The sequence below is a fragment of the Cygnus olor genome, chromosome 4 (genome assembly GCF_009769625.2).
Source record: "Cygnus olor isolate bCygOlo1 chromosome 4, bCygOlo1.pri.v2, whole genome shotgun sequence".
NCBI classification, from domain to species: domain Eukaryota; kingdom Metazoa; phylum Chordata; class Aves; order Anseriformes; family Anatidae; genus Cygnus; species Cygnus olor.
Window position 1 is genome coordinate 76968380 of NC_049172.1, and position 228674 is coordinate 77197053.

At 54.8% G+C, this 228674-nt stretch overlaps 5 protein-coding genes across 27 annotated transcripts; 2 read left to right on the forward strand and 3 right to left on the reverse strand.

Annotated features, from left to right (window-relative positions):
- Positions 1–42841: 42841 nt before the first annotated feature.
- Positions 42842–136216, reverse strand: DYSF (dysferlin). Of its 19 annotated transcripts, XM_040555061.1 has the most exons (58): positions 132547–132735; positions 130453–130508; positions 129894–129985; positions 128348–128453; positions 127791–127905; positions 127501–127694; positions 127234–127362; positions 126885–126947; positions 126701–126751; positions 126579–126609; positions 125339–125454; positions 125039–125165; positions 124764–124867; positions 123816–123884; positions 123689–123732; positions 123363–123445; positions 122180–122221; positions 121535–121650; positions 121136–121249; positions 120502–120679; positions 119830–119954; positions 119021–119127; positions 115881–116073; positions 115324–115479; positions 114264–114395; positions 113689–113855; positions 113270–113384; positions 112883–112988; positions 112274–112416; positions 111128–111301; positions 107122–107215; positions 106825–106902; positions 103831–104012; positions 102603–102743; positions 101342–101371; positions 100743–100769; positions 99863–99904; positions 96793–96894; positions 96076–96237; positions 95744–95909; positions 95353–95426; positions 88744–88806; positions 81963–81974; positions 80598–80696; positions 79760–79888; positions 78882–79037; positions 76543–76634; positions 74289–74459; positions 73575–73717; positions 70987–71126; positions 68947–69035; positions 68582–68677; positions 64839–64980; positions 54809–54908; positions 52826–53004; positions 52028–52137; positions 51531–51678; positions 42842–45883 (listed from the first exon to the last, which is right to left on the reverse strand). In XM_040555061.1, the coding sequence occupies exons 1-58, from the start codon at positions 132638–132640 to the stop codon at positions 45845–45847; spliced, it is 6348 nt and encodes a 2115-aa protein (XP_040410995.1). In that variant the 5' UTR covers positions 132641–132735; the 3' UTR covers positions 42842–45844. The 19 variants fall into 19 exon arrangements, with proteins under 19 accessions (XP_040410995.1, XP_040410999.1, XP_040410988.1 ...); XM_040555065.1 differs by lacking the exon at positions 132547–132735 and adding an exon at positions 136090–136216 and having other exon boundaries at positions 127501–127905; XM_040555054.1 differs by having other exon boundaries at positions 127501–127905; positions 132547–132709.
- Positions 136217–139074: 2858 nt separating this feature from the next.
- ZNF638 (zinc finger protein 638) lies at positions 139075–194524 on the reverse strand. Of its 4 annotated transcripts, none has more exons than XM_040554969.1 (26): positions 194385–194524; positions 178461–180078; positions 172436–172497; positions 172120–172158; positions 169308–169612; positions 167516–167856; positions 166361–166507; positions 165858–165989; positions 165455–165513; positions 165239–165282; positions 164004–164075; positions 163033–163209; positions 162869–162940; positions 161834–161886; positions 160971–161102; positions 160682–160810; positions 160312–160353; positions 158469–158609; positions 157271–157396; positions 153249–153298; positions 147889–149308; positions 147197–147262; positions 143658–144657; positions 141104–141196; positions 140206–140324; positions 139075–139383 (listed from the first exon to the last, which is right to left on the reverse strand). In XM_040554969.1, the coding sequence occupies exons 1-26, from the start codon at positions 194489–194491 to the stop codon at positions 139324–139326; spliced, it is 6606 nt and encodes a 2201-aa protein (XP_040410903.1). In that variant the 5' UTR covers positions 194492–194524; the 3' UTR covers positions 139075–139323. The 4 variants fall into 4 exon arrangements, with proteins under 4 accessions (XP_040410903.1, XP_040410905.1, XP_040410907.1 ...); XM_040554971.1 differs by having other exon boundaries at positions 167516–167715; positions 194385–194512; XM_040554973.1 differs by lacking the exon at positions 194385–194524 and adding an exon at positions 188350–188380 and having other exon boundaries at positions 167516–167715.
- A 738-nt stretch (positions 194525–195262) lies between these two features.
- PAIP2B (poly(A) binding protein interacting protein 2B) lies at positions 195263–205843 on the forward strand. Of its 2 annotated transcripts, none has more exons than XM_040555955.1 (4): positions 195263–195319; positions 201585–201739; positions 204082–204258; positions 205026–205843. In XM_040555955.1, exons 2-4 carry the CDS (start codon positions 201593–201595, stop codon positions 205080–205082), a joined length of 381 nt encoding a protein of 126 aa, XP_040411889.1. In that variant the 5' UTR covers positions 195263–195319; positions 201585–201592; the 3' UTR covers positions 205083–205843. The 2 variants fall into 2 exon arrangements, with proteins under 2 accessions (XP_040411889.1, XP_040411890.1); XM_040555956.1 differs by lacking the exon at positions 195263–195319 and adding an exon at positions 196536–196562.
- Positions 205844–208358: 2515 nt separating this feature from the next.
- Positions 208359–211173, reverse strand: NAGK (N-acetylglucosamine kinase). The gene is given in 12 exon segments (XM_040555957.1): positions 208359–208518; positions 208521–208628; positions 208631–208657; positions 208842–208920; positions 209180–209277; positions 209587–209674; positions 209780–209871; positions 209969–210094; positions 210213–210354; positions 210427–210525; positions 210653–210738; positions 211114–211173. Coding segments are annotated over 12 exon segments (1020 nt in total). The 5' UTR covers positions 211142–211173; the 3' UTR covers positions 208359–208471.
- A 10395-nt stretch (positions 211174–221568) lies between these two features.
- TEX261 (testis expressed 261) lies at positions 221569–226432 on the forward strand. Its single transcript, XM_040555988.1, is given in 7 exon segments — positions 221569–221760; positions 222219–222298; positions 222606–222759; positions 224720–224787; positions 225705–225807; positions 226174–226264; positions 226266–226432. Coding segments are annotated over 7 exon segments (588 nt in total). The 5' UTR covers positions 221569–221690; the 3' UTR covers positions 226288–226432.
- Positions 226433–228674: the final 2242 nt, after the last annotated feature.

A 228674-nucleotide genomic window follows, 5' to 3' on the forward strand; every position in this document is an offset into this window, starting at 1 on the left:
AACAAAGCTCGCTTTGCTTCAGCCACTGCTGCGAATTAGTTTTTCATGGCCGAGTCATCCACCACCTTCTCCACACACCTCTTGCTTGTATATAGTCCGTGTAAGTGCTAGGGGACGGTGCCATAAAGGAGTGGTGTAACCCTCCCAATCAACAGGCTCCAGAGCTTCGCATGTCAGATGAAAGCCACGGGCCACACAGCTTCTGCCAGAGGACTTCTGGAGACCATTGCCTTCAGGAAGGCACGGAGACCAATTCATCAAGTGCAAAGCTTGTTCCTTCTCTGGAGCAAAGGGCCTCTGAAAGGAGCCAGTGTTGTTTTAGCCACCCAGAGATGCCAAGCCAAAAGCTTTAAAAAGTTGTATGGTAAAAATTCAAGCTGGTGCTTTGCTTAAGTACAGGGGATGTGGAGCCTTCTGATGAATATTTCATGGTTGTTTCCTAAATTCTGAGCTTATTCATGGATGTAGCATGAGGCTATACTTTTATTTGTCTTTTCTAGTTCTACCACCCAGGGGACAGTCTGAGATCTCTTTGTGCCTCCTAATTTCTTCTGTTAAAGTCTTGAACCAAATTCCACTTGACATGTATTAATATGAATGATTTCAGACTGGATCTGGCCATAAAAACATTGAAAATTTTTACTATCAAACCAAACTTCTTCTTATTTTTCACAAATAAAGAGAGTTATCTTTGTCGTGTTAAGGTGAGCATCCTCTAATTTGTGTAATAAAGTTCATTGAAAACCAGAAAGTGAATATTTCGCTTTCTTATGTATAACTTCACTTCTTACCTTTTTACTTGCTGAAAATTCCCAGGAAATCCAATAATTCAAATTAAAAAAAAAAAAATCCACAAAAGATGTTTGCTGACAAAGCCATTTATCTCTAAGCACATGAAATCTGACCTACCCGAGCCTTACGTGAAAGCAGCCTTTGACTCCATAACGAAGACTAAAAGGGTTTTTGTTCAAACAGCTACTTTTTCAAAGTGGTCTAGAAGGCTCATGTATCAGTGGATTGGCCCAAAAATTGCTGCAGTGCCTTTGTAGCTGAGGTGGGTCTTGTGCAAATCTGAAGTCACCGTCTCTGGTGGCTTGGGACAGACCCTTCCCTAGTCAACATCCTGGGCATTTCTGGCATGTGATTTTTACTATTTCTCCTCTAAAGCTGCAGACAAAACAAACAGGTGGGACCCGACCCAAAAAATGAGATCATTGTCTTCATCCGATCCGGGGAACATCATGGAGAGCCTTCCCCCCTCGTGGCAATGTGAAGTGTGTTTCCTTCTGGTCCCTTCAGACTGCCGCCGTGTCCAACATCTGGTGCACAGCTCTGGAGATGTCTGAGCGTTCAGGGCTCAGGTCCCTTCTGTAAAGCTCTTTCAAAGCCTTGCAGCTGGAGAAGCTGAAGCCTTGGGCACGGTCTGTAAGGCAGACGTGACCTCCCCTCCAGGCTATCTGGGTAGCACTGAATTTGTGTCCCAAACTGCCCTGGGAAGAAGGGAAGCAATGCTGAAAAATCTGATTTTTCCTTACAGTCAGTGCCTGGGTGAAGTCCTGCCCCGAGGACCAGATTTCAACATGCCAGAGCCTCACTGCCTGGAAGGAAAGAACAGAGCGGGGTGTCCAGGCATTCAGCCAGACCAGGATGAGCCCAGTTTGTCTCCTCAAGAGGTTATCCCTCACAGCTGAGTTAGTCTTTGGTCTTGGGACAGGAGGAGCCTGCAGATGTCACAACACAAGTCCATCCTGAGACCTTCCTGGTGCCAGAGAAAAAAGCTTTGGGAGCGGCGAGGTGGTAAGAGGCAACAAGCCAGACAGCAGTCCTGACCAGTGGAGACCGTTGTATGAGCCAAAAACTTCCCACCCTGTCCTGAGAAGAGAGCACATAAATAAGGACAGGAGTGTCCCTGCTGTCCCCAGGCAGGGGTTGAGTCCCAGGAGGGTGGGCTGCGATGAGGATGGGGACACCACGCGGCTCCATGAAGGGCCATTTTCCAGCAAGGTGCGCATCTGCTTCACGAGCACCAAGTGGCTTTGGCAGGATCTCCACGCCTGACGGCTTTAAACACAGCACAAAGGAAAGGCTGTTTAAAAAAAGAAAAAAAAAAGTCCTTTTTTTTTAAAAAAATCTTCACATTTAAAACTCTTTTTATTGCCCTCATTGCTTAAGATAGCGTTACCATAAATCGACTCGACCATAACATTATTTGGAAACCAAAAGGATTACCACATCTATTAGAATATTTAAACCATATGTCTGGGGTTCAGAGCTCCCAGTCCCACAGTGCATGCACAAACTGGCCAGCAAGGCTTCTGCTCCTGTTGGCAGGGAGCTGCTAGCTTCACAGAGGGGAGGACTGTGTCCCTGCATTGATGTGGCAAATTGGGCATTTCTTTGTTCTTTTATGGCAGCATTTAGCCAGGGACCATGATGCAATTTATCAATAACACCAAAGCCACACAACTCCACTGTCCTGTTGCCAGCAGCAGCATGAAGCCTGCTGTATCCCACACGGTGAGTGACTCCAAGTTAATAGAGACAAGATGGGGACAGAGCACATAAGCTCACCTGGTTCCTCCAAAGTGGACCTGTAGTGGACCGGTCCCTGATGTCTGCCTTTAGGAATCCAAGTTAAGACCAAAATGACTTTTCTTAAGGGGAGACCAAAGTGCAAGTGAGCAGAAAGCAGAGAGAATACCTCTCAGTGCATGTTCCCCCATTGATAACATTTTTTTTTCTTTTTTTTTTTTTTTTTTGCTGTAACACAGGAAGGAATCAGTTCCCCCTACCAAAGAGTGGGGGAGGTAGCATCCAATGGCTTGTTGTTGGTGAGGAGCTCACTGCATTTCCATTCTGCAGACCCAAGGGGTGCTCCTGGATGATGCCCCTTACATCCCTACACTTCTCCAGGAAGATCATAAGCTCTCTGAGCATCTGTTGTCACCATAGACCCCCCTCTGCTCCAACTGTTTGCAGGATCTCTGAGCCAGCAGCAGTCCCCCAGACACTCCCTCTCCTCCCTCTGAAACCCAGAGCAACTCCTCGGTGCACTTCGTGGTCCGACAAGGATGTATAGAGATGCTCCCAACCACCAACGGAACAGGTGGATCTCCAGGGGGCAGAGTTTGCATCTTCAGCCTGTCTTCCCACCTGCGCTGGGGGTTGTGAAGCTCCAGAGCTGTCCAACCACCCCTGCCTCTACAAGAGGACAGCAAATGGCCCAAAATCCTCTGCCTATCAGCACTGGTTCTGTATGGTGCCAGACCCAGCAACAACACACGAAGGTCAGCTCCTTTGGAAAGAAGAGAGATCTTTCTTGGAATATTTCTTCCCACAGCCTGCGTGGAGAAATGGCCACATTCAGCTGGGATCTGAAGGCAGGTCCTGATGCCTGCTGTGTATATTTTAATCTATTTTACCTCCTATGAGGAGTAGCTGAGGGAGCTGGGGTTGCTTAGATTGGAGAAGAGAAGGCTCAGGGGAAACATTATTGTACTTTACAATTACCTTAAAGGAGGTTTGTAGTGAGGTAGGGATCAGGCTCTTCTCCCAAGCACCAGGTGATAAGACAAGTTGCACCAGGGGAGGTTTAGGTTGGATATTAGAAGAAATTTCTTCACTGAAAGGGTTGCAAAGTATTGGAACAGGCTGCCCAGGGAAGTGGCTGAGTCACCATCACTGGAGGTCTTCAAAAAACGTGTAGATGTGGTTCTTAGGGTGGACTGGGCAGTGCAAAGTTAAAGGTTGGACAACATGATCTTAAAGGTCTTTTCCAACCTAAATGATTCTGTGATTCTATCTTCATTCAAAAATGGCTAACTGAATGATTTCACTCAAAATAATAAATAATAATTTGCTTTCCTATAGCAGGGTTGATTTTAAATTACATCATTTCGTAGAGTGGCATTAGACCACGGCCATACAAACACCTGCACTGACACAGCAGGGTTTGGGAGAGAGCAATGGTGGGGACACCGTGGCAGGCCAAGGGGGCCTCTCTAGCCAGGTTTGGTGAGGACGGACTCTCATCATAGCAGCCAGGCACAAAGCAGGCTCTGCTGTGAAACAACACACACGTAGGACCCCAGTTACAATAACATTCACCTGGAGGGTAGATGACACCACCAGAGAGCAGGTAGGTAGAGGAGAGACTGTGAAACAGCAGATTAGGTGAGCTATAATGGAGCGATAAACATTAAACTGCCACCTGAATGAGGTGAGTTGGCACATAATTTTAAGGCCCTGTTTCAAACATTTATGAGCTTGCCATTTTCCAACTATCTGGTCTGAAGTTTTTCATGTCATGTCTGCCAAAAGCAGCATTTTTCTAGCTAAGTTCCAGCAAAAGTGGCTCTGCCATTTTTGAAAATCACATTTGCTAAAAATAAGCTACCTTGCACACATGGAAAAGGAAGATCCTACAGCAATTTTCCTGAGAAATTCCAGCTGGAGAGAAACAACTCAAAGACATGTTCAGGATAGCTGAGCTATGAATATCCATCCAATCCTGCTTAAAGCCAGTGCCCCAAAAGAAAGATGCCCCAAAGCAGGGCCACCGCAGCTCGCAGGGCTTTCCCAGGTGGTGCTGCTCATGGCTCGATGTGGCTCTGGAGATAAGAAAATCTATCCCAGTGTTCCCATTGCGGCCACCAGGGCTGAATGGGCCACGGGACGGCAGCTGGGTCTGAGGAAGGATGGAGTAGGTGAGGAGTAGGCTTTGGAAGAGAAAAAATGAGATTTGAAAAAAAAAAAAAAAAAAAAAAAGAATAGTTTATGTGGTTTGATAGGACGAAAAGCCAGATCTCAGGTTGCAGAGGGAGAAGTTCAGGAGAAGTTCACCAGGAGAAGGTTTGACACCAGGTTAAATGGTCATACATGAGATGGTCTCATTCACTCACCCTCCCTGTCACCACATGTGAATTGTGTAACCAAAAATCTGGGGAATAGGGGAGATAATGAATCAAATGACAAGGCAGGGACACCGGGAGTGACTGGGGAAGGGCACTGGGCTGGGGAGCAGGAGAAGAAGGGCATTAAAACGAGGGCAGTTGGTGCTCTCAGGCACAGAGATGAGCCGAGGGCTGGAGAGCAGACCCTGGGATGGTCTCGTGGTGAAGACAGCGGAACACCACACAGAGGAAACAGACTCTTCTGACAGGAGATATGTGTCCACACGTGCTTTAACAAACCTGCCTGGGAGGCTCGGCACATCTTAGCCATGCACTGCCTAAATTTGCCAGGTGGTAGCTGGGGCACTGCAGTGTGGGCAGGAGGTACTGCCGGGAACTTCCCCATCCTCCCCTCCTGAGCCTGCTCGTTAAAACACCCTGAGACAAGCCTATGAAATGGGCTTGAATGCTTGGGCACACTGGAAAATTGACTGCAGCCCACTTTTTCTGGGGCCCGAAATAGACCATGGGCATCATCTCACCTTTCTTTTTTAAATCTTTAAGTCTTTGCTTCAGCTCCTAGGAGGCAAAACAGTCTCATCTGCAAATAATGATAATAACAGTAATAGTAATAACAACAACAACAAGTGGATGTCTGTGCAGTGGGGCCATAGAGGCACCCCTGGAGAAGCCCCGAGGGCACGAAGCACCCTGCATCCAGCAGGGTTGTGCTGGGGCCGCCTGCCCAGCATATATGGGCTGTGCCCAGTCCTGATGTTGGATCTTCGAGGCACGGCTGCACATTCAGACCTCAGCAGGGGATGGGAAATTGGGCATCTGAGACCTCTCGGCTCCATTTTTCATCCCAGGTAGGACTTTTTCCTGGATTAACAAGGGGGCATTCTCTCCCATTGGACTCCAAGGCTTTTTCCAGCATTGCCTCCAGTCTGGCAAGCAGGCTGAGAGTGTCCTACTGGGGTGGAAGATGTCTTGAGGGTGAAATGGAGAGGAGATGCCTGAACAGGCTGAGGTGGGAGAATTTTCCAAACAGGGCATTAGCTGGGGCGGGGATGGCATTATATCAGGAGCTGCCTCACCCCAGGTGCTTGGTCACGGGCTGCTCTGCCCGGCTGTTGTCGAGGTGCTGGTGCATGGTGCTGGCCCAGGCTGGGGCTGGCTGGACTCTGCCTCTCCCAATCAACCCAGGCTGGAAGGCACTGGGAGGGGAGCCCAGGGCTGTGTTGCACAGTAGGGTTTAGCCTCCAGCTCCAGCCTGAGCCTGATTTCTGCCTCATCTGCAATGGAAGGGCTCCCTCTGGTGCAACCAGCAATCCTCTCTGCCTCTTCCATTTATTTTTTTCTTTTCCTCTTTTACTTTATGTTTGAGGTGTTTTTGTTTTGTGTTTTTCCTCCAGAAAAGGCATCTTTTTGTCACATTCATGTCTGCTCCACAGGGGAGCACAAGGCCCACCCTTACCTCTTCTGTGTAAAAAAAAACATTCTGTATTCCCCACCCCACACCCTGCCTTTCCATGGCCACCCCAAGAGAGACCAAAATCCCAGGAAACCTTCCCCACAAGGGCAGGGCAGTGATCACCCACCTCAGAGAAGGTCACCAAGCCTCAGCCCTGTGCTTTGAAACCATGCAGCTTCTTGTGATAAAGTCTGCTGGTGGGGCCTGGCGGTGCAAAGGCAGCAAGGAAGGCTGCAAGCCTCTGTGTCCTGAGACCTCCTGCTCTGCTGCAAGTGAGCCTGAGTTAGATAATGTCCCAGCATCTGAGTGGAAAGCCCAGCACTCCCACATTGCTCTTACCTGTTTCTAACTGGGGTCAGACCCCATCCCCCTTGGTAAAGTGGGGGAAAAGCTCTGGAGAGGAGCTTTGGGATGGGGCAGGTTGGATATCTGCTCCCTTACCCTGGAGACCTGCTCCAACAACCCTCTGCTGCTCAAGGTGCTGCCTGCCCTCTCACCAAGCAGTTTTCCTGGTTATTTACAGGCTGAAAGACAGCAGAAGAAAGGACCTGAAGTCTGCTTCCCTGGGCCTTGCAAAAGGTCATCAAATAGATGTGCCCAGAAGAGGCAACCAGGCTCTCCCTGGGCATCCACCAGCAGGAAGGTCAGGGCCATTCCCTCCTGCTCGTATGTCCTCCGTCCTCCCCTGCCTGTGTTGCTGCCCCAGGGAGCATTGCCTCGCATGGTGAAATGACCACAGGGATCAAAGGTGTGCTGCAGTGCAGCAGCTGTGGTTATGGATGTCTTACAGATGTGGAGGGGCACGGCTCCATCCAGAGCTCGCTCACCTCGCGCTCACAAGGCTGATCTGGCAGGGGAGGGTTTGAGAGTTCCCACATGATTTTTTTGTTTGTTTCATCTTTTCCTTTTTTTTTTTTTTTAATTAAGTTTCTCCTGATTGAAAAAACCAAATGTAAAAACCTGCAAGTCCACATAGCCCCAGGGAACAGAGCACTCGGAATGTTCCTGACAAAATTATAACTCCTGTTTCACTTGCGCAGTGTGAAAAAAGTGCTGGATTAGAACAAGCTGCATGTATTAATTATGGCCATAGATGGCACCATGATTTAAAATACAAGAACAGAATAATCCCCATCAATGTCAATGGAACAGAGCAAAGTTCTGAGGTGGAGCCCAGGGGAATCACAGGAGGAAGTAAACTTATACGGCCCTATGCAATATTTAATAAAATAATCAATAATTACAATTTTTAACTTTTTTTTTGTAAGGAGACGAATCTCAGGCTGTAGCTTAGGCTAATTTCATATTAGTCGACTAGCCAGCTAGTTAGATGTGGGAGTGAACTTTCAGATTTGACTATACTCTAAGGTGACAGCCGTCTCCACCTAGGGGAAGGGAAGGAAAAGCCAGTCTGAGCTTGGTTTCATGACGAAGCTTGTCCTGAGAAGGAGAGGGACTCCGAACCCGCCAGGGCTGAGGCCAAACTGAGGACATGGATGTGTGCAAGAGGCACATTTGTCTTAGAAAACGACAACAGCAAAAGAGAAGCACAACCAGAGACTAAGGATGGTTTTAGTGTTCCTCTCCACACCCAGCCCCTGCACAGGGATGAACCTTGCTGTCTCAGTTTTACACAAGTACAAGCAAATAGCCCCAGCCTGGGCTGTCAGCTCTGTCCCCCAGGACCCTGCACTGCATCTCACTCCATGCTTCTGTGTCTTCTCCTGGACTGAACTCCCTGCTCCCCTCGTCCTCAGCCTCATCATGAAGAGCAGTGCTTGGCCAGGCCATGGTGCATGAACCTCCCTGTTCCTTGAATTCATCTCTCCCAAGTTCCATGGGACAGGGCTGTGCTGGGAGATCTGGATGGGCGCTTGCTGCTCACTGACCAAGGGAGAACTCCAGTTTTCCTGAAGCTGCCAATCCACAACCAAATGCAGTGGAAAATTGTGCAGGAAAAGACCCAAAGCTCCCTCTAGCTTCTGAAGCTCCTTTCTTGGCAGTATCCAGCCATCTCAGCATCCTTCCTGGGGAAATAGGCTTTGCATTCCAGCCATGCATCTCCAGACTTACAGGGGTATTTCTTTTCAGGCACAGCTGTGCCTCTCCCATTTTATGCACCCCTTTCCTCCTACCCCTTCCATCCCAGACTTTTCTCTTGCTGGAAAGCCCAATTTGCTACAGGGAATGCAAACAGTAACTTGCCACGGAGGTGGGTGGTGTGTTATACAGGGCCTTTGATGTTCCTTTTATTTCCTTTAACTATGGAAAACCACCCCCAAAGATGCCATAAAATGTGTCAGAATTCATTGTGGGACAGGCAGTGGAATAAGATCAAAAATACAAAAATACAGTGTGTACAAAGAAAGACAGAGAAGGAGGGGGAGAGAGGAAAAAGATAAAGAGAAAGCAAGAGGCAAGAAGACGAAGAAAGAAAAGAAAGAAAAGAAAGAAAGAAAAGAAAGAAAAGAAAAGAAAAGAAAGAAAAGAAAAAAAAAGAAAAGAAAGAAAAGAAAAGAAAGAAAAGAAAAGAAAGAAAAGAAGAGAGAAGAGAAGAGAAGAGAAGAGAAGAGAAGAGAGAGAAAGAGAGAAAGAAGAGAAGATAAGAGAAGAGAAGAGAAGAGAAGAGAAGAGAAGAGAAGAGAAAGAAGAGAAAGAAGAAAAAGAAAGAAAGAAAGAAAAGAAAAAGAAGAGAAGAGAAGAGAAAGAAGAGAAGAGAAGAGAAGAGAAGAGAAGAAAATAGAAGGAGAAAGAAGAAGAGAAGAGAAGAAGAAAAGAGAAGAGAAGAGAAGAGAAGAGAAGAGAAGAGAAAGAAAGAAGAAAGGAAGAGAAGAGAATAGAAGAGAAGAGAGGAAAAGAAAGAAAGAAGAAGGAAAGAAAGAAGAAAGAAAAGAAAAGAAAGAAAGAAAAAAAAGAAAAGAAAAGAAAAGAAAAGAAAAGAAAAGAAAAGAAAAGAAAGAAAAGAAAAGAAGAGAAGAGAAAGAGAAGAGAAAGAGAAGAGAAGAGAAGAAGAAGAGAAAGAAAGAAAAAAGAAAGAAAAGAAAAGAAAGAAAAGAAAAAAGAAAAAGAAAAAAAGAAAAGAAGAAAAAGAAAAGAAAAGAAAGAAAAGAAAAGAAAGAAAGAAAGAAAAGAAAAGAGAAGAGAAGAGAAGAGAAAGAAGAGAAGAAAGAAAGAAAAGAAAAAGAAGAGAAGAGAAAGAGAAGAGAAAGAAAAAAGAGAAAGAAGAGAAGAGAAAGAAGAAAGAAAAAGAAGAGAAGAAGAGAAGAAAAGAAGAGAAGAGAAGAGAAAGAAATAGAAGGAAGAAGAAGAAGAAGAGAAGAGAAAGAAGAGAAGAGAAGAGAAGGGGAAAAGAAAAGAAGAAGGAAAAGAAAAAAAGAGAAGGAAAAGAAAAGAAAAGAAGAAAGAAAAGAAAGAAAAGAAAAGAAAGAAGAAAGAGAAAAGAAAAGAAAAGAGAAAAAAAGAAAGAAAAGAAAGAAAAGAAAAGAAAAGAAAGAAACGAGAGAGAAGAGAAGAAAGAGAAGAGAAGAGAAGAGAAGAGAGAGAGAGAAGAGAAGAGAAGAGAAGAGAGGAAAAAGAAGAGAAGAGAAGAGAAAGAAGAGAAGAGAAGAGAAGAAAAGAAGAAGAGAAGAGAGAAAAGAAAAGAAAAAAGAAAAGAAAAGAAAAGAAAAAAAAAAAAAAAAAAAAAAAAAAAAAAAAAAAAAGGAAGAAAAGAAAGAAAATAAAGTTCTAATGGGAAATTTGGAAATGTCAAAAAGGAGACATTGTACATGCTGTTATTACATGCTCAGGGACAATAAAAATTCTCGGTGGGACCCCAGGTGGAGCCAGGCTGGAGCAGAGAGGTTCAGACCTGTGCTGAGAAGCTCTCAGCCTCAAGGCTCCATGCGCCTGGCTCCCTGGCTAGACCTCGGCTTGCTCTTCCCTACAGAGACAAGAGGCAAGGAACTTGCCTGCGCCCACGTCCCCATCCCAGGGCAGGGTAGAGCTGGATTGCCTTTGCTCCTTTTGGACCCCGAGGGAAGGGCTATGCGGGGGTGGTTTGTGAACAGCTTCTGCCTCATCCTTTGGGTGGATGGAGGGAGAAGGGGGAGCTCAGCTCTGCCAAGGTCACGAGAGATGGGGCGTGAGGGAGGTGAGGGGGGAGACACAGCCCAGCTATCCCCATGCACCTCTGCCAGGTCGGCAGAAAAATGTCCTGGCCCAGAGACAGCCCTTCTCCTTGCCTGCAGTCAGGGCCCTTCCTGTGACCAGACAAATTCACCTCCACGTGCCTCATCCACCAGGGCAGGAAAGTGCCATCACCAGCCCCTGCGACATAGAAAACAGAGGAGCAGAAGAAAATAAAACAGAAGAAAATAAAATAGAAGAAAACAAAACAAAATAATTTAAATTTAAATAGTTTAGTAATTAAATAAAGGGAACATGGATTCCCTGAACCCCACTTCGTTTCTCCTTCTCAAAGTCCACTATGATTCACTTTTTGTGAGGGCACGGAAAAAGTGAAGAGATTTAACCAAAACCACTCAGGAAGTCAGTAGCAGAGAGAGAAATAGCTGCTTGGATTTTTGTGTTTTGCCTCTGTTTCTCTTGCAGCAGGCAGGGAAAGGTCGCTCCTTCCCTTCATTGCAGGGACTTAGCGTTGGTTTTGAGACATGAACATTAAGAGGTGCAATCTGCTCCTGCAGTCCCCGTCCCAGCACATAGAAGTGGGGACTTGTCACACCCTGGGGAGTTACCCTGGCAGTTCTCAGACCTGGTTTCAGGTCTTAAAACAGGGTCAGAGCAGGGGAAGATCCCTCCCAGGTCCTCAGACATGCCAGGCACCATGTCCAGGCAGCGGTGCATCACTTGAATGATGCACGCCAACTGGAAGTCATCTGCACACCACCAAGCAACCAAGCTCTATCTGAGCCAGGTCCTGAGTCCTTGGGATTTGTTTGATCCAAATGTTCAGTACTGACACCTGTTTCTTAAATAAATAAATAAATAAATAAATAAAAATAGAGCCCAAGACCCAGCTTTGGACCTTGAACTTTGGGGTGATTTGGGGTTTAAGTTCAGTCCGCCAGGTAAGCAGGATCTTGAAGCATTTCCCCCTGTGCTGTGCACCTGGAGCCATCTTCCATCAGAAGCCTTACAGCTGGCAGACCGCTGGCTTAGCCCCTCCAAGGCAGCTGATAGCCCCTGGGAGACCTCACGCTCTGGCACGGCGTATCTGCCAGGCAGGCTTCCAGCTGGACCGCGCGCAGGATGCGACCGTGGTCCTCAGAGCATCGTGTTCTAACAGCTAATTGCTCTCGCCGCTGGAAAAATGAAAAGTGCTTTATTTCCACACCGAATTTGCGGTGGGCGCTTGTGACCAGGCTGATCCAGCGTGGTGTGTTTCTTTTTTATTTATCTGTTTCACACTGGCTTTGAGAAACTTCATCTGGGCTGGGACCCCGCTGTGGTAGGCAGGCTGTAAATCCATCTGCCCTGTGGTGTAAAGCAAAGGCTAACCACCCACCGGCCCGGATGGAAACTCAGCGACCTGCTCCCTCACACCTGTGAAATTCCTCTGCCTGCAGAGCGATCTGCCCTGGTTTTGAACAGCTCGTGGGGACATCAGCTTCGGATGGGGACAGCCAAACCTTCAGCGCCTGCATATGACACCGCTGACTTCCTCAGTCATGCAGTGGTGCGTTAGCCTTCCCCTTGCCTGTAAAAGAGGGAGGAGGAAAGCTGAACGCCGAGTCACCAAACAAAGCCATCGTTCCTCCATGCTTATCAGTTTTGCTCCATATATTTCATTTATGGCTTTTTTTATTGACCAAAGGAAGCCCTGGAAACCTTGTTTTCCTTTATACCGCGGTAACACCAACTCGGTGAGCCGTGGGACTGACCACAGGCACATCTGAGCATAATTCACTAAAAATTCCAGTAAATGTTTTTCTAGTATGAAACTAATAGTAAGTAAGCAAACCCACCTGCCCCCAGGGAGCAACTAACCTTGCTGTTACCCGAGAATATTCTGCTGAACTCCACCAGCTACTCTGCCTCTCAAGTGGCACCTCTGGGCTTTGCCGGGTTCAGGTTATTGTTGATGTTTGGTTTTTCAACCACCTCCCTAACAGAAGCCAGGGACGGGCTCTGCAGTGCGGGGACTCGCTGCTGTTGCTGCTGCTGCTGCTGCTGCTGCTCCTGCTGCTGCTGCTCCTGCTGTTGCTGCTGCTGCTGCTGGGAGCTGGAGCATCGCGGGGAGCTGGTGTCCCCGCGGCTTTGTGGTGACCGTGTCCCTGTGTCACTGGGTTTCTGCCAGCAGAAAAACACCACCCTATGGCACTGCCTTGTGTGTATCAGAGGCTGTGTGATTCTGGAGAAAGAGGAGGCTGTGGAGCTGGGGGGAAGCAGGAGGAGAGCAGCCAGACCAGAGCAGAACAGAAGTCAGGAGGAACTAGATGATCTTTCAAGGTCCCTTTCAATCCCTAACTTTCTGTGATTCTGTGACAATCTAGAAAAAAAAAAAAAAAAAAAAAAAGGAAGGTGGCATCAAGGACAGAGAGGCAGGAATCTCCTTGTGACTCCCTCCTGGAGTCTCAATATCCATCCCTGTGTGACCTCCAGGCAATCCTTTTCTGTTCCCCTTGGTATTTCGATGGCTTTTCCTAATTGCAGCATTAAATTCCTTGCAGCAAACTGTGTCTGTGAGAGGAAGCTGAAAATGGGCAAGGGGGTGGGGATGCCCACCATCCCACAGGAAATTCTGGGGGCTTTCTGTTTGACCAAAATTCTAATTAGAATCATGAAGGTTATAATACAGATGCCTACAGTTTTGTTTTGGAGCTCATGGGTTTATGTTCTACGTGTCGCTGGCAGATGGCCTCGGCTCCTGCTTCCCAGGGAAGTCCTGCCTTGCCCGTTCGAGGTCAAACATCATTACCCTCATTTGGCTGGGAAAAGGAAGTAGGAGAAGCAGGGACTGGGGCAGGACACCGGGCACCACATCCTCTTGAACATCTTACATTAATTTTGCTGCTGCTGAGCACTGCATCCCTGTAGTTTCCATCTATTCATCCTGCTGACCTGGTCCACGCACAGATACAGTCCTTTAGCTTTTGACATTAAACCTTCGGTTCACATTCCCCATCCTCCTTCCCTAGCCAACAGGATGATGCTCAGACTGCTGAGCTCCCTGGAGCAGTGATGGTTTCCACTGCTGGGAGTTAACAGCCATCCTGCTGGGGTCACAGGCTGGCACACTCCATAAATCAGCCCCCCAGCTGGAAAGGCACGTTACACCCTCTGCACCTCTTAATGGCAGTCTCCCGTCCCCAGGGGCAATCAGCATCTCTGTGGATTGACATCATGAGACTTTCAGTAAATGGCAGCATCCCTTCCAAACTTAAAAGACTTTCCTTTCCTTTCCTTTCCTTTCCTTTCCTTTCCTTTCCTTTCCTTTCCTTTCCTTCCTTTCCTTTTCCTTTCCTTTCCTTTCCGCTCCTTTCCTTTCCTTTCCGCTCCTTTCCCCTCCTTTCCTTTCCCCTCCTTTCCTTTCCTTTCCTGTCCTGTCCTGTCCTGTCCTGTCCTGTCCTGTCCTGTCCTGTCCTGTCCCTTCCCTTCCCTTCCCTTCCCTTCCCTTCCCTTCCCTTCCCTTCCCTTCCCTTCCCTTCCCTTCCCTTCCCTTCCCTTCCCTTCCCTTCCCTTCCCTCCCTTTCCTTTCCCTTTCCTTTCCTTTCCCTTTCCTTTCCCTTTCCTTTCGCCATTTTTAGACAGTTTTTAATGAACTGCCTTTGTCCGTTCGGGTTAAAAATAAATGCCGGTGACATTGTCAAAAGGCTCTCAGGAACTCGCAGATGCTTGAGCCCCAATGAAGCTTTCTGCAAATTGCTTCCTTTCAGTTTAACTCAAATAAAAACCCACCCAGAGCAAGAAATAGCTCTTAACAAAGACAACTGGCTACGGAGGCATCGTGCTGTCTAACTGTAGAGCTTTCGAAGCCTTCCCCAAAACACCACTCATTGGTAGTTTCTTCCCCTGTTTTCCCTCTTCATCCATCCAAAAAGCATCTTGTTTTCTTGTTTGCCAACGCATCCGGAAGAGGGAATTAGTGCGAGGCCTTTTGAAAGGGTTTAGTAATGAGGGCCGCCTCATTATCGCATAGAATTAATTCACAATTAGCTTCCTCAGTGAGGCTCTTACATTCGTTAGTTGGCCTAGCGAGGTGAGTCATTGGCAGGAAGGGCTCGTGTCCCCCCGGGAGGCTGGCAGTGTCACTTGGGTCCCGCAGCACCCTGTGCTGTGACTGCAGAGCCAACGCCATGGGCAGACGCAGGGCTACAGAAATATGGCCAGTAACATTTCCCAAATTTCGAAGTGGCTCCCAATGTTTTCAAATAAATCATCTTTTCAAATAAATCATCCAAAGACTTTTTCTGAGGTTAAAAATTTCAGAACCGGGGTTTCGGTGTAGAAAAAGCATGAAAATATTGGAGCATTTTGTGTTGAATTGTCCTGGAAAAATAAGATTTTAGTAATGAGATTTCTTCCTATTGAGGAAAATGCTCTTTTCTTCCACCCGATAAAAAAATAAAAATAAAAATAAAAATAAAAATAAAAATAAAAATAAAAATAAAAATAAAAAAATAAAATAAAATAAACCTTGCTGGAGAAAAAAAACAAAGGACTTTACTGTGTGTGATGATTTGCTATTTTGCCATCCATAAGAAAGCAGTAGAAGAGAAGGGAAGTTTCGTTAGTTCTTCTATAGTGTTTTCTCTCCATAGATCAGAAGCTACAAATCATCCCTCTTCCTTGGGAAATTACACGTGGCCCTTAGCTTGTGGACTCTGTGTCACCCACAGAGGCGGCATCTGCAGGACCCCGCACACCCTCTCATGCTGATGTCCCTTCCAGATGTCCCCCAGGCAGCCGGAGGGTGAGGTGGTAGAAATGCTGGCAAACCCAGGTGTCCTCTGGCAAATGGCAGTCACAGGAGACAAGATCGCTATGAAGCATTTGATTTTGACAGTTCTTCTCAGAGTCTTTTTATTGTCTTGGAGCCTCAGAAGAACACCTTCTCCCCTCAAAAAAAATAGAGAAAAGAGAAAAAGCTCAATTTTTTTCCATTTCTCCTATGACAAGGAGAAAAACCTCCATTAACAGTCAGCAGAACAACTTTATCAAATCAGAGAGATTTATCATTATTTATGACCCAGGCTTAAGCAATGTCCAGGTTTACAAGCAAGGACTGGGAAGCTACTGAGCAAGGGGTTTTGCAAATACAGTGCGAAAAGACAGGGCCCTGCACCAGAGAGCTTAAAAGCAATTGTGATTATGGGGTGGAAGGGGAGATAGAGGGAGAGATCTGTGGTCATGGACGAGTTGGAGGTGGGAGAAATGAACTGTGGGAGAAGGGAGAGAGAAAGAGGATGAAGGGTGGGTGGAATACAGGGAATGGGGGAAAAAAGCCAAGACAGGGCTCCCACCAAGGGCGGTCACACCAGGGAGAAAAGCTTCTGGCTCCTGCACTGGGAAGGGACATGGTAAGCTTTAACCTCTTTTGCCAAAGCAATAAACAAAATTTTGCAATGCTTTCTGCCTCCCACAGCCATCAGCGCTCTCCTCCCTCTCGCGGCTTTGCCGTGCACTCGCTCCATCACCGGCATCTGCTTCGTGTTGTCCCACGCAAGCCACCACGGAGGGCGTTGTGCATGTGTGCATGCCTTTGTGTCTGTGTTTGCGTGCACTGCTTGTTTGTCTGGTCTGTGAAAGGTTAAAGCAGCTGCTTAAGTGGAGAGGAAAATCTTGGATTAAAAAATGGTCAGGAGGCAAAAATACCTCAGTCCCCATGATGTGCTCTGGTGAGACACTCCCTCGTTTAGGACACCACATGCTAACTCCTCGGCCAGTCGTGTCCTCGTGCATGGATTAGTGCAAAGGCTTGTGCTTGGATGCAGGGACGTGTTTCCCATGTGCCCATAAGGCATAAAAGCCTCATGGTAAAACCACAGGTGGGCTGCAACCCCCTCCCGCATTCTGGTCAGCATCGTTGCATGTGCCCTACTGCCCGCAGACAGAGCAGTAAAGCAGGCTCGTGGTGCTGGGCCCCAGCAGAGGTGATGCAGCATTGTACCACCCTGACTGGTGTGGCTCCATGCACTGCACACACTGAGTTTTCCGCCCCACATAGCACAAATCAGGGAGCTGTGATAAGACCTGGGTGCAAGCCAAGAAAGAGCAGAAATCACCAAATGTTGGCATCTCCCTCAATGTGGGTTTCAGGTCTCCTGCTGTTAGAGCAGAGATCCAAGACTCCCACGCTGTAGAGTCGCTGCCATACAACACCCAGCCTCTGTCCTGCGCCTTCTGGGTGTTCTCCTGGCCTCCATCACACTGGGAGGGAGCTGTCGGACTTCCCCATTTCCATGGATAAAAATAATCAATGTCTAATTGAAATTGGCTGCTGCCACAGCCCAGCAGCCCTCCGATTTTGGAAAGGGTCCTGTGGACAGGAGAAATGCCCCACAGCCTTGAGTCACCAGCCAGTGACAAAAGACGTCAGCAGACATATGAAGCCCACATGAACCTCTGATGATGGCATGCAAGCTCGCTGTAACCAGATGCAGGCACCAACGCAAAGAGGTATGAAACCCTCAGCACCAGCACACATACACCGGCCTCGTGGTCCCTTGGGACTTCTCTGTCCAAATACTGCATCCATGATGCAGGTCCCCAGCCTCTTGCTAAGAGGCAACCTTGAGATAAAGTCCTGCAAGATGCTGCAGATCTTCATAAGGTTGCAGAGGCTGCTGAGCCTTTGATTTAAGGCTACGGTGGGCCACCGTGGCCCCAACCAACCCAACTCAGCTCCAAACCCACAGCTGTCCTCTGTGGCAAGACCTCACTGAGGGATGTCCTGCTTTTCCAGACTCCCAAATGGAGAACTGAGTCTTACCAAAGTCGTGGGAAGTAAAATAGTGGCAAAGTTGAGGTTATGATTGCTCCCAGGATGCAATTTCTCTTGCATCAGACATCAGCAGCTGTCTAGGTTGACTGACACATTCCCAATGCAGATGACATTTATATTCAGTGGATGTTCATTTGCATCACCATGTAGGAAAGCCCTGCTCTCCATGAGGCTGGAGCCACCTCTTCTTTTGCAGCTCATTTTCTTTTCCTCTTTAGTATTTTTCCTATCCAAGGGGATGAGAGCTGAGGTGGAGTGGAGAAGGGGAGGAAGAGGGCAGCAAGCTGACTTTTGTTATCCAAGAAAATGTATGTAAAAGGGGATATTAACCAAGTTATAAATATAGAAATGAAAGCAAAAGTGTCACCTCACCGAACAATGGGGGCATTTATGGGATAAAGTTACTGCAAATTAAGGGCTGGCACAAGCTGACTTGGGTTCATAATTTATAGCGTAGCCTAAATGCTGGCTCGCAGACAAGTAGGATAAAGTTGAGTTCATTGTGAAACTTTCTATTTTTGTACCACGGGATGAGCACGGCAAGCAGTGGAAGAAATGACTCGGGTGTCCTGGGGGAGGCTGAGCCTACTCGGCAGTGTTTGCAAGTCCTACCTACAACTCACAACAGGAAGCCCCGAGCTGGGTTAGGGCTGGATGGGCAGCTGGTGGAGCTGGGTTTGAGGAATGGTGAGTCCACCCCTGCATGCAGCTGGGTTTCAGCCTGAGGAAGCGCATTTTGCGGCAATGAACTTCTTACCTGTACTGTCCATGCTTAACCCAATGGATCCCCCCAGGGATGTTCACAGAGATGCTCTGCACAAGGGATGGAAAGGAAAGGGGCTGCAGGCTCTGCTCACCAGTGTTGTACAAGCGTACAGCAAGAGCACAGGGATTTCAGGGAAAACGCTAGGGGAATTTTTGGAGAGCCACCTCTGGGAAGACTCCTCACTCTCTCCTATGTTCTCCATGGGAAGCATCAGCAGATCCACCACGGGTTTGCTCACTCCTTTGGTTTAGAGAAAAACAGCCATTTCCTCAGCCTGCGTCACCCAGTGGTAGAGGGGATCCATTGCCTCTTTCAGGCCTGATGGGCTTCAGCCTCAAGAGCAGTAAATAACATCAGCAGCAGGAACAGCAGTGCCTCTGCAGGTTACCTCTTCAGCCCACGTGCTGTTCTTGCCTCAGTTTCCCCAGCCTGTGACAAGAGAAGAGGAGGAGGCAAAGTGCTTAGTTATGAATCTCTGAGATGTTTTAGGCTACAGGTGCAAACAGCTCTCCATCATGGTTCAAAAGTATTGCCTTTACTATCCAGGATAAATGTGAGCAAAGACTTTTATATTATATAAACCATAAAGCACTAATAAGAGCAATTTTGTGGCTTTGCTTTTATTTTTTTATAATGAAAAGGTAAAATCTGAACACAGCTTTGTAGCAGCCAGATGTATATGTGCAGTGATTTTATTTAGCTTAAAATCAAGACTGATTTAAGCATGGCTACTTGCCAGGGGTATTAAAAAATATTAAAATCAAGCTCAGCTACTGGGCTCTAAAAATAGTATTTACTGATAAATTCCAAATTTTATGCTAGCCTTCTGAGGGCTGTTTCTAGGATGTTGTCTGCCTCAGGCAAAGGTGTATGGGGTTGCCCAAGTGAGCAAGTTACAGGCTGGTGAGGTGATGTCTCATGGTGTTGCCTTCTTGCTCCCTGAGCTAGAATGGCAATTTCAAAGGTGGGTCTGGACCGACAGAGCTCCCAGCGCTGCTGAGCATGTCAGGCACGGCTCCATCTGCTCACAACAGCAGCAGCCAGAGTCGAGTTACCGTAAGTGTAACCCTGACTGTGCCCTCGGGGATGGAGGGGGGAGAAAAAGCGAAAAAGTGAGCTGCATCTGGAACCTGACCTCACCAAGCAATTACGGCTTGTCAAACCTCATGGATGTCCTCTGCAGAGATGATGAGACTGGAGGTTTCTGTGGAATCTGGGCTTCGCAGGGAAACACTTCATCATCCTCTCCTCTCTCCAGAGAGGCCAGTTTAATCCCTCAGTTCTGCCTGGGGTTGGTATTTATGCAGGCCTAAAGAGTCCCATGCTCCTGGGCAGAACATCCAGGAACTGCTGGTCAGGACACAGGAGGAGGAAAGGAGAGGTTCTCTTCTGAAGGCCTTCCCTTACTTTCTCAGCTATCTTTGTAAGATTGCAGCTGGAATGGTTTGAACCAAACACTCATCTAGCCCAAAATCCTTTTTCCTGCAGAGGCCATAGCAAATGCAAGCAGAGAGAACCTAAGGCCATAGCACAATTTGCATGGGTCTCCTTCTGGTTACAGCCTCCAAGCACCTGGCCTTCAGAGCTTGAGATGCGTGAAGCTGGAGTTTCTGTTTAGATCCTGGTCTAGCTGCCATCTCTTTTAGCAGAGAGAAAGCAGTGAGGCTGGCTCTTGGAGGCAGGCTGAAATTCAAAGCAAACCAAGCAAGTGGCCCTTCACACAGGGCAGAGCCACAACGTACAGCAGAGCTGTGAAAACCACAAGACTGCATGGCTTCTGGGGGTGACAGAACGTGTTCGTGGAAGCGGAATACCATCAAGGTCTATTAAATATGAAGATGCAATCCCTGTCACAGGAAAGCCATGATTTGTCAATCTCAAGTCAAAGAGACTATTCTGCAGATACATTGCCATACGCATGCCCTGACACTACCATGGTATTGGTTGGTCTGGCCTAACACAGCTGCACATTTTTCCCTATTTTCATGATAGTAGGAAATGCCATTGAGCCTGGCAAATCAGTCTTCCCCATGTGTCTCATTCCCCGTGTGTCATCACAGAGCTGTAACATGCCCTTGCCCAGGAACGGTGATCTGTTGGAGAATCCAGACAAGAACAGGGACTCGAAGCTTGAGAAACTCACCGTGCACGGCCAGAAACTCAAGAAGCCCAGCTACTTAAATGTTGTCAAGATTACTGGTAGATCTTCACTAATTTTAATCATTAAAAAAATGTCCAAATCAGCTCCCTGGTCTCCATCAGTGGGAGAGATTGGCAGCTTCAGAGGCCCGAAGGCTTAAAGCAGAGCTGCAGATTTTGCTCTGCAGCACACAGGCAGGAGGAGCCACACACTGCATCGGGTGGCACAGGTCAGTGCCTGCTCCTGTGCCTGCAGTGGTTCACGTGGCTCTTTTTAAAATCATTTCAGGGTGAACAACTAGAAGCTGAATTTTGTTCTTGAAAATTAAATAAAAAAGGCTTCCACAATCTGAAAAGGGAACTTTTCGTTTCAAGTCAAAACCAAATGTTGTAATAAACTCCCCACACACATAAACACTCTTTCTGTTTTTGTTTTATTTTGGTGTTTTTTTTGTGTTTTTTTGTTGTTGTTGTTGTTGTTGTTGTTCAGGCTTTAAAAGTCTGAAAAAGATTTCTTGTTTTGTATACAACAAAATCAAATATCCTGATCTTCTCCAGCTCTCAATTTTTCAGGTCATTTGCTGAAAAGAAAGATTCGTTATTCTCCTATCTCTATGTGCTACAAATCCACTCTGCTGCTCCTTAGAAGCATCTGCACGTTCTTGGATTGCTCCAGATCTGAGCATTTGCACAAATTCTTTCACACAGTCCATATGCAATCGCCACTTCCTCCACGGTACCCCCCAGATGGTTCAATGTTTGCTTTTGCTTGATCCTCAGGCACGCCGGGCTCCCCTGTCAGCAGCGCCGTGCAGACTTGTTTTAAGCCCAGCAGAAAAGAGACATCCTGACTGCACTGCTCTGAGCTGGGGGCCCAGGAACCTTCCCCCCATCCCGTTCCTATTTCCCCCTTTGGGTGGGCAAATAATTGGCCACACCACGACCACGGCATCACCACGGCATCACCACATCTGGGCTGAGTGGGAGGAAGCAGCAGGAGGGCAGGGGGCACGGGCTGGGGGCAGATGCATGGGAAGAAACCGAGAGCTGGGAAGCTGTGAAAGATGTGTGAAAACAAGGGTGAGAACGGCTCAGAAAATACCTTCTCCTGCACATGACAACCAAGTATTTAAGAAAAGAATAAAAATAATAAAACAGTAAGAAATTAAACATTTGGTTGCCCTTTCTCTCTGTTCAAAACTCCCATTCAGGCCAGAGGAAAGGGGCAGAAGAAAAGGAAATAACGTTATCGCCATTTTCACATCTGAAAAACCAAGGTACGACAAACACAAGTGGTGAAATCTTGGAATCATCCTGGCAGTCCTAAAGGTGGGCATTTCTCCCACCAGGGACGTGAACCCTGCTGGCAGGAGGCACCACAGCCCCCTTTGCTCCGAGCTGAGCTTGCTGTTTGCATTCCTCGCTTCCCAAAAGCAACACTGAAATCTGGGATCGATCGGCCACGTGGAACCGGGGACAGGGTTATTTCAAGGGCTGCCGGACTCGTCCGGTTGGGATTCCTTGGAGAGTTAATCTGCTTTCTAGTCCCTTCCTCCTGCCAAAGCAACAGGGAGCATCTGAGCCTCCCCAGCATCCTCGGGAGCCCCCTGGCCCATACCCCTGCGACACGCACAGGGATGCCGTGGTGCCTGGGCTGAGTTTTTGCTCCCAACAACACGCTCCTTGCCGTGGCTTTCGGTGTCAGACACAGCCCATTAATGTCACCGCTCGGGAGCGTTTGGGATCCCGCAGCCAGAGCCCAGACGTGGTGCCGGGGTGTAAATGCCAAAGCATCCAGAAAGGGCAGCAATCACACGCGGATGAAATGTGAAAAGGGCTGTGGTTAGACGCGAGATTCTTGGACATATCAGTCACTCCGAAAAATGCGTTCAAGATGCTATAACAGTGGCAAATGACGGATTTTTCCTTCTTTTATTTCTCTCAAAAACTTAACCCAGGCCTTCGTACTGAAAATTCCCTGCCTGAAAGCTTTCTGATGGCAGCATGATGGGAGCTGAACATGCTCTTAATGTGACAAAAATGAGTATGTTTCCACTGGATTAAATACTGTTAAACTATGACTTATGTAGGCTTCACATTTAGGTACAAGGGACCTAAACTGCACCTTTCTTACAGCATAGGTCAGGAGTGGAGTGGGGATGGCAGAGCCAAGAGCTGAATCCAGCCCCCTCAAGGCCAACTCAAAGTCTCTCTGATTGCAGGTGATGGAAAACACCCTTCCAGTCTACAGTCCTGTGCAAAAGAACAAACTCAATGCCTAGAAAAAAAAAAAAAAAAAAAAAAACACTTTTGGCAGGAGAAGAGGAGAAAGAATAGGAGGCAAAAGAAGGGAATTTGTGCCTTGGTTTTCAGTTGCAATGGGCTGGAGAAGAGGTGGGCCTGGTGACAGGGCTCATCCCAGGCTCATGGTCTCAGCAAGGACATGGTGCACAGCAAGCAGCTAAAGCCTCCAAACATGGGCACGGGCACCCAAAATGACCCATTTTCCTTCATTTCAGATGCACACACCTCACCAGCACACAGCACCAACAAAACAGGCATCAGAAGCACCTTGGCACTGATGTCCCTTCCACGTGAGCACAGGGCACGAGACAAACAGAAGCCAGGCCTGGAGGCAAGGAGGGAATGGACTTCACGGGGGGCTGCAGGCTGCTTGGCACCAAACGTTGCTTGTTTACCTTCCCTGCCAATAAAACCCCAACATGGAAATAATGAATGGAGCTTGCAAATTAGTCACTAGAAATCACTTAACTCGTAAAAAATTATTAGCCCAGAAACAGAGGTTTGGAGGAAAAAAGGTGAAAAAAGCCAGGGGAACTCTTGTCTTCAGACAAACGCTTTTTACGCTGAAATTAATGGGGGTCGTGTCAGGGCATGGAAACCATATAAAACAGAGCAGAGAGGGGAAAACTCTTACTGAGGAAGCCAAGATGAAGTGAAGTTGGATTTGGGTCAAGTAAGCATTAAAACACTGTCAAGAAACCTGCCTTTTTAGCCAAAAATCAAATTCCAGATCGAAGCAAGGATAGAGAGAGGTTCTGGTTTCTTAAAGCCAGAATCCAGCACGAACAGACGATGCTCAGCCGTGGCACTGCTATTGCAGGGCTAAAAATATCTTCCCCGTTCAACACGCCTCACGGATCTGCAGCTTTTCTTGAGTGCTGCAAGATCATTCGTATCAAAGATCTTTAAGGAGAGATTCATTGCCCTCATTTTGTGGAAAATTTCATTTTCACCCAAAGGCCTCTCGAAGCTCTGGGCAGAAGCAGTACAGAGCCAGCCCTGGGCAGCACCGTGGGGCTGCATGGCACAGGACACCTGGGGGCTGCGGGGAGGCAACATGGGTCCGGAGCTGGTGGAGCAGAAGTCTGACACTGGTGATGATCACATTAGATACAGCCTCTGGCACTGGGCTGCACTGGGCTGTACTGGTCCACACTGGGGGGAGCTACAGTCAGATATGTAGGTTTTGCAGATGGGTAACGCAAGTCCCCTGGCTCTCCATCAAATGCTCCTCTCTGTCTATTACCCCCAGTGATCTGGGGACCCCAAACCTCAGTTTTCAACCACAACTTGCATGTGTGACCCCTCGGGGTTGTCGGGCTGAGGATCCGTGGCACTGGGCACCACTGGGACTTCACTTCCAAGCAGGCAAAGTCAGTTTCTAAAGCTGGAGGTGGGTTCATAACTCATGCAGGGACATCTGAAACTCTGACTCTGCCTTCATGAAGGAAAGAGGTAGAACATACTCTAATTTCCAGCACATCCATTGATTTTTATTTATTATTTTTTTTTAAGGTAGGGGCAGTATAGGGTGAGTTAGTGCTATAAAAACAGACAGACCTCAAACCTATCCCAGGTTCCATCAGTGGCAAAAGCAGCAGCTCTCTTCCAGACGCAAAAAAACAGTTGCTCCCGTCTCCTCCCAGAAAATTTAATGAGTTAATTAACATAATTAACTGTTATGATGGTTCGGTTTTGATTTAATATTTCATTTATTTTGTTAGGAAGAAAGCTGTTTTTTCTTTCTAGTCTCCACTCTTCTTTTTTTTCTTTTTTTCTTATTTCCCCCTTCTTCTTCCCGAAGGTCATGCTCAGGGCATGGGAAACAGCCTAAAGGTGGAAATTATCTCAAACTGCCTCTCGAGCATGTTTACCCCATAATTTACTTTGCAACAGGTATTTATGGAGCAGCAGGGAACGGCACCCAGACTCGAAATGGGCCAGATTCCCATGGTATCCAACTGTGATTTTTCACAAGTCATGACCCTTCAGGGAAAAAGGAAAAGGAGAGGAGGAAACAAAAAAAAAATCAAAACTGCATTACCATATACAATTAAATATACAAGTTGCCACAGGTTGTCTGGGCTGAATCTGGCCTTTCATATGAAATCTCAGTTACATTGAGAGTACATTCTTTGCTTTCTCTCCCTTTTACTTTTTTTTTCTTGGAGGATGGGGTTAGGGATAAAATTGCAAGCAGGCCTCCAAATCTTGCTACACCATGAGGCTGTTTTGAAACTTAAGTCCTCCCCACCAGCAACTGCCTACTGTACCCAGAATCACAGATGCCTCGTGGCCTTGCTTTAAATTAAAGCCAGGCATTGCTTTTCATTCTCCTCTTAAGCCCCTGCTGCAAATTGACAAAAAATGCCCTTTGCCAACAGCTGCTAACAATGCTGCTAATGAACATTCATCAGGAAGGAATAAACAGAGGAAGATGGAAAAACAGCAGGGAGCTGGGGAGAGACGGTGTCCTTTCTGGGGTTATGGTTGCCTCTGCAGCCATCATTATAGCCCATCATTTTAACCTGAAATCAGCAGCTACCCTTTGCAAGAGCAAACTGGACCGAGGGTGCAGCCATGCTGAAAAATCCTGTGGGCACTTTGCAGCCCTAAACACTTCCCCCATTATAGGCAGCCACCAGGAGGGTTTCTCCGAACTCATTTCCATGTGGTTTGGTTTGGCTGCCACGTGGATGCTCCTGCAGAGCCTCCAGGTGCCTGCCAAGAGATTTGCTGGGTCCTACCCAAACTGAGCCTGGTTTCTTTCCGAACCAGAAAGGCCACCGTGGCTTTGCTGCAGTGCCACCGACCCCCTCTAAAGCCATGCCTCCGGCTTGTTTGGGTTGTCCTACATGAAATAAGAAGGATGAGGGGGGCTGAGGACCAGGAGGAACGGTGGGGCAGTGCAAGACAGGAGCAAACCTGCCCAGTGCAGGAGACCTGGGAGGTCTGTCGGCTGGTGTAGCACCAGACACGTGGGAAATACAATTGTTTGATGTGAGTAGAAGGTCTCCGGGTGCTTTTAGAAGGTGAGAAAACTGTTGCACTCTATGAACTAGGGCCAAGCTTTCTAAAAAAATCCCTTGCCCCTTTGGACACCAAGAACTGAAGAACCACAAAGAGAAGTGTGGTTATGTTGGTCGAACCAAAATGTCTCCAGACCAGCATTTCCTTCACTGTGACCAAAAGCAGATGCCCAAGTGAGACCATAAGAGCAGGGCAGGTATAAATCATGCCCTGCACAGGGTCAAGACCAGGCTGACACGAAACCTCTCCTGAAGGAACCAGCTCTGGGCCTGCCCATTTGGTAGGGAAGTCACATGCTAGCAAAGAGCAAAGAGGATGGTTGTGGGTCCTGTCCAGAAGAAACCCCTTTATTACCCACTGGGACTTGATCAAAGCATTTCTTGTACTGAATTTAAAGGCAACCTACAGAACTTGAAAGCTTTTTGACGCATCCAAAGACTGCTGTGTGAATTAGGCCAGTAGGTCCACATTAAACCCAGTAAAAACGTCTCAGGCAAACCCTGTGTCTTTCCTGGAGGAACAGCAATAGAAGGGCACTGGTCTCCAAAGGACTGATCCCTGATATTTCAAGCATTGCCATGTATAATGCCATCCCAGGTGTATCAGCCTCCAGCTTTCTAGCACCTGGTCTGTGCTGAAGGGTCTTGTTTCAGCTGCTGTGGGCAGGTGTAGCAAGACCCAAAGATTGCACTGCACGGGGAGACATGACCAACTAACTTTTGTCAGTCTTGTGGTGCCCAAAAATACTTTCAGAGTATTTTCACTCCAGGCAGATGACCAGTAGCAGAAGATACTGCTGGCTGCGAGGTCATCTGTCCAGAAGCTCTGAGCGGGATTGTCCCAAAGCCTGAAGAGCTGAAACAAGCCTCTGGATGCAACCCAACCATCTCCAGTTGGCTTTAGGGCTCCTGCTACAACACCAGAGCTAGTCTTTGTTGTTATGGTCTGTTCAGCTCTGGAAGGGGACTGTGCCTTGCTGGGTCTCCCGGTCAGGTTATCGGTACAGCCACGGGCCTCGCCTGGGACATCTGCTCCCAGGGTTTCTGGCTGTTCCAGCCCAGTGAAATCTATTTGTTACTCCTTTCTCAGCAGAGGAGGATTTCTCTCTATATGCCATTTTTCCCATTCCTCTGGCAATATCTACCAAACCACAGAACTTAAATGCCGGCTAGGATTTTCGTGCTCTTTTCCAGGGCAAAAAGATTTACAAGGAGAACTGAAGAACTGGTAATCTCTCAACTTGGATGACAACAATTTGAAGGGGCCTTTCTCTTCTGCTGTCTCCAGTGGCTAAGTAACCATCCACCCTTGGGGTAATATAGATCAGAGAGTTCTGGTGCATTTTAATTTGCATTCCAGTATTCACTTAAAATCCACATATTGAGGACTATTTAGCATTCCCTTACCATGGATGAATTTGTTGGCAGGGCCATTTGGAGAACAGCTACTGGGATGTCTTGTCTGCAAGGAAACCTCTGAATTCTCAATGTATTCCGCCTAATTACATTACAACCTCCACACCAGACAGTTGACTTTTGTCCCCCTGTGGCAGGGTGACTAAATTTCCTTACCACGTAATCCACAAATCAAAGTACTGAACAAATGAGATCCATTGGGCTCATGCCACACAACTTGGGCAGAAAATGGGGAATATCTGAGCCTGCAGAGCCTAAGCTATATGTGATATATTGGTCTGGAAACCTACACTTGATCCACATACAAGCCTGACCTTATCAGCCAGATCTATCTCCAAGACTATACGCTGGGGCATGAAGAGCAATGCCATCATACAAGCAAACAACCAAGGCCCCAAAAGATGGTCAGGGTGATGTGGAGCTGCTGTTCAGGGTCCCTGGGTAGAGGATTTGGCCCACTGAGCACTCTGACAATGCCAGAACCACAAGCAGTCTGGGCTGGGAGCTGGCACTTGGGAGGAGTCAGCTCATCCAGACGAGTAGAGCCAGCTTGGACCCGGAGGTGAACATCTCATTTACTGCGTGAACAGCCAGACTGGGGGGAAAAATGGCTCAGAGTGCATGCATCAGGGGAAACAGTATTTGTAAGCCAAGGATTTGGATGACTAAACTGCTTTACTGCAAGCTACAGCCTTTGTTTTGGTATCTACCACGCGTGTAACAGCTGTTCTCCACTAGGTGCTCACTGGTGGAGGACGAGGGGGCACTAAGATGTTCTGGGATCACTTCTCGAAGGCAGGCTCCCCACATGGAAAGTTGTAGCTCAGTCCCTGTCCCATCGCCTGGTGGGGCCACTCGCTGCTGTGCAACCTGCCACGGCACAGCCCTCTCCGTGGCAGGAGATGTCGCTCAAGTGGCCACAGGAAGGAAATGGTTGGACACCTCTTCCAGCCTTTGCACAGGATAAAAGCAATCCTGGCTGGTGGAAAAAGTAGTTGTGAAACTAAGGGGTCTGCTGCCACTGCTCTGTCTTCTCTGCTGCTTTGTTTTGCCTTTCTCCTCTGTGCTTTACCATCATTTACCACCCCAGCTCTGTGGCTGGGGGCAGAGTAATGCTCGCTCTGAACTTGTGCATGGTCTTTGTCTAGTGATACTTGGTGCTGGCTGGCCCCGAGGCCAATGCATTTAATTCATACAATCCTCGATGAAATAAACCTCAAGAAAGAGGAGTTAGCTTTGTATGGGCATGGGAGCAGAAATAGGCAGCATTTTTTGGATGGCAGCAATCTCTAGAAATGACTATTTGATGGGCTGTCTTTTATGGCGTGTTTATTTTATTTCTAACCACAAAAATATTTGTAATCTCCTAAACACAAGCTTAGTTCCACTGCTGTGTGGTAGTTGACCACCAGATGAGTTCACTCGTTATGTTTCACAGGAGCTCCTAGGCACCCTGTCCCAAACCAAAGCTCACCCATGTGCTAGGTGCAGGAGCCCAGGCCTCCAGGAGCCCACCCAGAGGAAATTGATGAAGGGGCACGGGGGCAATAGGGAGCAGGGTGGCTTGACAGGAGTCCGCTGGCACAATCAGCAGTGAAGTTGGGGAAAGACTTCTAAAAGCCTGACCTGCTCCGCGCAGGGGCAAGCAGATAGCTGACGTGGTGACGCTGAGAACCGAGCTGTCAAGAAGTTCCCAGCACCCAAAAGCATCGCCCCTGCAGAGGCTGGGGCGAAGGAAGAAGCCATCCATCATGTCAGCACGTCCAGCCCGGGCCCCTCCTGGCGCGGGGGAGCGCGGTGCCGGTGGAAAGTTTGGCGGCGCGTGGGGGGTGCACATCTGGATGCGCTCGGCGGCGCGGTGGCAGCTGTGCTAGGCGCAGCTGTCAGACCCAGTAGGTCACCCCTTATCTGGAACCAATTTCTGAGAGTTTTTTTCTTATGCATAAATTCGAGACCAAAGTCTGCTTGGCACCTTCTCTTCTGGTTTCCCCTTACAGCTGGGCTTCCATTCCTTGCACAGGCTTGTCCTCAGGAGGCTTAAAAATAGATGCAGAGGCTGCGGCACTGTAAGAGGAGCTGCACTGCTCTTCCAAGGGCCTTGCTGGAGGGAGGGAGCGGTGGGAAACCTGCTCTCCTCGAGCAGGGAAGGGCCCAAATGGGAGAAGTCATTGCAGGAAACCAGTGGGCACAGACACGTAGCTGTGCTTACCCACGTAAATCCCCTGCCAGGTCGAGCGGTGCTGGTATTTCTTTGCTGTAGCAGGGAAAGAGGCACCCAAAAGCAGATACATGGCCAGGGTGGTTATGGCCCAGATGTAGAAAAACATCTCAGTTTGTACACTGGGACTTGGGCAGGGTGTGGGAGCTTATGTCAAAATGTGCGGTCTATAAGATCCCCCCTTGTACCTACTTGGGCTTATCCCACGGAGACCCCTTAGCACCAAAAAAAAAAAGGTCATTTTGCCCTGTTTTATGCACCTACAGGGCAGGTGGCACAACATAAAATCATTTCCCTCAGCTCCTTCTCCATCCAGCAGAGAAGAGATGCACCCCAATGTGGTTTTGAAGAGCCCTGCCACCACTGCATGAAGCTTATCAGACCCAGAGCACCAGCAAGCTCTGAGCATCATTTGAAGAGCAGGATCAGCTCTCCAGGTGATACATACACCTCAGTGAGGTTCTTCTGCCATCCCTGGAGAAGAAAAACTCCTCGTACAGCAGGACGGCTGGAGATCTGTCCTTCCACCTAAGTTAAAACTCAGATTCAGTGCTTGCTGTCGAGCTAAGGATGAAAACATACATTAATATGGACCTATATTTATAGGTAACACCTATTTTCTTTCCTGGGGACTGGACTAAGAACCTTTAACTCCATAGTGGACACGTTGGAAGACTTGCACACACCTCAATACTTCATGGCTCGCAGACCACGCCGCTTTTCCCATTTCCAGCCCTCAGGTCTGTGGAGGTGACCGTGAGCTGGTGGTGGCTAGCAGAGTGTGGAAAAGCCCAGAAACAGGATTTGGAGGTGGTTTGGGCAGACCCGCTCCTCTCCCCGGCACAGGAACAAAAAGCCCAGCTCGTGTGCTCCCCACGAGACCTCGCATTGTCTCCCACACCTTTTCAAGGGCCAAAGCACACACCTTTACACATCGCCACAGCATTCACACAGCATTTCCAATTAAAACCAAGAGTCTGCAGCGCATTCCAAGATTAAGTGTGAAGTATGCTGGCTTTAATATCACACCAGGTAACACAGGGGCTGCTGGGTTGATCGCTACCATTCATAACTTACCTGCGGCCCGTGCAGAGTTGAATTTCCCCCTGAGCATCCCCAAGGACCCCGGAGAGGGGTTCAGCTCCCACAGGTGATAAAGCAGAGCCTCACCAGCAGTGAGCGCTGTGTGTGCATTACCCTGCTCTGCTCGGGGGGGGAGTCCGAGGGGCAGCGGTGGCAAAGACCCCAGGCAAACTCAACCACGGGTGCTGAAATGAGTAACAAAGCCATTGTAATTAATTCACCCAGCAATAAAGTGGCCCAGTGGAGGATGTTGGAGGCTGCCGTCTCCAAAAAGCATCATTATTTCTGATTTTTCTTCAGGTAAATATATCTGAGTAGTGCCCAGGCTAAGTCCGGGCTGCTCCCATGCCTGTTTTCATCGGGTAAGGAAAACATTCCCTGATGAGCTGCTTGGTTTTAGCTGGGTTTTGGAACATCCATGCTGTCACACAGGCCAAGGCAAATGACCTGCAGCCATCGATACAATGATGATTGCTATTCCAAGCTAGAGAGCGGGATGGAAATGATTAACAGGCTTTAAAAATTCTCAGGATCCCTTTTTTATTATTGCTATTGCACAAAGGGTGCAACAGAGCTGAACCCCCCACACATGTTTCGGATGGCACGGATTGACCCCCGAGGGTTGCTTCGCTCCGAGAAGCCGCAGGGCAGGACATGGCGAGGCAGCGCCCCGAGATCAGATGTGATCAGAAGTGTGCGTTCCTAGCTGGTATATTTAACTAGCATTTCGACAACGTGAGTTCAAGTCCCAGACCTGACAGTTGCTGGATAAACTGTTTCGTGTCCCTGGACTCTATTTTCCCATAGGGGCAACAAGGCAAGTTGAAAAAATAATGAATTTTCCAGTTCACCGGCAATTCTAAAAAACACACTCTTTAAAATTAATTCTACCAGAAATGAAATGTTTTCTTTCAATCTCAAGACAGTTTTTTTTTTTAGTGTTCTTAAAATAACTTGAAGGGAATTTCAAAACAGGGAATTGCTTCACATCAGGACATCAAAATGTTTTGTTTCCAAAAAGGTCTAAACAAAGTAATTCCACATTTTCAAATGGGCTTCTTTTTCTTTTCCTATTTTATTTTTAAACTTCTTTTCTCCAAATGCACAGTCTGGTGTCACCAAACTCCATTCAGAGAAAGTCTATGTTTTGTTTTACCAAATTTTTATTTGCTACCAAAAAGAGAAAGAAAAAGAAAAAAAAAAAAAAAAAAAAAAAAAAGGAAAAATCCAAGCCAATTCCAGTGTTTTTCCTGGCACTGGCTACAACCTTCCCTCCAGGAGGCCTGGGAGGATTCATCATTCATGAGCCTGAGCTGCTCCAAGGCCCACGTTGAAGGAGCCATAAATGAGCTCAGAGGGAAGGAGGGTCTTCTGCAAGCTGCCTTCTGCTCTTTGACCCCTCCACTGAGGATACCCATGGGCTCCTTGTAGGTTTCCACTGGCAGAAGAGCGGGAGTCCCTCTCCTCCTCATCCTCACTGTGTCCCTGAGCTTTTCCCACCCTTTCTTCTCTCATTTCCCACTTTGTTGAAATGTTCTTGTGCATCTCCCACCCTCCTTGTTCTTACACCCCTCCTCGGCTCAGGTGCTCATGAGCAGACCAAACTAAAAAGCCCAAAAGACAGCGTGTTTTGGGGCTCAGCCCTACAGCCCAGCACACTGCAGAGCCTGAAAGTGGGCCATCCATGTCCCACCACGTGTGGGGTCGTGCCATTTTCCAGCATGGTCAAGCCAGCGAGGATGTTTTATCACATGCAGTGATGGATCCAGTACCCGCTATGAGTGGTGACATGCTGTGGGTCAAGCTGCATTTGTTTCGGGAAGCATTTAGGAACTGGGGTGCCAGCAGGGTGAGTTTTTAATGTGCACGTGGTGGACACGACAGCAGCATAAATGGCAAAACAACACACAAAGGGGGAAACTGGCTGCCTGCTCCTGGCCTGCTCCAGGCAAAGAGGGGACCGAGATGTGCAAAGCAAAGCAGGTGGCTCAGGAAGGCTGGTGAGGGTCCTGGAGTTTCCCTGCCTGGTGTGCCAGCACACTTGTACTGCCCCGTCTGCTGGGATGAAATGATTCAGAGAAGGAACAAGGAGAACTGAAGGAGCCAGAGAAGTAGGTGGCGATGTGGGTGCTGCAGTGTCGGGGAATGTGGAGAGGGAAGGGAAGGGAAGGGAAGGGAAGGGAAGGGAAGGGAAGGGAAGGGAAGGGAAGGGAAGGGAAGGGAAGGGAAGGGAAGGGAAGGGAAGGGAAGGGAAGGGAAGGGAAGGGAAGGGAAGGGAAGGGAAGGGAAGGGAAGGGAAGGGAAGGGAAGGGAAGGGAAGGGAAGGGAAGGGAAGGGAAGGGATTATTCTTTTTTTTTTTTTTTTTTAAATAAAAATACACAGAAATTGATCTGTTCTTATTCAAACATGGAGCAGCTGATGGGAACCAGAGGTCCCCCCTCTCAAACCACCTCAGAGTGGGGTTGGCAGAGCGCTGTGGCCCAGGTGAGTCACCAGGATGGCCTCTCCCCTCCCTCCTTGTTCTGCTCCTGCTGTCTCTGCACCTGGGGTCCCAGACCCCTTCCCAGGCAAAGCCCAGACATCAGGAGAGGCAGCAGCCACCTTCTGCTCCCTTCTGCCCCAGCAGGAAGCCCCACACGGCCTGGCCAGGGCTGCAGCTGCCGTTGGCCACAGCAGGCTCTATCTTGGGTGGTAGCTGCCTCTTTTCATCTTCTTCCAGCAAATATTTTGCTCTTCTTAACAGTAGATGCTTGCTGCCATGGAACAAAACCCTTTCCTCTGCCAGCCCCGCAGTGGTTTCCCTCCCCTTGCAAGAGCCATCGAGATGCGTGTGCAAGGCTTTTGCGTTGATCAAAGCAAGGAGTCTACATTTTGTTCCCTTCGTTGGGGAGTTTTATTGTTACGGTAAAACACACCAGGACCTGGCCCCTGCCTTGCCCTCCTAGAGCCGTGGGTGCTGGGGGTGCTGGCTGGCCTGCAGCAGGATCATGGACCCCATAAGGCACACAGCACAGATCCTCACTCATGCATTAGCTTGGCACAACGCTTGGGTAAGCCCAGACCTGACTTCCATTGCCCCAAATCCCCAACCGGAGCAACTGGACCTCTATCATTGCAATTATTTTTTTTTTGTCCAAGTTGGCAGCTCTCTTGCCATCAAGCTTTGAATGATTTACTGTGCTGGAATAACCTGGTGAGGAGGTGGAGGTGGAGGGAAAGGTCTCGACTGTTTAACTCTGTCGGTCATAAACCTCATTTTTCCTTCTTCATCCTCATCCCCTCTATCACCTTGTTCCCATACTCTTGCTGCCAATACAGACAGGTTTTTCCCTCGGCACTGGATTCACTGGGTGTTTTTAGTAGGAAGGAGGGAAGCCATCGAGACTTACAATAAGTGAGCCCATGCCTTCCTGCTCTATCATGCCCATGGGAAGGGGACGGAGGGATGCCCTGTCCTGGGATTGAAGAGCAGATAGTGGGTTGAAAGCAGCCACCAAAATGATCTTGTGTCCCACCGCTGCTATTCCTCATGGATCTGGCTTATCTTACTTATATCTTACTTATATTAATAAGATGTCTTCCTGCTCCCTGAGCAGCATGTGGGTGACCTGTCCCTCACCACAGTCTCATCCCTACAGCCACAATATCCTTTTTTTTTTCCATCCTGCTGAGCCACACTGCGTTCTGTCTGCATCAGATGGCACAAGCAGTCTGCATGGGTGCTGCCAGAGGAACACAAACTGATCAAAAGGCAGTAAAAACCCAGACCTGGGAGCTCCAAAACCCACCTAAACCTCAGTGTTTTAAATGACCGGTTAGCAGAGGGAGACCTTCCCAGGACCTTAGCCCCACACACCATCCTCTGCCTTATGCCCAAGGCACTGTCCAGGCCAGCTCCCCCTTGCCATGGGTTTTATGGCTCAGAATTAGACCTCACACCAGATAATTTTGCTGCAGCTGCTGGGATGCTCTCCCGGCCCACGCTCCCTGCAGAGGAGCGATGCTCCGGAGCTGTGGGATCACACATGGCCACCATGCCCTTCCTGCCTCTTCCCAGCCCACACTCGGGGTCTTTCCAGGCTTTTCCCACTCCCTCTCCAGGCATCTCCTCCTCCCAGGTCCATCTGCCTGCGATTTCCAGATGCTGGGCTCTGCCTCCACACTTGTGTGTCACACAGGGAAGTCACGACATGTCTCCTCCGAGTGGGCTTCCCTTGCCATCGATGTGGTGTGGTGTCTCTCCATCATTGCTGGGGCCCCAGATGTTATAATTAAAAACCACAATTGGTCACAGCTCAGGAGAATGGGAAGGGAACAGAGAAAGTTGAAATATTTTAATAAATCTACATTGAAAGCTTCAAACCTTTCCTTTTCATTTCAGAATTTGCCAACAAGCAATTTTTAAATATTTTTTTTTACTTTTTGCTTTTAACATTTTCAGTCTATCTCAAAGTTTTTAATTAAGTAAGTTTAATCAAGTTTAAAGTTTAGCTAAGTTTTTATGTTTTTATTTTTTTCAGTCAGTGTGTAGGGCAGAGGGATTTGAATGGGCTTTGTTTCATTTTTCACTTCACTGAGAAAAATATTGAGTTTTCAGTCTGGCTGATCTGCAGTGAGGTTTAAAGTTCATAGTTCTTGTTTTATCGAGAAAAAAAATCTCAGCTGTAGTTGGAAAGGTCTATCAAGTGTCATACAAAAAGCATACAAAAAGTGTCACACAAAAAACCATTTTATGCAGGGATTCATTTACTTTGAGGAACTCGTTATTGCAGGACCCACCATGGGTGCCAAGGTGCAAAGGTTTTCAGAGAAGTTTGTGGAGGATAAGGCCATGGATAGGCAATGTCCTCTATGGTCTGGGTGTGAAAATAACTGTACTTGGATCATGAGCATCCCAGAGGAAGAGAGCAAGACCCAATACCTCCCTGTCACTTGGACCCCAGGACAGTCCAAGTTGGCCAGACATCTCTTCTGAGGGATTTACGAGTCCTCAGCATCCCTGGCTATGGGTTTATCTTGCTTCTGGTTCTCCCTTCTTGTTCTAACTCTGGTTTCAGCAGAGACATCTCTCAAGGGGCAGTGGGAGAGTAGAGAAGGGAAAATGCTCTGCGTGGTTTTGTGCTCTGCTTGCAAAACTCACCACCAGGCTCTACCTGGGCAGGATGGACATTCGGTCTGACTGCTATATCCTCACTGTTCAGATGGAAAAGCGTATCATCAAAGAAGAGCGTTATTTGCAGTATTATCAGTAAATAATAATAATAATGATAATAATAATAATGATAATAATAATAATGTTAGTAACGTGTTTGATGGGGAGCATCCTCAGTGCTTTGGCTAAAATAAGAATAGCTGGGGACATTTTTTGTTTGGCTGCATGTTTTCAGTTTGAGTTTCGCTGTTGCTACCACAGAAGACGACAGAAAATACAGGTTACACAAAACCACCAAATGTGACCTTTTCTTGTTCCATTTTAAACCAGAATCGGTTGGTTTTGCTACCAGTAACCTCCCGGATTCCTGTGAGAACGTCTGAGTGAAATGATCACTTTTAAACGCTTCTTTCACTAAAAGTTCAGGAAAAGTCTTTCACTCTTTCACCTTTTCTAGTACTTGCTTCTCCTCAGTCAACCTACTTGAGAGAGTTCCTCAAGGCCAGCCTGTCCCAGCACAACACACCGTACGTTCCCCTTCAGGAACTGATAGGCTTCAAACCATTTAGGTTTAGGCTAGATGACCTCTGAAGGTCCCTTCCAACTGGACTGTTCTGTTCTGTTCATCCCTTTTAGCTCTGTTTTGAGGCCTTGCAGGTGGCAGGCTTGGACGATAAGCCTACTGCCAGCCATGCTCCAGGGAGTGTTTTCCAGCTAAGCTAAAAAGCACATTTCTTCCCGCACAAATTATTGATTTTCCAGCCACAAAGTCTGGATACTCCATTACCTCAAAGTGATGAAGAAGCTGATATATCTGTTAAGGGGCTATCCACGACTGGGATGCAGGAGAAGGAAGACGTGTTTGTTAGCTTGATGATTTTCCATTCTGCAACCCACTAGCTTTTCTTTCTTTGTTTTTATTTCTTCTGGTGTCTTCATTGCACAGCTCTCCATATATGAAAATAAACAGGCAGTTTCAAAAATATCATTTAATGCTCTCCAGTGCTTCAGCTGGTCTCCTGCACTTTAATAGCAAGCAGACCTCACCGGATTAGGCAGCCTGGCACATCTCATACACCCACCAGCACACCAAAAATGGGTTTCCTACTGCAGACCCTCCCTACCCTCTGGTTCTCCTTGTCAGGGTGGGACTGGACAGGACTTGACCAAAAGATTTGTAATTTTTATATGGCCCAATGTGGTGCCTATGGTCTAGTAATGCAGGGGTCACCTGACTTTGTTCAGGTCCACAGAGCAGGAGGTCAGAAGAGCCCAGAGTTTAGCAAAGGGGAATTTTCCCTACACCATAATGAAGGCAAGGACAAAACACACAACTTCCCCCACCGATGGAGCTGCGAACACTCTGAATCCAGGCTTTAGTCGTTCATGAACTTCACTTATGACTGACAAAATGAACACTTAAAACATGGTCTTTCAGTGTGGGTGAAATGAAGACAGTGGGGCTGGCCCAGAGCAATCAGTCATGGCCACCTGAACCCACCAGTGTGGTGCTTTCAGATTGGAAGCACCTGGCAGGTTTACCTTTGCCAGAAAGAGGCAAGCATGCAGTTAGATTTGCTTTTACCCAATCCTGCTGCCTGCTTGGAAGCAGATTTATGGTGAGAGTGGTTTGCAAAATATCTTTCCTTTGGAGGTAGTAACAAGCGTCCTGGGGACAGTGCGAAGAGAGCTGGCAGCTGGAGTCAACTCTCGTGCTTCAATGTCAGCAGCCAAAGAGCAGAGCCTGGTACACTGGGTGAGCCCAGCAGGAGCTGAGGGCTTTGAAGATCACAGCTGAGCCTAACGCAATGCCCCCTCTGTGGTGAAAGGCCTGAGGCGTGGGGAGATGAGGCATGGAGGAGGGCATAGGCCTGAGGGGAGGTCAAGGCCCTGTACAACCTCAAACGATGCTCTAGAAAAGCCTGAATTTATCTACTGCCACTCTGTTTTCTCCCTTCTGCCAACATTTTCTTTTAGCTTGTCTCCTCAGTTGGGATTTACTCTGGTGGGTTTTGTGATTGTCAGACAGAGGCCTCTGAATCTGCCTCATGCTGGGTAAACAAACCTAGGCCTTTGTGACAACTTCTAATCTCTTCCTATAGGGAATCTCTGATCTCCCACATGTATCCGTTCCCTGCATTTGCTCCAGGTCCCTGCCTGACTCCCTCCCAGCAGCTCTACAGGACGACTGAAGCTGCCCAGGATGGGCTAAATCTGGGGCAAGTCCCTGCTTTGAGCTAATCCCCCATCACCTGGGTGGAATGGCCAGGGGAGGCAGGAGGGAGGGGATTACTCTTTTGGGGTCTCATTCTTTATGAACCATTTGGGGATTAGTAAAGGTCTCCAACGTTACCGTGTGGTTTCCTGTGTTCAAGCCATGAGAAAGATGATACCAGCTGTATCCATTGCCTACAAAACTTGGGTTTTCTGGTGTTTCTTAAAAGAAATGGTGCTGGAGTTGAAGGAGATGTCAAAATGGAAGTTCTTGTGTGTAAAAATGTGTATTTTTAGTATTTGTACTTGCAAAGAAAATCTTGGAATTTCAAATCCCCCATGACTCAGCCAGCTAGGAAAGAAAGGAAAAAAAAAAAAAAAAAAAAAAAAAAAAAGCAGCCTTTATATTATTTTTTCTATTTTTTTCAGATTGCATAACTTCTAAAATAAATTATGAGGAGTCTGACTCCAGATTGCTCTTGGGCCCCTGGGTGATGAGGAAGGGATGGATTGCTGCATGCTGTGGTGAGGAAAGCTCCACCAGATCTGGGCTGGGAGGCATCTTACCAGACTTCCAGCACGGAAGAGAGAGATGGCAAAGCCACACCGATGACCTTCCCCTCCCTCTAGAGTCCCTGGACAGATCCATCCCACCACTCCAAGACCCCATCTTCAGCTGCAGTGACTCATCCTGGCAGGTGCCAGTTATTATCTGCGGACTGTAGAGGAGGACAATCAATTCAGGCTTTGTTTTCCAGCCTACAGCCATCGACGTTGCAAGCAGATGACTCTTCCTGCTGTGTTTTCGTTGGCAAACAACAACCATAAATCTCTTGATTGTTCAGGTTTTTTCCCCTTTTCCATATCCACCAAATCCTATTTGTCTGGATTTGCCTCAGACAGAAGTACAACCCTGAGTCTGCTCCAAAGGCCAAACAAGGGGAGGAGGAAGAGGATGCTGCCTCCTCCACTGGCTGCAGGGCCAGCCCCTAGCACTTGATCCAGTTTAAGTGCCCTGGCCTCCTGTTTTCATAAACATGGAATTATGCTATTTCCAGAAGAAAAAAAAAAAAAAAAAAAACACCAAGAGGTCCCATCGTCAGGAGGCAGGAGAACAGATTAATTTCTTTCACACATGTTCTGAAACAAAGGACGAAGTGGGAGAGGGCGGCCAGCTCTGCAAGGGCTGGGCTTTCCTAATTCGTGGGGCTGTAACTCTCCACCCCTCCCGGGATGGCGCCCTTTGATGAGGTCTGTATGCAAGCTGGCGGCAAACCACAAGTGAAAAAGGAGGAGAGGATGGAGCAGAGAGTGGGAAAAGACCAAAGAGAGGGGGAAAGCAGAGGGAAGGTATAGCGTGGCCACGCACAACTTAGAGGAACACTTCTGTTGTCATGACCAGATCTCTGACTTGAAAGTCCCTCTGTTTCCACATCCCCACTTGTCCCTCAGAGTAGACTCACCCTGTCTACAATCTGCCTTCAGGCCCTTGCTAAAATGTTGCCTGGGCCTGAAAACCAGAGCACTGCGGCTGTGGGAAGCTGAGGCATGGAGCACATCGGTCTCTTGCCCGCAGGCTGGGTGGCTGCAGCTGAGACATTTCCGTGCCTTAAAACCCGTGGACATGCTGGAAAGACAGCACAAGGCACTTCTCCTTGGTGTGGCATTGATTCACTTCAAAGTGTGGGACCTACGTTCATCAACTTTCATGTTTTCTTGGCACAATTATTTCACGACACAGCACAAGGGCAGCACCTTCCAACCATTTGATCTCTTTTGCCTCCAGTCCAGCAGGAGGGTGGAGAAATGCCAAGGGAGGTGTTATGGGGTATTAATGGCCATCGGCACTAACTGTTTTGTATAATTTTTTAATTTTTTTTTCAGTCTTTTTTTTCAGTCTTTTAGCGTTAGATTTGCAACTTGGTGAGGGAAAGTCCCTGCTCTGCACAGAAACGCTCAGCCCCCCTCGGGGTCTGCTCGAAGATTCTGCCTCGCTCCGTGGCACCAAGTTCACAGGAGGGTACAAGGATGCCAGCCGGGACCACAGTCATGTTTTCTTCCTTCCCCAGTTGTTGTGTCTCACAGCATCCAAGAGTCATGGTTCGAGGGGATAAGAAATTTTCAGCCCATGTTCTCCAGACTTGTTGATGGGATTCACTCAACCACAGATAAACATCTCAGCTGGGTCCCATCAGCTCCTAGGGGCTGAACACACGACGACTCCTCCAGGACTGTGAAGCAAGACAAGACGCTTTGATGTCTTGATCCGGGACCAGCCGAGTGCTGCCAGTGCTGTCAGGAGGGGGAACGGTCCCCATGTCCCTTCCTCCCCTGGGGGCCGTGGGAGCAGACAGCCTGTCTGCGCCCTGCACCCCGGGCAAGAGACGGGGTTGGGGCGGTGTCAGACTTTCAGTGCTGGCTCCTCTGGTTCAGCAAAGCAGCAGCAGCCACGGTCACCCGCTATGGGGGCCACTTTATCACCCCACAGTCTGGATGATGTGCATATTGTCTGGAACAAAAACCATACAGCTATCACATGTGTAGGGCTGCAGGAGATGTCAGGCTGAGCAGGTGCCCACGGAAAGAGGGACAAGCGCTGCACACTCACATTAAACTGAGCTGCAAAGACCTGGAAAACTTGACACCCATGTGGGGGAGAGCCACGGCTGTGCCCTTGTCTTGTTCCAGTCCTCACTCAGATCACTGCCTGAGGAAAACAGATTATTTCACATTTGTGGAGACAGTGACCATTTTTATGCAGTGTGGGAAGCTCCCGGCACCACAGATCCCTGATTCCAGACTGAGCCCCTGGTAACTCCAGCAACTCCAGCATTACTGTTTTATTGTTATCACAGCAGTAATAATTGTAAAAAATGTTTGTATGTACCAAGTAATTATCACATCAGGTAGCTCTTATCCAGAGCTTTCCAGCAGAAAAGCAGGCTGAGGTACACTTCTGCCTCCTCACCCCACAGGGGATATGGGCAGGACCCAAAGGCACTGCTGGATGTGGGTTCTCACCCCCAGACTTTAGCTCGTGATGGAGTTAAGCCATTCACAGCATAACAGTCACCAGCTCTCACCCCCACGCCAACCTCACAGCTTCGCACTGCCGAGCAAAGCACCGGCTCCACCAGCAGAGCTGGAGGGCAGCGTCATACATGCACAGGCTGCTGAGATCCCAGGAGCTGCAGGATTTGGGGCCAGGATCCCCACCCCTATCAGCATGACCCGTGCCCCCCGCTGGACAGGGAGCCCTGATGCCGCTCTGAGGCAGGGACGGAGCCACCGAGTGCCATGGAGCAGAGCAGCCGGGGTCTCCCTGGAGCAAAGCCAAAGGCAAATGGAGAGCCCGAGCTGCACCCAGAGGCACAGGGAGTTTCGGGCTGTGCCTGGCCTGCTGCACGGTCTGCTTAAAGCATTGCTCACTCGAGGAGGCTGGGTGAATGGGAAAAGCAGACGGGATGAATAAAGCTCATTTTCCTTCTGGAAGCTAATGCGCGGCGGAGACGAGGACACGGCAGTTTCACGCCCCATTGCTCGAGCATCTCCATCCCCACTCGGTGCAGAGCAGAGCCCAGCAGTCGATGCACAGATCTCTGCAGGTCGCCTCCAAAGCGCAAGAAGTTTGGCTTGCCTGGGACGAAGCCAGATCACAGCAACACGGACAGGGCTGGTGGCTGCCCCAGCTGCAGTGGCACGGTGCTGCCCACGGAGGAGGCGGTTAGGACACTCAGGATGTCTGTCCAGGAGCTCCAGAGCCAACAGAGCAGCCTTCATACTCATCATAACCCCCTCTGTGCTTGCATCCACCAGGGAAGATATTCCAGGACCAGCGAACACCCTTTGGAATCTGGGAGTGATTTTAGGGGCTATACCTTCAGCTAAAACCAAAAGAGTTTTGTCACTCAAGGCTATTTCCACCCTCCTCTCTGAAGCTTATTGCTTTGGGGGCCAGGAGGCCACAACAATCATCTCTACAGGTGCCCCTTTGTGCCTGCACCACCGCCCACTCAAACAGCTTCATCACAAGCCCCCATTCTGGGTGGAAACCTCTCTCTTCTGAGCAAATTAGACTGGGAGATTAATACAGAATCATCATTATTGAGGAGAAAAAACAGTTCAGCATTTTTTCTACACTTTTTCTGGAGGTCAGCGGGGCTCAGCCCCGTGCGGGGTGGCAGCTCCCCCACTCCTCATCTCGTGGCCACGAGCTGTCAGGGCTGCCCCAGAGGAGCTCTCGCATTTCCCGTCTCCAGCCTTGAATTACACACAGCATCAAGCTGAAGGCCGAGGAAATAATAGAAAATCAAGCGGCACAAACACGTTTAAGACATGGAACATTTTGCAGTTCGCTTTTGCACTCACCCGCAGATGGTCAGGCACAGTCAGGGACATGAGATCCATCCCCCCGTCTCCTGCTGCAGTGAGGACCCCCTCTCTCGTGCCTTCAGCAGGGTGACACGTCCCCTTTCCCCTCCAGGACCTCCTGGACTTTCTCCTTCAGGACTTGTGGGCTGTGAGAGGCTGCAGTGGGGCTGGGGAGATGTGGCTGGGACGATGCTGGCTCAGAGTGCCCGCTCAAAGCCCTGCATCTTCCTCAGACGAAGCCTTGGACATTTGGGTCTCCCCATCCCCTGCCTCCCTCCATCCCAGGCACCATCCCAAAATGTGGTGCTGTGGAGGGCATCTCTCCTGCCAAAGCAGGCAGCACCCATCTGCACCCTGCCAGGGAAAGGAAAGGCATTTGGGGATTCTCAAATGGCCCCAATCTCATCAGCAACTCCCCAGCACATCTGGAGCATCTCCTTGACACAGCCAGCTCCAAAAAACATCCCAGAATTAATCCTTGGGCGTCTCTGCCCCCTCCAGTATCTCCCCTCCAAACCTGCCCAAGGCAGTGAACTCTTTCTGCCCTCCCCGCTGCTGCCAGAGGGTGAAATCTGGGAACCTCGTACCCTCTCCCTTTCCCCAGCCCTCCACCTTCTCCCCAGCCACTGCTGGCTTTCAGCAGGCTGATTTTGGGTGTCCGGGTTAATAAACAAAGGGAACTTCTGTTCCTGTGCAACGGCAGCAAAGAGGTGAGAAAAGAGGAGCACAGTGACCATCACGCCCCATCCTGTTCCTCCCAGCTGCATTTTTGCATCCCCGCAACAGGGAGGGAAGGTGCCCTAATTCCATCAACTCAAAAAAACACACAAGGAAGTAGAAGGTTTCAGAGCATTTCATTTCTAACCACAGTGAAATTTGCGTTACTGTATATAAGGCATAGACAGGTGATACAGACTTCGTCCGGACATCCCAAATCCCAAACAACAGGGAGGCACAGGACAGACTTTACACAGCTCCTACCCCCGGCTGGCTTTGGTGGAGACATAACCCAGCTACAGAGGGCCCGCCGCCAGGCAAACAGATGGCTGTGGCTGTTCAAGCAGCAAAGAGATTGAGCTGATGTTGTCAGATGCTCAGACCTGCTTTTGCCCACCACAGGCCCACGGAGTCTTCTTGGCATGAAAATTGGCTCTGCAGCCTGGATTGGGAACACGGAGGATGGCATGTGGGGATGTAACCCTTTCCTTTTCCACCTGTTTGGGTGGTCTGGATCCTGGTCTCCCACCACTGACAACCCATTCTGGTTTGCCAGGGAAGAGCTGCTGGTAAGGTCTGGGAAATAAAATAAGGTTTAGTCCTGGGAGAGGCTCTGGGAGGTGGCACGTGGGTGTGTTTTGGTAGGGTTGCTTGTCTGTGCGGGGATAGGCAGCGGTGGTTGTGACAGGCTGGATGACAAGCATCCCGAAATAAGCACTGCTTTGTATTCAAACTTGGGTCACTCGTCTCTTTGGGGGTCTTGGCACCAAGACTGTGTTTCTGAAACAGGTGAGGGTCATAGAGCAATAAAGCCATGATGGGAAACTTTACAGACTCTGCAAAGCAAAGCAAAGAATTGAAATAGCAGGCCTGATTTCCCACTGCTGATGGGAGAGCAAGGCATGCAGGTAGGCGGCAAGATACCCAGACCCCCAGGCAGAGCTGGGTCGTGGTGGAAGAGGCGCAAGGACCAACCACACCAGCACCAGCATTTTCATTGAATTATAGCTCGTTCAGAAAGGCACAAACCCAAGCAACATTTGCCCTCAGCTCAGCAGATCCTCAAGGGGGAAGCGTCACAGAAAAAATGACCGAGACCTGGTAGTCTGGCAGCGGCTAATAAATGGGGGCGTGGGTGCGAATGAGGGTTGGGAAAAAACTGAACGAATGCCAAAATGAAGCATTTAACTGTGCCAGTAAAATGAAACACCCACCCTTGGGTGGGAAAGCCCAGAGACGACTTCACCAGCTGAGCACCAGCTGCTTTTGGAAAGGGGATGCTGGATGAGCCAAACCTCCGCAGCGAGGACAGGTTTTATAGCTGCATGTTCTCCATGTCAAAGACGCTGTCTTCACACGTGGCAGAGAGCTGCCCGGGACAATCTGGGTGCTGTTACAGTACTGAATAACAAGGGATTTAATGCTCAACGCATCACATCCCCATCCAGCAAAGCAATTAGGCATGTGCTTTTTCCCTGCCTTCTGCTAAGAACAGGCTTAAGTGCCTTGCTGGAGCGGGGCAGGAGCTTACACCAGCACAGTTTGTCCTGAGGAACTCTGATCCCCCAGGATCACTTTTCACCGCTACTTGTTCTCACGTGTCATGCTGAGCAGCAGCAGCTTCAGGGGTCAAAAGGACCCGAGGCAGCCGTGCCTCGTCCTGCTGAAGGCAGACCTGGGTCCTGCAGGGGGACTGAGCAGGGGCAGAGCAGCAGCACGGCTGTCTCGCACAGGGACGTTTGCTTTCACACTTGATGGCCCCATTCCGGGAGATGGTTCCTTGCAGGGTAAGAGGATGCAGGATGAAAATTCAAGAGTAACGCTGTTTTGATGAGCATCCTCTCATGACATGAACCAGAGCTATTAATAACTAGAAATCCCTCTTAGTCCACATCACTCCATGTGATTGCAGCAGCAAAGACAGATGGACAGGAGGGAATAGGAAACAGCAGAAATGTCCCAATGCTGCCATCCCAGCCCTGTCATAGCTGCTCTGTGGAAGGGCAAGACCTGCAGGATACGTATTATAATATTTTGTTCACAAAGCATAAAGCAAACAAGCCTGCTTCCAAAGCCGCGGGTTATCTGCCCCATTAGCGCCCAGCAGCAGCGAGTTTCACAGCTTGCACTGCAGTCTGCTTTTGTACTGTTTTGCTTAAGCATGTTTGGGAGCACAGGAGAAAAAAGACCAACATGTCACTGAGCCGCGGCTGCAGGGGTTGCATTTGGCAGGGAGGAGCAGGGAAGCAAAGCCCCCAAGCCCTGCTTTGCTCTGGGGCTGCTCTCGGGGCAGGGCTCAGCCTGGCTCCACGCTCTCTGCCACCGCAGCACTGGCTCGGAAGGGAGGCACATGGGACTGCAGAGGGGAAAGAGCCACTGAGGGGGAAAACAAGCTCCAAAACACGTGGGCCAGAGTGTGCAGCCCTTCACGAGAGCAAAATTCAGCAATTGCTCTGATTTAGCAATTGCCACCAACCCTAGTTTTGGATCTCAGAGCCTTTTCCCTGGGTCGTCTATCTCGTGGCTTTTGCTCTTTGGGAAGGCAACGTAAGAGCCCAGGGTTTCAGGCTGTGCAGCACATTTCATCTTTGGTAGACTTTATATATTATAAACCAGATAATACACATTACACGGCAAAGGAAAACTAAGGCTTGTTCAGAGTGCAAAGAAAAGTGTGCTCAGAACCTGAGAGACTTTAGCAGGCACACGCTGCTCGCGCCAGCAGCCCGAAACTCCCCCAGTAAGGTCTGCTGCATCTTTGTATGCTCACGGGCTATACACGAAAAGGTCCTTTTCTCACCCACCCTCTTCAGCTTTGCATTGGTATCCAAGCTTTAAAGATCAGAACAGCTTAACTGAAAAAAAAAAAAAGAAAAAAAAAAAAGAAGGAAAATAAGAAATATCTCAGAGTAGGTCTTGTTTATGCACTGCTTCCGAGGTGAGTGCTGCAGGTGGTATTCTGCATCGGGGAAAGTCGTGTCTTCAATTTGGCAGCAGCCTGGGCTGGAGAGAGGCTGCCCCTTCTCCAGCTCCATCTGCTGCTGTGATCCAGTGCAGAGCCGCAGCTTCCTTCCAAAATCCCCAGGCAGGCACCGGACCTTTCATGCGTTTGCCAGCACAGCTTCACTGGAAAGGTTTCACCAGTTTCATAGCAGCGTAGTTCTAGAGGAACGGAAAAACAAGCCAGAGAAAAGCTGATTTGAAGCAGGTAGAGCAGGGCAGCAAGTGGACGTCAAAGCACGTTTTTGATCATGGTACAGAACTGCAGATGGGGCTGTGCTCAGGACAGGCGAGAGGGATGAACTCCCAGTCCCAGCAAAGAGCCCCCCTGCTAGGGATGCCCCAGGCACAGGAGAAAACAGGATTTTCTTTCGTCCAGTAAAGGCTGCTGGTCACAAGCAGTGAGCACCAGGACTTTGATTGCCCCTTCCACCAGTTTTTAAGATCACTGAATCATAGAATCACAGAATATTTGGGGTTAGAAGGGACTTTTAAACAAAATCAAGTCCAAACCCTGGCATCTCCCACCAGCCAAGGCTGCCCCCAGCCCCATCCAGCCTGGCCTTGAACACTTCCAGGGATGGGGCAGCCACAGCTCCTTGGGGCAGCCTGTGCCAGTGCCTCACCACGCACATCATAAATAATTTCTTCCTTATACCCAATCTAAATCTTCCCTCTTGCAGTTTAAAACTGAAAGATCGACTTCCCCATCTCCATTCCTTGCAGGAACTTGCCACCTCCCCGCCGGCACCCTCCCAGTGCCCACCTGCCTCCTTGCAGGTGAGGACTCGTGCTGCGATGCTGCAGCCTCACCCCCTCCCCTGCCTGCTGCTCCCCCTCCCCTCCGCTCTCTCTTTGTGCTGCTCCCCAAAATCCCTGATGCTGCATTCACTACTCAGGCCCTGACCTCACATCCTCACAGCTCGCTGTCCCCCAGAAGAGGTGACCTCGTCCGCTCTGCCCGTTGGGGCGGACCCTTGGAAATGGGCCCTGGCCCCGGTCCCCAGGCGTCTGCGCCGGGACATCAGCAGAGCGCAGCTTTGCACGGGCCGAGCGCTGTGCCCAGCACCACGCCGGCAATCAGCCAGCCTGGCCAGCGAGAGCACGGTCCTCCAGCCCTGCACCATCCCGATTCCGTTTCTCAGTACAAGCCTAGCCTGCGGGTCCATGGACCGTCTCCAAGGAGTCTGCCAAAGGCAATCAAGGAAGGCAAACCTATTGCGGGATTTTTTTCTCTGCCCTGTCTGTGTCCCTTAACGTCTCAGCCATCTGTTTCAGCACCGGCACTTGGTGCAGTTTTGCTCCTGAGCGCAGACACCCCAGGCAAGACCTTCCCGTGACCATTCCTGGGATCTCTGCTGTCCCTGTTATTGTGCAGTGAAGCATGGGGCTGCCATGGAAAATGAGGTGTTCCAGTATTTTAGCCTATTACACATGTAATTCCTTCCTTGAAAGATGACAATGCTGTAAAAAAAGACTAAGCTGTGTAAATGCTGCTTATCAAGACCGCAGAGAAAAGTACAGACAAAGACACATGCTTGGGCTGTTTGGAAAGAGCTATATTTAAAGTAGCTCTGGTTCAAACACCCGCGACCACATACTAGCCAGCTTGGAAGGCCCTCCCAAGCATATTGAACTTAATTGGTACAGGATGTTCTATCACTCTGGTGCTTTAAAAAAAAAAAAAATATCTGGAAACAAAGCATAACGCTGGTTTACCAGCGAGCTCTTTGGAGGAGGGGAGAGAATAAAAACAACAGAAGTAAAGCCTGACCAAAAGCATCTTGATAAATTACAACGTGTAGCAAATTATGAGGCAGTTTGCCAATTGAGGATTTCTAATAATGCCATAAATCAGGCAAGCAAACTTAGGGCAGTTTACCAGAAGTCATCAGAAAAGCCTCCAGTGGAATATAACCTTCGAATTAATTATCCGTCCATTTGTCTTTCGGAGTCTATCCTCCAAAATGCTTCTATTTTTTATGATTTGACTGGTTGCATTCTGGAGGGTAGCAAGTTTTCTGTCCAGCTATGAATTTGTATTAACGAAGTGTTGAAAGCCAAGCAGGATTATCAATCAGCGAAGAAAGCAAGCTGTAATTAGAATTAATGGCAATGGAAGCAACACTGGGCTTGCAGAACACAAACAGAGCTTTAAAAGGTAGTAAACATTTTCATGGTGCTGCAAAACAGAGCTGACTCCAGCTGGAAGCAGCGCTACATTTTTCTATGGTGGTAGCCACTAAAATCTTTACAATAATCCCTGCTCCGGGGAGATAACTTCACCACAATATTCCCTGTGCGTTAGGGCTGCAGAAGCCAAGGCTGGACTTTTATAACCTTTTCCTCTGACTTCGTGTCTAGCGCCGGCCCGAGACTTTCACTCAGCATTCCCCCAGAGAGCAGAGCTCACGTCGGTGGTGGCACCGCTGGAGGAAAAGCCCACCGCAGTCAGCGGTCCTCTCCAAAAAGCCCCATCATGCCACAGACGTCCTGTTGGACAGGGGCGTGGGGTGGAACTAGGGCATATCTGGTAGAAACACATGCAACCCCCACACGTGGATGCCTCGAGCAATGAAGAATTTACCACAACCTTTGGCAAACCGTTCCAATGGTTAATTAACGCTCGTCTCAAAAATTAGCGTCCTATTTCGACTGGAGCAGCTCCTCTAACTCCGACATCCAGCTACTGGATCGCGTTATGCTTTTGTCTGCTGTTGAAAGAGTCTCCTGATGTCAAGTTGAATCTAAGGCCCGCCTAAGGAAATCATGTAGGAAAGATGCAGGGAATGCCATTCCCAGTGCCCGAGCTCGTACAGACCACAATGACAAACGCTCTGCAAAGAAAGCTAAGGCAAGCCGACGAGAAACCTGACACTAAGACTGGGTGGAAAAGCCCCAGTTAAAAATGAAGAACCTCAGAATATCGGATTTTCAACATTTTTTCCCATTTTTGTAAAACAAGACAACCTTTTTTTTTTATGGAAATTTGCAGTACCATGCAGTTTTCCACCCAAACCCAAAAGGCTCGTCAGCTGGAAATGGCCTCTCACCCACTCAAAGGAGCTGCTTTGTAAACAGCCGCACTAATGATGACTGATTTCTTAGGAACCTGTGCCTAAATTTCCCGTCCCGCAGTACTCCCAGCTCCCCATGGGTCCTGGTGAACCTCCTCGTCACCCCACAGCTCCCCCAGACCCTCCTCACCTCTGCACGGGATATTCTTCACTCGCTTCAACTCGGGATATTCTATGATTCTATGACTCAAAGCACAAACCATCTTCAAAAGCTTCTAACTCCCTGAAGTAGCTCTAAATTTTGCAGAATATTTTGTTTCTCTGTTCAACGGGCAAAATACTTCCTGGGGGTGTAAAACACTGCTCAATGATTATTCTGAACGAGACCGAGATATCAGCTTCTTCATTGTCACAGAAAAACCTGAGCTTTTGGGACCCACGTTTTTTGGGAACTACCGTCGGGGACCACAGACAGCCTGTCGCTGCTTCAGGTGGGAGCACACGGCTCTCAAACAGGCCGTTCACTCTGACTTCCCAGCTACTTTGACCACACAGCTGGGACTGTGGTTTGAAGCTTTCATCACTGTATGAGGAATAGGAAGAAATAAAAATTAAAAAATCTTATTTTTATAGCAGAAGCCAATGAAAATGCCCCAGGTTCATTTTCAGGTGAGATTCCCATCTCTCTGGGATGGCAGAGGGACCACGCAGGGTTAGTGTTGCTCCCCCAACCGCTATTTTCCCAGGGCACACCATGGGCATATATTTCCCAGACTCCTGCCCAGCTGAGGACCATCTCCTGAGAAGCAACCACTGGAAGGACCCTGGAAGGACCCTGGAGGTCCTGGTGAAGGTCCCAACAAGCAGAAAGCTGCAGGTGAGCTTTTCACACAAGGTCACAGCAAAAAGGATAGCAGAAGCAGAAAAACAGTACCTGCACCTCTGTGTGCCCCTTTAGCAGCCCTCTGGGGTTCATGGGCCCTAATGGGATTCCCCTGAGGTCTTCCTGCCACCACCCTTGCCCAGCTGGAGAGGGACAGAGCGCACGCAAAGCCCCCCACCTGCAGCATGGGACCCCAGAGCTGCCTGCACGGTGCCAGGACCACGTAGACAGCACTCAGCAGAGCACGGCCCTGATTCTAAACAGGGCCTGACGGTGCCACTGGCATGCAAACCAGAAAAGAAGTGAGGAGGGGTTGGTTTTCGGTGTATTTAATCAGGGATGTAACGGTGAGCTCTGCCAAAGGTCAGCATGCCAGGGGCACCCTTCACAGCAAACCACCACCAGCACTATTGCCAAATGTACTGCTTGATGAAATGGGAAAGCAACTAAATCTCCGGGTAGATACAGAACCAGTGACCTCAAAAATCTAGGGGAAGCTGGCCAAACACATAAAAACAGAAAAATTCCATGAAACATGGCCTTACTTATTCGAAATATGACTAAAAATTGACCCAACCAAAATGAAATTAAATACAACAACACTTAGCCAGGAAACAGGGAAAAATCCCAAGTAATAATGAGCGTAAATCAATATTTATAGTTTGTGAATTTTTTGCTTCTCTCAACGTTGTTTTTATATGATACCACTGGAACGGCTGCAAAGCCACTTGCAGCTTCAGGGAAACACTGAAGTTTTCTGAGTTCTTCTTGGTCACAAAGGCTTGGTTCCTGCTGCATGGCAGGCAAATGGTTGGGAGTGCAGGGAAGGGCAACGCAACGCAGCTGAAATCTGCACTCGTACGATTATTTCCTCCTTCACACTACTTAGCACCTCAGGAATTGTTTCTCCAGCAGAAGTACCCCAGGATACAGGGATACGGGGAGAGCTATGATCTAATCCCATCCCATTTTTCGTGATGGGAACAGCCAAGCATGCACAACTTCAGCTCATCTGAAAGTGATTACAATGGCGAGGAGAAATTCCACACCTCGCTCTTCGGCTGCGTGTTGCAAGCACACAAAGCCATCTGCGGAAAGCAGCCACGTTCTCTCGCACGGAGTTATAAATTACCCCAATGAGTTATTTTCTTTAAAAAAAATATCATATACATGGAGCAGAATTTGTTAAGTGCTGGAAAGAGCAAGGCGGGTCATTTTTCTTATCAGTCTGGGAGGAGGGGAAAGAGCATCCAAGAGCTGGTATGAATTATGCCAGTGCTGTAGAAACAGAGGAGGATACAGAAACCCATCCCAAGCCAAATGGGAAGGCCAGGGCTCCGTTATTTATTTGTTTTGTTTTGCCAGTGGAACTGACAGCGAGGCAAGAAAAAGCCACTTGCTTGATTAATGAGGTGAAAACCCTCCTTCTCGTTTCAGATGTTACATTGGTATAAAGTGCTGCAAGCCTTGATAATGAGAGACGGGGCTGCCTGGATGCCTATAAACTCCCCTGCATCTTTAAACAATTACAGATCGATCCATTTTTTGCCACTGCTCAGCCCTGTAAAATGGCTGTATTTCTAATTGGGCTGCTTTTTTGTTGGGGATTTTCCCACCGGTGCTCAACGCTTCCAACACTGGCTGCTCAAACCTCTATGGAAACAACCAGTTAACCTCGGCATCGGTACTGGAACTGAAACACAAAGGTGTGAGCACCCAGGGGTGAGCCTGCAGCAGATAGCAGGAGCACAGACGCCCTTCTGGGCTGTTCCCTGGGACTTTGCAGCCACCCACAGCAGGACCTCTGTCATCACAGCAGCCGAGCAGCCTCGGAGAGCTGGGGGAGCAGCTGAGACCTTGCTCAGCCCCCCTCTCCTCTCCCACCTCTCCTCTCCCAGCCCCGTCGTACCGGGAAGGCGTAGATGAAGATCCCCAGGAAGAGCAGCAAAATGAAGAGCACGATGACCAGGACGACCACCCACTTGTACCGCCGCCACAGGATGTACTTCAGGGTCTTGTACGGGGAGGTGAACCACAGGAAGGAGGTCTCTGGGCGCCTGCAGCCAAACAAATTGAGGTCACTGCTGAGCTTCGTGGTACCTTCATCCTGCTGGATCCCCCACCCCAGAAGCACTCCTCCCTGTAAGAGCTGGCTGCTCCCCCTGGAAACCCACATCCCCCCATGTAGACTACATCAAATGGCTGTCTTGGAGGTCCAGATCGGCCTCCCAGTCACCCTGGACTGTCTCGGCTCATACATCTGAGCATCAGCAGTCCAGTATTGGAGCCTACGTGGGAGCAACCCCCATGCAAATGGCAGACCTCAGACTGGGAACCCAGCTTTTCAGCTTCCTCCTTGAGAACTCTGTGCCCCGGTGGTTATTTTTCCATTGAAGATGCTCTTACTTGGGGTCCTCCAGCTTCGGGTTCATGTTTGGTTCATCCCGACCCATGCCAGCTGGCCGCTCTTCATGCTCTTGTTCAGCCACAATTTCCAAAGTCATTTCCAATTTGCCCTGCAAGGGTTAAACAAAAACAAGCATATAAATAAGCAGAAAGGTGAGAAATGAATGTATGTTGCAAAATACTAACGGGGGAAAGAAAAAGTACTTTGACCGTAGCACAGCCACTACCAGCAGGGACCTTGAGGAGCACAGTAAGAGCAATTTCATACAGATCCCTCACCTGCCCAGTGCGTTGATCTCAGCAGATATCCCACTGCATCTCAGACACCATTGACAGCCAACAATGGCAACTGACTCCGGGAGCTTTGGTGAATGACTTAATTTGCTGCCTAGACTCCCTCACCTGCATCAAATGGCCCCCAGGGACTCCAACTGGAGCCCAGACACTTGGATTTACATGTATTTGTCTGACAGTTGAACCCCTTCCCTTGTACTTGTCACAAGACAGTAGCATTAAGAATAGCTGTGGGGCAGAGTCAAATGAGGTGACATGCTCCAAAAACAGCAGCAAAAATCTAACAGAACAAACAATTTACTTTGAGGCATTTGCATGTTGCTGAGCAAATCCTGGAAAACATCCAGTTTGGATCTGGTCTGGTTTGCAAAATTTGCAGTCCAAGACTGGGTTTCCTGCCCTGACCATGACTTCCCCCATGTGCCTGCCCAGCCGGCCAACACTTTGATTGAGTCCCCAAAGAGAAAGCACAAAGAGGACACCCAAGGGTGCCGATGGCCTTACCGCCAGGATCTTCTTCTGATCCTGCTCAGCAACACAGGGCCACCAGCCCTTGACCGTTTTCTGCTCAAAGAGGGACACGAAGCGACCTGAAGACAAGCTCTCATCTACAAGCTCAAGGGAGCACTTCTCAGCTGTCTTGGCAGGCTTGGGCATCTTGTTGAGATCCATCTGAATGGAGCCTGCAGGGAGGAAAGCATTAACCCAAGGACTATTCCCCTGAAGAAATACCCACTGTGGCACCCTCCCGACCTCTGGCAGCTTGGACAGACACCCGCACAGCATGGGAGAGAGCAGCCTCAATGTGGTTCTATTTTCTAAGCACAGCACTGATTTTAGCTTGTAGCTCTGCCTACAAGAGAGCACTCAGCATCACCGTTGTGGGAGCATCACCATCCGGAAGACCTGAGTCATGAAGTCCTTCCAGGAGAGGCTGCAAAACATCTGCTGACTGTACACAGCTATAACATTGGATGACTTGCACTGAGGCCAACAAGGCAGGCTAGGATTTTCAGAGAGGACTAGGAGATTTAGGTAAAACAAATTGTCCACATCCACAGGGCAGTCAAGTAGAAGAATAGTGGTCAGGAGGCTCACGGATCTCTAGGCAGGTTATTTTATTGCCACATCGAAGTTAGCAACTGCAGCAGACTAAGAATAATATCCCACAAAACTGACAGCTTCCTTCTCATACAAAGAACAATCCCACAATTAGCGCATTTTTCTAGCCTTTAGGAAATCTGAGCTCAATTCTTCAAACGTTAACTGAAAGTGCCAGCATTTAATTCACACTGTTACACAAATTTACCTTACGGCTGGGAAGGGCCAGGGACAAGCACAGGGGCTGTTCCTGGTGCCCAGCTGACAGACAGCAGCTTTTTACGCTGGGTGGCACAGGCAGGAACCTGTTTGCATTTTACCTTTTCTGTGCCACAGTTTCTCGTGACTAATGACAATAACAGCACAGATCAGGTTTGTTGTGAAACATGCTTTTGAGGTCCTTTAATGAAATGTGCTTTACAAAAGCCAAGGGCCGCTTTTGTTTGCTGAAATTTGCAAAGAATTCACTGTTGGCAGTCGTAGGGGTGAGTGAACAAAAGCTCACGATGAGTAGAGCCAGAACTGAAAACACACCTTGTGAAAGGTTATTTTGGCACTCAGCCTATGTAATTAATCAAAGAGAGGATTTAAAATGATCTTCATCACATACTTCCTCAGTGAAGCTTTGATGTTTGAAATTTTTTGGGGTGGCACAAATAAAAGCAGAACAATGTCCAACCAGAAAAAAAAAAAACAATAATGCTGGAGCCTCCAGTTTCTGCACAGATAATCTACCGCATGGCTCTGCTATCTTTCCTACTGGATGTTTTTGTTTTATTTTCAGTTGGCCTAAACCTGGATTTCTGGGGATGATTAGCAAGGCTGGCAGTGCCATACGGATCAAGCTGTGTCCATGTCTAACCCGAGTAAGGCTAGCCAGGACAGTGATCCTGTCCGGGGGTCGCAGCTCAAGTGCAAGGTTAGCCCTGATGAGCACACTTCAGCACAGACTCAGCTGAATCATGAGGGAAAGAGAGATTTTAAAAGAGAACGAGGAGAGGTTTGGAAATGAAGACAACACTGCTGCTGTTTCTGGTGGGGGAGCCTCTGGTACCAGGGGGCAGCAGCCTCCTCCACCCTCTCAGTGCCCCCACTGAGAAGGGTAAAATCTCTCCTTTTGGCCTCCCAGGAAGCTGGGGCCCTGTTGGAGCTGGTGATGCTCTCGACAGCTCAGGTCAGCCCAGGAAAAGGCTGCTGCAGGCAGAGACTGGGAATCTGCCTGATAGGAACCAGTTATCACCAGTCCTGAGCCTAGGCTGTCATCGGATCCTGCTCAGTGGCTTAAATTGGTCCTGTGCACATTCTTTGTATCCTAAAAGGATTCAGTAATTGTTTCCTTTGTGTCTGCCTCAGTGGGGACGGATCCCAAAACCTCTCCTGACTTACCCAAGTAGTCATCAAAAGAGAACTTGTCATTGTCCCAGATTTGGAAGATAAGCTGCGGCGGAATCTTATTTTCTGTCTTGTCCAAGCTCCAGAAGTGCTCCTAAAATCAGACCAGAAGAGAAACCAGGGAAAAATAAAAGGCTCATTAGCAGAAGTGGGCAGAGCCAGGCTACTCCCATCTCACAGCGGTGGAAATCCTGTAACATAACCGAGACCGAGGCTTCCCCATCAGCTCACTGAGCGGTGAGTTCCTTAGTTCTCAAATGACTTTATTCATCTTTTCTGCTCACCTACAAGGTTTTTGTTGTCAGGACCAACAAATGTTAGAGTTGGACACAGTACCCCCATAATCCTGCTGCTGTTATCACACTGGGCTGCTGTCAAGCTGCACAGTGTGCTTGCCATATCTATCATGACATCCAGGTTCGAGGAGAGATTCAGAGCACCAGTGAGGCAAGGGGACCAGTCTGGCTCCCTGGACAATCAATCAAAAGGTGGCACAGTGACACCTAATTTCACTCCTACTAATGTGAGGCCTGTGACTGTCTATATGCCCTTCTCTTTTCTATCCGATGGGCACTTTTTGTCTGCTCTCTGCCACTAGAGCTGCTGTGCCAACCCATGGAAAGGTTTTGCAGCAGTCCCAGATGCCTGTTTGCAAAGTACCTGGAATGAAAATTGCACTGGAATTTTGCAACATCCCTTGCAATTATCATAATTTACCAAGCCCTTGTGCGGTGCAAGGACTATCATCCACCAGTTCTGCAACTCAGCCACAGCACTAAGGCTGACAGCATCCAAATGGGAGCTCAGAAATAGGCTGAGAGAGTAATTTCTGCTTTGTGGAGAGGAGCTGGTTCACAAAACACCCAGCACCCATGAGAAGTTTGCAACTTCAGTGCCCCAGTTACTACAGCCAGATGCTCTGCCTTCTGCCTTCTGCATAGTCAGAGCATCACACCCCAAAATGCCGGTGGAGGGGAACATGTAAATCAGATTTCTCTAACAAGGAGGTTGGGGAATCCCATTGCTGTGACTGCAGGCTTGCGGTCACATCATCGTAACATCTGGCGGATCCGAAAATTGCTATTTGTGCGGTTGCAACCAGTAACATTTCCCAACGGGGATCTAATATCGTTTTTGGGATGCCAGAAGATGCCTGAAGGTTAGGACTACGTGTAAGGACAGAGGGAGCGGGACAGAGACACACACAAAGCCAAGGTCCTGTTATTTCTGGTTCCAGCCAACACATGCAAAGAGGAGGCAGCATCATGACCGGTGTCTACCAGCAGCACACGCTCAGAGGTGTGTCCTGTGGGCAAGGCCTCCTGCTGCACGCCTGCAACAGGGCAGTATCATAAACAGAACAAATTTAATTAAAACCAGGAAACTTCAGCATTATTCACGACACACATACGTAGCACTATAAATTCACTGCTGTGGCTACAAGACTGATTCATTATATCGTGCAATATATATATATATATATATATGTATATATATATATATATATATGAAGGAACAAAAAAAAAAAAGAATGTGTCACACTCCATAAGAACATAAATATTCAACTGGGGAGACTGTGGGTGGAGGGAGGCACTTAAATCCCATTGAAACTGGTTTGACTTTAAGAGATCACCCTGAACGGTTATATTTCAATTTAGCTCAGTTCCCAGCCTTGCTTAGGAAAAACACGCCAGCATTTTTGCAATGGAGCATTTTATTTATGCATTTTAAATATTTTATAATCTAGAAAAATAAAATAAAGTCAATGGAAACTTCCATTTCTCCCCCACTGCTCACTGAGATGTATTAAAACGTATGTTTACTCAAGTGAGGGGGAGGGCCGTGTATTCCCAGCTAATAACTCATTTTAAATTAAAACTGCTAAAAAGGGAAAGAGCTTATGGTGATTCTTCCTTTTCCCATATATTGGTCGGGTCCTGCTCTGCAGAAGGGCCGTTAGTCATCCAGAGAAGAAAGCCCCGAGGAACCAGGTAGCTGTGCCAGCAGAAGGCAGCCAGATGGCCTCGCTGGGGGCCAGGAGCTCCCCTGGGGGCAAAGACAGAGGATGGGGGACAGAGGATGGGGGACAGCGGACATCTCCCGTGGTGTGCCCCAGGAGACACTGACCAGGGACAAGGCCTTGCAGGGGCAATCCAGGCACCCCATATATGCTCAGCCTGGGAAAGGATGAAACACCCTACAGGTGCCTCGTCCTCTCCAGCGCTGCCCTCCCCGGCTCGGAGGCTGATTCCACCACCACCACCTGCAGCAGCCAGCCGTGTCCGTGCTCCGAGGGCATCGCCACGCTGCTGCCGGCTGAGGCACCTCTACGAGCACACCTTGGACCTCCTCTCTGCACCACCCCATCCACCCGGAGTCAGATGTGAGAGAAACTCAGCACCGGAGCAGCCCCTCCAAGAGTCAGGGGCACTGGGGGCAGCTTTGCTCCCCAGCCTACGGGACGACCCAGTCCCGTGCCAGCCCTGAGGGGGAAACAGCAGGAACCCAGAAAAGGATTGGGGTGCTGTGAGACCCCCATTTCTGCCACACTCTCGGAGCTGCCGCAGCAATCCCCTGCTCCTGGCAGGCTCCCTCCCTGCCTGCGGTGCCGGCCGAGTGCTTTACGGGCACCCCCCGTGCACCAAAGCACAGCGGGTAAGCCTCTGCCCCCCAGGACTGTCCGCTGCTGGCCACCACACAGGACTTTGGCTTTCCACCTTCCCTCCTTCCCAATGCCCAAGGGCTTGTTTGCACTCAAAGCAAACGAAACCCCCTACCTCGCTGTGCTCTCTTGCCTCCCCAGCACCACCTCTACCCCCAGAGCAACGCCCCGGCTTGCCAGGGACTCCCTGCCCGACGAAGGATGACTCGGGCAGGATCAGCCCCTTTCCGGGTGGCAACGCAGAGCTGGTACAACGCTAGCACGATCTGTACAGCGTTGGCCTTTCCTGTGGAAAAAGCCTGTAAATGTGGTTTGGCTGGTGGCGAAGCTTCCCTCCTCCGAGCCCCGTGAAGCCGGGGACACGGCGGAGCGGAGCTGGGCGGGCGGGCTGGGGAAGGAGGAATTTGATGCTGAGCAAAGTTTATGGGTCCATTTCAAGGCAGTGTGAAATCTGCCTCCGTGATTAAATCTAGCTCTGAAGGTTCACTATAAAAACAACCCGTGGCCAGAAATTTATTTCCTAGCCTTTTGCAAGACATGGGAAGGAAGGGGGCTTGAATTATTGTTTGGGGGTTTGTTTTGCTGGGGGGGGGGAGAGGGGAGGCTGGCGAATATTTTACGGTCTTGAATAATGCAGCAGGGGAGGCAGGGGGAAAAAAAAAAAAAGCTCGTATCACTAGGAAAGTGTTGACAGGGCTGCATTTCTTCTGGGCTGCTTGTTTCTACAGAATACAAAGTAAGGAGCAACCCCACTTTTTCGGGGAGGGGGGAAGGCACTAGCGCCCAAGCAAGCCTGGCCCATTTCAGTGCAGGAGAGCACCAGGTCCTGGTCCCACAGCAACTGGAGCCCCCGGCCATGCAGGAGCCCCTCGGAGGCTGGCCGAGAGCATCCTCTCCTCCTGCAGGAGCTGGGGAGGGCCACCCTTCGAGGCATTGAGAAGCCGATTCTCTGACTCTCGCCCTTCTGAGATGTTTCATCTGTCCCTAACGAGTGGTGCTGAGAGCGCTCAGCAGCACGCTGCTACCAGAGCAGCTCGCCTCTTTGGTCCCCCTGCTGCTGCCAGCCCCACAACTGCATCGCGGCTCCCTGGCACTTGGTTTTCTACCTCCTTCCCCGACCAGGCCAGCAGCTGAGCCGGCTCCCGAGCGTACAGGACCTGCTGCACATCGGGGCGCAGCCTTGCCAACACCTCCGGGCGTCACCACGCCATAAATGTTAAATAGTCACAATATTTGCCTTGGGGCACGTACTCCTCCTTCCGTCCCTGGCACCACTTGGTGCAGCGCTGCTTTCCCAGCCTCCACGTGCTGTCCTTCTGGCAGAGCTGATCAGGCTTCTCCAGGGCCATCCCGCTGCCACCCAGGGAGCCCCAAGCTTTGCACCCTGGTCCTGGCCAGGCTGTGAACCTTCAGCTGGACCTTCAGCTCTCCACACGGCCATGCTTCGCTCATCCCTTTCCACACATCCATTGGAAAGCAAAATTTAGAGTGGCATGTCACAGAGGGTGCCTGTGCATCCCAGGACACGACTGCTGCCCTCGTCGTATTACGGAACTGGCTGTTGTGTCATCCCATCTGCTGGTTTCAGCCCCATTAAAATACCTAATTTATGATTGTCTTGTGTAACTACATCTTCCTCCAAAAAAAAAAAAAAAGTACTTGGAGCACATTCAAAATGTTGCATTTTGGCTATATGTTGAAAGAAAATGAACATGCTATGTTTTGCTTTGCTTAATGTCCCTGAGAAAACAGGGAAGGGCATGACACAGGATGGGAACCAAGAAAAGAAAAAGTCCAAATTCAAAAGCAGCAACCTTCTTTTCACTTTCCAAGACCAAAGAGGAATGAAAATTTCAATCTAACAAAATATTATCTATTTTTCACAAAAATCAGTGCTCGATACACTAAATTTCAAACCAAAACCAGCCAGGGCACAGAGACTTCTTGGTACACCCTGGACTGTCAGTGACAGAACAGAACAAGGAGACAATACAGCAATTCAGTTGCAGGAACCTCACACTCCTGGCTATTTTTTTTTATAAAAATTAAATGACGGAGAGGCCACACACGTACCTCAGGGCTAAACTCACCCTGCCTGACAGCTATGCCAAGTCAAGGTTGCCCACATGCTCTCAGCTGACCCACAGCCATGCACTTGGAGCTGCTGCTGCCCAGCAGGAGCCTTCCCTGTGCAAAATCAATTGCAACAGCAAGGTCCCTGCATGACCCCATGCTGGCACCATCCCCTCGTCCTCTGCTCACGCAGAGGAATGCAGCACCTGATCCGCCCCAGGTGAGGCTCTGGCCCCGCGCAGATCCGAGCCGTCAGTGCCCAGAAGGTGTCAGGATGTTGTAGTGAGTCCGCAGACAAAGTAAGCAGAATGGATGAAAGCAGACGGAGCTGGGAAAGCAGCAGCTCAAGGGAACGAGGAATTTATTCTCAGCTCCATTCGCGGCACCGTTCGGAGCAGGGAGTTACTGCCCTTTCTGCCCTGCCTTTCCCAAGCAGGTTTAAGACCCCAAACCTACCTCTCTCCTGAGGAGCCTGTCACTGGTATGATTTCTAGGATGCCACCAGCTGACCAGTTTTTATAAAAGACCTTCCAAACGTCATGTTTGCTGTCATACTCAGATCCAAAGCCAGCGAACGTGGAGGCTACAGCATGTAGTAGCTGCACCTTACACAGATGGGACCTCACTTATTCAAAGACAGATGTGCAAGCAGCACCAATATCTCCCAGCCACGGGGCTATTCCTAGGATTATCCTATAGGACCAGCTATTTCCAGCCATGCTCCCACCACTGGCAGCTGCTCCTGCTCTGGTACTCACACGTCCTGCATCAGTTCTTCAAAAGGATGGGGAGGGAAGCGTCTTCCTGCCAGGTTACACAGCCAATAGCACAGCAACCTGCTGTTCCCTCCACTTTCCAGCTTCGCAGCTGTCTGAGGACACGAATCACATCTATTCGGTATTATCACTTCTGCCACTTCCATACCGTGATCTGTCCCTGGAGCTGTTTATTATTAACAAGGCATTTTCAAGCAAGCAAGCATTTCCATGCCTGAAGCACCTGCTGACTGTAGCAACTCCTTCTGCTTAAAGAAGCAGTTGAAACTGGAAGAAGAGATTCCCCTGGACCTCACCTCCTGGAATAATGTTGGCTTTTTTTGTTAGTTTTTGTGTTGTGTTTTTTTTTTTTTTTCCAGTGTCCCAGGCAGCACAGCACATTCAACCACCTAAATTTCACTCCAGACATCTGCTGACTCAGCTTAACCGTAAGTCCTCTTCCTCCCCTGCCACTTCTGTGCATGACCCCTGACGTCTCCGGTGAGCTTTGACCTCCACCAATTCATACTGGTCTCCCAGTTCCGTGGCTGAAGGTGGCGTGAAGCCCAGCAGGCATCTCTGCAAGGCAGGCTGCAGTGCTCACCGACCGTCACGCCTCCCTCATCACATTCTTGTTCAGGAGCCCCACAGATGTCCATGTGTCTGTCCCACTGCCCCCAGCTGGTGTACATGCCTTCTGTGCTCGCAGAATCCATCTTGACGGGGCAGTGGACCTGGCTCTCCAGATGTCCCCGGCCAAATGACAGTAAGAAAGCAGTGCCCGCCCAATGAGAAGTGGAATCCAACCTACGTTTTACATGACCATGCCAGCCCAAAGACCTCCAACTTAAAGCCACTTTGCTTTTGGACCCAAGTAGGTTGCAATTCATCTCCTTAAGCCTCGGATGGGCCCTTTTAGCTAAGAGCACACAGTGGAAGAAATCAGATGAAGGCAAGAGCTCCCTGAAACACAGCCTCACCACAATTGTCCCAGCCTGAACAAACCAGACTGATGCTTGCAGTTTCTTCCACAGTAGTGGGATGTTTCCCCTTCCAACGGCTCTTCATCTTCACAAAACAGCACATTTTCTGCTCTGGCATTAGGTCTTCATTTTCTTGTTGACAGCAAACCCCAAAGACTAGTAGCAGAACAAGAATGAAGACAACAGCTCTGTGCTTTGGTCTGGCTTCTGCCAGTGACATGGCATGACACTGGGTTGAAATTGCTGACAGTGTTCCCGTATTCATTATGTTCATCTCCCGGAATTTCTTTTATGCAACACATTTCAGCGGGCATATGAACCACCCAGCCAGGTCTTAGATAGAAGCTCCAACCTAATGGTGTATTTCCAGGTCCTCTCAAGCACCATGACTTTTTAACTTGTATATTGAGACGCTCTTGAAATTCTACCCTGAGTGTTCATTTATGCAGATGACATTTGCTTAGACATTCAGTGTCAAGCTTTTTTTGCCCTGGAGGACATCTCAAATTCAGACTTGGCAGCTCTATGCAGCTACCGCTGTAATTGGCACTTGAAGCCGAACATTTCAAAATCAATTTCATGCATTTTCCACCTCCACAGCGCCTGCGAGACGTGGGAGCTGAGCGCCTCTCTGACTGGGTGCCCAGAGAAACCTGAGCCACATCCAGCCCATCTCGGCGGTGCTCTCCATAGACTCTGCTTGTACCATGACCATCTGATATCATTGTCTGCGAGAGTCGAGAGCTGCCAGACTTAGACCTGGGGATCTAAGGTTTAAATCCTGCAGACATCTGCTCTGCTCTCTGCTGGCTGGCAGCAGAACCTTGTACTTCGTCCGGGACCCAGGGCTGCCCCTGCCTCCCCTCCACGAGTCGATCTGCGATTTCATGCAGACGTCAGGGACACCGAACCTATTTGCTCGCCGAGCTCCCCCTGCAACATAATGGTGCCCCAACATGCGCTGCGTATTGGCCCTTTCACCAAACTGGTGGCAGGATTGCAGTCTACGAAGCTGGGCTCTTGCAGGACGCAGAGAGCTGCAAGCGTGCTGTGGCAACCCAAACGGCAGGGTCTGACCTGCCCATGGCTGCTAGAGAAAGGTGGCAAAATGAGAAGGGGGAACAGAAGAAGGTAATTCTGAATAAATACTGACAGAGGATGCTTAAAGAAACATGCATTTATATGTTTTCATGTGAGCTATCCCAAAGATTGAACTCCTCTTTTGTGGGGAATTTTTTGAAATCCAGAATGGGGTAAATTCCTTTCTCAGAAGCAAAATCTTTATAACATTACTACATCAGGAGAAGATATGGGTGGAAAAAACATTCAGGGATGGCTAAAAAGTTCAGAGAAGCAGCGACAGGAACCCACACTTCCAATCCGTAAGCTGAATTGATGTTTGTGGGATTTACAGGCTCCCACTTTCCCTCGAGGTGCAGTGGGAAGATCAAAGCCGTGAAACCCCAAGGGATCCCAGAGCTCTGAAGCTTTGGAGATGAAGTTCCCCAAACTTCTAGTGCTGTGGCAAGGACTGAACAATCCTGGCTACTGCTGGCCATCCCAAGGCTGCAGGGGCTGGTTCCACCAGATGGCACCCGGTTTTCCCCAGGGTTTGTGGGCCGCCAGCTCCTCCCAGGTCTGCACACCAGAACTAAACATCACACATCCCCTGCTCAGGGACATCCTTGCTCCTTTGAGAGACAATTTCTCGATCTGGGTTGGGGTGATTCAATCCCACAGTCCATCCTCTAATGCCAAAGGGAACCCCAGCAGCGAGGAGGCGAGCAGAGCGAACAAAGGAGAGCAAACTGAAAGCTGCTTTTCTCCCAGCAGTGCTCCCTCTGAGAGCCAACACCAGCCAGGCTGGGTGCAGGTGGCTTTTAGCAGCTCAGAATTTGCCATCTGACCGTTTTGATTTAAATTCCACTTTCCATCGCCTGCGTTTAAAGTTCAGTGCATGGGCTTTTACAGCAGCAGTAATGAACCTGGAGTTCAAACAGCACATGGCGAGATCAAAAATTGCCAGAGCGGAATGTGTCCCACAAATACAAAGCATGGCTTTTCATTCATTATTTTTTCCTTTACAGAGAGGTTTTACAAGCTGTTTATTTTCTGATACAGTGTTGGCAGACATGTGGTCGGAGGAGAATCAATATCAGCACAGTGGGATGTATTTTCTTAAACGGTTTATAGGGGGGTCTTTGCTTTTTCAAAGGGGGATAATTGAATGTAGTACACACTGTACTTTTGATTTGTTTAACATGAAGCGTGAAATGGGTACAGCTATGATTCTGTCAATCAGTTTAACTATCCGGCAATTCATTTTGAAGCGAGGCCTCTTTTGCAGGGATCGTCTGGCTCAAGAGATTGGGAATTTGCTCAGCATCTTCCCCACTGGCATGCCAGCTCCAACCCAGGCCAAGCTGGGACCAGCAAAGAAAAATCTGGGAGGGGGATCCCAGGTGAGCTGTGCGGATGCAGATGGTCTCACTGCAACGAGGTGTCTTTGCAAGCACTGGGACCGAGTGGTTGAAGGGGTCTGAGCTTTAGGAAGGTGTCACAGAACAAGACCAGGTCTCCAAAGCAGGGATTGTCCCTGCTGTCCACACAGACCCAACGATATGCCTGATATCTCCAGGTGATCTGAGCTGGAAGTTTAAGTGAATAGTCTCCCCCCGCTAATGCATTCCTTGCGAGCCAGTCGTTTGCCCCAGCATTATTCCATGTATCCACCTCCATCCCTCTGTTTTCTTCCCTCCCTGCAACTCCCAGTCCACATTTGCCACCATGGCACTGCACTAGCTTATCTAAGAAATACCACAAGCAATACTCAATTACAGATGTAGGAACAAGGAGGCCAAAATCACATCCGTTTTTGACTCCCCAGCTGAGCAACCAGCTCTCTTGTTAGACCACGAGCATACTCATCCTGAATCCCAAACCAAAGCTTTTCTTCCCATCTCTGCACCAACGACATATTCCAACCCCCTGCTCCCCTACAAAGCTACACGACCACAAGGGGCAGACGCTCCCTTCTACTCCAACAACAACTTGCTGGCCACCGACTTTCATCAGGAGGCAGGAGACCTGCTGTCCTCCAGCTGAGGGCACTGCAGTCTTTTCTCCCTGCGTGAGGCCTGGGACTCGTTTCCCCCTGGTATCCCTGCAGCCCAGGTGCAGATCAGGCTGGTGGGGGACAACGGACAGCTGCTGGCCCCGTCCCAGCTGTGTGCTGGTTGCTGAGGGTCTCAAATCTTCCCTGGGCTGCGTAGGGAGCCTCCAGTTGGGGTCTCCTTCATGGGGACAGGCCCTCCGTGGCTGCAAGCTAAAGCAAGAGGCAGCACCACCAACACCTTTAAGCAGGCTTTTGCTTCAAAGTGTGATTTAAAGGCAATATTCCCACCTGTCCACCACCCTGTGTCTCAAACATCACAAAGCTGAGGCTGAGCCTTGTGTAGCCCCAGTATGTTGCAGCTCTGCAGGTCTTAGGTCAGGCAGATCAGCGCAGAGACACTAGCAGAAGGTAAAAATGTCTGTCCAGAGACACTCACCTTTTTTGCAATGTAACACATTTGCTCAGCAGGGAGATAGTCAAAGGGGAAGATGAATCTCCAGTTGAAGTTGCCTTCTCCTCCCATAGACCTGTAGTGCACATCTGTCTTCTGCTTGTTCTCCTCATGGCCAACCAGCCAGCTGCAAAACGCAAACACACTGCATGAGGAACTGGAAGCACAGCGAGGGCTTTGGAGCAGCTCACTCAGTGTTTCTGAGGCCACAAGTGATTGATAAAATGTCTCTCAACCTCATGAATGCTTTAGGCTGCTCTATATAGGGGTAACCTGGAGCCCATAGGAGACTTGAGAGAGAACACAACAGTTCCTGCAGTGCTGGGAGATGAACTAGGGCTGGTGGCAACACCCTGAGAAGCTCTCCTCTGTTCCTCTCCCTCCTCTAAGCTTCGTGGATGTAGTAAAGACAGCACAGCTCTCAGCTCTGGCTCAGAGTTGTCACTTGCCCATCCATAAGCCCATGTCAGCTTCTAACTTGCCTTGACGAGAGCTGCTTTCCCCTTTGCAGCCACCCCAACAAACTGACCTCGCAGCCTCTAAAACCCATTCTCTTGATGGAGGCAACACACTGAAGTCCAAGGATCATTTTATTTCCCTCTGTTCTCTGTCAGTTCCTTGAAAATGATTGGAAGTCGTAAATGGCCAGGGAGTTCATACCCATGAAAATCCCAGAGTGGCCTCACCCTGCTGTGGCCAGGGGGTCCCCAGCTGCTCCTGCTGGGGTCCTTGCAGCCCGGTTCCCCTCCTGTGCTAAAAGAGCTTGCTGTGGTCCGCCCACAACCAGTCCAGGGGCAAACTGAAAACTTTCCACAACAACTACTTTTTTTCCAGCTGCAAGTTTTGCAAGTGTCAGGTTTTCATTCTGCTCTCTTTCCCCATCCAAAATTTTTTGGTCTTCAGCAATCAATGAAACCAAACGAAACAATAAAACGCAGCCATTTGTGTACTTGGAGCCCTTCTGGAGGGGAGCCAAAAGATTCAGCAGGAATTTCTAATGAAACCAATTATCTCGTTTGATTGTTTTCCACTTAAATTGAAAATAAGTTTTTTGCCCAGCTATACAAGTGATTCCTCTTCTCCAGCGCCTGCGAGGAGCACATGCTCTGCCCCAAATGTGTTGCGGGAGACTGGGAGGTCTGCTCAAGTTCATCCTACAGATCACATGCGCATGTGCTACATGGACAGCGAGGGCTCGGTGGCACTGGGAATTGTGTGATGAAGTTACGCTAATACTTAAATTGTGGCCGGATTATTTGATTAGATCTGATTGGATGCAAATGGCCAGCCTGTGTGTTTATCCACGCCGCTTCAGGCTTGGCGGGGCCCCTCGGAGGATGCAGTGTGAGCGCCCTCTCCTTGCAGGCGAGCAAAAGGACGAAGGAGCGCTCTGGTTCAGATCCCTCTTTGGCACTATTTTGTCTCTCCCCACTGCCAGAAATGAAAAGCATCCAAATCTCGATGTCCCAGAGCTAAAAACATCATGCTGGAATGGCCACGGTGAACAACCAAAGGCCCATCTTGCCCAGTGTCCTGCCTCTGACTGGGGCCAACCACAGCTGTCCATGGATGAGTATGGGAACGGGGCAAGAACATCATGACACCTTCCCAAAAGATGACACCTTCCCAGAAGACGACACCTTCCCAACACATGACACCTTCCCAACACCTCTCCAGCCTGCAGTGACTTGCAGGTCAGAGACCTCCTGAGCATGTAGGTAATGTTTTTGTGCTTAACAGGACCAGATGGATTTTCAGTCTGTTAATTCATCCGGTAATTTTTGAATCCACGCACCTTAAGGTATCTGCAATAACCAAAGGCAATGTTGGGTTCCTAGATTTAAGAGGTGACTTTCTTCTCAAAGCACACACATCCCACTGAGCTCAGTGCACACATAAGACCTGGGAGGACCAAGGGCATCCTTTTATTTAGGAACCCCAAAAGGCATGAAGATGAGGTTTAAAGGCACTGGATATATAAAGGCACATAAATCATAGTAGTGGTGGTTGGCTGGAAGGGGACTCTGGAAACTTCTGGTCCAATCTGCTCAGAGCAGTCCTGGTTTTGTCTCACAGTATCTTGAAAACCTCACAGGGCTCCCACCTCCCACAAAACCTGGCTGATCCATCCTCTCAGTGAAGTAAAACTTCATTGGAAATTTGACCATGAAAATAATACAAAAATATCCCCCACCTGTGAAAGGGACTGACAGAGCTCTTAACCCCAAACCATCTTCAGCTCTCAATGGATGTAGTTTCCCTACACTCCTCTGTCTGCCTACAGCACAAGGCTTTGTTAGAGGAGTCTCTCTGCACTCAGCCTTGCACAACCAGACCTAAACTTGGTTGAGATCTTTTCATGTTATTGTAAGACTATCAATAAATAACATTTTAAATTGATTAAAATAAAAGGCTGGTGACTTCTGTCTTACTCGTGATAGAAAATTGACTATTTGATTTACCTCCCTAACTGGCAGGCAACAGTTTACATGTTATGTAAAAGACAATGCCCAAGACACTGAGATTCCAGTCCTGGTATTGCCTAGTGGGTGATTTCTCTGTAAAATGGGGATCACGCTGGCGATAGCCTCCTCAGAGGAGTGCTGTGAGATCTCCTGGAGGACAGCCCCAGGTAACAGTTTCTTACCCATCGAGTTCACCCAAACCCAGGCTCCCCACCAAAGCTGCACCATGTCGTGGTGGTGATCGCTGCTCTGCCCACAGGGTGCCAGGACCAGCCCCTGTCTGTGGGGCAGACGCTTACGCACGGAACAACCATTGCCTCCTCTGCTTGCAGGGTTATTTATGCCTTATACAGAAATGGGAATGATGCAGCCATTTGCAGGGGGAAGATGAAGGAGTCAAGCAATATTTTTCATTCATTTACAGCACTGCGAGACTTGCTTGGTCACTGGGGGTGACAAAAGCCCAGCGAGGGATCTCCCCAGGCGCTGGATGCTCTCTCTTTCCCGTAACCCCCTGCAAGCACTGCTATTTCAGAGCCCCGAGGTGCACAGAGTGGCTTAGCTGGAGCTGATAACAATGCACTTGATGTGAATACCAGGTAAGCAGCGCGCATTCTGGATTTACAGGAGGAAAATTGGGATTGTAAAAAAGGGATTTACAGTCTGTTTCAAAATCCTACCTCTTCCTGTCCATAAATCCAAAGAACGCAAAAAATAAGTAAGTCCCTTGGCTGAGATTGCACCATTTTACACAAGATAAAACATAAATGGAGTCAGGCAGAGAAGGGAATGTGCCAGAGGAGTTACTGCTGGTTGCCACATTTTTGTGTGTTTCAAGGAAAGAAGGGAATTCCAAAAAAAGCAGCTATCCAAACAAGCCAACCTATGTATATGGAACAAGCCCGCAGCCGTCCCAGGAGAGGAGCCGGGAAAGAACCGCGCGGTGGAAATGCAGAGTATGTCCCACTCTCGAATGGCTAGGCTGCTTCCCCAGATCTCATCTCTCTAAATGTAAACACTGTAACGCAAGCATCTGACTGTCAGAGATGCAAAGAAAACCTTGACAAGGTGAAGCGATTACCAGCCCGGCAGAGAGGTGTCTGCCAAGGAGCTGGCTCCATGGCTGGAGAGGTGTGAATGGCCCCTTCAGCCCACGGGGGCTTCGTGCTACCGCAGCAGTGTTGATGCGCATTAACTCCTTCACTGCTGCTCTTGTGCCTTCAGACTGCGGTACCAGGAGGGCACAGAAGTGGGGTGGCTTACCCTTTGACGTAGATATCACTCATCTTCTCCCCAGTGATGCTGAGGTCATCGAGGATGACGTCCTTGGTGTTCCAGATGATGCAGCGCAAGTAGAACCTGAAGGGCACCGGACAAAGGAGAGACATGAGAGAGGGGGAAAGCTTGGTCGGGAGCCCACCCAACAGCCTGGTCATGCTATTCAGCTATTTAGCTGGAGGAGCTCAGATACGAGCCATTTTTCCCCTGAAGATAAGCCTGCTCAGACTTCCCTCAGCTGAGCAGGTGAACCTCTCCCCACCTGGCATCTCCAAGCCCTCTCCTCTTCCCCCCACAGAGAAGGCGCAGGAACCAGCGCTGCACCGAGTCAGAAAGGAAAAAGAAGTCACCTCTTGGCTTTGCGTGGCATGATGTTGAAAGGGGGACCAGGCTGACCCAAAGATTTTGGAAACAGATCCACCCACATCTGTAGCTTTCCCTGCAAGGAAAGAAAGACACGAGAAGCCTGGTGAGCCTGCTGTCTGGGTCACCTCCACCTCCTCAGTAGGACCCAGCACAGAAATTATCAAGTGCTCCACAGTTCCTTTGTTGAAAACCAAGGTTTCTTTACTGGAGAAGTGTCACTGAGTATTTTAGTGACAGTGGGGTATATATTAATGGTCTGTGATACATAAGAGGTCAGTCTGAATTAGCTGAAGGTGCACTCAAGGTTTGGTCTCCAAGGCTGAGTATCTTTACATAGGCCAGACTGAGGGCTGGGTCCATGGGAGGTGTCGGAGAAGCAAGCAGCTCACTTATTTTCCATAGTGTCACACCAGTTGCCACCAGCTGAACAGCTGGTTTATGGGTTTCTGACCATGGCAGTGGAGGATGGGATGAGGAGAGCAGTACCTAATTCCACTTTCACATAATCCTACCAGGGAGAGAGCAGCAGAAATGCAGCTGAAATCTCAGGGGGTCGTTTTTTAGGTGGTCCCTTTTACTGTAAAACACCAATGGGTGCCAATAAAATATTTTCTTGTACAGTCTCAAGGGTCTAAAGAAAAAAAAAAAGACATCCTTTGACAATCAGCCCATCACAGAGGACTTTGTGGTTTGCTTGTTTTTTGGCAAGAAAATCTTCCATTTCAGCAGAAAACTTTAAAAATCCACCCTTTAAGCTCGCTGCAAACAGCCCGATAGAGCCAGTCTGTTCCATGGGTTTGCAGCGGGTCAGGGCCATGCTTTTGGGAGCTGTGCCGAATGCAACACCTACTGAGCCAGCCAGGTTAATCCCTTCCAGCCCAGCATCACCGCCACGGACGCTCCCGATTAGCAGCACCAGAGCAGGGCAGACCCCGATTGCTCTGCCCATATGCAAGCCCAAGACATGGAGGAAACACCATCCTAGTCTCCAGGGCTGGTCCAACACAACCATGACACTGTAAGAACAGCACAAACCCACTGGTCAGCGGATAGCAGCCACCTCCTGCCTCTAATCATGAACTTCAATGGGTGAATTTGCATGAAAAGGTGTTAGAGCCGTTGGCAGTGCATTTACTTCTGCCAGCAACTCCACTGGACTGGTTAAAAACAAACCACAGGAAGGTAATGGTGCTGCAGTGGCGAAGCTCAGTGGCTGTGTACATTTACACCAGCTGCAGAGCCAGTCCCGCGAAACTGCCTCTGCTGTGCAACTGGAACATGTAAGAGAGATGAGGACAAATCACTGTGTTCTCCGGGAAGCAGCACTTTTTGGTCCAAAGGCATAAAGCCACATACGTGCTAATCAAAGAAAAGGGGTTAGGTGAAATACAGATACCTGGGTTTTGATTGGTTTTGGATAGAAGCCCGTTTAGCTTTTGTTTGGCTTAAAAATATCCAGTCTGCAATAGTACTAAAACTTTATGCCTCCAAGGACTTGTTCCTGCTGCAGAAATCGTGCTGCATTGCCAAAGGAGCCTGCAGGAGCATTATCATTATAGAGAAATTCTACATCAACACTTTCAGATCAGAAATGGCTTTCCCAAAAAAAAAAAAAAGAAAAAAAAAAGGCTTTTGTGAGCAAATGCTGATGAAAGTGAACACCTATTCCAGGAGGCTGGAGCCGATCTCCCCAAGCACCCAGAGTAAGCCAGCCCTGGAGCTGAGCTCCAGCCTGTGTTTGACAGCAAGCGCTCTGCTCTGCCCTGTACGCTGGAAGCCCACCTCCTGGGGCAGACATACCCCACACGGCACTGCAGCAAGCCAGCCACGGATGCACACCTCTCCGAGAGCCAGCAGAACCTCTCTGGGAGCAGCAGGACCTCTTCGAGAAATGTCTCCTCCTGCCGTGAGCCACCACCTTCCAAAGGGTGTGCCCAGGCCATGGAGAACATCTCACCTGGTTAGTGCTGGGTAGAAGGGAGATGATGCTCCTGGCCTTGTCCTGAGCACGCAGCACCACTCACCTGCTCGATCTCTGGCTGGAGGGGGCTGTAGAGAGGCCTGGTCTCCACGTGCTCCGGCACCAGCCCTTGCTTCCGCAGTGCATACAGGGCGAGTCGCTCCTCCACCGGCCCCAGGTGGGGGTTGACGGGTTTGCCGTCCTCTGCAACAGATCAGAGCAAGAACAGCGTCACGCCACATCATGGGCAGGGTGCTGATCACCCCGGGGGGGCTCTGCAAGGGCTGCTGCTCCGGGGGGAGCACCGGGAGCCCACCGACCTCGCAGCAGCCAGGAGCGAGCATGAGGAGCTCAGCCTCCGTTTGCAAATCGACCATCACAGACACACCAGGGCACAGGGCAACGTGGTCCCAGTGGGACACGTGGGCAAACCGTTGCTCCGTGGGACAGGGACGTGCAGGGGGGTCTCACTCAATCCCACCCCAGCCACAGCAAGCACCAGGAGAGTGAAACATTGCAAGTTGAAGCACATGGAAAGGGGAATTTAGGGTTTGACTCAGCTTGCAGTGCTTCTAAGGGCTCGGGACCCCCAGAATCACAGCAGCTGGGGCTAGCAGCCATCCAGCCCACGCTGCTGCTCTGCTGCCATTCCCATCCCCAGCAGAGGTTTGTCCAACGGGCACTGCAACGGGCTGCCCGGGGACGTGGTGCGGTCCCATCCTGGAGGTATTTCAGAGACGTGTGGACATGGTGCTTAGGGAGGTGGTTTAGTGGTGGACTTGGTAGTGCTAAGGCATGGTTGGACTCGATGACCTCATGCGTCTTTGCCAACCTAAACCGAGCATTCAGTGATCCTACAATTTAACACCAGCCAGGAGGTTTGGCCGGGCAAAGAGAAGCGCAATGGGAGAGCTCCCTGCAGGGTCCTGCTCCTTCTCTGCTGGGTCCAGGGAGGAAGACAGAAATGAGAGGAAGCTGAGGCCCATGCAGGCACTGCCAGCACAGCTCCATCGCCCGTCCTGGTCCCTGAAACCACCTCCACATCCTCATCCCACTCCACACCAGCCCCTAACCCCTCCGCAAATGCACTGCTGGACAAAGCCAATTAGCAATGGATGTTTTCGCCCTCTCTGCCCCTCGTTCGGGACCCTCATCCCACCAAACGTGGAGGGCCTCGGCCACGGCTGCTGCTCCCTGCCCATCCCCACGGCCGAGCCGGGGCTGTGCAGGACTCGCCCCGGCACACGGCTGCCTCGCAGCCACGTCGTTTCAAGGCCGTGCACCTTCGAGGACCTTTGAAATGAAATGCGCTCCATAAATATTATTACAGCTCTGCAACTTTCAGGTGATATATCCCAGCTCCTTTCTTGGCAATGTCTTGAAGTGGTTAACTTCAGACATATGGGCCATTTCCCAAGCAGTGGAAACCTGGCGTGTGTGCGTGCGTGTGTGTGTGCGCGCACAGGAAAAAGAAAAAGCCCCTCTCAGAAAACAACAAATGTGGGGGTTATGGAATAATGGTCCGGGTGCAGTGCTTGTAAAACCCATGCTCTCGTGTTTAATAGCTTCACTTTATACCGCCAGGTTCAGATCTGACATTGCTCTGCGCACACAGCTGGTTTCCAGATCTCCTTGAGGTCAAGCATCAGACTTTGTTCTGTTTTTTGAACTGATTGCCATTAAAGCAGAGGAAGGTGAAAGGCAGAGGCTGGGAGAGGGGGGAAGCCCCCGCTCGGTTTAACACCTCTCCAGCCCTTGCTGAAAACCTTTCGCATAACAAGAGGCTGCGAAGGAGCTGTGGCTTCCCTGCTCCTCCTCCCAAGGAGAGTATCACAAATTTGTGCCTCGACTCCACAGAGCACAGGCAGGCATCAGCCCTGGGCTGCTCCTGTCCCTGCAGTGGCCTTCGTTAGCCAAACTGTTACTCCTGGGCCCCACGCACTGGGGTTTCACCTCCTCCCTGAGACCAAACCCCCCTTCAATGCTTTAAAGCAGAGTTTCCTCTAAAAAGCAAGCTCCTGCCCCCAAGGATGTCATCAGAGGGGCAGGGAACTTCAGGTGTGAGTGGTGTTTGGGAGGAAGGTTATACAAATGAAAAAATGCCTCCCTACCTCCCAGTGATAGTTCCTCCTTGCTGGCACAGGCTGATCCGACCTTTCCAGCTACAGCACACCTCGCTCTGGTTGTGCTGGCACTGTGCGTATGATATTGTCTCCCTCTAGTGCCCCCAGCCCCGAAACGCAGAGACGTGAGCTCCGAGGCCCAGCAGCAGCTGGAAGCCAGGCTGCAGCCTCTCCGGCTGTGCTGGGCTTTGCTGCTCGCAGCCTGCATGTGTTTGGTTAGCTGCAAGCAGCAAGGGAAGGGTGAGGCTGTGCTTAAAGTACCTGGATTGCAGGTTTGGGTTCAACCCTTGGGGTTCAGAGCAGATCCAACTGCACCCTGCAGCCTGTGGGGCAGAGCCGACCTTGGGAAGGTGCACAGCCAGGTGGGCAGCAAGGCGAGGACAGCGACGTGCCCGTCACCCACTCCTGGCCTCCACTCACACAGAAAGGAGCTGGGCAAGAAAGCCCCCGTGATGTGCTCATGGCCTCCAGCTCCAACCCTTGCTCTGGATAACGGGAAGCTACCCGCAGCCCCGAAGCAGCCCCTTACCCAGTTCGGAGAGGATGTACTCCTGCTCCCGGAAGATGACCCGGTCGGACTTGTAGGTGGGAGCCTTGTAGTTGTGCTGCAGGGAGAAGAGGTGAAGCAGCTGGGAAGGACGGAGTTGGTCTCGCCACTGGTTGGGTCCAGAACTGAAACAGGGGGGAAAACAGCAGCTCAACACGGGATAAAACAACGCCCAGCCTCGATAAGGGGCTACAGCAGTGTTACCCCAAAAAGGGCTGTGCTGAGGAAGGTGCAGCCAGCTCCGACCCTATGCTCACCTTGACCCACCGGTGAAGGGGGCTGCATGTCCCACACCCTGCTCAGCCCCAGCTCAAAGGGCTGGGGTGCCCCGACAGCCCCCAGACCCACTGCATCACCCTGCAGCTGGTCCCAGGCATGGGCAGTGCCCTCATTGTGGTGTGCCCAAGAGGTGTCAGAGATGTAGCAAATCTCTCCAAGGAGATTTATGTTATTTGAAGCTGCTGAAGAAGAGCCAGGACTTGGGGGAAGTATATAAACGGGGGAGCTTCTCCAGCAGGAATCTGTCCCTCATGACAAATCTCTGCAGTGAAATACGGCAGCAGACAGATCCCCTGGGACAGCAGACCCGTGGTCAGGGCTGGGCTGAGGCATTGCCCTGGTCCCCATGGCCACCTCGGCACTGCAAAGCCCTCGCAGCTACAGAGACCCACTGCCCAAGCCTACAGGGATACCTACACACAGTAGGTTTGGGGAAGCCCACAGCGAGCCCCGTATTTTGACAGGAAGCGGTTCTCCAGGTCTATGACGGTCTCCCCGATCTTCTCATCCTTCGACAGGAGGTCGTAGTCATAGAGCGTGATCTTCAAGTCCTTCTCCAGGGGCAGGGTGCAGCTCAGCTCGAACATCCTGTGCAACCAAGAGATGCCCATGAGATGGAGAGCAGGCTGCTAAGTGTTCCACGGCACATCTTTGCTGTGCTGGGACAGTACTATAGGTCAGGTTGATGGCTGGACTTGATCTTGCAGGTGTTTTCCAACCTAGACGATTCTATGGTTCTGTTGGTGCTGTGCTGTGCTGGCTTAGCTCACAGACACGCCACCAAGTAAGCACGCTCTGGGTTTCCCGTTGCCTGGCTGAATTACCCTTGAGCAAACTTTGGCCCTGTTTAGTTTCTCCACTTGCTAATTGGAAGTGACAGCAGTCACTGGAGTACCCAGGGTAAAAAAGCAGGCATTGAGAGACAGGAATCCTCATTGCCATGGGGTGAGAAAGGGGAAGAAATGACACCTTTGGAAAACCAACTGCCCTTTGAGCCCAAAGAGCAGAAATCCAAAATACGAGGCCAAGCTTGCGGTCAGCATGAGACTGACCCCGCCAAAGCCTCCTCATCCTCCCCTGCCAGTCCCAAGCACCAGGGTTTTGTGCTGTCCCCTCTGCCATCCTCACACTGCAGTCTACATAGTGACATGACATTAAACAAGAGCAAACCTTCCTCTACCTCTTCAAACAAAGGGTAGTAAGAGACAACGTACCAAGACCCTCCCAAAACACGACACCCTGATCCAGACAAAGCCTGTGCTCATGGACGTTAGAGATGTGGAAGGTGGGATGTAGGGTGCGCAGGACAGTCTGGGTCTGACCCAGTGCCACCAGGAAACCCTCCACCTGCTGCTGAAACACCGTCAAATTGGGGGCAAAACACGATGCCCATTTCCACCAGCAGCACCCACCCCGCAGCAGTTTTTAAGGAGGGGAAGTGAGTGATTATGCCACCAATTAAGAGTGCAGGAGGAACTGGGGTCAGCAGAAAGTAATTAGCTAAAGCTGGCAGGCAGCCAGCAGCCCAGGGAAAAGCTCGTGAAACGGGAGGTTTAATAGCCCGCCAGCAGCCAGGACCTCGGTTTTACGTCTTGCTTTAAAGACGGGGTGGGAGGTGCAGCGCGCTGTCTAGACGGCCGCTGGCCGGGAGCCAGGTTTGGCAGAGGGGGCCTGCCCCGGGAGCGGAGCTCCCCGCAGACCAGGGCTCCCTCGTGCTCCATGGGGAGCGCCCCCTTTGCCCCACAGGAAAGGCAGAGTTTTGGCAGAAGAGGAGGAAAAAGCTTGTCTAATCCACGCAGTCCTCCGAGACCTCACCGGTATCACCCTTGCCGTCCTTACCCCTTCTGGTCCAACCTTGCAGATGGTGTATCTCCTTCTGCATCTTGTTTTTTTGGGAAGCTGTCCCAGTACTGACAGCCTGAGCTGGCGAGAGGCCCCAAGAAAACCAGCAGGATCTCACATGCTTTAGGGCTTGACCCCTGTTCATCCTGGAGCACAACACCCTACATCTAGCCCCAGCTCGCCTAGGAGATCCAACCCTGATCACCATGTGGAGGCTGAGCACCAGGCTTTCCTCTGCCTCCCTCTGCTTTGCCTCGTCCCTGTGGTGCTTTCCAGCCCTGAGGAATACCCTTTTCTGAAGACAACCTTATCTTTTGCCTTTTATCCCAACTTTGTGGCCCTACGGTTAGGCAAACAACTCAACCAGCCAACATCAATTTTATAAATAACTCTTTTTCAAGGTATATGATTGGAGGTGTCCCGTGTACGGTCATACAGACCTCCATGCATCATCTCTTGTCTTCAGACATTTAACTGAAGTGCCTAAATGAGGAACAGCATTGCCCCAAACTCTCTCTGCTATCAGTGGGAAGAGGCAGAAGCCTCCACAGGGGGATCTCAGGTCTAAACAACCCCCTTGATGTCTCCTCACACTCCGCTGGTGACAGAGCAGACCCAGTCCATGCTTCATAGTTCAGAAGTCCCAGGGAGAAGGTGAACGTGAACCATGGGGGTTAGGACAGTGACCAAGCCAAGGTCAGACCCACTTCAGCAAGGCTGGATGTGAGCCAAGAGTGCACCAAGGGAACAGCAAACTCTGGCTAACCCAATTCTGTTCCCTCAAAATGGCATAAAAGTCCCAGGGAATCCAGAGTGAACCAAAACTTACTTTCCGAAGACAGGCTCCAGTGTACAGGGGAGGTAATTTTCTTGGTCATTTATGGATTTCTTTCCCACTGAAATCTTCACGTAGGGATCACACTAAAGATGGGCATAAAAATAAATGCAAAAGTCATTGCACAGCAATAGTAGGATAGGATAGGATAGGATAGGATAGGATAGGATAGGATAGGATAGGATAGGATAGGATAGGATAGGATAGGATAGGACAGGACAGGACAGGACAGGACAGGACAGTTCAGTTTGGTTCAGTTCGGTTGGACAGGACCTACAGAGATCACAAGCCCAACACCTGAGCACCTCAGGGCTAACCAGGAGCTGAACCACATTACTGAGGGCATCGTCCCAGCGCCTGGGCGCTGCAGGCACGGGGCATCCACCACCCTGCCAGGAGGCCGCTGCGGGTGTTTGCCCACCCTCGGGGAGAAGAAATGTTCCCTCACGTCCCGTGAGGAAACATTCCCTCTGCGCTTCCCTCCCCTCGGCCTCCTGCCCCCCGACCAGGTGAGGCAGCGCCTGCAGCCGCCCCTCGCAGGCCGTGCCCTCCAGCCCAGCACAGCCACGTTGCCCACCCTCGGGTGCCCCCCAGGAGCTCAGCACCCCCTCCACACTGCGGGCCCACAGCCACGCACAGCACCGGGGTGAGGGAGCTGAATGCGCCGTGACACAACGTGACGCACCCCAACACACGGCCGTGTTGGCTTGCGCTCCTCTTACTAATGGAAAAGGAGTAACTCTGTCACCCCTCTCCCAGCAAGCGGGATCTTCCACTACCCCTGATTAACACCCGATTTTGAGGACAGGACAGTCTGACCATAGGTTGTCACCATTGGCAAGGGCCATTTGCACTGCAATTCCATTTCAGGGATGACCAAAGGGCCGGTTAGCAATGTGGGACAAGTGTCCAGATCCCTCTGAGGCCCATGAGGTGGAAAAGGAATGAAATAGCATGAAAGGAACTATTTTGGGCTTGTTTGATGGACTGGGCTTGCTCTGGATTCCTCAGGATGTTCCCGTTCACCCATCTGAGTCACCTTCTCTGAACCTCAGGGTTCCCCTGAGGTCACCATTTTTTTAACTTTGGGGTCTACTCAAAAATAGATTTACGAATGCAAGAGACCAAAATGTCAAAGGAAAAACATTTTGTTTCATTAAAAACATGGCTCGAAATGTTTTTTTTTCCCAATATGATGCAATAGCTTTAAAAAATAAAATAGAATGGAAGCATACTTTAACATAAAGCCTCATTATGCATCTCAAAATTATATCAGATATTTTTTTTTTTTAAGTTTTTTAGCTTCTCGCTCATAACTAACATGATTCAGGGAAAACGACATAAATCTGAAAAGTGGTTAAATTGACCTGAGTCATCATTTCCTCCAGGGGAAAAAAATCACCTAAAACTTTTCACGTAGGTTGAATCCAACACCAAGAGGGACCCAGCATCTTACTCAGATAATACCAAAAACAAACAAAAAATAAACTGGGAAAAACATTGGTGATTTATGCTGTCGGGAAAAAACACCCAGTCTAAGCTCCTTTTCAGTTTTCTCTGACTTGGAGATTAATTAAGAAGAGAAGGATGTGCCTGGGGGAGGTCAGCAGCACAAGCACGGGCTGGGCTCTCCTTTGGTCTGCCCTCGACTGTGACGAGCTTCAGGAGACACCACAGCACAGGGAGAAAGGCTGTGGGCCAAGCTAGGATTGGCTTTAGTTTACAGTGTAAAAAAAGCATTTTTTCTGCTCCTTGTTTTTCATTCTCAGGAGTCTCTTATGGGAGATTTCTAAGAAATTGAAAACCCTCATTTCAAGGCCATTTTCAAAAACTGGGCAGATTAAAAAGTAATTTGGAGTTGTTCGTGTCAAAATATTTCCTACCTTTTTCTTTAAAAAAAAAAAAAAATCCCTATTTTCCAGCAGAGCAAAGAGAGTTAAGAAGGATTTTTCCCTAAGGGTTTTTTTTTTTTCAAACTGAAACAAGATGAACATTTTCTTTTTGAACCGACACAATTTTCTTTTTGCACTGAATTTTTCTTTCAGACTGGCAAAGCATTGCAGAAAGCAGTCATGTGAGAGACCTAATTTTGTTTCCTTTGGCACTGAGGTACGAGGAAAAAAAAAAAAAAAGAAAAAAAAATCATTTAGCTATTTCAACTAGCCCTACTGAAAAATCTCTCGGGATGGAGGATGAAGAGTTGGCTCCTGGGATTCCCGGATGTAGCAGCGGAGGCAGGAAGAAGGCGAATGTTTTCCCCTTGTTGCTGTCAACGTTGTTCCTAAATTTTAGGACGAGCCACCCCGTGCCCACCCCACAACCCATCAGCCTACCTTCCCGTTGGAGTCCTTGGGCTGGAGGCCGAAGGCCCGGACAATGTAGACCCGGACGAGGCACTCCTGGGGCCCTCTGGCCGGCAGCTGGTGGAACTGCCGAGGCGGCGCCGGGACCCGCGGGTCGTCGGGCAGGGGGTAAATTCGGAACGACCCCTGCAAGGAGAGAGGGGCTCAGCCACGCTGGGACGGGCCTCGTGCTCGCGGCGACTCCTCCGGGTGGCTGCGGGCTTGGGACAGAGCCCAGGTCCGGACCCTCTCTGAGCTACCACGACAGAGCAGGGCTCTTCATGGAGCAGGGAGACAGAAGCAGGGAGGAAAGCTGCCTGCAACGCTCGTCCCATGCTTGAGCATTGATGCTAACCCTGTCATAAGCCTGCACAGAGCCCCACTAGCCTGCTTGTCCTCTCTCTCTTCTACTTCACTGTTGCTTGAGCCATTGAAAAAGTGTGAAGGAGCCTTGCTGCCCCCAAATCACCCCCCCAGAAGGTTTAGGCTGAGGCTTTTGCTGCAGGACAGTTTTAAGGTCCCTGGGAGAGGCAGCTGTGTCCTCAGCGAGGGGTGGGAGGAGGAGGAAGAAAATGTAAAATTTTGCAAGTCACCAGAGCTGATTTTTTCTTCCCAGACAAGTGGCAGGAATCAGTCGGTGGGTATTGTCTGGGGGAAGAGAGTGGTGGGCAAAAACAGGAATTCCAAAAAAACAGCTAGAGAAAATAAACCCCTCTCCTGAAAGCAGGCTAAGGGCTGCTCCGAGCGTGTTAGAAAGAGCAGAGTTCCCATTGCTGCCCCGCACTGGACAAACGCCCGCAGCGGCAGAGCTCCAAGCACCCGGCCGCGTGTGCTCCTGGCCACGGCCCAGCTGGAAGCGGCTGTCACACCTTGAACTCCCCCACGACCGAGGGGTCGTCGTTGGAGTCCTGCGACCGCCCGCGGTACAGCCTGAAGGTGTGGCAGAAGTCGGAGAGGTGCTCGAAGTCCTCCACGTTCTCCAGCTCCGTCTCGTAGACCTGGGGAAGGAGAACCAGAGGGCAAGGGCAGGGACTGCTCCCGGGCAGCGTGTCCCAGCAGAGATGGGGCAAGACGGAGACACGTTTCTCAGTCTGGAGGAAATGCCACCCCAAGGGACATTCTTGCTGCCCCAGGACAGGTGAAGAGCAGACCTTTGGGAACCCTGCAAGAAGTAACAGCACATCAGAGAAGACCCAGAGCATGCCAAGGTCTTCCAGAGCGTTTTTCATCCGCCAGAGGGCTCCTTGCTGGGAGCATTTTCCTTACAACCAGGGAACGTTTTCCCCACTTCAGTCCTGCTTGGGCTCCTGTGTTACTTCTGGCACCTCCTGTAACAGGGCACCTAAATCTTCCCCTTCCCTTAGCAGTCTCTGGCTCTCCTTGTTCTTCCCAAAGATCTTTCAGGGTGGCAATTCCCCATCTCCTCTGCCACTTAGAAAAGTGACAATATCTTAAAGACAGCAAAATGGAAAGTTACCAGAAAGTAGTTTGCAAAGAAAATCAAGTTTTCAAAACGGAATAAATAGCTACTCTTAAAAACAAAATTACCTGCTCTCTGGGGAAAATTATTTTTTTTTCTCCTCAGAAGAAAGCAAGCCTTAAACACTCAAAATAAATAAATAAATAAATAAATAACAACCCAAGGCGAGTGGAAAAACATCAGGGACAGTTCCCATCCCTGAGCCAGGGCCAGACAAGGCCACTTACCTTCAGGGTGTCAAAGCCCTTCTCCAAGTAGGAACCACATTTTTCCCTCTCTCCTGTGGAAGCGTAGAATTTGCTCCACCAGTCAATGAATTCTTCCTCCTGGCAGCAAGGGATACCAAAGTCATACACCTCCACGAGCAAACCCCAACAATCAGTGACAGCAGCGCCTCCCACAACTGCTCGAGGTGAGCGTATCCCTTGCACACCGACCCCACGACACTGCCCAGCAGCTCGGCTCGGGCTGGGTGGCTCCGTGTCGGGTGGCTCTGTGCCCCGCAGAGGCGATGAAGCCGTCAGGAACCAGCCGGCAGCCCCTTGCTGCCTGCTGTCCCTGGGGACGCATCCAGCCCAAACCCTGCTGTTGCAGCCACGGCTGTGCGCCGAGACCCGTCAGCAGGGAGGGCAGTTCTCCATGGGCGAGCGAGGCAGAGCCCACAAAGATTTGGAGGGGTTTTATCCCAGAGGACCTTTTGGGTGGTGGTCTGCCCAGGACCTCAGTGCAGGAGCACGCAGGGGGTGAGATGAATTCACTCTCGTGTTAAAACAGTCCTCACAGCCTGAAAGTGGAGGAGGATGTGAGGGCTGCTCTTAAACTCAACCCTGCTTTAGGCTTTGCCTGGAAAGTTGCTGGGTTTCTGGGATGGGAATTGCCCCAGCACCATCCAGCTCCCCACCCAAGCTGTCCCCATCCCCACACGTACAAAAAAATAAATGCATATATCCTACTGCCACATAAAATAATGGTCCTCAGGTGCTGTACATCTCCCAGGAAGAACGTAACCCTCTTCTCATCGATATCACATGCAGAAATGAGCAGAACTCATACAACCAGTGGCCACAACGCCACTAAGGTGCATTTGCCTCATCTGCTATGCAAACTGGATTTTAGCTCTGGGGATGCTGTTCCAAGAAGAAGGCCGGCTGCCGGCTTCAGAAAACGCATACATTTTATAAGAGCACCATTTTTGAAATTTATACAAGCGAAGATGAAGGGGCTTTGACTGTGATTCATGAAACATTCCTGAAAAATAATGATGTCTTATTTTAGAAGTCCACAAAATTCCATCACACTGACCTAATGGAGGAATCATAATAGAGGTTTATTGGATTTATATTTTAAGCCAGCAGTGCAGACTCTAAATTGCTGTCTTGAATAGACATTGTTTTTAATAGAAATATTACATAAATTAACTCTGAGGCCTCGTCTGCCTCCTTTTTCTTTTTTTCTTTTTTTTTAATGTTGCCTTTCATCGCTTCCCCTGTTTTATTGTTTAAAAAGCTACACTCTGACCATCGTGGCTTTATTACGGCGTTCCACAGGTACCGGGTTACAAGGAAAGCACTCAAACTAATCTGGCGACTTACCCATGGTATCTTCTGCAGCCCCAAGACAAAGAATTTGGTTAGATATTTTTGCTGATTTCCACTGATGTTAAAAAAGGGAAAAAAAAAAAAAAAAAAAAGGAGGCAAGGGGAGCAGCTGGAATATTAATAGCAAAGGACATTATTTCATTTGCCTTCAAATGGAAAAGCCAGAGAATCGATGGCTCCACCACGCAACCAACGGATTCAGGGATTTCATTTAGCCATCAGCGACAGCCAGCAGCATCCCTGCTGTTTTGTCCTGGATGTGGTACAGGACGCTCCCAGAGTCGGGGGCTGTGCCTGAGCCTGGGTAAAACCTCAAGGACCCCGCGTGCCCTCGCCAAGCCTTGCAGGGATCCCCTGGGGCTTCAGCAGGGCACAGCCCAGGGGCGAGCATCGCTGCTGGATACGTTTCACACCAAGTGACCAAAGCCTACAATTTCGGCTGGGAAAGAAGCTCGTTCAGCCGTGGTGAGCTGCAGCCATGCTTACCAGAAGATGTGCTTTCTCCCCATCACCATCCACCCTCTCTTCCCCCCACCTGCTGCCCCCACAGGGCAGGGACCGCCGTACTGTGAGCTGCACCCCGAGTGCCCTGAACCTGGTGGCAGGATGGCGACCCTTCTCCATTTGGTGCAGGGACAAAGAGAAGAACTTTAAAGCTCCAGAGTGCCCAGCTTCGGCATTTGCTGCTAAAATGGGGAAGTCGTTTTATAACCCAGGAGCAGCGGAAAAGGAACTGGGGCTGTTTCACCAGGAGAGAGCCTGAGCAGGACTGTCCCGTCAGTCTCCCAGCGGCTCCATGAGCATCCAGGGCAGCAGAGAGCCCCTTCCAGCAGGGCATCCCTGCAGGCAGGATTGGCTTATGGGCAAAGGCACGGCCGTTTCCAAAAAATAAAGACATTTGGACTCCAAAAAAAAATGCTTTTAAAACCAGAACTTCACCAGCATGCTGCAACTTCCCTCTTAAGCATTTCTGGAATTGTGGCTTGGACACAACAGCAGCACTCAGACGCATGCTTAACTTCAACCAAGTGTGCAAATCCCTCTGAAGTCAATGAGGCTCTTCAGACGCAGCCTTAAGGGCTTTCTGGATCAGGCCTTGGGTTCAGCAGAGCCAGCAGCAGTCGCACTCGCCCCCTCCAGATGATATAACGGGGTTTAAGCTGTGCCAGATCTCCGTGTAGGACTTTTACCCAGGGGCTAAGTACTTTGCTATTGAGGGCATTAAAATCCTTCCTTCCTCCAGACCCCGACATGCAGACCTGTGTCATCCCGGCGGCTGCCGGGATGTTTTCAATCTCGTTTTCTTCCATACGGGGGCAAGGCACCGGTTGTGACCTCATTTTTGTCAGGGGGCTGAGCCAGCACCATTCTCTCCCCCAGCACTGGATTCCCTCGTCCTGCAAGCCCAGGCACCAGATGCATCCCCAGATGGGGACAGGAGGAAGTTGGGGTTGTCCAACACAACCCAGCTTTCACAAAGTGCATTGGAAAGGACATTTTGGTCTGAAGCCAAAGGAGCTGCGGGAACCTGAGAGCTTGTGTATGAGTCCTGGTGAAACTCAGCCACCTCACAGGTGGGGAAACTGGGGCACGGACAGGTTACCGGCCAGACAGCAAAGCCAGGAGCAGAGCAGGCATGGGATAACTGAAATCCTAATAGTCATTTTTGCTCTTCTAATGATTATACACTCTTCCCCGTGGGAATATAGCTAATTACAGCACTAATAAATATTGCCTCTAAAGAAGCTAAGCCACTGCCTCGATCTCCAACGTACTCACACCTCACATCTGGGAGGCAGATTTCCTGCTGTGAGTAAGCTCCGCAGCTGGGATGAGAAGATCCCTGCAGAAACAGCTTGGGCATTTATGGGTGCACCTCCAAAAAAGCTGTCTGTTACCCTGATTTTGCAGGAGATGACACCCTGCATCTCGGCCTTGGAGAGCACCCCGTTAGTGCTCCTCATGCGCTCCAGTGCGCTCAGCCAGGACACCAAGGGCTTGGCACCTCGCACCCACCGCACCGTGGGAGCTGGGGAAGCCTTTTCCCTGCAAAGCACCTCCCCGTGCCCTTGGCCTCCCACCTGTTCCCCAGGAGGGACCTGGCTTTGGGTTTTCCCTGGGTTATCCTGCTCATTCCAGCTCATCGCTCCCACCTGTTGCAGCGCTGGAGGGAGGAGGAGGAAAGCACAGGCATCCACACCGGGAGGCTGCAAGATGACTTGGCTCATCTTTCGGTTAACCCTTAAGGTGTGAGCTCTCAGATGTTCATAAAGAGAAATTATCCATTTCTGGCCGTGTCACCTTTCTGCTTTCTTTTTTTTAACCTACTGTTAATTTTGCTCAGAAGTGGGCAAAACCGTTTTCAGTGTGAGTGTTTTGTTAGGTTGTTGTTGTTTCCTAGCCTGTTCAAATCCAAAGGAGCAAGCACCTGGGGCTGGGCAAGGACAGGACCAGCCTTCCTGGCCAGAGCCCGCATGCTGCACCAGGGATGTGGCAGTGCCAGGGGCTGTCCCTGGAGCGTGGACAGAAGGCCAGGAGAGATAAGGACAGCCGGAGCACTCCGGGGGCAACGCTGGGCTGCAGCGGGGGCTACTGGTGCCCATTTTCAGCTGCAGACCTCCAACACCCAGAGCCCTTCCAACTAACAGTAACAGGATAAGCCGTAAAATATGTGCTCTGATTTGGAACTAGCAAACACAGCAAATAACCAATTATTCCAAATAGTTTACAGATTCTGACTTCTTTTTTTTTATTATTTTTATTTTTGGCTTGGGTTAGCTTTGCTAACTTGCCATTTGATGGGTTATTTGTATTTCTTACAACCAAGGCATCGCAAGCCAAACTAATGGTATGAAGAACTGCACAGAAAGCACCTCGTGGTGCTTCGCAAGGGAGCGTGGAGGCTCCTTGCTGCAGCTCAGCTGTGTCCGGGGCTGCTTGTGAGCTCCTCTCCTCTGGGAATGGTCATGAACTGCTCCAGTCCTGCCACTGATCCTGCAAGCTGAGGCTGGAGGGGGGACCTCTGGCCAGACCATTGCACCACTGGGAAGGCAGGAGCTGCACGGGCATCAGCCCGAGGGATGAGCACCATCCTACGAGGGGCGCTCCGCAGCTTTCCTGCACACCAGGGCCCCAGCTTCCACCTCCCGCCACCCACGCCAGGGCTCATTTGTGAGTACCCAGCCTGTAAGTACCCTGAGGACCCTGTGCCACTTTGATCCTGAGCCCAGCCAGGGTGGAGAAGACACGCACGAGGACCTGGTGCCAAGGGGAAGCAGGGCCCTCGGAGCCATTGGTGGCAAACAGGCGCTTTGCCCAGCAGTGAGCCTCACCCCAGGGGCGTGAAGGGTTAACATAAAACGTGGCCCAAAACTGCAGCTATTTTCCCTGAGCTGAAGAATTGCAAAAACCACGTCTCCAGGAGCAGAAGCCTCTGCATGACCTGCACCAGGACAGCCCAAGAAGCAGCTGAGAGGCACCCGGGGCACGAAGTCCCACAGAGCCCTGCTGGCAGAACGAGGGTTTCTGGATAAAATGAACTCACAAAAATCCGAATACGTTTCGGGTTAATTAGCATGGACAAGCAAATTAAACCATGCAAACGGCAGCGTCTGAACAGCACAAATGAGGGAACAGGGCCCAGGACAGCTTAAAGGATTGCACTGAGGTCAGGCAGGAAGCCAGGGGTGGAAACCCGCTGATCGGCCCTATGAGCCTTCACCCACAGGGACTGCTGCCCCCAGCCGTCCCCACTTCGCCCTCGAAGGGAAACCTTAACCTCCACTTTCAGGCAAAGGGCAATTTTTCCTCCCCAAAACACCGTGCTTATTCGTTGTTGGCACAATCAGCTCTCTGGTAATTCACAGCTGTATCTGCCGACATTTTAAAGCAGTTCTTCAGAAGTATCCCTGTGTTTTCCTCTGGCTCTTGGCAGTGCCTCCTTAGCACCCTTCCTTGGGGACAGCGCTGCCTGGGCAGGCCGTAGCCCATGGCACCGTGCTGTGCTCTGGAAAAGCATTGAAAGAAAAGGAGAGGAGTGGGAAACTGCCCCAAACAGTTCCATTTTCTGTGTTGCTCTCAAGATATCAAAAGCAACCCAAAGGAGGGAGCTTCACAGACACCTACATCTCACCTGCGTTTGTAACGGGGTCCCAGAGCGACCGGCTCTGATGCAGACACCTCTGCAACGCCTGCCTGAGCCCTGCTCTCAGCTCGGCTGCCAAGCCCAGCGCATATCACAGCTCCTGGGCTTCTGGGGCTGCTGCCCCCACCCTATAGCCCCCTGTGCTTTCCCAACCCAACCACGCCAGGGTCTCACCCCGAGCACTGTCGGGCCAGCTCTGGGAGGCAGAGGCAGGGAGGGAGGTGGCACCTCCGTCCTCGCAGAGCTGCGGGGACACCCGGGACAGGACCTGAGGTAGGAACTGCACTGGTCCAATTTTGGGATGCTCTGACAACTCAAACAGGGGATTCACAGGGCAAGAAAAGGGGAATTTGTGGATAATTACAGGGAGGGGAAAATAGCTCACCGTGGGGCTTGTTTTGAAGTGTTAGGAAGTCATGACTCTCTTTGGGAATTAGATGGTCCTTAAGGCCCCTTCCAGCCCCAGCATTTTCTGATTTTATGGCTCCGTGCTTCAATTTTGGCTAGAGTTGTACCAGAGGAGCGTGAAGAGGGATCAGATCAGGGGGGTATGAACCCAGTTACAAACAAGTGCAGGCTCAGGCAGGCTCCAGCTCTGGCAGCCCTGAGCTGACATCAGTGCTGTGCCTGGGGCTGGGGGGCTTCAAGGTTTTCTCGTGTTTTTTCCAAGTTTTCTCAGGTTTTTCAAGGTTTTCCCAGCACCCTGCAGCCAGGCTGCTGGGGAGGAGCTGAGCAACGTGCTCGAGATGAAGGGGAAAAGCTCCTGAGGAGCACAGCGAGGGCTGGGCAGCCTGGTCTGCAGGTCCATGCGGTCCCACCACGCTGCCCCTGCCCCAGGGCATTCACGTTTGCGGTCAGCTCCCTCGCACGCTCCACACCAGGCTGCAATTTTTGGCTGTAAAAGCTTTTTTTTCCTAGCATTTAAGCAGCTGCAGTCCCTATGCCTCACTCCACAGCCACGGAAGATGCTGCTTTCGTGCGAAGATTCCCGGCCATAAAGGAGAAGGAGCCAGGAAGGAAGGCGCACGCGGGCGGCTCGGTGGCGCGGCTTCCCCCGGGAACGTCAGCTGCTCCCTACAACATGAGGTTTATTACATTTAATCACATCCTTGGAGGGTCCTGGTGCAGGCCAGGAGAACGGGCTTATTACTGCCTAATATTCCGTAGCTTTTATTTTAAATTAATGGTTTGCAGCTTTTTTTTTTTTCCCCTTCAAATTTTTATTTGAAGTAAAATAAAAACATATTCGTGTAAATTAAAAATGCTGATGAACGGGGGGGGTGGGAGGCTATTTATGGACCTTTTGTTTCCAGGCTCGGCATCCAGCACCGCCACCCGGCTGCCCTCTGCACCACAAAGGGAGCCGCTGCGGTGAGCAGCGTTTGGAGGGCACAGAGAGCGACCGGGGTGCAGGAGAGGTGCACGTGGGGCCAACCAAGCACCCATCTGTACCGTACGGAGAGCCAGCCCGGAGGTAAACGTGCCTCCGACCCTGTGCCAGACCTACCAAGCTGCCTCTGGGGGGCTTCTGCATGCAAAAGGTATAGCTGCCGTGAGAAGCTGCAACCTGCCTCTTACCCCAGGTGCTCTCCTAGCTTGGATTTTGCTCTTTTCAGCTTTCCTTCCACCCCGCGTGGCCAGGACACAAGGGACGCCTGCTCCTACCAGTGCCACGGTATGAGTATCGACCCCAGGCTGACCTTCTTCACGGGCACTTTGTGCCCCCACGGCACTGCTCCGGGTTGGGTGAGTGGGAAGGAGTCCCTGTTTATTCCGGCAAGGATGTGGAAAACAACACGATTAACGCTGGCCTGGAACACACAGGAGGAGCACGCAGGGCTTTTGGCAGGAGCAGCCTCTGTCCTGAAACTCGTGGGCAGGTATCAAGGGTGATCTAAGAGGGGTGAAGAGCCCCAGGGCAACAGCCCTGCTGGGGCTGAATTCGGGACTTGGAGAGGAATTGCTCCCCTGCACTGTCAGCCCTAAGAAAGCAGAGCAGCCTCGCTGCCCTTCTCACATCCCCAAAGCCTGGTTTTCTCAGGAATTGCACATGAAGGGAGCAGGAGATGCTGTGCAAAGAGGAACCCATCCCCGCTCGCCCCAGCCCCATGCTTTGAGGGCACCAGCCTGCACACCTGCTGAACCAAGACTCTGCTACCAACTGACCCTAACGATCAGCTGAAACCTTCCTGCAGTGAAACCCTCCTCCTGGGGGGAGGCAGTGCCTCCTAAGGACAGCTCACACTGCTCTAGGACTTGCCGCAGTCCCGGAGGTCCCACCAAGTCCCCAGCCATGCCACGGCAGCCACCCAGGACAGGCACCAGCTCTCCCCATCTCCACCGAGCTGCCAGGCCCTGCAGAGGCCGTGGAGAAGACCCCCGACCTCGTGCGGGATCCTGCCGGCCCCATGAGGGTGAGTGGGAGGCAGCCTCCCCAGCCTCGCCACCCAACCCAGCCTCCTTGGCTCGAGGTGACAAAGCAGGGGAAGCTGCCCTGCTTCTGGGACAGCAGGGGGATCCTTCACTGAAACGTCCCTGCTGGCAGATCTTTAAATATATATATATATGTACATGTACCATTCATTAAAACAATTAATCGAGCAAGAAAGTTAGAAACGAAGCAATACCTACATGAGGTTCGGACCGAGAAGCTGGCATGTTAATTAGTGCTGAGCTGGTCAAACCCTCCGCAAGCTACAAATTAAAATGGTTGGTTATCAATGGGGTTAGAGAAACAATGTTCAACATACATCAGCAAAAGCACATTTTAGGAGAAATTAAAGGAACGAACCCAAAATGCTCCACCTTCCCTCCCCCTTCCCGGACCAAGCACCCCCAGCAGGGGTCTGGGTTACAGCGCTCGTTAATGTTCATCAGGTGGGACAGGGTTTGGGTGGGTGCAGGGAACACACGGGGTGCCTGCAAGCAGGGGGTTATCGTAGTCTTTGGCTGGAAACTGCAGCAAAAATACACAGTACGGAAAAGCCACCAGGGAAAGCTAAGCTGCCCGTGTGTCTCGGGACAGGAGAGCATCTCCTGCTGTGGACACAGAGGGCCGGGGTCACCTGGAGCCAAGAAGGATCTGCCCCGGGGTGTCTGTAAGGCAGCAGGGCTGGGGGAGCTCAGGACCAAGGTCTGGTACAAACAAAACACCCAGCACAGGTGCGGCTCATCCTGCAGCTGAACAACACATTTCCTTCAAGGTCATTTTGAGAGCCCCAAGCCCCGGCTGCAGCCCAGTCTTCAGAGCACCTGAGGCCGCCGGAGGCAGTGCTGGAGCCGGGTGCTGCTCTTGACCCTGGCACCTGGAGGGTTATTGCACGTGCTGCCAGGAGGCACCTTCCCACCGAAACGGACGTGCAGCGGAGCTCAGGTCAAGCAGAAGACACTGAACTTACAGCTGCTCCACGGGGGAAAGATTTCCCTGGGCTCATTTCCCATTAAAATGGGAGCCCGTCAGAGGCTGGTGCAGGAGACGGCAACTCCGTGACTTTTATCAAGGAGAAGAAAGAAGCTCTGCAGGTGGACCTCAGGGTTCGGGACCCAGGAGAAGAGCAGAGAGGACAAGGAGGGGCTGCAGGCAGGCAGAGGGGCTGGGGCACGCCGGGAGCCCCAGCCGCGTGTGCACGCTCAGTGCTTGCACAACCAAACCGCGCGTGCATCCCGCAGAGGGGCAAACCCGAAAGGCAGAGCCTGGGAGACTCTGTCGCAGAAAAACTGCCTTTCTGTGAGTCCTGGGAGCTTCTGTTCTTTGCGTCCGGTAACCATGATGTTCCTCCCAGCTCACGTGTGCACAGCCGCGTTTTAAACAGACCTCGGGCTGAACTTCCCACCCCGCTTGGACGAGGTGGACAACGCACTCGGCAGCCCCGGCGCGGAGGGGTTTCGTGTCTGTTTGTTTGCTCTCTTTCAGATGAGGACAACAAAGCGATCCTTTGTTCCCGTCATCCATCGGGGGAGGGACCGAGGCCAGGCTCGGCAGGGACGGGGAGAGGCTCTGGAGCCACACGCAGCACACCCATGCACACATGCGCGGGCAGGAACAGCCCCGGCCCCCACGGCCAAGGTCACGGCGCTGCGAGGACTGCAGGCAGGGGCAGGGGCCGGCCACCGGGAACCGTCCCCAGGAGAAGAAATCCCCGGGGGCAGCCGGTGGCCGCGGGTGCCGGACCACCAGCGCGTGGGTCGCCCAACCTCCGACACCGGCAGGGGTGGGCACGGGAGGGATGGCAGCCAGGGCCAGGATTTGGAGGTTAGGGGAGGGAGATGGTGGGAATTCTGCTTTGGCTTTCCAGGAACAAGCCGCCTCCTCCCCTGCTTGCAAACAAAGCGCAGAATTGAAAGACAAACAAACAAACAGAGGAGAATCCATCTGGGGTCAACCGGAACAATTCGATTCATGGCAGGGTGTTTTGTTTCTGAAATGTTTGTTTCAGTGAAGAAATGCCGAAGCCTTGCACTTTGAAAATGCTGAAAACGAGCGTTTTGGCGTTGCCATCTCCCTCTGCCTCTGCCTGCCTCCGCTCCGACCTGCCCCGGGGCTGGGCCGAGGCTCAGATGCTTTCGGTGGGCTCAGAAGTGCCGCAGGGCACAGGCACCTATTGTGGAGCTGCACGGGGCGCCAACATAACGCCTGCCTGAGCCCACACAGCTGGAATGATAATGACAATCTCCACCTCTGCTAACAGAAAGGAGCAGCAGGGTATCGTGCTGCTGGCTCTGCGAGGGCAGGCTGGGGAGGGAGGCGCTGCTGCTGCCGCTCGCTGCTGTGCTGGGGGAAGAGGGCCCTGCCTCCAGGTCTGGGGACGCTGCTAGGGACACATTTTTCTGACCTTTGCTGGAAATTAAAAAATGAATAATAATGGTATAACGCGGTGCTGTCACTTATTTTGGTTAAAGGGGAGTCAAAGACACGCAAGAGCTCGCCTCACTTCGCGCTGCACGCCCCGGCTGAGAGACCTGGGCTCAGCCACCGCAGCCCCTCTCCTGCTCACAGGGTGCTTGGAGGCCAGAGGGTCCTTCACCTCCATCCCCTGCACCCACCGCCCAGAAACGCCCTGGACGTCTTTGCTAACTGTGGGAGCAATGAGCAAACCGGGAGACCCGCAGTGAAGAGGCCTGGACGCCGGCATGTGGAGGTGGGCTGCGTTTTCTTACGGACAGATTCACTTCTGCGCAGCCCAGCCAAAAGCCGCCCCGGGAGCACACGGCAAGCAGCAGAGGGTGCCCAGGGTCACCCAGGAAGGGCTGAACACCCTTGCTGAACACCGGGCCTGTGGGACAAGCCGTGGGAGTCTCCCAGAGGACCCGCTGTCACCAGCCCCTGTACCCCACCACCTCATCGGATCACTCCACGCCCGTGGCTCTGGCAGCACCCAGAAAGGGACCAACGCTGCAGGAAGATGCGGGCACCATCCACTGCCCCCCCTTGTCATGCTGCAGCCCCAGCGGCAGTAACTGCTCCCCTCCTCTGCAGCAGGCCCCGGGACGGTGACAGGTCGCCTCCGCCAGGACAAAGACACAGAGGATCCAGCTGCCGGCCCTGATGGGAGCCCCACCTTCTGGTCGTCACCTTCTAAAAATGCCTTTTGCCTCCAGATTGGTAGGAAACCTCCTTTCCTCCCACCAGAGCCGACACGGGTCACCTCCAGCTCCAGCACTCAGTCACCGGGAGCACACCAGGACCCTGTGCTGGCTCCCACCCTGCTGCAGACACAGCGGCACCCTTGATTTCCAAAGCAAGTAGCAGACAGAGACCCAGCTATGCTGAGGGTGAAATCTTGATCCATGTACAACACAGCCATGGTGTGTGGGTCTCCTCCAGGACAAGCAGCACCCTAAGGTCTCGGGGAAGAACGTCAGAGCCAGGGAAAGAGTGTTTTCCCATGATTATGGACAGAAAACACATGAATTTCCCAGCAGGGGTGGGTTACAGGGTATAATTCAAAAGAGAAATGGAGGGACCTGGGTCTAGCATGCGATCAGATGGTGCCCACAGCCTCTGCAGGAGCACCGCGCATTTGGGAAAGCATCCAGAGCAAAGCTTTGGAAAGGGTGGGAGCTGCAGGGGATCTGCAGCTGCTGCTTTCCTTCCATCGCAGCCTGCATGGGGGGAACCCCCCGTCCTGCCCCGAGTGAAGGCAGCACCCGAAACAGGACTGGAGGGATGGTGGTTCCTCCTCCAGCTCCCCAAGTGCAGGTGCAAACGGGATGAGGCACAGGGATCACGGAAAACTCGCACCAGCAGTGGTGGGGAGAGATCTGCACTGCCAGGGCCATGCCTCTGGTTGTTCCCCCAGCAAGGGTGGCCGGTGAAAGGCCGGGCCTCACATCCACAGCTCTGTTCCTTCGCTGTCTGCACAGCACCCACGGCTGCTGGCTTGCATGCCCCATGCCACCAACAAGCACTTTCATGGTTAACATTGGTCAAAAGACAGGAAAAAAAATAATAAAGGATGACTTTTTTCATTTTCTTATCCAAGCTAACTGCAATAAAAGCCATGGAAGCCAAAAGAAATTTGAAATTGTGCCATTTTTGGAGTGCAAATTGAAGAGTGTGAGCCCTGCATTTCTCTTTCTTCCTTGCCCTCGCCTCCAGGTGCAACAAAACTTGGGGAAAACAGGAAAACAGTGAATGGGTCTCAGGGGGGAGACTGTAAGAAAATGAACTGCAGCAAAATTAACACGAAAACCACTCTTGATTTTTCCCCCCTAGAAAATAAAGCGAGAAAAGCGTCCAAAGAAAAGAAAAATCCGTGAAATCATCGAGGAAGAGATGCCTTTTCGTTAAAAACCCACGTGTTCTGATCAGGGCATTCTGGGCGCTGGTGGGCATGGCAGAGCAGGGGAACCCCCGGTGCTGTGCCATGGGTGGGGGCACCCTAGGGTGCTGCCCTGTGCCGCCCAGGCACCAGCAGAGGAGGGGATGGTGCAAGATGGGAGCCCCCCGTCCACTGAGCACCAACATGCTGCACAAATTGGCCAAGGGAGGGACCTGGCACGGGGGTCCCCAGCTGGATGCAGGGGGGTGAGCACCCACTACAGCCGCCGCTGCGCCCACCCAAGCCCGTAAAGGATCTTTGGGGCAAAAACAGAGGTTCCCAGAGGGAATCACATTTCTCTCTTGGGACTTTGCAGGTGTCTTTGCAGGCTGAGCAGCCCCAGCTCTCTCAGAGGAGAGAAAAAAAAAAAAAAAAGGTTCGCTATAGATTTCAGAACACGCCAGAAAAAAATAATCCATCCAAAAAAAAAAAAGCTGGGTAGATTTCTCTATTAAAAAATCAGAAGCGAGGTCGCCACAGCTCTCCAGAGCTGCAGCTACAACACCGACCATCATCACTCCATCTGCAGCACCAGGTCCTGTGCCACAAACGCCACCAACCTCCCCCTGCTGCCACCAGCCCGGGGCACGGCTGAGGGCCAGCAGCCTCCTGAAACCTGCCAATGCCACCAGTGCCCTCACCACATCACCTCCTCGTGCCACAAAGCGGCATCGCTTGCCCGGCATCACTCAGCAAACCAGGGGTAAAGTCATGAGCCACGTCCCAGCCCTCCTGCCCGTGCTATTCGGTGGCGCCCTCACTTTTCTGTCACATGCTTTCTGCACTGGGCTAGAAAAGGTGTTTTTTTATTTGCAGCAGCACAGGTTCCCATTCCAAGCCTTGTTTCGCTGTGATTTTTACAGACATGCTCCAGTTACTTTACTGATACAAGATGAAGCACAATTGTAAACAGTTAAAACAAAGCCACAAATGGCAAGGACACGGAAAGCCAATTAGGCCGTCAGCTGTATTTTCTCTCTCGAGCTGCTTTTCCCTTTCAGTGACACTTGTGCGCTCGGGCCAGGGTTTCTGGACTGCTCTGTCGGGTCCCCACCGGCTCCTGAGGCACCCCCAGAGGAGCCTGGGCTGGGTGAGGAAGAGGAGGGCCAGCTGCAGCCAGACCGCAGCAGGCTCCGGTCCCACACCCAGCTTTAGCCAAGCACCGGCCAAAGTCTTCGTGTTCCTTAGCCCAAGGTGAAGCGGGCAGAGGCTGCGGCACGTACTGCATGCTGCTGTGCCACGGGGAGGGCTGGCACGGCACGCAGCCGGCACGCATGGCCCGGCAGGAGGGATGCAGCGAGGAGGGAGGCGCGGCTCCAGCTCCCCATCAGGCTTCTCTAGCCCAGGGTACCTTGCAGCACCCACAGCCCTTAAAAAACAGGGGGTTGAAATGCCAGAACATGCTAAATACACCAAAGGGAATAGGAGATGGCGAGAAGCTCCACCAAACGCCTCTGGCAATGCTTTTGGCTGTTCTGAGTAACCCGGCTTGCCTACAGCCCGGCGCATCAAGGCACGCGTCTGCACTGACACGTCTCTGCCTCAAAGAGGGCGCAGCTGCTGGCTGCCCACCTACAGGAATGCGAAACACCAGCATGGCCAGTGCCACCAGTGTGGCCAGACATTGCCAGCCACGCTTTAGGAAGGAGCAATAGCAGCCCCAGGGGCACTGCCCGCCTGGCCCGCCTGCAGGGCACAGCTGCATGCAGAGGGAGGTGCGTGTCCTGCAGCCCCCAGACTCACGGCACGCCCAAGTTTTCTTTCTGCAACAGCAGCAACACATTCCTCCTTCATCAACTAGGCTAAAGCATGCGCAGTTGCCACCAGGGGATAGCCAGCGGCCCCAGTCCCTGCCACGGCCCTCTGCCGAGGAACCGGAGCTGCAAACAACGAGCAGCACTGGGGCAAGGCGACCTGGCCCTGTGCTCGTGGTATGGACAGAGTCACAGCCCTCCGGTGGGACCCTGGGCAAACCCTCCCACCTGCCCGCACCAGGTCACCCGGTCCAGTGCCGGTGTAAGCCCCTGCAGGACCGCCAGCTCCCTGGGGCGCTGACGGCCATTTCCAGCATCCCGCAGAGCAGAGCACTACAGGGATGAGTGCCAACCTTTCCCAGCCTCAACCAAACCACGCAGTTGAGGAAGAGATGCCAAAGGGGTGAGCCTCTCACAGACACATTTCTGCTGTCCCAGAAAATCAATCTGACACCTCTTATCAAACATACGGGAAAAGGATGAGCTTGTGGCTGTTCGTTGTAGCATGGGGGAAAAGGGAGGTGAAAACAGGTGAAAATGTAAAAAGAAGGCTATGACCAAACATGACCCCACATTTGCACCAATGTGCCCAGCCCTGCACCCAGACAAGTTCCCCCACATCGAAATACTTGTTAAGTAAGAATCTGTAGCAACTTTTTACCTACCTGGGCAGGAAGAAGGGGCTCTTTGTCATCAATGTCAATGAGGACGTCATCCCTGGGCGTGAGGCTCACATCATCTGCAATCGGAGCAAGCACAGGCATGAGCAGGACATGCAGCTGTTACAGACCCCAGAACCAAACTACCTCCAGATCAAGCTCCAGGAGCAACTTCAGCCATGCCCAGAGCCCCCACACCACCCAAAGCTCACGTTCACGGGGCTTGGCCACAGCCCACCAACGGACCCCAGAGCCCAACTCCTCCTCAGCACCTCCTGGGCCTTTTACATCAGACCTACAGCTGTGCTGAGCGACAAGCCATGCACACAGCCACCCACAGCTCCTCCTGGGGAAGGGCGAGGGGGGCAGCCAGCGGTGGGCTCGGTGCCACGGGTACCTGCGTGCTCCTGGGGCCCGTCGGCCTCCTCGTGGTAGGGGTCACAGTAGAAGTCCTCCAGCGAGCGGACGGTGCACTGCCCCACCACGGGCCTGCGGCCGAACGGCCTGTTGTCGATGATTTTGATGATGATGGGGGGGCTGTACAGGCTCTCGCTGGGCAAACGCTGCAGGCAGAGGGGGGGGCACACATAAATACACAGAGCGCCCACCCCGCACCTGCCTGAAGGGAAGCGAGGCTGAGCAGGGCAGAATCAGCTCCGGCCCAGGGTTGTTTTATAGGCCCCCGGAGGTCCCTTCCCCATGCCGGCCGCGTGGGGCCGAGGTCCTCACCACCTCCATGAAGAGCACGCAGACGTCGAAGTTGGGGTTCTTCTTGACGTTCTTGATGACGCAGGACTGCACGAGCTGCCCGCCGCACTCCACCAGCAGGCTGGGCGAGGTGACGCTGGCCAGCTGGTAGCTCTTGAGGTTCCTCAGCCCCCAGGCCAGGATCTGCAGGGTGAGGGGGACGGGCAGAAAAGGCTGAGCCAAACTGCTCCCTCTGGGTCTGCCCTGAGCGTCTCAGCAAGAGAGTCAAACCCAAAGGTTGGCCCACCGCGAGGGAGAGCCAAATCCCCCACGTGGGCCAGGTGCTGTGAGGAGAAGGCAGGCCATGCAGCGAGCATTCATCCCTCTGGGCACAGCATGCCCTGTGTCCACGTTGCTCATCTGAGAACGGCCTAAAGAGCAAGTGTGGGCCTGGGCCAGGGCTTGGTGAGGTTCAGCTTCCCCGGTGGGAAGTCGGACCTGGTGCCAGCTCGGTGATGGGACCAGAGGACAAAATGGAAACCCGTTGGCCCACTGAGGCAAGTACGTGCAGCGGGAGTGGAGGAAATTGTGTTTTTTTCCATGCAGAGCAAACCCAGAGCCAAGATCATGGCTTGAGGAGACTTGTGGCTGACAGCTGATGGGCAGAACCAGCTCCCAGCGCTGGCTGGACCCTGTGCCCACCAAGTCTGCTCGGCTCCCATTTCTGGGTCTCGCCCCCGTGCACTCCCCGCCACTCACCTCGATGGCCGTGCGCTGCAGGACCGGCTTGATCCCCTGGGGCACCATGTAGATGTTGGGCTCCCGCTGGGGCGGCGGGTATGGCAGGTCGGAGTCTGCGGACTGCGGGGTGGAAGGGTGATAGCATCAGGGGGGACAAGACTGGGCACCAGCCCCATCGCCTCCCTACGCTACGTCCCCCAGAGCCTCCTCTCTGCTAAAGCCGTCTCCTCCCCGCTGTCCGTGACACCCAGATGGGGGGAAACGGACGTACTTGCAAACTATTTCTCTCCCTTTAATCTGACCCCGGGAAAGACCAAGCACCTCTTGCTCAGAGCGATGCCTGAGCCTTCCCAAGGGAACTGGGAGGCATCTCCTGCCCCACGCCGAGGCACAGTCTCCTTTGGGGGAGGAGGAGATGAAACCACATCTACCCCAGACCAGGGCCGCAGCGAGGTAGTTACGGGGAGGGATGAAGAGAACGGATGAAGCAGCAGCAGGGGGAGAATTAGTGGCGTTAGCTCCGCGCGCTGGGCAGTGAGATGCTGCGGCCAGCGCCCACGGTCCAGCGGGCAGAGGTGGGGCAGCACGATGGGACGCAGGCTGGCATCACCCCCAGCCGCGGGAAGGGGCACACGATACAATCAGAGATCGTCTAGATTCGGAAAAACCTTCATGACCATGAAGTCCAACCATCAGAGGTAAACCATTCAAGGTAAAACACCTCTGCCACCTCTTGTTAATTCAAGGCCTGGAATAGCGATTGCCTGAAAGCATCGGATTTTTATTGGTATGTTGTGTGTGATGTATAAATTTATGTTATTCTTCTGCATCTGTGTTCTTGTATCTTCTCTTGAGGTAAGTGCAAGCTTTCCTCAGCTAGGGCTGTCTTTTATCCTAACACAGTGAGGCCCTGATCCAACCGGTACTGTTGGATTCCATGGAATTTAAGAAAATATATATTTTGTTTTATTAGTAATAAAGGAATACCACCAACTCACAAAAAGCACAGTTTAAAGAGCTACGTGGCTGGTACTAAACTAATTAATTACTAACCCTAAGAATCTGTAACAGTCCATCTGCTTTGGTAAATGTAAAGATCCAGCAGAACACCCACTTGTTGCCCACCAGCTGTCCCTACAATAGGGCACTTCTGATTTAATACTGAAAATGATTGGATATAAAGTACTCCCAGGATACTAATGGCAGGAGTAATCGCAATTCAGCACTAAAAAGTATGTTTTTGTGGGGATTTTTGTGATAAGATTTAACATACTATTTTAACACTGATCCCATAAGAGAACGATGCCGGCCCCAGGACAGGGCTCAGGTGCAGACAGAAGGAGGATTCCTTCACCGTGAGACCAAGTCTGGACAGCAGGCGAGGGACTCAAAATTTGCTTTCACAGGGCAGGAAGGAGGGAGCCAGACTTCCCTGGCTGCTGACGGAGGATGGGCTCAGAGCCCTTCCAGGGTTTGGGTTCTTCTTGACCTGGATCTTTGAATTCAGACTCACTGAGAAGGCAGGAATGAAAGCAAAACCTCTAAAAATGCATCCTTCAACCAAGGGCAGTTGGAACCAATTTAGGAGACCGGCATTCTTTTCAGGCTAAAGTATTATTGCATTAAATTAAGTGGGTGTATGCATTTCAAGTATGGGACTGGTTGGGGTTTATGTGCATGTGCAGATGACTACGCTACAAAGGGATTTTCCATAGTGGCATGTTGGATGTACTAGATGTTAAGCTCTACTTTGCAGTGGCAGCTGCCGGTGGCTGCTGAACTGAATTGCGTGTGCACTGGGTCTGGCTTGGGGCAGCAGAATGGACTGCACGGCCCTTGAAGAGCTGTCCCCAGATTCGTTTGTCATGCACTGCACTTACAGCACTTCAAGGTGCCTAAGCAGGGGCTGAAGCAGGACAAGCCTCAGTCTGTCCTTGTTCGGTGAAAAACGGTTGTTTCTATCTTTAATTGTGCTTAAGTTGCATTTAAGCTGCTCGCCGGAGACACAGCTGGGGAAGCCAGCCCACCTCCAAGCCCTGAGGAAGGCTCAAAATGTGATGTCTGTTCCCCAAAAGGGAGTACTTGTCCCCTCTAAGAGAGCTCCTAAATTTCCACTGGCACAAATGCCATGTGTTGCGTTTCCTTATAGCCGGTAGACTAAAGATTATTTCAATTTTTCTGTCCTCTGGCAAATCCGTAAGGGAAAAGGGGAAAGCCTTAGGGAAAGAGCTCCTGCTTGCCCCCTGTCCTGCTGGGTCCACCAGCAGCTTTGACAGCAACAGCACCCGTCTGGCTCCCAGCACTGCGACGCCTTCAGCTAGGGCTGTGCTTCTCCCAGATCTCCGCTGGATGAACGAGCATCAGAGGTTTCACCAGCTGGGACAGAAAGGGGCAGCGAGTCCTTGGGACGAGTGGACACAGGGAGGCACCGTGGAGGATTCAGGGTCATAGTGGGGAACAAGCAATTCCCAGACACAGCTCTCAACCCAGCCACAGCAGGAAGGACAAGACACCCATGCAAAGGCCCGTGGGGTCAACTGGAAGCTGTATTTTTTTTTCGAGTGGGGCCAAGTCAGGGGAATCAGAGTGGAAGGAAGCTCTGGAGGCCACCTCGTCCAACCCTGCCTTTCACACAGGGGTGGAAGAGAGGTGAGCAAAAGTCCACGCAGCTCAGCCCAGCCGAAACAATGACTGGCAACTTCTCCCTGTTTGAGCACGCAGCTGGGTGATGCAATTCAAGGGGAAGTTAAATCCCAGTGCGTGGAGGGGATATGTCCTAAAAGGGCTGCTCCCACTTCCACCAAACAGAAAGGCAGGAGAAGGAAGTCTGGTGCCAGCCTGGCCATCCAGACACAAGATGAACCCGAATCTGAGGCGTGTATGAGCCTGGCTGCCCCCAGGGGTTTATTTACTGCTAAGGGAACTGGAGCCTCCAGGCTGGCATTGCTCTTTGGGATGCAACCTCAGGGACCTGGTTTGGAGGGGGCTCCTGCAGGGCAGGGGGGTGAGGCCAGGCTGTGTCTGAATTTGCTTTCTGGACAGGGGCAGAGGAACAGAGGGGAGCCAAGTGTCCGAGCATAAAAGGTACCCATTGGAGGAGCCCCTCGTAGAACAAGGCGGGGGTGCAGAGCTGTGGAGTGCCCAGTCCAGAAATGGCAGTGGCAAGAAATGGAGGAGAAAGAGCAGAGAGATGGTTATGTTCACACGAGCTCGGCCATCTCAGCACACATGGAGCATGAAGACGAGCCCTCCCGCACCACCAGGAACGGCTGATGGAAGAAACCACGGAAGAAACTTCCACTGTGGGTGGAAGAAACTAATTTTGCAAAGATGTGCTCATGCCATCCAATCCTTCACGGAGGGTGGCCAAGCTCTTTCCATGCCCCAGGTTCCTCATCACTTGTCTCCCAGACTTTGGGGTTACCTGGCTCCTAGGGCCACCACAGCACTCAAACAGCTTTGCCCCTCGTTCAGCTCCCTGCCTTGGGCTTTCCAAGATGCCAGCCCACCCTGGCAGTGCTCAGTTCAGCCAGTGATGGGCTCTGCAGGGTGTACAGCCTTGTATGTATTTAATTTAGAGCACATGGAACACACCAGCACATGCCACAATTCATGGTGAATCCCTCCCCAAAAAGCTGCAAACTTTTCAGGGGGGATTCCAGCTGAGGTCCAGTGAGAGGTCAGCACAGCATTTCGGCTTTCACATGCTTTGTTTGGCCAGGTTGAACATCAGCAGACCTCATGCACACACATCCCACAAAGGTTAATTAAATACCACCCGACGTGCCCTGCCTCAGGAGCCCTTCCTGAGGTAAGGGCAGAGCCATCTGCCCCATCCTGCTGGTGACCACTCATTTCTAAAACCCTGATGCAATGGATTTGACCCATCTGAAATGAAGTGGCTGCCCCGTGGAGGCACAATTTCAACAATGTCCAAGATGTGGAGACAAAAAATCTTACAGACTCACCTCATCCAGGCTGGAGGAGAGCTCATTCTGTTTGGAGAAGAGAAGGAAAGTAGAGTTAGAGCAACTCCCAACCATAAGCCATCCTAGGGCTTTTAGACTGCAGCTGATAACCAAATGGGAAAATGATGCTGTCCAAGTCTCTGCCTCCCCTGGCTCAGTTTGAGAAGAAATCAGTGCAGGTGACATAAAACATTTGAAAGCCCAGCATCAGTTAATGCCTTCGCTGGGCTTCTGGGTAGGAAGTGTGCTGGGAAGCACAGCCCTTCTCAATAGAAATGCTGAATTTTCTCAGGGCAGGAATACATCCTTCCATATATCTGGAATGGGATATGCTCGCTCTGCCTTGGAGGTCAAAAGCGAGCTACCTCGCTCACTCCAGCTCCCTCCGCCATCAGCTGAAGGAAATCAGCACCCCCGCATGGGGATTCATCCATCTCAAGACAGGTACCTAAGACAGGATGGACAAACTGCCTGCAGGACCAGGGCTGCAAGGTCCACTGCAAACCCCTGCTGAGACCCAGCAGCTCTTTGGGGCAGGGGACCGGAGGGATAGTCGAGGGTGCAGGGCCGAGGAGTTACAAGCAGGAGGGAGGCATTACCTCGAAGCCAGGGATGTGATGGACAGCCGGCTGTGGAGAAGAAAAACACACACTTGTCGTTTGCACTCCTGGCGATGAGAAACATTTTGGAGCCGGGCTCCGAAATCCTGGGCGAGAGGGCAGGGCCCTGCCTCCAGCAAGGAGGCACGAGCAGAGCTTTGCAGCCACCAGGCTGCCTTCGGCTGGCATCAAGCAAGGTCCTTGCACAGGACCAAAGTCTTTCCCACCCAGCCCTGCAGCTTCTGCACGGGGTGAGGAGGCAGCAGAGGCAGCGTGCAGGTGACTCGGCCCCGTCCTGGCAGCAGAGACCTCCCCGGCGGCACACAGCATCCCCTCGCCACCTCCCCTGGACATCAGCTCCCGTATTCCACTGGTGGCTGCCAACCTGCCCAGCTTCGTGCAACCAGAAGTGGTGCACAGCCGATGTCAGCCTCCCTGCACGGGCACAGCCCTGGTCCCCCCAGCAGCCCCGGCACATGGAGCAGGGCTGAGACCCAGCACATCCCCGGCAGCAGCAGCGTGCAGGCAGCACAGCATCCCCGCAGGAGCAGCGCTGGGACCCACATGGCGGGGAGAGAGGAGGGAGCTGCGGGACCCCGTTCCCAATTAGCACCTGGGGGCCGGGAGGGGGAAGCAGGAGGGGCAGATGTAGGCTTCCATCCGCTTCCCTTGGCACGGAGGCAGAGCTGGGCTGCAGCCAGTGGAAAAGCAAGGGATGAAAAAGGCGAGGGGGTGGTGCGTGCATGGGGAGGGTGGAAAGGGAACGAGAGCGCACGGGGCATGAAGAGCAGCCTCTCCAGCCCGGGCTGGCTCTGCGGTGCAGCCTGCGTCCCCTGCGGCTCGTTACGCGAGCAGCCAGCAGAGCCGGGCAGCTTGCTGCAGCAGTAACCGCCCACCGCAGCTCTCATAAATCCCCTCCGGAAATTAACTCTGCTCTGAGCAAAGGGCAGCGATCTGGGGCTGGATGCTCTGGGCTCTTCCCGCGGTGCAGAGGTGCCAAGGCTCGGAGCTAAGTGAGCCTGGCCAAGCTGGCTGGATGGAAGCAGCACCTCCCAAACCAGCACCCCGGCAGCCAAGGCTTGGACCCGGCACCGAGCCTCTTCCCACTGCTCTGCTAATCCACCGCATGGCTGGAAGCTGCGGAGGGGCACCCGGAGAGGCGCTGAGCCCAGCGGGGATAACAGTGCCGAGCAAAGGCTGGGAAAGTGCTGAGACACAGAGGGAAGAAGCCAGCGTTGCAGTCAGAGGACGGGGCGCTCACCTTCTCCCTCTGAATCAGCTCGAAGGACGCCAGCAGCTCCCCGACGCTCCTGCTGCCCTTGCTGACCGGGTGCCAGGAGAGCCGCGGCGAGCGCTGCAGGCTGGGCTTGCACACGCAGCGCCCCATGAACTCGTCCGCGCCCTGGAAGGCAGCAGAGGGACGGGGAGCCCCCCTCAGATACCTGCCACGGCGTCTGACCCACGAGGAACCCATCCACCCAAAGAGGATTCGGATGCCCGTGCAGACCCAGGTCTTCCAGCTCCTCCTCCCTGTTACTACTAGGGATAGAAACGCACTCTTTTTGCGTATTTTTGCTTAAACAGGAGGTGAGATTCCTCTGCTATCGCACAATTTCAGAACAGGAGCTTGGAGTATGACACAGAATCACAGAATACAATGACAGAGCATCCCGAGCTGGAAGGGACCCCCCTGGATCACCGAGTCCAGCTGCTGGCCCCAGAAGCAGGACCAGCAGCTCCTCACGAGCCCATTCACCATCTGCAGCTGGACCTCCGGCTGCCCTCGCTGCCACCCCGAGGAGTTTCCAGCTTTCCCAGGAGTGACAGAGAGCGTGATAACTTAGGTCCCAGCACAGCAGCTACAGGAACTGAAGCAGGACCTTGGGGTCAGCAGTGAGGTCAGGGCCCTCTCTGCCATAGGCAGGGCACGACACGACCTCCAGCACGAGAGCCCACGTGGAGGGAAGAGAGGAGGGGGGGGGACGCACCGAGACGTTCCCAAGGTGTTGTGCGTGCCGTGCATTCATGCACTGCTCTTACAGGTGGTCTGAAAGCCCCCCTGCCCTTGTGGCAGGCTACAGTCCAGTTTGTCTGGGGAGGATTCAGGGTTATCTCCCCACCCAAACTGCCATCACTACAAGGCACTTTGGATACTGTGGGCAGCTGGGCAAACAACAGTGCACAGTCCCCCTACTCCCACGACTGGTTTAAATCCTGTCCCAAGTTCTTTGCACAAGTAACTATGGCTAACTGAGACGCTCGGCAACATCGATACAGCCTTGGTAACTAGAGCAGGGCACCACGGACATCAGCAGCACCCTAAAATCCACTTGCTGGATTTTTATCATCTGAGTGTCCAGGCCGGTGTCCGAGCTACTCAGAGATGCTACAGCTTTGCGCTCCACAAGGCAGGAACGGTGCTGTGCGTTTCTCCCATTTACCTCAGCACACTCATACCACCAAGGCCCAGCTCATGCCAGTACACTTACATAGGTGTCGTGGTCATATATTTCCACCACGATGTTGGGAGGGGAGTCGGACACCTTCTGGGGGTCCCCGAAGATCTCTATCTCATAGAAGATGAGCGTCTGGTCCCAGGTGGGGTTCAGGGTGTTCTTGATCACCACCGTCTTCTGGCTTTGGTGGAGGAAGGAAACAATGGCATACGGATCTGCAAGGGACGGTGGGCAAGAGGTGAAGGCTGAATCACAGCTACCAGTCGGAGGAGAATTCACGTCGTACAAGCACCTGCAGCCGTGCAGGGAAGACCGCAAACAAGCTGAGAGAGCTGTGGGTCTTTTAGGAACAGCAACGACGTTCCCATCGTGTCCCAGGCAACTCCACCTCTTACCCCCTATACACCAGTTACCCTCAGCTGAGGCACTTCCCAAGCCAGGTGTCACCTGGCAAGGATCCAAAACGACGTGAGGAACCATCGCTCTGGGGTCTCACCCAGGTCACCCCAAAGCCAGTCCCAGGAGAGCTGCTGGTGGCCAGGAGCACGGCACACCCCATGAACGCTCGGCACCGCACAAACCCCCAGCCCCAGGAGGGGACCCCAGCCCCACAGGAGCTCTCGTGCCCCCCACGCAGAGCATGGGGAGCTGACACTGGAGCACACCGGCCCCTGCGTGCCCTGGGCACGCGGGTCGGCCCCGAACACCCCACAGCGGGCTGTGGCGGAGCAGGGAGGCATCCCCCACCTCCCTCCCTCCGCCAGAGGCTGGGGGGGGAGGCCGGGGGGATGTATTTTCCTTCTTGGCGTCCGGACCGCAGCAGACGTGTTTAATGAGCCGGGCTGTTTGCGAGGTGGCCGGCTGGAGAGAGCACTATTCACGCTGGGAAGAACCTTTTCCACTTACGCGCTTTTTTCCAGTAAGAGGAAAGCAGAATGCGTTACAATAAACAAAAAAACCATGGGTTTGGATTTGCTTTTTTGCTCTTTTTTTCCCCTCTTCTTCTTTTTAAAGGAGGCCTCCATAAAGCCCCTTTGTTTAGACCCTCGTGTGCACAGAAGGTTTATTTTTATAACTGTGTAAAGCCCCCTTAATGAACTCCTTTATGCTTTGTTAAGGCAGCAGAGATCACAATTCCACATTGTGGCATGTTGTTACTCATGTTGTCCTTGGCTGGGTTTTTCCGAGGGAAGGGACTCCCTCCCCGCTCCGCGATCGGGGCCATGAGATCACCTCGGTCCCCACCGTTTCGAACAACAACCCCATTGTGGAGACGGGACCTCGGTGGGCGCAGACACTGGGTGATTGTTTGGGTGCCCTGCACCTCTCCGGGGCATTTGTGCCCCTACATCGCACCCCTCTGCTTCCAAATAGCGGGGGGAGCCCGAGCCCCCCAGGACCGCGGTCCTGCTGCCTGGCACGGGGACGTCCCCGCGGTGGGTCACCACTTCTGGGGACTGTCCCTGCACGCCACCCGAGGTCCATCACCTCCGTGTCAGCCCCAGAAGGAATCCCACACCCGGCCCCTTTGCGAATCCCCGCAGCGGGGTGACCACGGCGAGGGCCTCGGGGGGATGCAGGATGCGCCCGGCCGCGGGCATCGCTGCAGAGGGTGCGGGTGCTGCGGGGGTGCTGAGGGGTGCTCACGTCCCAGACGCAGCCCCACCACGCAGCACTCGGGACTTTTTGCATCGCCCCAGCCCCGGCTCTGATTCAGGGATAAATACCAACATCCCCACTTTGCTGTTTTTCCACCTCAAAATGACACCGCAAAGCACTAACGGCCGCGCACAAAGACAGCTTCGGTCACAAGCACCAAAGAGCTGTGGGGATGAGGATGTGGGGCCGCCCGGCTGCAGGGCCAGTCCCCACCCAGCTCGAGCTCCAAAGGACAGTCCCCAGCGTGTCTCCCCCTCCACAGCCACGCTTCTGTCCCTGCTGCAAACAAAATGCTCCTAAAACCAAGCAACCTGCAGGCCCGCAGCCTCGGCACCCAAACAACCCACACCCATCGACCTCCAGCACGACGCACCTGACTTTAACTTCATTTCCTATTTCATTCCATTTTCTGAAATACCCTCCCCCATCTGCCACTGTCAGGTATTCTCTTTTCCAACCAGATTTTCAAAGAACTTTTTCTTTCCTAACAGATGGGGTCTCTCTCCTTCAGCAGAGCTCCTTGGTTCACAGCAAGCCCAAAATCATGAGCCCCTTGCTCTCAGCTTGGAGGAGAAATCCCCCCCCCTCAATCTCCCTGGTTCCACCAGAGCAGCAGAAGCAGGGACGGGTCCTTCAGAGGAGGAGATGAGGCTTCCTGCATGCCTTGCCCTGCCAGGGACGAGCTCCCACCGCTGACCACGGTTCCCTTTGCAGAACTGGGAACAAAACCCAGGCAGCCTCCATCCCTTCCCCAAACCCCACGACAAACCCCCTCCACAAACCCCAAAACCCCCACTGCCAGCCCTGCCTGTCTGCTCCCAGGTGCTCACTGCACCTTTGCACCCTGTTGAATTTTTCCACGTGCGTCGCAGGGAGGTTTCTGCCCCGTGCTCCACCGTCTCAGCCCCAAGCCCTCCATCCTCTCTGCGTTCCCACAGCTCGCACAGGAGGCTGGCTCGAGGCGCTGGGCCACGGTAAACATCCCTGCCCTCCCTCTGTTTGTGTTTGTCGTGCCCCGAGCCATCTGCTACCCAGCCTTGCCACCAGCTTTCCGTGCCACCATCACCTCGGGTCAGGAGAAGGGGCCATTAGCAAAGCAAACAGCTCTGACTCACAGCTGACCTGGGCAACTGTGGTTTCTGGCTGGGCTCTCACATAACAGGCCTTGGATCTCCGACTTCTTGCTGTTGGGACTCGAGCTACAGGGCTGGTCTCCTTGGGAAAGCCTCGTGCCTTTGGTGCACGGCTGCCAAACACCCCCATAAACACCCCGAAGCTCCAGAAATTCGCTTCGGCGACCCTACTGGCGTTCATCAGAGCACTAATCGTGAGCACGAACGTGTGGATGATGCACGCAGCTGGGCTTACCTGAAAAGCTGTCCTTGTCCATGGCGATCAGGTCCCGAGCCTGGTACATGTAGCAGCGCAGGTGGTATCTGTTCCCATCTGCCATGGGGAACGGGAAGCGGGTGAGGGGAGAGCCCGGGGTGAGCGCGGGCAGCACCACGAGTCCGTGCCCATGTTCCCAGGAAGGAGCCGTGCCCAGCCCCGTCCCCACCCGCCGGCACTGGAGGAGATTTGGGGCGATGCCCGGCCATGGGGTGCCCGCAGCAGAGCCCCCACACTGCGGCTCCTGAAAATTTTGCCCTCCCCTTGGGGACTCACAGTCAAAAATGCAGGAAATGGTGGGTCTGTTGACACCGAAACTGAGGGTGGAGACAGATTTGCCGTCATCGCTCTTGTCGTCCGTCACTCCCCCCTGCAAGAGAAAGCAATGGGAGACTGGTTGTACCGGGACCCCCGCGGGGTGCGATGCCCCACGGCTTGTCCACAGGGGTGTCCGAGGGGACTTCGGGCTCCTGGGGACTTTCACCTCCCAGCACCCATGGGGTGACCCTGGGGCTCTCCTGCCCCCCAGATCCTGAGCCGTGCCATGCTGGGAGTTAATGGGATGGGTCAACAAAGCCCCAGAGCCACCAAGTCAGATGGCCTCGGGCTTGTGTGCATCAGTCCTTCCCCTGCCTTGCTTCCCTCCTCTTCCTTCCCCTTCCCCCTCCTCTTCCTCCTCCTCCTCCTCCTCCCCACCCAGCATCCGAGGGACCCCAACCCACAGCCAACGGGTCCCAGCTCCCCTAACACCCCCGGGTATTTCAGCAAAGCCCCTCCGTAAGGCACAGCACTCTTCTTCTTGGGGCAGCAGCTACAGCAATTTCACTAAGTCCCCTTGTGAGCAAAATTAATGGAGTATAAACTCAGCTAACAGCGATACAGCTGGTGTCGAGGGCAGAGAAATGCCCCGGCCATTGCTTGGAAGGAGCCTCGGCCGACCTTGGCCAACGCTCTTTCCTCTTCTTGTTTTCATGCGTGAGCGCCGGCCGTTTGGCACCTCTTGGTTGCCACGTTCGACTTGAAATAGTTAGTTGCAGGAAAAGGAGCATACAGATGGCTTTCCAGCCAGCGTAAAGCTGATCTTTGAGTATTTTCAATTATCAGATGCTAGGGAGAGAGGGGAGGGGTGTTTGAAAAAAAAGAGAAGGGAAGGAAAGGAAAAATAAAAGCAGGTCCGGGATGGAGTTTCTGGATCCCAGAGCCACCCAGTCCCAAAAACAGGTCAGGAGCTTCGGTGGTCCGCAGAGCCCTTTTTGCCTTTCCAAAATGCTCCAGATCCATGCAGCAGGGCAAAAGGGGGTTCCCACCACCCTAAACCACCGTGGAGCACCCTTTGACCACCGGTTTAACCCAAATTTCCCGAAGCTGATGTAAAGCCTCCCCAGTTCACCGTCGACAAGGGGCTTGCGAGCAGAGACTGGGCAGCTCCAGGCTCCAAAGCACACCTTGGAGAGGGTGAGCTGCAAAAAGACCTGGCTCTTGGCTATCGTTTGGGGTCTTCACACGGGATGCAGCACCTTCAAGACTTCCCCCCCTTCCTCCCATCCCTGCGAGGCTTCCAAATGCAGTGCAAGGTGCGAGCAGCCAACACAAGGCTTCAGCACTGGGACCCTGCTGTCACCACACCCCAGCAGGACTGCACACCTCGCTGTCCCCCCAGGTTTAACTCCTTGCCCCCTGCCCGGGCAGCAGCCACTTGGGCTCGGTTGCGCCTGGTGCATAGCCGAAGCCAGGGCAAACGCGCAAGCCGGCGGAGACAGGCAAGATTTTCCAGGCTGGTACGGCAACCCCAAAGCTCTCCTCCAGCCAAAGGCTTCCCTCAGCTGACGCTCAGAGGAGGATCGGAGGAAACGAGGTTTGCGGGGTGGGAGGGCTGCTCGCAGCTCCGGGGGACAGCCTCTGGGATTTCCATCCAAAACCGGAGGCGGCCCCGAGCCGCAGAGCTCAGCTCGGGGCTTCCCGGGAAATCGTAGCCAGGGCAGACGCCGTGGCTGCGGTCCGTCTCCTTCAGTAACCATCAGCGACGAGCCAGCTGCTACGCGGCAGGTCCCAGAAAAGCTGGGACACATCATCCCCGAGAGGGAAGCAGGGAGCAGGCTGATATGGCAGAGGTGGGGGCCAAGACACCCAGCCTGGGGGAAAGGAAGGATGCTCGGCTTTTGTGGGGTGGGTGCACGGGTGAAAGACGGGCTGGAGAGGAGCACATGAGCTGGAAATGACAGCACAGCGCTGCAAATGGTGATGTTACACCGGCTCAGCAGCCCAGGTGCTAAAAGCCTCCTGCACCACCAGCTGCTTGGTCTCGAGCTCCCCGCTCTTCAGCTCAGACCCACCGTGAGAAGCAAAAGCCCCAGATGCTTTGTGGGCATCCCCGTGGGCATGCCCAGGTCTGGGGACTGGGGAAAGGACAGAGCACATGTGAGCAGCGGAATGAAATCCTCTGAGCGAAAATAGGGTGAGCACATCCTTGAGGAGAGCGTGAGTGTGCGAGAGGAATCACGCACACATGTGCATGCAGAAGGGAAAAGCAAAGGCAGCAGAGACGCAGACAGGGCACGAATGCTCACATTAGCAGGAGTTCAGAGCCACAAAGGAGACCCTGGTAGCACCAAAAGGCACTCGGAAACCTCTGAGCACGGTGCTTCCCCCTCTGCTCGCTGCTCTGGGCCAACGTGGCTCAGGCTGGTGCTGCCCTGGGCGTGCTCCCACCCCTGGTCCTGCTGACCCCCAGCTCTCGGGGCCTCAATATCACGGACAAGGACTTCTCAGCCCCGCAGGCTGAGACTCCCTGCTGAAACCCCAAGTACCGGGCACATTCCTGCATCCAAGACCCATTCCTTCTGGTCGCGTTTGGTATTATCTTCCTGTCGGAAAACAATCCTCACGAATAGCTCAGGGAATTGGGTGCTGCTGTGTTCTGCCTGACTTTGCACTTTAATCCTCCCTCCGCTTTGGTTTCCCTGCACCACGTACGGGCAAACCCAGCCACGACCGCAGAAGGGCACGGGTACGTGGGCGAGAGGGTGGCAGAAAACAGAAGCAAGCAGGCAGGAGGGGCTGCGGGAGGCTCCAGGAACTGGCGGCAGCCCCGGTCCCCAGCCTGGGTAAAATCTGAGCTCGGGGAGGCTCTGGGCTCCCTCTCCTGACAAAATCCCTGCTCTGCTTCAGCGCGCTCGGATCAGGAGGCAGCAGAAGGGCTTCGAGCCTTGGACCCTGCACGCCTCAGCCGATGGAAGCTGCCTCCTGCTGCCTGCACTTAAAAAAGCACCGAAAACAGAGAAAAAACAGCACTGACCCTTCCCAGACCTCAGTGCCCCCACATGTTCCCCATCCTCGGCACCCCTTTGGCCCAGCACCCTCATCCCTGCCGTGCAAAATCAGGAACTGCTGTGGGTTGGAGCACCCTGTGAAATATGCCGGTCGTGCAGGTGTGAGAGAGGAGCCGGGAAGGCACAAATCTGCAAAATCCTGGGACCCTGCTGGTGCTGGTGACACCGCTGAGGGTTTTCCTTGCGTTTTGCCGAGATTCAAGTGGGGAAAATTTACACTTCAGGCATTAGCGTAGGAGGATTGGATGTCTGTGTTGAGGCCACGATGCTCTATAGGAGCAGCCCCAAGACAGCCCCATCAGATGTCCCCCACCTGGACACCCCCAAATTGAGCCACGGGCGCGCTGCAGTGGCACAGCCAGGCACAGCCTGGTGAGCGTCCCCCAGCAGCCCCTCTGCGAGGGGCAGACACTGCCCAGTGACACCCCCATCCCATAGCACTGGGTGGGATAAACACAGCTGGGGGGGTTAAAACGTTATGGGGTCTTCCAGCCAGAGTCCACGTGAGTGCCCATGCAAAGGGTGGAGTTGATGCAGAAGGAGGTTTGTCTGGCCAAAAATGGGATGGATGGGCCTGAGGATGAAATCAGCTGTCCTGCTGGTCCCCACGGGGGTGGGTGGCAGCTGAGACCCCCCGCACGGGGCCAACGTGAGCACATGGCTGATGTACGCCAAGCTCCGATGCAAGAGAACACCCTGGAGCAGCTCGTCCCGGACAGGTCACAGCTCAGCCCTTGGTCAGGGAGCAGGACAGCACGGAGTGGACGAAGGAAGAAAAAGAGCCAAAAGGGGAAAAAAAAGAAAGAAAAAAAAGCCCAATAATAGGGGCTTTGTGCTGCCGAGGTTGGTTTTCATTCAGCTATTGGAAAAGCCAAAGGATTATGAAATCCAGAGCATGAGGAAAGCCAGAATATGAGCTAAACAAACAGCGGCCGGTGCGGGCAGGTACCTACCAGAGCCCCCTCCAAGGCGAAGACGGCAGCGGCACCGGTGCGCTCCAGGGGCTCCATCCTGCGCCTCCAGCGGCGGCGGCGGAAGGCGTCGGTGCGGCGGGGCTTCATGTGGAAGCGCCAGCCGAAGAGCGAGGCGTATTCCCAGCCCTCTCCGTCCAGCTCCTCCTGCTTGTGCTGCCGGACAGGACCCCGTGGGCGCTCAGCACTGATGGCTGGGGTGGGGTGGCTCGGTCCCACCGCCCCCAGGGCCCTCCGCAGGTGACAGCAGGACCCCAGCCCGGCCGACGGGCGATGCCCACGTGTGTGAGGCCGTCCTGAGCTCTGCGGGTCAGGGTTGTGCACACCCAAGCCCACAGCTCAGCCTCCTCCAGCTGCCGCCTGCCGCAGGGTCCCCATCCTGTGCTATGCCCAGGTCCCTGCCAGGAGCTCAGGGCCCTCCACTGGGTGAATCCCACCTGGAGAAGGTCCTCGCTGGGCTGGGGGCTGCCCAAGCAAAGCAAGGACAGGGCCGCATCCTGCCCAGCCCTGGGCAGCACCACGGCCTCCCTAATACCAGCCCGTCCCCCACCGTGCCACCACCTTTGACCCCTGCTGCGGCCACCACGGCTCTGCCATGGGACCTCCTCTCCAGAGCATCAGTCACAAGGACACAAAAGCTTTTTTCTCCCCAGATCTGTGTCACCTCCCCAGGACATTTGCACCCCTTTGGCTAATGGGGTGACAGGAGCCCCCCAAGCTTTCTATCCAAAGCTGTCCAGAGAAAGAGAAAACGGGGGGAAATATTCTGGGGACCTCACTGCGGGGAGGGAACAGCGGCAGCGCTGCGGTGGCATCCGCAGTCCAACTGCACCACCTAGAGGGAAGCAGGACTGGGACCGGGGCGGACTGGGACCTGTGCCAGCCCTGGTTGCAAGCACAGCTCTGCCCCGAGCGGCTTCATGGCACTGGAGGTCCCCGTCCCGCCACACGGAGAGGCCTCCACCCCTGGGAGATGTTGACCCCCAGGGGCAAGCCACAGAGGCTGCTGCCTGCTCCAGCATGGGGCCGCCAGGCTCCAAAGCACCACAAGGCTCTAAGCATGTACACGGGGCGACGGGGACGTGGCCATGAGCTGCTCCCACCCCCTTCTCCCCGGCCCCGGCCTACCTTCCTCATGGCCTCCATCTGCGCGAGGTCCCGCCGGCGGAGCCGCACCCAGCGCCGCCGCCTGTTGGTGTGGTACATCTTCTCAGCCGGCACCCAGGCCTTGGGCTTGCGGTCCGGGGGGATGGTGATGCCGTACTCCCAGCCTTGGGGACAAAGGGGACACGCGGGTGAAGAGGCTCCCCCCCGCCGGCCTCCCACCTCTCTTCACACCCGCCTGAGTTGGAGCAAAGTTAAGAGCAAGCCTTTGTCCAGACACAACGTGGTTTTCCCCTTTGCTGGGCCGTGCAATCGGCAACCTGCTCGTGCTGGTGCCCAGGGGATGGGCTTATGGGGTCCCACCAGCCCTTGGCCCAGCCACGGCTCGGGGATGCTCCCCTCTGTCCTTCCTTCCTCAACCCCAGCGCTGTGAGCACCGTGGCTGCTCTCCGGCCTGGTGCCTTCCAGCTCGCTCTAGCCAGCAGCCCCAAAAGCCCCCTGTGAAGAACATCCTGGCCTTTCCCCAGCAGTGAGTCCCCAGCCCTGGTACCTGATGGGACCGTGGAAGGGAACACCACAACAGACAGAGCAAGGGGATGAAAACTGCAGACACCCAAACCTGCTTTCTTGTACCTTTCTCATCCACGGCTCTGTTGAGGTCGGTGTCCCACTCCACGTCTTCCCATTTCCAGCCCGGAGGACACTCGATCTCATCCTTGTGCAGGACCTTCTCCCCATTCTGTGGGACACAGCGGGGATCCCAACCAAACAGTCCCAAAACAAACCCCAGGGTCGCGCTGACCCTGCAGCCTGGGACTTTGCCCCGTGCCAGCTTCCCTTGGCCTTTTTGGCTGTACCCGCTCCAGGCCAGGCTGCAGGGCAGCCCCCAGAGGAGACATTTGGTGAGCACAAATGGGGTCAGCCCAGGGGATTGCACCTGCAGCCCTGCCCGGGGACCCGCTATGAGGCCGTGGCACTCAGTGCCGCTGCCCCTGCCCACCAGCCCCACACGGTCCTTACCACGTCGGTGTAGGCATCTGCCATGTGGATCCACTGCCCCCCGGGCAGACGGACCTGGTTCTCAAACACCTCCTCCACGAAGCTCAGGTGCCCGGCGTCCGCCTCGTGCAGCAGCCTGCGCCCCGGGGAGCGGCAGCGGTCAGGGCACCCCCATCCTGCCCTCCACGAGCACCCAGCTCGGTGGCATCGGGCCCACGTCCCACCTCCAGGGCTCCTCCACAGACCCTCCAGGGCTTGCACAGCACCGCAGTGAGCCAGCAGCGTGGGACCAGGGCCACCGTGGCCCTCACACCCCCAACCTCCTTCCCCCCTTCTGGGTGACCATGCCACCACCTTACTATGTCTGCCCCATTTTGGGGAGACCAGGAAGCAGCACAGCCCGCCCAAGCTCCGTGGCTTCGCAGAAAACCATCACTTACGTTTTCTCCGGGCAGATGAACCAGTCGCCGGCCCAGGTCCAGCCCGTGGAGGGCCGAAAGCTGTCCTTGGGCAGTTTGATCTTGCCCGTGACATCTGAGTACTTGGGGTAAGTCAGGCCCGTGGTGCCCCAGTTCCCCACCAGCGCCAGCTTGGTCTGGTTCTCGTACTGAGGGGGCAGAAGCAGAGAGGTTTCTGTGTTAGCAGGGTGAGACGGGTAGTGCAGACCCCTGGTAGGAAAGACTTTGAAATCAAACAAATAACGCCTGCGTCTTGAGGACAGACCTGCAGGGAAGACCCCAGCCCACCCCCGGGCTGCGGGCACCCCTAGATTTCACCCCCAGCAGGAGGATGGAGGGGAGTAAGCTTTGGTCCGGGGCAGGAGGGCTTCACGGCTCCTTTCCAACCCCTCCATCGCTCAGGCTGGGTGCTGGTGGAAGCAGCTTGCTCTTTACAAGGTCAGAAGGGGCTGATGTGTGTCCCCCCCAGCCCTCCTCCCTCCCTGCTGTGCTGGACCCCTGCAAGAGGGGAACCCCCTGAGGCTGCAGAGCTGGGAGAGTCCCCCCGAGATGCTCACAGTTTCGGCAAAGACGGAGAGCTTCCCCTCGGCATACTGGTTGAACTCCTTCTCGTCGACGGACAGCCCAAACCAGAGCTGCACCCGGATCTGCGCTGGGATCCTCGGTCCCATTGCCTCCTCCTGGGGGTACTGCACAAGACAGAGCCGCGTTAACGTTCCCGTGCAGGATGCCCACGGGGGGACACTGGATGGGAGGCCAACATCTGTGGGGCTGGGGGTACAAAGCCCCCACAGCCCTGGCTGGGGCAGCAGAAGCCTGCAAACACAGCATGGGGTCAGGGTGCTGCGTCGTGGCGGGACAGGGCTAGGACACCGAGCCCAGCTAAAACAGAAAGAACAAACAGGGTGACGTCTCGCTGCCCTTTCTCTCTCCCTCGGTCACTTTTTTTCCCCTCGAGTGATGCTAGTTTTCCATCCAGAGCTAAAGTGCAGAAAAAAGCAATATATTTTGGTTTGCCTCCCGCTGCCAGCTGGGCTTGGGGTTTTGGGGTTTGTTCAGTTTATTTTATTTCACTTTATTTTTTCAGAGCTTGTTCGGCACTGATTGTCTGCTCCCAAGCTGGCAGGCAGCAAAAGGCCAAAGAAATATCATTTGAGATGCGAGAAGCTCGGTAAGTGCCTGGCAGAGGAGGCCACAGCTTAAATTTCGTGGGGTGGCAGAGGGTCAGGAATTTTGAAAAACGTTAAATAATGTTACAAATTTAAATATTAAAATATTTTTTAAAATGCACTGTCTGGGCCAAACTGCACCCATCTTCGCTTAAGCTCCGAGACAGAGCTTAACCCTACCCGGTGCTGGGGAGCCATGGCCAGGGCAGACTGAAGCCCGTCTTTGCACTGGGGCTGGGGCTCCACCAGGCAAGGACAGGGCAAGGCACCGAGCTTCTCCTTGCCCTTGCAGCCCGCATGGGATGGGGACAAGCCCCAGGCTCTGCAATCAGACTGCACTGACTCACGTTTTCCTCCTTACAGATCTCCCTGCTCGGTTTTTAGGAAAATGAGTTTTAAAAATAAATATATCAGGGCACGCGTGCACACAGATGAAAAGCCCACGCACCTTGAGGAATATGGTCTGGAGCCTCCCGCAGTTCTTGCCACAGCAGCCGGGGATGTTCTTGGAGAAGAGGACCTCGTGGGCTGGCACACGGGCGTAGGCGACACGCTTGTCGCCCTGCAGCATCCAGATCACCACGTCGGGCAGGCTGTTCTGCGGCTGCAAGGGATGGATGGCAGGTGAGCACCACAGAACAAGGACAGGCACAGGTGTCTGACTCAGGGATGCCCAAAACCCTGTGGGGGGGACATGGCATGCGGGCCCCCCACCGCCAGCTGAGCCCTGGGGGCCGAGCAGAGCATCCCCACGTGTCCCCGTGCCTGCAGCCAGCCCAGACCCCTGCAGCAGCTTGGGCTGAGGCCTTTTTGGCAAAGCTTCATTGCACAGACATGAGCCAGGCTAAACCTCAACGGCTGTCTGCAAAACCTTCCTAATGCACAAAAGGGAGGTGGGTGCATGAGGATGATCCTTGCACGGGGACCCAGGCATCGCCTCGGCTCCCCACCAGAGCAGCACCGCAGCATCGCTCGCATCCATCACCACGAGCGTCACCGCGTTACCTCCTCCGCCATGGCCTTCAGCCTGCAGAGCCAGTCCTCCGCCTGCTCCAGCACCGCGGGCAGGCCCGAGTCCTCGTGCTTGAGCTTCAGCGCCGCCTGCACAATCTGCTCCAGGTTGGTGCTGCGGAAGCGGTACATGTTCTGGTCCAGGTGGGTGCTGGCCGGCTTCCCCAGCACGTCAGGCAGGGGCAGGCTGTGGGCAGAGATGTGGCGTCAGCAGCTCCTGGGAGCCTCACCCTCGCTGGGGGCTTCTCTTTATTTGTTTATTTTTCTTATTTTTCAGCAGTTTACAAAGAATGAACAAGCCGTGAAGATGCATTTGGGGAGCACGGTGATGCTAAGAGCAAGGACGTCGCTGGAAGGGGCCACATGGAGCCTGGCCAAGCTGCACACATCGCCCTGCACACTACATGGACATTTTAATATAAATTGATTCAAGCTGTTGCATACAGGTTTCGGGAGGCTGGGGCCATTTAGGGGTTTTCATGTAAAATGGGGCGATGAAGTGGAGCTGCTCCCCACGGTGCCAGGAGGGACACTGCTCGCCTGCCCCGCACACCGCAAAATCACAACGTGCAGGGACAGAGAAAATAAACCCAAGCTAAATACATCCACTGCAGTTGCATTCAATTTCAGACAGACAAACTATAAAGCTAAGCAAGGAGGAAATTTGTTAAAGAGCTGTGAAAAGGAGCCGCAGAATGGGTTAAGCCCGGTGGGCAGCGTGAGTGCTCTGCAGCCACCTGGTCACTGATGGTGTGTGCAGTGCGTTGAAGCCCTAAAAAAAAAAAAAAAAAAAAAAAAAAAAACCACAGAGGTTCCAGGGACTTAAATTGTGCTCCCATGGGAAAATGGAAGGCAATGGACTCGACCAAGCGAAATGTAAAAGCACGATGAAGTAGACTGAAGATAAATAAATAAATGGGAGCATCGAGTTCATGCCCAGCGATGGGTCCTGCACTGATGCCCCTTGGGACACAAATCACCAGGGAAGAGCCAAACGCTCTCCCTGGGGCCATCGCCGTGCCAGCACATGAACGCCGTGGTGGAAACAGGCCAGGAGCAGCCCCTGAAGCTCCAGGTCAGAGCGTCGGCACCAAGGGCCGGGCTGCAATGCCGTGCCTCAGGTTCTGGGGTTTGCTGCCACTGGTCGTTCCCTAACTCTGTCCGCCTGGGTGCCGCTGCCAAGTCCTCTCCTGCCCAGAGGAGCACTCTGCCTTCTCTTCACCCAAAGGCCAGGAAAACAGACCTGGGAAGGCGATCTGAGGCACCTTGCTGTTTTCCTGCTGGGAACAGGAGGTGGAGACAGCGCCTCCCACTTGGGCCCTTCCACCAGAGACCTGGGCCCCACCCTCAGCAGAGTGGGAAAGCATTGGGGAGCAGCAGGGGTTGTCCCATCACTCCGAAATCCAGCCCGAATTCCTTCTGAACGAGCTCTGCCCCAGCTGAGCGCGTCCAACCTGCCACTGCCCCACTTCCAGCCCAGCCATCACACAGAGGTCCAGCTGCACAGGTCAGCTTGTCCCCCAGGGCACAGCATGCAACAGGGTGAAACCCACCCAAAAAAAAGCCATCGTAGCCGTCACAGCAGCCCCCACCGCCGTGTACCACCCCAGTCCCCTTGCCAAGCCCCTCCGGAGCCGCTTACGGCAGGAGCTGAGCACAGAGCGGGGCGAGGAGCCAGGGGAGCCGCGGGCCTGGCACAGCTCGCTGCCACGTTCTTCCCCTCCCTCCCTCCCGGTTAATTGAATTTGGTTTGGAGGATGCAGCACCTCAGGAAAACCCAGCTCCGTGGCTCATCCCTCAGGTCACGTCCCGCGCACGGGGAGGATTTACGGCCCGAGGACGGCGCTGACCTTTCCAGCGGAGCCTGCGTGTGTGTGGGGCGAAACACATCTCCTTTACGAGGCTCAAAAGCAAATAAACAGGGAGGCCTGCGAGTGTGGGGATTTTTAAGTGTCCTCCAAGAGGTCTGTGGAGCAGGGCCAGCCCGCTCAGGGTCTCCTTGCTGAAGGGAAGAGGTGTCCAGTCCTAAAGGCGTGCCCCAGGCTAGTGCAGCAGGCTCAGCACCATCTCCCCAACCTCCAGTGACCAGCACAAACCACGGGGTGCAGCAGGCTGCCGGTAGAGCTGGGGGACACTGGTCCCAGCAGGTTCAGTGACCTCAAGGACCGCGGGGAGGACCAAATTCTCCCTCTCTGCTGAACTGAAGCACCAAGAGCCACCCCACGAGCACGGTGAGGTCCACCTGCCCCCACTGCTGGGGTCCCCAGCGAGGCACCGTGGCACAGAGCAGGGCTGGCCACAGCCCAGCTGCTCCCTGCCAGCCTCCCTCGAGATACTGCCAGGGGTTTGGCAAGACCTTCAAAAGGCAAAGCTCCTCGCCACACCACCTCAGCATCCCCAGAGGGACAAGTTTTGCTGGTGGCCAGTGGGGACCAGGCGGGTTGAAGGAGAAAAGCCACCCCGACGGGGCACAAGCGGGGCGCAGCCCGGTGGTGGTGCGGGGCAGGTGTGAACTCAACATCTTCACGTGCCCCCGTGGGCAGGCAAGGGCCAGGGGGGCTGGGAGGCTTCTGGGGATGAGGAGAGTCCTGGAGATACCCCAGAAGACCACATAGGAGATGAAAACAGAGCTCAGCCCCACGACAGCCCGTCCTGCATCTGCCCGGGGTGGAGGCATGGGGGCAGCGGGACACCCACACCATCCAGCCCCACGTCTCCAACACCTCCATCCCCTCCACCGGACACACAACGGGCACAGCCCAACAGCCCCCGGGGGCTCGCACGGATGCTTCACACACAGCACACACAAAACACCTCGGGAAGCCACCAAGGGGGTGGCTCCTGGCCCTGGCGACCCCCCCAGAGCGGGAGCTCCGTCCCCGGCCCCGCGGCACAACGCGGCTCATTCATGTGCGCTGGGCTGCAGCCCTCGTGCGAGGGCTGGAAATTTACGACTTGCCTTAACCGTCACCTTTTCAACTCCGTGCCTTGGCTCAGCAACCTTTGAAGTAAACATTAGCAAATGACCGGCCTTTTTTCAGCATTAAAAAAAAAAATTAAAAAGAAGAAGTCGTCCCTTCCAAGATAAATAAGCGCTCTCGCAATAAACAGCATGGAAAGGCTCGCAGAAATACCTGCAGTCGGCAATGATATCAACCAGCAGCTGGGCGCCCAGGGAGTCCAGCTCGCTCGGCGAGCACTTGGCCTTCAGCGCGAGCTGGACCTTCTCCAGGTTGGCTTCCTGCATGACACAGGGGGGTGAGGAGCAGCACGGGGGGACCCCCGGCACCCCGCTCCTCCCCACCTCCAGCGCCCTCCTGGCAAGCACCCAGGGCTGCTCCCCACTCAGGAACTCCCACCTGGCCCTGCCGGCGCTCAGCACCCCCGGATTTGCTCCTGTTGGAGCTCCCCGGGGGAAACGACCGTGCAGCACAGCAAGAAATCCCATAAACAGCCCAGAAGCTGAAGGAAGCCCTGCCTCCTGCGTCTGCGCTGGCTCCCCGGCGGGTGGCACAGCGAAGCACCCCGCTGTCACCCCACGGGGGTGAGGGTGGCCCCCCGCTTCCCATCCAGCACCGTGCTGACCCCTGCACCAGCTGGAAGCCACGGAAGGAGAGGAAACAGCCTGGGTTTTGGCAAGCACAGAGCCCAGGGCTTGCTGCACCGCTGGCCCCTACACCAGCTCCTCATCCTGGGGCTCCCACACCCCAAGGCTCTGACACCAGCGGAGGCAGCTCCACAGGCGAGGGCTTTTCCAAGCAACACTTATTTCCCTTTCCCCTCTTCACTCCATGGCTGAGCAGGGCACCTGGGACCCCAATGTCCCAACAAACCCCAACCCTGACCCAGCATGGAGATGGCCCCCGTCCCCTCCCTGTGCCCCCAGGTGGGATGCAGACAGGAGGACTGTCCTTGTCCCTGACCCTGTCCCTGTGGCACTCACCAGCCTGTCTGCCGCGTGGTGGAGAAGGTTTTGAGCATCAGTCCGGGCGCTGATATCTTCCCAGTAGGACGACAACACCACCACGGGCTTCACGTTGCCCCAGGGCAGGTAGTAATACTGGCAGCCTGGAGGGCACAACACACGGGTGAGCTCGGGACATCGCGGTGATGGGCACCTCCCTGCTCAGGACCAGAGCAGAGGTGAAGGAGGGCAGCGCATCATCATCTGGCCGTGGGCAGGAGCCCATCGTTTGGTGCTCTGGGAGCAGGAAGATGGGGACCTTGCTCCCAGAACCCATGAGCAGCAGAGCTGTGGGCAGCGAGGGCCAAATGGAGGCGATGAACCTCCCTGCAGCCGCTCCGGGGGAACAACCACAGCGTGGTGAGGACACCTCACACCAGAGCCCCGCAGCAGCCAAGGAAAGGCCACCTTAAACGGGCACTATTAGGGCCGGGGACTGCTCTACACTCCATGCCCAGAGCTGTCCTGCCTTCCCCACGCCTCCCTGGTCACCCATTTCCACGTGCACCAGTGTCTTCACACAGTGGCTGAGCTTGGAGGCACCTCCGGGGTCCTCCTGGTCCCAGCCCTTGCTCAGACAGAGCCCACCAGACGTCATCCACGTCCAGATGGGTCGCAAAGCCCCCCACGGATGGAGACCCCCCAGCTCACCGTCGAACACGGCCCGGCTGTACTGCGTGGTGGAGGCCAAGGGCAGGCAGGTGTTGTCGAACTTGTTGCCGTAGTTGCCGATGCTGACCTCAAACTGGATGGCGTCGTCCACGTCCTGGAGCATGGTGGCCGAGTAGAAGGCAGCGAAGAGGGAGTACTTGCGCCGGCGCAGGTACTTCTGCAACAGGCACGGGGACAGGGCCATGGGGTCTACGCACAGACCCCCACTGCCCCCACACACCAACCCGGCAAAGCCTCCGAGATGGAAAAGGTTATGGCAGGGAAGAGGACACGGTGCTTCGAGGGAATTTGGGGTGAGATTTAGGAAGGACCTGACAGAGGAGAAGACTAGAGCTTTCTGTGTGGAGAACGGATGTTAATCCTAGAGAAACGAGCACCAGGAACACGTCTGCAACAGCGCCTGAGATGGGACCGGTGTCCTTTTAAAGCAAATGTCCCACCACCCGTGCTCACTGCGGTGTGCTCTCTACCATGCAGGAGCTCAGAGCAAGCTGGACACCGTGGGATGAAAACACAGCAGGGGACACCCACCCTCCAGGACACCACGCCACTGCTCACATCCCTCACCCATCCCTCGCCAGGACCCGGTGACAGACCACAGAGACCCCGTTACCTCCACCCGCAGGATGTCATCGGCGGCGATGTCCTCCACCTTCTGCTCCACGTGCTCCACCAGCCTGGTCTCCAGCTCCACCAGCACCCTGCCGCGATACGCGACGCCCTCGCCCTTGGGGTAGACCAAGGACAGGGTCAGCACCCAGGAGCCCGTCCCCGGCACCTCTCTGCTTGTTCAGCCTCGCTGCCGAGGGGCGAGATCGGGCAAAGCAATTCTGCCAGCGCTTCGGAGGCGGGGAGCGTGTGGGCAGCGCAGCGACACCAAGAGGGTTCGGCCAGCGGGAAGAGCCAGGGCAGGCTCCTGGTAACGCAGCCGGTTCGGGTTAGCAGCAGCTTGCGTTTGGCAGGGAGGAAGGTTAACTTATTTCAGGCCGTGCTGGAAAGAAGCCAACTTCACCTTTCCCAAATTGAGCGTCTCGTAAGGGTCGGGGAAGCCGGTGAACTCCCGGGGGCTGCCGTAGAGGTTGATGTAGCAGGGGCCGAAGGTCGGCAGGAAGCCCAGCCCGTCGTCCACTGCAGGGCACAGGGAAGGAGCCGTCAGCGACCCGCGGGCACCTCGCGGCCGTGCCCGGTGGCCACCAAAATGCTGTGTCCGCTGCGAGCCCTGCGAGCCCGGGAGCTGCCAGGATGCTGAATGGACTTACAGCAGCCCCGGGGTGCATCAGGCCATGTGCTTGGCCACAGTGCTTGGAAGAGCAGTGCTCGATTTTAGGGCACCTCAAGCAGACGAGCAGCAGAAACCCTTTGCGTGGTGCTGCTCCGAGCTCCCAAGCACCACGCTGGACCCCAAAAGCTCAGCACACAACACACCGCCACAAAACCATCGCTGCCCCATGGGGACGCCCCAAAGCCACCAAGGGGAGGACACCGGAGCCCTTCCCCGCTCCGCAGGGCAGGAGGTCCCCCCATCGAGGTGCTCGGGCACGTCGCAGCCGCCGCTCTCCCAGTTCTGGCCAATGCTCCAGCCCTAACGGCGGCAACGACAGCAGGAAAAAAAATTACCAGGGCGGTGATTGCAAACCGAGAGGCTAAGGGGACGTACGGTCTGCGGCTTTCAGAGGCTTCGCGAGAGCAGGAAACTCATCTGAAGCACAAAGAAATGGAAAGAGGTTAGGAGGGGGAGCGCACCGGAGGGCGGCGGGTTACGGAGAATGAGGAGGAGGAGGAGGAGGCGGCACTGCCGTGGGCTCTCGGTGCCAACAGAGAAAGAGAAAGGGGGAGGCTGGTTGGGGGCTGCAGGGCGTGTGTGGAAGCCCCAAGGGATGAAGGATGCTCCTGAAGGATGCTCCATGCGTTGCAGAAGCCAGATGGAGCTGAGGGGCAGGGGGGTTCAGCTGGGGGTTGCCAGTCCCACAGACCCCTTCCAGCCTCCTCCTCTCCCTCCCCGGCCCCCCCTTCCGTCTCCAAACCAGCCCGGGAGCCACACTTCAAAGGGGGAAAGCGCGGGGAGTATGTGCACATGCACAGCTTGGGGATGCTGCGGTGCAGGCTCGCCGTGCCGGGCTGCTGCAGGGAGCAGAGCGAGGGCCCAGGAGGACAGCAGGCGTCACCAGGCTCGTTAGCAGCAGGACACTCGTGCACGTTAGGGCAGCCTCTGCTCCAGCCTCGCCGTGGCTCGCAGCAGCCCTGCAAGCAGAGAAATCGCCACGAGCGCATCCCGCGTCCCTCCCTGCTCAGCACAAGTGACACGGTCGGCATCACCCACCCAGTCCCTGCCAGCAGCTCCGCGGTGGCCCTTCACCCGGGAAGGCTCCTGGCACCTCAAACACTGCTCTCAGCACAGGCCGGACCTCAGCCCCCACCCCAACAGTCCCTAAATGCCACCTAAGGAGGAGCCATCAGTGGGAGCGCGCACAGGTGGCATCTTCCTGCGCCGGCGACACCGCTGTCACCACCTGCAGTCACCTCTGGTCACAAGAGAGGACACGAAACCTCAGCTGCACCACAGCCACCCCTCCCCACGGCCCCAGAAGGACCTGAAGATCTGTAGGGCCACGAAGCAGGAGGGACCACGTCCAGCAGGCCACAGCATGCAGCCACCCCCGCGGGATGGAGCCACCACCAGCACCCTGCCCATGTCCCCCTGCTTCTCCCCCAGCCCCGGTGACCCGGCAGAGACCTTCCTGGCTGCTCCTTCCTCCAAGCCAACACCAACCTCAGCCACGAGCATGCAGCGCTCCTTCATGGTCATGCACCGTGGGCCACATCCTGCCGCCCGCCCTTACCCTCCAGCTCCCCGCCGGGCGCCGAGATCTTGGACATGCAGAGGTAGGTGGTGCCGATGATGTCGTTGTGCGTGAGACGGTCCCTGAAACACGGCCACGTCTCAAACACGGCCACGTCTCGTCCCAAACACGGCCCACGTCCCAAAAACATCCCACGTCTCGTCCCAAACACAGCCCACGGCCCAAACGCGGCCCGTGCCAAGCATCCCCTGCTCCGTGAGCACATCTCCACCCCCACAGATCCTCCCTGGTTTTAAGGGGATCTGGTGCCCCCTCCACCGCCCTCACGCACCCTGTCCCCGTCCTGGGACCACGTCCCCACTCACCAGTCGGTCACCCGGATCCGCATCTTCTCGCACATGGAAGGGAACTGGGAAGAGAGCGGAGCGGTGAGCGGTGGCCGGGGGCTCCGGGGAGCACTGGGGGGCAGCCGGGAGCGGGCACGGCGCTCACCATCGCCGGCAGCGTCAGGCACTGGTTCCACTGGGGGTTGGCGTTCTTCTCCAGGATCCTCGAGTAGAGCTGGAGGTGGAGGAGCGGGGATGGGGCCAGGGCCACCAGGCAGCCGCAGCGTTTCTGCTTGTGACTAACGGCCCCCCGGGAACTTTTCCTTAAGGAAAGCAGAGCTCCCGGGTGCCCCATCCACCAGGAAACCTCAGCTCCTCCACCAGGCTGGGTCCGTCCCTTGGGCACCATCTCCCTGCCCAGGCCTTTGCAGGTCCCCCCCTGAGCCAGCCCCATGCCAAGGGAGCCCCCCAGCTCCCTGCACTCCATCCCTGGAGCTGCTCAGTGCCTTTTTCTCCCCGCGGAGCTGGGAAGTCTCGCATCCCCAAAATAAAGGTTCCCTTCAATGGCTCCGGCCCGTGGGGCTCTGCACTGGGCAGGTAAACCCTGTCTGCGCAGGAGGCAGAGGGTGCAATGGGCTGCTCGGGGGTCTCGCCCCAGGACCCCCAAAAAGCCACCCCCTGCCCCTGTACTAGGTGAGACCCCAACCCCTCCAGGGCAGGGCAGAGGCTTTCAGCCCCTCGCTGCTGCTGCGGATTGCAGCCCAAGGGTGGCTCAGGGACGTGAAGGCACCGCTTTGTCTGGGGCAGCAAAGGGAGCAGGATGGGGCCCTGCAAAGCCTCTGGAGCCACCTCCACGTCCCGGCTGGTGGCAGGGGGACGTAGGGACAGCCAGCACCCGCTCGAGCAGCACAGCCCTCGGCTGGGAGCTTGATGCTGAGTTATCCCCTTCCCCCCAGCACAGCCTCAGCACCTTCATTTCTAACACAACAGCACCACGAAGAGCCCGGCGGAGACAGCACCGCGGTGCACCCAGCATGCCACAACCCACCACCACGGCACAGCGTGCCATGCACCCCACGTCCCCAGCCCGGCGGACCCCTCTCCAGCCGCTCACCATCTTGCCCGCGAAGCTGACTTCCACGAAGGGGTCGACCAGGTTCTTCTTGTTGCTCTCAAAGCCGAAGACCTGCCGGACGTTGTCCATGACGGCGTCATCCACTGCGGGGGGAAAGAGGGGCTGGGAGGGCTGCGAGCCCGCGGGGACACCCGTCTCCCCGTGCACCACGTCGGCGAGGTCCCGGGGACAAGGCTGAGGGCAAAGCTTCCTCATCGGCACCTTGGTCCTCTCCACAACGCCATGGGATGGGTCTGCCACGAGGAAACACTTACTCTGGGGCAAGTCCTCAGCTTTGAAGATCTTCAGGCAGAAGTGAGCCCCTCTCAGGGTGACCCCGGTGGGACGCAGGAGGTTCCCTTCGATGTCCTCCTTGTCCTCAGAGACCTCCTTCTTCTCCAGCTGTGGGACAACAGGAGGAAAACCCAAAAAGTCATTCCTCAAAGCCCCGATATGAGCAGCAAAACCCCACACGCAGCTCGAAGCCCGGCACCTGAGACCAGGGCAGGTCGAGGCCGCGGCTCCCCTGGGTTCAGCAGCCCTGGGCAGTCCGTCCATCCCACACCGATACTCACGGGTGCTTCATCTCCAGGCCCCAGCACGAACAGGCTGACCTTCAGGTAGCCCTTGGCCCCCGCGGAGAAGTCCTCGGGGTCGGAGAGCAGCAGCCACTTCCTGAGGAAGGCGTGCTCTGGGGGGGGGGATGAATTAACACTCACTGCTGGGCCTCAGGAGCAGGGGGAGGCCTCAAGGATGATTTTGTGGTTTGGGTTTTTTTTTTAAACAATAAATGGATGTAACAAAGCAGCTGGTAGACGAACAACCTTACAGAGGTGTGATTTGACTTTGTGGAGGGAAGAAACTGCATCGTTTCCATGTCCTCTCTTTCAGCATAATGAAGATGGAGGTATAATATCGAGGAAGACGGCAGCCACCAAAGCATTTCTGTTGCTTTACTCCACAGATCAGTGCGTGGCTGTGCCTTGGTCACCCATCGGTCACCCCCTGCAGGCCCTTACGAGTGACCCGGGTGGGTCAGGGCTTGTACAAGGCATTTGTATGGGTTTGCACAGTGTAGGTGATACACAGGTCTGCTTGTGCTATCACACCAAGCCCCACGGGTGTCCAGGTAGGTGCGTTACCCCTGACCCAGCCACCACAGCCATGTTTAAGCAGCACAAGATGGATCTGTCTTGGGGCACAGCCTCAGGACAGGGCTGAAATGAGTTGTTTGAGCTGCAGCGGGGGAAGGGGAGCGATCTGCCAGGCTGGCAGCACAGCGAGCACAGACTCCCCCCGAGTCACTAGGGAGCAGACACGTGTACCCTAAAAAGCTCGTGCCACTGCTGGTGCAGTGTTCGTGCCCCTGGAAACAACCAGAAGGGTTGCCTTGGTCCTCTGGTGACCAGTCAGTGCCACTTAGGACACCTCCAGAGGCCAGGACACCTGCAGAAGGCAATCTGCCAGAGCCCTGCTCCCTCTGAGTCTGCTGGGAGGCTGCTACGGATTTCAGGGGGGCACGAGGCCGCCCCTTCAGCACGAGAGCGCCCCACACCACACTTCCCTTTATCTGCCTTGTAGGTCTTAGCTCTTTGTGGCTAACTATCCCACTTTTCTCTGCAGGGATTTGGGTGGGAAATTTTTGATAAGCATCACTTTATCCTTCCTTCATGACCCCCCTCTGCCCCTCTGGTACAGGCATCCAGGGATAACCGGGATGGCTGCGTGCATTTCCCCTATGTTTGACCCCAAAAAAAGCGTCACCCAGAGCACTTGCCCCCTGCCACAGCAAGCGACCCCAGCAGCTGAACTCACTTGGCTCCAAATAAATGGTCTCGACATCCATCTGTGAACAACAAGACAAAAGCAAGCGCTCGCCTCGTGCTGCGAGCCCGAGAGGCTGGGACGGGGGGGAAGAGGCGTGAGCGCGCCCTTACCCGAAACTCCCCGATCACCGAGTCCGTCCGGAAGGACCGAGAGTCCACCACCTGCGGGAGGAAAAGGCACAGCACTGAGTGCAGCACCGAGCTGGGAACAGGGACAGGTCCCCGGGCAGAGTGGGGAGGGGACAGGGCGAGCACCAGCCCCGCGCATCCCCAGGGAGGAACCGGAGCAGCTCACCGTGATGAAGATGGGCGCGTCGAACAGCTCGGCTGGCGACTCGAAGACGTTGAAGAAGAAGGTCTGCAGGGCAGAGGGAGCACGGCATAGGGCTGAGCGCCGCCATCCTGTGCACCCAGCCGTGCTGCCCTGCCCGGGCATGGGGCTCTGGGACACCTCGGGGAGGTGGCCAGGATGGGCCCTCCACAGAGCCAGGGGACGCTCGGCCAGCCAAAGCATCTTCTTGCTGCAGCTTGGGCTGCAGCCCCTGGTAGCCAAACCCCAACCCCTGAGCTGTGCCGGTGCCTCCGTTCGGGTCCTGACCCCCAAAGCTCCCCCCAGCCTCTCCCGACACCCCCCCAGGCCTCACCTCGTCGAAGAAGGGGCTGTTGCCCTTGCGTATCCTGGTCCTCCTGGTCTGCCCCGCGGCCGTCACCTTCACCACGGGCTTGATGTTAACCCCAGGCAGCTGCCGGCCCTCGATCACCCGCACCCGGATCTGCGGCAGGAGGGGAGAAAGGGCAGGGCTCAGCGGGCAGCCGGGGTGGGCACTGGGTGCTGCCCGGGTCCCCCATGGGGGACGCACCAGGACCCGGGACCCCCACAGGGGACGCACCAGGACCCGGCCGTGCCTCACCTGGAAGTCCTGCGGCTTGTTGGACAGGGGCTTTTTGGGCGAGCTCCTCCTCCGCCTCACCCCGTGGACGTGGTGCACCGGGGGCTTGCGGGGCAGCGAGGGCGGCTCGGACCCTGCTGGCCCCGAGGACGCGGGCTCCGTCTCGTCCCCCGTCGCCGCCCGGTCCTCAGCCTCCTCCTCCTCGGTGGGCGCCTCTGCGCGGGGCGGGAGGCAGGGAGGTTGCTGAGGGGGCTTCGGGTGGGCTATAGGGGACGCGTCCCCCCGTGCCGCACGCGGGGCGCTCTCATTACCGGTGACCGTGTCGGGCTCAGCAGCCCCCGGCGACGGCTCAGGGGGGGACGGAGGAGGGAAGAGGGGAGCAGCGCCCGGAGGGGGGGTGTAAGACACCTGCAGGATGAGGAAAGCCTGGGGAAAAAATAAGAGGAGAGGTGTCACAGAGCTCTCCCCAGCCTGCAAGGCGCAGAGGAGGGGTTCCCACGTGGGATGCAGGGGGAGACCCCCCGGCACAGCTCCCGGGGTCCCCGTGCAAGCCCCCGTGCAAGCGGGGTGTCCTCCTGCTGCCCCCTCCCCGAGCTCGTGGGAAGGTGAACCAAAGCTGAAGGGACCAGGATGGGGAAACTGGTCCCAAACTGGGGCCCTGCCAGGCTGGGGGCCAGGGCCACGGGGTTATCGATGGCCCCAGGGGAGGCTGGCAGGGCAAAAAGCCGCTGCCCCCATGGGAACACCTGAGGTCGGTTCTCCCCACAGCCCCGGGGCGGGGGGGGGGGAAGAGGCTGCTTCTGACTTCGTACCAAGGGGGCAGCTTAAGGAGGAGCGATGGCACAGCCGCCCCCAGGCAGGGACTCACCCCGGTGGTCTGCTTCTTGGTGTCCAGCAAGGGGACATTGTAGGAGGCCGCCAGGCTGGGGGAGGACAGGACATCTCGCAGGGGCACGCGGGCTTCTCCCAAAAACCTGGGGGCCGAGAGCACCGGGGGTCAGCGGGGGAAGGGGCCGAGGAACCTGGACGCTGCTGGGGAGGATGCTCGGAGCCTCGGGGCTGCCTGCCCTGCTCAGACAACGTGGGGACTTCTGGGGACTCTGTGCCCTTTTTAGCACAAAAAAGCACCTGGAAAGCCGCTCTGAGGAGCAGGGAGCTGTCAGCTCCTTGGATGGACTTTCTGTGCCAGCTGCACCCAGAATAAAAAGGGAGAGAGAAATGGCTTGGGGGGTTTCAGCTAGGCAGAGGAGTCCACAAAATCAAAGCTCTCCACGGGCTTCCGTTCCCCGTGATACCCAGGTGGATTTTAAACCACCACGGGAGCAATTTTCCCCTATCAAGCTGGATATATCAAGTTTCCCCTATCAAGCTGGATTCTCTCGCAGTGGCTGCTTCGGTGCCTCCGCTCGGCAGGCGCAGGCAAAGCGCCCAGCCCAGCTCTGCTGCTCCACAGCCGCTGCTGCCGCCTCCTCTCCCGCTCCCCGTTTCCTTCCCCACCACTTCAGGAGGGCTTGAGAGGCCGAACGCTTCTCCCACAGGGAGAGGGCCGTCTTCCCCTCCCCGTCTCCTTCCATTTCCTCTGCAGACAGTCACGGAAACAGGGCTGCGCTCCCCAAGAGGAGCGGGGTCGCTGCTAATTGCCCCCGTTGGGGCAGCACCCTGGCAGAGGGGCAGCTCGGTGCCGTCTCCGTAGGGAAGGGAAGGCAAAAAGCCAGCGGGGAAGGGGTCAGCAAACAGGAGAGGCTCCGCACGGGGGCTCCGTGGGCGCGCAGAGGAGCAGCTGCACCCCCCCGCAGGCAGCCGAGAACTGCCTGCACCAGAGCCGGAGCCTCCTCCCCTCTGCCCCCCTCCATTTATAGAAGCACACGAAGCCACCGAGCTGGACCGAGCCCAATTTCCAGCAGATCCAGCATCAGCACCGGCGCTGGAAGCAGGAATCGGTCACGCCAGGGCCGTCCTCCCCATCCCAGAGGCTGCAGAGCTGCGTTTCCCACCACGGGCTGCCCACAAATGAATCGATTCCAAACTTTTTTTCCCCCCTCCCCCCCCCGTAAGCAGCCAAAAGGAGCCTGGCCAAATCCCGGCCAAAAAGAGCCGTGGCACCTCCTCGGCCTTGCGCCCCATCACCGTGGCCTCGCGGCACCAGCATCGCCACGAGCAGAGGCGGCTGGCACAAGGGTCCCTGTGTGTGTGCTCCGTGCCCCGAGCAGTTTTTTTTTCCTCCCCAAACGTTGTGCAAAGCAGCCCAGCAATGCGGCGCTCGCCTCCCACCAGCATCCTCAGCGCCTGGATATCACACACCGCCCCCCGACTCCGATTTGCAAAGCCTCGGGCGTGCACTCCGTGCACGCCCGAGGCTTTGCAAAACGGAGTCGGGGAGGCAGGCGTGGGGCTCGCCCCGGTGCTTTTCCTACCGGTTTCTCCCCACGGTCTCGTGGTCTTTCACGACGACGCTGAGCTCGGACCCAGGGTCCAGCGCCGTGCCCTTCAGGTCCCACTCGAAGCCCTGCGGGGGAGGAAAGGGGAGCGGGCATCAGCTGCCTTTGCAGGAGGAAACCCCGGCCCAGGTTTTTGCTACGGGTCAAAAAGCAAAGGAGAAAACCGATGGGAGCTGGCACGCAGCATTTCTGCACCGAAACTGTGTTACTGCTCGCTCGCCAAAAGCCATTTTTTTTAACCTTGACCCACACGGGTCAGGGTTAGAAGGAAAAAATATCCTCCCCTGGGCCAGGCTGATGCGTAAACCACTTGTTTTCCCTGCGAGCTGCTATATTTTTATACGGTTTCTTTTAATCTGCGTGCTTGGCCCTGATAAGATCTTGATGGAAGGGGAAGAGGTTGGAGCAAAGGGCCGTGCGGAGCCAGCTCACGGCTCTCCTTGCCCCCGGCAGGATGTGTCCCGCACCGTTCCTGCGTCCTCGTGGAACGGAGACAACCCCGGGCTCACGGGGACGGGGATGGAGCCGTGCTCACCTCGTTCCATACTGGGTTCACGTTGTTCTTGATGACCTTTGTCTTCTTCTTCACGCCTGTGGGGAGCAACGCGCATGGGTCTGACGGGAACGGCCCCAAAATTCAGATCCGCCCCCACCCCCCACCCCGATGTGTGTGGGGGGGAATAGCAGAAGGGGTGAGAGGCTCCCGGGGGCAGGATCAGGCCAAACCTTGAGCAAAGGCTGGGCTCTGGGACTGCCCCGTGAGCCCCAAGAAAACGCCGGGCACTCCTCTCGCTGTGCCGTGCCTCAGTTTCCCCACGGCAGGGCAGGGAGGAGGCTCTGCCTCCCTTTGTAAATGCTCCGGGGAGAATTTTTGGGCTGGAGAGCACCACGGAGAGCGGGACAGCCCCTCGCTGCGCCTCGCACCTGCCCCAGCCGGGACCCAGGGCCCCCGCACCGCACGGCACAGGGGCGAAGCTCATGGGCTCCACCGGGGGGGGGTGGCACAGACACCCCCAGGAGGTGAGGGCAGGGACACTGCCACCCCGTCCCCACGGAGCCGTCCTGTCCCCGTGGAGCCAGGCGGCAGCGGCTGAGCGCAGCCCAGCGCCGAGAGCCCGCGGTGCCCCCCGCCCAAACCCGGAGCCTTGGGTTCACACCGAAGGCAGCAGCACGCCAGCTCGGCCCCGAGGGACGGCCGCAAGCCCAGGGGAAGAGGAAAAGGAAGAGCACGAGAACAATAGCGGTGACTCAAAGCCCGCGGGACCCCGGGTGGCCGCCGGCCCCGTCCCGCCGTGTGGTGCCATGTGCGCACAGAGAGGTACCGCGGTGCCGGCGGGGAGCCCAGACCACGCACTCAGAACAGCCCCCCTGGTTGTTGGTTTCTTTTTGTGTTTTTTTTTTTTTAAGCATTGCCAAATTAATCTTTTCCTATTTCAGATTTTAAAGAGCCACTGCTACACCTTCCGGCCCCGAGCTAAGCCAGCGGGAGGAGGGAGGGCTCCGTGCGCTGGCAGGCAGCCCCATGGGACGCGTCCCCGCATGGTGCCCGGCCCTGGGGAACATCCTCAAGCACCGGAGACGTTGAACATCCCTCGTGTCAGGCACGGCTCCTGCTTTCAGTGCATCCTGGAGACACAGAGCTGTGCACAGCCCTAGAATTCCCCCGTGCCTCCAGGGTCTGGCCGTGAGCTGTTTTCTGCATCGGATGGAGCCCACCCCAGGGAACCCCCTGGGACCTCGGAGCTCTGCGCTCCCCCCACCCGCAGCACAGCACAGGAAAGGCTTGGTCAGAAGCCACTCATCATCCCTTTCCTTTCCTTATTTTTTTCTAAAAATGGACATTTTCCACCGCCAGGAAGCGGGTGCCAAAGAAACAACATCCTCCCAACGTGCGCTTTCGAGGTGCAGAGGCATCGCCCCGCTGCCCCAGCGCGGCCGAAGGAAAGCCTCTGAGCGTCACCTCCGTGCCAACAGCAACGGGATGAACCCCGAGACACGGGGCTATTTATTTATTTACTACAAATCTCGTACTAGCAATTAAAAGCCTTTAATCAGAGCAAAGCACAAAAGCAACCAAGAGGGCACCCAAGGGCGCAGCGCCCTGCAGCGGCGCCCTGCTTTTTGCCGGCGCTCGCCCCATGGGGTCACCCCGCTGTGCCACAAGCTGGGGACGGCGCTGAATTACTGTCCCCAGGTCCTCCCCTGGGGAAAATCCCCACTACCACCAAAGCAATGGGATTTTTCACTCCCCCCTTTGCACACCCCGAAAGCTTGGGGGAAGAGCCCACCCCAGGGACCCCCATCCTCAGCAGATGTGCAACACAAGTGAGCAAGGCACTGGGACGTGCTGGAGGACGGGGATGGAGGGGATCAACGTCAACGTGGTAGTGGGGAGTGCGTGGGGGGTCCCCTGGGAATTTTGCAAGGATCTGGGGCAAGGATGGAGCTTTGCAAAGCCCGGGGTCCGCGGGGTGCCCGGACAGGACGTACGTCCTGTCCGGGCACCCCGCGGACCCCGGGCTTTGCAGAAAAGTTTGCAAACGGGGGATAACTCGATCCAGGCAAAGCAATAATCCTGCCCCCCCACCCCCGCCCCCAGCCCCAAAGGGCAGATTTGGGGTGCCCTCACCTCGGAAAGTCAGGCTGGCCACCGGGTCGCTCTGCCTGTCCCCCTTCTCTAGGTTGGGGAGGTGGCTGGCTCGCTGGAGCACGCAGCGCAGCATGGCTGGGCGGCCGAGCAGGGCACCGAGAGGCCAGGCCGGGCCCCGCACCGGGCAGGATCCGGCCCCGGTCCCGGCCCCCGCCCCGGCCCTCCCCGGCCGCTGGAGGAGGCGCCCGGGCGGTGCCACGGAGCGCCTCGGTGCGGCAGCGGCGGGGGGTGCAGGGGACGGGGGGCTGCGAGCACCGGGACGGAGGGCACCGGGGATAACGGAGCACCGGGACCCAAGGGTGCTGCATGCCCCAAAACAAGCGGGCACCGGGGATAACGGAGCAGCGGGACCCCAGGATGCTGCCCGCCCCGGGACAGAGGGCACCGGGACTCCAGGGTGCTGCACGCCTCGAGACAAGATGGCACCAGGGTAACGGAGCACCGGGACCCCAGGGTGCTGCCCGCCCCAGTACAGAGGGCACCGGGACCCAAGGGTGCTGCATGCCCCGGGATAAGAGAGCACCGGGAATAAAGGAGCACCGGGACCCCAGGGTGCTGCACGCCCTGGGGGACCCAAGGGTGCTGCACACCCCGGGACAACAGGCACCGGGGATAGAGGCGCATCAGGATCCATGGATGCTGCAAGCTCCAGGATAAGGAAACACCAGGGATAACAGAGCACCAGGACCCAAGGGTGCTGCAAGCACCGGGATAACAGGGCACCGGGGATGATGGGGCTCTGGGACCCAAGGGTGCTGCAGGCTCCATGATAACAGAGCACCAGGGATAACAGAGCACCGGGACCCAAGGGTGCTGCACACCCCAGGACAAGAGAGCACAGGGACCAGGGCTGCTGCAAGCTCCGGGATAAGCGACCTCCAGGGATAGAGGTGCACCAGGATCCCCGGATGCTGCAAGCTCCAGCATAAGAAAACACCAGGGATAACGGAGCACTGGGACCCCAGGGTGCTGCAAGCACTGGGATAACAGAGTACTGGGACCAGGGATGCAGCAAGCACTGGGATAACCAAGCACTAGGACCAGAGATGCTGCAAGCACTGGGATATGTGAGCACTAGGACGGGATGCTGCAAGTACTGGGATAAGTGAGCACTGGGTATAATGGAGCACTGGGACCCCAGCGTGCTGCAAGCACTGGGATAACAGAGCACTGGGAATAACTGGGCACAAGGACTCGGTGAACGCTGCAAGCACCGGGGGTGCTTCAAGCCCCAGGATCCTGGAGTTGTTAAGGACTGGGGACGCTGCAAACCCAGAGGACAGCAAATCACCAGGATCAGGGATGTTGTGAGCTGGGGATGCTGCAAGCCCCAGGGATGCCCAAGCAGAGAGCTGCTGCGAGCTAGGGGTGTGCGAGCGCCAGGGATGATGCTGCAAGCTCTGAGGATGCTGGAGCAGCAGGACAGGGAGTTCAGCAAGCCAGGGCTGCTGCAAGCTGCAAGGAGAACCGAGCGGAAGGACCTGGGGATGTCGCAAGCAAGAGGCATGACAAAGCACCGGGCCCTAGGAATGCTACAAACCCTGGAGATGCCACGGCACCGGGACCTGGAAATGCCGCAAGAGACCAAGCACCGGGACACCTGGGGGTGCTGGGAGCCATGGGGATGCCGGGGCAGCAGCCCTCGGGGTACGGAGGATGCCACGTGCCCAGACCCCAGGGGTGACACCCCCCGAATGCAGAGCATGGGGACCCCGGGGATGGAGCAAGCCGGGGTTGTTCCCTGCATCAGGGACCTGGGGGTGCCACACTGCTGGGGACACTGTGACATCCATGGGGACACACCAGCACCGGTGCTGCTGGGGGGGGTCTCGCTGCTGGCTGGGGGCTCTGAGTGCCCTGAGGCAGGGGGTCCCCAAGCATAACCCTGCCCACGGGGTGAGACGCAGGCAGCCCCTGCCCCGAGCCCCCTGCCCAGCACGCACCAGTGTGGGGGGAGCACATCCCCGCTGCCACCCCCACCCCTAGAGCAGAGGGGGGGTCCCCTCGTCACAGCCCCTGCGCGCTGCCAGCGGGTGAGGACGAGGACGTGCGGAAGGGAAGAAGAAGAAAAAGCTGGAGCTGAGCCCTGCAGGCGGGGGGTTTCCCATGACTGGGCACCGTGACAGCAGGACGGGGACCTCCTGCCACTGGAAGGTCCCCCCCTGAGGTCCCCCCCCGGCCGCAGAGCCCGGCACAGCTGCAGGACACGAGCGCTGACACACGCTCCCCCGTCTCCAGCAAGCCATAAAAAGGCATTTTTTCACCCCAAAGACACCCAGGGCATCGCGAACCAGGCGTGACGCATCGCACACCCCCTCATTTCTTCCGTCACCCCTCGGGGGGGGGGAGCATTTGGGACCCCGCAGGCCCAAGGCCATCGTCCCCCGGGCAGCGCCGTCCCGCGAGAGCAGCAGGGCCCAGAAATAGCCCTGGTGCTGCGCTGCGGTCACCGCTCAGCTATGTGCCCCCGGCCCCCCCCCCCGAGCCCCCCTTGCGTGGGGGTAGGGGGGGCTGTGGGTGGCTCTGTGACACGCGGACAGGCTGCTGGGGGGGGCTGGAGGCCCGAGGCAGGCCCGTACTGGGAGCCCCGCACAAACTGGGAAGGCCCCGCAGCAGTCCCGTGCTGGGCCCCCTGCGTTAGGGCCCTGCACGCTGACAGGAGCCTGCACTGGGACCCCCACACATGCACAGAACCCCCTTAAGGGGACCCCCCCCATACTGGGAACCCCACACATCCATGCCCCCCCCCCCCCGTACTGGGACCCCTGCACGTGCACAGGACCCCCCCCGTACCAGGAACCATGCACATCCAAACCCCCCCTCCAACAGCAGGACCCCCCCACATACCAGGAACCCCATACATCCACGCCCCCCCGTACTGGGACCCCCACACTTGTACAGGACCCCCATAATGGGACCCCCCCCATATACTGGGAACCCTGAACATCCATGCCCCCCCATGCTAGGACCCCCACAGTAGGACCCCCCCATATACTGGGAACCCCACACATCCGTGCCCCCCCCCCCATACTGGGACCCCCACACATGCACATGACCCCCATAATGGGACCCCCCCCCATATACTGGGAACCCTGTACATCCATGCCCCCCCCATACTGGGACCCCCACACACGCACGGGACCCCCATAATAGCCCCCCGCCCATATACTGGGAACCCCGTACATCCACGCCCCCCCATACTGGAACCCCCATACATTCACAGGACCCCCATAATGGGACACCCCCCCGCACCGAGACCTCCACACACCCATACCCCCCCCCAATAGCGGGACCCCTGCACATGCATGGGACCCCCATAATGGGACCCCCCCCCCCCCCATACCGGGACCCCCCCACACCACGCCCCCCCCCATACCAGGACCCCCCCCATAATGGGACCCCCCCCCGTAGCGGGACCCCCGCTCCCAGCAGGCCCCGGCCGTTCCCGCGGGCACGCCCAGCACGAGGGGGGGGGGGCGCAGACACCAACCCCGGCCCCCCCCCGGCCCCCCCCGGCCCCACCTTGGAAGACGAGCCCGCAGTAGGCATCGCTGATGTCGGCGTCGGGCGTGCGGAGGTTCTCGGCGTGCAGCACGAAGACGCGCAGCATCGCCCCGTTACCGGCCCCGTTACCGGCCCCGGGCCCCCCCCCCCCGCCGCCCTCGCACTGCGGCAGCGCGGCCCCCCCCCCCCGCCCCCCCCCGCCCCTTAAAGGCGAAGGGAGCCCGGGTCCGCCTCGGTTTCCCCCAGCCGGGGGCTCCCACGGCTCCCGGCCCCTTTGAGCCGGGCTATTTGGGGCCGGGTTGCCCAGCAGGAGGCTCAGGGGGGTCCCTCCCAGCACGGGCAGGACCCCCCCCGCAATGCCCCCCCCCCCTCCCCCCCCGGGCCCCAGCAGGGGCTGCCCCGTTCCCGTGCCCCAAGAACCCCGGTTTGTGCCTTGGGCTTCACCCAGAGGCCACCGCCCCAAAACCTGCTTTGTCCCCTTTGCACCCTGGTTTGTCCCCTTTGCTCCCCGGGGTGGGGGGGGGGCTGGTTTGTCCCTGCGCCCCCCCAGGCCCCCGCTCAGCCCTCGCCCCTTTTGCAAGAGCCCCCAGCAAGGAGCTGGGACTCCCACCGCTGGCACTGCGGGGCTGGGGGCCACGTGCAGGTCAGGCTAAATACCCGGCAAGCGCAAAGGGAACTTTGCTAAAAGCCCGTGGATTTCACCTAAAACTGCCAGGAGCCTGCGGCTGCGTCCCCAGAGCTGTGCCCAGGGGAGGGGGGCGCGGGGAGCCCCCCGCAGCAGCTCTGAAATAAAGCCCCTGCCCCTGAGACGCTGCTCGCCGCAGGATGAGCCGAGGTGCGGTTTTGGGGGCAACGTAGGGAAAGTAACAGCTCCCTCGGTGAGATACGTACGGCTTTTAACCTGTTTTCCCTTTTTCCACACCACCGCAGGGGGGGACGAAACGTTGTTTTCCTGACGTTCCTGGATTCAGCAGCGCGTCTTCGTGGGGCAGCTGCAGCGCTTGGCGGGCTGCGTGCAAGAGGTGCTGGGGTCTGGAAGGAAAGGGCCAGGCACGAACGTGGGAGGCGTGAAGGGAGGCAAAGGGGACGCGGAGCAGAACCAGGAGCAGGCAAGCAACGCGCAGCAGCAGATGCCAGGCTTGCAGGGGGGTAGCCGTTCCCCCCCCCCAGCCGAGCGCGGCCTCAGGGACTCCCAGCACAGCTCGGGGCATCAGCGGCGCACAGAGAAGTCAGGGAAGAAATGCAACAGCGCTGCAGAGACGTGGCCGAAGGGGACAGCCCCCCGACCCCAAAGAGCAGCCCCGGGGGCAGCTCACTGGCGCAGCTCTGCCGGAGCCAGCCGTGGGGAGCCCGGTGCAGAAAGCTGCTTGTCGTAGGCTCTTCTCACTGAATTCCAGTTTGCCTCGCGTTATTTCGGGCAGGAATTAGAAATTCTCTTACAACCGAACCATAGAACCCAACAGTCGCTGATAAAGAGCGGCAATCACCCGGTAAGTCAGGAGTTAAACAGCACCACGCCAGTCTCGGCTGCGCTGCTCACTGCTTGGAATGAGCAGAGCCCCTGCCAGCAGCCAAGGGAGAGAGAAAAGGAGGGGGCAGACGTGTGGGCTTTTCTCACCCCGAATCACGCTCCCTGGCCTGCCAAGGATTTCGTTGTCTAACTCCCTCCTGCACGTTTCTGAGACTTTCCTCTTTCGGGGGGGCTCTGCACCTGCCAGGACAGAGCAGGCTCGCGGTTCACCAGCACGTCAGGCAGCAAGCTCGCCCACGGCTGCTTTCTTCACCGAGGGACCCAAGCGAAAAAAAAATCCCAACCCACAGTAACTGAAGTCACGAACTGAACTCCATGACCTGCAAAGGTAACCTGCGTGGCACACAGCATCCCTGCTCTGGGAGCAGCCCAAGGCCGGGTCCTCGGCTTGGAGCGTGGAGAGCAGAGCTTTGTCCTCTGCGTGCACACCGCTGCTGGCTTCAGGGGGTGCTCGGTACCATTCAACAGCCTCTGTACGTGAGATACAAGTACCTACTCACACCTCTTCCTGCACGTGCTTATCTTGAAGCAGCAAGGTTCAGCAAATGCAAGGGACTTCGTGGAATCATCTCCCATAGAGGAAGGTGTTGCACATCAGCTGCCTGTGGGTGCTCCCTATTAAGTTGTTTATTGTGGTGCTTTACTGGCCAGAGGTCTGAACACGAGAGTTTTGTACCAGCTGTGGTACAAGCATGGCCTGTAACATCGCCATCACCTAGAACCAGAGGCTGCCTCACTCGCCTTGGACACGCAGGAGCGGAACACTTCACCGCCAGGAAGCGAATTCAGCCAAAGGCACCGATCCAACGTTGGAAGGAGTGGCAGTGACAATAGCGAATTAAAAAAAAAAAATGCCAAGACTGACATAAATTTCAAGAGGCTGGGTGAAAAATGCAAGCTCAAAGCAAAGTTAATTTTGATCCAGACTTGGGTTGGCATGCTGGTAATGCTGAATCAGAGACCCAGAGTGATCAGAGAGCAACATTCAAGGGCAGGTTACAAAGTTCAGCCGTGCTGCAGAGTGCTCCACATGCTTCTACCCCAAGACTGGAACAAGCAGGGGAAAAAGAACAACCCAACACAAACAGGCAACTCATTCACCAGGGACAGAGCAAGGGACAGTGACCTCCCTGGCTGACTGCAGGCATGACGCGTTACTGCGGCGCTGCTACAGGCTTTGCTCCACCTGATGGTTTCAGTCTTGGAGTCCTGCTTCACCGTGAGACTTCGGAGGCCATAGGAAAAAAAATCGATAGAGCAAGCCCAGCACGATCGAGCCCCTCTTGTTATCACTGAAATCTTTACCATGACGGTCGCTGACTTGGGGCAGTAAGGTGAACGACTGGAGCACATGAAGAATGTGAAATGTCATCTGCAAAGCGGCACCAGAGAGATCTCCGGAGTGAATTCCCCGCTCTGCTGTGTTTCGTTAGCCCTCTGGATCACAATAAATCACACCAAACACCATCCCCTGGTGTTAACTATACAATAAGAACATTTATTTCATGTCAACGCTTGTAAAAGAAATCTCTTGCGAGTCAGATGATTTGATATACAAATCAAAGCCACCATACATCTTTTAGTCCGTCTATACTGAGCTCAAATTTATACAACATGAATGCTTGCTTCTGAAACAAAATTACAAATTAAATCATAACAAAATACACAAAATTGACTGGACCCTAAGTTTAATTTGCTGAAACAACTCTTCTTTCCTCTGATCACCTTGAACTCCGTTCTTCCCCACTGTTACCCTCGTCCTTCTGCTTGGCCATGAATTTCTGTAGAAAAAAGGAGAGCCAGTGAAAAGATGCTTCTCTATTATTCCTCAGGCTACAATAAAATCATGCTCTAAATACAGTCCAGATTTCGAAAAAGCCATCAGCCAAATGTCAGCAAACTCCTGGAGGTGGCACTGTGCCATCTGCACCAAAAAATACTCACCCTCCACCCCTGGAGACACGCACTCCATCACCAAAGGGTGATGAATGGAATTTTCACGGGGCAGAGAGCAAAACATTCGGGATCGGGGGTTCACGTGACGCTGGGTACCTTACTCTGCCCATCAGACAGAAAATGGCAATTCAGAGTCCACCACAGGTTGCGTTTGGATTCATTATGCCCAGCACAGAAAAGCCTACGTTGACAAACACCCTCCCACTTTTCTACTCTTCGTGCACACACGAGCACCTCCCCACAACATCCTAGGTGAGAAAGGCCTTACGGAGATGATAAATTTGGCTAATTTCAGGAGTTAGCAATATATTTGTTAGCTTATAATATATATTTACATATAGTATTTTATTTATATATATATATACACACACATACACACATATACATATTATATATATTTATATATAATACACATTTATATATTTATATAATATATATATTATACTGTATATTTGTTAGCTTATAACATATTAACAATATATTTGTTAACTGAGTTATATTTGTGTCCGAGTTTAAAATGAAAACCCCTTGAAGTATTAACATGAGCCCCATATGCCAACTAGGAGATTGTTAGCACTCACTGAAGCACACATTTTTAAAACTGTATTTTTTTAACCCCTGCGCGTTTGGAGAAGCTTCAGCGTTACCTCCATGTTTTGCTGATGGAGCGGTGTCTTGCAGTGATTTTTCACAGACGTTTCATCCGCGTAGAACAAAGAGCAGATCTGACAGAAAAAGCCAGCCTTCGGAACTAGGTAATCTAAATCTGACAGAGAGAGAGCGAGCACACAATGTTAACAAAACACAGCTAAAAAAAATAAAAAAAAATCAGACTCCTTTAGCCAAATCCGCATAACTTGTTATTACTGGAGGGATGTTGGCTACATTTTTTCAGCATTTAGAAAACGATGCTTCTAATCTGAGCTGCTCCCCTGCCCTACTGCCAATAAACAGAGAAGGGCACGTACTTGTACTTGTCTGGGAACAGCACAACTGACTTCTGGACCTGAAACCACCCTAACGTCTTTTAGCCCTACATAAAGCATTTCAGATACAACCCATTCGCCAAGTTTAACCTCTGTCCTACAGCACGCGAGGTGAACATTTTCTGTCACAAAAACATTGCACAAGCCATCAGGCAACGATCCGTGTTCTCCTAGCAACGTCTTCTACAGTTCAAATACTTTCAATGGTTTTGTCTAAAAAGCATTTTACGTGAAAATCCTGGTGTGTATATACACACACGCTTTTTTTTTTTTTTTATAATGATGTAAGCAGTTCCCTCATTTGTATACACTGAGAGAAAGTTGGTAGCAGAACTTGTAATGTTTCCTTACTGCTCTAATCCCAGCACAATTAACTGTGCTAATTAGAAATAAATTAGTCTGTATTTGTAAATTAAATTTTAGTAAAATGAACTTTTAACTTTGCTGCTGCTACGAAACCAACAGCAGAAACATGTTAAACTTGCATTCGTAAAGAGAGATTCTGGGCCATGAATCATACAAGAACAGTACGGAGCATTTGGGCTAGTTTTGTTTTTACCTTTTGGAGCACTTTGCACCTTTGATGCATCCAAAGAAGCCGTTTTCTTCTGCGTAGGCTCTGGTTCTTTCCGTCCCGATCCCAGCTGATCTACTGGAGGCCAGAAATGCACATTAACACAGACAGCCACTAGTTTAGAGCATCCCGGACCTAGCTTAAATGGTTCGTTACTGCTTGAAACAAAAACGATCTGTATGGCCCTTACTGCTTTCTACACTATTCGGTTTGGTCTCTGCACAGAGCAATTTTCAGGAACTCCTGGCACCAGCCCCGAGGACAAGGCTCCCAGTTACGGTACTGGTGTGCTGGTGAGGCCAAAAGCCTTGCACTTCGCAGCTGCACCACCGCTGCTCTCAGCTGCTCTGCTCCAGAGCTCTCACCAGCGACTTCACGCTAACTTCGTGACTATCTTCATAAGGCAAGCTACCAGACTTCCTTGAATTAAACTACCTCAAGGTCCAACAACAGGATTTCGACCTAAACATAACAAAACAAATTATTGTTTTAAAAAAATACCCTCAACAGCACACCCATCGCATTCAGCAAGTTGTTCCAGCAAGGAACGAACCTCACTTCCTAAGCATTCACCTTCTTTCTGTGAACTACCCCAGCCTTCCGCTGCTACCTCTCTATCCAACAGCCTGAACAGGATTTGTTACCAAATTCCACCTTCCCGTGAAGATAATTAAACTGATGAAATCAGAGAAAACTGAAAAGGAGTTAAAGAATAAAAGCTTTTAGCAAAATTAACTCTCTCCGGTGATTTTGGTTCACCAGAACTACAGCGTAACACAGGAGAAGCTACCTGGCTTTAATACGGGCACTCACTAAGTTGCCAGTTTCGTGGCCACTGCAGAACACAGCTTTGTTACAGAGCCAACGCGAACCAAGGCTTGGTCACCAGATGAACCAGCTCCAAGGCAGTATCTAAATTATCATTTTAGGATTCTTCTGGAGCCAGGGAGCTTGACAATCTCTTCTACAAGATAAGCAAGTTGTTTGGGTTTTAGCCTGTCAGAACAGTTCATCTGGCAAAGACCCGCATCAAAAATAGCTGCTTTCCGTCCAGTTCTGTGTTCAAATAACTTCAACGCCAACCCGCCTTAAGCAAGGTTAACGCAATGAAGCCTTTGGCCCTACTAACGAAAACCAGGAAGCTGCTGAAGGAAGGCACCGGACAGCATCAGCCTGCTGCGCGCCCAGTTTTCAGCACACTGCACCCCACGGCATCAAACCCGATTCAGACCCGACGTAGCTCTTTACAAGCTGCAGGCTGACCGCCCTCACTCACCCTGCTCGCCTCGCAGCAGCTGAGAACCCGTTTCCTATTTTGCTGCTGGAGTCAGGTTTCAAGACTCGCAGTAACACCGGTCAACCTGCTTTAACCTCTCTTTCCCAGCTTCCTTGCTCAGCTTCTCAAACTCAGGAAGAACTTTTCTACGCCCACCTGTTTTTCCTGAGATTTTTACTACATGGAGTAGAGCTAAAATCACTTACTGTGTCTCAAGCGTTTTTATAATTTGTCACTACCATCTAGATCGGAAATCCACGCAAGTGCTCGGATATTTTAAGAGGTCTTTTTACAACTTCCTTGCTTATAGAACAGAAAATATTTTCAACAAATGCTTTTGTTAATCACATGGAAGTTTACGTTCTATAACAAACAATATTACAACATGATACAGCATTTCAATATTTATTGGTGTGTACACAGTCAACCAACCTGTTTCCTGCTGTTCACAGAAACTAAACTTTAAAATACTGTTTTAAGCACGATAGCTCTCGCTTCTGCAACTCCTCCAAATCTGCACTACTCGGGTTGCCTCTGCTACGCAGTAAGAGCGAGATGGACAAAAGCTTTTCCAGAACAGCAGAACAAAAGGCGCCGCTGTCAGCATTCAGCTGCATCAGCAGAGACAGAAAATCTCGATACTTGTGGACTGCGTCACGCAGAGCCTCCCACCCACACTTTGGCCAAAAGTCTTCCTGTGTGCAGGTTATATCTAGCTCTCCCTGCTTGGTTCTGTTGGGCATTTCTTAACCCTTTCCTTATTCCATACTACCATATGCTCCTATGTTTTTCCCTCTAGATCCAGCTTGGAAGCTCTTACTTCTTTGCACGTGTGTGTCTATTTCATTTGACTCTCCCATTTTAATAAAGTGTGGTTCTGTAATCAAAGACTACAAATAATCTTTAGTGTTAGGTAGTTTACCAAGCTTTGCGTTAGAGGCTAGGAGAGAAACCATTTCCCCAATTTTAGCCATCATAAACACCAAATGAACATTTCAAAAGAACATGCTGCTTAATTTTACATCAAGAGAAAAAGCTACACCCTAAACTGCATTAATGTAATACCCTACCTTCAGACTGCTCTTCACTACCAGTCTTCATTTCCTTCCTAGTAACTCAATTATTGACTTTGTGGAAGATTTGGGTTTGTTTTTTTCCAGTCTCCTCTATTTGCCACAAGGATGCCTTTGTCCATTCCCTGTGCAACGGTTACAAGCATCTTATTTTCTATTTCCCCTATGGAAGCTACGAGAGGTTCCTTACCTTTTGGCTTTGAGATTGCAATAATATCTTCGTCTTCTGGACTCATATCTCCTAGAATTTCCATTTCTTCTGGTCCTGCAACAGCAACAATATCCTCCTCTTCTGGTCCTGCAATGGCAGCAATTTCTTCTTCTGGTCCTGCAACAGCAACAATATCCTCATCGTCTTCATCTTCATTCAGATTTTTCCCTAGGGAAGTATTTTCTTCTTCCTCATCCTCCTCTCCAACTTCATCTACCGTAACAAAGTTTAGTTCCTCTTTTAGGCGATTGAAATCAGCCAGAAAATCATCTTCATCTTCATTAACTTCATCCAACGTCACCAGCGGGTTGTCTTCATTGTCTTCTTGTATTTCATCCACTGTCACTAAAGCACTGGGATCGTCAGGCACCTGAGAGGTAACAAAATCTCCAGAATCCTCAGCAGTCCCTTTATCGTCCTCCTTCTGTTTCAGCACATCCTCGACGTTCAGATCTGCAGGCTCATTCAGCGGCAGCTCCTCTACTTCGCCAATTTCATCTACAGTCACCAAGGGTTCAGTTTTCAAATCCTGCTCCTCAAAAACTGACCCGGGGACGTCCTTATGGGAGCCAAGGTCCTCCTGTTCAGATATCTCATCCAAAGTCACAAGCGACTGCGGATCCTTCACCACTTCTGCCATCAGCTCTTCCTCCTCAAGCACTTCATCCACCACCACCAGGCCCTGCGGGTCGCTGAGCGCTTCTAGGTTAGCATCTCCCACCAGCTGTGCGGGCCCATCCTCCTCCTCGCCGATCTCATCCAAAGTGACAAAAGACAGCTCGCTTTCAGCGATGCGTGCTACGGAGCTTTTCCCTTTTCTTCTCTTAGAACTTGGTTCAGAGGAGGGGTTATTTTTAGCACCATCTTTCCTCTTTCCCCTCGGTGGATTTCGCCGTGTTTTAACAGGAGACTCGCTCTCCTCCACTACCTCATCCACAGTAACAAATTCATCCAGGTTGAACGGAAACAGCTCTTCTTCCTACGGAGTGTAAAAACGTGAACAGAACAGTTTAACATTCAGCTTAACATAACACACACTTACCTCCGTCCACAGGGTGCCTCATGAAAAATACGACACACACAGAAGCTGGATGAAGGGAAAGAAAATTCAACTCGAAGGTAGAAAAAAATGCTCAGGCCTTCCACCTCACACGGAACAGTTTTCGTTATTTCACCATTTGCATTAAGCGGATATTAGCTCAGAAATCCAAAGGATTTTTTCAAACGCACAGCTGGATGAACCAGCCAATCTTTATGTCTATTAAAAGAACCGGGCCAACGCCCTGAATACTTGTGCGCATTTTTGCATTCACCTGCAGGAAGTCTACTGAAAATCTGAATAACTCCAGAGTATCCTTCAAGAACCCTATTTTCTTGCGTCAGATCTCAGCCTCTTCCCTAAGCAGATGCTGTTAGCACTGCTCCGACAGAGGATACTGCAGTAGATGGTTTGATCCAGCAAAGTCGTCTTTGTCCTGACGACTCTTTACTGTTTTATCTCGTCTCTTGGGTTTCACCCTACTAACATCTCAGCTCCAGAGAGGTTCTCAGACAGCCCTATGCCCCAGCCTAGGAGAGGGCTCCCAGGACTGAAACCTGCCCCTGTTCCTCTATAAATAACATGCACAAGACCATTTTGTCCTTCCCGTTGAGGTCTGCCTAGCCCCCCAGACTCCCTGGCAGACTTGCTGCTCCTCCTGTGCCCACCGTGCTTTGTAAGGGGCAGGAGGACGAGCTCCAGCCTTCTGGTGAACGCATTACCATATTCTTTTGGTAGAACGACAGAGACTGACCCCCATTTCTCCTCACTTGGAGGCACAGCATCTTCCTGCAATGTGTCACGTATCAAAAACTCCTACTACCCTGCAGTTTGACCGTGCTGCCTTCCATCGTGGCTCGTGCAATTTATTCTGGGACTACTGGAAAGAATTAGCAGCGATTTAATGCCATTTGCAGCTGAGAACATCTGGAGGAGGATGAATGGACAAATGTTGAATTTAATGAAAGACTGAATTAACCCAAATTACTTTTAGGCTATTTCAGTAGACAGAGTAATGTTTTTGGAATAGAGCGTTACGCTTCGTTCACTATGAAATGGCTCTGCTTTTATAATCAGAACAACAGCCTAAGGTGGGTAAGATGTATAAGATGTGTACTTGAAGGCAATTAACGTAAATTAATTCTAGACCGTAAAACACATCCATATATCCATAGTCCCATATTATTAATTCTATTTCTTCAATGAATGATTCTGACTTATTTTTTTTTTGTAAAACTGTCTTACTGTCAAATACAGGTTGGTGTCCAACACAAGAAGAGGGAAAAATAGTTGTTAATGCAGAATTTTAAGGCCAAGGCAAGATGAACTTTCCTATGTCAATGAGTAAGACTGCACGGCTAAGAAATACTAGAAACAGACCTCCAGAAAAAAAATCTGAAACTAAAAGGCTACATTCCTCCCCCTCTTTGCTTTAAAGCTAACAAATGGTAGGGACAGCATGTGCCTCCACCTGCATCCTGATGCAGAAAGTTTAGGAATATTTAATGCAAAGTAGGCACAGTGAAGAAAATGCAAGAAAATGGGGTTATGTTTCAACTTAAACCAAATGTTACTGGATTTTTTCTTCTGTGAAAAGAAGAACAAAGATATTGGTTCTTATCAGCTGTACAGCAGCAAAGAATAAAGCTCTAAGTAGTAAAAGACATTCCAAAACCTTTTTTCAAATGCTGAAGAATTTGCTCTTGGGGATTAAAAAAAGGTATCTGGAGCATCATACAAGCGTTATCTACTACCATTACTGCCACAACTCCACAAACGCACCATTCTGGTCAGGCTAGAACTTTACGTGGATTAATAAAAGCATCCAGGTTGTCAACTCCAGGTCAGGAAGCCTTTTTCCGTAGCAACCCACTACTGACCCAGTAGATCTTTGCTTTGATCCTGTAACACTATTTCCACAACCTCATCCGCATGTGTTTTTATTACCTTCTGTCTGTGTTTCTTTCCTAAAGATCAAGCTACCAAAGAGAGAGACTCTTTCGTAGTTGAGCCTATAGCTCCAAAGTTCTTCTTCAAACCAACAAGTCAACAAAAACATACAGTAATCTGCTAAACAACCCGTGGAAAATCCCTTTGCATGCAAGAGACACTGTGGATGGAGAAATTCTGACTACCTGCTGTTACACAAAATCATTTATCAAGAGCTAGAGGACCTCAACTTTCCTTCCTCTGCTCACAAGTGCGATGATGGATAAAGATGTTATGTAGCTAACTGAGGATCCAGTTAATTAATTCTTTCTCTCCCAAACAGGCGATAACCAAGACCAAGAACCACCTCCTTTTAACACTCACTTCCTGAAGTAAGCTCCTCTCCCAAATGACTTGACTTTACAGCTTCATGCCTGTTGTCTAACGACTAGTAATCCCAAGAATTCCCTAGGAAGAACGCTGAAGATTCTCAGTACACACACTGTCAAGACAATCCGTATTTTAAGCGCAGTTACAGTTAGATCCTTACCTCCTTTTGTTTTGCACTGCTGCTACCGCCACTTTTCGAAGGTCTAGTATTGCCGCCAACAGAAGCCTGCAAGTCAGACAAAAGTTGACAAGAGATCAGTTAAGGCATCTAACCTGTCCACAAGGAAAATAAAATAAAAAACCACGAACTTTTCCCTTAATGATTTTTTTTTTAATTGTCCAGATTGCTGCTTCTGATCACATGCTTGGCAAGTACAGAGCTACGCCAACCGTCAGCGGTAGAGTCCAGGCATACAGTCTCTAGCAACAAGTCACAGGTAGCACCTTGCTTAGGAACCTCTTTCCAGTAACCAGTGTCTGTGCAGGACTTGACAAAGCAAATATCAGCTCACAAAAGGACAGAAAGCTTATCGATTCCCATTCAGAACTAATCCAAGAACATAAAGTTATAACACTCAATAAAGACTCGCTTCAAAAAAAATACCTTCCTGCAATTTTATCCGAGTAGCATTTTCAAACCAGTTACATCCTTGCATTACACACAGTGCAGCTAAAAGCAACTGGTTGCCCACCATCTTGCTATTCCAACTCGTCTGTTGGCCCAGACCAGCTGAGTGATTTATGGGAAGGGGAAGGGGAACATACTCTCCTTGTCCCATACTCAACATCTGAGAGAAGCATGGAGTTAGTTACCGATCGGGCACACTGAACCGGCCTTCCTGCCCTCCTCACCTTATTGCTGCTGTTGTCTTTCTTCGTGCTGGATGATCTACTCTCTCCCTCTTGAGACTGTTTTGAACTAGCCCTAGATTCCACTCGCGAGTCCTTCTCTTGCTGAGATGAATTCCTCCCATTGCCTCCCTTTCCATCAACCACAGAACTTCTGCTCACTTTAGGCTTGCCGCTGCCGTCTCCCAGGCTCGCTCGGCTGCTACCAGCTCTCGGAGGACCCACTTCTTTTGGTGCAATTTTCTTCTCCGCCACCACTTGTCCTCGGGGCTCAGGTTTCGAGGCAGCTTTCTGCTCCTCTCCTTTACACAGGGAAGGCTCGTTTCTCCACACTGGAACCCTTGACTTGGATACATCAGGAAGAGACACCACTGCTTTTAAAATCGCTTTACCAACAGAGGAAGATTCTTTGACAGATAAAGAGGAGTTTACTGGAAGTGCTTTGCAGGTTTCATCAACTTTTGCTGGTCCCGTTCCCTTATTTTGGGGTGCTTTGATTAAACTCCCCTCATTCTTTTCATTCACATTTTTTTCAGCGTTCTCCACAGACGCCCCAACCTTGGCCACAGATTTTTCAAGTTTCTTCTCTGGCTCTGCCCCAGTCTTGCCCCAAAGCTTTTCGGGGGTCTCCTCCACGGCTGTTCCAGCTTTGAGCGCAGACTCCTCTGGCTTCCTCTCGGTGGCTGCTCCAGCTACATCCACTTTCTTCTCCACGGCCACTCCAGTTTGAAGTGCAGGTTTCTTCTCCGTTATCTGAGTCACAGGCTTTTCACGTTCGGTATTCACAGCATCAGAGACACGATTTTTTTCAAGAGCATCCAACTTTTTGTTTGTTTGTGTGACAGCAGACGAGACCATCTCCGTTGACGCTGCATCCAAATCAGGGGGCACGGCTTCAGGGACAGCCCCTGCTTTTTTCCCTCCTGGCAGCTTCAGAGCAGAGCCTGACGGCACATCTCCCACCTTCCCCACGTCGGACGATTCTTCTGGGGGCTCAGTGGCAGGAGCAGACAACTCTTCAGCTCTCGCTTTTATTTCCTTCTCCGATGCAGACAGAACAGCAGACTTGCCCAACTCCAGTTTAGTATCATCTGTAACTGCCTCTTCTTTCTCCAGGCTGGAAGGAGGCAGCAGCAGCTCTTCTGCCTTTGCTCCAAGTAGTTCAGCATCAGCCGAGTTGATGGATGCGACACCAAGTTCAACTTCCTCCTTCTCCACGGGCGCTTCTGCCAGCCTTGGAGCAGACTCCCTTATTGCTCTTTCAAGGTGGGACTCAGAGGGCTCTATCTGTACTGCTGACATCTCGTCTTTGACATTAGAGATGGAAATGGGTTCTTTCTTTGCCACACTGGGCTCTACTGGAGGATTAGCAGCTGCTGTTTGCACCACTCCTGATCCCTCTGGATATTTTTTCAAGCCAGAGCTAAATGCATTTAAAAAAAACAGAAGAAATCAAACTATGTTGAGAATTCTACAGTTACCAGTAACCTCTTGACGCCAATGGTGGGTGATTTCCTGACGCATTAGTGCTTAGCATTTGGAAATCTGGCCTATCAGTGTTAAAACGGTTAAAAATACTGAGGCGAACGGCTGATTAGTTTTATGCTTCTGCTCAGTCCACCTCGGTACTGCAAGACTCTTAGGCTTTGAATTACATTACTTGTCGTCAGACCTCTCAAGGTAGTACTCGGTACTGCTGTGCCCTGTGACCTCGCTGCTGATGTGAACTCCTAAAATTTAGATCCCCTGATAAAAGGCAGACTGCGAAAGCACATGAACCAAAGCCTCACTCTCCCTGTGTATTACCAGTTCTGTTACATCTGAAGTTCTGTTACAGCAGAAGTTCTGTTACGCCTGAAGACTGCAGTCACTAAGCTAGGGAACTCCTCCAGTAGCTAAGAGCTGAGCCTGTTCTCATTTTGGGGAGGGAGGCATTACTTTGTTTTTAAGCTCCACTGACCTCACACAACGGCGAGGAACAATGCGTGCACAGAGGCTCCTTTTGGCCGGGCTCTGTTTTCACTACATAATCCTACTGTCAGCTCCCAAAATCACAAAGCCCAGGATGACACGCAGAGCGTGGTGCCTTTCAGAGAACGCCAGTCACAGTCAAAACGCGTTTCTCTGAAAGAAAGAATCCTACAAAAATGATCTCGGGAGACTTTAAAACCAGAGATGTCTGTGCCCCTTCTCCCACGAGGCTCAAGAAAATGAGCATCCTCAGACCACCCGCCTCTTAGGATGGAAGGGCGTCGAAGCACCAAAGCTGATGATCTCGCCGGGTGCCGAAGCAAACACAGAAGCATCAGACACCCACTCCGTGGTTACACACAACGGAGCAGGCTGTGCTATGGTTTCTCTGAACCTAGGCACATGGATAAAGAGTGTGCGTTTGTATTAATCTTCAGAAAAGTAAGAAAGGTAAGGAAAGCTTGCCATTTTGGTAACAGTACAGTCTCATCAAGAAAATGGAAGGACAGATAGAACGGGGCCTGGTGCTGGCACGAATGCTAAGTCTGGAGGGGGGCAGATGAAGGGCTAACAAGAGGAGCACACAACACGTGGAGTCAGAGCGATGACAACAGGCAAAACCCAGTTAAAGTCTGTGCCGTGGAAGCACGACGAAACCACCAGGAATCGCGAGGGTTTCCTCCAGCCCCGAGGGCACCGTCCTCTGCTGCTCCAAAATGCGAGAGGAGAAAGAAGAAGGGATGTGAATTCTGCTTCAAAGCTCTTTCACAGAGCCAAGCGAAAACTGGCGTAGCTGTAACCGGGCATCTCAGCACAAGAGGAGGGCACGCATCCTGCACCCAGCCCCAGCCCCATGGGTGGACCCCAGCAGCGTGAGTGTTTAAGCAGTCCGGGCTGAACTGCTTTTTAGGCTGTGGTGTCGGGTTATTCAGTCACAGCACGAAGGATATTTTGACATCAGTTAAACACTGACAGTGTTCCAAAGCAAAAAACGCTTCAGTTCACTTCCTCCACTATCTGAGCGTCCTACAGACCTCTGGGCTCTGGGTCCCATGTGTCTGCGTAGCAAAACATTACCTGGGTATCTCAGAGCCCAGCTGTGCCACTGACACGTGGAAAGCTTGATTAAATACAGGCTCTAGCACCTTGCTAAGCTGTGCCCTGCTTAGCCTCTCTTTGAACACTTTTGCAAGGAATGGAAAAATGTCAGTGAACACTACAACCACGTGCTAACTACACGGCTTACAGCAAGCAGCACACACGTGTTATCCTCTACACGATTCAAACGAGGTAGTAGTCGCTGGATTCTCAGACTTTATGCCTCCCCTCCTGCCAGCACCCCCGCTGTGCCTTGCACAAAGCGCTGGTGACCTCCAGAATACATCCTGACGGGTTCAAAGCGGACTGAAGCAATGGAAGGAGAACTCTGCAAAGGTGGCAACGTGCAGAGAGAAAGATGAGCGAGCATGAGGAAGCATCGAGGTACCTGAAGACGCTTAAAAGATCTGTCAGGCACTGGGTGAGGAGCCCACAGACCCACAAGATGGATGTCCTGCACAGAAGTCAGCACAGGGTGAACCAAATGCCTGGCGCTCGGTCCCTGCCCAGCACGTCCCTGCAGCAGCGGCCACACGCAGCCATCGCTGCCCGAGTCAGCCAGGGAAAGACCTGGAGGGGTTCGGTTCTGGAAGTGCCAGCACAGAGAGCCGAGGCTGCGTCACAACAGACACAACCTGCTATCCACACGTCGCTCAGGGTTAAAGAGGAGCAGGAGGACAGACCTTGATCCTTAACCCGGTGAAGAAAAGTTTCAGCTATTGTTAGCTGAGAAAACAAATGAACAGAAATGAAATCAGCATTCAACAGAAATGCATCAACATTCCTAAAATGCATCAACATTCCTAAAAGCAGGTCAGTCACCACAAGGTTAGATGAATACCCTACTCAGTTTGGGCAAAAACCCAGCTTCAAAAAGCTTATCAAAGTTTTTTCGACATCACAACCTCCAAGGCAAGTGAGGAGGCGCTGCCTTCTGCTGCGCCAGTTCTGCTGCTCCCTCCCTCCCCAGAAAAACGTGGCAAGGCCCTCCCGTATATATAACGATATTTAAGCTATGTTCTGCCTCTTATGAAATGTAACTCAAAAAATTGGTCAGGTCACGGAGGCTGACAAGGAGAGTTGCCTCACACAGGGAGGATGCGCACATCCTTATCTGCAGGGAAAATGTCAGCTCTGCCCCCTGCTCACCAGCCTCGGCAGGACGCTCTGCAGGGGCTGGGATGCACCCAAAGGAGTGACTTGTTTTGGCTGAATTATCACTGCTAGCTACAGCCCACCAGTCTGCAATCAAAAAGGTTACCTGCATGTCTACACGCGTGTGGTTCAGAGCCAGTGCACAAACTAACGCTTTCCAATTTGACCAGGGTGTGAGGAGAAGTTTCATGAAATTAGGGGTGTCTGGCTTTGAAAGAAACAGGTTTTTTTGAAATATAGTAACAGTCCGTAACAGTGTATATAATGTCATTACTTGAAATTCAAATTTAAGGACAATTATTAGGTAGCTTTTTTTTTTTTAAAATGACAAATCTTATCCAGAAATACGGATTTGAGTCACAGAAGGTGTTTTAAATATTTGTTAACAAGAACCCTTATGATCATCTATCCACTTACAAAAGTACTCCCAAAACATAACCAAGACAAAAACCAACAAATAGTTACTCCACAATTAGAAATTTTACCACAAGCAATGTCTGTAAAGCAATTTTTTTTTTAACGGAACATACCAAAACCACAATTTCCCATTTCTAGGTTCTGATGTTAATATAGCATCTAAACATTTTTAAAATCAATTTAGGGACCTGTACCACAGCATGAAGTGAATGTTAATAAGTTAAACAAGGAAGTTCAAGTTTATTTTTAGCATTTGGAAACAGAAACAATAGAGCCAGGTGCTCCGACAGAGGAAAGCACTGTAAGACGAAATAAAGTATAACGCTTCCTGGTTAAACACAACAAAAAGTGTCTTACCAACACGTATATCCCAACACACTTTCCAGGACCTGTGGTAAAATCCTGGCCATAATTATTAAAACAACAACATCTCAACAAACTACACAGAAAACAGGATTTCACCCCATTTCTCCATGTTCTTTTAAAGCCCCAGATTTCAAGGTGAACACAAACATTACAGCTCTACAGCAATACACCACACGTCCTGCACACACAGAACACACAGAAGGTTGAAAGAAGTAACAGCGGGTAACAGTTGATGCATCCTGCAGCACGTCTTTTCATCATGCTTGGTTAGAGATGGCTCAGCATCTGCTTAATGTTGGATATGCATTCCATAAACAATATATATAAGAAAAATCTTAAATATCTGAGAGGCATACCTTCCTTTGCTTGGTTCCTCTTTCTTCACATCTTTTTTAATAGCTTCAGCCTGAAAGGTAAAAGTCAGGGTTCAGTATCTACAACTTTCAGAAGCAACAGCACAGTGTTTGCACAGGACAGCTAATTAATAACACCACGAACCCAGATTTTATGCATGTATTACCTGAAAGATCAAACGTCAGTAAACTAGTCTAAAACTGCTCAGCAGAACAAGGACTTCCTAAGACAACAAATAGAAGCGCATGGCTGGGTGAGAGGTTTTACCAGAAGGCTGCTCGACAGAACGTGTGGCACAGCACCCGTGGTTTCACTCGCCTCATCTTCAAAGATGGGTTTTTGAGCAGAATTAGCTTTTGGCCCGTGATGTATTTTGGGGAGAGAGGATGTTAAGCATCTTTTCCCAGACAGCATCTTCTTTCCTGTACTGGGGAGGATGCTAAGAGCTGCAGAGCTCAGGTAAACTGCAGCTAGCTTGACAGCTAGGTACCGTACTGAAAACGACAGCATTGCACCTTTTGAAAGACAAATCACATTTCGAGTTAAGCAAGTATCTACAGAAAATCCAAGGCCAGATTCTATTCCTTAAAACTTGCTAAAATAGTATCGATTGCTTAAATATGACTAAGCCTCTCTATTTGCTGATATACAGAATAATTTTAATGAAATAACATCTTCTGGAAAAAAAAAAAAAAGAATACCATCTATCGGAGCTTTGTGGCTATCACAGTTCACAGCACAGGTCCAAGCAATCCAAAAACTTTTAAAACTGTGTTGAAATTTCTTTTCTAAAGGCATTCTACAAACTCATTTGAAGACTGTCCCTAATAAAAGAACTTCAGATTAATTCAATGCACATACAGTTCATGTTACTCTTTTATTTATGCACGTTTTTTTTTCTGAAGCCTTTACTTTTCCCCTTCTAAGAACACATATTCCAGATATAGTGTGTCAAAGCACCATCTAAGCATGTTATAATAGATTAAAAATAGCTTTGTTTTTCCTTCAGAGAGCCTTCTGAGAGAGAGAAGAGAAAACAGCTTAGGTCAAATGGGGCTCCAAGCTCAACGCTCCTCTGGTACTTAGCCAGAGCATCCAGATCCTGCACCACCGCCGAGGTCCCTGACTCAAAGCGCAGCGAAGAATAAATGAAGGAAAAATGCAGTTTTCCCTTTTAAGAGGGGGACCGGCGCAGGCATTTTTCTCCCCCTCTCAGATAGAGATAGAAACGAAGCTGGGAAGTACACCTCCAGCGTACAGATTTCTACTGATGCGTGAAAAGGCTGGGACAGTCTTACTGACAAAGAGCAGTTACACCCCTTGTAGCAATGATTCTGTACCCAGCTGCACATTCACTGTTACAAGAGTTTCCCCACAGGTGTATTTTTGTTATTTCAGCAATATTAAAACTCAGACATCATCAGCAAAATGGCAAAAACAAAACTACAGTTGATTAAGCAACGCTTCCATTACTACCACCACTGCGCCGCTGGCATCAGTCCCTGCTGGCTGGCTGGCCAACGTCCCCAACGTCCCCATCGTCCCCAACCTCCCCAGGTCAGGCGAGCACCCCGAATCACCCCGGAGCGCACAGCTGGGAAGAAATATTACTTCGAAAACAGAGAGCTGAATGCCATTCTTTGTTGGCACTGAACTCTGATCTGATGTAACATTTCTAGCAACAAAGGCACGTTATTCTGCTGCTCCAACACAAGGCACAGGAATGGCTGCAACGAGCAGATTTGGTTCAGTGTTCCCACAGTGCATCCTTGCCAGGCGTTCCTTAGCAGAAGCACTTCAGTTATGGTATTTTGCTTGTTTTCCAGTGCTACGAGACCTTATTACATTTTGTTAGACTTGGGAAAGAGCTTATAAGCCTGAAGACTTTGTTATTTTCTTCAGCTACTCAGGTAGTCTAATAAAAAATATTACACTTAAATGCATCTGACGACCTGATACAACTTTACCTTATGTTCTTTAAAAAGACCTCAAGTTCACTACATAAAAAGAAATACAAAATACAGTGGCACGGAAGACAACATACTTTATCCCACGCAACAAGAACCAGCATCCTGCAGTGGGGGGGAGAAAGAAAAACCTCTTGGGGACATCTGATGCAGGTTCCTGCATCCAGCAGAGGAGAGGAGAGCACACAGTGCCCCCGTGCTCACCTGGGTTTAGCACATCCAGCAGCGCATCACCCGCAGGGCCCCCGGCCTGCAGGGCTCCTGGGGGATGCACCACACCGACAGTACCACAAGAAAAGGCTCGCGCGGTAGAGATGGAGCGTTCATAGCAAAATTTAAACCAGTTCTCTGAATCAATTATGGAATTAAAAGGCATTTTCACCGTTATTGTGCTGAATCGCAGGTGAATGCCCAGAAGGTACGGACGGGAAGAGCTGGGAAGCCAAGCTGACCACAGACTCCCTACGGACATTTCAAAGAGTCACTCTTGCAGAGCAGGAAACAGGTAACTGATCTTAGACTGGACTCTACACATGCACGGCATCTGCTAATTTCCTTGGAAAGGGACACTGCGAATCCGCTCAAAAACATCCGCGTGCCCAGTCACACGTGGTTGTGCACCCTATATCCTACACCATCAGAGATGCAACTTAGCTGCAAGAGAGCCCTACCAAACACGGATACCTAAAATCTATTGCCACACTACGTATTTAAAATGTGAATCCCGAACACCATACAGCTACCCTACAAACTTTGTAAATAAGGATGCTTTTCAACAAAGCACAAGAAATTGCCAATGCAATAGAGAACAAACTATAATACATGTCTACGATCAGTACCCAACCTGTTCTCAAAAAATAAAATTCAGAATATACAAAAAATCATTGTGGTGATTGGCAAGAATACCGACAGCTTGGTCAGCACAGCAAGAAGTATGCATCTGAGTGATTTATATATATTTGGCTTCCCTGTGTTGAAGTAACAGACTGATGCCCTTGTTATTAGGCACCTAAAGTTAAACTTCTACCCGGTGTTGAATAACAGTGAAGGGATGCCCTGCCCCTCCAGCAAATCCTCTTGTTTGAGCAGTATCTCAAAGTCATGTCATTGAAAATGAACAGGAACACGCAGGGAATGAGAGCTCCAAGGATGGAATTCACACGGATAACCCCTTGTAAGAGCTTTATCTACCTCACAAGCACAGAATTCAGCTTAAGATAACCGTACAGCTTGTAGTCTGTATCTTGACAGAAAACAGTTCAGACTGAACTGCTTAGCTGGTCCGTGCTTTTGCAGTTATATGTAAGCTACAAAGAGCAAACCTATTTGAAATTCAGATGAACAAAAACCAACCTATATCCCCCTATGATAAACACAATGTGGAAGATGCGGCAAAGAGATGGAGAGTCTGCCACTGGACAGACAGTTCAGGTTTCTTGCTCAGAGCTCTTTACCCAGTGCAATACACACTAAACTTCCCTCTCTCTGGTGTTCAGCTGCTGCAGTTTACTGTTCTTTCAGCAAATCACCAGAAGTTAGCAGGGAGCTGTTGAATGCTGCAAGTAATTTCATCTACAGGCAATAAAACAGCAGCAGCTGTAGGCCCACAGATCAATGCTGACACAGCAACTGAGTCTGGAATCAAAAAAGGACTGAAGTAGATGAACTGTTAAAAGACAAATCAACTCTAATAGAGTTTCTCTAATCATTTCAGTCATAAATTCTTTTCTAACCAGTACTAAACAGCTACTTTTCTTCCTTTCTTCTTTTTCATCTTTTATTATGGAATGCTTTCATCAGTTGAAAGAGATTCCATAACATTTGTAAAATTCAGACAGATTTAGAAGAAAACCATACAGCAACCCATACTTTTTCACACGTATGTCACATTCCAGAGTTCAGACTAGTTCATTCAGCACCCCACAGTTACACAGTTTTCACTCTCATCCACAACAGCAAATACCGAAGGAAATTCTGACGTTATCCTCATTGACTGCCCTTACAGAAAGTTTGTACTATTGCACAAAAATGTACTGTTGAAAAAGAAGAAATCTTACTTCAGCATACTCTCCATTAGGTGACAACATACAGCTCAACGTATGCTCACCCATCTTGTAGGGATATTGTTTCAGGAAGCAGTACATTGATCTAGCTGCCTTGGGACTCTCCAGCTGTAGAATTGCCTAAAATGAAGAAAGCACAAGCTTCAAATAACTGTTCCTTCTATCTTGTTTCTGTACTGCAGAACGAGTTTAATAAATTAAGTTGGCATAGCAGGGGATATTTAGTTTCTGAAGGCTTCAACATCCTGATTTTACATTTGCTAAAAGCAGCATTTTTGATGAAACACTGCTCTGGATATGGAGAACACTGGACTCTCTTCTTTCTGTGAGGCTGAAGGAAGAAATCTTGTGTTGGAATTATCTGTAGAAGCAAGCAAAGAACTGTAGCACAGAACAGGGGAGCCTGGAGCTTTCCTACCCACGTGTCCAGCCTTCTGGTTCCCAGACACGTTCAGCTTTGATTCTGCTGTAATTGATGAGCATCTTCCCATAAGCTACTAGGGGAAGTGCACGGCCATAAAAAAAAAAAGTAACATTATATCAAGAAAATGGTAAAAATGAACTAAATTCAGAAGTTTATACACTGTACTGGAAATCTCTCACTTCTTTACCTTTAAGCTATCGAATACAATGTGACATGAGTCTTCTACCTTGAATTCAAGTTGTGTTTTAGAGTTTTTTGGTTTTTTTTTAAAAGCAAACCTATGTAAATTATCCCTCATCTTTCTGCAAAAATTAAAAAGGTCTCTGTCCACTGAAAATCAGATCACAAAGTATTTAATGAATAAAAAAAAAATAGAGCAATTCTGACATTTTCCCAAACTAATTTTTTCCCAAGCTTCCTAGTAAATGGGAATTCGTTCCGCCCTCCATCACTTATACCCTTCTAATGTCAAAGGTTAATAAATTTTCCAGCCATTTGGGAAGCTTTACTTTCAGACCTTAAACTGTTTTTGGATTGTTCAGGCTAGATAACAGCCTGAAGTTTGTTTTGTTTGTTTTTTTCCTTCCCTGCAGCCCCCAACAGATACGATAAGCTATTTTCTTGTACAGGGTGAGTGGGAAAGAAAGCCTACATTCAGTTAAGGAACTCTGATCTCTCATTAGCAGAACACTGTTGATACTGGGAGGTTAAAAGTTTAATTTTTTTATTTTAACATGGTACTGTGCACTAGGAAAAAATAGTACTTACCTTGTTTTTGTTCTTCAGCACAACATAATGATCAACTTTTCCAAATCGAAGTCCCACACAAACTACTTCAAATTCTCTGTACCCATCATCTGGTAAGTTTCCAAGATGCACAAACTGATGATGTATAGCTTCGGTATTTACCTAAAGAAAAGCGATGAGTTCTTTAACTTTCCAGCATTCTTTATAAGCATCTACTGAACTAGGTTAGGAAAGCGCCGCAGGAAGCTTCCAGATCACTCAGATCCCCAAGAAGAACATTCACATGCATCCAACGTTCAAATTTTCAGATTCACACCAGATTTTCCAGCTTTCTATGCACCACATCAAAAGAATTTGATATAACTCCCAGTAAAGAATAATGAACTTAAAAATGTCGAGTGTTTTATTTTAAATTATCATTTAATTTTTTAAACAACGCAATAAAAGTCCCTCTAAGGAACACTACAAAATACTGCTGAAGTTCAAATGAGATTTGGTATTTTGAAAAGCATATTATCTAGTCAGATCGCAAACCAGTCAAGGCACAGAAACCCACCTGAAAGAGTATATGATTGTGGTTTTTAAGTTAGAATTTGATTTATTTGAACAGTTTATAATGACAAAAAGATCATTGGTCAAATATAATTTCTTGAGTTTGTCAATTTCCAAACAGTCTTACGGAATCCCTGCGCAGATTAAGAACCTGTGATTTCAGTCAGACTACAATTTGAACAAATTTTGATAGTGAGATGCTACGAAGATTTAATTACATATCCATCCAAAACACACAGAGCAAGTGGCTGAATAGCTCCAACCCTGCTACAGAGGCACGGAGGCTTCCCCGCTAACCTGGATGTCCCCAGGATGAATGTCCTCCCCAGGGCAGCACTTCAGTCACAACGTGGTAGGCTCGTACGCTTCTTGCAACAGAGCCTTTGCTGTAATAGGATATTCCACTCTAATTGGAAAGTTTTTCTTGCTGGTGAAGGTTCCTTTATCACCACCACCATGGGGACAAGCTGTCAGAGGAGACCTGGAAGTCTCTTCCTACCAGGAAGGATTCTGGTGCAGAACATAAGAGTGGGCTGACTGCAAACGGAAAGCTAACCTCAGCCGTGTTTTACTGGAAGAAAGATATAAGGATGCCTGGCACTAATTATTTTGTACCGCATCCAAGGAAATGGCCCTGGGGCACAAAGTCCAAAGGTACTAGTAGACTTCTGAAATCTTAAACAAGTCTTACCTTTAAATACTTGAAAGCTGCGTGTCTTTTAGAAACTTAACCAGCCCTCCCTCACATAATAAAAGCTGTTATTCCATTAGCCTCTACCTGCAGAAAAGGCCTCTGTGAGCCTACACTGCATAAAAAAGCTTTGCATGTCAATTGCCAGCCTGCACCGAGAAAGGTGTGAAGGAACAGGAGGGACAATAAGGGAGACACTCCACGCTGAACAGCAGAAGTAGTTTTGACAGTTAAATTAAAAAAAGATAAACCTTTCTATAAAACATACTAGAAAAATGGGCGCCACTATACACAGGCAAACGCTCACATTCTCCAAGCTACAGCGGTCACAAGCGCGCTGTTAGAATGTGAAAAAGCCCTAACAGAAGGAGAGGCTCTCTGAGGACTCCTACTTAATGTTTAATTCCTTGCTCCTCATGCATCATGGAGCTAAACTAAGCAATCATTTACTCGTTTTATTCCATGCTTATTCACCCATGAATACATATATAAACATTTAATTCAACAGCAAGCTTAGATAACTCAATTAGCTATTATTTCACCATGAAAGAAGCTGATTCCAATTTATATTAATGTATTTTGATAGTATTTTGAAGAAAAGTTTGATTGTCAGCAACTTACCTTAGGGTCAGATTCTTTGATGATAGCAGTAAATATTGATTCCTGAGGAAAAAAATAAAAAAGTTTTAAGATTTAAACAGTAAAATACAGTTTCATTAGCTAATTGGGAATCACAGACTCCCTAATTGAAATGACAACTTTTTTTCCTGCTTTATTAGTAAAAGTGATAGCCTGAGCACTTCTGACATCTGTGTTATTCTGGTATCAGACCAGGACCCCAAAAGACATTTAACATAACAAGTCCTCAATAGGACATGCTATCAGAAGGTACAGAATGGGCAGTGTACAAAAGTCAGCTTAGAAACAAAATCCTGCTCTATATTGAAGTGTTATCACATATCATAGAATGTCAATATATTTTATTACTTACTTCATCTTTTATAGTCTTATACTGAGGCACCATATTGATGCAGAGCTGATTCCCATCCAGTGACATTGGAAAGCAGGTGTAAAATTTAACCATGGAATCTGCAGATTTTCTGTTTATTTCAATATATGCCTTTTAAAATAAAGAAAATAAAACAATAAAAAAGAAACCCTAATTTAGCAAAAACAATTCCTATCAATGTTTGCTACATTGCATTATCACATTTACATTTGTTAGAAGCATATTTACTGCTTCTCCAGGTAGAAACGCTACTAGATACACACTGGAATACCTTTTTATGAGATGACAAAATTAACACATCTCTCAGTCCTCCAAATGGCTTTGCTAGGTTGGAAACTTCTTCGACAGAATAACCTTTCTCAGGCAAGTTTGAAATAAGAACCACACATATATCATCAGGTTCCTGTAAACAAATGAAAGGAAGTATTACTGTTCTTTCTTCAACTCTACACCAAAACTGCTACATGACTAAAGAGGGCATTTATTTTTACTATGTCAAACCACCATTAAACTGAATGAAACACTTGCTTAAGAGCATGTATTTATACATGCAATTACCCCAAAACCAAAGAATATTTAAACCTTCTTAGGATTTAGTAGCAAAGCACATTATACTTTTTTTTTTTTTTTTTACCCCTCTCCATAATTATGTCATGTAATCACCTTAATTGTGATCGCCTAATTGTGGATGTATCCAGGTTAAACTAATTCTGTACAAACCTTGATCTCTCTCTTGCCATCTCACCAAAAATTCAAACCAAACCAAAACCCCCTGTAATTATGCCATTACTTTATATCCGTGATATGGCCACATGTCAAACACTGCAGGTCTGTACATGCAATTCCTACATCTCGAGAAAATAAGAGAGTTAGAAGAAATCCATAGAAGGGCAATGAACAGTATAAAAAGTAGTTTTGGTGTAAAGGAAGAGTCAACAAACTATGAGGAAAAAAGCCAGAAGTCTATCAAATCAACAACAGCACAGAGAAAATAAACTAGTCACTATTTCCCACAAGAAATTAACAGACAAAGGATTTAAAACTGGAGGTTTTCAGACAGCAGAACCATCACTTGGAAACCTGCACCAAATCTCTGCCTACAGCATCCACAGATTCAAGCACTTTTAGACTGACCTTGCTAATTGGTTCTGTTGATTCTTCACTCTTCACAGTCGCTACAGTAGCTTCTATTAAAAAAAAAAGTAGGGGTTGTTAATTTAGTAGTTCAGCAGCTTTCTTTAGATGCTGTAGAGCTTTACGAACTCCTTGCACTATCCATATGCTTTATCACTACTGTAGAGGTGAAAAATGACGTAATCATTTAATTCACAGAGACAAATTACATTGGTGAGATGCATGCAGTGCTCTGTAAAAGATTTCAAAAAGAATGGTCTTCAGTAAGATTTTTTTAAAAATTTAAATCCTTTGTTTAACACTCGAACACTTTGCTGACATTAAGGCCTTATCAGCTGAATAATCGCAACCACTGTATTTCTTTACGGGCATTCTGGGATAATGTAGGTGCCCAGCATGTGCCCACGTTGTTTCTCTTTTCTTTTCCCTGGGACAAGTCCACAGAAAAATCTTAGAGGCTCAGAAGAACATGAACAGCAGGAAACAGGGAAACACCAATCAGAGCAGTTAAAGGAGAATCCCTTCTACTGTAAAATGCTTATATCCACCACTATCATGTGCATAATAACTGAGAATTAAGATACACCATGTTTAAAACAAATTCTGTTACTCATCAGTTACAAATATTGGGAAAATAGGATCTATTGAACCAGCTCCTAAGCATGTACTGTAAAGCAACAAGATTAAAAGATTTAGTGGCGAGGCTGTGAACAGAATACATAAACGACCTTACTCCTTTCCTCTGATGAGTTGCAAATAAAACTCCATGTTGCACTGAAAAGGTCTAGGCAAAAATACTATGCTAGCTAAAAATATGTGAATTTTGAGGTTTTTTTGGCCACTCTTCTTCAGTCCCAGTCCCATAAAACTGTTCTTTTATGTTTCCGTCAGTGAAGCTAACCAATTTCCTTCTCTGATATCCTGTGTCATCTTTGTTTCTGAGGAGTTCCTGGCCTCGATACTATTCTGACGTAATTCAAAATAGCAGAGAGGATTAGGAAAGAAATGAAAAAACACTGTCAGTTTGTAACTTACCTTGACCAATTAAAGCCTCCTTAATTTCACCCAAGTCCACCGCCGCCACCTGAGGTGTCTCTGCAAGTTTCTCTACAAAACATTTTAAGATATCACAATGTCAAATTTATGTAACTTACACCTAGCAAAGTAACTTTAAAACAGCATTATCGTATCAGAATCACCTAGTAAAGATGCAGGATTATCAATTCCTTTGGACGGAGTCTCCACCACCTTCACAGGCTCCCTAACTTTGTCTGCTTCCGTAACGTTCTTTGGGTTGGACAGCTCAACTTCCCCAGCTTCCATTTCAGCTTCTGTTGAGATCTGAAGATCTTCAGACTTATCTTCTACTGAATTTCCTGGAAGGTAACGGCAAAATAAAGCTTTTTTTTCAGTTTGATGGATTGCAGTAACTAATTTGCAACAGCACTGTAAAATTTTCTGGCAGAGACCTCCTGTCGCAAATGAGCAGAAAATGTGTACACAGGACCAGCTTGTTCCAGCTTCGCCAGAACAACTCTGTGGCTGTCTTTACATGAAAGGGTAAGATGATTTTGCTTCCTCAAACTCATCTCCTTTCCCTGCTTCTTTGCTACTCCAGATCTACTAGCAGCATTGATTATCACTATTAGCAAAGTCACGCGGTGCAAGAAGGGTGCACGCCTATCTAACAGTCTACTGCACTGGCGAACTCAGTGGAAGGTGTGAAAGGTTTGGACTCACTACCTTAAATATCTCATCTGGAAAGTGGAGGGCAGCAGAACAGCACCTGTACTGACAGCAGTACCTAAAGGGGACCTACAAAAAAGCTGGAGAGACTCTTTATCGGGGATTGTAGTGATAGGACAGGGAGTAACGGTTTAAAACTAAACATGGATAGATTTAGATTAGATATTCGGAATAAATTCTTCACTACAAGGGTGGTGAGGCCCTGGGCCAGGCTGCCCCGAGGAGCTGTGGCTGCCCCATCCCTGGCAGTGCCCAAGGCCGGGCTGGATGGGGCTGGGGGCAGCCTGGGCTCCCTGTCAGGGAGGGGGCCCTGCCCACTGCAGGGGAGTGGAACCAGGTGATCTTTAAGGTCCTTTCCAACCCAAACCATTCTGTGATTCTGTGTGTGGTCCAAGGAAAGAGTGAAAGTTCTCATTTGTCTTACCTGCAGTAGTTGAAGTTTTCTTGATCTTACTATCTCTTGTCACCACAGATTTCTTAGTTTTTTCTTTTTTACCTACGTAAAATATCCAAAAACAAGTCAGCAGAAATGCTTATTTCTTAAGTCTTACATTTGTGTAAGAGTAAAAAAAAAAAAAAAAAAGAGTAAAGAGTATGAAAATATATACTGAAATCATTTGATCTGCAGCAATTCAACTGGTATGACAAAAAAGCACCAAAACCCAAAAAATCAGTTAATTCAACAACAACCTTGAATGAAAGTCACAAAAGTTACTCTGCTTCATGAATTTATTTAGGATTCTGGTGACACAACCCTACTCCTGTAAAAAAGTTCATTTCCTCTTTCTCTTAAATGCCTGTAAGCTTCTACCTGAGACAGCTCTGAAAAGCACTGCTATATGAATTTTAATTCTATTTCTACAAACTGGATTCAGAAGCGACCATACCAACAAATGAAAAAAACTTCAAACGGCACCATTCTCGTAAGTTTTAGCTGACTGAATTTTCCCAGCAAAACAAAAAAATTAGTGACTGGTCCCTAATTACGTTCAAAACAAGTGCCAAGAAAAGCCAAAAAATAAACAACAACAATGATTTGGCTTTCATTTTCAGTGTGTTAGTAACGCCAAAATCTCGTAAATTGTAAATGTAAAATCTCGTTGGCTTCTCATGTATTTGCCACTGTCTGTCCTTTTTTTCAGTAAAGTACTAAAAAGCGTGGCATACAGGTGTTTCTGCCAGACTAAGTAGCAATAATAACTGAAATAATTTCTGTCTGGATCCTTAGATGACCAGGGCATAAACTGAAAAGCAACTTGAACGTATAAGGATAATAAGACACTGAGAAGCACTAGCACTAACTGCAAAAGGCAATGTTAAATGCGTTATATCAAAGGCAACTAAAAGAATTACACAAATTTCATGGAGGATAAAACACCACATGTATCATGAATAGATAGGGGCAAACATTTAAAATTACAGAGCATCAGCATGGGTCTTTATTATTATTATTATTGCTGCTTGACGGGTGTTTCTCAAGGCAGCCAGGTTACATGAAAAAGACCACATTTGAAAGTATACGCTCGTTGCTTTCTCATACCTCTCTGGACTTGCTTTCGGTCACTATTAAATAAAGCACTCATAAAAACAAAGAAATGGGAATGAAGAGCAGAGGCAATAGCAAAGGTATCATCAGATACAAGGTAGTCAAGGCCTCACCTGTAATGGATTTAGTTGTCTTAGTGGTGGTGTCCTGATGTTTCCTATTATGAGCAGATGGGGAAAAAATAAAGAAAAATCAGATTCAAAGACAATTCACGGATATCAAAATAGCTTAAAAAGTTCAATACCGGTAGAACACACAGGTATGAGCACATCTGGTTCCCAATGGTTATCACTAACAGTGACATTAATGGATGTAATGGCAGCACTTACTTTGTACTCGGTGCAACTTTTTTAACAATCCGAGTCCTTTTTTTGATGTTCATTTTGGCCTAAAGCAGACAGAAAGAAGAACTTTTATTGAATCACTTACACTTTGTATTGTATAGGTCGCATCTTTCGCTGTTTGTTAAACTGATACCATTCACAGTTAGCAATCTGAACCAAGAAAAACAGAAAGCTCAAATCTGAAATTCACAAGAGGATTTTCATATGTATTTTGACTTGTGTTCATGAAAAGCAATTAAAAATTATCAACTAAAACAACAAGTATTTTTCTTAAGAAATTTTTTTTTACTTTTTTACTTAAAACAAGTATTTTTCTTAAGAACACTGGTTTTTGGATTAAAATTCCAAGCTACACACAAAATATGTTATTCACCAACATACTGCTTACCTGGCCAGGAGATACTTTTGGCTTTTCTGCTACGCTTATTTTCACCCGTTTCCCATTCACCAGCACCGGCACAGTTTCACCGTATTTCACAGCTGCTATCACCGCTTCTTTGTAGTTCATTTCCAAGTAGGCCTAAAATAAACGGCACTTTCAGTCTTTACTTATATTGTAGGTACAAGATGCAATTTTCTGCAATTTTTCTTTAGAAAATCTGCTCACGATAGAACTGTGTGTGCTCCCTAAGTTCATGGGAAGTTTGACAGAAAAGTTTAGACTGCAGTATTACATAAAAGGGAACCTAGCTCCTCGAACGATTAAGACTCGGGTAGCATTATAAAATTAACACTCCCAGCTATTCCAAGGTTACTTACGTGATCTTTAACGACAACCTGCTTAGGAAGCCTTATCCAAAAGGACAAGCTGAGGTTACAGATACTACAGGTTTTATTGCTTGACAATTTCTTTTGCATTCTCACACAAACACGTTCTACTGGAAAACTTACCTCGTTCCTAGAGCGAAGTACAATGAGATCACTAACTTTGCCAAATGGCTGAACAATTTTTTTAATATCCTGATCTGAAAAGCCATCATCAGGTAAATCAGATATTTGAAGGACTGTCCCACAATTCAGCAATTCCTCTCTCAACAGCTACAAATTAAAAATAGAACAAAAATAAACAACTTCCATGTTAAGTCCAGTACAACGAAGTACAACAATCTGCAATAGAAACTGCCCCAGAGTAGACCAACTGCTTAGCTCACTGAGGTGTTTTGAGGCTTTTGCTCTTTAACACAAGGGCAGATCCATAATTCCAATCACAGAATGGCCTGAGTTGGAAGGGCCCTTAAAGATCATCTAGTTCCGACCCCCTGCCATGAGCAGAGACAATAATAACCTTCAGATTATTAGGTGCCGTCGCAGAGGATTATCAAGTAACAGTGTCCAACCGTCTTGTTTTTACTAAGTATTAAAAATCTGCATAACTCCAGCTGTCTAGGCTATATGGGTAAAGAGTTGCCCAACTCCACTACCTTCCTTTCAATGCTATCTATTAGCCTTCAGTACCAGCAGGCAGTGTTCTCTTCCCTTATCATTTAGAGGCTAGGAGCTACCAAGGACAACTGCATCTACCACAGATACCCAATAGTAACTAAAACAAAAGTCTGGTTTATAGGTGCAGTGTGTCCTGGTTTATAGGTGCAGCGTGCCCGAGAGATCCCAATGGTCAATACGATGGACTAAGTCGACACTGGCTTAAGATCCTTCTCACAAGAGGAGTAAGAAGTTCCTCTGCCTCACCTTCTGTGCACGACAGGAAAATGAATACTTTCTGCCTCCTATCCTTTGCTTATACTTACATGGTAACACCTTCCAGCAGAGCTCATCACGCACCATTTATACAAACAAGCGCACAGCAGCACAAGGCCCCAAGCTTAACTGGAATTTCTTTCTGCTGGTGTAACCAACCCTTCTGTAGTGCTTCCCATCCGTTACAAAGTGCTTGCAGTGGTACTTAGCACGAAGCTGCATTAACACAGCACTATCTATCACACAGAATCAGCAAAGAGAACGGTTAATCCTTCTACACACGATCCCCCTGCAATGAGATACAAAGCAAATACTTACAATCACAGAGAAAAATACTGAGAAACTCACCCTATTATAAGGAGAAGGACGAGGCCCGCTGCTTCCTGCAGGTACGTCTTCCTCATCCTCTTCCATTTCTTTGTCTTGGGGCGAATCATCACTTTCAGGAGAAGAAGAACTTGACCCAGGCAGAGAAAGCATGTCCTTCTTCGCAGCCTTCGGTGAAACACTTGTTTTCAGTGGCTTCTTCATATTTCCAGGCATCTTCCCTAGGAGTCCATGAGAGGGTGGTGATTTTCCCGATCCCGAGGATCCTAGCCCAGCTGCTTGAAGTGATTTATGCTTATTGAACTCCGCTACAAAGCCAGGTCCTAAACTTTTCACTACTGCCTCCAAAGCTGCCTTTCTGTCTGTGAGGGGAAGGGAAAACAAACCCGTTTTCATTTGTTTTTAAGAGCCCTTACCTACACTGCTGTTCTGGTTTCTACAGTTTCATTACCTATTCCTGACTCAATCCTGCAACCTGCTGAAGTTAGAGAACCTTAATCACACTCTACCAGAGCTGGCCTATAAATAATAAACCTCTGTACTATTTTCACTGTGCTGTTGTATAACCTGACATTTTTAGTTAGGCTGGCGTGACATCGGCAATATCATCTGCGAGAAGCCTAATGGCTGAGCAAGGAACGACTGCATAATTTTGCATGTCAGGGAACGTAAAAAAAGAAAAAAACTTTTCAAGTCTTTGATCTTTCTCTCGCATACTGATGCACTGCAGTGCTTTTTGGATTGATTCCCTCTGCTAAACTCAGTATCCTTTACTGTCTTGCTCTTTATCACTTTGTCCTACAGACTAACGTGCTGTTTTAAATTGCTCTTTAACAATCTGATACAACTTTAATTTCCCATATGCTTTCTTTTTGCAGAGATCAGTGAAAAATTTATATTTTGGTTATCAATTGCCTCTTCTACCTATTCTACTACATTAGAACAGTATTTTACTGTTATAAATATCTCTTTGAAAATGCCTGTCCCTTCACAACTCTTCACCTAGCTTCTTTCCCATAAGAGCTCCCTTGCTCTTAATTTCCTTAAAGCACACAAACAACAAAGGCGCAGTACCCAGATCAAAGAAAAAAGAATCAACCCTTTAAAATTCCTTTGTTTCTCTCTTCAGAATTTAAAAAGGAACAAAACCCTCCAAACATACTTGTATTTCAGGCAGAGACTGAACTCAGAATTAATTACAAGGAACTGAGTTTACTCAAAATTTCCTAGAACACCAAACTGGAGGAAATGAGCTGACTGAAGAGTCACAAAGTGGTACAACAAAATGTTATGAAGTATGTTTCACGGAAAGTCTTTCAGGTACCACGCCCTTATGCCAACTAAATTATTTATGAAAACTTCATCTTTTCCTCATAAATTCCACCTCCATTCAATGCAGTTTCTGAGCATCTGTTTTTCTTTCTCCACATCCATACTGCACGTTTGCAAAATTACTTTTTTTTGATGCTGAACAAGCAAGCATCCTCACTCGTTTTCAGTTCTTAACTATCTTTACTGGCTTAAAAACTGAGCAAACACTCAGAAAAGAGAGTTGTTCAGCAGTGATTTGGAACCGTTAAACAGTTTCTGACACTAGGCAAGGACGACTTTTTATCTTTCTGAATGCCTGTTTTCTGCTAAGCACACTCCTCAAAAAGCAACAGCAAAAGGAGAAGTCGTTTTTAAAAACAGAAATTTGCCGTGAAAAATGACAGATAAACCTCTAGAAATCAACTCTGTCTTCCTGAAATTAAAGGAAGCTTCAATGTGAATGCGTAACATTGCATTTAAATAAGTGGTATCCACCCTGTACCTTGAGATCGGGTTGCCCTCCTGGACCAGTCATTACTGGAAGACCTCGGAGGTCGCGGGCTTGTTCTCAGCAGATTTCTTGACCGCTGTGGTGACCTTGACCTGTGTCTAGGGCTGAGCCGTCGCATCTGCCGTGGGCTTCGACTTCTTGGTCTTGTTGGCCTGAAGCGGCCGGGGCTCCTGGATCGCGATCGCGACCGCCGGAGAACATAGCTGGAGCCTGCAACCCTCGATCGTCTGGGACTGGGACTGGCAGAGTTGGAGCGGCGCTTCGGGGTCTGGTTTTCTTTTCTGTCACCAGCATTTCTATCAGAATAAAGGCATTCAATGAGTTCCGCCACAGCAGAAAATAATTAACCTCAGTCTGTTCAAACAGGCTTTCTGGAGAAATTAAAAAAAAATCAACAATGCTTAGAGCCTGATTTATTAACAAACATGCTTCTATTTCTGTAGTAACCACGTCACCAATATTAAATAGACAGAACTGAAAAGAAGCGAGTGGGAGAGAAATACCTGCATGGAGAGAAAGCTGTAAAGAAAGCTCTGAAGTTACAAGCTGCAGGGCTATGAAAAATGAACAGAAATAGGAAAAGAATACATAAAAGAGTAATGACGAAAGATACTTTCCCTGCTTCTTCCAAATTTACTTTGGAAGGTAGCAACCTTGCACCGTGACATCTGTAAGACTGATTGAGACTGAAAGACGGGTTCCACGGAACTACTTAAATACACATCTAATGCATCCTTCTGCTATCGAGAGACGTCAAGCTGACAAAGAACATGGGATGAGATCCATCACAGCAACAGTCCTCTTAGAGGACTGAACAGATCACAGGAGTAAAAGAGAAAACCTTGAAAACGCACTGAGTATATTCTAAATTATCCAAAATACTTAAGGTAAGCTAGGACAAGTGCTCGGCTGTAGCACGCTGGCCTGCCACTTGGCAATTTTTCAGCCCGTACTGAACCCTGCGATGACAAACATCCCCCGCCTGCCCCAGAACTCAAAGCCAGGTAGAGCAGACGGTGCCTGAGAGATCTCACATTACGAAGAGTCGCTGATGTAGCACGCCCTTCAGCTCAGAACAAAAAGCAGAATCTCACCGGTAATTTTAGCACCAAAACTAAGAGACACACCGGGAAATGACTGACGTGGCATGCGTGCCCAGCACAACTAGACTCACTGGGAAGAGAATATGCTGGTCAACCAAAACGCAGAAGTCTTAGCACACCATGACCAACACACGTCAACTGACAGGCTCCTAAGTTTGTTAACGGCAAGCTAGAGCGAGCACTTACTGAGTCACCACGTCCAGCCTTACTATCACTGTTTTAGAGGCCAAGTTCCTCTGAGACGGAATAGGTTCAGGAGAGAGGGCTGACCCCTGGCAGACCGGAGAAGGGGCCGACAAGACCTCTCTGGCCAGCAGCTAGCTGAGGTCGGCTGAAAAACCTCCAGTCCCCTAAATGATGCTCCAACGCGTCCTGCACAGCACGTCCGACAGTGGTATTTAATTAGCAACCTTCAAACACCATTAAAAAGCCACATTAATCCTGTTATTCCTGTGCTCAACAGAAATGGCTGAATGCATTAGCAAAACAAAGCCATTTATAAAAATAAAACAGCACAAAGCCGTCTACCAGGGGGTCACGGCACCGAGCGAGCTCATCCGCCTTGCCCTGAGCCTGCACCCGCAGCCCGGCCGTCGGTGCCTGCAGCTGTGCTCTGACTCTGCAGCTGCAGACGTGCTGTCATCAGCAAGGACTCAAGGAAGCACCACCCAAAAAGACAACTCTTGCCCCACCTGCAAGCACAGATCACTCTCGAAGTGCTAGTAAATGTTTGGCCGGTTTATTGAGCTCCTCCAGTTCGGGGCAGTTCCCTTTATCCCTGGTGTGTCCAACAGCAGCAGCACTTGCAGCTCTGCAGCAATTTCAGTTGGAAGTTTTAAAATATAATTACTCTCCATGAAAGCTTCAAAAGTTTGTTTTATTCCCTCTAACATTATATTGCTCTTTGTTTATTAACATGGAGTGACCTTGGATACACTCTGCAAATTAACCTGACCTACATTTTCAGCTTTCTTTTCTTCCAACTAATAGTCAGCTTCCCACAAAGCATGTCTAATTAATGGGGAGTCACAGGACAAGCCAGCAAAAATGAAAGTCCTATCATTCCTGTTTGTGTTAAAGTTGGAGTAGGTACAAACACTGAAGCAATAAAATAATTTAATCTCGCTGAGATTCAAGCAGAATTAGTCTGCAGGGTGTGTTTTTTAAAAAACATAAACAGAAGAAGTTTTAAGCAGAAGAGACATGAGCTCATCAATTCCACTGCTTTTTCAGCCTGGGATCCCATAGCTTCCCAAGGGATCTATGGGCAAAAAAGTCTGGGGAATAAGGAGCCAGCACGGGCAAGCCTATTGTCAAATAGACTTTAAGCCACTCCTGTTAGCAGCTTGACTAGAAAAAAGCTTAGGTCTACGAGTCGGAAATCCCTCAGTTTGATCACGACAGACTGAGGCATGGCTATGAGAAACGCCCGCGGTGACGCTGCTGACAGTGCCAGCCTTCCGACTTTCCTACAGCTTGCTCTCATTCTTGTGAAAGAACTCGGGATACCGTGCCACTCACCTTATCGAAGAATTTAGGGCAAAAACCACGCCAACGCCCCACACCATTTTACAACAAAAAGGCAAGGAGGCCGCCAATACAGCTCGTCAGTGAACAAAGCAGGAAAATTAATCGCGTTAATTACCAAATACTTAGAACAGTAACAAATTAAAAACAACCAGTAACCAAAAAGCAGTTACCTCTTTGAAGAACGAGACTCGGGGTTCCAGTCGGGGTATCTGTTAAATGTGAAAAACACGACTGTCAGTGAAGGGAGCTACATCTGGGCACAGCTCTGGTCTAACATGCAGCAGCTGTTACAGATCTAAGCTCCCGTTCAGGACAGCAGCACCACGTGCCAGTTTCTTTCACCTAATAGTCTAAAACGAATTTAGAACAGTGCTCAGATACTGACAATCCGAACCACGGAAATCCAGCCAGCATGGTTTGAGGGACCACACGCATGCACAGAAAGCACTTTTTAGACTAAATGAACTTTTTAAACAAATTCCTTACTGTTGACGCAACTGGCGGCAGCTCTCAATGTGGGAAGGGGTGTTCTGGTGCAGAATCCAGTCCTAGTTGGAGAGAAGACATCCACAGAAGTTCGATTAGCACGGAAAACGTTAGCATTTGACCACAACCTTTACTGAAGCGCTGTCATACTTTACCTTCCATTGCTAGCAAACGGTACTAACAAATTATCTGATGTCGAGGTCACGTTTCTCACTTCAGATTACCACTCCCTACGCAAACGATGGAAACGGTTAATGATTATGGAAGGCTGCTACGGAACACGGATGAATTTAAGCGGAAACTGTACAAAATGCATCGCATTACATTAATCTGTTACTTCCATCAACACCCTGCGCCGTTGGCACCACATCTCTAACACAAAGGGTTGATCCAGTAGCCGGCTGTACTTGAAAACAGGAAAGCTATCAGCAGTCTTCACAAGTTGTCAGGCTGTATGAACACGCACACAGCAAATTAAGCTGAATAAAGCAGAGAACCTGACATAACGTGGCATCTGCAAGCCAAGTATCATTTCCATAGAAGCGTGACTTACCAGTGCTTCGAGCACAATCACTCCTAATAGCACGTTACAACTAAAGGTCATTCAAAAGCCCAATGAATCTCGTCGCCCGCCGTGAATTTCCACACAGAAAAAGCCTAACAGAAGCCTTATTTGGGGAACAGCTGATGGGATGAGCATTAGACTAATCCACAAGTACAACGCGAGACCTCAGGCCTGAGAATTGCTTATACGCAGGGTTAAGGGCAAACACAAACTTAGTTCCCCTATAGGAAGCTACGCACCAAGGCTGTTTTCACAGTCACAGGAGTAATACCGGACTAAACTGACGCACGAGTGGAAGCAACTGCTCCGGTTAGCTTGCTCTTCAAGAGCTACTGACTGCTCTGAAATGGTGCGGTATCACGTCGGTAGGGATCGTGTCAGTAGGGTATCACGTCGGTAGGGTACCACATCGTCGTGACAATCACTAAGGATCCCTAAAGGCCAACTTCCTGCTGCTTCAGTATTTTAGATACAATAATGGCTGAATAATGCAACTGACAGGCCAAGCTTTTTAAAATACCTTGCTGTTCTGAAATTACGTGATTCTTTTGAAAGCACGTGCTGGTTTATAACATAAAAGGTTATAAAACATTTAGTGAGCAGTATCTCTTGTTTATTGGAAAAAACGCTGAACACACTGGTTCAGAGAAAAGCTGGTGACGGCTTACTCACAGCACGTGAGGCGGGAGGAATTAATGCGACCACGGTTAGCTTTGTGCATTTTGCCAGCCCAGAGGACACGGTGAAAACAGCCGCTCCCTGCGCTTACACCCCCAGCCTGCCAGCACTAAAATCTGCTACGAGAGCTACCCCAACTATTTACACTGCACACGTTTTTACAGAAAATACAACCTATTTTAAGCGCAAGACTTATTTCCATGCCCTGAAGAAACAGGCACACTGCTTAACCATCTCAGGACACCACGAACTGCGCTCGTACAAACATTCCCACTGTCCAAGTACCGGCAGAAGACGTTACTCACAAGCCCCTCTGCAGCAGTCCCCTAGTTGGAGTTGGCAAACGAAGGGTTTAACAGCAGCTAAAACACCTTGCAGGCTCTAGGACAACGCAGCTGCAGACCTGCGCGCACGGGAAGCACACGGCACGCGTACGAGTGAAAAGAGCAAGCAATTCCCCGCGATAAGCTATTTGCGTCCTCGTAACACGCTATTATTGAGCGACCCCACCCGTAAGAATGCTATTTGTCCATAGTCTTAAAGTTAGATGGGAAAAACTGTTACTTAAGGGCTGAAACAAATTAGCTGTCGGAAACAAAAGGCAATGGGGCTTCAGCTGCCCCGCTTCCGCGGTCCCGAACGAAGAAAGCGCACCCAGTGCCCGCGAGGGCCGGCGGAGGCCGTTCTGCTTCCCCGGGTGGTTAGCTCCCGGTCCAGCGGGCACTAAGGAGGTTGGCAGGCCTACAACGAGATATTCTCCTCCCTCACAAAACCGACATTCTTCTCTTCTTCAAGTCTTCATTGTGCCAATGCCCTCTTGCGTTTCATATAATCGCAGCAGCCTCGATTTATGCGTATTCCTCCTCTTTGATTAATTCCTCGCCCTTCTCAGTCTTCGGAAAGATTCCAGTCCCTCCGGCGAGCCTGTCCCACCGGACGGATCCTTCCCCCAGACGGATCCTTCCCGGCACGAGGAAGCCCTCAGCCAGCTTCGTACAGCAGCAGCGCTGCACCACGAACCCACGCTGGCTGGGGGCGCTATTGCCGTTACCTAATTCCGCAGGACCCGCAGGTCTCAGGGTACTTGTGCCAGCCCAGCACCAGTTACAGAAACGCCCGGAGTAAAAGAGACCGGGACCGTGTTTTGTCCCTCTACATCAGCAATGTACCCACAAGCACAATTCCCGTTGTGGGGAACCCCGAGCCCGCAGGACTGTGTGCAGGTTACAGCCCAAGGCACCGCTACACAGACCAGTTAAGGTCGGAGGGGACCTCTGGAAGTCGTCTGGTCCAGGACCCTCGCTTTAAATCTGTTTCAGCTGGAGAACAACCCTGTAACGTGGTGCTCTACTCATCGGCACAGGGCTTCCAGCAAACGCGATCCCTGCTGCCGCTAACATCACAGCCGTGCTCTGTTCCAAAACGACGTTTTGGACACCTTATTGCTGCAGTATAACCACAACTTCCAGCTGAAAGCGAAGCTGCTCTGTGAAGTATTCATAGAAGGTTTTCATGCGTCGGGGAGGTTGGAAATACATTTGAAAGCAGAGAACACCGAGGTGAGATCGCATCTAACCAAGGACAAAATAATTCTTCCCTGAAAAACCCCCGCAGGACACACACACGCTTCTAAAAACACCTCCCAGGTCCACAAGTCGGCTCAGAATCAACTGACTTGCCAAATCCATTTTTAAAGCCAAAAGGCCCACCTTCTCCAGCACGTGCCTTCTGACAACGCCGCAGGGCTCGTGAAATGCTTTTTCCAACAGCAACCTCAGTGGCTGTGCCACGCAGATGGAAGATGTTGTAACTTCTGACTTCTGAGCAGAGCCTTAGCACAACACCACCTCCAAATCCCTATAAATAGCGCTGCAGGAGAGGTGTTCAGGGTTCTTCTCAGATTACAAAAGAACTATAAAATGCATGTACATGCTGAGCGGTACGAGCTGCGCTCAGTGCACGACTCGCGATGATTTTGGAACACCGCAGACCTCTCAAGGCCGTTTCAGCTTTATTCCATCAGACCTCAATAATTAAGCAAAGTTAAATACATAAGAAAATAAAAACCACAGGGAGAACTGATCGGATGCTTTGGGGAACAGCAGAAGCATTTTTCAACTCCAAGCCAAAACAAAGCCCTGGCTGAGTTTCACTACCGTTATGGGAGAGGCACGCTGGAAGAACAAGGGCGATAGGGTTGAGACGATGCAGACAGCACGCTTGAGCCACCAACAGCCCCTGCAGCTCGGCAGGCAGCCCCTCCAGGAGCAGGAGCCGGGGCTCGCAGCCAGCTGTAGTTCTGTCAGTTCAATAACGTGACATCAGGTAACCCGCTCGAGTTCTCTCCCGAGAGGCAGCGCAGCTTCTGTGTCAACCTCGGCAAGAAAATGAACCCTAGCTGAGTCTGTACTTCTGCACAAGGCTGGATTAAAAGAATCTACAAAAAAAAAAAAAGACAGCGCATCACATGAACACTCTGTGAAATCCATTATCTTAACACCACAAACTTTGGTTTTCAGATGTTCAGTCCCTTCAAGTGTTGGATAAAGTGAAGGTTTTCTTCATCTTTCATCCTCTTCGTAACCCGCCATCCACCCTTGTTTCAAGCTATCCTCTTCGCTCGTCTCCTTCCTTCCCGAAGACGCCCAATCCTTCCGATTTGCCGCTGTACAAAGGCATCTGTTTGTAATGCAGCGTTCCCAAACCGCCTGCCACAGCTGGGCAGTCCCCGTGCCTCACCATTCCGGCCCAGAACAGCTCCTGAAGACGCAGGTTCCCCTCAAGGTGTGCTGGGGAGACGAGCCCAAAGGCAGCCTCGCTCACCGAGTGCCTCTTCTCGCAGGGCTCGCGGCAGCGGCCGGCAGGAGGAGCAGGCACGGCGGAGCCACCTGCCCAGAACCCACCTCCCGCGTACGGGCGGCTGCAGGCCGGGACTTCTGGAGCCGTCAGAGGCACGGCCCTCGGAGGACAGCCTCTGTGAATTTATCCTGTTCTTTTTGAGCTAACCTTTGAGGACATCGTGGCAAAGTACCTCTGTCCCCCGTGGAACACCCCCGTCCTAGCACAGCTCACGCCACGCGAGGCTGTACGTTTCTGCTCCATCGCTTCACCATCGCTCATCTTCCGGTTCCAAGGGGCTTCTTCATCGCTTCCTCTGCAACACCCAGCGCAAGTGTAAAGGCAAAACTGAACGTCTAAGGTCACCTCTAACCACGTAACTGACACACAGCGGACAGCAGCTTTATTTGTAAACCCAAACCGTAAAACTGAACGCGGGAGGACTTTTTCATTCTTTAGAATTCACAGATGTACAACGCTAACATTTCTCAAACAGACTTTTATTTTTTTGCAGTACGGAAAAAAAAAAAAAACACTAATTCACCTTGTTATTTTGAAGCATCGTTGTTCGAATGTGACTTGTCCCAAACCGGTACGTACTGCGTACTCCGCAGCTCGTGTACATTACTAAAAATATTCAGAATCGAGTTACCGTATGCTGGAGCTAGAAGCTGTCGTGACAAGGAGAAATGGTGCAGTCGGCTCAGGGAGCCTGGAGAACACACGCTACACTGAGTGCCATTAAAAAGGGGAGTTACAGATCTAAGTCTCCCCCCAGAAAACGAGCTGATTTGTCAGTAAGTTTTTAGTAAAAACATTTACTGGGTTTTAGCAAGAACCAGTAAGCAAGCTACTAAACAATTCACATTTAAACAGATCGCACTTTTCCAAAGTACTGTGCCCAATTATGAACACAAACGCAAATTTGTTGCCCTGTCCAATTTTAGACATTTTAATCTCAAATCAAGCTTCCCTTTAAGTTTTGTAATCTGCCCGAGCAGCTGCATTTCTTCCTGGCCGCCAGCGCTTCCAATGTGAAAGTGCTCGAACATTTATTTTTACTCTGAAGTCCCCAATACAGCTGTCTCCATCTTAATTGTCCGCTCCCTTTTTTAATACGCAGCACAAATAGGGCCTGCAGTCCTGCATGGTTCTGCCAAACTGCGGAGAGTAGTCCCCCACAGGCTTCCCGTGCTTGTTGAAGACTATTTAGTCTTTAAACATTAAACTAAAAACAAACCATTTCATTTTAAATTACAATCTCCTGTATTTTTGACATATCCAGCTTAGGACTTTCACGAAAAATCTACAGCTTTCGGGATTTTCTCTCTCCCAATATTCCCCAGTTCCTTCTGTCGGGAGCTGGAACTGCTACTTGCTTCATAACCGAACGCTAGGTCGGATGAATGAAAGCATTTTGTGTACTCGTCAGAGCTGGCCTTCAGTCTCTGGAATAGCCAATGTCACACAGACCACATTTGGAAGATTACATTTTTGCAGATAAATAGGCTGCTTTGTTTTAACGCAGACTTCGCGGGAGTGGGGCTGCATACAAGAACATCTCAGCCACCCTGCTGAGATCCAGCACACAATTTCTGCACGCGTTTTAGTCACCCAGATGATGTATTTGACCCTCCTGGTAAAGGGTTTGCCCTGTCACTTAAAATCCATCGCAGAAGGCGTAAATCATTTTCAGCATTAAAAGAAATAATAATAATGTGCACGGCCATTCTGAAACGCAGTTTGAGAGAGAACACGCTGTGCAGCAAAGTTACAATGATTTACTAGCCTGGTTTCTAGCAGTTTGCAATTAGCACATAAGCACTTAAACTGGCGAACAGCATCACAATTCATTTAATGCACGATAAAAAATTAGTTCATGAAACAGTGCAGCAGGTAAGGTGCTGAGTACAACTTAGGCAATAATCTTTGAAAGACACTCACCTTCATATGAGTGCATTCTATGTTACAGAGAGAACACATATGGGGGAATATTCTCGGAGACGTAGCATAGTAGTCATTCATCATTGACGGCGTGGGCAGTCTTTTTATCTTCTGGGCATCGGACTGCAGAAACACCGGGAGCCACGACGCTTTCACAATGCCAAAAGGAGACTTAAGGGGCCCCTCGGCCTGCGGCTGGAAGGGCTTCTGTCCCGCCGCCGAGCCGCTCTGCGCGGCCGGCTGGCTCGTCCCAGACTCGTGCTGAATTCTTTCATGCTGGCTTACGGCTGCGAGAAGCTCGGCCGAAAAGGGCGGCTGGGCCAGAGGCGGCATCGCGTGCTGGGTCACGGGCGGCTGGACGAGGGGCGGCATGACGGGCGGCATCAGAGGCTGCGCCAGGGGCGGCATCAGGGGCGGCATCAGGGGCGGCATGACGGGCGGCCCCGCGGGCTGCGACACCGGCTTCACCACGGGGAGCCCAGCGGGCGCCGCGCACAAGCCGGACACCTTGCCCGTAGCCTCAGCCGGAAAAAACGATCGCGAATTTGAGGAGTCGTTCTGGAAACCCGCCGGCTTCATTAAATCCTGAACCGGGAACACCGGGTTACACGTCACGCCGGGTGGCGGGACGCCCATCGCCACGTTCTGCTCTCGCTGGAAGTCTTCCCTGTTCTCCCCACCCGACGCTTCAGGGTTATAGACGCGTGATTCGAGGGGGTCCTCGTTCAGTCCTTCGGTATTGTAAGCACGCACTTCGAGGGGATCTTCGGTGTAACCGTATTTGCTCGCGTGCCCATAATCAATCACTTTACCCTTGACCGCTGCACCGCTCGTTCCGCCCATCGTTTCTTCTCCTCGGCTCGGAGGATGCAGACCCGATAAAGAATGACCCATCTTACGGATCCGTATTTCTCTCAGGATGAGGGGCATGTTTTCGGGCGTCAGCTGGTCGTCTGGGTAGCGACTGAGTTCCTCCAAGTCTTCATTGGAGAGCCCAAAGCTCGCCAGAATACTGGACGCGCTCTCGGGCGTGTAGCGGTTCTGGGCGTTCGTACTCTGCTCCGGGACGCGGGCTGGGGGGGGCGGCTTCTGCGCGGCGGCCCCAGCCGAGCAGGGGTTACTATCCCAGCGACTGGTGCGCGCCTCTCCCTTCTGCTCCTGGTGGAGGTTCGTCTTCACCTTTACCTGCCTTGGATCAGCCCTGTGCAGAGTCACCCGAACGTTTATCCTCTGCGAGCCCGTCCACTGGAAGCTTTCCTGTCCCGAAAATCTCTGCGCCGCTCCCTGAGGCGTCCCCGGCGCAGGCTTTCTCTGCAGACCCGCTGCGCCTCCTCCCCTAAAGGATCCCGGAGGCTTTGCGCCGGACGGATTGGGTCCTCTCGGCCTCTGAGGCAGCGCTCCTCGAGGGCTGAACATGGCGCTTTTCAGAAATGCCTGATTGAACCAAGCATAAGGAGGTGCGGAGCGGCCGGTAGCAACTGAGGTCAATTGCTGGAGAGCCAACTGCGTCTTAATTTGGGCAAGCTGTAAAGGAGGAGGGCCCAACAGAAGTGGGCTCGCAATGCCAAGGTTCAAGGAATTCACAAGTGGTGCGAAACTTTCCAAGAACAACACAAAGCTGAAAGTTAAAAGACAAGTATTAGATTGTTTCATCTTTTCACCTGCTTCACGCAGCGGGTTCTATAACCAGGGAGAAAAGCAAGGGAACTCACGCGACAGCACTTTAATGACACTTTAAGGGGTACTTTTTGAATGCGAAATCCTGTTGCACAAAACCTTTTGCTGCACACTTACCCAACAGACAGCTGTTAAGCAAACGAGCTGTACCCAAGGAGTTCCACGTCACAGATAACGTACCCAGCGAGGACATTCTTTCAACGGCATTGTCTAAGACTTGACACCGCAGTTCAGCACAGTTTGCATTTATTTAAATTTGGAGCTACGTTAGCAGCAGTAAGCCAAAGTATCAAAACCCTCTCCAAATGTTTACCAAGTATGACTTGTAAGTGAAATCGTTATGTGGAGAATTCAAAGCGGTTACAGCTTGGGCGTCTGGTTATTGTGGGATCAAGCTGAAGACAGCAGAACAGCGTTCAGGGGGACACTCCCACAGCGATCCCCACGGGCAAACTACAATATCCTGCAAGCATTCAACGGGTGTGACAGCGTCTGAGTTCTGCGTCTGGAAGATTTCCATTTCGCAGATGTTAAAGGCACGATCTTATACCGAAACAACTCGAAAGGAAAAGGTGCAGGGTCGTTTCAGAACTGAAGCTACGCTCGAGAATAAAACCAGCAGGGTGGCAATGGGAACCACCACCTTTTATTTCAGCTGGAAGCACCGAGGACTCGATCCTGTAAAGCAGTAAAGCACGTACAAAAGCAGGGAGCGCAGGACAAAGCGACGCCAGTCTAACAGAAGCTGGCATACCGCAGGGCTTTGCCTTCCGGACGCACGCGCATCAGCAGCAGGTGCCTCACCTGCCGGTTCTGCCTGCGTTCACAGCCCCCCGAACTGCAGAATCGACCCCAAGAAGCCCTCGCTCCAGCCCTCGTCAGCGTGCAGCCCCCCAGCCCTGGCTAACCCGCTGCCTTGCAGCAGCGCGCTCGGTTCGACTTCCACCAGCAGCTCTTCACTAAGCAGAAGAGCACCGGGCACGCGGGCGCAGCCACCCCTGACCCCACGCTCTGCGTCGAGGCCCTGGTGTCGCCAACACCACCTCCTCCACGGGCCTTGGTGCGAGACCTGCCCTGAGCTGACTCCTGAGAGAAGTTTTCCCAGTGAACGGGGGCGCCTCTCTCAGGACCGCTCTCCGCAAGGACGGCAGGTGCGGAGTTTGAGAAGCCCAACTCAAAACCCGCACGTAGCTGTAGGCTGGGAGAGGTGAGCCACGTACGAGCAGCAAGTTTCACGTTCTGAGGATGAATTCCTGCGACCTGTTCCTATCCGTACGTTGACTGTTTTACGCTCCATCCCGCTGTTTCATTTCAACCAAGGAAAACCTGAAGTCAGTCCACGAAGAAACAGCAGCTACAGGACCATTAACTACATCCCCTCTCCACCACAAAACACGTGAAGGAGCCCACCCCCACCAGACAGCAACCCCAGAGCTGGGGCCTCTCATCCCGCACTCCTTACCAAATCTTCCCCCTCCCGCAGCGAACTACACCGCAGTTCAGTGGCAGCTGCCTGGCCCGCCAAGTCCGTTTGAGACCATTTCAAAACAGAGCATTACGCAAACAACCCCGAAGTCATCTCCTGCCTTTCAGTTTGCTCTCCTCTGGAACTCCCGTCACTGCGGGGCAAGAGCAAAACAACCTCTCAGCAAATTAATTTGGAAAGCGGTTGGAGAGAACAACATCAGAGCCACCCAGAACAAGGATGAATACATCGGCAGGGAACATTTTAAAAATAAACGTGCAGCTTTGCAAACTGAACCTGAATTCGGTGGGTCGGGAGGCTCCCAGGGGAGATGTCCGGGAGCTCATGAGAACGGAATTCCCGTCACTGCCACTTCCAGGCGCTGCGGACTTCAGCCCCGGCGCGCTCCCACGCCGCTACCTCGCAGCGTGACGTGGCTCCACGCACCTCCCGGCCCTCAGCAGGCAACTAACCGAGGCACAAACGAGGATCTGGGAAGCGGCAGGTAGGAAAAGCCAACTGCTATAACGCACGGCCAGTCCGGCAGCAAATGCCGGGAGGAGGTGGCTTCTGCTTTGGGACAATTTTTAAAGTTATCGCTCCAGAAAACTCCTAAGGCACAGGGCTGCGCGCAGCGGGGAAATGGGCGCAGGCTCGCTTCGCCCCGTAGCGCACTACTGCAACAAAACATTTCAAAGCAAAACAGCTTGAGCTTAGTCTGCTTTTCAGCGAGCATTCTACAACTCAACTCGAGAACAACCTCTTCCAACTTCGTTTCAGCAACAGTACTCCGAAATGACGGGGGCCCTTCGCTTAGCATACTAAAAGCGTACGAGTGGCCTTGCTGAGTGTACCAGACCGGAGGTCCAACGGCACGCCTGACAGCGACCAGCACCTGGCAGCAGGCAGCACGCTGACAGTGACCGGCACCGTGCCGTAAGTTAACCTCCTTCCTTCCCGGCCCCGCAGCTTTCTTCACTCGGCGCTGTGCTAGGGGTCGTAACGTCGGTTTATCCGAGGCGCTAACCGAGCAAGATGGTGAAAACGAGACTTTTCTCCGAAGCAACACGCAAAATCCTGCACGCTGCTCGGGGCTTGCTAACCCCGGACCCGCTACCTTAGCCTCCGAAACAAAACCACACCGGAAGCAACCTTCCGGGCGAGGAGCCCTTCCCGGGGCAGCAGCAGGCACGAGCCCAGCAGCGCCCTGTTCCACCTCACCAGCCTCGGCGCACGTTCAGCAATAACTCACCGCTTCCCTTTTTTAGCTCTCCAGCCTGCTCGCAGACTCTCTGTGCGTGGCTAAAGCCGCCCAAGCGAAGCGAACCAGGCAGGGACGTTAACGAAGGCGACAATTTACTAAACCAACCTGGAGTCAAGCCGGTGACGAGAGGCAGAAAACTGCACTGCCGGTGTGCGGGGCGCACCAGCCGGAGGCACGTACCAGCAGCGCTGCCGAGCAGGAGATCCGGCACAGAGAGAGGAAGAAAAAGGGAAATGCAGCACCGCTGCAATTCCTGCAATGCTGCCGAGGTCAAGCTCTTAGTGTCAAAAGCGGAAAACAAAAAAAAGGGCCATCCATCTTTACGCCGTTTCAGGGCTCAGCTGTGGACAGCGGAAACACCTCCAGGCCAGCCGAGCCGCGCAACACAAAAATCAATCGCAGACAACGCGAGGCCGGAGCTGCAGGTTTGGCGGTGGGACCTCCCGAAGAACGGAAGCTGCTCTCCCCTCTAGCCACAAGAGAGGCTTTATCAGGAGATTCAGCCTAGCACAATCCCTGAAAGGACGGTTTTCTGCTGCTTTGTCTCTGTAAATGGCACGGAATTTCCTGGCTACGCGCTAGCTACAGAGCGGCGCAGAGCACATCTCGGCAGGCTGGGAACCCGGGCACAGCGCAGAGGCAGCCACCGCCGCCCAGCAGAGCCTCGCCCCCGCCAGCGCTCCCAGGGCACGCAGGGGCAGAGCAGCAGGGGGCCGCCCGCCCGCCCCAGCAGCGGGGCGCTGGAAGCACGGCGGGAGCTGACCCCGGCAAGCAGCCGAGCGCCCACGCGCTCGCCCCGCGGCGTGAGAGGAAGAGCGGAAGCGAGAGGCGACGGCGCGGGACAGACGCGAGAAGCGAAGCGGGGCAGAGCAAAGGTGGCCGCTCGGTCGCCACCTCCCGCGGGCAGGCGGTGCCGAGCGCGGCGTCCCGCACGGCTGGAGCGGCACGCGCCCGCGTGAACTCCCTGCCGGGCAGCCCCGGAGCGGGTCCTGCTCCCCGCAATCAGACCGTGACGCGCGGCGCGCGGGGTAGCGGGGAGCCAGCACCGGAGGGAAAACAAACGAAAGCGACGCCCCGATCCCCGTGCAAGCGCGCCCAGCAGCACGCTGAGCGCCACACGAACTGCGTCTCAGCTGGAACCCTCCGTCTCTGCCGGCCCAGCTGCATCGGAGCAAACAAACCCCAACCGTGAGAAATTCGAGTTTGGCCCAGGTCACTCTGCTGCCCTAGAAACACCGAACCGACCGCAGGCACGGTAACGGCCCAAAGACCGAACTCTGCTTTTGTTGCTCGCTTTGCTGCAGAGCCACGAACCCTTGCTGAAACGGCTGCTGCGCCCTGCCAGGAACGCGGCTCTGCGACACGCTGCCTGTCGCACCCAGGCGGCACCGACACACACCCACCAAGGAGCAAACGGAACTAACAGGACTAGGAACACCAAGGAGCAAACAGGAACACCAAGGAGCACACCAAGGAGCACACGGAACTAACAGAATCCGGGTCGGAAGAGACCTCCGAGGTCACCGAGTCCAACCTGTGCCCTAACACAGGTCCTCCCAAACGCAGTCGGGAACAGGCTGCGGAAACCTGAGGCGCCTCAAACCTGAAACCCACCCCCGCCTCTGCGTTTTCCTCTTCGGCAGCACCGGGAACCAAGCCTGCCGGCAGCCTGCCCCAGCTCCGGTCAGTCGTGGTGTTCTCGCTCCTCCCGCACGAGCCCCAACTTGACGCCCCCCCTCCCGCGCTCACAGCGTCTGTCCTCGCCCCCAGGGTGAATCCGGTGCCAGGGAGCAGCTCCCGCGCTGCCCACGGCGCCACCGCCGCGCAGCCCCGGTCACCCAGAACACACGGGATTGAAACGAGCGCCCCCGGGGTGCGCCCCGCGGCCGGCTGCAGCAATCCCGATCGGGAGGAGGGCACCTGGAGCACACAAGGAGCTAGCCCCAGGCCAGCAGGCAGGGGTAAGCGAGGGAAACAAACACCAGCAGAACGACAGCACTCACTCACCTCCCGCCGCGGGAAGGCGGCCGCTCAGCCGGGCTCTAGCGCACCCGACCTCGGCAGCCACAAACCAGCCCCTGCTCCGTGCCCCCCTGCCCCGCTTTTTATGGCCGAGCTGTTCCGCGGTAGTTGCGGCCCTCGGCTGCCGGGTTGGCTGCGCCGGCTGTCCCCTCCCAGCCTCCTGGCCACCCCCAGCTGGGAGGAGAGCCCTGAGGCCACCAAGCACTTCCCCGTGACCGTCGCGCAGCCCCGAGCCGCGGCGGCGAGCACCCCGAACGCTGCCCCAGCCAGACCCCACAGCGCTCACTAACGCAGCTCGCTGACGAAACCCCCCCGGGAGGCTGCGCCGCCTGCCCCGGCCGAGGGCACGACCCATCTCCTGCCGGGCCACGAGCCGCGAGGCCGCCTGAACCAGCTCCCTGGGGGCTTACGCAACGGAGAGGGCTCACGAGCTGGTCGTGTCCCGGGACGCGAGCTCTCCAGACACCGACAACGCCAGGAAAGCCGCTGCTCCTTCCTTTTCACCTGGCGAGGCCGTGGCAGACCCGCAGGGACGTGACGACACCCACCCACCCTTCCCCTCCAGCCTCCGGAGCCGGACCCCTCGTGCAGGCCCCCTGGTCTCGCAGTCTCGCGCCAAGAGCAGCCTTCCAGAGGATCCCGGTTATCCCTTTCCCTCCTCAAACACCCCCTCCGCTCTGTTGCCCCACACGACGCTGTCGGCGTCCTGTCAGGAGCCGTGCCCTCTTTTTGGCAGAGACAAGGCACCCCCCGCCGGGTGCTCTGCCCCCTCAGCCGATCCCACGCCTCTTCTGGCGGCGCCTCCCGGGCCGAAGGAGGTGAAAAACCTCTCGGGGCTCCTGCCCGAGCCCTCCCGCGCACCGTGCCACCCAGGAGCCGGCTGCCTCGGGGCACGTTGCCGCGCATCCCCGGCCGGCCGGAGGGCGGAGGATCCGCTGGGAGCCGAACCTGCACCGCTGGGCCCAGCGGGATGTGGCGGAGGCGCTGCCGGCACCGGCAGGAACAAGATGCCAACCAGGCTCGGCACCGGGGCGAACCCTTCAGCTACACCTGGATGTTCGAAAAGCCGAGGGGCGGCTGGAAGAAGGCTGGCAGGGCCTGTCCCCGGGCCCAGCTGGGGGGGGGAAGGTGCAGCCGCCTGCACGAGGTGCTTCCCCCAGCGCTGGGGGAGGGTGGCGCCGAGATAAACGCCGGGCACGGCTTTTGTCAGAGCCTTCCCGGGCCCAGCCAGGCACCAAGGCAAACAGCGACGGCTCCGACAGCCACTAGCAAGCCCCAGCAAGCAGCAGCCGAAGAGCCGGCGGTTCAGCCCAGCCTGCTCCGGCCAAATCCACCGTTGCCCCCCACCGGGCGACCAACAGGACTGCGTGGGCCCCGGCCACGGGGGCCAGAAGAGAAAAGCGGTCTAGGAGGTGAAGGAAAGAGGGGGAAAAAAGCACCAGCAAAGCCAAGGCGTTTCCCGGTCAGCCCCCGCAGGCAGGCTCGCGCACAGCCAGGCTCCGAACAGCGGCCACGGGAAGGCCACGGGAAGCCCACGAGGAGCCGCAGCCCGGCCGCACCCAGCACCGCTCGCTGAAACCTGCCCAAAAGGCTCCGTCCCAGCCTTCCTCAGGTTCAGTGCACCAAGCTCACATACGGCCAAAAAATTAAATAAATAAATCTGCGCAAGGTTTAATTCTTAAAAGAAGCCAAAAACAAAGGTCGTTTCAGCACCTTTATTGAATATTAGCAGCAGAAAAGTGCTGGCCTTTGGGAATTTCTTACTTTCTACATCAAACTTCCGAGCACCACAACCCCTGCACGCTGTTTTCTCTGCACAGACACTGACGCACGTGCACCAGCTCCGAGGCACACGGAGCTCTGCACACCTGACGTGGAGTCCCCTAGACACAGAGCAAACTGGAACACTTCTGCCTAGACCTTCTTTTTTAAAAACCTCCCCACACAAAATAATTAACTTGATGGCAAAGAAATAAGGAGATATTTTATTTACCTTTAAATCTGAAACACTGGGAAAACGTTCCAGCGTTCTCCCCGGCTCTTACCAAAACGTGGAGCTCTTCTGCGTACGTTAGCGTGGGTACGTTAGGTCCACTGAACTCAGCCCCAACGCAAAGGGTAAGATACTTGGGGAAAAAGAAGGAGGAAGAGCAATCCAGCCGTACAGCAGGGAGCAGCAGGGTTTGTAGCCGCTTGGAACCCCACCCCTGGACAAACACCGCTTGGTTGTATCGCTTGTTGTACGAGTTGGAAAAGGAGAGAGATCAGCCTCGTCCCTTATGTCCTCCGCCCTTCAAAACTGCACGGCTGTTCCGTTAGTTCTGGCGGATTTTTCTTTTAAATCCGGACAAAAAAGCAATCAAAGATGCTCGCTGCCCTTGAGGAGCGCCTTTTCAACAGGGAAAATAATTACCTCACTCCTATATCCACCCTCTTCAAGAGCTCACAACCTCCGAGACCTCACATCTGAAACGCCCAACGACCGATCCCGTACGGGGGCAGAACACAACCCAAAGCTGGCCGCGTGTTTCGCTGTCAGGAACGGGCTACAAAAGAAAACAACGATCGCCCACATTGGTTTAAAACACAGTAGATTTTAATGACTTGTTTAGATAGTTTTTTAAATGACCCTTGAGGAAAATTAATTAAAAATTTAACAGTATTACGTTACTGTATTAGAATTGTAGCTGGGTGCATGTTCTACTGTAACTGGGCGCACACACTGAAGTAGGACGTGTCTAAGCTTCAAAAACAGTTAGATCTCCAAACATCTGGAGGTTCCTACATAAGGGATTACACTGGTGCCTGAAATGGAAAGAATTTGGTTGTTTTTTCATCTCTTTTTACCAGTTCCAAGCAATTCTCATCTCCTTCAAGGCCAATAAACCACTCACAAGAGGAGGACTGGTGAAGCTGGCTCCCAGCACCTCGACACGCGGTGCCAGAAGACGTGAACCTTGCGGTCTGGGCTCCCCAGGGACCTGGCACTGAAAACCGACCTCTTCTGTTACCCAGCAGGCGCGTTCCCTCATTCAGGGGCCGCTTTTTACACCACAGCCCCCGTCCCCGAACCCAAAGCCAGCTTCGCCTTGGTTTATTTTAGAGCGCTGCCCGTAGGGGCTCAGCTCGCGGCCTGAGCCCCCACCGAAACCCACCCCACCGGGGCGGGCGCAGGCGAAGGGCAGCAGCGCACCGCCCGGAGCCCTTCCCCCGGTAACACCCGTGAGGTAAATAAACCCGGGCTGCGCTACCGAGCCCGGTAACTCAACGGAGCCGCCGTGCCGGGACCCCGGCCGCAAGCAGACGAACGCCGGGGCGCTGCCGCCCGCCTGGGGGCGCCTCGGGCAGGCCCCGGGAGACCCCGGGAGGCCCTGACCGACCCCGGTCCTCCCCCCGCCCCCCCCCCGCCGCCATTTTGTGCCTCCCCTCAGCCCGGGGGCTGCCGGGGGCCGAGCGCCTACCTCCGGCAGGCCGCAGCCCAGCCGCGCCGCTCGGCTCCGCGCCGCTCCCTGCTCCTCCCCGCTCCTCCCGCCGCCGCCCCGGGCCGGGCCGAGCCGCACCGGGCCGGGCCGGGCCGCACCGGGGACGCACCGCGGGCCGGGAAGCGGCGGGCACTGCGCACTGCGCCTGCGCACCGCTCCCCCCCCCCACCGTTGAGACTCTGCGCAGGCGCAGAGAGCGGCCGCTACTTCGGGCACGCATGCGCACAGCGCACACGAGGCCGCGGAGGGGCCGGCCGCTCGGTAAGGGCACGGCGCCCGCAGTGCGCATGTGCGACCGCGCTCCCGCAGCCTGAGGAGGAGTGCGCATGTGCCAAGCGCGGGAGGGGGGGGGAACCTGCCGTTGGTGCCGCAGGGCATGCCGGGAGGACTCCTCCCTATTTAAGCGGCACGCGGCGGCCGCCATCTCAGTGCGCGGTGGCGGCGCCAAGCGGTCGTGAGGCGTCCGCGAGGTGCCCTGCGTGTGATGAGGCGCCAGCGCCTGACCTTATTTTCCTAATAAATGTGGGCACAGAACCTGAGGCCTCCGAGGCTCTGACTCACCCAGGCTCCCTGGGCTGTGTGCTTGCTTCTTGCAGCAGCAGCGTCAATGCCTGGTAGTTGGGAGCAGGCTGGAGCCTCTAATACGCTTGCTTCCCCAAACATAATTAACCAAGCATCGTTTGCCAAGCGCAATTAGCCAAGCACGATTACCCAAACACAATTAACCAAGCCCAATTAACCGACCACAACCTGTAGCTTTGGTGCTGACCGCGCAGCCCAAAAGGGTCCACTGCTGTGGGCAGCCCGGTGAGGTCTGGGCGCAGGGAGCTCCCCACACACCCGGAGCTTCGCAGGCAGCTCTGAGGAGGCAGGGTGCCTGCGAGATCTGCCACGTTACATCCCAAAAACACCACATCAGATGCCAAACCTAACCACGGGGGCAGCCAGAAACGCTGCTGCTGCGTCACGGGGACCGTACCCAACCAAGCACACACGGTACGAAGCAGGCATGGGACCAGCCCTGCCCAAAACCACACTGTCTGCTCACATGGAGCCTGTGTCAGCACGGTTCAAATGTGGCAGCCAGCAGCCACCCACCCGGCTCGTCACTGAGTTTAGGACAGCGCAGGAGCCTTGCGTGCAGCCACCGGGAATGATTCACCGGCGCTGGGCTTCCTGACAAAGCTGGGCTGACACAGAAATGGCTCGCTGGTCTTTGTCTCCAAACCTGTTCAGTTCCTCTCCAGCACATCAGGCTTGTAAACCTTTAAAGGTCAGGCTTCCAAATGTTCTTGGCTTTTGCAACGCGCCTGGAGCCATCCAGCCCTGCAGCCCGTGACTTCTACAGACCACAGGCATTCCTTACTCCCACCGCGGCACAGCGAGGCGGTGGAAAAACACGGCATCATTTGGGGGAGGTGGAAGCCGTAATTCCTAAGCTTGGGAATCGAATTTGCAGCTAAATTACTTGACATGTGCCTGCGTCTGTTCTGCTATTCCCAGGCCAGCACGATGGTCCTCACTGAGAAAGTCCTCTGGGAGGGAAAATTGGTTGTCGACTAGAAGAGAGGTTCGGCTTTTACGGTGAGACCGCTGGGCTCTGCCAGGGTTGTCTGTGGTTTTAGGAGCCTCCCAAAGGCAGATTCTGCCCAAAACCTGCTGGGAGGCTGAAACATCTTGCTGGGAAAGAACCGTTTGGGTCAAATGCTTTATAAACAAAAGATGAGATGAATGCTCCGCCTGCACAGCACTGCTGTGCTGCTCCTGTGGATGGTGCTGCCGTGACAGCTGTAAAACATTACAGCCAAAAATAAGAAACTGAATTTGAGTCACAACACGCTGAGCTCCGAGCACAAAGGAGGCAGGGCTCTGAGAGCCAAATTCTTTTCGCCTCCATCACCTGAAAGCCTTCCTAGCTGAGGGGATTTTCCTCTGAGGGAGGCCAAGAGATTTTGCAGGGAGGAACAGGGCGAGAGGAGGCACGGATTAAGCACCAAGAGGGGGTGTGATGAGAGGAAATCAAGCAGAAAAGGATGATTTCTGTGCCTGGTTGTGTGGGGTGAGTGTGGGGAGCAGTCTGCAGAGGGGTGCCCCGTCCCTGCGGGTGCACAGCCAGCCACCAGGCACGCTGGGCCTGGCTGACAGCCACAGCCTCTGCTCAACATCCAGTAGCAATTACAGAAGCGTGGTCTTAAAAGGCATCATTAAGAGGGTAACATTAAATAAGCACCGGGACCTTTGGGAATGTAAACATGTAGGCTGCTTACACAACCCGAACCTGTCTGCCATCCCCTGGCGTGCTGACACCAGCTCCGGCCGCGTCCCCAGCAGCTCTGCTCCTGCCAGGGGCGCCGCGGCCCGCAGGGCTCTGCTTGCTGCAAAATTCGTGAGATGCAAAGTGCAGGAGGCAAAGGGACAGAAGTCTTACGGCTTTGTGGGAGTTTCAGACAAGTCTGACCCTGTCCCGGCCACAGCTAAGTCTCAGACGCTGCCCCTGCAAATAGGCAGGTGCGTATAATGCTGAATAACCTCAAGTTCAGGGCAGCGCGGACGTTTTCCCAGGCCTCACCCTTGGAAGTGGGTTTGATCGCTTCAACTGCGAGATGACACGGGTGCCGAGCATATAAAAGCTCATTCTGAACACTGAAAGCACAGATAAGGGGTGCGCGTGTGCGAGCACGACGAGGAATCTCCCTCCTTTCCACGTAACCCCAAGCTGCCTTGATCACTCCTGCTGTCAGGCCGGGATTTGGCAGGGGGACAAAATCCTCCGGCTCCCAGCTGCTCTCCTGTCACCGCCACACGGCGAAGCCTGGCCCCGTGTCCGTGTTTTCCAGCCGCTGGGCTGACACCAGCAGCGTGGGACAGGACCGGGAGCGATTGGTTTTACTTCTGGCTGTCCTGCAGGGGCTGTGCAAGGAATTCAGGGGCTTCCCCTCAAGGCCTGATCCCTCTGAGGCAACCGGTGTGCCCGCAGGTGGGCTGTTCGTCATCACACCTTGCGGGAAAGGGCTGAGAGCCAGGGCTGGGGGCAGCGGGGTGGGATAACCACAGCCCGGGCACGGTGGTGCTGGGGCTCACTGAGCTCTGGCCACCACCTGCACCGCCAGGAGTACCCGCGGTGCACCCACAGCAAAAAGGAGGCTGGCAGGAGCCGATGCCACGCACACCGGAGTGGCAAAATCCCCAGCAGATGGGGGAGACCACGTCGAGGGGACCCCACCGCAGCCTCCTCGGGTCCCTGCACTCCCCCCGCCACTGAAAACCACCCAAAAGGCTGCAAAAGGAGCTCACGGGAGCGCTCCTCCCGAAAACTGGCAGGAGTGAGCCTGGGGAGGGGAGCTCCACGGGGCTGGGAGCCCGGTTCTGTACGGGTGCTGCTGCTGCTCCAGGCCCCAGCAGCGGGGTGGTGCTTCCCTGGCCCGATCTCTGGGGCAAAAACAGCCTGTTTTGGGGGAGATGCGCTTCCTCTGTTCCCGGCTGGCTCCTCCGCCCCGCAGCAGCTGTGGCTCCGGGCTGGGAGGTTTCCCAGCAGATGGTGCCTCTGAGCTGGGAGCGCCGCAGACGGGACGGATCCTGCACGGCCGAGCCAGCGCCTCGCAGCCTCTCGGGGATGGATCATCCGTGGGACTGAGGTGGATCCGCTTCGATCTGCTCCTGCCGCACCTGCCCCCTGGCTCCTGCTGGAGATGTTCGCCTTGCTTCGGGTACCGAGCCTCAAAACGTCTCGCAAGAGACGTGCCACACCGCGTTTTGATAACTGCGACGTGCCAGCGGCTGCGCGGCTGCCAAGGGATCCTGAACCCTTCCTGGGGCCTCGAGCAGTGCTGCCCGGAGAAAGGGCACCCAGGAGCAGCCCCGCAGCCCGCACAGGCGAAGCCAGGCGTGCAAACGAGGCAATGGGAATAAACTGAGATATCTGGGGTTGCGAGGAGACAAAAGCCTGGTCCGGGTGCGAGCAGCGCCGGGTGGCAGCAGCAGGCAGAGGGGGGGTTGCTGATGCTGCCAGGGCATCAGTCCAGCGCTGGGAGCTCACCTCGCTTCCACAGTCACAGCGGGAAGCGGGGCGGCTGCCCCCAGGGAGGAGCAAACCGCCCGCCCACAGCCCCCCCAGGGGTTATCCCAGGGCTGCAGCTGGGTTTTGCCGCACGCGGCACCCGTCCTCTTCCCGTCCTCCCCACGCAGAGCGGCCAAGCTCCTGCCCCGAGCACCACGGGGCCAGCCCCGGGCTCCGCTCTCTGCCCCCTGCCGCACCCCAGGGCACGGCCGTGGCTGCAACAGGAGACGCGGGACGGGCCCCGGCACCTGCTGCCCCCGGCAGCAATTCATCGGCATGAACTCATCGGCGTGGCCCGCGGAGGGGCGCGAGGCTGGCGGCTGGTGCCAGCAGGCGGGTGCTGGGAGCGCTGGGGGCGCTGGGAGCGCTGGGAGCACTGGGAGCGCTGGGAGGCGCGGTGCCGGCGCTGCCCGCCCAGCCACACGCCGCCAGCAGCTCGGGTGCCACGTCCTGCCCCCGAGTGCCACCTCTGGCACCGCTTCGGCCCGGGGAGGACGGCTCGTGCGCGTCCCAAAAGGGCTTGGACGACGGCCACGCCGCTGCAGAGCCGGGCGCCGGGATTATCGCCCGCCCAGCAGCTCCAAGGGACGCCCAAATTTCCTCCCAGCGATCCCAAACGGCCTCCGCGCCCCCCTCCCCGCGTGCCCCATAGCCCGGTGGGTGCCCCCCGGGAGCGGAGCGGCTGGGGCCGAGGGCCTGATCCTGCTCGGTGCAGTCGGGAGAGGCGCAGGGCAACGTTTGGGGACTAAAAGGGGTATTTCGGAAGGGCCCAACAGCTCGGGACCCGCTCCGCACCCAGCGCTGAGCGTGGTGGGGTCCCAACCCAAAACGGGGCCCAGGCGGACCCCAAAGCGCCGCAAACCCACCCCAAAACCCCAGCGGGACGGGGAGGAGAGAGGAGCGAGGCGCACCCGAAGCCGGAGCCAGCGGCCCCAAGCGGGAACCGGGAGGAGGTGGCAGGCGGGGGACGGGGCGCGGGGGGCTGCCGGCTGCCACCCCCGCGGGACGGGGCCCCCCGGTGTCCCCGTGGCGTCCCCGGGGGCTATATTTAAAATTCCTGCGGCTGCAGCTGGGGCCGGGGCGAGCCGTCCCCGTGTCCCCGTGTCCCCGTCCCATTGGTGACATTCCCGGGCCTCGGCCAGGCACCCGCCGGCCTTCACTGACCTTGGGGGGCTGCCGGTAACCCCGCGGCGCGGGGACGGGCCCCTCCGGCCCCCTGGGCTCACGCCGGCACCGAGGGGGCTGCGGGGAGAAATGGGGGGGGGGGGGGGGGGGCGGATGCCGCGGCAGCAAAGCCCCACCGGTGGGACACGGGGGGGGACGGGGGACGCCCGGTACCCGCGGACCCCCCGGTGTCAGCGCCCCGGTGCCGCCCCGGTTGGGGCCCCGCGGTTATTTTTACCGCCCCGCAGCAGCCGCCCGGCCATAGAAGGAGCCCTCGGGCACCCCGGGACTGCCCCCGGTGACACCTCGGGGGGGTGGCACCTCGGCCCCCCCGCGGGACCCCTACCGGGCACCAGGGGATGATACCGGGGGCCGGTATCGGGGGCAGGCACAGCACGGGGCAGGGGGTCCGGTGCTGCGAGCACCCCGGGAGGGGGTGACTCCGTCCCCACGGGGGTCCCCCCCACCCCCCGGTAAACCCCATCCTCCGGTGCCGCCCCCCCGGGATACCACCGGGCACCGGGGGACGATACCGGGGACAGGCACAGCACGGGGCTGGGGGGTCCGGAGCCGGTGTTGTGGACTCCCACGGGGCAAACCCGTTCCTATGGGGGTCCCCAAGCCCCCCCACCCCCCCCCCTCCCGGTAAACCTCATCCCCCGGTGCCCCCCGGTATACCACCAGGACCCCCCGGTAAACCCCCGGGACCCCCCGGGGACGTGCAGCGGGGACGGAATTTGCCCCCCTCCCCCCCCCCTCCGCTCCGGGGTCGTTCCGGTCCCCTCCCACTCACCGCCGGAACGGATCGAGGGGCACCGGGAGGGGAACCGGGAGGGGAACCGGGGGGGTCCCGGGCCCCCGCTGCCGGGGCGCGGAGCCTCCGCCGCCCGCCGCCGGCATCTCGGAGGGGAGCAACGGGGGCAAGCGGGCGGCGGCGCCGTCGAGAGGGGCTTGGCTCCGCCTTGGGGACGGGGGGGGGGTTACCGGGAGGGCACCGGGGGGGTACCGGGGAAGGGGATGCCCCCCCCGCCACGGGGGTCACCCCCTCGGGGGGGGGGCGGGGCCGGGGGACCCGGCCCCGCCCCCCCCCCCCGAGGGGGTGACCCCCGGGGAGGGCGGAGGGGGGGCGGCAGCCCCGGTGCCACGCGCCCGCCACGTGACAGCCGCCGCCACCGGCAGCCCCCGCCCCGCCCCGCCGTGTTTACCCGCTGCCCGCCAACCGGCGGCTCGCTAACAGATCCGCCCCGCGGATATTTTGTAACGGCTCCTGCCATTGGGCGCCGCCGCCCGCCAATCAGGGCGGCGGGGTGGTATTTACAGCGCCCTGGGTCACGCCCCGCTGTCCTCCCGGAGCCCCACGTGGGGCGCGCGCGTGCAGGCAGCCAATCGGGCGCCGCGCGCTCGGCCAATCAGCTGCAGCGCTTCGCCGCCTCTCCTCCCCATAGGCCAGGACGCGAATGCGCGCGCCCAATCGCGCGGCGGCACAGGCGGGAGGCGGGGCGGCTGGCGCGGCGAGCAGGAGTCCCTCCGCCGCCCCGCCCCCTCGGAGCCCCGCTGACCAATCGCATCGAGCGGCGCCTTGACTCCGCCCCTCGCTCCCTAAGCACCGCCCCCTCGCCTTACTCTCATTGGCCGGGCGGCGCGGGGGCGGACCAATGAGCGCGCGGCGGGGCGGGGCGGGGGTCCCGGTGGCGGCGGCGGCGGCGGACGGCGGCGGCGGCCCCGCAGGTACGGGGGGGGGGGGGGGGGAACGGGGACGGGGGGCGCCGGGTCCGGGGGGGGCGGGTCCGGCCCGGCCAGGTCCCGATCCCGATCCCGATCCCGATCCCGATCCCGATCCCGGTCTCCGGTCCCGGTCTCCGGTCCCGGTTCTCGCTTGCTGTCCCGGTCCCGGTTCCCGGTCCCCGTCCCGGTTCCCGCTCCCGGTCCCGGTCCCCGTCCCGGTCCCGATCCCGGTCCCGGTCCCCGGGGCCCTCCCGGTGCTACCGGCGCCGGTAACGGGAGGTCTGTCGGTCCGTCCGTCCAAAAACCCCCCAAAAAAGTCCCGCCCCCCCCCCCCCCCCGGTGCCCCCCGGTGCCCCCCCGGTGCCGTCACCTCCCGGGAGCCGTCGTCAGAGGCCGTCCCGGGGCCGGGACCGGTGCCCCCGGGGCGGCAGCGCCCGGTGTTGGGCGTCCCCCGCCCCCCCCCCCGTGCCTGCCCGGGGCTTCGGCATCGCGGCCGGGGGGGATAAAGGCCCCCCCCCCCGGTACGGCCGCGCTGTGCGGGGTCGGCTGCGTTCGTCCCCCCGGGAGCACCAGGTTTGGGCTTGGGGACACGGGGGGGCAGCGGGGGCTGAGCGGTGTCCGGGGGTGTTGGGGGGCTGGGGGGGTTCTGGGACCCTGGCGGCTCCGTAAAGAACCGGTGCAGACCCCCAAGGGCCCCATAAGGAGCAGGGACCCCCAGCGGCCCCATAAGGGGCAGAGGACCCCCAGCAGCCCCATAAGGGGCAGAGGGCCCCAAGGACCCCATAGGGAGCAGAGAACCCCCAACAGCTCCATAAGGGGCAGAGGACCCCCAACGGCCCCATAAGGGGCAGAGAACCTCAAGGACCCCATAAGGAGCAGGGAACCCCCAGCGACCCCATAAGGGGCAGAGGACCCCCAGCGGCCCCATAAGGGGCGGAGGACCCCCAGCGGCCCCATAAGGGGCAGAGGACCCCCAACGGCCCCATAAGGGGCAGAGGACCCCCAGCGGCCCCATAAGGGGCAGAGGACCCCCAGCGGCCCCATAAGGGGCAGAGGACCCCGACGGCCCCATAAGGGGCAGAGGACCCCGACGGCCCCATAAGGGGCAGAGGACCCCGACGGCCCCATAGGCAGCGTCTGTGTGGCGTGTGGCACTGGGACGCGGTGCCCCCGCTGCGGGGCGTTGCGGTGTTAATCCCGGGGCCGTCGGCTTTGGGGCCTCCTTGCCGGGGAGGAAGCCGTGCCGGTGAGGTTGTCCCCGGGTTGGGGACGGAAACGGGACGTGGTCCCTGTGGGGGAACTGCTGCGGGGCCGGAGCGGTGCCGGGCACCGGGAGCGGCGGCTTGGGGGGGGGGCACGGGAGCGGCGCGGGACCCCGGCGGGTGGCGGCTCCTCGCGGCTCGGCCGGGGCAGGAGGAAACCCAAAGCGCGGGGGGGAGGCCCCGGGGCGCCGGTGGGCTCGCGGCGTGGCCCCGCCACGGGGCTGCCGGGGTGCTCGGTGCGGGGTGCGTCTTGGTGCTGGGCGCGGGGGAAAACGGGGCTTTGGGTTTTGTGGGGTCCCCGGGCCCGCCGTGCCCCCCGGGGGGGGGGGCAGTTGTTTCGCCCTGGGTTCGTTCCTGCCCCTGCGGGATGAGGCGAGGACGCGGCGTGACGGCCGCCGGGACGGAGCGGGCACCCCTGCGTGGGGCTGGGCGCCCCGGGAAGAGCTCCGGCGATAACGGCCCCGTGTGCGCCCCGTGCCCCCCGGGACGGCCCCTTCCAGCACGGCCCCAGCTCCCCATCGCCTCCCCCTCTCCTCGCCCCGCTCCGGCCGGGTTTCGGCTCGGGGTGAGGCTCCCCGGGCCGGGCCGTGCCCAGCCAGCCCCAGCCCCGCGCGTCGGCCCCGGAGCCGTGCCCCGTGCCCCGTCCCGGGCAGGAATTTTCCCCCTCCTTTAACCACCGGTGAGGTTTTTTTTGTTCCGGGGCAGCCGTCCCGCCTTGGTTCCGCCGAGCTCGGCGCCGTGGCCGAGGCGCGTGTAAAATGCCCCAAAAATGAGGGGCTTTGAGCCAAACTTGGGGGGGAGGGGGGGGGGTGGTTCCAGAAAAACGGGGGGGATTGATTGAGTTCTGGGGAGCGTTACGGGGCCGGGCCCCGGCCTGGGCTCTCCCGTGCGCTGCCGCCTCCTGCCTGGGCTCTGCTTTGTTATCCTCAAAAGAAAAAAAAAAAAAAACAAAAAAAAACGAAAAGGAAGAAATCCGTCAGCTGCAGGTGCCGCCGGAGCTGGGGCGGCTGCGTTGAGCGCGCCGGGCGGTCTCCCCTGTGCAGGGGGCGAAGCTGCCAGCTCGCGGGGCGGCAGGGACGGGCGCTCCGGCACCGGGACGCCTCGGAGAGCGGCCCCGGGGGGCTTCGGCACCCCGCTGTCCCTCCTCCGACGCCCCCCTCGCCGCTCAGCCCGGGTACCGAGGCGCCGAGCCCCCGCGAGCCAGCAGAGCTCCGGTTTCCCGGCCCGCGTCGTCCGAGCGCCTTTCCCAAAAGAGAAGGAGCTCGCCCGGCCTCCGTCCCGGCCCCGGGCCGCGGGGAGAGGAAGGGAGGCGAAGCCGAAGCGGAGCGGGGAGGCACCAGGCGAGCACCCGGCCCCGCTGCGCAGCTCCCGGGCTCGGCGCCCCCCCGGCCTGGCGCACGGCCACGGCTCTCTGTGGGTGCCCCGTGTGCTCGGGGTGCGCCTCGGGAGCTCTCAGGGCCCGGCCTCGGGGCCGCATCTGTGAAATCGACTTCATTTTCCAAGGGGAAAAAGGAAAAAAAAAAAAACCTATCCAAGAGCACAGGTTTTTATTTTTATTTTTATTTTTTTTTCTCTCCCCCTGTAATGGAGAAGCGGCAGGGCTGGGAGCAGCGAGCTGGCGGCGCCGCGCATAACTTGGGCGAGCGTCAGCAGAGGATGGCTGCGCTCGGGTAAACGGCTCCGCGGCCCAACGCACGCACCGAGCCTGCCTGGAAAAGTGCCCCGGGACGGCGGCAACGGCGCTGGGCACGGCGCTGCTCAGTGGGAGCCCTTGGTCCTGCCGGAGCCCCGCGGGGGCAGCGGGACCCCCCCCCCCCCCCCCCCCGGGGGCTCTGCGTGGCCGAGCCCGGGAGCAGCACCACCGAAAAGCTTCGTCCTGCTGCTCGCTGAGCGCCCGCAGTGCCTCCGACGGGGCTGGTTTGGTGCCCCGAGCAGGCCGCGGGGCGCTCGGCCACGGGGCCGGCGAGCAAATCGCCTCCGCTCGCAGCCCGGAGGAGCCCGGCGCGGGGGCTCCAACGCCGAACGCGTCTGCGGGGACGCCGCCGTCTGCCTGCCCCTCTCCGGAGCGAAGCGGAGCACCTCGGCACGGCTCCGTGCCCCTGGGGGGGTCTCCAAAAGTTCCACGGTGAAGCCGGGGGGGGCGGGGGGGGTGCTTCGAGGCTGGTAGAGGGGCTGGAAACGGGGCTTTCGACCGCATTCGGGTGTCCGTGTGCGAAACCTGCCCGGGGTGGAAGGGGCTGGAGCGCGCCGGCGCCGTGCAGCTCCTCTGCCGTTAAGATCTGTTTATGCTGCGAGCTGTTTGCTTCGCTTCTCCTCGTCCTCCTGAAAAACCTGTCCTGCTGAGGGCAGCTCTGATGAAAGCCCTCGTGTTTCCCTGCGAGCCCGGGAGGGAAATGAAGCCCAGGTCGCCTCTTCGCGCGGCTGCCCAGCCCTCTGCTCCCCGGGCTGCCCCCGCGGGACGTGACGAGAGGCCGCGCTGCTTCAGTCCCGGCCCCTCTGGGCGCCGTTTGGCACCGTCAGAGGGTCCCAAAAGCGCTGCTTTTTGCACTTCTCCGCTGCTCCGGGCTCTGCCAAGCGCCGTGCCCCTGGTGCCGCCGAGGCAGGGAGCAGCCCTCCTGCAGCCCTCCTCCACCCCGCGTGGCGCAGCCGCGAGCCCTGCCCGGGGCCGGGTCCCTTCCTGCGGCCAGAAATTACAGTGGAGCCTGCGCGTGGGGCTGCTGGGGGGGGGGAGAGGAAGCTTTTTCTTTTTCCTTAGGAAAAAAAAGCCCACGAGTAAACCCAACAAAAAGCCTCCTCCCTTGTGTGCCACTTCTCCAGCTGCGCGTTCTCTGCGGAGAGCCCGGCCTCGGGCACCGGCGAGGTCTGCGCTGCCGGCACGCGGAGGGGGAGAGCTGCTGCCCTGACACCCGAGCGCCTTCCTGCTCGCTCTGCAGCTCGGTTTTTTCCATCCAGCCCTCGCCAGGCCTGGCTGCCCGCCGTCTGTGAGCCTCCCTTGACGAGGCACAGCCATCGCGTCGGCCTCGGCATCGTTTTCCTGCTGGATACGGAGCCCTTCTCCCTTCTCTGAGGGTAAAGGTGGCTCCACGGGGATCCCCCGGGGGCTGAGGGCCCCGCTGCGCCTCCCGTCCTGCCAGGAGCCCCCGCCTTAAAGCTGGGCCCCTCCTGGGCGCCGAGGGTTGGTTTAGGGCTGGGCTGGCGGCAGGGTTTGCTCTCCGACGGGAGCAGCACGAGGCGGCCGCGGCACCCACGGTGCTTCGCGCCCCTCCTGGCTGCCTTTGGTGGGTGAGGGGGGGTCGCTGCTCCCAGGGGCTGCGGAGCTGTCGGGGTGCAGACCCGATGTCAGCTGCGATGCGGGTTGAAACAAGGGGGCCGTGTAATTTAGAAGGGGATGCAACCGGTCCGGGACGCTGTGCGGGGACCTTAGCGCAGCGCTCAGCAGCAGGTGCTTAGGTGGGGGCGCACGAACTGGTGGGTTCGAGCTGGGGACAGGAGCTCGGCATCGAACGGGGGCCCTGACCTGGGCTCCTCCTTGCTCTTCTGCCTCTCCGGCCACGCGGGGAGGCTCAGGGAGGTCGCCTGCTTCGTCCCCGCGGCCCTGAACCGGGATGAAGCGTGCCCGGAGCACCCGCGGTGCTCGTCAGAAACCGCTCCTGGCTCTCGGGGGGGAGAAGCACGTCTCCCCTGCAAGGTGTTTGTTCCCACCGTCGCTGGCGGTCTCCGTCGCCCCCCTCCAGACCCGATTTCTGCTGGAAAAAAAAATAAAAAAAACACCAAACCCCTCCGTATCCGCGAGGACAAGAGAGCGGATTTCGGCTGCCCGCCCGTCCTGCCGGGAGGGCGCCGGGTGCTCCCTGCCTGTCCGCAGCCCGGCTCCAGGCACGGCCTTCACCGGGGCAGGGGAAAACACAAACCGGGGAGGAATTCCCTGCTGCCTGGGCGCTTCTCAGCACCGTCGCGCCGGCCTTTCGTCTGGGCTCGCCTGCTGCTCCTGCACGCCCTGCTCTCGGTCTCGGTGCCGCGTTGGCACCCTGCAGACCTCCAGAGGACGAGCTCCTCGCTGGCGCCGAGAGCGGGGATTGCCAGAAGGTTTGGGCGCCTGAAACCCGCCCCTGGTCGGTGCGTCTGAAGCCGTCTGCCGTAGGGCAAGGCCGGCCTCGCGTCACCGGCTCGCCAGCTTCTGTGAAATGCCCTCCAAAAATAAAAACCTACGGCACAGGCACAGGGACGCAGACCCTGCACGGGCGTTCTGCCAAATGATTTGGTGCAGGGGGCGATCCGCTTCGTGGTGTTGGAACCCTGGCCGCGATGACAACCTGCTTCTGGTCTTTCGGGGTGCGTCTCAAATAAACAAGCGAGGGTTGGGTCGCTCGACCTGCTTCCTGCGGGCTGGCGAAGAGGTCAGGCCGTCTGTGCCGAATTCCCAGCTACCTGCGGGCTGCTGTCGCGGCGGGAGGGTGCTGGGGTTGCTCCGACAGCGACGGGTTCCTGCGGGTAACGAGGTGCTCACGGGGAGGGAGCGCGCCGGGCGGCCCCGAGCCGGGGCGTGGGGATCCGTCTGCGCAGGGAGAGCGGCCCGAGTCCCGCAGGGTGCTGGCTGCTGCCTCTCGGTGCTGTGCCCCTGAAAGGATGCCCACGTTACGTGCCCGCAGCCCCCGTTTGGGACCCTCCGGGTGGATGGGACCTTTGCGCAAAGCCGTGTCCGAGTGCGCTCGGACCGTCAAACCCCTGAGCTGCTCCCAGCGCTTTCCGGGCGAGGCTCTGGGAACAGCGCCGTGCCTCTCCCGGAAAAACGTGGCCTTGGAGCAGGGGAGTTCACCTTGGAGCAGGGGGGTTCACCTTGGAGCAGGGGGGTTCCTGCTGCGCTTGCCCCGTTCGCTCTCGGCCGACGTGGCTCGTGGCAAGCGTGCCACCTGCGAGCCGCTCGGGGCGCGGGACCCGGCGGCAGCGGCGCGCTCACCACCACCACCACCACCACCACCGCCCCCCCCCGGTGCCTTTCCTCCCAGAGGCAGGAATGATGAATGGCTCCGACGTTGCCAGCACCACGACGCCCAGCCCCAAATCCAAGGAGGAGCAGGTCGTGAACGGCCACGATGAGAAGGAGAACAACCCCTTCGCCGAGTACATGTGGATGGAGAACGAGGAGGACTTCAACAGGCAGGTGAGAGCGGGGGGGCGGCGCCGGCCCCGCGTTTGTGGGGGTGAAGGGGGGGCGAGGGCAGAGCAGAGGAGAAGCTCTCCCCCCAGCTCTCCCCCTTGCTTGGTGTCGGGCAGGGGTCCAGCCGCAGGGCAGAAAACCCCATGACGCCGCCGGCCCCGTTGGCTCTGTCTCGGGGCTGGCAATAGCACCGTGCGCTCCTTTTGTACCTCGCTGTTCACCTTCCACGTGCTCGGAGAGGAGCGGTGTAAAGCCGGGGCTCTGAACCTGCAAGCGCTCGTGGCTTTGCTCCCTCGGCACCGAGCTCTTGCAGCCAGTAATATCACTGCAGGAGGAGCCTCCGTCTCGGTGCGACGGTCCCGATGCTCTGGGGGCAGGCAGCTGGCAGGAGAGCTGCCCACCGGGTGCTTCGGGCAAGCTGGGCAGGCTCTGGGTGCTCTGGTCCGTGGGGGGGGGGGGGGGGCCTGACAAGGAGCCACGCTGCGGGCAGAAAGCCTGGCCTGGCCCGGAGGCAGAGCCCTCGTCCCCTCCCTGAAACGTCCCCCCTTGAAACGTCCCCTCCCTGAAGCGTCCCCCCCCAAAACGTCCCCTCGAGCTCTGGCTGCAGCCCCCCGGGTGCGGGGAGGGAAGCTGGAGCCTTGGGAAAACGCAGGCGGGGAGGGAGGGAGGCCCCATCTCGTGGCCCCGCCACACCCCTGGTGACCGAGGCAGGATTTCATCAGCTCTGCCAGCGCTCTCAGCAGAAAATCTCCACATGGCGAGGCCCCGGCTGCTCCCGCGGCTCTGCCCCGTGCCGGGCTGTGACTCGGGGCCCGGCGTTTGGTGCCCCCGCCAGCAGCGGCGCTGGTGGAAACGTGCGAGATGCCTTAGTTCGTGTTTGGAAAGCGCTGCCGTGATTGAAGAGTGCTGGAATTACAAGGCCCAGCGCACCGCTGTCCTCCTGCGGCCCGCGGGACGGCAGGTCCTGGGGGAGCGCAGGGCAGGGGGGTGTGGGCAGGCACCGTGGAGGGGCTGGGGCTGGGGCTGGGGGGGCTTCCTGAGCCGGCGCAGGGCTGCAGGCAGCCCCCAGGGCGTCGCAAAGAGGGGCAGGGGGGTCACATCGCCAGGCGCTTGCCTCTGCTTCCCCCAGAGCGCCCGGAGGTGCCTCAGAAACGCAGCCTGGGCGCAGCCCCCGGTGGGAGCAGGGGACGCAGCAGGCACGGTGCTTGCAGCAGCGGAGAGGGGACGTGTACCTGCCAGGGCCACCCGGGGCTGGAGCTGCCTGTCCCCAGAGCTGCCTGTCCCCAGAGCCACTTTCTCGTCACCTCACAGCTCTCCACGCTTCGTCCTCACCTCCTCCGCACGGCTTTCCTCGGGTCAGGCGCTGGGGAAGCGGAGCAGGCAGGTGGCTGCCAAACCCAGGGGCTTCCTGGCACAGCCCTCCCCTGTTTACGCTCCCGAGGTTCCCCTTCCCGTGGAGCCGGCGGAGCCCGGAGGGCAAAAAAGGGAGTGGTGGGCTCACGCTGCGAGGAGCGGCTGTGCCGGCAGCGGGCCGCTGCAGCCCGACCCGCAGCAGGAGGCGACAGAGCCGTGGGTTTTGGGGGTTCTCTCTGCTCTGTGAGCTCGTGCCACACCGCGTTCTCCAGGACGGCCGCTGGAAACCCAGCTGCGGGTAGTTATGGGGTGGCTTGGTGGGGGTGTGGGAGGGCGTTCCTGGCCAGAACTGGCTCCTGAGGCTGGTGCAGGGAGGCTCTCCAGTAGTTCGGGCTGGAGGCAGCTTTCGGGGCTTCCTCGCTTGCTCGCGAGAGATTTAACGCCTCCTGTGGGAAATCTGTCCCAGCTCCAAGGGAAGAGTTGAAGAGGTGACTCCACGGCACCGAAATCTGCTCCTGCCCCGGGCTCGGGCTGCGTTCGGTGCGCTCTGTGCGCAGCCCCTGCCCTGCCTCGCTCCGTGTCCGTACCGGGTGTAATTTAAATAATAAAAAGGGCCGGGCCGGGCGCGTCCCGGTCCTGGAGGGCAGAGCTGGGTGGTTTGCTGGGGTTGCCTTCCCAGCCATCCCATAGGGGCAGGCTCTGGCAGGGGCTGGTGGCACGGGCCGGGGCTGCTCCACATCGTGGCAGGGACGGAGCTCACCTCTCCCTGCAGGACCTCGGTCGTGGCTTCTGCTGCCTTGGCGCTACGCGGAGAGCTTTCAGCTTTTCGGAGCGTTTTGTCCCCTCGGGACTCGCCTGCTCTGGCTGCCCCCGGGGCACCGCCGGGTCCCCAGGCAGGGGAACACGTCCCGATGCAGTCGGCTTTTGCCAGGTGGGGCTGGCACAGGGGAAACGCCAGGCCCGGTAGTTTGCTGACGGCTCTCTTTGGGCAGGTGGAGGAGGAGCTGCAGGAGCAGGAGTTTCTGGACCGCTGCTTCCAGGAGATGCTGGACGAAGAAGACCAGGACTGGTTCATTCCCTCGCGAGACCTGCCCCAGGGCATGGGGCAGCTGCAGCAGCAGCTGAACGGGCTCTCCGTCGGCGACGGCCACGCTTCGGAGGACATTCTGGTAAGAGGACCTCAGAGGGCTTGCTGCGAGGCCTGGCGACGAGCAGAGCCCTGTCCTGGGCAGGGGATGGACAGGGGGATTTCCTTTGGGTTTTCCCCACGGGGTGTCTGTGCAGGGGCTGGTGGCGATGTGCTGGTGGCGGTGCTTTTTGGAGCTTACTGCACGGGCACCCGTTTCGGGGCATATCCTGAAGATACAGACATCCCAGCTCCTCATCCCTTAGCGGTGGGAATGGGGCTGCGGCTTCACACCCGCGGGGTGTTCCCCGGTCCCCGGGCACGCTGGGTCCGTCCCTGCCTTTTGGCCGGAGCTGGGCTCTTTGGGGTGCCCAGAGGGGGCCCAGGCACCGAGCACCCAATGCGTGTACCCGTATTTATGGAACATAAAGCTGCCGTGCAGCTGCTGATGGAGCTGCTTTGCCTCCCTCTGCTGCCGGCGGCGCTCAGTGCAGCTGCTGGCACCTCGCAGCCTGCGCCGGCAGCTCCGTGCTGAGGCTGGAGCAGAGGGGTCCCCTGCATCTCCCCCCCCCAAACCCCGCCTGGGAGCGGACCCGTCGGAGCTGGCGCCCCTTAAACAGCACCTCAAGGGGCGAGGGTGGGCTGGGGAGAACCCGCGGGGTGCTCTGCACCCCTGGAGGCTTCGTCTGCGTGGAAACCCGTGGCAGAGCCCCTGCAAACGGGGTCGGGTCTGCGGGGGGACGCAACGCTCGCCAGGGGGGTGCCGCTGTTTGTGGCCGTGGGCAGACCCCCGTCCTGCTTCTCTTGCAGAGCAAAAGCAACTTGAATCCAGACGCCAAGGAGTTCGTGCCCGGTGTGAAGTACTGACGGGGGGCTGCCTTCGGACAGACTGGGTCCCCGTGTCCCCCGGCTCCGGTGGGGACAGCGCTGGGGGCCGGGGAGGGACGGGGCGCGACCGCGCTCTGCGGCGCCGCGGAGCTGCTGCCCCGTGGCGGGATCTCGCTCCACGCTTCCAGTTCCTTCTTTTCCCTTTTTTTTTTTTTGGTTTGTTTTTTTTTTTTTTTTTTAACTCTTCCTAGCACTTTTTTTGGCGGTTTTTGCTTTCTAGGACTTGCGGCCCTTAGGTCTGTCCTGGAGCCCAGCACCCCTCCTGCTCCAGAGGCCAACTGTGCCGCGTGCTGCGGCCCCGCCGGCGGGGAGCCCGGCCCCTCGCTGGGTACAATTTGGGGGTCCCTGCCCGCCCGAGGCCAGGAGCCACGCGGGCTCCTCGTGTTTCCGTTCGACAGGATTTCTTTAGCTAAAGGACGGGTGAAGCGTTACAAGACTGCACGCCCCAAACCCCTGCGAGCAGCAGGCTGCCCCAGCTCTCGGAGAGGTGCTGAGCGCTCCTTGGTGCGCTGCTGTGCTGAGGTGGCAGCATCCTGCCTGCTTGGAGGGTCCTGGGCGCCCCTGCGGGGGGCAACCTGGTGCCCCGGCCCCCGGCCGCCTTGGGGGGGAAGTGCTTCTGCCATACAACACGTTCTCCTTAAAGAATGTTCCCCCCGACCCTTGAGCTTACCCGGCATTACAGGCTGCGGCTCTGAAGCGTCTCTACCTTCGTTTCTCGTTGAAATAAATCCAAAAAGAACTGAACGCAGCCCGTTCTCAGGCGTGTGGCAGAGCGGGCCGGCACTGAGCTGGTCTCAAGCAGCCTCCCTGGGAAAGGGGAGGACCCCCCCTGTAAAGGGGAGGACCCCCTGTAAAGGAGAGGACCCCCCTGTAGAGGAGGACCCCTCCATCACCTGCAGGCTCCGCGGGTGCCAGCCACGGGCTTTTATCTCCCAGGAGCCTTCGTCCTCCCCCCCGCTGCCCCTCGGAGAGCAGATCGCCTCCTCCAGGGGTCAGTTTTGGGGTCGAGGGAGGGCTGAGCCTGCTTTTGGGGCTGGAGGCGAGGACACAGCTCCAGGCAGGGCAGGCCGGGGGTGAGGGCAGCATCCCCGTGCTGTCCGCAGCGCCCGGAGGCTGGCATTCGAGGCAAACGCACCGCAGGGGCTTGCTCCGGCCCGGCTATCCCAGGTGCAGCTACTTCCAGTATTCCCTTTAATTAAACAGACCGGTTAATTGGGGGGGGGGGGGGAGCGATTACCGATCCCTCGGGGGCTGCAGAGATGGAAGCTAATGGCCTTAGCTGCAGCGGGCGGCTGGTCCCCCCGGGGCAGCTCAGCACCGCTCAGCACACAGCTGGACGGCGGGCGCAGCTCGGGGTGCTCAGCCCCGCTGTCCCCACGCCGGTACGGAGCTGAGCACCGCTGCCTGGAGCTGAGCACCGCTGCCGGAGGCATTGCTCCACTCGCTGCGTTCTGGTGTCTGCAGCGCTGCGGGGCCGGAGCCGCTTGCGGGGGGGGGGGGTGTCGGAAGGGCGGGCGTGCGCAGCCTTCTGTTGTAGCCGTGGCTCGGTGTTTGCCCCCTACCTTTTTTCCGGTTTCTGTTTGATTTCTTAAAAAAAAAAAAAAAAAAAAAAAAAAAGCAAACAACAAAACGACCTTCCGGGGACGTGCTGTAAATTTCGGACAATGCATCATTAAAAATAAACCGTTTCTGAATCGAGCAGTGCAGAAATCTTCCCTGGAGGCTGGGTAAGCTCGCCGCTCAGCGCCAGCTCCATCACACGCCTCGGCTCAGCGCCGCCTGTCCCCACGAGGATTTGCTTCTCGCCGTGAGCAGATACGAGACCTGCAGCAGCGGTGGATGAGCTCGCCACTTGCAAAGTGCTGCTGGAGCCGGCTGGAGCCACGCACCCGTGATTACTTTGCTTGCGTGGAGCAGCGAGGCGGCTCGACATGCTCAGAGGGTTTTTCTCCCCTCTCCTGGCCGCTGCTTCCCCCTCCGCCGGCCCCGCGGCGTTAAATTCCCTCCCCTGGATCCGCTCCGCAGCGCTGGCTTCAGCATCCTCTGCTGCAGGCGGCTCAGGAGCGGAGCGGGACCCGGCTCCAGGCTGGGCCCGGCCAGGAATTGGCACCGGGGGAAAACCAAACCAAACCCAAACCAGGAACCCAGCTGGGGAAGGCAGGGGAGACGATTCCCAGCGTGGAAGCGGGCAGAGGGCAGCCCCCTTGGGCTGTGCCTTCCTCCGGGACTTCTTGCCCGGGGCTCGTCCTGCTGCTGGATGGGGACGTCTGTGCACGGAGCAACCCGACGGGACGGCTGCCGGAGCAGGACGAGCCCCACGGAGAGCGCCTGCACCTCCCGACCAGCCTGGAGGGGCCGATTCCTCCCCGGCCCGTCCGAAATCCACAAGACCCGAGGCACGGACACTGCAGGGCAGCAGCGCCGGGAGGCCTGGGGATTTGTTTCTCCCCTCTTCACCTCGTTTAAGAGCCGGAGAAGTGCTGATCGCAGCTGTTTGTCCTGGAAGGCAGCGGCAGCCTGGTCTGGTGCTGTAAGTTCAGGCACGACCCCGTGCTGCTTACTTCAAACACAAAGAAGCAAAATGGGCAGCCTTTTTTTTTTTTTCTTCTCCTCCTTTTTTTTTCCCCTCTTTTCTTCCCCCTTTGTCCTCTTTTCTTGCTTCCCCCTTTTCCTTTTATCCGTCTTTTCCCCTTTGCTCTCTCTCCCCCTTTTCTTTCATTTCCTTTAACTTTCATTTGTCCCCTTTATTTTCATTTCCTCCCCTTTCCTCCTTCCTCCCGCCTTCCTCCCCTCCTCTCTCTCTCCCCCCTTTTCTTCTCTCCTTCCTCCTTCAGCCCGAGCCCAGCCCTTACCCGTCCCAGCGGACGCCACGTGCCCGGCCACAACCTCCCCGTGCCTGCAGCTCCCTGGGGCCAGGAGCGAGCCCGGGGCTTGTGGGCACCACGGCCGGGTGGCCCCATAGCCCCATGTCCCCCCCCCGTACCGAAGGATGGCATCAGGCCCTGCCCTGGGGTCTGATGTGGTCCCTTCCTCGCAGGAGCTGACCGCGACCGTCCCCATGCACCTGCTGCAGGGCGCTGGGACCAGGACCACGGTGACAAGGGGACCACCCCAGCTCGGAGCTGGTGGCCACCGATGGCACCTTGCGGCCGGAGCACGTTGTGGCCATCAGGAGCCTTCCTCCTCCTCCTCCTCCCCCTCCTCCTTCCTCCCCCCCCTTGGCCCCAGCACCCGAAGCACCGCGCAGCCAGCGGCTCTGCCCCTTCCTTCCTTTTATTGCGGCGCTCCGCAGCGCACTCGTACAAAACCCCGGCTCCCCCGTGCGCAGCAGGCACCGGGCCCCAGCGCGGCGGCGGCGGCTCCCCCGGCTAGAAGCGGTGGCTGTAGAAGACGTCCACGTTGCTGGCGTAGTCCAGGGCAGCGCCTGGCCGATGCTCTTCGCCCCCAGGCTGGCCGCCCCCAGCGCCGACGAGTGCCTCAGCTTCAGCAGGCTGAAGTGGGTGAAGGGGCCCCCGGGCCGCTCCCCCGGGCCTGTGCCAGCACCCGGACAAATCCTGCGTGGGGGGACGGAGGTGTGGGGGCAGCGGGAGCCACCGGCACCCCCGGGATGAGCAGCGAGATGAGCGTCCCATGGGGAGGGGGCCCATCCCGCCCCACTGTCACCAGGGGCTCGGGGGAGCGCAGGAGGACACGCAGAGCTCCCACAGGGCGCGGGGCACCCCCCGTCCCCCCGCTCACCTTCCCTCATCATCTCCCAGCTGTTCCAGACGGAGCCCACGCAGACGATGGGGAGCCCCAGCTCCCCCTGGAACAGGCTCTGCGCGGGGAGCAGGCGCGGCTGAGCCCCCACCGTGGTGGGACGGGGCCAGGAGACCCCCGGGGCCCAAAAACCCCCAGGGCCAGGAGATCCCAGGACCTAGAGACCCCCCAGGACCGGGAGACCCCTGCTCCGAGCAGCTTCCTCGGCACCATCCCAGCGGCGCATCGGGAGCAGGGGGTCCCACACCCCTGGGTCAGGACAGCCCCACCAAGGACCCCAGGGACAGGAGCAGGGGACGTCCCCTCCCCCCTCTCACCTCATGGATTTTGGGCAGCACGGCGACCACGTGGCGAGCCAGCACCTCCCCGGCCTTGTCGAAGATGTGGCAGCACAGCGGGTCCCCAGCCTGGGCACCTGGTTCCGAGAGGGGCAGCGGGATGGGGACGGGGACGGGGACTGCTCGCGGCGTCCCCGTGCTCACGGCTGCCCGTCCCCACCCCGACGGCCGCTCCCCATCGCTCGAGGGGGCAGAGGGCGTTCGGTCGAAGGGCAGCGAGAGGAGGGGGAGTTGGGGTGCTGGGGGCTGAGAGGGGCAAAGCGGCCGGAAGCGAGAGACGCGGGGAGGTCCCCGGCGGGCACCCAGCGTGGCAGCCCCGAACGCGCCCCCCCAGGACCGCCACCACCTGCTTCGGGTCCCAACCCCAAACGTGCACGGTGCCCTACCCGCTGCCAGCTTCTGGCAAAACCCCGCAAACTTGGCCTTCTCGAAGGTGCGGTAGAGATGGGTCAGGAGCCCCATCCTGTCCGAGACCTGCGAGAGGGCCCCGCGTGAGCCCTGCGCGATGCTGGCCCCCCCCGCCATGAGCCCTGAGCAATGCTGGGCCCCCCCCCGACCCCCCCCCTCCCTGTTTGGCACCTGGAAGTACTCGAACATGGCCTGCTTGACGTGCCCCACGTCGTGCGGCGGCACCTCCAGGTTGTCCATGCAGTCGAAGACCACCTTCACCCCTGGTGCGCGATCCTAGGCTGCAGGGCGCGGAGCGGGGCGGGAACCACCGTGAGACAACCCCCCCCCCCCCCCCCCCAACCAAAACCCCTTCCCCACCCTCCTCATCCTCACCGGAGCCTTCGTCGCCCATCATGTGCCCCCACCCGCCGCAGCCCGTCTCCGAGCCGTCGGGGTTGATGAGCTTGCAGTTGGAGCCGGTGCCCGAGATCAGCACGATGCCACCTGCGGGGCGACAGCGTTCGGGGACACCACCGGCACCCCCCACCCCACACGACAACACCCCCCCGGGTGAACCCCCCCCGGGGACCTTCCTCGCCCCCCTCCGGGGCCGTCCCCGTACCGCGGTCGCTGGCGGTGGCCACGGCCCCGACGGCGTCGGAGGTGACGCGGTAACTCTCGCTCAGGCGCGGGAAGCGGCGCCGCAGCTCCTCCAGCAGCTGGGCGATGGCGTCCTCCTGGTCCCCCCCGCTCAGGGACAGCCCCTGCCACCGCGGGGGACGTCACCCGGGGCGGGGGGGGGACGCACGGGTTGGGGGGCGAGGACGGGGGCTCACCAGCGAGCGAAGGGGCACAGCCGGGTCCGCGCCGGCCTCGCGCTTGGCCTCGCTCACCAGCTCCTGGATCCTCTCCACGCACGTCGCGGCGCCGACCAGCTGGGGCACCCCGGGGAGCGGTGCTGAGCCCCGCCAGCACGGGCGGTGTCACCTCGGGGTTTGGGGACACCCCCACCACCCCCTCCCCGTGTCCCCAACCCGTGTCCGTCCCCCCCCCGGTGCTTACCCAGTGGTTGGTGCAGGGCCCCTCCGCCTCGGCCAGGATCCGGCCATCCCCGGCCACCAGCACCGCCCGGGAGCGGGTGCCCCCCCGCGGGGCCGGGGGGGGGGGGGGGGGTCACTGCCGGGCCCTGTGCTGCCGGGCCCCCCCCGGACCCCCCCAGGTGGGGATCCCTAGGGTGGGGGCTGCGGACCCTGCTTTTACCCCCCACCCCCCGGGACTCTGCAGCACGATCCCCCCCCACACACACACACACAAAGGGGCACCGGGGGTGGGGGGGGAACACGGGGGCGCACGGGGGGGGTGCAAGCAGCGGGGGGGGGGGCAAACAGCAGGGGGGGGGGTCAGGAGAGGTCTGGCGGCGCGGATGCGGTCCCCCCCCCGGGCTGGGGGTGCCGGGGGGGGGGCTGCAGGCGCTCCCCCCCCTGTGCTGGGTTCCGCCCCCCCCCCCCGGCGCTGCCCTCACCCCTCCACGCCGCCGAACAGCGCGGCCATGGCGGCGGCCCCCCCCGGCCCCCCCCCCCCGCGCCCCGCCCCGGTCCGCCCCGGTCCGCCCCGGTCCGCCCCCCCCGCGGGAAGCCGCGCCCGGGAGGCGGGGGGGGGGGGGCGGCGCTGGGACACGGGGAAGGCAGGGACGCGGCCCCACGGCCCCCCCCCGACCCCCCCCGACCCCCGGCTCGGATCGCAGCACAAGGGGGGGGGTCCCCCCGGGCTGGGGGCCCCCCAGCGGCACCGCCCCCGTTGTCGCCCCCCGGTCCCCGGCCCCGTGCCCCCAGCGCCCGGCAGCGCCCCCCCGCCGCGCCGAGCGGCCGCAGCTGAGCCCCCCCGGCAGGGACAGGGACAGGGACAGGGACGGGGACAGGGGCAGGGACCGGGACAGGGGCAGGGGCAGGGACAGGGGCAGGGACGGGGACAGGACGGGGACAGGGGCAGGGGCAGGGACAGGGGCAGGGACAGGGGCAGGGACGGGGACAGGGACGGGGACGGGGACGGGGGGGACAGGGCGGGACAGGGGCAGGGGGCAGGACAGGGACAGGGACGGGGACGGGGACAGGGGCAGGGACAGGGACAGGGGCAGGGACAGGGGCAGGGGCAGGGACAGGGACAGGACGGGACGGGGACGGGCGGGGACGGGGCAGGGGCAGGGACAGGGGCAGGGACAGGGACAGGGGCAGGGACGGGGACAGGGACAGGGGCAGGGACGGGGACAGGGACGGGGACAGGGGCAGGGGCAGGGACAGGGACAGGGACAGGGACAGGGACGGGGACAGGGGCAGGGGCAGGGACAGGGGCAGGGGCAGGGACAGGGGCAGGGGCAGGGACCGGGACAGGGGCAGGGGCAGGGACAGGGGCAGGGACGGGGACAGGGACGGGGGCAGGGGCAGGGACGGGGACAGGGACGGGGACAGGGGCAGGGGCAGGGACAGGGACAGGGACAGGGACAGGGACAGGGACGGGGACAGGGGCAGGGGCAGGGACAGGGGCAGGGGCAGGGACAGGGACAGGACGGGGACAGGGACAGGGGCAGGGACGGGGACAGGGACAGGGGCAGGGACCGGGACAGGGGCAGGGGCAGGGACAGGGGCAGGGACGGGACAGGGACGGGGACAGGGGCAGGGGCAGGGACAGGGACAGGGACAGGGACGGGGACAGGGGCAGGGGCAGGGGCAGGGACAGGGACTGGGACAGGGACAGGGACAGGGGCAGGGGCAGGGACAGGGGCAGGGACAGGGGCAGGGGCAGGGGCAGGGACAGGGACGGGGACGGGGACAGGGGCAGGGGCAGGGACAGGGACAGGGGCAGGGACCGGGACAGGGGCAGGGACAGGGACAGGGGCAGGGACGGGGACAGGGACGGGGACAGGGGCAGGGGCAGGGACAGGGGCAGGGGCAGGGCAGGGACAGGACAGGGGCAGGGGCAGCCCCCCCCAGCACCCGGCCCAGCCGTGGGGATGCTGTGGCCACTGCTGGGATGGGGGCGCTGGGATGGATGGAGGGAGGGAGGGAGGGGGAGGGATAACGGGCTGCATGGTGGACGGACGGACAGACGGATGGATGGGGGAGGAGGGAGGGAGGGAGGGATGGACATATGGACGGGTGGACAGATGGACGGGGGGGCACATCAGGATGGAAAGAGGATGTGCAAGGAAATGGGGCAGGGAGGAGGAGGTGGAGAAGGCGGCAACTGGTGCACGGGGGCGGTGGCCCAGCGTGGGGAGGGGCTTGTTGGCTGGAGACCCTCTGCACCACGCACATGGCCCAGCGGTGCTGCAGCTGGGGGGGCCTACGGACACGGGGGGCACCGAGCGGAGCACCCAGCCCAGCACCGGGGCCGGCCGGGCAGTGCCTGGGGTCCCCCCCACCTGGGGGTTCACCTGCAGCACCCGTGGGGCACGCGCAGGGGGCGGGAGGCGTCGGGGACCTGGGGGGTTCCCAGCGAGGGTGAGCTCCTTCTGGGGGGCTGGGATGTGCTGCGCCCCAGCACGGTGCCGTGGGACCGGTGGTGGGGGCCACGGCCACCCTGCTCTGCACGGGCTGGAGATGCTGGGGGGGGGGCAGAGATATTTGGGGGGGGCGTAGATATTCGGGGGGGTGGAGATGTTTGGGGGGCACTTTGTTAGTCTGGAGTCCCTGCCTGGCTCCTTCCCAAGCACTTTTCCAGGGAGGGGGGACCCGGAGGGGGGACCTGCAGCCAGACCCCCCCAGTACCTGGTGCGGGGAGCTGTGGAGGCGCAGGGACACCCCCCCCCCAAACCCTCCCAGCTGCCCCCAAGGAGGGGACAGGTTAAGCAGCAGGGGAAGGGTTAAGCAGCAGTCCCACCAAGGGGGGGTGAGTGTGGGCGAGCGTGCAGCCCCCCCGCCGCCCCCTCGTGCCCTCATTAAGCCCTGGTGGCACCAGGCTGTCTGCCCTGGCGGGGGCCGGGACGGGGACGGGGACAGGGCTGGGGACAGGGCTGGGGACAGGGCTGGGGACCGCTGCCTTTGTCTGAACTTGTGGCAAAGTTGGAGCCGAGCCGACGGCCGCTGCCGGGGGTCCGGGAGCTGCGGGTGAGTCCGTGGGTGCCCCCGGGCCCATGGGGACGGAGGGCGCTGGCCCCGCGCGGGCTGGGGGCTGCCCTGGGTGCTGGGAAGGGGATCGGGGCGCTGGGCACGGGCAGCGGGGACGGCAGGAGCAGGGATGGGGATGGCTGGAGCTGTCCCCCGCAGCGCAGCGCGGCCACGACCTCAAGCCCCGTCCCCAACCTTGTCCCCAACCCCGTCCCCAACCCCAGTTCCCATCCCCGTGCCTTCAGCTCGCCCCGTCTCACACCAGAGCCGGGGGACCGAAGCCTGGGCGCGTGGACGCACGTGGCCCCGAATGGCTCGGGGTGAGACGTGGCGGCTTTGGGGTGTCAGCAACCCCCCCGTGCACTCCGTCACCTCCCGGCCCCAAAGCCCTGCGGGTCACCTCACCAGGCGGGCATGGGTGGGTGTGTGGCACCCAGACGGAGAGGGGACACCTCGCCGAGCACGGGGACCCATCGCTAGCCCGCACCGAGCCCTCGCTTCGTTATTTTTTGGGCACCCACGGGTGCCGGGCTCACCCTCGCCTCCAGGAGAGCCCCCCAGGACCACGCGGGATGCGGCACCGATGCGGAGGGAGGCCTGGCGGCTTCGTTGCACAGGGAAGTGCTGCTCCTGGAGGGGCCGGGGGTCCGGTGGGGGTGCGCGGGGGCGGCCGCTTCGCCCGCGTGCTTGGAGGGGGCTGGAGCCAGAAGCGGGTCCCGGCTGGGGAAGCCCCGCACGAAGGAGGAGGAGGAGGAAGATTAGCAGAGAAGTGATCCTGCCCCGGCCGCGGGAAGGGCTCGGTGGACCCCAGCTCTTCCGTGTGGGCACCGGTGGGGCCCCGAAGCGGGGCGCAGAGGGGCCGGATTTGGGCGCACGCGTCCGGGGAGCGCCCACCCCCCGCGGAGCCGATCCCGGCACGGGCGGGCAGGAGGCGGGATGAGGCGGCGGCGGGCCGAGCTCCGCAGAGCCACGGGAATGCAGGTGAGCTGGGCCCTGTCTGTCTGTCCGTCCGCCTGTCCGCCCTTCCTTCCTCCCACCAGCAGCCGTCCCCTGCCTGCCCAGCCCCTCTCCGCTCCAGAGATCGCGCCTGTGCTGCGGGCACCGCTCCGCTCCCGCTGTGGCACCCACCCAGCCCTCCAGGCTTCCCTCCGTGCACCTGTCCTCCATCCTGCTGCCCCTCCAACGCACATCCCTTCGTCAGCCACCCCTCCAACACCCGTCTCTCTGTCACCCACCCCTCCATCACCCACCCCTCCATCATCCATCCGTCTATCACCCACCCCTCCATCCACCCCTCCCTCCCTCCATCCATCCACCCATCCTTCCATCTGTCCTTCTGCCCACCCATCCCTCCCTCCCTCCATCCATCCACCCATCCTTCCATCTGTCCTTCTGCCCACCCATCCCTCCCTCCCTCCATCCACCAATCCACCCATCCACCCCCCATCCGTTCCTCCAGCCATGCATTTACCCACCCCCCCTGTACCCCCCCCCACCTTTTCCACCCACCCCCCTTTTCCCCCCCTTTGTCCAGGAGCTCGGGCTCAGCGCGGGGCCACCAGGCAGCACAGCACCCCCCAGCCTGGGCTTCCCCTGCCCCGGGCCGGTGACACGGGCTGGTGACACCGGGGGTGCCGACGGGCCCGAGCGGGTATTTGGGCGGCAGGGGGTCCCAGCTTTTTGGGATCCGCCGGAGGGACCTTGGGAGCTTGGGGTGACCGCACGGCCCCGGCACGGTCACGGCACCGCCGGCGGGTGCGGTGGCGTTTGTGCTGGAGACCTGCCCGCCACCAAGACATTTGAGAAGGGGACACGGAGGTGAACGCTGAAAGGGCCCGGGAGGGAGGGGATATGGGGGGGGGGGGCGTGGGGAGGTGATGGGGGGCATGGGGAGGTAGGAGGGTATGGAGAGGTGGGGGACATGGGGAGGTGACAGGGGACATGGCGAGGTGACAGGGGGCATAGGTGTAAGGGGGGGGCACAGGGAGGTGGCACAGGGGACACAGGGATGGCAGGGGGGCACAGGGAGATGTCATGGGGGGGCCAGGCTCACGCAGCTGCTCTGCTGCTGGGGCGGGCGCTGCTGCCCAAGGCCCCCCGGCTGCGCCCCCGAGCCGTGCGCTCCCCCCCAGCCCAGCCCCAGCCGGCTTCCAGGTGAGGATTTGGCTAAAAACCCGCCGCCTTCACCCAAATTGGAGAGGAAAACCCCTTCCCAGCCCCGAGCTTTGCCCCGGGCAGTTCCACCCCCCCCCGGCCCTATTGCACCCCGCAGCTGCACGGGGTTCGGCTCGGGGCCGTGCCTCAGTTTCCCCACCTGTGGGAAGGGCACGGGCACACGTGTGTGTGTGTGTGTGTGCATGCGCGTGCACGAGGGGGGTGCAGGGAGGTGTGCATGGGGGGGGGACACACGGGGAGGGGTGCTGGGGCCGGGCAGGGCAGGGCAGGGGTCAGGGCGCCCACCGTGCCGCATCAGCGCAGCACGCCTGACCTATTTAGCGCCGGCGTCCGCCCGGCTGCCGGGGGCCAGGCTGGAAAGTGAGTTAATGAAGTGGGCAGGGGCTGAGGGGCCGCTTTCCAGCGCACGGGAGGGGATTTCGAGCCGCGCTGGCGTCGCCGGGCTGCCCCCCGGCCTCCCCGGTACTTCTGGATGCTCCCCAAAGGCCCCCGGTGGCCGCAGACCCCGCGCCGTACCCGGGGAGCCACCCTGCAGCCGGGGACCCCGACACCCGGCACGGGGAGGGTTTGGGGTCAGCCTGAGCTCTGCTGCTTGTCCCCGTACGTCCCCGCGTCCCCCCACACCCTGGGGACCCTGGGACGGCTGCGGTGGCGTCAGGGGCCGCAAAGCCTTGGCAGGCGCCTGGCCGGCGCTAAGAGGATCCAGCACCGCTAATCCCCCGCTGACGCAGCCCAGCCCATGGCCCCCAGCCCCCCCCCCCCCCCGGGTCCCCAGCCACCGCCACGCTGGCACCTGAGGGCTGGGGACACCTGCGGGGATGTGGGGTCGCTGCCGGAGCCCTGGGTGGGTGCTGGGTGGGTGCAGTGGGTGCCGTGCGGGTGCCAAGGGGCTCCCAGGGCACCCAGATCCCCGCCACCCACTGCACCCGGTGCTTCCCCAGGGCTGGGTGCCGGGGGCTCCCCAAGCTCAGGGTGACCCCCAGCCCCCAGGTGCAGCGGGGCAGCGTGGGGATCCCCCCCCAGCGGGGTCTCTGGGGGGAGCTGGTGGGGCCGGTGCCCCTGCGCCGTGCCCGGGAGCCACAGCGGGCTCGGGGAAGCCGCTTGCACCCTGTGCACGGCGTCACGGGGCCGGGGGGGGGGTCCTGGGGAAATCCTCCTGCAGCGCTCCCGCTGTGCACCTGAGTGCGCAGGAGAACCAGGGGGCACTCCAGGCTCGGCAGACAAAGGCCGGGGGGAGCCACGGCTCCGCAACCGGGCTGAGGAGGGGACCCCAGGGACCCCCGGCTGAGGGGGGGTGGCAGGGACCCCCCCCCCCCCCCATGGGCAGCAGGGAGAGGGGCAGGGGACGGAGCAGAGGGAGGGGGCTGGGGGGCTGGGGAGCGCCCCCGGGGTGGGTGGGCGAGCACCCCAAGATCATTGGGGACACGCTGGGGGGGTGATGGGTGGTGCTGGGACCGGGGGGCAGGTTCCCACATGGGGCGGGGGTACATCGCACCGGTGCCTACATCCCCCCCACATCCCCGTGCGTCCCCCTGCCCGCTGGGGCTGCTGGCCCCGGCACGTGGCGGTTACGGGGAGAGGGACCGGGGTGCCCCCACCCCGGGGTGCCCCCGCGCTGGCCGGCGAGCGGAGCCGACAGGCTCACGTGTCGCGGTCCCAAACTGCGTTGCATTCACAGTTCGGGGAGCACGTCAAGGCTAAGGGGAGCTGACAGGAAAACCTTTACTGGAACAAACGGGAATATATCAGGCAAGGCTGACCGGAGCGCGAACCGCAGCCCAACACAGAGCAAATTATCGTCAACCAAAATAGCACGCCGCTCGGATCGCTTGTGCGCCGGGCACCGGGCGCAGCCGGGCTGTCAGGCTGCATCAGGGCACGGATGCATAAGGGATGGAGCGGGGGCACGCGTGGGGTGGGGGCGGCACCGCCGGGTGGGGCGCGTGGGGCTGGGTGGCACCATGGCGCGGGTGGGGGCACGGGGCTGGGGGGCAAAATCCCTTCCGTGGGGATGCGCGGGGCTGGGGGGCACAGAAACCCCCGTGGGGATGCACGGGGGCTTGGGGGGGGGGGGGGGGGAAAGCAAAAATATCCTGCTGGGGGGACATGCAGGGGGGTGACAAGCCCCGGTCCATGGGGTTCAAGGGGTGGGGAGGAGAAACCCAAATCCCTGGGGGTGCACAGCTACATCAGGGGTGGCAGCCCCCTCCATGGGACGACGAGGCCCAGGGGAGCCAGAATTGGGGCAGCGTTTGGGATGCTGAACCCCAGCCCCGTAACTCCCCCGCAGCCCCACGCCAGGGGTGCCCAGTGCCGTGGCAGGTGGTGAGCGGGAGGCGGGGGGGAGAAGCAGCAAAAAGCTCTGTCAAACACATAAAGAGCTGGCAAAGCGGAGGGGGGAAGCCGGTGGGGCCTCCTCCTCCCCGGGTGAACTTGCACATTACTTTTGCTTGGCTTCCCCGGCAGCGAGAGCGCTGCAAGCCAACTCCCCAGCGAGCGCAGAGGCAGCTTTGCAGCCATTTTGTTGTTGGCTTGAACTGGAAAAAGGGGAGAAAAAAAAAAAAAAGGAGAAAAAAAAATAAAAAAACACGAGGAAAAAAACAACCCAGCCCAGCCCCGCAGCCGATGGAAACGCGCTATGGGAACGGAGAGCTTCGTGCCCGCACGCTGCCCCAGCACCTCGCCGAGAGCAGCCGGCACCGGGTGGCTGCGACGTGGGATCTGTCCTGGGCTGGGGAACGCCCTGCTCGGGTGCTTGGGGTGCTCGGGGTGTTTGGGGTGCTTGGGGTGCCTGAGATGCTTGGGGTGCTTGAGGTGCCAGGGGTGCCCAGGACGCGCCGGGTGCCCGAGGTGCGGCACGCAGCGGTTGGCGAGCGGTGCTGATGCGCCCGGACGGCACAGCCGGGTGCAGTGCCAGCCCCCCCGCAGCCCCCCCAGTGCAGCCCAGTTTGCATCGGCACGGCTGGGGCCGGTGCTCGCCGCCGCGTCCGGCCCCAAACGGCCGCTTTGCGCACCGGGAGCTGCGCAGCGAGGGAGCGAACCCTGCGGCATCGCCCTCCCGGGGGAGAGAAATGGGGGGGGGGGGGATTCACGGGGAAAATCCAAACCCTCTGGGAGAGAAAAGGTGGAGAAGGAAAACGGGCTGGTCTGTGCCCAGCTCGTGCCGCTGGGACGTCCGTCCGTCCGTCCGTCTGTCCGTCTGCCCCCACGGGCTGACCCCGCCGCTTGCTGGGAGCCGCGGCCCCGCGGGCCATGTGCGTTTTTGGTGGAAACACGGAAAAAACAAAAGCAACAACAACAGGCTGCTTCTGGATTGCTGGCACAACCCCGCGGTGCCGGGTGGGGTAACCCTACAGAAACAGCTGAGATACACGAGCCTGTGCTTGTGCGGCCCCACACAAACAGCTCGGGGCACACAACCCCATTACAGCAGAGCGGGTAAAAACCCCGCTGCCCACGCAGCCCACGACAGCGGCTGGGGCACGGTGCTCGTGCAGCCCCTCGGTGCCCACGTGCTGCAGGCAGAAGCAGGGGACCTTTCCCCTATGGCCCCCTTCGCCCAGTCTGCCCCCAGCCCCGCTGGGCTCCTGCCTGCCCTGTGCTGGTGCCCCCATGTCCCTGTGTCCCCCTGTCCCCCTGGTCCCATATCCCTGCATCCCCCAGTCTCTGTATCCCCCTGTCCCTATGTCCCCCTGTCCATATGTCCCCCCGTCCCTGTGTCCCTTATTTCCCTGTCCCCGGGTCCCCATGTCTCTGTGTCCCCATGTCCCTCTGTCCCTGTGTCCCCATATTCCCCTGTCCCCCTGTCTCTCTGTCCCCATGTCCCTCTGTCCCCATGTCTCTGTGTCCCTATGGCCCATATCTCTGTGTCCCCTTTTCCCCCTGTCCCGGTGTCCCCATATCCCCCTGTCCCCATGTCCCTCTGTCCCCATGTCCCTCTGTCCCCATGTCTCTGTGTCCCTATGTTCCCATATCTCTGTGTCCCCTTTTCCCCCTGTCCCGGTGTCCCCACATCCCCCTGTCCCCATGTCCCTCTGTCCCCATGTCCCCGTGTTCCTCTGTCCCTGTGTCCCCATGTCCCCCTGTCCCCCTGTCCTTTCGGGTGCTGAGCACCGGGCACTGCTCCCTGCTGGGACACAAAGGGCACCCCCAAGGGGTCCCAGCACCCTGCCCTGGAGGGGGAACCTGTGGGAGGTGGAGAGGGACTCGGTCATGGGGTGTTCCCCACCCTCACCCCAGCTGAGTTGGGGGTACAGGAGGAGTGTAAGAGGCATGGGGGGATGCAGGGGGACGCGGGGAGTGTGGGGTGAGCACGGTGTGCACCGCTTCACGCACGCGTATGGGGTGTGTGATGGCCGTCATCGCATCCCAACTGTCCCCTGCCGCTGGCACCAGGCAAGGAGCTGGGGACCCCACGGTGAGGACCCGAGCACCCCACAGCGAAGACTTCCACCTGGGCACCCCACAAACCACCCTGTGGGGCTGCATGGAGCTCCCTGTGCTGGGGGGGGGGTGAGGTTACCCTGTCTGTCCGTGGGGAAACTGAGGCACGGCCAGGAGGCGGTGCTGGGGGCACCGTGCGACCCCATCCCGTGTGCCCGGTGTAGGGGAAGGAGGGGACGGCTCCAGCCAGAGCCAGGATCTCAACACACCGCCCAGTGCAGACCAGTGCAAACCAGTGACACCCAGTGCAGCCCAGTGACACCCAGTGTGGCTGCAAGGGCGGGACGGGGCTGAGGACCCCCCTCCATGTCCCCAAGCTGTGGGGAGGCCCTGTGCACACCACGGGGCAGGATTCGGCCCAGGAGCTGGGGTGGGTCCCTGCTTTGGGGCTGTGGAATCTGGGGGCTCAGCCTGGGACCACCCCAACCCCACAGTCCCCTCTTTGGGGTCTCTCCCTGGAGTCCACACCTTGGAAGAGGGGTCCCAGCCCAGGGGTGCCGGTTTGGGGTGCAGGGGGTGCCCAGCCTGAGCCCCCATGTGGGTGTCAGGGGCCTATAGGGGTGCTAAGGGTCCCCGTACGGATGCAGAGGATTCCCATATAGGCAGAGGGGGCCCTATAGGGGAGATGTAGACAGACATAGGGGTCCCTGTATGGATGCAGGGGGTCCCTATAGGGGCGCAGGGCTTCTATATGGACACAGGGGCACCTATGTGTTGCCGGCTTGGGGTCCCTATCGGGGTTCTGGGACCCTATATGGGTGCAGGGTTTCCTGCAGAGGAGAAGGGGGCCCCTATAGGGGTGCTGGGGTCCCTGTGTGAGTGTAGGGGTTCCCTATAATGAGTGTAGGGGGTCCCTATATGGGTGCGGGGGGGCTCTTCAGTGACTCCCTGCACAGGTTCAGGAGGTGCCCCTGTGTGGTTTGGGGGAGCCCCGACACCCTTTCGGGGCTACCCGTGCCCCGGGGGCTCCCCATGCCGCCCCGGGGTCCCTGTGTGCTCCCGGTGCCCCCTCTGCGGTTTGGGGTCCCCGTAAATTCCGGGGGACCCCCGCACAATTTGGGGACCCCCGCACGGTTCGGGCTCCCCGCAGGCCTCAGGGGAGCCCCGTAACACTCCGGGGGGCTGTCAGGACCCCCGTGCGGACCGGGGGAGGGGGAGGGGGGCACACCGGGACCCCTGGGGGCTGCAGGCCCCGCACCCGGTGCCGACCCCCCCCGGGTGAGGCCCTCCGGGCCTGCAGAGGGCGCGGCGGCGGGGCCGGGCCGGGCCGGGCCTCGCTGGTTCCGGCGCCGCGTGGGCAGCGGCGGGGCCCGGCCCCTCCCGGCCCGGTGCGGTCCCGTTCGGAGCGGCGGGGCCCCCCGGTTCGGCTCGGCCCGGCCATGTGGTTCCTGTACGCGCTGAGCTGGCTGTCCCTGCTGCTGCAGGTCGCCTTCGTCACCCTGGCCATCGGTGAGGCTCCGGGACCCCCGGGGAGCGGGGCTGGGGGCGGCCGTGCCCCGGGGTGGGGGTCCCCGGTTGTCCCCCGGTCCCGTTTTTGTCCCCGGCTGCCGCTGGGTTGGGGTCCCCGGGGGGAGGGTCCCCAGGGGGAGGGGGTCCCCAGGGGATGGGGGTCCCCATGGGGGTGGGGGTGCCCGGGGCGTTGGGGTCCCCACGGGGTGGGGGTCCCCAGGGGATGGGGGTCCCCACGGGGTGGGGGTCCCCAGGGTCCCGAGGCCACCCGGTGCCACACAAGCCGGGCACCACCAAAGTCACCGGGGTGCCCCCGAGGTCCTGAGGGTGCCCCAGGGTTGGGGGTCCCGCTGGGTGCCCCCGTTTGCGCCGCTCCTGCAGCCCCCCGGGACACCCCCCCCCAGTGCCCCCATCCTGCCCCCACTGCGGCGGGGCTGAGCCGAGCGTTCCTCCCGCAGCCGCCGGCCTCTACTACCTGGCGGAGCTGATCGAGGAGTACACGGTTGTCACCAGGAGGATCATCAAGTACATGATCTGGGTGAGTGCCGAAATGCCACCGCATCCTGCCTGGGGACGGCACGGGACGTCATCCTGTCCCCTCCTCGGGGCGCTGGGGACACCGATGCTCCCTGCGAGGGGTGGTCCTGGTGACGGCAGGGTCCCTGCTGTGGCCACAGCTGGGTTTTGCCTCCGTAGCTGAATAAAAGCAGCTCAAGAGCTGTATTTCCTCTGCACACACTGCAGTCCTTCTGTGCAGGAGCCAGGGGAGGCTCAGCCTGCCTGGTTCCCCCCCAGGACCCCCGTGTCACCCTAGGCAGGGCTGTGACACCCCTCCTCTCTTCCAGTTCTCCACGGCGGTGCTCGTCGGCCTCTACCTCTTCGAGCACTTCCCCGGCTTCATGGTGGGCGTGGGGCTCTTCACCAACCTGGTCTACTTCGGTTTGCTGCAGACCTTCCCCTTCATCGTGCTGACCTCCTCCAACTTCATCCTGTCCTGCGGTGAGCGCGGGGTGGCATGGGGCGGCACGGGGTGGCACGGGGCGGCATGGGGTGGCACAGGGCAGTGCAGGGTGGCGCAGGGCAGCAGGAGCCTGAGCCTGGCTGGGCGTTGGTGAGGGCTCGGGCGTTGCACTGCAGCTGCCAGGGCATTAGGGAGGCCCCAGGACTTCGAGCTTTGTACCGTGCGCCTTAATCTTGCTTTATTGTGTGCATGGGACAGCTGCAGCCTCTGTGCTTGTTTGTCCTGGGCCGCCGGGAGCCGGTGTGAAGTGTGGCAGGGCTGGGTTCCTGTCCTGGTTCCTGCCCCGGGTTTCTGAGCCAGGTTCCTGCCCCAGGTTGTGTGGAGGCTGCCACCAGCGTTCGTTGTGTCTTGGTACAGAGCAGGGAGGGGTCTGAAGTGAGCTACAAAACCCCACGTGGATAATTACAGCCTGATGTGGCGTTGCGCTGCAAGAGGCACTGCGTGTGTATCGTTCTGAGGAGCTGCTTAGAGAAAGGAAAGCTTTAAAATAAACGTCTGTGGTTATCCATAGATGGAAATCCATCATGGTTACTGCAAAAAGTGCAGGTAGAAAAGAGCTTTGATGCTTTTAGACGGGGGATTTTGCTTCCCATGCTGACCCCTTTCCTGCGGTGCTCCCAAGCCCCATCGCTGTGGCCGTCTCGGTTCCATCTCCGCCCTGCAGGCTCCCGGCCTCCTGGGCCAAGTCCTGGCAGGACGGTGGCACCGAGACGCTCCTGTCCTGCCGAGGGGCTGCCGTGGGCTCGTGCTGCAGGCAAGCAGAGGTTTCTGCCCCAAACAGCGGCCTCTCACGGCCTCCAGACACTGCCAGCAGTGCCTGCGTGGGGCGCCGCGAGACCGCTGCCCGTGGGGCAGCGCTGGGCCAGCTGGTGCAGGTGCCTCCCCAGCTGCGTGGGTGTCCTTCCGTCCTGTCTGTCTGTCCTGCTCAGGTGGTGGATGTACAGGGGAGCACGGCAGGGCCGAGGCACGCCATGGGCGGTGGGCTGGGAGCGCCGTCAGGATGGCTCGTGGTAGCTCGGAGTCGGTGGAACGGCTTTATTTCGGTTCTTGCTCTGAGTCTCCTGCGTGCTGAAGCGTCCTGCGCGTGGATTGACTTCAGGTCTCTGCTCTGAGTGATTCGGAGTGACGCCTTAAGTACTGAGCGGGCAGAACTTCTCTGGCGTGGAGCTCTGGAGTTGTTATGCGTATTTTCTGGAGTTGCTATGCATATTTTAGGGTGCTCGCCGCGTGTGACTGACGTACCTTCGCTCCTCAACGGATTCCAGTCGGCAGGATTTCGTCTGCTGCCTGAAAATGAGTGCAGCTCTCCTGTGGCGTGCAGATCAGGGGCTGTGTTTTCTGGCAGAGCGGGCTCTCATCTTGCAGAGTTCTCTGGGTTTTGGTGGCGTTCTTCAGCTGGCGGAGCTGAGGGGCAGCGCAGGACGAAGCACTTCGCCTCGGGGCTGCCTCGTGCCCACGGCTGTGCTGACCCCGAGCTGGGCTGGAGGAGCTGTCCTAGCGCCTCGGACAAAAGGCACCAGCGAGCTCCCTGGGGGCCGAGTGGTGTTTTTCTGCTGAGGGCAGCGTTAGCCCGTCTCAGCTTCAGTCGCTTTACGTCTGGCCGCAGAGCCCCTCGGCAGCTGCCGCGCGTGCGGGGTTTTTCACATCCCCTCGGGGCTGTGCTGCGCTCACAGGCTGGGCTGCGGGCGCCCTCTGGCACGGGATGAGAAGGGGCTCGGGCTCCTCAGAGGCTGCGCGGGGAGACAAACGGGGCTGGGATCTGGGGACCCGGCAGTTTCTCACCGGGTTCACGCACGATCCGAAATTCCTTGGGCGACAGCGAGGCTGCAGGTGGGGACGGGCTGCGGGGACGGGCAGTCGGAGGGGGGTTTGTCCCGGGGGGAGCCGTGGTGCTGTCCTCAGGCTGGTGGCTGACCCTGCTGTGTGTTCCCTCGGCAGTGCTGGTCGTCCTGAACCACTACCTGGCCTTCCAGTACTTCGCGGAGGAGTACTACCTCTTCTCCGAGGTGAGGGCCGCGGGGGCACGGCGGGAGGGGGCAGAGGGCAGCGCTCCTCGGGCCCCTGGGGGACCTGCTCAGTCCCCGAAGGCACCAGGAAAGCCCCAGCTTCTCTTCCAGACCCCTCCGGCACGGCCTTGGGGCTTTCTTAGCCAGTGAAGGGCAGGAAGAAATGCTGTATCCTCAGTGCAGATGGTGGATTTTTTTTTCTTCAGTGCTAAAAATGGGAAAGTAGAAAAAATACTACTTTTTAATTTTTTTTTGCAAGCTAAACACAAACCACCTCCTTCTTGGAATAGTTGCTCCTCGTTTTATGCCTCAGACATGCTGATTCTTCTGTCCTGCCGCCCTCACAACTGCTGGGGAGGTGGAGGCCCAGATTCACAACGGGGCCTCCTTAAACCCCGCAGAAAACTTATTGTGAAACTGAAAAACCAAGCAAACAAAGAACTTGGTGAAATGTAACACTCCTGCAGTGCTGCGGAGCTGGTCAGCACTGCAGCCCGCGGGGTGGGCACCCCTTGGGGCTCTGGCTCCAAGCCTCGGGGCAGGAGCAGCAAACCCTGGCGTGCCGGTTCCTCTTCGTCCCTGCAAGGTACCGGGAGGATTTAGTTAGCCACAGCGCATGGCCGATTTCCTGGTTGGTTAATCGTGCTCTTTAAAATTCTGGGAGCAGCGAAGGTTTTCAGGAGTAAGGGCGTCCTCTGCCCTGCCCTTCTCTGGAGGTAGCTGGGGGATTCCTCGTCCCCGTGTTGGCTTTGCAGTCTCAGCATCTGAGGGTAATGAGTTGCAGGATCTCTCCTCTCAGTGCCCTTTCCCTCAGGGGGTTCAGACGGAAACCCAGCGCCACGCTGGAGCGAGGAGGGGCCGTTGTGTTGCAGAGGACGTGCCCTGACCCGGCTCTCACCACTTTGCGCTGCCCGCAGGTTCTCGCCTACTTCACCTTCTGCCTGTGGTTGATCCCCTTTGCTTTTTTCGTCTCCTTGTCGGCCGGAGAGAACGTCCTGCCGTCCACCGTGCAGCCTGGAGGTGAGCGCTCCTCGTTCCCTCTTGTTGGGGGAAATCCTTCCCAAATCCTTCCCAAATCCTCCCAAAGCCAGGGCGGAAGGGAACGATCCAGCAACGCCTGCCTGGCGAGGAGCAGAGCGAGGCTGCTCTGGCCTTGTGTCAGGTCCTGGGCTCATGGGGCTGCTTCGCTCCTGTCCTGGCGCCCTGGAGCTCTCGGTGGGCTCTCCCTCATGCTTCAGCCCCAGAATCAGAGGATCTGGGCTGCCTGTAGGACGGGAACAGCCCAGATGTGAGCAAACCAGGAAATGTCCTGCTTGTGTGCTGCCCTGAAATCAGAGTCTGTCCCAGCAATCGCTGATTTTGGTTCTTCTTCCCTTCTCTGCGCAGATGACGTCGTCTCCAACTACTTCACCAAGGGAAAGAGGGGCAAGCGCTCTGGCATCCTCCTCATCTTCTCCTTCATCAAGGAGGCCATCCTGCAGCCGGCAGAAGATTTACTGAGCCCCGCAGGCAGCCGGTGCCGGGCAGACCCAAACTGTGCCGAGGGCTGCGGGGCAGCGCGCGCCACGCCTCGCTGGAGCCCTCCTCGATGTCTGCGGCCGGGATCCTGCTGGGAACGTGTGGATACGTGGGGGCTGGACAGGCTCCGCTGACGTCCTGGGACTGTCTGCAAGGAGGAGGAGGGTGAGGAGGGTCCGGCCGCAGCCGCGCCCCCACGCAGAGACCTGCCAGGCACCGTCACCCCTCTCGTTGGAAGTCTGGAGTTCGTGTGATGTAGTTTGGCTGCGGACACGCGTTCCCTCGGCGTAGCAGCAGACCGTTGACGTCTAACTGAGGTTTACGCAGAGCCGTTAATTAAAAAAAAAAAAAAAAAAGCAACCAACCTCTTGATGAGCCCCGTGTCCCCGCCTGCTGGCGCTGGAGGATGCTGGCGCGCGGCTCCATCGGCACGGGAGCACCCCGAGACAGCAGGGGTGGCCCGGAAGGAGCGCATTTATTTTTGTTTGATTTAATGTTGGAGATCTCCACTTTTCTCTGGTTTTGCTGGAAGCCTCCCTGAGGGGCCCGGAAGCTCCTGGCCGTGGGAGCGAGGCCCCGGGAGCCGCGTTTGCTCCGTGCCGGGCAGCAGGGTCTGGGCGAGGTGCTCAGCCTCCGCGGGTCTCTGCTCGGCATCTTCTGTGCTACTAAACCCGCCAGCCTCCCTAATTTCCAATTTAAAAAAAAACCAACCTATAGATGATCCTGCTGAGAAGGAGGTGCGAACCCTTTGTTCCTTCCTACGATCATTAAAAAAATCTTTTTTTCCCTTTGTGCTTTGTTCTTGGTCAGCTTCGGCCCGCGGCAGAGCTGAGTTTCCCCAGGCTCACCAGGAACGCAGGGTCTTGCAGTTCTGGGATGCTTTTGAGGAGTTTCTGAGAAAACGGCTCGTTTTGTCTCGTGGCCGGTTCTGGCTGAAGCCCTGTCACTCACAGCCTTGGTCTGCGTCGAGCTGCTCGTCCCTGGGGCTGCTCGGTCCCACTAACGCTGCTGTGCTTTTACACCGAGTGGAACAGAAGCGTGGTTTCTGTTCAAGAGCTGCTCGTCAGCTCAACAGCGGTGACGTTTGCCTCATTACCTGAGAAGTTGGGTGCGGCGGTGCCCCTGCAGCCCCCATCTCGGGTGGCATCCCCTGAGGACATCGCCTGTGCGTGCTGATTGTTGGTTTTTATTCTAGAGAAGCAGCGGGGAGAAGAAGGGCACGTCCCCGGGCGACCTGGCGCTGCTGAGCCCTGCAGCCCGCGCGCTGCGAGGGCGCGGTGAGGAAGCAGGTTCGGTCAGGGCTCTGGGATGCCCTGGGCCTTTTCTGGGGCACGAGGGGTGGAATGAAAGCACCAAGAGCAAAGCAGAGCGGTCGGCAGCGAAAAAGCACGCCGGGTGATGGCACGGAGGTGTGTGGCGAGGAGGGGGGACGGGGCCGGGAGGCGAGCGGTTGCTGCCCGTGCTGCGGGAAGCTCCCGGGGGTGCTCTCAGGATCCTGCTGTGGTTTCGTCCCAAGGCTGCGGCGTACGGGGCCGTGCGGGCGTCAGGACGGGCTCGGCAGCGATGGGTGCCTGCGGTGCACCCTTTGTGCGGTTACAGCACCACCGGCGCTCGGTTCCAGTGACCGGAGCCCAGCGGGGCTCCAAATCCCTCGCTGCAGCTCCGGGTGCTCCTCCTCGAGGCAGGGGGTGAGGCTCGCTGAGATTCGTGCTGAAAACAAGATTTTCTGCAGGAGGCGGGAGAGCCTCGTGGCAGGAGGAGGGAGGGGAAGCCGGCTGCTGCGGTGGTGGCACCTCGGGGACAGGGACAGCGGGGGGGGACACGGGGGGACGGCTCCTTCCAGCCACGTCTTCACAGCTCTGCTCCGAAGTGTCTCTAACAGTTTCCACCGCCTCAGGCACCGCCAGATGGGCTGGAGCGGGCGCTGCGTGGTGGCAGCGGGGACGGGGACAGGGACAGGCGAGGCCCTTGGGTCGAGGCTGGGCACAGCAGGGCAGCTCAGCACCCTCAGGTTCAGATTTTTGATTCAAATTCCTCTGACCGTGCTGCGGGGGAAGGAGGAGTCGGCCAGGTGCCCTTTGGGGGCCATCGCTGCTGTGACAGGGACCGACAGGAAAGGTCGGTGGCTTTTATACCCCTTCCAGGGCGCCTTTTGGATGCCCCTTGTCCTGTCGCCGAGCCAGGGCAGGGTGCTGTGCCTTCTCAGGATGCTTTCCCCAGCTCCTTGTGATGCTTCCCGGGTATTTAGGATGTTCACGACCCGTTGGGCTGAGCCGAGGCGGATTCCGAGGAGTCACACAACGGGATGATAGCGAGCGCAGCCCTGTCAATGTTTCAAAGGCGAGCGTCAGACAAAGCCACGCGGGCGG

Excerpts from the sequence above, each read along its gene's own strand:
- DYSF (XM_040555054.1), bottom strand. The coding sequence starts at position 132,640 with ATGCTGCGCTGCGTGCTCCAGCGAGCCAGCCACCTCCCCAACCTAGAG. Across the intron at positions 123,885-124,763 it reads TCAGCTTCGCGGGCAAGATG|CTCTACTCGAGGATCCTGGA; the intron begins GTGAGCGGCTGG and ends CTCCACCTCCAG. Across the intron at positions 68,678-68,946 it reads ATGCCACGCAAAGCCAAGAG|GTTCTACTTGCGCTGCATCA; the intron begins GTGACTTCTTTT and ends GGTGCCCTTCAG.
- ZNF638 (XM_040554969.1), bottom strand. The coding sequence starts at position 194,491 with ATGCCGGCGGCGGGCGGCGGAGGCTCCGCGCCCCGGCAGCGGGGGCCC. Across the intron at positions 160,354-160,681 it reads ATAAGACTATAAAAGATGAA|GAATCAATATTTACTGCTAT; the intron begins GTAAGTAATAAA and ends TTTTTTCCTCAG. Across the intron at positions 147,263-147,888 it reads AAGACAACAGCAGCAATAAG|GCTTCTGTTGGCGGCAATAC; the intron begins GTGAGGAGGGCA and ends TCTGACTTGCAG.
- PAIP2B (XM_040555955.1), top strand. The coding sequence starts at position 201,593 with ATGATGAATGGCTCCGACGTTGCCAGCACCACGACGCCCAGCCCCAAA. Across the intron at positions 201,740-204,081 it reads AGGAGGACTTCAACAGGCAG|GTGGAGGAGGAGCTGCAGGA; the intron begins GTGAGAGCGGGG and ends CTCTTTGGGCAG. Across the intron at positions 204,259-205,025 it reads ACGCTTCGGAGGACATTCTG|AGCAAAAGCAACTTGAATCC; the intron begins GTAAGAGGACCT and ends CTTCTCTTGCAG.